Genomic DNA, 288358 nt, shown 5'->3' with positions numbered 1-288358 from the left:
GGTAATAATGAACGAGGATGAAGACGGTTAAAAGAGTGAAGCAAAGGAGGTGATTGCAGAGAGAAAATAGCAGAGGTGGGGGAGAGAAAGAAAGCCCAGAAAGGGCCTGAGAACAAACCAGAGTAGGATAAGATGAGAGGGAGAAGAGTAGAGGTGATGGCAAGAAGAGAGACAAGAGTGAAGCATGGGAAAAGAGACAGACAGAATCAGAGGACAAAGAGGAGAGAGAGAAGAGAGCGAAGAAGGCTGAGTGAAGAAAGAGAAGGTCAGGGATTGAAAACAGTAGAGAAAGAAAAGCAAAGGGGGATATTCGAGAAAGATAAAAACAGGTAAAGATAAACACAGGCTGTTTTAAAAAGTCAGAATTAATTAGAGAAGAACTGTACAGGGGAGAAGTGAAAGAAGGAGGAGCATTGTGCAACAGTGAATAGTTCATAGAAGCTGACATAAGGAAAACGGGCTAGGCAGAGTGACAAGGAAAATAGCAGGAACAAAGAGAGCAGGGTAGCGAAGAAGCAGAGAGAGAAGGTGGAAGGTGAATGAGAAGGAGGGAGGAACAGGAAGAGAGGTGAAGAGGGGGCAATGAGGACAGAGGGAGAGTCTAGGGGAAAAGCAGGAGAGAGAAAGAGCAGAGGGTATGAAAAGAGAGTCCCAAGACCCTTGACCCTGAATAGAATCAGAGAGTAGTAGAACAATGCCCGGTTGTACTTTGAGGCCTAAAGGGAACAACCACTTTCAGCTGACTATCACTTCGAAAGGGTGGGGTGGAGAGAAGCCTCTTAGGCCTGGCGTCCTATGCTTATGAACGTCTAATGTCTTATGCCTGAAAATCTAAAGTCTTAACCAATCCAAACGATCCACCGCACAAAGGTGGGTGGCAGGTGATCAACATGCCCAGGAGTACATGTGTGACATCATGAAGAATACAACACAAGCCAAGACTCGCCCAATGGCCCCCAAACCGTAGAGTTAAATTACACATACCACTAGTGCTTTTTTGATGCCCATCTTTAGTAGTTTTGCCATTCATTTCCCTCGAATAATTAAACTGAAAACATACAAGTAAACCCAAATAATACATGCTATTTGCTCACCTTTTTCTAGCATTGGAAGCTATTATAGAAGAGCCATGTTTTTCTCTAACGTTGCTGATTTTTTGTAGACGCTAGTTTGGTTGGTAGGAATGCATTTATTTTCGGCTAGTTGGCTTTCTACATGAGATAACGATTCTCCAGCAAAACCTTTGCATCTCTATCAAGCAACTGGATTTGCCCATAGTTGGTCAGTGACTTCTCTTCTTTTGTTTAACATTTGTGTGAAAAAAAATCTCTTTCATGTTTCTGGGATTCAGTTAAGTACCATGCACTTTCCTCGTCACTGGCTATTCCCTTATAAGTCGATTTTCCAGGAACATAGATGCAACTTTGCTTTTACTAGCTTTTTAATTGCTGTCATATTTTGGGGCACGTCAATCAATTTTCCGAAGGGGCCCAACTGTTTTTCTATCTAGTATTTCGATCTGGGAATTAACTTTCAAGAAAGGCAGGTAATATTTTACCAGAAATTGTGCCTTAAAATTGGACATTTTAATTCCAAGTGGAAAATCACAATCAGGGATTGAAGAGGCGTGATTTTGGTAGCAGAATCCACTTCATTTCTTTAACTGACTTCTAGAAGCGTCCATGCCCCTAATGACTGCTCTACAGTGGATAGTAGGAATAATCTTTAGTAGGATAGTCCTGGCACGCCGATGACCTGCTCAATATAATAATACCACAAAAGGAGGTTGTAAAGCATCAACTCAAATAATTGTACTCCATGACCTGTTGCAAGGAAGCCAAACATTTAAAAAAATAAAATGCCAGCACATTGTAATGAGGGAAATCCATAATTTTGTCTTCTCAATGTTCATTGTGATAAAGCACACACACTGCAATAGTCCTCAATGGCCCCAAGTTGATGATCAAGGACTATCCTTTTCTCGTCAATTGATACTGTATTTACTGTGGCATTCATCCCCCATTCCACGGGATGAAGGCCATTAGCCCCCCCCCCACCCGGGATATCAAAGCAGTAACTCAGGGTGCTAAAAGGGACGTGTGCGGCATCATGCTGTAGGAAAGAAAATCCTTTTCCAAGATGGCCGCCATACAAAGGGAAGGTGGGGATCCCTAAGGAGCCCCACTTCCCCTTTCCATGGCAGCCTGCAGGAGGCTAAGGCAGGCTAAGGTAAAGAAGCGGATGCAGCAGCAGAAGTTGCACCCTACGAAATAAGGTAAGTAGGGGAGTGGGGATATAAAATATAGAATGGAACGGAGGGTAGGGGGAAGATGGTGGCGGGGGAGCCGGCCGTCAGGTGGCTTGTAATGTGGGCTTGTACCGGCAGTTCAAGCCTATGTTCCTAGGCATCTGATTGGCTAGCTCCCCTGACCCAGGTGCTAATGTGTATTTTAAAGAGGTATTCAATAGCTTTTTCTAGATTCTATGTTATTGCCAGGGACACAACTAGGTGGGAGGTGAGCATTTTGCTGATATATGAAATTCAGAAAGGACGGTTAAGAATAGATATAAACGCAGAGATGCAAACAAGCACCCATTTGCAAAATTATTAGACACCAAATTATCTGGCCAAATTCCACCAATGAAGGAAGTTGAGAACCATCAAGCACTTGTGAAAACGGAGATATCAGTGCTGCAGACCAACAAAGTAGGAAAACTCAAGGAAAAGAGTTAGAGATGCCATCAGATACAACTCCGTGCAAGAACAGAGACAATACTGCCAATCACAGCATCTACAAACAACAACTTATAGTGGAATTGTGAAGAAAACTTTGTTATAACTAGCACTGTTATAATAGCAAAATGTAGGTGCATATTGTAGAATGTAAAAAGTCTATCTGCTTATCAATCCCCAAACAATATGAATGTTTCTGGATTTTTTTAAATCTAGAGACCTTTTGACACATTGCCCCAGTTTTTTTTTCGAGATGCAGACAAGTCCATCGTTGTTTATGATTATTTAGACTTATCTGCCCACTCACTACTTTTAATTGGTGTATTCATTCAGCGTTTTTAATTCTTTATCTATTGTTTTGCCAATTCAAGCTTATTTTGAATCCTAGAATAACCCATTCTAGAACCAGCGGCTTATGTTGGCTTCTTTATAGTCATGTGATCACACAGAGCATGCTGAAAGAGTCTCTTTTAGAGATCATCTTTGGGAAACCTGAAGGTACACTTGTAAGAAACTAGTTCACAAACTGGCATAGTTCATTTGCCATAAATCCTGTGGAAGTCGCTGAAAATAAACTTGCTAGGGCTATTTCTGGCCAAAACAATCATACCATGTGATTTCTGGTACACCAATGCTAGTGGCCCAATACCACTCTTTGGGCTATGCTGTCTTTGCACAGCTCAGGTAAATCACTGATGTTAAAGGTTGTTCAAATATGCTAATTTTAGTCTGTTAACCTATATTTTAGTCACATTGCTCATGAATGTTTGGGTACTTCAATTGCAATAGTGGGATAACAAACAACTCTTCATTAGCTAAAATTCCACACTCATCAAAGAGTTTAGAGTTCCTGTAGTACTAAAATATCCAGAAACGCTATAAACGTGAACGGACTTCGGTCAATATTCCAAAGCAGGAAAAAGTGCATCCAACAATAAGTTGGACTTGTGATTATATATTGATCTACATGACAATAATAACACATTCAATGAAAATTAACACATTGGTAGGAGCAAGGCAATTTGGTTTCCATTTGGTTCCAATAAATATAAGGTGCCAAGGTGTGCCAAGTCCAATGCTGTCGTCTCCCTATCTCAGCTGATCTTAATAGCAATTGCTGGCCTCCACTAGGACAACACTTTGATCCTTGACTTAGAATCAGCACCTCGGACGGGAGGCGCAGCCAATCAGGTTCCGCGGATTGTGGGCTGAAACCTGTAATCTCAGCCAGCGTTCCACAGAACCCGCAGGCTGCCTCCCCTACCGCGGGCTGCCATGTCCCCCCGCACTGTGCCCTCTCAACTGTTTTGGGGGGAAAAGATATCCCAACCCCCCTCGCCATCCCCACTTACCTGATTGCAGCGGCATAGACCCCGGCCACTGACGTCGCAGCAACTTCCCTTTTCCGGCTGCCATAGTCATAGAAGAAGGGTTCCGTACAGAGACCGGCCTTCTATAACCATGGTGGCCATTTTGGTTAAGTATTTTCATTCATGCGTGCACGGCATCCCATTGAATAGATGAAAATATTATTTTTTTACCACCCTGAGTTACCACTTTGGTAACCTGGGGTGCTAAGAGCGTTAACACCCTGTTCCAAGGGCTGGAATGGAGGTAACAGCCTGGTTCCATCATTATAGCCCTTCGCTTCGCTCTGGCCGATAACATGGGCTGGCGGGCCGTTCCTCACGGTTCCAGCTCTTGGAATGGGAAGATAACATTATAGAATATCAATCTGATATAGTGAGGCTCAGCTTTGTGTCACTCAAGACCAGCAGTTTTACAGCAGCTGAGTATCTTGCTATAATTCACTCCAGAACCAACCCATATACGATTGTAAGAGCCCTCCCCGTCTTCAGACATGCAATTTAAAATAAATGAGACACACCCCTTACGGAGAATGAGGCTAAGAGAACAGGTTGTGAGAGTTCAAAAAATCTTTATATGTTTGGCATCCAAAGAACTTTGCTGCCCTAGAGCGCTCTGACAAAAATTACAATTACATCACATTATAAAGGACACAAAACATCATAGATGACACAATTAACATAGGGTACTATCAGCACAGGATTGGACAGTAATTATATCACTATATAGTAGTCGCTTCACTGTTTCATCCAGATTGGTTGCTCCTTCGGCAGGAAGATGAACATCACGTGGCTTGACTGTCTGTGTCCAGGAGGGGTGAAGGTCATGTTGCCGTGATGTAGGGTGGCCACTAACTAAGCTAACATAATACATCTTTGTGAAGCATGCACTAAATAACGATCATTGCAACTCTTTTGAACAAATTATTGCAAACCTATAAAACTTCATACATGTATTTACATCATTAATAACAACGGCTTATGTAGAGCAGTAGGTTAAGGGTTGTGCTCATCATGATAACATTGATTGAAGCAAGGGTCGGGATCTGTAAAGAATCTAAGGCACGTTGGCAGTTGTTAGTAGGGGGAGACAATATACTGCAACAGGGGTCTAATGTTAGTTGGGGGCCTGCTAGGTGGTCATCATGGCGAGGTCACATATCTGGTACATCAAAAGAATACCTTGCAGGGACACCGGGTTATACTGGCAGTAATTTTCCAACAGCAAGGGTGAGGGGGCATGGACAGATTTGTGGAGATGGATGAACTACAAGGCCTGGCTCAGGTCGGTTCACACGCGGGGCAATGATCACAGAGGAAGAGTAAGATGTTACATTTGTTCTTTGTTGCAATTACCTCCGGGCTCAGCGTGAGAATGGAGCCGCAGGGTTTTCCAGACACAGGGCCTCATCACGAGTTTGGCGGTAACCCTTAATTCCAGCGGTAGCACTATTACTGCCGGATTTAAGGGTCTGCCAAATCAGGGCTTTGGCGGATTTCCCCTCAGCTCTGAGCTGGGGGGAAATCCACCGAAAATTCGCGCTCATACCACCGGCGGGAAATCCCGAATGGGCTCAATGAGGAATGGGGATTTCCAAATCTGCCAAACCCGTGAACGGGTGCTAATAGCGCCGGTGGCTTTGGCGGTAGGGCAGATAGCCCCAGCGCTATTAGCGATGGTGTTACCGCCCAACTCGTGATGAGGCCCACAGTGAGAGAAAAGGTGGGGGCCATGTGTGCCGTGTGCGTGGCACGGCAAAGGGGAGAGAAGCATTTCAGCATTATCGCAGCGAGGCACCGTCACCAGGATGGAGTCAAGAGGGAATAAATTGGATGCCGCGTGTCCTGCGCAATAGCCCCATCTACGCAAATGGGAGCCGATGCTGGTATTACATAAGGGCGAAGGGGGCACTCCCCACCATTGGAAGCACGCAGTCCAAGTCTGTGCTATGGAATGTAAGGGTGGGGTGGCCTACTGGCCCCTCACTCCCACACATTCCCCCCTTTCATTACATCTAAAGTAACGAACGATTAGTTCTTTTGTTCTCGCTTCTATAATACTCAGCTTCAGCTATTGCTTCATCCCATGCTGGTGTACCTTTTATGGGCATCCACGCTCTACACATGCTCTTCAAACTGTGCCCGTTCCCTGCATATTCATCAGGGGTGCATGTCATATATATACCCCCATCCCCATCCAGGTCCACCCACACTTCATTATACCATTGCAGCTCTCTTGGTTCTTTTATGGTGGTGTGGTATAGATTGTCAACCCTATCCCCATTCTGATGGTATACTGCTTTAGGCGATATTTTGGCTGGTTGGGCTCCCCAGTTTGGATTCCATGTAATAATGTCGCCACAAAAATCTCGGCATGCAAAAATATAGCCGAAAAATGGCCGTTTTTTTGTGGCAACATTATTGCATGGAACATGCAGGGGACACCCCCGCAACCCCCAAAATTATTTTTTTTTCTCTTTCTTTTTTTTTTTTGCCCCTGTTCCATTATATATGGTCACCCATATAATATCGCCACAACCTTTTCCCGGCGCTATTATTTATGGTGATCATATATATGGGGATAATATTACCTGATACCCCAGTTTGCATTTGCGCATCTATCATAGTTGTTACCGTTGCCTGTCGGCCCATCGTTACCATTATCATTGCTGAATTAGCCATAGATTTGCACAACATCGGATACCTAATTGGCACACACAGAAAAATAGCATTATGAAGACGATGACAGGGACGAAAATGTTCATCATTGTATTAAACCAGGACGATATCCAGCTGAACATGTTGTCAAACCAGGTGGTTGGTTCTACTCCCCCTTCTTTCGACATCCTTTCTCCCAAGTTGTGTACCACTGATATAACGTGGGAAAGTGTCCCATTATCTGCATCTTCAGATGGCACGAATGTGCAACATGCGCTTGCGATTTATCAGCAAACACCGCCATCCATCGCCGTGAGGAAATCTAAGACGTACCAGTTCTGCATTGTCATTAGGTGCAAGGCACGGAGCTCCACTGTTATTACATTGAACCCTTCTTCAGTGTCGTTGGCAAGTTGGATCAGCTCCCAGTGCACTATCTGTAGCCACTTGGCGTTAGTTCGGGCCTTGAGTCCTGGTGTTAGGAGTGAAGCAAAGAATGTCTCTGCAGAGTTGAAGAGTTTGTACTTTGGTGGATTGCGGCAAGAAGAGCAGATGATTCAGAGGAGATGTAATTGGATGATCTCCTTTTGCAAGAGAGTTTGTCTTTCAAGTCATTTTCTGACAACAGTTCATACGCTGGGGGCTCTGTTACTTCTGGTCGGGGCGCTGCTGATGTGTCAGGCCGATTGCCCTGCTGCCGATATGCCAGCCAATTCTCCTGATGCCAATATCAATATGCCAGCCAATTTTCCTTTTCCACCTTGGATGTGACTTTCTGTGATTACCATCAGAGCTGAATGTAGGGTGGCCAGGACGCAAGTGCCCTTTCATGACGCCGGGAGATGCAAGTATGCTTTTTGCCACAGATCCAATACATGTCCATGACACTGTTCCTTTCCTCATATCTGGAATTATGATTGTCTTATTGCATTGCCTGTTGGCGCCCATGGACACTCTTCCTTCTCTGTGAAAGTACAGTTCATGTGGTATTTCTTTCCTTTAGCTGTTTGATCGGCTTTTCTAGTGCCATGACCCACGTAAATTTGGCAATGTGCTGAAACCAGGCAGGGGTACATGTTTCTTTTACCGATTGAAAGTTCTCTTCAGTTAGTCCTCTGAGTGCCTCAGATTTGCACTCGATCGTTTCGTCATTCCATTTATTTTCTGCGAAACTTCCTTTTATGACGAAGAATGGTTCTCTGATGCAAATTACTCCTTGGCGTCTGCTTGTGCATGTCCTCTCGTTCTGTAGCATCTCTATTGTAACTGTGTGTGCCTGAAAGGTGCTCCGAATCCTACACAATACGAGATGAATTAAACATTGGGCGTCTGTCAAGGGCACCTCTTGTGGCACCAGTATTTTGGGCATCCCTGATGCATGCAGTATGAGAGAGCAAGCATAGCAGCTCTCGTTTGTGGCTTGCTTTGCTGTGGTACTCATGTCTGAGTACCATTTATTTGACTGGTTGGGGTGGCAGGGGTCTTCTATTTCATCTAATCCCACGCCATGATAGACGTTATACCTTTTCCCATCCGCCCCCCTTTTTTTTTGTCTGTTCATTAATGTTCTTTTTGGTTAATTCATTAATTCATTTGACTAAAAATAGTCGCCATCATATTTGTTTGTTTCATTGTTATCATACACACTTACAAGGTATTCTTTGAATTCTACTCCCAGCACTGTGGCAGCCCAGTGCGCATCCGATGCTTTTCTTATCGGGGAGAGTGGCGTATGAATACGCCTTCCAGAACCAATTTCATGGGGGCTTAAATGGTGGTCTTTGCTTGGTTGCGTTCTGAGTTGGAACAGTGCTAGGGCAGGCAATACACCCAATTCTTCTTGAGTGTGTTGCACAGTTTTTACAATTTACTTTTGAGCAAGCCGTTGAACACAGTTTGTGCTTGACTCCTAGAAGCGATGTCACTTCCTTGAAGAGGTCATTCACAAAATATGTACCGTTGTCTGATCTTATGACGTCGCAAATTCCCCACCTGGAGAACACCTCCCGCACCAAAAACTTGGAAGCACACTTCACGTCCCGGTGGTCTTGCTTCCACCGATCTCGAGAAGGGGCAAACCACCACAATTAAGTACCTTGCCCCATTATACCTTTCCCCCATGTCCTCATAATCGATGTGGAGCTCTCTGAAGGGCCCCACAGGACGCGGTAAAGTCCCTCGCAATGTTCTCAGAGTCATTCCTGAATTATATGTTTGGTATGTGGTGCAGTCTATGGTGAATTTTGACAGATACTCCTGTAGATTGGGAACAAACCAGTTTTCTTGTATGTCTGCTGCAATATGTTGTTTCGCTACATGGGCCGGGAAGTGCAGCTGCTGGAATGCTACTGCCAACAGTTCTACTGGCATCACTACTTTTCCAGCCACCTCCTGTCTCCAGATTAGATCTGTTGGTGATTGTTTGCACCCTCTTTTGGCCCATAACTCTTGCTCTTCTATTGGTGCTCTCCTCTGCAACTCTATTAGTTGGGCTATTGGCGTATTGCTATACCCTTCTTCTACTGGTTGTGTAGTGGGTGTTTTGACAATGTATTCAATTGTTGAGGGTATATTGAAATACAAGGCGTCTTTCGCTGCTGCGTCTGCTGCAGCGTTTCCCAGTGAGATTGCATCTTTGTTGTTAGTATGGGCTTGGCATTTCACCACCGCCACTACTGATGGTTCTGCTAATGATTCTATTCATTCATTTAGTAACGTTGCATATTGAACCGGCGACCCATCTGCCCGTCGGAACCCTCTTTGTCGCCATCGTGATAATCCTGAATGTACCGTTGTTGTGGCATATGCTTAATCTGAGTATATGGTCACTGCACATCCTTCTGCTGTGTGCAGTGCTTCAATAAATGCCACCAGTTCAGCCACTTGTGTGGAAAAATGAGAAGGGAGGAGTTTTAGGATAATTGTTTCATAATTGTCTTCTTCCATTCTTACCACGGCCACCCCTACATGTTTTTCACCTGTCTCAGTATCTATAGATGCTGAACCATCTATGAAGTATATTTCTCCTTCCTATAGTGCGTTCTCACTTGATTTGGGAATGTCATCCTCTTCTCCCTCATACGTGGCACAGTCATGCTCTTGCATGTCTTCTATGGTGCATGGTTCTGTAATGAACGTGGCTGGATTTACTGTTTTGCATCTAACTACATGCACTTTTGGGCTGGAGATTATAATTTCATAAACTGTTGCCCTCTGTGTAGTTAGTGTTTATTTGGATCGCTCTAAAATGGCAAAGAGTGAATGCTCCATGTACAGTGTCACAGAGCAGCCCATTACAATTGTGGCTCTCTTTTCAATGGCAAAGGCCGCTGCAGCGAGAGCTTGTTCGTATGCGAAGTGACCTTGCATTACCGCGTCCAGCATTCCGCTGTAGTAGGTCAATGGCTTGTGGCCTAGGGACGTTTTCTGTGTTAATACTGTAGTCATCAGTGTGCCATTGGAGTGCGTGAATAGGAAAAATTCCCTGTCATAATCTGGGTTCGCAAGAACTGGTGCATGTTCAATCAGGTCTTGTAGCTTGAAGTTTTGTGTCATCATTTCATTTGTCCAATTTATTGGGACATTATTCTTTTGGGACTCTTTCATTGTCTGTAACAATGGGCGCGTATATGCTGCATAATCAAGTGTCCATGCGCGGCAATAATTGCAGATGCAGAGAATTTTCTGCAAAGCTTTTACAGTTTTTGGTATTATCCTGTGGCGTATGGCCGCTGCCCTGTCGGGAAGTATTCTTTTGCCATCTTTGGATATTAGTTGTCCTAGGTATAGGACCTCAGATAGGTAGTATTGCAATTTCCCTTTATCTACCTTATATCCTTTCATAGCTAGTAGATTCAACAATGTTACACAGTCTTCTCTGCACTTTTCTTCAGTTTTGCTGCAGATGAGTAGATCATCCACGTATTGTATTATCGTGCTCTCTACATCAACATTTCCATGATCTTCGTTTAAGATCCTATTGAAAATATTTGGGCTGTCACAATATCCCTGTGGTAGTCTGCAATGTTCGTACCTGTTCCTCCTAGCGTGAACGCCGTGAGGTAACGGGAGCTTGGATCGAGTGGTATAGAAAAGAAAGCATTCTTCAAATCCACAACAGTGAAACATGTTGCTTCTTTGGGAATGCTGCACAGTATGGATGCCGGGTTAGGGACTAACAGGAACTCTTTCTGAATGATGTCATTGAGTGGGCGGAGATCTTCTATCATTCTCCATGCCCCTCCGTTTGCTTTTTTGATCGGAAAAATTGCTGTATTACATGGGGAGTTGGATGGAACTATTATTCCTTGTTTTAAAAGTGTACTTATTGTTTCTCTTATTCCTTCCTCCGCGTCTTTTGATAGTGGGTACTGCTTGGGGGTATGGCACCTATATTATCTTGACTGGTGTTACATCATGCAATAACCCTACATCATGGGGACCCATGGTCCAGATCTCTGGCAGTAATCTTTCCATGTCTTCCTCAAAGATTGTAGGTGGCACATTAACACTGGCTATGAGTGGGTTGTGTATTTCCCTGTATTGGATCATGATGTTGCATGCTATGCTTATTTCCATTATTATCTCCCCATCACTCTCATTATCAGAAAAAAGCTCTTCATCAGTTAAATCGCACAACATTATGTTTAGGTCTATGCATCCATGTGTGTCCAGTCCTATCACCGCAATACGTTTGCTTGAAACCTGAACCCCCTGTAAATCAATGGACAATATGGTTCCTGGTACAACGTCTGTATTCACAATTGGGCGGAAGATAAAATCTGCGGGGACCCTCCACTCCTTTTTTGTTATCTCTGGCACCACCCAGGCCAACACTCTGATGCCGTAAATGAACATGTCCATATCAATGGGCACCACTCTTACTGCAACTTCATTTGTCATAGTACTGATCATTAGCATTGCTCGTATGGGGCACACTCCTGGAGTTGAACACACTATTCCCCGCTCGGTAAAAGAGATGGGGCCTCATTACGACTCTGGCGGTAATGGGTTAACAGCGCCGTAAAAGGCTTCTGCGCCGTTAACCCATTAGCGCCTTACTACGAGGTCCCTTTGCGGGACCCGACCTGAACGGCTGGTCTAGACCAGCCGTTCAAGTAGGGACCCGCAAAGGGACCTTGTTGCTAAGTACGGTACCGCAATTTGCCTTCCCCAGTCCCATTGAGCCCTATGTGTCAAAAATGGGAATGGGAAGGGCCAATGTTCAATGGGGAATTACCGCCCCGCCAACCTTGGAATGGAGTGGTACATGAACATTGTGGAGTGGAGTGAACATTGGCGGACTCGTTACGATACCGGCACCAACCATGGTGCTAATAGCGCCATGGTTTAGCACCAATATCGTAATGAGGGCCATGGTCATATTTAATTTACTCAACAAATCTCTTCCCAGCAAATTGATTGGCACGTCTTCATGATACAGTAAGGGTGCGCGCACTGTTTTCCTCCCCACTGTTATGTCAAGATCTTTCATGTAAGGAACTTTTAAAATAGCCCCAGAGATCCCCTGTGTTTCCAAATTTCTTCCCGAGAGCGGAAACCACCCTTCCATAAGACATGATTTTTCTGCTACTGAGTCTACCATAAAGATAAACTGCTTGTTTCCTATCTCTGCTCCCACTAGTGGTTCCTCTTCTGTACGTGGATAGGACTGGAAACGCAAGTGCTCTCTGTGGGCTGCCCTAATCTGCCTACGTCTCTGTCCCTGGCACCGAGAAAACATCATCTCCTACTACCGCTGTACCGCGAAAAGGTGCAGGTGCACCATTAGCGGATGTCGTAAAAATGATATTGTTTGCGTTCCCTACTTTATTTTGTCTGGCCATAGACGGTTGTGGTCCCCTCTGTTGTGGCTGTTGTTGCTGAGGTTGCTGTCTTTGCTGTACTTGGGGCTCATTATAATATTGGTCTCCTTGCCCGCCCCCTCCTATAGGTAGCCTGTAGGGGCTGCCTGGATGTGGATGTCCGTATTGCTGTTCATTTCCCATTGGGGGCTGCCCTTGGAAATACCCTATGGTTCGCATTCTACAATCTCTTGAATAGTGCCCCCATCTTCCACAATTCCAACATGACCCTTGTGGTCCTCCTCTCATCCCAGGCCCTCCGAAACGTCTGTTTCCCATTCCTCTGAATCCCCCTTGTGGCCCCCTGTACCCACCTTGTCTTCTTGCTGGTCTTTCTTGCCACTGGGGCCCTCCGTACTGCTCTTCTCTGTCCCATTGTTCTTGCCCTCCTGTAGCCCATGCTGCAGCCATCCTAACTGGTGCATTTCCCGCTCCGTCATCTCCTTCGCTACTCCTATCAGTTGATGTGGTTGCATTCAGCGCTACGACCTTCACTAGATTATTCTGTACTAACTTTGCTTCATCTGCCAACCTTTTCTGCGCTATCTCTTTTTCTCTTTCTTTGATCCTCCGGCAGTAGTGTACAATTATGCTTTGGATCTCAGGCCAGCCCTTGGCTTCTATCCCAGCTATTTTATCCAAGGCCTTCTGTACCTCCTTTGGAAGCCCCTTTTTAATTATAAAATAAAACAGGGTGGTGGATTGATCCCACGTCGTACCCGTTTCACTTCTCCACAGGTCTTGCACCTGGAGCATGAATTGCGTGGACTCCTCCTCCTCTCCCATCGTGCATTGCATCACTAAGTGTAAATCTGGAATGTCTGTAAATGTGCGCCGCAATGCATCCCATACTAACGTTGTTGAATGGCGATCCATCATGGCGGTCACAACTCATTGTTACTCCCGGGAACCCCGCCTTCACCCACACTGCGTCTGCTTGATCACCAATGGCAGACACCAACAAACTTTTCACGTCTCCTATTGCTAAGGGGACTCCTGCCGTGTTCTTTTCGAATGCATGTATCCATTTCCCCGCCCAGCCCGAGAATGGGGGGAGAAGCTTCAGCAAATTGTTCTTATCCATTTGGCCCCACGGAATGTAGTGCGGCCTTCCTGCCCCTTTGTGTATCAGTGGCATTTGTAATTTGTGCTTTCTTCCTTTCTTACTTACCATCCCCTTCTTTGTCTTACTCACCAGCATGTTCCCTACTCGCTGTCTTAACCTGCCCTGCCATCTTGGTGGTGACCTTTCATCTTCATCATCGAAGTGGAATGGCAGTGGGGATCTCAGCGCCGCTACTCCTTCTTCATATTCATCAGATCGCTCCACACCTCTTCTCGCTCCCTGTCTCCTTCTTGTCTTTCCCCACACTGGCTATCTGGGGTTGTTGGGCATGTTATTCTCACCGGTTTAGAATTTAAATGGAACAGGAACTCTTCCGATTGCCACTCCTGCTCTTGCCCTCTTGGTGTGGGTGCCGATTGTGATGGCGCTGATTGTGATGGTACTGGCGTTGCTGGCGCCGATTCTCCTGCGACACTTGGTGGGGGCGTGAGATCTGCCACTGCCAATGGGGGCACTTCCCCTCCCCCTGGTAACATCTGGCCCCTATCGCATAGCACTCTTAAACGTGTTATTTCTATCTGTGTGTGCGCGAGCTGTCTGTCTAACTCTCCAGTAAGCCGTGCTAGGTTTACTGGTTGGGCACTAGTTGGGCCGTACAGCCCCCCTCTGTTATACGGGGTGGTGCGGTGGCTGCTGCCTCCGCTGAGGTGGTCGGGGTAGGGCATGTGGGCACTTATCGGGGCTCACTGTATCCTACTGCGGGCCTTGTCAACAACAGGTTTATTTTAGTGGTATCACTCTCAGTTGTCGTTTTCGTAAACACTCCTCTCACTGACCCACCTACTTCTCCTTGCGCTTTCTCTTTCTCTGCCTCTTTGTCTGTACCTACCTCACCTGCGGCCATTATTTCCTCGAACATCCGCCATAATTCTAACACTTCTCTTCTGTTCTGCAACTGTTTTCCCTTATATCTTGCCAACAAATGCATTGATACTAGATCCAATACCCTCTTATCAAAAGATCCTCCCTCTGGCCATATGGGGGTTACACTGTCTCCTTTTATCTCTGTGACCCATTGGTCATGGTACTTCTGTATCTTTTCACTATGCAACGGGAGATGTTGGCAGATGTGCGCTAATAGTGTTACTCCCCCATAGTTATACACTTTCCTGCGTGTAGACACACAGACACTTGGTTAACACCCCCCCTTTTTTTTCGATTTCTTACGCAGCCTTCTTCTCACATTGTTTTACTAACACCTTTTTTAACAACCTTTACCCTTCCCTGCTTACTGATACCATAAATTATTTTACTATCAATATCCGTTATTCACCATTACTTAAAAACATTTTCACATGTACTGCATTTTCAATTCTCTTGGTCAACCTTAATTATCGTTTTCACCTTATATGCACATAGACAGTTACTAACAGATCAATATGTAACACCTTGACATATGCGAGAACATATAACATGAAGACATATAACATGTAACATGTACTACCTGTGCGCTTTTACTCCCCTTTTTTAATTACTTTAGTTTGTCACCCCCTTGTTTTAGCTTTCTCATGCACTCCCCACCTCTTACTCCCTCTTACTATCTTACCAGGAATCCTACTCACACAGAAAAAGAATATTCTAAATTACTACTCCGAGTCTACTAAATATATGAGATTCCTACTATTTTCTCTTTATCTTCATTTATTTATCTGCACTGGACTAGACAATGCTATGCGGCTCCACCTTCTACCCCGTTCGGGCTAGGCTTCCTCACTCTTCTCTTACTTCTTTATCTCAACAAACCCTAATGGCCATATAAAGGATAGATCAGAAAAGCCTCAATATCATTCACACAGACCCTAACTTTCTTTTTGGCCACTGTCACCTACTCCCCTTCTTCCTTAACCCTTCCCTTACCTCTTGGGAACTTTCACAACCGGTACTCACGTATTCAGTCGGGTGGTCCAAGAGTCACCGTTCACGGTCTATCCACAATCTGGTCCGCACCCCAACCAAGCCGTGGCCCGCCTCGGTTAGCAGCTTTTACAGTTGGGTATTCGTTAACCGGGAACCCTTGGCCCCTTCTCTTTGTGCGCACAGGCTGGTCAGCCGTGGAGGCAGTGGTTTTGCTGGGGAGGGTCCCGGATTTCACCGCACTGCACGGGCCTCGAGGCACCTGTCCCAAATCACGTTGCGGGGGGTCACCAAATGTAAGAGCCCTCCCCGTCTTCAGACATGCAATTTAGAATGAATGAGACACACCCCTGACGGGGAATGAGGCTAAGAGAACAGGTTGCAAGAGTTCAAAAAATCTTTATATGATTGGCATCCAAAGAACTCTGCTGCCCGATAGTGCTCTGACAAAAATTGCAATTACATCACATTATAAAGGAAAAAAACATCACAGATGATGCAATTAACATAGGGTACTAAGTCAGCACAGGATTGGATAGTCATTATATCACTATATAGTAGTCGCTTCACTGTTTCATCCGGATTGGTTGCCCCTTTGGCGGGAGGATGAACATCACGTGGCTTGACTGTCAGTGTCCAGGACAGGTGAAGGTCATGCTGCCGTGATGCAGGGTGGCCACTAACTAAGCTAACATAATACATCTTTGTGAAGCATGCACTAAATAACGATCATTGCAACTCTTTTGAACAAATTATTGCAAACCCATAAAACGTAATACATGTATTTACATTGTTAATAACAACAGCTTATGTAGAGCAGTAGGTTAAGGGTTGTGGCCATCATGATAACATTGATTGAAGCAAGGGTAGGGATCTGTAAAGAATCTAAGGCACATTGGCATTTGTTATTAGGGAGAGACAATATACTGCAACAGAGGTCTAATGTTAGTTGGGGGCCTGATAGGTGGGCATCATGGCGAGGTCACATATCTGGTACATCAAGAGAATATCTTGCAGGGACACCGGGTTATACTGGCAGTAAGTTTCCAACAGCAAGGGTGAGGGGGCATGGACAGATTTGTGGAGATGGATGAACTACACGGCCTGGCTCAGGTTCACAGGCTGGGTAATGATCTCAGAGGAAGAGGAAGATGTTACATTTGTTCTTTGTTGCAATTACCTCCGGCCTAAGCTTGAGAATGGAGCTGCAGAGTTTTCCAGACACAATGAGAGAAAAGGTGGGGGCCATGTGTGCTGTGTGTGCGGCGCGGCAAAGGGGAGAGAAGCCTTTCAGCATTATCGCAGCGAGGCCCAGTCACCAAGATGGAGTCAAGGGGGCACAAAATGGATGCTGCATATCCTGCACAATAGCCCCATCTAAACAAATGCCAGCCGATGCTGGTATTACATAAGGGCGACGGGGACACTCCCCACCATTGGAGGCATACGGTCCAAGTCTGTGCTACGGAACGTGAGGGTGGGGGGGCATACTGGCCCCTCACTCTCACACGCGATGTACATTAAAACATATTTTCTCACATCCCAACCGGTGTAAGCAATCTCTCCCTCTATATCAATATTAAGAAATGAGTTAATAATGTTAACATTAAATAATAAATGCAAATAAATAACAATAGTTTGCTTCAAGGAATCCGTATGGCAACTAGAAGGGGGGAGACTAGTGATAAACCTCAACAATTGTCTCCTGATTGAGCATGTGTGGGATTAAAAAGTATGAGACTGCTACAGCTACCTCTCACAAGGCAAGCTTTAATATTTTCTCTAATGCAACTTTCAACCCCATGCATCACAAAGTCTTGGTAAATGGCACATACTGTATCTGTCTAGCCACCATGTAATAAATACACACCATCACAAACTGTTTCACTATCTCCCCAAATAATCAGGGAAAATAGCAACAGCTATATGCACTTCCCAATTGCATAGTGTCCCCTTAATATGGCAGGAAATTAAAGATAATGCGGGTAGGGAAAGACTATTAGGCAGAGGCCTTGCTGGCTGGGAGGCTTAGGGGGCTATAGCCCCGGGTCTTTTGGTTGTAGCCCCGGATAGAATCTAAGGGTCTACAACCAAAAGACCAGCTAGCCCTGAGTCCCGACTGCTCGACATTAGTGTAGCCCCAGATCTTTTCCAGGCCTAGCAACACCCCTGCTATTAGGTGCCTTAACGTGCACTAAATGAAACTAAATACCTCAAGTCTCCTTTCCCCCCCGAAAACATGGCTTAGGAAATGCTAGTATATATTCTTTTAGGCTGGAATGCCTCACTAATACATGGCAACAATTGCTGGTCATTGATGTTGGGTCTGCAACTTTCGGCTCTCGTGGTGTTTTGAACTACAACTCCCACAACTCCTTCCAGGATAGCCCATGGTGAGAGGTGATGGGAATCATACCCCAAATCATCTGGAGAGCCACAGGTTGCAGACCCTTAGGTTCACCTAATGTACGCCAAATGCAAAATCCCAAACATGCATATGCAAACTGGATCCATAAGAACCCGAGCCTGCAGCCCAACGATCATACCCACAGATAGTTTTGGTGAGCCCTGCTGCTGAATTAGTCCACTCATCGGTGCCAGGCCCGAGGGTTACTAATATTACCAGACTACACAGGTAGCATTCACAGCCCTAGTGAAACCATCCCATAGCAGGTTCCACAGGGAAACCTACAGAGCTGCTTAAACACGAATTCTTCTCTTTCCTGAGTGCAGGCACTGCCTGCCCACTCCAGAAGAAGCGCTAAGGCTTAGTGCTCCCACTGCTTTGCCTTTATATCTAGTCATGTTTGGTCCTACCGCCTTGAAGTCCAACAGACGTAATGCTGCTAAAGTTTGTGCACGCTCTGCGTTATCCGGTAGGTCCAAGTCAGCAAGTCGTGCCATAGATAAGGAACACTGGCCTAAACATGTGATGAAGCAGAAACGTCCCTTTTCTCTGAATCCCCTTTCAAATATGGCTGCCTCCTAAAATCACATAATTACCACCTTAAACATAAAGCGGCAAACCGCTAAGACCCCAGCCACAGAATGCTGGTGACATGCTTACATATCGTCATTTTGACTATTTTCTAGAGTGCCAGTAGATAACTAGTCATGTATCGGCACTTACTGTGCTTACTTTAGGTCCGAAGAGTTACTTAAAGATGCATGTTTGTTACACTAACGCATTCATGGGTATATTTATTTATGTATATATTTATTGCATTTGTTACACGCCCAGACCCTTGGGTATCACGGCGAGGTTACAGACAGCTTATTAAAACATTGATAGGACATTCCAGTACTCTTACAGTGGTGTTTACAGCAATGCAGTGGTGCAAGTCCAAGATATTGAAAATAAGCCAGAAATCAGCAGAGAACACAATTATTTACAATAGAATATCTTACTCATGAGGATACATGTTGCCAAAAAACAGTTATTTACAATAAGCAGTGGTACAGCTCAAGTACAGAATTATTTATAGGTACCATGGTGGCGGTTTTAATGGTATTGATTAAATAACCAATTTGTTTGCAATTTTTTAAAACCCGTGAAAGTTTCATCTTTTTTGATGATGAGCAGTAGTGAGTTCCAGTGTTTGTACATGAATGTGATCAATGATGCAGAAAACGTGGTAAAGACCGGTTGCAGGCATCTGCACTCAGAACATGGGCAAGAATGTGATGGACCCAAGGTGAAGTGCCTTTTTCCAGTCCACCCTCCCTTTCACGAGACGCAGAATTCTGTGGCTGTGTGGTGACGCATGCCGCCCTCAAGCTGCGATGCTCTCCGTAGACGCTGACAGTCGCCTTGCGTCAGCATCAGCCCTGACGTTACCCCTTTCTTCATACAGGTAATCTACATTACATTTCTCACCCTGGTACTCTGCGCAATACAGCGGCTTCTCGGGTCACGTGACAGTGTTTGTAATCGCATGTTTGGGGAGCTCGGATACATTATTTATTCGCTTTTGTACCAGTTAAGCTTTAGTCCGGGTCACAGGTGCGTTGTTAACTTTCTGTCGTGTCTTTGTTGTGAGGATTGCCAACCACATCTCAGCGTTCTAAGCTGCTGCGTAACTATGCGATTCGGACAGGATGTATTTCTGGTAAGTAATGGGACGCACTGTTACTTGGCCCTTCAAATACCCCCGAGGAACCTGCAGAGGGAAACGAGGCCTCGCTAATGACTCCAGCATATGGCCATCCCTGCGCAAGCCTTCGGGGATCATATCGTCCATAGACAGATTGCACGTCGCAACTGCTCCTTTCCACGGTGCACTAAATCATATGCCTTTGCCCTGGGCCTCCAAGGCACTGCCCCCGATAGAGCGCATTTACATCATGCAGATAACGTGCCTGCACGTCCGCGTTCCGTAATGGGCCGTCCCAACGGGTACAGGAATGACCTGGCCCGTGGCCGTGCAGCCACGTCGGCGTGTCATTTGCAAATGCCGGCGCGCGCTGTACGGTGCGTTCTCCTTTATGGAGGCAGGTATTATTCAACACAAAGTAACAACGTTGGAAATATGTGGTGGGCTGATGAGAGAGACGTGCGCAATGAGTGAGACTGTTTACACGGAATCACGAGAAACTGAGTGCGGAAATAATTATGCAGCCTTTTAATTACGTGGAAGTATGGTACTCCTGCTGGCATCTATTTAACTGCAGGGGGCGCTAACACGATGATCAGTATGAATCTATTAAAAAAAATCTGAAACCTTATTGCCCGCAAAATGGAGTTTGGACACATTACTGTGCAGTGCCTTACATTTTGCTTAAGCAATTACAAAAGCGTGTTCCAACGTAGTAATGTCATCAAATTGCAAAAAATAAAGTTACAATGCTTATCTTTTTGTAAACTGTCACTAGGTCCAGGCCTTGTTACAAGTTGGCGGTACACGGTAAAAGTGCAGGTAATAAGGTATACCAGCACTTTTTACAGGACCGGCCAACTACAACTTTGTCAGTAGAGGTTAAGGATTTACCTCCAGCTAAGTGCTGGAGGTAAATCTGACCTCTACTGGCAAACATCTGCCTGTATTACAGGCACAGCCGGTAATAGTGGCACATTTGTAATGAGGCTGTCCCAGAATTTGGATACAAACCACAGAGAGATGAACTAATAAGAGAGATAGAGTTTGTGTGTGTGTGTGAGAGAGAGGGAGAGAGAGAGGATGGTCTCCCATCATCAACATGGGCAATTGCCTAAGTCTTTCCAGCAGACACACAGCACAGCTCTCTGTTTTTTTCTGCATTCAATGTTGACATCATGCTCACATACAGATAACAAGTGAGTTGTTACTGCAAGGAAAATGGACTACCTCAAGTGATGTGTATTCACTCACTCACTCCCTCCGGAACTGAAATTCATGGAACACAGCATCTACTTAGTGCTTAAATTGCTGCCAAGGCTTATTTTTCAGCCCTGCCACTTATTCTCTCAGGCTCACTTTAATAATGAAGTGGTGATAGTCAGTGCGTCCATCAACCACAATGAGCAGGTGCAAGCTGTAGTGTTACCCCAAATATGTTGACACTGTGGGGAGCAGCTATGGGTGATGGCAGCAGTGGTGGGGAACTGCCCACCCGCAGTGTCACAGGAGTGCTAGAACATATATGAGCCATGGCACTTATTTCTTTATAAATTAAGCACTACATCTGCTTAAAGGAACAAAAAAAATAAGAGAAATGGGCTCTACTTAGGCCTGAACACTAATTCTGAGGTTACTTTTATTCTGGAAGTATGTTCTGACCTTTATGTAATGGCAGTTGAGCAGTTAGCATAACGTTTTAAACGTAGACCCTTGCAGAGCCCTGCCAGTCCCCAGGAATCTTCGCTTCCATTCACATGTGATAAGGCCCTTTGTATCCATTTGCTTCCCTTCCCTTCCTACAATTCCCCCATTCACCCTTCCTTCCACCCGGATGTGAAAAACTCGGACTGAATCCTTTTTTTGAAAAATTGGGTTTTATTATCTGGTAAAAGAACAACAGGTCATGAGTTCTTTCTGGGAGACGAGGGTGGCCTGTAATTTGCAAATTCCTTTTGATGGTGTGTTTCAGAGTTGGGTGATCATGAGGGTGAACGATGAGCTTCCGTGGCACTTCCTGATGCAGAGGGGCACCATTGGGAGTGCAGGATGGCTGGATCTTAATGGCCTCAGTGAGTGATAAGGTGATTTTTCTTTGGATACATTCTAGCCGCACTCATGGAATGATATGATATGGCACGTCATTTATAATGCACCTGCACGCAAGTGTTTCTAGGCGCGATGTTGGGGTGAGCTGTGCATAGTGCCTGAAATTGTATTATGAGCCCGACAGTTAGCCAGTGTAACCTTTGACATCCAATGCAATTTTTAGAGTACTCAATTAATGGATAGGGAGGTTTCATTGCAGGAGATTTGATCAAAGCCAAATGCATAGAATTATTTTTAGGCCGAGTTTGGCCGCAAATATATGTAGGGTGTGGGTAAGGTTAATAATTAAGTTGGAGGCAAGGGGGGCAGATGGGGTGTTTCCCCCTGCATATATTTTGTGCGGCAAAATTGCTTAAAACAAAACAAATTCGATCAATTCTCCTACATAAAATCACATAGAACTCTCAAGTAATATGTTCTCTTTTTTCCCGTTGCAGTGCAGTCTAGCTTTTAGGCACGTTTTCCTGGCCCTGTGTTTGTGGGATGTGAAAAAGATCTCACAACTAGGAAACAGATTTTCCCACAAGTCCAGCTAACAATCCAACTGGTGGACATAACCGAGCCGGCAAGGTCAAATGCAGAGGAGGTTGGTCAACGGTAAAGTATACCAATTATTGCATTCAATAAGAGAATGTCCATACACTGTAAAGATGTAACAATATCTTAATCTGCTGTGCAGGTAATTAAAGTGTTTTCTTTTAGAGGAGAGTAATTTTGGCATTGCTGGTGTATGACCCTACCACATGGGGTCACTCTGGTAGCCATCCAAAGCAAATGGGCCTCCATGGGGCATAGTATACATCTAGGGATGTTGTTGAACCAAGTTTATTCTATCTAGAAGTTTATTATATGTAGAAAATACATGTTTTACAGGACTCTTTGTTAATGGTCGAAAGAAAATAGGTTTGATTTTGCTGTTGCATATATGATACATCAGCTGTGAAAAATCACAACTATAGAATAGTTCCGAAGTTCAAAGTGCATCAATAGGAGAGTCTACCATTGTTAAAAATAAGATGTCCACTCATGTATGTCGACGTTTGAGCCAATGGAGATGATCCTGGTCTAGAGATGAGGAGCCCTGAAGGAGTGGTTATAGCTGTCCATTAGAACATGCCACACATCTAACTAAAGGAAGGGCAGGAAGAGATTCAGTGGCAGAGCTGAGGTCAGCCCGAGGGTTCTCGCAATCTCATGGGTTGCCTTTGAAGCTTGCTTGCACTTCAGGTCATGTTTAAATGAGTGATTTCAAATCTTACAATACCTGTGAAAAAGTTCTAAATGTACCCTGTTTGCTCATCTGCCACTTTCGGTACACCACCTACAAATCCCTGCACTGGTTTTGTCTCAATTATTTTTTTCAATATTGATCATGCACAGAATTTCGTATTGCTGTTTACCATTTCACCACTAGGTGGCTCCTTGCATTCAATAGAGGGGTTGGAACATCAACTCCTTCACCTGCAGGGCTTCAATTAAGAGGGTAGTAGCATCAAAGCAGGGACTAACAACTACCTGTAGTAGCGTGATAAACTGTAGTCCATGGACTGAACTTGGAGTTAACCTCTGCATTTTAGTGAATGCCTTAACAATTGGGTGACCACTCAATCCCAAAATATGATCTACCCACCATTGTTACTTTTACTGCACTCATTAATTTGTACATTTTACACCTGCCACATTTATTGAATATTTATTTTGTTTACCCTTCTGGTTTTGATTTGTTCCTGCTTTTATTGTTTGTTTTTATTATAGAGGTAATTATTTTCTTATGTTTTTGTAACTGCTGTAGGACATCAAAACAAAAGCACCAAAATACATGTTTATAAAGGGCCCATTCCAGAAGGCAGTGACAGAGTTGGAAATCAAACCCAGCTCCTTGCTATCAAAGGCAGACACTCGCAACACTTTGCAACAAACGACTGGAAACGCATAAATGAGCTTCAACCCATCCCATATGTAACAATGTACTCATCTACAAACTGACAATGCAGCCAGCTACAAAATGTCAATGACTTTTCCGCCTTCCATTTTATGGTGTAATATGGTGTAAACACCCCGCCTACCCACGTCTCAACAGCAACACATTCAGTACAATTCCTTGATGTCATGCTTAATTACAGCTTGGCTGTGGAGACATCACACATTTTGTCTGTGTCTTGGTATCCCGTCCCCCAAACCCCAACTACTGAATTATCTTGCCTCCCTGCCTTGGGCTGCTCTTACAGCAGAGCAGCACATTCACACTTCACTATAAGCCAATCGCCTGCCAACAACATTGGTAATGGCCCCTTAATGGGACCCAAGTTAGTGGGCAATTGTCTGCCAGGTGACAGAACATTGCCCTTCCCCTAGACCCACACACTAATTGCCCCTCTTCTCAGTCTCTTGGAGCTATGGCAAAATGCATTAGTGGTATGCGCATTAAATGCGGGGCATATTACAGGTTATATACATATTGGTCTCTGCCCAATTGTGCTACATGACAAAAGGGATCACCATCTTAATGTCGTTTATACTCCTTGCACAGGAATCTGGAGTGAGGACATACCACCAAACCTTTGGGATTCACATTACATGGTGGGCTTGTGGACAGTTTGAACATAGTGAGAACCTTTTTTTTCCCCGAAGTAGCTGCACAGGAGTGGTTGTGGCAATTATTCTTAACAATGCCTAATTTGCGGTGTACTCCGGGTACTTCTCCCTCGTATATGACAGCGTCCCCATCATCATCATGATCTCTTTAAAAAAAGGTTTAGTCCAAAATGCCACCAAAACAAATCAAGGGTCTGGCGAGGTCTCCAGAGATATTTACTTTGATTGGATTCTTCAGGGGTGGATTGCTTGGAATGTGCCCTTTCCTCCTGAATGCCATCGTGTTGAATCTTCAGAGGGCAACTGTCATCTCATCAGTGAATAGGACATCCTTGAGGACTTCAATTATATGCATTCAGACCTCCAAGGGTCCAACTGCTTTTACTTGTTGATGTCATGGGTCATAGGGCAGAACATGTGCGGCACACACACAGCATAGACATAATAAACACAATGAACAATGACGTGAAGTGAGGTAGTTGGTGTGGGTAAGAGTGCGATGAGACAGAGCAGGATGAGAGTGATATAGGTAAGTGGGGTGAGGTATGATTGGGTGAGGAAGAATGTGGTGAAGCAGAGTGGAGTAAGGAAAAGTGGGTCAGTGGTGTGAGGTAGAGTGTGTGGATAGAGTTATTTAAAGTAAGGTGCATTCAAATGGACTGAGGAAGAGTGAGAGGAGAAAGGGTGGGTGAGTGGGGCGAAGTAGAGTGGCATTAGGTAGCGTGGGATGAGGAAGAGTGGAGTGAGGAGCAGTAGATGAGTGGGGTGAGGAAGAGTGGAATGAGGTAGAGTGGGGTGATGTAGAATGGGGTGAGGAAGAATGGGATGGTCAAGAGAGGTTGAGTGTGGTGAAGAAGGGTGGTATGAGGTAGAGTGGGGTGAGGTAAAGTGGGTGATGGGGTGAAGCAACTAACCTTTCAATCTTCTCTTTCCAGCCTAGAGCCTGACAGACACGACAGATGACACCGATGCTAACATTGATACCATGATTGTGCATTGGGATTACCTTTAGCTGCCAAACGAACCTCTTGTCCTTTTGCTCAAGCAACTCCTTTCTGATCTTGCCCAGGTGCATAAAGTGATGGAAAGCAAAAGGGAATATGAACGTGCAGTTCAGTAGACTAGGATTTCAAAGCACTTTATTCCAGCAAACGTGGGACGTCATACATCAGAGTTTCACATCTGTGTGCAGCACCATAGAGATCTGTTGGGGTAGTCACTACTTCATGTATTTTAAAGGTGCTTCCAGACCTATATATTCGTTTTCGTTACAAAGTATTGAAGAGAGCAGAAAAGAATTAACGGCCTGTAGCCAGGTCGTTACAAGGCCAAACAAACCATATAAATGAGACAGAGGGAGTTGTAGGATCTGTACAACACTTATTTGTCTATAAGATTGGTGATCCTATTCCGTGGGTGCGGTAGGCCATTGTTGTTGCAATAAATGCCAGACTGCATGAAAGAAATCCAGAAAGTGATGAGCCATTGGTGGATTCCCATAATGGGGTAGCCAGTGTCAAGAGGTCCTTGAGTTTGTTTCTCATCTTTGGGTTGCTCATACCAATGGAATCAGACCTTCAGGCATTGCAGAGAAAGCCAGCCTACATTTACTGTAAAAGGTACACGTGGTGCAAAAGCTCACAGGTTGCCAAGTTCAGTGAATATCCATAAGGTACTCTCTGGAATGGTGGATGTTAAAGGGGGAAGCATGGTGGAAGGCAGGATACTGTGTTAAGAATAGCCATCATGTCATAAAGCATTAATCATAATTTAACTTTTTATCAGCACAGGCAGACATAAATCACCCATGTCAAAAATCCCAAACACCTTGCAGCTGACCAAAGCCTGTGCCAGGCACTTTGCAGGAGGACATCTCCTTATCAGGCGGTCATACATAGGCACTGCAATTGGAAAGACAAGACACACTGGCAGAAGTTTGGCGTGTAGTTTATTAAGCAGCCTCCCTGCTTTAAGCAGCAGTGACACACATGGGCTACCAGCTTTGGCTTTCCCCTATCCGAACTAACACACACACACACACACACACGACCAACACATCCTAACTGCACCCTGGCAGCTGCAAGTCCATACCAGCAACAGAATAAAACAAAACTGTGTACTGTGACTGTGATGTGTGGTGATGTCTTGACACTCTTTTACGTTTATCCTGGCTTTATCAGACCACCAGGGTTCTGTACTGCCTAAAATATGATTATAATACAAGCTGTTGAGCACATATCTTTTCCCGTTTCTACTATTTGGAGATTAAGATCTGAATTTATGACAGGAAAGAACATTTAAAAAAGAGACAAAGAAAAATGCTGTTGGATTTTAATGGGATTGAAAGGTGGCAAACATCATTGAAAGGGAACTTTTAGCTCTTGCTTGACTTTTCGCCTTGACCCTTCAATACTTGAGATTAGTCAGGTATTGTCTGTGTATGGTAATGCATTAGTTCTCTACCGATACAAGGTCAATTCCAAAAAAGACATTGGTGAAAGTGTTATTAGGACGCTGCGCTCACAAGTGCTCAATGGGGGACTCAGGTTGATTACATTTTGCCAATCCAACCCCATGCAAGTGAGGCCAGCAGATGCATAGATAGAGCAGAGCAGGTTGAGACACATGTATGGGACTAGACTGATGCTATTCTCCTGCCTTTAGCCATAATACCACGAAGTGTAGCACGTTTGTTCCCATTTTTTCTGTTTTTGTATTAAGCGCAGGCTTTAAAAAAGCAAATATAATTCTAAAAAAAAAAAAACATCGGATTTTGATGGCGTTGGATCAAAATTGTCAAATAACATAGAATGTCACTTTACACTGCAAAAATAAAATGTGCACCTCTCAGTGAATCAGGGTGTTTGCTGGCAGTGCAAAGTGAATTTGCACCAGTGCGAAGTCACTTAGCATCACACTAAAGGTTCCATGAAGTAGGTTTGTGGTGTCCTTCCTTTGCAATCACCCCCACAAATGTGTATCTATCCTCCAAGCTTTGCTCACATTTCCCAAGCCAATATTCATTGCATCCTCACTTTCTGCTAATGGCTTTACTCACTACTTTTCACCTTAAATTCTCACATTCAGGACTCTCTCATAGCCCAACTCTATCTCCCTCCCCAACCCGCCTTCTTTCCACAACCTCTCCCACCACTTCTTCTGCACTCAACTACTTCTCCCATACCTCTCCTATTGAATTAGCATGCATCTTTCACAGTGCCAACCATCCTTTGCTCCTATCAAACCTTTTACTCTGTAATTGGTCAAAGACACAGTATCAATAACTTGCCCTTATATGTCTGGGATCTTTAATCGCTCTCTCTGCTCGAGTCTTTCCTGCCCCCTTCAAATCTACAACTGCCTTACCTCTATTGAAGAAATCCTCTGCTGACCCAAATGCCTCAGAAAACAATTGCCCTGTTTCTCTCCTTCCCCATTATTCAAAAGATCTTTAACAGGTGGTCTTTCTCCTGATCACAAAGTGTCATGAGGATTATGGCCTTGGAGATCCACTTCAATGAGGTTTCTATAGTAAACACTCAACCGAGGCTGCACTCTTGCATGTCTTCAACTTTCTCTTTAATGCTCACCACTTCAAACTCTCTCCTACACTCATCCATGTCTGCTCTTTTCAACACGGTTAACCACTCCTCTACCTTCCTCGCTCTCCAGGAAATTGGGCTTCACAAATTTGCTCTTTCCTGCATCACCTGCTACCTGGAACATTGATTCTTTAAAATGTCTTGGATCTCTGAAACCTCTGACCCTACCTCTCCCCCTGTCAGTGTCCCTTAAGGATCAAGAGCTCTGCTTTTCTCACTCAACACCTCAGCTCTAGGAAGACTTCTCATCCTTTGGTTTTCAATATCATCTTTTTGCTGATGACACTCAAATATTGTTCTAATTTTCCCCCTTCACCCCACCTATCTCAGAATGGATTAAGAACTACTCATGGCAATTCCTCTGGCAATGGCTCTATGCAGCCTCATGCTGAACTCTTTAAAAACCAAAGCCATCTTTCTCCAACTTCCAATGTCATCTCTACTCTTCCCGCTACTATCCCCTTCCTGCCTTACCTTCTCGCTCCCTCACCCAAGGCTCGTAATCATGAGGTCCTCTTCGATAGTGACCTAGGACATTAACAATTCATCCCTTCCACTGCCTTTACTGCTGGTATTAACCTCCTCAACATTTGCAAAATTCATCCTTTTCTTATTAAACAGTCTACAAAATCTCTAATCTCCACGCTCGTGCTCAGCAAACTTGACTAGTACTTAAGCCTCTTCATTGGCCATCATACTTACGCCTTACTCCCTCAACCTTGCTATCCACACTATGCAATTTACCCAGATCCTCCCCCACTTCTGCCTACTGACAAGATGCTGGTTGGCTCTACATGCACAACTGCTCTATTTTCAAGTTCATTTTCCTAGTACACAAAGCTATTAATGGTCTTGCTCCTCAGTACCTGTCTGATTGTAGATCAGTGTATTCACCATCTCGTTCGCTCCGATCCTCTTCTGCACTCAACCTTACCTCTTGCATGCCCTCCCTGTGTCTCCTCCTGCTTATGTGCTTCCTCTAAACTCACCCCATTCCACTGGAACCCACTGCTCATAACAATAAAAGCCAGCCCAACTCTGGATCTCTTTAAAGGTTGGCTCAAACTTCACTTACTTGCTAAACAGGAAGCTCTCCCTGTTCTCTCCCCATCATCCCTACCCAACTCCACCACTACCTCCAGTGACACTGGATGTATTTTTGTGTCTTTACTAATACTCTCTATAATTTTAAGCACTTACCCCCTTAGAATATTGTTGCCTTTGTAAATCACCTGTTTTCTTATATATATTCTTGCGGTTTGTTTTGCCCCTGGTATATCCTGCTGTTTTACAACCCCATAAACTGGCTGAGCATTTACTCTCATGTTTCTGCTATTGTTCAGGCACCCTTCATGAGAATGCCACTGCATGTATTGTAAGTCATCTATGTCCGAAATCGACATCCCTGTTCTTCAAATAAATATAAATGCAAATACAAAAAATGTATATTTCTACAGAAATTCAAAATGCACATGCCACCTTAGTCTGGATCGTAATATTCTAGTGCAGATGGCATCAGTATATTGTCTCAGCTTGACCCCTAGAAGGGTGGTTCTTAACCATTATGGCTGAGAGGCTTGTGAGGGAATGCCCTCTGGCAAAGGTGTCGATGCCCTGCTTTTGTATTTTTATTAACAATACATTGATGAAGACAAGTCCATCTCAGAAAGGGTGGTCAAACACCTCTTTCATTAAGTTCCATGCCAAACACATAGTGCCACATGCAACCTTCTGCATCAGTCTCCTGTTCTCCAGTGGCACAGACTAGGTACAAAGTTCACAGATGCACCCTTAAAAATATGCAGTGACAGCCAGGCCAATGCAGCACAGGAATTGCATTTGAATCTGCACATCTGTTCCTAATCTACACAATTATGATACACTGTCATCCTGGTGACAGTTTGATCTCTAAACTTAATCCATATGTGAGTTTTGTTACAGTGGCTGCTAATTCACATAATTATTGATGGCACATCTAATCTTTATTACACATGTGTGAATACTGTGAGTCCAGGCAAGTCATGGACAGGCTTTGTGCGCACTCACTAGACTGGTTATCTCCACAGCAACAAACAGTGGAAGATTCTTCTCTTTTCATCATTTGTGAGGTCTGGTAACCCCTCCCTCCAGCAGGATAGCCCTCATCAGGATCTGTCCTGGAAAACAGTAATCAAAGGGCACACCCTAAACAAAAGGACTACCCTCACAACAGGGTCTATAATACCAAATGACATTTGAATGAGCTTGAGAAGAGAGTGGAGTTTGTGAGCCAGAGGGAGCTCAACAAGCATGGGCACAAATTCTACAATCTTGCTTTTCTCTCTACCTCTCCTTGTCCACTCAACTACACTTCCTTTAGCACAAAGTACTTTGGGCATGATGCAACCAGTCAAATACTACTTGTCACAAAGACAGGGTGTGGACACTTTAAAGCAGGTTTCCTTTTCTCCAATCCAGGAGATCGTTTTTCCTCCCATACTTCATTTGATTCACTTTTGGATCCTTCAGGGTTTAACGCATAACTAATGTAAACCTCTTTTGTGGGAGTTGATCTTTCCAAAGCCCTCAGCCATTAAGGTGAAGGAGATCAACAAGACAGAGGCAAGGTCTGCTCCCTTCCCACTCTTACTGCACATTGGGGGTGAATCATGCTACAGACCATGACCCACCACTCTGCTTTCAGACCTCGCTAGGCTTGGAGAGCAGAGCCTGAAAGGACTCAACCATCCCTACTGCCCCTGCAGTGTGTCTCACAGTATATGGAGAGCCAGAACAGCCAGGACACAAACCACTTTGAGCCATCTTTCGATCGCATTTGACATCCTTCGAACCAACGGTACCCGCAAGCTGCTTTTGACCCTCTCTCGACTTCAAACCACTGCTGCTGCACCTTGGAACTGGCTCATCTGTCCATTGTACCACTTAGAGCAGGTCACCTGTTCAACTTGAGTGACCAGGTCACCATTGCAGATGACTTTGAACCACCACCTCTCAAACATCACATCGGAACATCAAATATACAGCTTGGAACTGCTAGCCCATGATTTGAACTGCAGGAGCATCAAATCACAAAAAAACCTGAACAAGTGGTTAGCAATGTCTCGAACTGACTTGGCCTTCAAACCGATTCTGGTGAGCCATCCAAACTGCATCACTTGGCCACCTCCTTTGAACTGAACCGAGCACCCACTGGTGGGGAGAGTTTTCGTTTATGTGCCAATTCCCTTAACCTTAGTGACACCCAGCTCTTTTGCTGGACTCAGGGCTTTTTAATTTTAGCTCCTGAATGGGTGGGACTTTTTTCTCACTCTCTCATGTGTTTATTCTGACTAGGATTTGTGTACTCCTTACTGTTTAATGGAATCTGGTAAACTCCATAGGCATCTGCTTTTTGCATTATGACACACAGCACCTTTTGTGCAATGCCACTGAGAAGTCCCTTGGGCTTCTCTTAATGTTTAACTACATTTTGTGGGTCAACTACTGTTCCCAAGAATAGTAAGATGACTCCTATCTTACCCTTTCTTTCGTGGGTCCACAATACACCCACCTAGGTGGATTGCTGGGGGGTTACATTGTAACTCCTTTATCCCACTTCTCATGTAAAATTCTGTTACACTAACTAACTTGAATGGCTGGTGGCAGTGGTTTCTTTTTTACTACCTTGACCCATGTATCCACAGGCTGATTCCTCAGCTGCAGTATAGCACCCAAGGGTGACCATTTTCCCAAAATGGTCCCTTTCTTCTTTTTTCACCATTTCTTGTCAGCTAGTTAATTCTGGGCTTTTACTCTGTTTTTTGAATTGGGGTTGAGTCCTTTGGGCCTTTTGCCATTGGCAGGCTTAAGCCCTGAAGTCCGCCCATGCCCCAGTGTGTCTGGAAAGGCAGGAAGTGAGAGAGGGACCAAAACGTCCCTAGGTGTGCCTGAGTGAAACCAGTTCTGATTGGCTGGCTGTCCAGGAGGACATCCACACTGCTGGGTGATTGACAGCCTAGGGCTATGCATATATGGGAACTTGCTTAGCTTAAAAGGTGAGGATTTTGGGACTAGAGGCAAAGTCAATCACTGGAGGACAACATTCAACAAGGAAGACATGAAGAGATGCAATCAGCTCGCTCCTGGACCGCAAAGTGCCCGGTGAAGCACTAAATCTGTGCTGACACCCCATTTAAACTGAGAAGACCTGTATGGGATGACTTCCAAAACTTCATTTTGGCGCAATCCCCGACTTTCTGTGTCTTTCCAAGGCTGCAAATTCCCAATGCCCGGGGACCCCTGACCACCATCGAGTGAATTGTCTTCAGAAGTGCAAATCCAGCCAAAACCTTGTGGACCTCCAGAGGACGCTGAAGAAGCAGGAAATCTTCATCCAGAATCCACTCACCGGAGTCCTGGACTGAGGGATCAAGCAGTTTCTAACCATAGCTGTTTGTTCTGCTTTGGCGGTGGGAGAATGCTGTCAAAACCACAAAAGACTGCTGAAACAAGGAGAATCAATTGCTGTAGAGTCCCTCTCTCGAGTGCTGCTGCAGAAACCTGCCAGACATCCTCGCTTTCATCACCATGACCAAGGACTAGGAATAAGGGTATGCTATGCTGCTACAGGAAGGCATCGAGCTGGAACACATTCTTCAGTTCACAGGTACTGCGGGGCTTGGGTTACATCTAACTATTGCCAATTGTGGTGCTTCCTGGCTTGGGGGGTATTATTTTAAACCTTTTTGAGTTGACCTCAACCCACTTGCACTGGTCTTCCAGCTAGTGCTTCTTCTAGATGGCTCTTCTTGAGCTTCTGTGATTTTATATTGAACTACTGACTATGTCAAAAACATGTTCTAGAAGAGAGCATCAGAGCTTTGAACTAGCCCATTGATGTTGGCTGTCCTGGCTCCCTAAAGGCCACCTTCTGAACCTATTGGTTTTGACAGTGCTTGTTCCCTTCCTCCAGGTTTTAATTGTTGAATACTATTATTGCTTGGATAAAGGACTGCCTACATCCCTCTGGGAGAATCTCAATGTTTTTCAAAGTACACATTATGTTCTGATCTGATTATAAAGTTTCTTTACTTATAACTCAATATTGCAATTGTGATCACACAAAAGTGTTATTACTGGCCTCAAATGATGTCACTCAATGTGCTATAATATGTAGAACATATGCTTTATTGCTCTTGGTGAAATTGAATACTAACCTTGGGATTAATGTTACTATTAGTTGCTGCTTTTCAAAGATTGTCTAAGTATCCTTGTGTATATATAAATAAATATTTATTATATAACTTTAAGCATGTAAGTATTTGCTTGGATACCTGGATTAACTGATTTAATTGTACAGCTCTACAGCTCACAACTCCTCTCTTAAAATAAGCCTGGCTGCTCAGTCACACTACCAACTTGTGTAGAATAGGCCTATATTAAAAGGTGGGTTACCTAATACCAAGAGATATGTCTTATAAAGTCCCACACCAGTTGGTCTCTAAAAATTCGTAACGAACACCTGCTTAGAACTGATTTGATGCCAGCTTACTGCTCGGACCAATACAACTCACACACTTTACCTTGGCTCGACTCACACCCGAGTTTTTATGTCTAATGTGACCTGTTTCAACCCACACCACAGCAGCTCGGAGTCTGGCGCTAGACCATCAAACCACCTAAAACTTGGAATCATGTACTTTGAAGTGGCCCTGTCTCCCAGGTCTACCCTTTGGGACCCTAAAGACTGGTTCCGTCCCTTTGGCAGCCTTTCCCTGCAAGACATATCCATTTTGAACTCACTGTTCCATTTCCAACCTCTTTTTTCCCCCTGCTAAGTATCCAGGTGCTGCCTCATTACATTATGCATTTCTCTGTCTTCTCTTACATGGGTGGGATTTGTAATGTGTTTTTGATAATTAAGTGTGAAATTGATTTATGCAATTAAAGTATACATTTGATAGAACATTAAATGGACATTGTTCTATGTTGAAACTGTTTACTATTGCTGTTTTCATTGAATCTGGCTCACATTCTCAACCATGTTGAGAGTATAGCCTTCCCTTGGCCAATGTCACCACAAAAGGTGAAAGAGATAAATCTCTTTTATATGCCTGTTTTACCTATATTTTTGGGATCAGTGCTGGCTTGTAGAAGTGTGGGGGCTGAGTAGAAAATGTAACCAATACCCATCTTGGTACTCATGCCGAGCAGAAGTAATTTATTCACATCCATCACAAGTATTCATGGTTCTAATACCATGGGAGCAGATGTATATAATAAACTAATTGAAGAAACAAAACAATAGAATAGAGATCATGTTCCAAACTCATGACCATTAAAGTAACACATAAAAGTGAGGTGTAATCTGTTGATGCCTTGTTTTAGGCTCCAGGGAATTTTAATTCTATTTGGAGGTAGAGTGGATGGCGGAACTATTTCTATTTCCACTGTGCATTCCCACTCTGCCTTGAAATAGCTGCATGGTATTCCGTCAGCATATATTTCACGCTGGTGGAAAACCAATGATTTCTCATAGAATCCATCTTAGTTCACCACCTGGTAAAAGTAGACGCTAGATGCCAATGGAATCTATAGTCAATGCCTTCTGCGAAGTGCAATTTGTAATCAGCATTTACACTTTTGGTAAACCAGAGGGAAAGTGTAGTGGAAAGGTGATTTTGCCTTTATTTTACTGTTTTCATTTCCACTCGAAATTACCAAAATTGCACCAAAGGGACCTTTTGCACTTTACTGCAAATGTAAATGTTGCCCTCCTGTGCAATGTTTGATTTATATAAAATCACCTCCTATGTCTAATTCCTACATTAGGAGGATGAGAAATATTCAATACTTTAAAATATAAAGAGAACCAACCTTTAGTACTTAAAGCTGTAGACAAAATACAACTTCATGGTCAAAGTTGTACAATTAAGTAACAGACTGACATTTCTTTGACAATAATTAGAACCTACAGTTTCTACAACTCCTGGATTATAGAGTGCACTGCATTTATGCATCAATTCTAGTTGCATGTTGCACAATCATGTAAATGTGTGATTGGGCCAGTGTATTTTGCCGATTTTCAAAGGAACCCAATTAGCTGGCTGCAAACACCTTATGTGCTTCCATGTGATGTGATTGCTGGGATGGCTTTGACAAGCCCCTTAGTATATGTATGATTAGTGGGAGACTGTGCATTTCTCTGCTTTTTTCACCTCTGGGCCCTAAGATGATTTCAACCTGAACGGTAAGCCACCCTAATCCTCTGCCTCATTTCGCACATATTCTTATCAGTTTTCCTGTGGTTTGCTTCTGCCACATGGGACGTTTCCTTCCAGCCCATTTCCCAGTCCCTCCTTTCTCCTTTCTCACAACCCACCCAACGCAGTCCCTGATTCGGTCCTGGCTACAGCATGTGACCAGAAATCTGCCACTTCACTAGCTCCACAGGTCAGCCTTACCTGGGCAGCTGGCTGGCTAAGGGCCGGAGGCAAAGGGCAGCTCCCTACAGAGCAGCTCCACTCTGTGTTTGCACCCAGTGAGACAGCCTAAATCAAAAGACAGGTAAGGTGTCTGGGTGGGGAGTACAGCCATTACTGTACTCCAGTAAAACCCCTCCACTTCCGTACCGTTTAATACTTGATTAGGAGTAGGGCATCACTTTTTAGTTGTATTCTAGGGGAAATGTGTTTCACTTAAATGTATGTTAGGGGCAGACATTGTGCTGGTTTTAGAGTTATTTTGGGGGAAGAAAAGGTTTTGCACCTAGATGTATTTTGAGGGCAGGACATGTGTCTGGTATGTGTTGTTGCACAGAGAGGGGCTAGTTGGAGTAGACAATGCTTTGCACTTATAGGAATTTGTGGGAGTGCCTAGTGTGCTGAGCTTGGAGGGGTGGTGACGCGGGCATTGTATAGCTCTAGGAAAAATGGAAGTTACCAATGAGCTGCAGCTAGATGAGCTCTGTGGACACACTTGGATGAACTTTGAGAGAACCCAATGTGCTAACCACCCTGTACCTCGCCAACATACATCCCAAGTGATATACATGCCCTTTGGTCTAGTCAAACTACACACAAACACACACCAACATAACTAACATATAACAAACAATCCCAGGCACTAGATTTTACCTCTATGGATACACCATGCCAGTGCACACAACCATAACTACCAGCCAAACTACACATTTAACACACAAAACACTTACCCAACATAACAAACGCTTGCATACAACAAACAGCCCATGCATTGAACCTGACCCTTATGTATACACCAAGCCAGTGCATACAATCAATCCCATCTGCAAGCCAACGCACAAATATGTCAGGGACATCATTTCATCAAGATTCCAGGGGTAGCAGAAGTGACAACACACAACCCTTGACCTGTGATGACATCACAGGAACTGATGCCATTTGACACCACCCCGAAGTGATATCACGAGAAGTGATGGAACACGACCTTTCACCCATTGCCAAAAGAGGAAGTGGCATCACATAGCAGTGTTTCTAAATACACTATGAAAAATATGGTTACAATATCACTGTAAAGTGATATACATTTCATACAAGAGTGGATCACCATATGTATCATTAATATCAGCGCAAATAGGCCCATATTACCAAATTACTATGAATGCAAGCAGACATCCAAGGCCAGACAATAATCCTGTGCTATTTTATAGCACTTATGCATACGTGCTTCATATAGAACAAATATACATACAATATCACCCAACCTGTGTTGATATTTATTAATCAACCTCAACAGGATGAAAGGCTGAGTTGACCTTGCTGGGAGTCGAACCTGCAACCTGCAGATCACAAACACATTAAAGCAGCGATCACTTAACCCACATAGCTATCTTACCCGCAATAGCTATCAGAAAACCAGCCACTCCAGAAACAAAAATCTACATGCTGCTTGCCTCAGCACAGGAGCCTCAATTAAAAAAAAAGTGTTTTAAGGGAGACCTCAGGGGTCGCATCAAGGCAGACCACAGAGGTAGCAAGGGAGACATCAGGGGTCACAGGTGCAACCCTTGACAACTTCTAAATGACGTCCCTGACAGACACCAGTTTCTCCTGGTTCTGCACCTATCTTATCATTCTACCATCACTAACCTACCCCGCCCTCTTTCTTGCAGAGCCAGACGAGTGCCTGAAGCCTGCCCAAGTGGTGGTAGCGGTGCACGGTATAAGACAACATAACATAATATAACAAATGTAGAACAATGATTTGTGAATGCTGCCACAGGTTATATAATACCTTTCCAAAACCATGTTGGCAACTTGTAATAGAGTCCATAAAAATACGTTTTACTACACTGAATTCTATGCAAATAGCCAAAGAGTAAAAGAAAAATGTTAATTTGGAAACAAATGTATGTCACTGGAAAACATGTCATTTTGACACCAGTGAATGCTCTGCATATAGAAAATACACACGGTCTAACTTCAATCACACGAATAATAGATGTCATGTGTAAAGTATTCAGTGATGGAATAAGCTGAGTTGCACTTTCAAGAGCACACACACATCACACACACATCACACACACATCTGATGGATTGTATGCGCTCAATTTTGATCCAAATAACATACAATCACTGCACATGTACTCTGTATCAAAGAATACATTCCTCTGTTCTTTTCGCACATCTAACTTGCCACAAATTGTCATATCAGTGAAAACAAGGTATGTCATGTAGATAAACAATGCCTTTGATAAAGAAAACTTCAAAATATCATCTAGATAACAAACAGAAACTAAATAAATGTTACCTTAAATGTAACTTCAAACAGAATAGGTTTAGAAAACAGTCCACCAGCTTTCTCAAATACATAAGACATAATATGCTATGGTACTTGTACATTACATGTACTCATATACAAAGCATATCTAATAAAGCAAATTGAAATGCTTCCAATACATGAACCTAAATTATTCATAAATAACTTATTGAGTGATAGTCCTGCTGAGCTCTGCAAAACCAATTCAAGCACCCCTGTACTGAATTCGATAATCAATTTCTTCTGATATTGTTCACATTTTCCAAGCATTGACACTTTTCACTGCTAGTATAAACTACACAATTGAAGTCAGTCATACATACCTGAAGCAATTTGCTTTGTTTAAAAGTATACAACAGACACGCATTCATAATGAAAATAGTGTACTAATTTATAAAATGCTTTAAAAAAACGATCCACTATTGCTTTCTGTGATGAGATGTGCATAAAATTGCAATGACTAGTAACACCAACAATTCCAATCATGTATACTAATTAGTACATAAAATGTATTTTATTGCACGATCGTGCCAATGGAGTTAACATGCAGAAATTCATTATTGATTACACTCATAGTTTGAATTTATGGAAGCAACTAAACTACACAAGCAATTATTTACCATCATGCAACTCAATCAACGTGGTCACTATTTTGTCTGCATATTAAAGAGATCTCCATATAACATGATTTCAATAATGATACTACAAGTATGAAAAAAAAGATTCACATGGATCGTAAACAATGACTAATTGTGTAAACCAGCCATTCACTATTAGGTATGCTAAACAACAGATTCCTAGATAGAATAATGTAATAGGTTTTCTAAACTGACACAGTATTAAAACGTGACAGAACAATGTCAAAACCGAGTGTGTAGCACAATGTAGACTTCATATATGTTGCAGTCTGCTATCTAAATGGGGTGTATTGCTAAATAACTAATGATAGGACACGGTTAGAATCATCCTCACCTGCATTAATTATAATCAGAAATTAGTGTAGAATTGTGTGCTCCAAAAGGTACATATAATTGTTTTTTTAGGAACTAACTGAACATTTAAAACACTCACAACCTATAGATATTATTGTTCTAAATGGTATTACTTACTTAAACAATAAAATACAATTAAACGCATGCTCATCTATCACAACTCACAACATGGTTGTGGATCATAAGTGTTACTTGGTCCAGCTCAGAAATTGTGCATTGTAATGTGAACATGGTACTACATAATGGCAATGCAATATAAGTGACGTGAGCCTCCTCTATAAAGGTACAAAGGAAACGTGAGAAGTTGGCTGCCTGCACTGTACAGCTCATAAATTGTGCAGAACAATGCGTACGTTTGCGGCTCCCCCTACAATGCAATTAAAGTAAACAAATGCTTATGCATAACAAGAGAAATCGAGTTCCACAGGTAGTTAGTCCGTTACAAAAACATGATCCTATAATTGAATTTCCTCTCCAACAACAAACAGTACTTGCATACTGATGCTCACAATTTAAAAAAAAAAAAATCCTCCCTAGTGAATAAGGATATGAAGACAACTGAAAGAAGTGTAATGCAGCACTCATGACGCAAGGTATTTGGAGCATAGCTTTATTGTTGAATCCCACACGTTTGCACCATATACTTTGGAAGGGTATGCACATTATCACCATGTTAACATTTCGTTCTATAAAAATGTAAAGTCTGTGAATTTTGGGCATGCCAACAATAAAGTTTAAACAAGTACAAAATATAACACATAATAGATGTAGCATCAAATAAATCCAACATTAAAACATTAACAGAAGAAACGGAGAGAAGAAAGGATGACATTGGACAGCAAACAGCACAAGCGTCCCTCGGCCTTATGGAGTTGAGCTGGTAATCTTGTGATTGTAAGAGAATGCCCTTGTAAGTATGGTGGCAATGACTGAAAGGTCACCTGTAAATACAAACACACATTTTACAATATCTTCCTGACACAGTATCATATTAAGAACATGATCAATGCAAAATAAACGATAACACCAAATTCCTGAAAATATGCTAAGTAAGCATGGCCATTATTAGGAGAAGAATAATCCAGACATTCACTGGCCACCTTTCATTTTTACCCGTCTTACTTCACTGCCCACATCTGCTGCTAAATCTGCATCATCCGCGGGCCACGCTGTTGCTCTCACTATTTCAGTCACAGCTCAGCCTTCGAGTTTACTGCTCATCTTGCCCCATTCATTTCTCAAATCAGCTATTTCCTCCTCAACCCATCCCTTCTATTGCTTATACCCTTTACTACTCAGCCTTTCCCTTTCCCCTTTGCTTCCATGTTCACTGCTGAGCCTGCTTTCCGCAATTATGACTGTCTCATTCATTGATCATTCTATCGTATTCATTGGTGCCCCGTGCACAGCCGCAGTCACTGAACACTATCACTAATTCACTGCCTTCTACTTGGTACTCTGCCTCACTCACTGGTTGCCTCACTGATCACCAACACACCCTCACTGGTCATAATACAGACCAGATTACCCAGAGTTACAGGTTGAGAGCATATGCCCTGGCATGCTGACACATTTTAGTAAACAAACATCATCCCTGGTTTCCAAAGGAGAGTCAGTTGAGCATTGTTATATCAAATGCTCATGCAAATACTGGCTTCTGTCTTCGTGAGTTCCCTCTGCAGTGGGTGCAATGGTGAAGAGTTCTTTAACCAAGCATCTGCTGTTGGTCTCACTGGTTGGACATTTTATGTGTGTTTTGATGCACAAGCACATGTCTGGTCACAGAGTACAGACTCACAGCACGCATGGATGGTCACAAATATGGCTCCTAGTAAAGGTGCACTGACTCTACAGTAAGGGAATGTCAGGTGGAGAGCCCCTATCAGGTGCGAGCAAGGTTCAAGAAACATGTCCTGATTTAAGCTGATCATTCTGATACTTCTTGTGTTCTGTTATCTATTATGAAAGCAGAACTACAATGACAAATTAAGATGAGGGAGTGATCAAACCTTCTCGCAGATAGCCAGGGACAATTTAAGAGATCTGGGTCACAGACAGAAAGGCACAGTGACAAGGTCACCCACTTGATTGTTCATTAATAAGTGTCATCAGAGGCACTTGAACATGAATATTCTCTGCGGGACTTCCGTCTGAACTACTGTGCATTGATTTGTTATACAGGGTACATGTAAGTATGTAGAAAGTTTCTTTGGGGAATACAAAATGTTCCCATAAAAACAATTCACAATATGATTCCACATCACACAATAAAAGAATAAACAACATTTCACCCTCATAAAAACAATACAACATCTTAAAATGCAGGAAACTTCAGTTCAGCCAACTTTCATTCCACATTTCCTGAGATTTAGGGCATTCTTTAAAATGATCATAAACCCCAACCCACGCAGAATGAATCCACCCGTAACAGGTAGCACAGCGCAGGTTCATACTGAAGGAATCCCTGGACCTGCAAGAGCGGTTTACGCATGCGATCTCCGATTAAAGAGAAAGCTGGACAAACAAATGGGCCAAGTCTTCCTTAGGCACATTATAAAAAATACACAATTGATTTTCATTGCCATTGGATCAGGCCAACACCACTGCTCTTATATGGATACATTTGAAGTATGCCCTGGTAATGACAATGTGCTGAGAAGGGTTCTGTGCCCATTGCATGTATTTCGGCATACCTGGGCTCCCTATAATCTCATGTTTCCTATTAGCGGGCATCTGAATCTCGGATGACTCCCTATGATCCAGAATGAGTTGGAACACCCTTACTTTTATAGCTCTCAGAAAAGTGCGTGGCATGATATCTCTAAAATAAATGTTAAGCCATGTCTCCTTTTGACAACATTGCCTTTACATACCTAAGCCAGGGAATACGCAAGTAAGGGTCCCTGGGAACCAAGTGTTTAATTAGCTCCTGGGTTAAACCGGCTTTGCTGTTCCCCCAGACTCTAAGCCAATGATTTAAAGGCTGAGCTGTGATGGAGCCACTAATAAACCTGCAGCCCAATTCTTGGTGGACTGCAAAATCAGAAGCCGAGCATGGAAGCCCAACTCATTTCAGAAAAGTGTTTTCCACCACCTCGATGGGCTCAACATTGCTGTATCCCCAAAGCACCATGCCATGAACCTTGAACATGCCCATAGCATGTACCACTGTCCTATGGCCTCTTTGAACCTTGCAGTCTGCTTGATAACAGCACTGAAAATTGAAGGAAATCTAACCCCTAAATAGTAAAAACTGAAGATTTTGGGAATCAAGTCTCCCTTACTAAACATTGCCTGACGTTTTGGAGGACACTTCCCCCTACTTCAAACCATGACTGGTGATTTTTGGGCATTAACTTTGGATCCATTGAATCCATAAATAAAGAGTAATCATCGATCAAGTGCTGCAAGGCTCTGGGAGTGTGGGCGAGCAAGACCATGTCATCTGCATACACCAGAATGACATGCACCTGCTATCCAGCCTGGGGACATACGGAGTGGAATTAAGTAGATAGGCATAAAGGACATTAATGTACCGACAGTAAAGCAGGGAGGCAGGACACAGTCTCTCCAAAAGATACTTGGACAGTTCACGGATCTAAGCACACACCACAGTTTATTATGATTAACCTTATCAAAGGCAGTGTTCAAATCCATGAAAGCAAGTAAAATAGGTTCGTCCTTGATATACAAAGAGTGAGCCACCACCAAATAACGTTTCAGGGACATCTCAGTCATTCCAAGATATGATCTAAACCCCAAATGAATGGGGGAAAGAATATTGTAAATTTCCACCCAAGACTCCAATCTCCCCAGGAGAACCCTCCCCATGATCTTGAACACAGAGTCTAAAAGCTAAATAGGTCTTTATGATGCTGGAAGCATCCTCGGCCTCTTCTTATATATTGGCTGAATTACTGCCCACGACAAGGAAACAGGGTGCCCACCCCCTGAACAAATAGCTTGAAAACCCAGAGTCTGATTTTGATCAGCGCCCAGAGATCCGGTTCTGAAAGGAAGAGATCTGCTGGCACATTATAAGGATTTAGAGCCCTATTTCTGTTTTGACATTTTATGGTTGATACAATTTCCCCAACGTTTAAAACAATTTTTCCTTCCACTGGGTGTGCAACTGCTGGGGATCTACGGCCAACGATCATACAATGGCCACAACTGCATGACGTGCACTATATAGGGCAGAAAAATTAGCCACCCATGCCTGATCACAAACCATGAAATTAGCACCTCTTGACATGAATTTGTAAAAAAGACCCACTGTTCACTATATCCCAGAAAATCTTAGTATCATTAGTGGCAGAAGAATTGACCCAGACCTCCCAAGACTCAGCTTCAATTACAGACTTCCTGACGCTGATGGCGCTTTTAAAAACGGCCCGAGCACCAACTATATCCCTTTTTTGAGGTAAGGGGATTCTTCAAGATTTCAAGTAAAATACTTTTAGATTTTGTGCAATAGAAGTTAAACCAACTCAACTGCTTCTTTACCAATTGTTTGCTAACCTTCTGGGTGAATGAAGCAGATAAATTAGATAGCAGTGATGCAACATTTGTTAGTATGACACTCCGATTAGTACCAGCTGAGAAGAAGTTGTCCAACTCCTGCCAGTTGTTTATAACAATCTTCCTCTGAAACCTGTCTCAGTCTGCTAGCTGCCATTTTAGTCTACACTTTTGTCCAAGGGACACCTCCGGCTGGTAACACAATCCCAGCAGTGCATGTTTATCCTGTATTTTGAGCACAAGCCAGATAGGAAAATGATTGCTACAAATATCACCCAGCACACTGAACTCAATAACATGGTCCGAGAATTTTACTGGGGCACATAAGTAATTGTTCGCTGAATGACCCGAGGCTGACAAGAAAGTAAATTGCCTGGGATATCACCAGAGAAATGGCTGTTAGCCGGACACAACCCCCATTCATAGAGGAACTTCACCCCCAGCCTAAGCCACTCTGTACAGATTTTTTACCTCCCTCATAGTAGGAATCGAAATCCCAGCCAGATCGTCTTCCGAGGAATCAATTAGGGCATTTCCTGGACTGCCGTCCATCTTGGCGTTAAACCTCCCCCACCACCCAGAGTAAGGAATAGCACATTTGCAGCAGCCAGATTGATCAGGGCCTCTATAATGGAGGATAACACCAAGAGACAGCCCCTGGCGAATTGTGCATGGAGACTGTTTTAAAAGTTTACCTCCAACGCATCATTCCCACCCATCATGCAGATTTTGACTGCCTGCAAAAATGGATGAGCAGACTCCAAAGGAAACAGTTCACTAAATAAGTGGGTTTTGACCAAAATACACAAACCTCCATTACAGCATCCCCTAGGATTCTTCCATGCCACTATCCAATATGACACAAGCCCATCCACAGGGGCATGCTCTACTGCCCAGGTCTCCTGTAATAAGACAATGTCTGCCTTCTTAAGAAATGACCTGGTCTGAGGGCTGCACAATCTAGAAATAATGCCAGCCACATTCCATGAAACAATCACCAGGGATTTAGCTGACTCAGTGGCATTAGACTGATCAGAAACAGCTTTCAGCAAGCCACCACTCACTTGCCCCCCAAATAGGTCGAGGCAGTTCTCGGTCTCTGCTGTCAGACCACATTCTCTAAAGCTGTTTTGAATGTGCAACCAATGCAGGAAATGCACACGCCTTCTCCCTTGCCGGCTTAGAGACCTGGAACCTCTTTGGGATGGCCTGCCTTAACCTCTGATCCAACTCTGTTCTTGTCTGATCAATGATAAGATGATTGGGATTGATGGTAAAATCAATACTGCTACATAGTTTTGAGTTGAGGTGTTCGTTCGAATCGAACATTGAGACCACATGGGCTCACACTGAAAAAATACATTCATTGAAAGAAGTGACAGATAACCTTATCTTATCTGGAGACTGTGTGAACCCGATGGGAAGCAGCTGGAGTTCATGAGAGATTTATATCCATCTACCCGCACTATGGAATCTAAATATACCAATTGCAAGTTTTCCATATGTGGAAATGCGAGGAACCTAAGAGTTCATATGCTACTCAAAAGCACCATATAGAGTGAACAGTCTCGATGATTGGGAATTTGGCAAAAGATTTCAATTTGTTGAATGCCGTGGAAGAAGTGCCAATTAGAGATTTTAACTGCCATTTCATTGGTGATGCTAATTACCCTAAACACAAAGTGTTGAAGAAATCTAATTCTTAAAGAACATTCCCTGATGAATGTTCTACCAATTCAGTGATAGGAACAGAAACATGTTGGACGTTTTAGTGTAGAGACACTTTATAAGTGCCTAGTTTACAGTATTGTCATTTGTGTCTGATAATTATTGTATGTTGTGATCTTTTATCTTGTTAATGTGATATTTGAATGGAGTTATTATCCACTTTGTGATTCAATGGGTATTTTAATACATTTTTCATGCCAATAAATTGAACCAATTTGTAAATGTATATACTTTAGGGGTATTATCTCAATTGTTTCAGGACAATTGGTATTAAGAGGAACAATGACACATCACTTTCTATATGAAAGTATTGTTAAAACAGAGTATCTATCTCTTTTCTTATATGTACATTTTGGTCTATCCCTGGATGTAGAGATAGGGGGACCCTTGATAGGAGGCAATCTTTGGGGGTATATACTTTCCACCTGGTTTAGATATATACGATCAATACTACTACCTCAACAGAATTTCCTGGAAATTACATGTGTGGGTTTCATAGAGCTATCATCCCCTTTCCCCTCCTCTTACCAATAATACCATAAATCATGAAGATAGCGTATGTCAGCCATGGTGTCCTCGAATACCTTGATCCCCCTCCTACTTAGTGCTTCCCGATATTTTAAGATACACAAGCCAAAATTTGCATTGACAAAAGAAAAGCAAACATTGCACCCGTTACAAAACATGAAGTCAGACAGAATGTGTACAGTGGTGAAACAGTTGCAACGAGATATCATTCACCCCAGCACCTCCAATAAGCCCTTCGCTAAGGCTCTTTTATAGGCATTTTTATTAAGATTTGTGTTAGTCCCTTAAAACAACAAATTAAGTTCACATTTTACCAACCACTCAGATGATCAACCTTGGGAGTCCCCTTCTTCATGCCATCACATGGAATTCCCAGTGTGACATCAATGCTATAAGTGTTATTACCACGGTCTCCCAGATCAGGTCCCTGCACACTGCCCCACTTTCCGTTGCCAGCCTTAAAAATGAGTTAAGGGCTGGGCACTGGTGTTGGACTCAGCCTCACTTTCAGGCAGTGTCCATGTAATAATTTGTCTGGTCCAAGGGTTATTTCCACAGTCGCCCAGATTAAATCTGCGCGCACTGCTGCACTTTCTATTGTCAGCCTTAATAGTAAGTTGGGGGATGAGCATCCTACTGTTGGACTCAGCCTCACTTATGGGTTGTGTAGAGGTGATCATTTGTCTTTTCATCTTCTTTTCACTCAAAGGTTTAGCAGCCCCCATCACCCCCACCCTGGGGCTTGACACCAGCCCTGCCGGGGGAGGCTGTGAGTTATCCTTGTCAGCTTTCAGCAGCGGTTTACAAATGACATCAGGTCCCGACTAAACATACATATCTTTACTAAATCATTTGCCACCAGACTGGCCACAGACTTTTCCAACAGGCTGATTACCCCATAGAGGCATCCATTTTCCCTGCGTCCTTGTTGCATCTGTCTTTCAACAGTCTGAGGGCATCTTTCAACTCCATAAATGCTGTCGAGAGCCTGTTCAGGTGTGTGGCAACATACGAAATATGGTCTGTATTTGTACTAGCACTGGACCCAACAACTGGTTCACCTTCAGATAGCAGACTTAAGCCCAAACGATTGATGGTTACGGATGCAGATGCAGAAATCCAAGGTTCACTGTGTAGGCATACTGGCTGGTTACTACTGAGTTCTTTGATTATGGATGGAATAAATGAGAGTTATCTAATGCAATTGCTCCCACAGCTGAAATCCTGACCAGAGCGGACCACCCAACTGCCCTCATTGGTGGACAGCCCTATATCCTGAGTAGAGTCCATCTCCAATTTACCACCTTGTACACCCATATGGATGGATTCTGCCTCTTCCAGGACTTCTTCCACAGGTACACCCTCCACCCTGTCAAGCAGTGGCCTATTTCCCAGTAAACAGTTATTGGGCATAATATCGATCAATTGAATGTTCGAATGCCTCCAAAATGAATCTAGATGGCTCCTCCAAGTTTGTAAGCCACATCAGAGGTTTTATCATTTGACACAATGGGTGCAGGTGACATAGTCGATATAACTTAACACCTTTCACAAACAGATCCGGTACCTAGAATGTGCCCATGGATATCCATTGGGTTAGATGTCCAAATAGATCTACCATGAATATGAGCGTCCAAGGGTACTGACACTTGATTCAAGGCCATTGCCATAATGCCTCCTACCTGCAACCTGCCTCTCAGCTCTGCTGAAGAGTCATCAGCATCAGCATTACAACCAGTGGCAACTGTGGAAAGAGTGCTAGCCACCAAGCTGCTCGAGGTACTAACCACGTTCGTTGCAGTGGCCACCTCAGCATTGTTATTCACCACCACCTCTGTCTCAGCCACCCTCGTGACTGGCACATCTCTGGTTTCCACTTTATTCAGGCCCTCGATCACAGAGGATGCCCTCATCTGGCTTCTGGCAACCCAATTAATCGTGATCTGCCCTGGGTCGTTGCAAGCCCTAGCAACATTTGTACCTGACTGATTTGCTGTGACACCTCCCTTTTTTACTGCTTTCCAGGCCTGGAGTTTCGCCACCATGACATTGACTTTAGTCCACAGCAGTCCACGGCAGTTCAAAGGACCAGACAACCAAAGAACAATCTGAACTGCAGACCACCCACAGCTAGGCAACCACCTCAATACCCGTACAAAAGTGGCACAAAAAGTGGAGGTTGGTTGCTGCTGATTGCTGATTGCTAATGGCAGAAAACAAGTAAAAGGCTATTGATACTGTCACCACATCTCCCCTAGCTCTGTTAGCACAAACTGGATAATATTCCTGTTGGTATTTCTTCGAGTCAGGCTTTAGTCACCTTCTCACAGCCACCCTCACAAAAGTCTCACCTCACCTACTCACACTTGCACGCAGTAGTACAAAAACAGTAAAATGCAAGTATAGTGTAAATGCAGATAAGTGCCAGTGCCAGTGTATGCAGATATAAAAAGATATATGGTGCGGATATGTGTAGTATAGAGGGGAATATCGAGCAGACATGCGCAGGTATGGGCATCAGCTGCCTGTGCCGTGGCCGTAGCTGTAGGCAAGAGGTGGACAAAAGAAATGCTCCCTATTAACAAACACTGGTGTCCCGCGGGGTGCTCATTACACTCACCGCACTGACACAGCTGATGCAGAGATTGGGAGACACTTATTCCCAGGGAACCAGTTCACCAACCTCCAGCAATAAAAGCACTACTTAAAGTCTGGGGTCCGGAGTCTGCAGGGTCTGTTCACCCCCTCCACACAGACAAATCGGGCAAATCCTGCTCAAGCTTCTGGCAACAACTGGTCTCTCAAGAGGTTCTACGACGGGTGGACAGGTGGGATTCCACAGCGGGCAGTCGGGTTAGTGCATGAGGGTTGCAAGGTTCAATGAGCGCCAATGGCTTTCCTCCCTCAGCTTAGAGGAAGGCACCCACAATCACAATTGCATCAAGCCATAATGCGTGCTACACAGCCGATTCCGACACGATTCCTGATGGGCAAAAATCTTTGCCATAGGGTACATTTCTTTTAATACACAGCAAGGGTTACTGCATGGTGTGAGCAATGAACTATCAATACAATATAATGTCATACTGGTAAACCTCTCCCGTGTTTGCAATTGAGAGCAGCCACATACTGCAAGGGTTGCTTTCTGCTCCCTTTACTGTTGCACAGTGACAGTACATTTTTTGCCCTATCCCTACTCCTACTACAACCTATGCTGGGGGGTCTTGGACTCTCCGCTGCGGCTGGAGGAAAGGCTCTGGAGATAGGGGTGATAAAAAATCACATCATACCGACCACAGAGCGGAATGATGGCAGTCATGAGGGCCCCAGTTCCTACTCCCCCTCCCCAAGTTACAGGATAGACATGAGAAGTGTCCATTTATCCCACACCAGGCCTCCTTTGCAAATTGCTTGCAAGATGTTTTATATTTAATTTAATTTATATTATGGAACACTTTTTACCAAAAGCACTGAACAATTATTTCAAAATGAAGCAGTACAATCACATGATAATGTAAGCATTAATAAATGTATAGAAGCGGAAGAGTGAACAGGCTGCAGAATTAGGAGGAAAGGGAAGATAAAAAATGAGCTTTCAGATTTGATTGAAAGATACGAAGAGATGCAGCAGAGCAAAGAGAAAGTGGAATAGAATTCCAATGTTTAGGCACCAGAGAACAAAGGAATGAAAACGATAGGGGGGTTTAGGGACAGTAGGAAGAAAAGCATTCTGTAATTTAAGAGAGCGAAACGGAACATAGAAGGAGACTAGCAAAGAAAGATAAAAGGGAGCTAAACCATAGGTACATTTAAAGACAATTGAAAGAAAATGATAAAGTACACATTATTCAAAGGGAAGCAACGGAATAGAGATGTGACAGAAGAACAGGAAGATAAGGAAACTAGAAGAGGAATCAAGGAGTTTTAGATAGAACAAACAGGAAGAAGATGGGAGGCTGGAAGTCCAAGTAGAAGAGATGAAAAGTAGTCAATATGGGAATAAATAAGAGAGAAGAGATGACATTTTTTAACATGAAAAGAGAGATATGGGCGAGCACGACGGATGTTGAAAAGTGCATAGCATCAAGAATGAACAACAGAGGAGATATAAAGTGAGAAAGAAAGAGAAGGGTCCAAAATGATGCCCACGTTGTGGGAAGATGAAGAAAAGGATAGAAAAGATGGAGGGAAAAAGAGACAAAGGAGTACGAGTAGAAGAAATAGTTGAAGCATGAAATAAGAGAGCTCAGTTTTAGAAGGGTTGAGGTGAAGAGAGTTGGATGACATCCATTTTTGAACAGCTGAAAGACCATTTGATACAGTGGAGTGTAGAACAGAATCAAAGGAAGAAAAAGAGAAAAGAATCTGGGAGTCATCCTTATATAGATGAAAGGAAGGATTAAGTGAAGAAATAAGGGCAAATAGGCGGACATTATAAAGAGAAAAAAGTGCAGACCATGTACAGAGCCTTGGGTAACACCATATAGAAAAGGAAATGAAGAAGAAGAGTGTCCGGCCCTGGTTATAGAGTAGGACTGTTGGGAAAGATAGGAGTGAAACCATTCAAGAACAGACCCAGAAATGCTCAAGGTGGAAAGGGAAGATATAAGAAGAGAGTGATTAACCATATTGAATGCGGAAGACAATGCACGAAGAATGAGAATAGAAGAAAGCTTAGAGTGACAAGCAGATAGATGAGAGTTAGAGACATGTAGAAGTGCAGTCTCTGTAGAATGAGATGGACGAAAGCCAGTTTGGAGAGGAAGAAGAAGAAAGTGAAGATTTAAGTAGCGATATTCATTCGAGATGCAACATCTGGAACTGACCGAGTGAGAACAGCCCTCCAGTGCCACACACTGTCCTTTCTACAATGCAAAAGATGTATAACCGGCAGTGAGAGTGACCTGCCCACCAGTGCCACACACTAGTCCTGTTACAACACTGAAGACCAGCGACCGGCAGAGCGAGAGTAAGCCTCCTAACTGTCTTTCAATACCAGAGACCTGGAGCTGGTGGAAAGAGAGAGGGGTGGTGGGTAAAGAGCCTCAAAGTCGACATGACTGTGAAACAGGCTGCAGGCCACTCCCAAGCATTAGTGAAAATCAGACCTTAAGTAGCTACAAGCTCCCAAGACCAGCAGCGACTAAACCAGGGTCACATACCCACATCCAGACTGTACTCGCCTTATGTGAGTCCAGACCAAGGCCCCAAGACATGAACTTGGACATTTTACTTCCCAGACGTTATCTCCATTCCACAGTGTCTCCTTGCAGGGAAAGTGGGACGTGCTTACCTGAGTATTTAAAGCTTATTCTGTATTGAACACCTCTCGGGCGAGTAAAACAGGACCAGATGGTCAGGGCCAAACATACAACTAGAGCATAAGGAGGGGGGTTAAAAGAAACCCCAGGATGTAGGAAGTTGTACTTTTTCAGGAGATGTCAGCAGGAGGACCAAAGGAGAAGCATAGTGAGGCGGAGATTTCTGTTGCAAGTTTGGTGTTCGTAAGTACATATTGTACTGCATTGTGAGTGTGCATGAGAGGTTAAAAGTGCATTGGTTGATTGTACGATTCTGTTTTTAAAATGATGTTAATTGGCTTTTTTCAAATGATGATTGTTTTGAATATTTACTGTGGTTGGTGTGTTTAATTTTATTGGAACTACTCTGGGGCACTAAGATGTGAGTCTACTGTGCTTCGTCACAAAATTATAACTATGAATGCAATAATACAAATCTGCTCCCAGTGATCATGAAAACCGGCTCCCTGTGCCCAACTGGATCCAAAGAGACACCAAATCAAAAGTATACACAATCACAATGCGCTGACGATTTGAGTTCAATTTAATCAATTACAACAGCCGACACATGTTTTCAACCTTCACGGTCTTCTTCCAGGCTGCACACATAAATAATAAATAGCAGACCAATAACAATGCAATATCCAATCCAAAGCCCCCGTTTTTCTAACAATAGTCATTTTGGAAGAAAAGTAATGTTTTAACATCATAAAGGTATACTACCATGATTTACAAAGTCACATGTTAATCGGACAGTGCGTACAATTCAGGTGTAAGTCGAGGTCAATCAAAACAATGAATATTATAAAATATACAACCACTGGCGGGGGCATACGACTGGTTTTCAGATACTTCTCTAATACGATCTCACAATGTAGTCCATGAGGACGTGGTAATACTAGACTGACTATTAGGAATTGTGGCTGATTATGATTCAATAACCCTTTCAGAATCAATATTCCAAGAAGTTGAACTCCTCCTTATATTATTCATCGTGAATGGAGGTATGCACTTGTCTGCACAAGTTGATCATTATGGAATTCCAAGGTTTTGTAATGAGTCATGTTTAGTTTTGTATTGACAAGGTCCATTAATTGGCAGCAATCGGTAAATACCCAGCTATAGTGTTATAAAGGTAGGCATGGTTTGATGTGCACCCAGTGGGGAATTTGTTCATATCTTATTTCTTTCTCTGCCTATGAAGGCACTATGGTTATAGGTCATTTTATGTATAACTTAAGGATTGAGTAGATTGATGGGCACGTTGCACCCAGGCACACAAGGTGGTGGTGTAGTTGTATACTGCGAAGCATGTTTTTGCATGGACACTTTGGGCTTGTGAATGGCTCAGATGTGCTGCTATTTCTGGTTAACAGACATTGTTTTGATTGATTGGTTGATTTGTTATTTATTATGTGCCTATACGTAAGTGTTTAAAAGCGCAACAAGGCAAGGGAGGAGGAACAAAGGGAGGACAAGAAAATGATATTACTAGGGCTTGTGTCCTTAAGCTTGTGCAATTGTGCAACAAGAAGTGCAGGGGGGAGGGTACAGGGAGTAGTGCACCCAGAGCAGCAGGGCCCTGAGTTAAGTGCAAGGAAGGCTGGGGCTACAGGGGGCAACCCAGCCCGGTAGTGCAAGGTTAGCCAGGTGGCAGTGCAAGTTCAGCCAGGTGGCAAGTGCTGGGGAACTCTTCAGGGGGTGTGGGGGGGCTGGTGTCCTGTAAGACTCAGAGGACACAGAGCAGCCAGTCAGCCAGTCAGCAGATGGAGCAGAAACAAGGTAAGGTTAGCAGGGGAGGGGGGGGTGAGACAGAAGAGGAGAAAAGGTAGGTCGTGAGGAGCTTTCAGAACTTACTGAGATCTGGCTCAAGGTGGAGAGAGGCAGGGAGGCCATTCCAGAGGAGGCACCTGCAGAAGCGAGCAATCTACCCCCCATTCCCTGGCTGGACAAGCGACTCACCCACATAGAGTTAGAGGTAGACGAGCAAAGGGCTCTAGGAGGAAGGGACTTAGGAAGAGAAAGTTGAAGGTAGTGAGGGCCACGTCCCCAGAAAACCTTGTGGGTGATGCAGAGGGTCTTAAACCTGATCCTTGCAGTCACCAGGAGCCAGTGGAGGGATTCCAGTGACGGACAGATGCAGTCCCTGGGCTTGAGGCCAAAGATCATTCTTGCAGTCCTGTTCTGGATGAGTTGAAGGTGGTGAAGAGTAGAGATAGGCAGATTGAGAAAGAGGCTGTTGCAGCATGTACAGCCTAGAGAGAACCAGGGCCCTCAAGACAGTGAGCTTCTGGGGGAAGGTGAAAAATGAAGAATACCTCTGAGGAAGTACAGCTGGAAGTGGGTCTTCTTGGCAAGGTATGTGATGTGAGGAGAGAAGAAGAGAGTGGAGTCGAAGATGACCGCAAGGTGTTTTGCAAGGTGTTTTGCCTCACAGGAGGGTGACCAGAGTGAGAGAGGAAAAGAGAGAGAAGGTGTTCCAATGAGAAAGATCTCAGTCTTTCTGGTGTGAAGGGAGAGATCATTAGAGGCACACCATGCCTGAATAGCGGATAGACCGTCAGGGATGAGCGAGGAGGAGACTGAGTGTAGCCTGAAAGGGAGCTGCGTGTCATCTGGTTAACACTGAAAGTTAGAGGAAAAGGTAGAGATCAAGAAGGTCAAAGGGGCCCAATAGACATTGAAGAGCCATAGGGAGAGGATAGAGCCATGGGGAAAACCACATGTGGAGAGAGAGATGGTGGACAGAAAGGACCGAAGCTCAAACTGGGAAGGTCAGTCCAGGAAGAAGGAGGACAGCCATGCCAGAGCCTGATCCGTGATGCCAAAGGTCTCGCAATGATGAGTAATCAGGATGTTGTGCTTGACCATGCCAAATGCAGAGGAAATGTCGAGGAGAATGAGGACAGAGGGGGAACTAGAGTCAAAATTAGAGAGCAGATCTTCAAGGGTGTTCAGCGGTGTAGTTTCCGTGCCTCTGGCTGATCTGAAGCCAGACTGATGGACATGGAGACAACCAACAGATTCAGTGTGGTGGGTTAGTTCAGAGATAGCCAACTTCTCCAGGAGTTTGCCCAGGAAAGGAGTGATAGGGATTGGGCAATAGTTTTCAGGAATGGAGAGGTCGGCAGAAGGCTTTTTTAGTAGTGGGTGCACAAGGGAGTGCTTGAGAAGAGAGGGGAAAGTTCCAGTGGTGAAGGAGTGATTACAGAAATCGGCCAAGGCTGGAGCGAGAGAACCAATGTTGTCCTTAATGGTTCTGTAGGAGCAGGGCGTCACTTGTTTGAATGAGACTTCCATAGACCTGACTTGTCTGGAAACATCTTCAGGTGTTAGAGCAGAGATAGAGGAGAGAAGGAGTGGATGGGGGCGGCCAAGGAGGGCCTGCACGAGGTGTAGGGAAACGTATTGTATTGTGTTGTATTCGCTCTCCACTCTTGCTTCTCCACTCTTTTTGACTGCTTACTCTCTGTTCTCTCCTCCATTCCCTTCTCCCTTTTCCTATCTCCTCCCTTTACTTTCTTCTAAGCACTTACTCTATCAGAATTGTCCCTGGACCTAATATGATAGCAACCTCGTCTGTTTCCTCCACCCTCCCATTACTGTTTTTTTTCCTCCCCACCCCCCATCCAGCACTAGGCCTAGTAGGATAGTCAATTGTTGTGTTCCTCCCCTCCCTTTCTGCACCCCTCTCCCTCAACTTTTGTTTTTCTCCAGCTCTACCAGAAATGTTGTCAGGCCTAGTACGTAGTCGCCTGTCTGTTTCCATTTCCTTCCCACACTCCCCCTCCCTTCCTTATCTATGTCTTAGCTCTTGCACTATCTGAAATGTCATTAGGCCGAGAACGATAGTGAATTTCACATCCTTACTGTTCATGACCTGTAAGAATGTCATTGTATTTTCCCTTGTTCCCTCCCTTATCTTGAAGTGCTTTAAAACACATTGTGTATAGGCGCAATATAAATAAACTATCATATCATATCATAGGAAGAGAGAAGAAAAGAGGAGGAGAGTTTTATGTCATTTCATCAACACCCGTTTTTATGATGGGTGTTTTCCAGCAGAATATCTGCAGAAAAAACATTTCAATTATTTTTTTCATTATTTTTGGGGCTGTTCCCTCAAAACCCCATCATTTGCCTATTAATTTTATTCACAACCCCCACCCCCCCAAACTTTTATATGCCCTTGCCAACCAACCACAAAAAATTGTGAAAGGTTTTTTTACTTAAAAATGCAGTGGCAAAACACCCATCGTAAAAACGGGTGTCGATGTAAGGAAGATATACCTTCTCTAATAACCCTGTTCACAGGTTGCCCAATCCCCATTGTGCTCGTAATTGATTATTATTATGCTTCATCTTTTGCAGGTCACATTTTGGATGTTACTATCTATCACTATGCCTAATAATGCTAGTAATTTACACATACTATATTTTTTGATCACACATATATCAGTCAATACAAGATGGCAATGCCATATTTCTGTACATATGTGAAACCAGAGATGATTTAAAGCCAGTTGTATTTAAAAAATCAAAATCCAAGAATACTGTGGAACTATTGGGCCCTCCTATGTGTGCTACTGTAATAAGTTACTCTAATAAGTGGCAAACATACTTATGACCACCAGATATTGTTTCTTGGCACCGGACATGATGTTCAAATGTTTTTCTCTTCCAATTTAAACATTGCAAAATCAAGTTCTCATACTTCTAAACTGTTTGCCTCTTTCTTGATTTAAGGTTGTTTTGAGGGAGTTGCTTCACTTTCGTGTACATCTTATTGTTTTTTCTGCTGGGTCATTTCATAGTCAAATGGCTGCTGTAAATGTTGGATGTAGTTGGAGTAGTTTCCTACCCGAGCATTTCCTGGCGTGGGTGTGTCTTTTGGTTTTTCGGTGGGGGGATGCAACGGAAAGAAAATTCCCCTTGTAAGTATAGTGACTTTCAACCAGATGTCCTTTCCTGTGAGGTGAGGGGAGGGGAGTGGCCCCATACCACCTGCGTACTTGGCCCCCCTGATTCCGAAAGAACTTCCTTTGGATCACCCTTATGGTTTACTTAGTGCCCATCATTCTCTCCTGTATGTCAAAAAGTAAACTACTTTAGATTGATACTTGGATGGAACATTGGAAAACATGTTTCCCTCACTTTTCCTTGCAAATTGAGAATGTCAATTCTTGCTGGTTCTATGTATTGTTCAATGCTATTTGAATTAGGTTGGCCAACCACTACTGAACTCATGAGACTGTTCTCATTTTGAAGACGGTGTCTCTTGCACAACCTCGGATAGACAGAACGTGTCTCGATATGCAGACTCCTGCTTTGGCTTATGAGAAATGCAGTCTTCCTTGCAAAATGAGAATTCGATGGCAGCCAGCAGCGGAGAGCACAGGCTGTGTTGGCTCGTTGTCCTTTTCAGCAGTGCTCAGGTTTCACGTCCAAGCTTAATCACTGCCATATTTCTCACTCTGCCTGCCAACGCCGAGGGATCCTTGGTCCCTGCCCAAGTTTGACGTGCTCGTCTCTTTACTATGACTGCAACAGCCTGCTGTTGCTGTGTTTCTATCTACAGATCTTTCTACCAACAGTGAATAGACCTTGCTCCGACCAACAACCGTTGCCACATTCTCAGGCAACTGATAACAAAAAATGATGTTTGCAGCCCTAAATTGTGTTGTTGAGAACTGTCACCCCTGCTCCACGCCAGTATTTGTGTCAAAATTATAATTTGAGTGATTATTTAGCTAGTTTTGGCAACCAGGGACTATCATGTACACAACATGGCATTTCAAACGATGAAGGAATAAATGAAATAAATACGTTCATGAATCATATAAAAAAATCTAATGGCAAAGGTCGATACAAGTGCTATTAACACACAAGGGTCGTTTCGTAACCAGTAGGAATGCGCTGATGCGGTCGATAGCATCAGCCTTAATAGCAGCCACTCAATTGGCCACCTTCAAGTCTGCCCAGCAGCCCCTGCCAACATGCAACACATGATTCTGCCCAGCAGCCTCCCCAACATACAGCACGTCAGCTGCCCAGCTGTCTCCCGCTTACCTTAGAGCAGTGTCACCAAGCAGGAGGAGGTAAGTGGCAACCGTGTACTGAACAAGGGTGTACAGGCCCCGGTTCCACCTAGATATTGGTGACCAGCACCCAATCTTCACTGAACTCAAGATAGACCTCGCACCCAACGGCGATATCAGAACAGCAGCGCCTACCATTTGTACATTTCTCACTTCATCATTGTGCAAGTGGCTCATACCTGCACTTTGGGACGTAAATATTATTACACAGCCCTGTGTCTCCCAATTCTTAAAACATAGGTTCAATTTCATGATGCATCACTTAAACCAGCACATTATATTATCCATAGGCGTAGCTGTTCTCAAAGACATTAACCAACATTCTGTGATCTTGCTTGTGCCCTGGGCTACATACATGTGGCCCCTATTCCACTCAGGGCATAAAGGCAAGTGTTCTGTAGCAGACACCTGCAACACAGCAACAACGTTCACAGAGTCTCTGTTGCGGACCTGCTGTTTATAAATGGACGTGCACATTCCACAGGGTTATCACTGGGCTTCATGATCCTGCACAACAACTACCCGCCACACTTCATGCAGGGGCTACTGCGATGCCGAGCCTGGCTGCTCGGTATTTGTCAAGTACATCACTTGTACAGAAATGCATGTCATCACAAAGTTAACATCATTGATTTCCTGGACCCAGATCTCTCTGCTGCATGTAGAACCGGGCTGTCCTCTGTGCAAGAGATTCACTGTCAGAGGAAATGTGCTGCTTGGGACCTGCAACAAAACCCCGTCATTACAAATGCTGTCTCTATGCATGTGCATGCTTCCACAAATCAGTGTTGCTCGCAGCTGTGAGTCCCCTTTCTTCTCTTACATTCTTTGCCACTATTGCCTCCAGAAATCACCGTTTTACATTGCTGCTTCTTGCCCATCGTTATCCTTGTCTATCTATCACCCCCTTCCCGCCTATATTTCTCCATCATGCACTCCCTAAAACGTACCCATCAGCTGACGCTCACCCCCAACTGCCCTGGCCCATGTCTTCTGCCACATCACCAGGATTTCCTCCAAATCAGTCCCTCTTCTGGTGCAGCACATAACATGCAAGCATTCATTGATCAGCCATTTTGAAATTGCCATTTTTCCTACAACATGCATACCTAATATGGACATCTTCCCTGAAACCACGTCTTGTACATTTCTTGGTAATTTGAACATACACGATAAGCTACCAGCTGCACAACAAAGTCCTCCAATGCAATTACATATGACTCATCAGCGTTATTCAATCACTTATTAATGACAATGCATTTTCATTTAGGTACACCATTAGGGCATGAATGACATTGAATTCCAAGGCGGCATCTTAACATTACTCACATGAAGGGCACAGTAATCCACACTTTTATGGCAACACTGCCATACGAAGAACAACTTGGTTAAAGGTGTTGGCAATGTACGCTTTAAGCACATCTAGGCCAGGAGGATAACTCAGCTGCAATGTGCTTGCCTTGGGAACAAGACGACGCCTTGCAACATGGGTCCAATCCCCGGTCCGGTGCTTAGAAGATGGAGTCCAACATGAAGCGTGATATACATTTCCAAAATCTTCTTTATTCAGATTAAAAAGTAGAGAATCCCTACCCTCACAAAATCCACAGCTCACCAATGCCTGTGAAAAGGAACAATAATCACTTATAACAGGCAACAAATCCCTTCTTAGTGTGACTTTGGGAACTCCCCAAAAATTAAAACTCATGTCACTGCTACACCTGCCTATGGTGCCAATGCTGATTCGCTACAATTTGAACAACGTCAGCTCTTAGAACACCATTGAACAGGATTTTATGGTGCTCAAGAAGGTTTGTTTAATCATTTCAATATGCGTCATGCTTTATAAAATTGCCACAAGGTGAAAAATGCTCATACTTGAGAAGGATGCAAATGAGGACGAGCTTGATGATTGCCAATGGAACCGAGGCAGATGAACATGGGGCTCAAGGAGGCAATAGTGATACTGTAGATAGGGCAAAGAGATGCGATTATCATGGAATTGCTTCATTGAATCTACATGTTAGATGAAAATATATAAAACCAACATAAATTATACACAGCAATACATATGGCAAAGTATAAAAAATTCATATGCCTCAAGTTAATTACCAAAAATATGAAACTTAAGAAGAGGTACATGAATCTCAAATATCCATCTGCATAAAAAAGTGCATTATACATTTGATGAAACATTGCCTGAGCACATTTTTAAATATCACATTCTACCAGTCCTGTCTCTCTTAAGGTAATTAGATGCAGCGTTTGGGAAAATAAAATAATAATCCTGGCCAGGAAAAATAAGTGGCCCTGCCAAAAGAAAGTGGCAACTTTAAAAAAAATAAGCACTCTTAATTAAGAATCTGAGTGATTTGCAACATTTTGCAACACGGTATTGTGAAAATGTTATTGTTATATAAGGACAACACTATAGTCTATTTAACGCCGATTGGGGCTTTTTTGTAATGGCCTGTGAATCCCCTTTCGGATCTGGCAAGGGAAGGTAAGACACGCCCTCATTACGAGGTCAGCGGTAATACCCGCTGGTAAGCGGTGCGCTACCACCTACCCTGTACACTGTTTCCGCCGCCTGACATACGGTTGCTACTGGGATATCATGAGGGGTGGCGGAACAGTAAATCCCCATTCCTGTAGAGTCCCATAGGACCGTGTAAGCGGTGCTGGTGCTTCAGGGAAAACACCTCTGGAAAGGCCCTGAATTCCCAGCAGGTCAGGCCTGCCGAGAGTTCCATGCCCGTACCGGCAAACTCGCAGTTTGGTGGCCCGAAAAGGGTGCTGGTACGTTTGCTACCAGCACCTGTATTTCCGGACTGCCAATCTTATAATGTGACCCTATGAGATTAAATAACTTTTCACAATGTTTTTGCGTGGGAAAATGGAATAGAAAAGTAGTCCACAATTGCAAATGCCAAAGTATAACTTTTTGTGGCAAACTGAGTACCAGTGCGACCTAAGGAGGTGAAAGAGGTGCACAGCTAAACCCTGCTCTTAAAAGCACTGGCACATTGGACGAGGAGGAAAGTAAAGCAGATTTGCTTTAAAAATATAAAATGAAGTATAGTTCTCAGAAAATAGACTTCCCTTCCTAAAAGTAAACAGACTCTCTAAACAGAAAAAACGCAAATAATGTTTTAAATCCTAGCCCTCCCTAAATACCCCAAATGCATTATTAATCATATTAATGTTGCAGGTAAGTTTAGTATTACACAGTGTTGGTATTGAACCTAAGTCACAATGGCGCTAGGCTGGTTGGTAGTTTCCCTTTGATTAAAGGGTTCAATGATGTAGAAAAGGGTTCAAATGCTCGACGTTTGCGATGTTGTGGGAAACCGTGATAAGTAAAAGGGCTCAATATTTTAGTATATATTGGTGATTTTTAATTGCAGTTTAGCCGACACGTGTTTGGACCCAACAAGGGTCTTTTTCAAGGCGTAGGTGACGGAGCAGCTAAGGTAGGCTACAAAGAATAATGCTCTAAATTCGAGCCTCTGCATTGGATAGTCTTTAAGGCCCGGGCAGCCTCTGCAAAGAGCTGGGCTGTCTCGGCAAAGTGATTGTGGGACTCTTGTTGGGTCCAAACACATGTTGGCTAAACTGTGCAATTAAAAAACACCAACATATACTGCAACATTGATCAATTTTACTTATCACGGTTTCCTACAAACTCACAAACGTCGAGCATTTGACCCTGTTTCTACATCATAGAACCCTTTAATCAAAGGGAAACTACCAACCAACCTAGCACCATTATGGCACAGATTCAATACCCACACTGTCTAAACCAAGAAACAAGATGGAATGGCACCATCTCACAAGGACCCAGTCATATGAAACTGAGTCACTCTTACAAATCTAGCGCGGTGATCCTCACGTTTCTAGTGCTTTATCCTCCTCAAGTTTAGTATTAAGCCACTATTACACTGGTTTGGACTCTGGACTACTACACCTTTACAGGCATATAAAGATAAACCGAGGGTGTTACTTAATATAGAGACATTACGAAAGATTAAGTGAGCCATGTATGTTAAGGGGACTGCACTCAAATCAGGTCTGTATGAATTCTCATAAACTGAGCAAAGTTACAAACTTACGTGGCTTTAAAAGAAATTATTTGATCTGAATGCCTTGAAATAGTGACAAATAAATAGTTCAGTTGCCCAACAATATTCGATGACAAAATAGGGGAATTTAAAAACTATTTAGATAACATCAATCAACCCTAAACGAGGGCAGTCTATCTCAAATTTAAACTAGGCCTTTCACTTCTAGCATCAGTTGAAAATAGCTAGAATTTTAGGCTTCCATCCAACTGTCCCTTTTCCCAAAGTACACATAGGGCCTCATTACACGGATGGCGTTAGGGATTTACCGGTACCGGTAAAATACCGGTACCGGTAAATCCCTACCGCCTTACTACGAGGTCCCTTTGCGGGTTGGGGGATTTAACGCCTGCTTTTTGCAGGCGTTAAAATCCAACCCGCTAAGGGACCTCGGAGCTAATTACGGCACCGCAAAATTGCAGTGCCGTAATTAGCGCCTTCCCCATTCCCATAGAGCCCTATGGGGCAGAAATGGGAATGGGGAAGGGCAATGGCGGAAGGGGGATTTACCGCCCCTCCAACCTTGGAATGGGGCGGTAAATCCCCTTTCCGCCAAGGCGGTGCCGGTATTTTACCGGCATGAGCCATGGCGCTAATAGCGCCATGGCTCACCGCCTTCCGTGTAATGAGGCCCATAGTCTTTCTATGCATCATGTGTGTTTCCTCAGCCCTATTTACAGAAGATCATATAGGGTGTGAGGGGAGTGCGTTTCTGGGGTCACAATATCAAAATGATCTTTGGGGGCTCCCTAATGTTCAGCTGGGCAAATTTGCTTGAGGCATCTATGTGTTGAATAGATTATAATAGACATGCTTCCGAAAGAAAACGCCAATGGGTGAATTTCTGGGATTTATCATTGAGCTGGGGCATCATCAGCCCTACCTGGAACTGTATTCATCTTTAATACTATTCACTGCCCAATACCAAAGAGATGAAAGCAGGGAAATCATGTCTATAATAAGTTAAAGACTTTTAAAGTGGTATTTCTTTGACCAAAAAGAGCATATTTAAAGTGGAACAGCCTTTAGTTGAGTATGTGAAGAATGATGCATTAGGGAATATATGCATTTTATCATCTCCAACATATGGCTTAATTCTGTGGCAAAATCATAGGTGAAGCAATAGAGTGAGGGTTGAATAGCTACAGATAATCATGGGAGGGGTTGATTGGCCTCTGCACTACAAAACAAAGGAAGGTAGTATGCTTACTTTGTCAGCAAGATGCTAATGCTGTCGAATATGTGGTGATAAGAACTACTGGATACTTCAAGACCGAATGTTACTTAAATATGCCGGACATTCGATATTTCTTCTCTGTGAAAGATAGTGAGCTAAAGACTCTGGGTAAGTCTCTCATAATCGGGACTAATGTCTGGTAGAGGGACTCCCAGGACACCCTTGTTTTTTGCATTTCTAAGTAACTTTGGGTCTCACCCTAAGTTACTAGGGGAATCCAGACGTGGACCCCTTGCTCACTATTCTTAGAGAGGCACAGCTACACCCTACTCATCATGATGTCCAACCAGACCGAACTACTTGTCTGGGGTTGCTATTGTTACTCTTGTTCAGAGGACAATTGCTTAGCATTTCGGTGCTGGACTGCCCCAGGGCAAGACAAAGACTGATATGGTTTAGATATTTCTCCTCTGTGAAAGATAGTGAGCTAAAGACTCTGGTTAAGTCTCTCGTAACCGGAACTAATGTCCAGCAGAGGTACTCCCAGGGCCTACACCCCCTTGCTTTCTGTCTAGTCTATATATACCAGTGGCTTAGCAGTGAATCCCTGGAGACTTGACTGATATTTGGGAGCCACAAACCTCAAAAAAGTATCTCCTCATATGAGAACATTTAGATCACAAAAGGGTGCTTATTTGTGATCACATAGGGTGCATATTTATGTTCTCAAGTAGATTATGTTTCAATGTATTCTAAATTGTACATGAAATAATGTGCCTCTGGCTTTGCGGTCTTCAGAGCTTGGGATGCCATAAAGTGAGTCTTTCTTTGAAATGCTCTCTGATCTCCAGACTCTTCATTCACTTTGCCTCTTTTGCTCAACCCATTTAAGTTTACCTCTCATTGGGATTGCATTCCCTTTCTTCGTACCCTATAGACCGTTCTGTGTCTGCAATTCTTTGGGTGCTCAGTGTTAGCAGAATGGGATTGTGGGCACTCGTTATCATCGAAGGGTTGTTAATATATATTAAGAATCTACAGGAATCAGCATATAATCAATCAGGTGGTTTGCCTTTACACACCTGATTAAGAGTGCCAATAGCTTCTCAGTGCCATAGGCCTGGATCTAAGAGAAAAAGGTTACATTCAAGACACGACACTGACATCCTTATTGCATAACATGTTGTCATTAGGGCAACCCAAGAACAGGGCAAATAAGACCTCTGCATGCACATGGCATGGTAGACCAAGACAATACGCAGCACAGTAAACGCCATATGTAATTCACATGTAGGAGCCAAAAGACAGAACAACACATGGAATGGTGAGCAAGCAAGGAAAAGAGAGAAGGAAGCAATGAACAACCTATCCAAAGATTTGCCACATGACTTCTTAAGAGAGAGAGGACCCAAAGCATTGTGAGAGCCTGCAGTCCCATAGAGACATCTTCTTTAACCCCTAACAAATCAGATATCTATGAGCACCATGCCGGTTTGTGCTAAACATCAAGGATCCCAACAGCTGATATCTTTGGTATGGGTAGGACAAAACGTTCTGATGGTGGCCCCCATCTCGATCACTTCACTGCCTTAAATGTACCTGCTTGCGTTGGTGTAACATTTGTAATGGCAGACTTGCTTTTGACTGTCTTCTGGACATTACAACCTCTGTAAAACAAGCACTTGCTCTGGGCATTACATCTTGCAGTCCTGGATGTGGTGATGCCATCCATTTGATGACCCTCGATGGTCCTGGGAGATGGTCCTGGGAGAAAGCAATAAACAATGCAAGGCAGATTATAATTGGAACAAGTAGGCTACATGCAGATGCACCAAACCTGTTATCACACGGATGCTGTGGTGCAACAAAGGAAAGGGACAGCCATGGAATGCCTGGCATATGCAAGCAGCTCATTATTGACCTACAATAAGGATAGATTTCAATTTTGTTCTTGCATGACATATTCTAATGTTCAGCTTGCCTTTTATGCTTTCAAAATATGGTAGAAAAATAGGTATCCTGATGCTCGAGGTGCCTACACAAACATTTTATTTGCACAGTTTAATTGCCTATCATGGTGTTAAAATCACTTCAATTCCTGGCAGAGATGTATTAATGTAAGGATCGTGGTTGAGGAAAAGTTCTCCTGTTTGTTAATGTCTCACTCAAGCGTTTTCCATTTTCAGGCCTGCATGCATACATCTAGAATTCCTATTGGCTACCTCTAACCAATACATGTTTACCTTTTTTATTAATATTTGTTGATAAGGATTAGATTGGTGTTCCAGGAATACTTCACTTTGCATCCAATTTGAAACATCTATGATATTCTCCTCCATGTATTACATGAAGATGCTAGTACTGTGGCAATAAGCCCCAAGACGGTGGCCCAATACCGCCCCATGTACTGCCCCCGGGGCCCATAGTTACAGGCCAGAGTGCAGCAAGGGTCTTAATGAGGCCCCGGGGGCATTACTGCTGGCAGTATTGGCCCGGCTTCGAGGGGCTTATTGGCATTAGTATCCCAGCCCGTTAGACCACGGTACTATTAGCATTTTTTTTGTGTTCTGTGTTTCGGAACAGAAAAAAAAGTCAAATAAAATGGCCGTCGGGAAAGGGAAAAAGAAGAAAAAAGAAGATAAGTGGGGTTGGGAGGCTGGGGAGTGGATAGTTTGTAGGGAAGGGGGGTGGAGGAAAAAAACAAAAACCTATCTGAGTCTGCGGCGGGAGATGAAGGTATCCCCCAGCCTTGGGGAGGCTCAGAGCAGGTATTGCTCCGTTTCGAGCCTCCTTGTTGGCTACGTGGCTGCCACGCCCCGTGCCGGGCACCACCGCAGGCATGTACGTTCGTGCGAGGGATTCCCTGCCGGGTAATGCCCCGCGAGGGCCAATCAGAATGCTTGTTACATTCTGATTGACCCTCGCCGGGGACTAATGGAGAATGGTAACTTTTATGCACCATAGAACTAAGGCTCTTGGTTACAGAAGGAGGATCAACTCTGAGCACTGTATGAAATCTCATAGACCTGGCCCGCTGCACTTGGTTTCCATATCTGCTCTGCTACATAAACATATTTTTTAAATCACTGGTTGAAAATCTTACCATACCGTTACTGGAGAAAGGTGATCTTCTAAAGCGCATGTTTGTTCTCCTTCCATTTAGAAGCTCACGTTCATCAAATATTTAGATGACAACCCTACTCCATTTTTCGTGATACGATACTTGATCTTGGATTAATATTTCCAGATTACCTATTTTATAATGCTTGAATTGAACTGCATTTTGATTCTTGGTGGTGTAGGTAGCTGCATTCAGGTTTTATTTGCATCTTGCTTTACTCAACCAGGGATTCCCCATTTGTGGAAACAATTGTTTCCTCGTCATGCGGTGAAAATATTCAGAAATTAAAATTGACCTAGCCTGAGAGCAATACTGGGAGATATGAGCTCTAAAAACCGAGTTAAAGGCCTGTGATTTGCGAGAGCGTTTAACAAGATTTGCAGGCCTATAACGTCATGTTTTGCCCAATGGCACGATCTATAAAGCTCTTATGAGCTGCTGTGTCGCCAGTGGTGGCCCTGCAAAGTAATGGAGGCAGCCAGTTGGTGCTAGGAATTTAAATCAGGTGACCTTTGCCAGGTGTGGCCTGCAAAGATTGACTCACAGAGCTATCTGCCCCTAGCCCATTAATTTAATGTAGGATGTTTCAACTTGCATCCTCGACATTCGAGACGACACACTGCTGCTTCATAAGGGCATGGCTGCCTCCAAAATCGGGTCCGGGTCTGGGGTTCCCTGAATGGGGAATTACCGGGCCATTCAGAGTTTGGTGGGCCCGGTAATTCCTCCTTCAGGGAACCCGGGCCCAGACCTTCCCCATTCCCATTTGAGCCCCTATCGGGAACCTCGTAATATTGCGAAATGGGTTTAACGGAGCCGCCAACATTAGCAGCGCCCATTAACCCATTCCACAATAGTTATAATGAGGCCTAATGTTTCAAAAGTGACATCACAGTAGACATACCACTGCACAGTCACTGGGCATATTATTGAAGAGGGAATTCAGAAGGGAGTAACTTCTACACCCAGTTTCCCTCCCATTTAATGTGGTGTTATCTCAGGGATTTCTTGCTTTAAATATGACTATGTTTGACTGTGTTCACCTGGGAAGCCTGCCAGTCAACCAGCAGTGAGTGATAAGGTAAGTGTGGACAGGGAGTGCAGCCATTATTGCACTCTAGTGAAACCCCATACTCTTATTACCAAATATTGTATACCTACCTGCACCTAGTCGACTTATAAAGAGTAGCTGTATCTTGCATGTTGCCACATTGTGTAAATTACCCAAATGTGCAATTAACCTGTATACCTAGAATAGCCATGCTCTGCATCTGCTCTAAATGAATGTGCTAGCCTTATGGTCCATGTGGTGACATGAGATGGCTATGGTGTAGAGTTTGTATCCTGCTACGTCAAGCCCCCATCTAGGGGGTGGAGAAGTACTGCACTTAGATGGATTGTTGGAGGTAGGAAATGTACCACACTTGGATGGATTGTTGGGTTATGAAATGTACTACTCTTATATGGATTGATGGGGGTAGGAAATGTACTGCACTTGGATGGATTGTTGGGGGGGAAATGTACCACACTTCGATGAATTGTTGGGGGTGGAAAATTGACTGATCTTAGACTTTTGGGGTTATGAAATGTACCACTCTTAAATGGATTGGTGGGGGTAGGAAATGCACCATACTTAGATTGTTGGCAGGAGGAAATGTACTGCACTTAGATGGAGTGTTGGGGTCAGAAATGAACCACAATTAGTTGAATTGTTTGGGGATATAAAATGTACCGCTCTAAGATGGATTTTCGGGGGCATGAAATGTACCACTCTTCTATGGATCATTGAGGTAGGAAATGTACCACACTTAGGTGGATTGTTGGGGCTTGAAAATGTACCATACTTAGATGGATTGTTGGGGTTAGGAAATGTGCCACATTTGGATGGATTGTTGGGGATAGGAAATGCACTGCACTTGGATGGCTTGTTGGGGGTAGGAAATGTACTGCGCTAAGATGGTTTATTGGGAACATTAATGTGTCTCACTTACACGGATTGTTGGAGGTGGGAAATGTATTTGTACTAACTAATCACACTAAAAACTCACCATTCTGCATACTCACCGTAAAACTCTGAAGTAAACAAAACCACACCTCCACCGTGTTAGGCAGAATTATATGCAGTACCCTTTGGGAACGCCACACACAATTAAGACTACACGTGACAGTACAAATTCACCTTTGGTACAAGCCTGTACTACACAATAAAAGTGGTAGCGATGGCTGAGCAGCCAGACTTATCTCAAGAGCAAGTGAGCAGTATCAATAGTTACACAAAGGACAGCAGTTACTATGATTCAAACAAACACTAACTCAAGGTTTCTGAGTAAAAGAATATACATCAGTTGTATAACATTTCACTAAAGTAAAGCAGTTTAAAAATCACACTCTTAATACACCACACCACTCCCAATAGATTCCAGACAAATTAAGTTCACAAATAAAGTACGAGAAAATTGTCACTCCAGAAATTTAAAAGGGAGGCAAAGACAAAGTTAAGCAGAAATTGAGCAGCACCAACAGGTAAGTAAGCAGGGCAATCAAGAAAGAGGAACTACAGTGATGGAATCAAATCAAAAAGGCTTACGGCCAAAGTCAATAGGACAAAAGTCTTTTGCTCAAGATCACACAGTTCAGGGTAGTTCGCGGTTAATTCTTTGCCAAGAGTTCCGGACAAAGTTGGTCGGCAGAAAAGTTAGTTCAAAGAGTGGAGAAGGACAAGCCCTTGGATTGGAGAAAGATTTCACACACTTTCACTGCGGCTGAACGAAACAAACAACCGGATTTGAACAGTACCTTAAAATGGAGAAGAAGCAGTAGCTGAGGTGGACATTCCTGGCAGTTCCTGCAGGCTCATGGTTCCTGAAGCGACTGTCAGAATGACATGAAGTAGGAAGACTGGAGGGTCATGTACTGCCCAGGGAAGAAACCAGCAGCAGAGCAAAGCAACGCATAAAAGGTGCGCTCCTAAAAACCCAAGCAGGGTCCCACCTTCCTGGCTATCCGGCCCACTGTAGCTCTGTACAGCGAATTTGACTGGAGGAGGGAGTTCTGGCTTGCAGTTTGGGTGAACTGGTTGGTCCCACCAGCTCAAGGGAAGAAGATTCCTGGAGGATCTCCTCTGTCGTTGGAGTTTGAAGATTCGGACCGGCAGCAGGGCTTCACTGGGCGGTTCAGTCGTGGTAGGGGTCCTCTTCCATCAGCTCCTTGTCGCTTCTTCGCTCCAGTGGCGACTATTCCTTTCCAGCCCCGGAGACCTGCTTTTTATGCAGTTTTCCCCCATTCACACAGCCTGGCTGTCAATCACACAGCAGGATGGCTGTCCCGCTGGGACAGTCACCACAGCCAATCATTTCAGAGTGTGACATGGGTCTCCAAGGAGACGCTGTGCAGGGATTCCTAAACCCCTCCCTCACATCCTGTCCCCCCTAGACATACAGGCGCCTAAGGAGGCCTTCTGCGTAGAAGCCCGTGAAAAGATGGTGAACAAAGGATTCAAACCTGGTTTGGGGCGCAGAGTAAAACACGAGAAAAACCTTTACAAAAATAAGTGGCGAATAAACCCAGAAAGAACCGTAATGAAAAATATATGGTCTAGCAGGTTTAAGTTCGAGGCTACCAAGATAGCCTAAAACAATACCAAGGTTATTTAAGATAACCGCGGTAGGGAAAATAGGGCAGTTACCACTGCCACCGGTCAAATCTTGATGAAAAGGGAGTGAAACAATGCTCAAGAGAAACAGACAAAAAGGGATGAATATTAACCCTTTTCAGTACTCTATGTAAGCTAGGGTGTACTGGGTCTGTGGTTTTACAGAGGCTAATAAAGTTAAATGGCAACTTTATATGTGTCTGGGAGACAGTAGTCAGTCCCAGAAAATTGAGTCTGAGTTGGGAAGTCTAAAAGACAACCCTGTGTCACTGCACTGAAGGTGCCATTCTGGAGAATTCTCCCTAACACACTGCACCTGAAACCGCACCCACTTCAAAGACCCAACATGAAACCAAGCCATACACAATCTCACCTCAACACCACATGACTGCTACAGACAGAAAATGCACCAATGGTCACTGACCGGTTCCTCAGAACTGAAGCTACCAACAGCACATCAAAGCTCTCTTGCTCTTTTCCTGCTCAGCAATAATCACAAACCCTTTGACCCCCCCCCTTGCATTGTAGATACACCAGAGTGCCAAGCGACCTCAGAGGTGGTAACAGTGTGCGGTACAAGAACCTTTAGCATAACATAACACCTTCTCAAACATTACATTCTATGAGACCACTTCAAGAATCAGCTCACCAGATTCTTCTCTCTGGTACTAATCAACTGATGCAATCCTTATCATTATATCATGAATAATTTCTGAATTATAGATGTGTTCTCTTTAACTCACTTCTATATTTATATTAAAATAATTTTTCCATCTCAACATAACAGGCTCATCACTATGAACACGAGGACATATGACACACTAGCGTGTACCATTTCTTTGAATCAAAATACAAAATTGCCTAATTTGCATATTAAAATGACATTCATTTTTGGTCCATCAACTAGAGGATGTTAAGTTAAACATTTTGACACCCAAAGGAGTTCTCTACGAGGTTCATTTGTAGAGATACTGGTTATATAATCAATTTAGTGTACATTAAAAGGGCATTTTCTTTGATATACAAATATTGCACCGTTCTTCTGCCTAGATACAACACTCGGAGTATGGTAATTTTCCATTGAGTTAAGGCTGGAAATCAGCTCTTCTTGACTCAGTCCTGCACCATATGGTCTCTATGGCTCAGTGGCTGGCTGATGAAGGAGCCGTTGTAATTTTAGTATCTGTGGATTTTGGTGTTAGTTTGGTCTCCTCTTGAGAGGTTTCCAGACTTGTAGTCCTGTCAAGTGTTACATTATTCCCTTCAGGAAGACCTGTGAGATCGTGTTGATAGATTAAAATGAAGAGGACCACAGATTCATCTGATTTTGTTTTTGTTTTGTTTTGTATTGTTCAGCATTAACACACACACATTAAACACTTAAACATTCACCTGTTTGAAGAAGGGTCCTTAGCAGCATTGGGAAATTTCAAAGTGTTTATTGGCATGGCATGGGAGCTTACCTGTCCTCCCTTCCTTTAAGCTGGGGTTAGGAGATGTTTTTGTGAGTTGAACGGATTTCCATATGTCCGAATTCAGTGCTGGCTTCACTTAAAGATTGTTTCAATCTCAATTACAATTTTTAATGTGCATATTTTCATTTAAAACTGCAGTTCTTATTAAAATGGCGTACCAAACCCCTATCAACAGTCCATATTGTCAACATCTGAAACTTTTCTAATCCTGAATTTTATTTCTGTAGAAGAAAATGAACACAGCAGAACACATCCACATATGTTTTTCTTTCTTGAACTTCTGTTCTGTTTCTCATTAGCTAAAGCAGTTCCCCATTCAGACAAAAATGTTAGGTTATTTACAGGTACTTGAAATATTCATCTCATGCCTCGCCAGTGAGTTTTGGGTGTCTGCAAAACATTGCACATTTTTTGTGTGGGTGTGTTTCCCAAATGCTGTGTGCAGACTGCAGCTTACATGTGTTTTTTACAATGAGGTTTTGCTCTGCATCTTTTCTCAAGAGTTAAAGAATATCCCTGTACACTCCCCTTGCTTTTTTCCTTGCAGCAGCAAACGGGGTTCTCCACTGTTATAGTATAGAAAGGGCGTCTACACTGGTATAGGCTCCACTCAGGGTGCAGCCTATACCTTCGACATTGTGGAGCCTCCCTGCGGTGCCACGCTGCCACGGTCTGCCACACTACTTGATCCCTCACTCCCAGGTGGCTGCTCGAGTACCAATGCAGGCTGAAGAACGATCGGCTGCCGCAGTTGTACTGAGGTAGGAACCTTTTTCCATCATAATACAGAACCTACCCTGCAGCGCCCTGCTGCTCATCCTTCCCGCCCCAGAACTTGCTGCACTCACTTAACTGTCTATGGACGCTCTGCTGCTAAGACTACTCACTCCTCCTACTCAGGGACTCATCCATCCCATCCTAATAGCCTCATACTCTCCTCACCCTCCCAGTGCCATCTGTATTTGGACTGTCCGTGGACAATCTGCTGCTGAGGCTACTTGCCCCTCCTGTGCTGCCTGAAGTAATCCAGGCCCTCCTCAGGCCGACCTCACTCCTCCTCTTCATGGCCTCACCCTTCCCACCCCGAAACCTGCTGCACTCACTTAACTGTTTGTGGACGCTCTGCTGCTGAGGCTACTTACTCCTCGAATTCATGAACTCACCCATCCCATCCTAACAGCCTCATACTCTCCTCACCCCTCCCAGCAAAACCTGGGCTCATTGGAGTGTCTACTGAGGCTACCTACCCCTACTCTTCAGGGCCTCATCCATCCCTGCCCTGTTAGCATCTCCCTTCCCATTCCAGAACCTGCTTTGCACTCTACATTGTCTGTGGATGCTCTCCTGCTGAGGCCACCTGCCCCGTACTCAATTCCCCTTCTTGTCATGTGCTCTGTCTGTCTCTCCCCTCCTCGATCACCCTCCTCTCCCCCTCCACCTCCCCTTCTTCCTTTTCCTTCCTCTCATCCTCATGTCCACCCCCATGACTTATCCCATCTTCTGTCCATCCCTTCCCCCTCACACTCTCCCTCTTCGTCCTAACCTCATCTACCCCCCTACTGTCAAACCCTCAAGTATCAATAACATTGCCCTCTGGAATGCCAGATCCATCTGCAATAAGACCGCTGCAGCACTTGACTTGTTCTTCCGTCTCAACCTTCACTTCCTTTGCATCACAGAAACTTGGATCCCCCTCATAAATTCCACTGTTCCTGCTTCTGTCACCACTCCCTCTTCCTCCTCCTCTCATGTCGCATGCCCCTCTGGTCGCGGTGGCGGCATTGGTCTCATCTACCACCCTAAATGTCTTTCCTCTACCCCTACCCTATCTCTCCCTACCTTCTCTTCCTTTGAATATCTATTCAAATCCTTCACTTACCCTCTCCTTCTTAATTATTTACAGACCTCCTGGCCCCCTCTCTTCCTTTGATGAGGACCTGGATCACCTCCTCTCACCCATCTCCCCCTCCCCTACCCTTCTCTCAGTTCTCAGTGATTTCAACCTTCCCCTCTCCAACTTCTCCCAATCTTCCCCTCTCCTCTCCATACTAGATTCCTATCTCCTCTCTCTGCTGCCTACTCCTCCTACCCACTCCTCTGGCCCCATTCTCGATCTCATCTTTATCTCAACCTACTCCTACTCACCTGTTTCTTCTCTTCCCAACTATCTCTCTGACCATGCCTTACTCTCCTTCTCCCTTACTCCCCCTCCTCTTTGTCCTCTCCCTCTCCTTCCCCTCCCTCCTTCTCTTGACGCGATCTCCACAACTTTAACCCTTCCCTCTTCTTCAACTCCTGCTCTTCTTCCCTTCCCCCTCTCTCTGACTTCTCTTGTCTCTCGGCCAAAGTCACCCTCTCTTCTCTGTCTTCCTCTATATCCACCAGTCTCAACCAACTCTATCCTCTTACTTCCTTCCACCCTTCTCTCAAACCTTCCCAACCCTGGTCTTCCCCTCACCTTCTGTCCATGCGTCATCTCCTCCGTTGCCTCGAACGATGTTGGCTCAAATCCACTTCTCTGACTAATCACTCCTCCTATTTCTCATATCACTCTCTCTACGACTCTTGTCTCAAATCAGCCAAATGCTCCTACTACTCTAACCTTCTCCACTCACAAGCCTCACACCCCGCCGAATTTTCCAAACCCTCTCTCGCCTTCTTACCCCTCCTACTCCTGATCCCTCTGCCAACTCATCTCTCTCTCCCTCCGACTTTGCCAACTTCTTCTCATCCAAAATTCTCTCTCTATGCCAAAACATCCTCATCTCCCCTTCCTACTCCCCTCCTCCCTCCTCCTTCTCCCCACCTCTGCTAGCATGTCTAACTTCTCTCCTATCACTCTGCCTGCGTCTCCCTTCTTCTTTCCAAAACTCACCCTACTGCTGCCCCCTCTGATCCCATTCCCACATATCTTATTACTAAAATGTACCCCCTCCTCATTCACTACCTAACTACTTTCTTCAACATTGTCTCTCCTCTGCCACTTTTCCTTCAGCTTTCAAACACGCTACCATCATTCCCATCCTGAAGAAACCTTCTGCTAACCCTCTTTTTGCTTCCAACTTTCGTCCAATCTTGCTTCCCCCCTTCCACTCTAAGCTTCTTGAGCGCCTTGCCTTCTCGCAACTCTCAGCTTTTGTATCCACTCACTCTCTCCTTCCACCCTCTCAATCTGGTTCCGCCCTAAACACTCCGCTGAGAGTGCTCTCACTCACGTGCTCAATTCCATCCTCACTGCTCGCTACGCTAAGCAATCCTCAATTCTCATCCTCCTTGACCTGTCAGCTGCCTTTGATACCGTAGATCACCCCTTACTCCTTAGTACTCTTTCCTCCTTTGGCTTCAAAGGCTCTGTTCTCACCTGGCTCTCCTCTTATCTCTCCAATCGTTCTTTTGCTGTCTCCTGGGGCGGCCGCACCTCCTCCAACTTCCCCTTGGAATACGGTGTTCCCCAGGGCACTGTAAACCGCCCTTTTCTTTTCTCTCTTTATACCGCCCTTCTCGCCACCGTCATCTCTTCTTTCGGCATTTCTCACCATTTCTACACTGATGACACTCAACTCTATCTCTCCTTCTCTTCTTTCACTCCCGACCTCCATCACACTTTATCTTCCTGCCTTACGGCTATCAAAAACTGGATGTCATCCCACTTTCTTTCCCTCAACACTGACAAGATGGAAGCCCTTTTCTTTCCTTCTAACACACTTTCCCTTACCCCTCCTCCTTTCATCCACTTCCCCCTTCCAATCTCCCCATCTCTACCCATGCTCGCAATCTTGGCCTCTACCTTGACTCTTCCCTCTCCTTCTCCCACCATATCTCTCTCACCTCTCGTGCCTGTCGTCACCATCTCGTCAATATTCGCAAGATACGCTCCTCCTTCACCTTCCATGCTTCTAAACTCTTAATATCCTCCCTCATCTTCTCCCGTCTCTTGTACTGCTCTTCTCTCCTCTTGGACTCCATGCCTCTTATCTGACCCCTCCTTAAATCCATTTACCACTCCTCTATCCATACTCTCGGTCTCCTCGGTCCTCTCAACTCTATTTCCTCCTCACTCTCTGACCTTGGCTGGCTTCCCTCCTTCTCCCAACTTAAATTCCAATTCCTCTGTCTGGTTTTCAAATCTTTCCATGACCTCGTTTCCCCCTATCTCTCTTCTCTCCTCTCATTTTACACTCCCTCCCGTTCTCTCAGCTCAGCTGACCTCTTCTTACTCACTGTACCCCCGTCCGAATGTGCCTCTTCACGCTTCCATTCCTTTCAGCTCTTGGCCCCCCTACATTGGAACTCCTTAACTCTCTCTCTATCCACTCCATCCCCACCTGCACCTCCTTCCGCTACTTCTTGAAAGCCCTTATTCTCCACTCCCCCCTGACTTTCCTTCCCTAACATCTCTCCTCTCCAGCTTCCCTGTCCCCCTCCTATCTGCTTTCTACTCTCCCTTCCCCTTCCTTCTCAAACCCACTTGAATTTGTATCAGATATTTGAAATATTGTTCCTCCCTCCCTTGACTACCTCTTCTCCCTTCCTCCTCACCCTTCCCTCTCCTCCTCCATCTAAGTAAATTGTTCTAAATATTGTCTCTCTGGTTTGTTTCATGATTGTAAATATGCTTCTTTCATTATTGTACCTTGATTTTATATTGTAAAGTGCTTTGGTTTAAAGCGCTATATAAACCTAATAAACATAAACATAAACATAACTCAGTCACTTACTAGCGCTCACATTTGTTTACATCTGTTAATTTTCATGTTTATTCCTTTCCTTTTCTTGTTCTTCAGGTTTCATTGTTCCTCATTTTCTTCAGTTCTGACTTCAGAGGGTTCATCAATCATTCTCAAAGCTGATCGAGGGTGATTGTTGTTCAATTGATTGATATGGACCCATTTATCCTCAACCATATCTCTTTCTGGGATTTGGACCTTATCAGTGATGGAAGAGATCTTTTCTATGATTTCAAAATCACCTTGGCAAGACTGTAAAAGCTTCTTCTCCATGGCTTGGTTTCTTTTAGAATTGTATAGATAAACCCTGTCACCTACCGTGTATACCTGATTTGTTCATTCCTTCAGAAGACTTCTCCTGATTGCACTGGGCATATGCAAAAGCATGCTGTAGATGCTTTCTCAATGTCTCAATGTACTAACACGTAGTTGAATCATTTATCAACGTCTATTGCTGTGTTCGGTAAAGCAGATGTTGAGGCAATACCATTTTCCATCCAGACATCAATTCAAACAGAGACATCTTTCTGGCAGAAGAAGGTGTAGATCAATGGCCATCAAGACAAGTGGCAATCAGATGTCCATACCTGGTCCAGAATCAACCACAAACTCCTTCAAGATAATCACAATTGTCGTGTTATGTCTCTCCACACCCCCGCTCGAAGCTCAGCAGTAGGTGATGTGGAGTTTTCTTTTTACTCCTAAATTTCTCACATCTTAGTCATCATTTCACTGGCAATTTGACTACCTCTGTCAGACTCAATCCTTTGAGGAAGACAGAATTACAATTTGGGACAGGAAGGCCTCAATCCACTTTGTGCAAACATGTCACTGCCAACATGTTTTTGTTTCCTCTGGAAGAATGAGTTAGTGTTCCCATGATGTCTATTTGCAAATCAGACCAAGGTAACATCATTCCTCTTTTCTGTAAAGGAGCTCTGTGTGTGGGAGAACTCAGTTGGAACTGAGCACACATGAGACATGACTTTAAAATTGAAATCCTGGCCCATATGTGGCCAGTAAGTGACTTCCGCAGTATCTCAAGTATCCTTTGAAATCTGCTATGACTGGCAGTGGCTATGTCATGGGCCTCGTTTAGCATCAAAGTTCGGAATGAGGTAGGTACCACCTACTGGTCATAACCGGATTGGGGTTTCCTCACCAACAGCCCTTCTTGAATCTTAAACATATTCTGAAATGTAATCATAATATGCAGATCTTCCTTTTCTTTATAGTGTGATTCTTCAAGGGAAATTTGACTGGATCTTCTAAGCATTTCTAGAATGTCCGAATAATAGCATCTTCTTTCTGAGCAGTGATCAAGTCTGCATCATGAGCATCTCTACTCCACTGGGCAGCTGTAAATTCACTGTTCGTGCAAGTTTGTGATCTGGTCACTGCATTACCGTGATTTCTCCCAGAAGGTATTGCATATCTATGACATCCTCATTTAGAACTCCTATTTTGCCAATTGGTCAGCCAATGGAGACCACCATCTTGGAATGACCTTTCATATTTTTCCAACAGATAGTAATTTCATTAGACATTACCAGATAGTCAAATGTCTTGAACAAAAGGTGTTTGACCATCGCTAGTGTGGCCGCTTGAGGTATCTTGGTATAGAGTGATTATATGTCCATGGTTACCAGCCATTCACTCTCTTTGTCAAACGTGAAGATATCTACTAGTACCAGCATGGCGGTAGAGTCTTTTATGTATGATTCCATCTTAGCTACCTCGTTATAACAAAGGTTCCAGCAGTGATTGAATGTCTGACACAATAGGCCGACCTGGCGGATGCTGGGCTCCTTTGTGGATTTTCGGAGTCACATAAAATACTGGGATCCTGGGATGTTTGGGTGCTAGAAAAGCTGCTTCTTTTGCACTTAAATAGCCTTCTGCTTCAGCTTTGTCGACTAGTGTGTTGATCATGGTCTTAAGGATCGAAGAAGGGTCGCCAGGAAGGATGCGATAACTGGTTCTATCCTGGAGAAGGGTGTTCACCATATTGTTGTAGTCCACTGTGTTCATAACAACTGTGGCCCCACCTTTGTCTGCTGGTTTAATGGTCAGAGTTTCATTGTTGGCCAGAGGGGTGAGGGCATGTAGCTCTGCTTTAGTGCAGTTGGCATGGATGTATGGGATATTGTTCTCCATGATGGCTAATCTTTTCAACAATGTCTGTTTAAACGTTGCTGATTCTATGGAATTGGTATGTAGTGGAGGAAAACATTCTGACTGAGGTCAAAAGTCTGTGGTCTCAGTACAATGGGCCTCATTACGACCCAGGCGGTAAGGGGTTTACGGCAGCGTAAACAGCGCCGACCCTTACCGCCTGAGTACGAGGTCCCTTAGCGCCATGGTGGATTTAACACCTGCTTTTAGCAGGTGTTAAAATCCATGGCGCTAAGGGACCATGGAGTTAATTACGCCACCGTAATTTACGGTGGCGTAATTAACGCCTTCCCCACTCCCATTATGCCCTATGGGGCAAAAATGGGAATGGGGAAGGGTAAATGTGGATTGGGGACTTACCGCCCCGCCAAGGTCGGAATGGGGCGGTAAGTCCGCCAACCACCATGGCGTAAACGTAGTTTACGCCATGGTGGTAAAGTCACGGCCCAGGCGGTAACTTACCGCCTGGGTCGTAATGAGGCCCAATGTCTTAAGTCATTGAAACTACCTCCAACAACTGGTGATTAAAACTTACACTGAACATCCAGTAGAGAGGCTAGGTCACTATTCCTTTGATTGAGACACTAACATATGGCTTTTTTGTCTCCCTAAAATAGCAATGTTATCAACCTTAATCTGATATTTTAACAGCTCATATATATGAATGAAGGCTGACCAGGGATACTCCTCTATCTTTTCTTGTTAAATAGGCGTTACATCATCCGATGCCTAGGGAAAGACTCCCTTGGACAGGGACAAGGTGTTCTTCCAAGTAGGGATAGCCTGTATGTGTGCAGTGTACCGTTATTAGATATTTTGATTTGTCTAGTATGGAATTCTGTTTCTGCAGTACCATTCTACAGTGTTACAGTAAGCAACTATAACGGTTGGAAAGTACTTGGGACCACACGCCTTCTGTTATTTAGCCCTAGGTGTGCTTTTTTTGTTTTGTTTTTTGATATAACACCGCCAGCAAACATGTATCTGAGAAAACAGTCTCCAAGAAAAACTCCTTGTTCTTGATGGGGTAAGCCAAACAAGGAGCTTGTAAGAGGGTTCTTTTCAGTTGCTTCACTGCTTCGGATTGTGCGTCAGCCCACTGCCACTCTACCCCAGCCATCAAAAAGTGCACCAAATTTTGAGTGATCTCTGCATAATCCTCAATGAATTTTCAACTATAATTAGTCAGTCCAAGTAGGCTCTGCAACTTATGCAGAGTTGTGAGGTTCTTCAATTTGAGTAAGGCCTCAACATTCTTGTTCGGGGGATTTAGACAATCGCCTGTGATCTCATGTCCCATAAGGTTCACTCTGGTTTTGCACCATTTTACTTTCTGGAAGAAAAAGGTTGCACCAGCTTTAGAAACTGGGAAAGAGCATATATGATTTCTGTACAGTGTTCTTCCAGAGTTTAATTTGTTAGCAACATATCATCCACATAGGCCAAGTTTCCGCTCTCACTGATATCAGGCATAATTTCCTGAATTGATCTACCCAAAGGGCATAGGGTCAAAGCATATTGTTGCTCCCCTAATGGTAAATGCAAGCTTATACTGATCTTCCTTATTCACAGGTACTGTCCAGTAACTGTTTGCCAAGTCATAGGCTAAGTACACTTTTGATCCTTGGATCTGTGCCAGTCCTTGGTTGTCATATGGAAGAGGCCAACCTGACATGTGGACCCTTATATTTAACTGCTTCAGGTCAGCACATAATCTTCACTGTCCACTGGGTATTAGGATCCCCAGTACTGGGGTGCTAAATGTACTGTGGATGGGGCGAATTATGCCATGGAAGTCTGGATTTCTGATGATCTCAGTCAGTGACTAAATGGAAACGAGAGGCAACCAATATTGTTTTACGAACACATGAGCAGTTTCAGCGTCAGTTGGAACAGTGGTATAAGGGGTAGTTTTATGCCCACAATCATTGGAGTCAACTGATAATATACTCTATAAATCCAGGAATAACTGTCTCAGTTGTTGTCTCTGTTCATTGATCGAACAGGCATCGGCCAGACTGATCTGGTCCTCGACCATCTGTCAGAATCCCGGAAATATCTCTAGTCTCAATATTTCCGAAGTATCCTCCAATTACTTGAAGAGATCTCTTTTGATGGTCAATGGGTGTGAGATAATTGTTATGAACTCTAAATACTACCTCATCTTCCAAGATGTCACAGGTAACATTTGTTGTTCTCTCTGCAGCAAACTCATATTTTTCTGTTACTTACATTAGCCTCACCATTTCCTTAGTTATAATCGAGAATGATTTGAGGCTTGATGGCTGGTATGCTCGGTCACATCACTTGCTACACTGACACTGGACAGCAGCAGCACAGGCTTGCAATGGTGTTTTATTTCCTCTAAAGGCACATGCCAACAGCCTGCCTTTTCTCCTATATTTTGATCCCCCCCGCTGCAGGGACATCATTTCATCCAAATGCCAGGGGTAGCGGAAGTGACATCATACAACCCTTGACCCCCTGATGACATCACAGGAAGTGATGCAATTTGACCCCACCCTGAAGTGAGATCGCGGGAAGCGATGGAACATGACCTTTCACTCATTGACAAAACAGGAAGTGGCATCACATAGCATTGTACACTACAACAAATATGGTTACAATGTCACTATAATGTGCTTTAGATTTCATACAAGAATGGATCGCCATATGTATTGTTAAGATCAGTGTGTATAGGCCCATATTACCAAATTACTGTGAATGCAAGCAGACGTCCATGACCAAATGATAATGATGTGTTATTATATAGCACTTACACTTAAGTTCTTTATATAGAAAAAATATACACCCAATATCACCCAACCTGTGTTGGTACTCATTTATTGACCTCAGAAGGATGAAAGGCTGAGTTGAGGCATTTAAGAACAGACTAAATCAGTGACTCACCCCCTGAAGTGTGCCTGAAATAAACCTTTAATGAGTGTAGAAATTATTGTATAGAATTCCAGAAAGACACATTATTTAGTATTCCTATTCTTTCTTATTTAGGGTCAGTGCTGAAAGTGTTAGACTTGTGGCACTACTGTTCTAATTTTTCTTCTTTTCAAGAAAGCCAGCCACTCCAGAAATAAAGAGCCACGTGGTGCTGGCCACAGCCCAGGAGCTTGCATTATAAAAAATAAAAATAATTTCTTAGAGGTCGCAAGGGAGACCACAGAGGTCGCAAGGGAGACCTCAGTGGTCGCAGTTGTGACCTCTGGTGACCCCTAAATGACGTCCCTACCCGGATGTAACTTGGCCATGGCTCTCTCTCTCCAAGCCATTCCCTTACAGTGGCTACTATCTATCGGCCACCTGGTCAAATTTCCTCCTTCCTCTCTGAGTGGGCTGACCTCTCCTCCTCACTCCTGGCCTCAACCACTCAACTCCTCTTCCTTGGTGACTTCAACATCCACCTGGATGCCTCCTGTCCCCCCTCTGGACTCTTTCGTGACCTCTGCGACTCTCTCTCACTCTCTATTCTCCCGTCTGGGCCTACCCATTCTGCAGGACACACTCTTGATGCTCTGATCTCTTCTGACCGTCCCCTCTCCGTCCCTCTCTCCACTCCTCTCTCCTGAAGTGATCACTTTCTCCTATCCTCCCACCTCACCCTCCCTACCCCACAGGCAAAGCCACCCTCTTCACTGCCACCCACCTTCTCGGTCATCCGACCCATGAAGCGCGTGTCAGTTGAGGCTTTCGCTGCCACCTTCTCGCCCCCCATCCCCCTTCGGCTGACTCCCACCCTGACACAACCCTCTCCACGCTCCACTCTGCTATATCTGATACTCTTGATATCCTTGCCCCTGTCATGAGAATCCGCCTGAAGCCCAAAGCCAAATGTAACTCCTGGTATGACTCGGATCTTGTCACCCTAAAACGCAAGTGCAGGGTGGCAGAGAGGAAATGGCGTGCTTCAAGTACATCCTCTGACAAACTGGCCTGCCGCCTGCTCCAAAGGCAATACCGTCTCTCTGTTCTCACCAAGAAGAGAGCCCTTATCCAAGCCCGCATCTCTGCTGCATCTAACAACTGAGCCGAACTCTTTAAAATCTGCAAGGAGCTTGCCAACCCAGCTGCAGTCTCTACCTCTCCTGTCCCCTCCCAGGCCCTCTGCACTGCACTGGCCTCTCACTTCATTTCTAAAACTCAGGACATCCTGTCCACACTCTCCTCCTATCACCTCCCTCCATCTCTTCCTGGCTCCTCCTCTGGCCCTTCTGCAGCCACCCCTCCTCCCTCCTTCTCTGCCTTTCCCTTTTTTTCTGCTGACAAGGTTTCCAGACAAGTCTGATCTATGTAAGTCTCGTCTAAACAGGTTCACCCCTGCTCCTCCAAAACTATCAAGGACCACATCGACTCCCTGGCTCCTGCCCTGGCTGACTTTTGCAACCACTCCTTCGCCTCTGGAGTCTTCCCATCCCCCCTTAAGCACTCCCTTATGCACCCTCTTCTTAAGAAACCTTCGTCCGACCCCTCCTGCCCGGCTAGCTAATCGCCCAATCTCCATCACTCCCGTCCTGGGCAAGCAAGAAACTGGCCATCTCCCAGCTTAACCTCCATGCTGAATCTGTTGGTAGTCTTCATGACCATCAATCTGGCTTCAGAGCTGCCAGAAGCACGGAAACTGCTCTCCTGAACATCTGTGAGGACCTGCTCTCGAACCTCGACTCCAACACTCCTTGTGTTCTCATTCTGCTTGATCTCTCTTCTGCCTTTGACACTGTCAACCATGCCATCCTGCTCAACCGTCTCCGTGATAACCTGGGTATCACTGGTCAGGCTCTGGCGTGGCTGACCTCTTTCCTTTCCAATCGACCCTCCCAGGTCCAACTGGGGTCTTTCCTCTCTGACATCTTTTTCTCTACCCGTGGTGTCCCCCAGGGATCTAATCTCTCTCCCTGGCTGTTCAACCAGTATCTGGCACTCCTTGCCCACCGCATCGCCACTCTCTGCCCCAACTTTCAGTGCTATGCGGACGATACCCAGCTCATTTTCAGGCTATCCTCGGCCTCCTCCTCTCCTTCCCTCATCTCCGACTGTCTGTCTGCTATCCAGGAATTGTGTGCCGTCAATGACCTCTGCCTTAATGCCAGTAAGACTGAGATTCTACTCATCGGCACACCCACTCCCTCCTTCCCTGCAGCGCTCTGGCCAGCCTCTCTTGGCCCGCCTCCTGCTCCTACTTGCAAGGCAAAAAACCTCGGGGCCATCTTCAACTCAACACTCTCCTTCTCTCCTCATATATCTGATGTCTCCAAGAAGTCACACTACCAGCTGCACCTCCTCAGAGGTATTCTTCCCTTCCTCTCCTTCCCCCAGAAGCTCACAGTCTCCAGAGCCCTGGTTCTCTCGAAGCTGGACTACTGTAACAGCCTCTTTCTTAATCTGCCTGCCTCCACTCTCCGCCCTCTGCAACTCATCCAGAACAGGACTGCGAGACTTGTCCTTGGCCTCAAGCCCAGGGACCATATCTCTCCAGGACTGAAATCTCTACACTGGCTCCCAGTGGCTGTGAGGATTAAGTTCAAAACCCTCTGCATTGTCCACAGGCCTTCTGGGGCCTGGGGTCTAAATACCTTCAACTCTCTCTTCCTAAATATCTTCCTTCCAGAGCCCTTCGCTCATCTGTCTCCAACTCCCTCAGGGTCAGCCATTTCTCGAAGCAACGAGCTGGGGGTAGATCTCTCTCTGCGGCAGGGGCCTCCCTCTGGAACATCCTTCCTGCCTCCCTGAAACTTGAGGAGAACCATCTTCGGTTCCGGAAGCACCTCAAAACCTTCCTATTTGCTTCTGCTTTCTCTCTCCCTCTCCCCTGCTAAATTCTTCACTGAAACTGCACTGAACCTGCACCTGGGCCACTCTCACCGACCTCGGTCCTTGGCCCAGCCACTCTCCACTTGCACTGCCTCCCTGGCAACCCCTGCACTGCGGGACTGTCTCTGCATCCCTACAGCTCCCCCCTCCCAGCATTTGTCTGCACTTACCTTGCACTTGCCACCAGCTGGCCCTATTTATTTATTTATTTATTTTTATACTACTTACCCTGTTCAGCACTTCCCCCCCTCTCCTTCCCCTTGCACTTTTTCCCTTCCCCCCTACCCCTGCACTTGCGCGATCTGAATGACACCTGGCCTAGTAGGATCGTTGTCTGTCTTCCCCTTGTTTCCCCCTCCCTGCCTCGTCGCGCCTTGAAACACTTGTGTATAGGCGCGTTACAAATGCCATATCATATCATATCATATCATGGTTATCTCCATGGCAGCTTCTTCGGGTTTACCCTAACTGTGCCTGTTCATAGTGTTGCGGTCAATAAGAGATCCACAGCAAGGCTGACGCTGGTGTAATAATTGTAAGTCACAAGATGTCATTACCTTGTTATAGACACATTTCTTTTCAAACTCTGGTGTTGCATCCCTACCTGAATACAGGTTAATATGCAAAATATAGTGGTCACAGACCTCAAAGGTTGTAATCACGAATCTGGCATATATTGTGTTGTGCATGTACTGTATATAGGCAACCCTATTCTTCATGCCAATCAATGGAGTGCACCGGCAGTGACATATAGTATTTTTTCAATGCACAATTCTGATAATCCAATACTGGACGCACCTCATGCCATGGTTCAAACCATTCCTCTCCCTGTGGCTTTACATTGGTGTTGTCATTTAGGTGGATCATCCGTGTGACAATGAGATATTGCCACACCAGCATGACTTGGCCAAAGACAGGTATGGCATGAGCCTGAGAGGGGTCTGCAAGATCCCAGTAAATGTTTAACTATTTTGACGAATAGTCTACATATTTATTGAAAGGCCAATTCATTTCTTTTTTTTTTAAAGAGCCTCAGTCAGCCCTCCATCCATCCACCTGTTTTGCTGTCAATGAGGATTCATTTTGATCCACTATACTATGCCTTTGCTGCTAATAGGTCCCTTGCATATTTGTTTGTCTCCCCCAATATGTGGATTAGTAGGTCCATTGTGAGCAACAAGTTCAAGTATTCAATAGGTGGGACCTTTCTGGGAGGAAGACAACAATCCCCCCCCTGGTTACTGGTTACTGACACTGACTCCTACCCCATTGCTGTATGGATCTATACCAGGCAACACCTCATTGCAATGGGCTTCACAAACATCTTCCTGTGACAGTCACTCCTCCCCAGAGTCCACATTGCATTAATCCTCAGAGAAACAATCTTCTCCAATGTTTGTCCTTGTAAACCCCTCAGGTTCAACCTCAATACCACTCTCCCCTTCTGAGCTAATTTCTGGTGCCTCTGCTCAAATAAAGTATCTTGAGTGTCAATTCTAAATTGTTTAGCAACCATTTCTTGATGCTAAAAAGTACCAGTCAAAATGTTTTCTGAAATAAATGATCCTTTGCACAATATTTTATCCTCTCAGATAAAGAAAAGTCTAATGCAGGATGGTCTGAAGAATCCTATGGATCCCTGACTAAAACCCTGCCTAAAGTCAGATGCTTCCTGATCCTGACCTTGAGGGTGGTGTACAGCGGAAGGATCACCTGAGTGGAGACAAGGCCCAGGGTTGTGAGGACATCCTGTGGGATGAAGCATGGTATTGGTCCTTTGACAAGGAAACATTTACAGGTTACAAAAACAGGTAATGGCGTATTGTCATTATAATGTCTCTGACCCCCATCGAAAATCTGGGGTTCAGGACACAAGTATCAGAAACTCTGAGAACACCCTACCAATTGAAAGATCCTTTAAAGTAATTCAGAATAAACATCCTCCTTACTCCCAAAGGTATAATGTAAAGGAATCTATAAATGTTACCTTGAATAAAATGTCTTCCCCTGTAACATCGAATATTAAAGGTTTACATTTTAATATCCTTAAGGGAGGTAAACCTACCGTTAAAGTTAAGCAAACACCTAAAAGAATTAACTTTGTTGTTGGGGATTACATGTCCAATATTCCCATGAGTACTGGGGCAAATAAGAGGGCTGAAGAGGCTTGTTTCAGCAGTAGTCAGGCAATTAGGCCTAACAGGTGACACATGAAGGAACCTGTGAGGCACCCTCAGTTACAGGCAATCAGGGAGCTGGAACTGTGACTGGAGTGAGCGCTGTAGTAGCAGAGGCAGAAGGAAGAAGGCACAGTGCTGTCAAATCAAGCAGAAGTAGGAGAACCACAGGGATGCTGGAACATGGTTACAGCAGATTTAACCTGCTTGTTCTGAGAGGTCATGGTGTGCAATAGCACCTGGAGCATTCCAAGTGCCGAGTAGGATTACCAAAATAAATTATCTCAGGCCAAAATGAGCTGGCACAAAGTATGTGGCAAAATATTACTTTATTATCAGTTCAATAAAGTAGGGAAACCTGGCTAATAAACAGATTGTAGCTCACACACTCTCAGAGCATTTCAGTTGCACAAAAGGTTTTATACCTCATTATATGCCAGCTATGACATCAGCTTATGTGGCAAATGCAAAAAACCTACCAGGTGGAGGGATTGGTTAAGGAAAGATATATACCTATATTTTATATAAGTTTTAGTATCATCATTGAATGGCCATTTGTCTGGTAGGCAGGCCTTGAAGAACCGCTAACTACGTAAAGTACAGATAATAATGCAATACCAGCAGCGGATAGGCTTCTGCAACAATATATGTTCCACCATTACTTAGTCCCTCATGATTGGTTGGAACTCTCTCACCAACCTTAGACATTTGGCTCGTTACCAGCACGTAAGCAACAACACCAAGGTTCAAGGAAACAATGTCAGACAACTGCCTTTCTTAGCTAATTAGCTTACCACCTCTCACAGTTAGGCCCTAAGCCAAGGGTTCCTCTTTGTAGTTGACCTTGCTGTATGTTCTCTTCCTCTGGACTTTATAGGGAAAGAAGGTACATTGCTATCTTGGTCTGGAGCTGTATCAATAGGCCTTGTCTTCTGGTCTTACACAACATGTGAAGATACCATGATTTTGTCCATTTGGTCCTTCAATTTAATGCTATTTGATTTAATTATCTTGGATACCATTACTCCTCTTAGCCTCTGGAGACTTGGTTGCTCCATCATGCACAGACTTTCTGCATCTTTGATAGTTAAATACTTGACACTCGTAATTATTCACTCCTTTACGTAATCTGAAAGAAACATGTCTTACGTACATGGCTTATCCTCTTCCACTCCTTTCGTTCATTGCAGTTGCTTCTTGCTGTGGCATCCTTGATCCTGAGCCAAACAAATACCCTTTGTTCTTCGACAAATATGTATTCCATTGCCTATGAGATCTGCAGCCTTGGTCTCTGTCCTCAAGATTTCTTGCTTACTATTTTAGAATGCTGACATCCATTTAATCAACATGAATGCTTTACTAGCATATTATTACTACATTACCAAGCTTCTACATCAACTTATCTACCTTGTTTTTCTGTGTATATACATCTACTACATCTCTTGTCACTTATCTTCTATGTTTATATGGTTTCTTTATATTTGTATATATGTTTACTACGTTACTTAAGTTACATCTTCTTTCTTTTGACGTCTATGCATCAGATTTAGTGTGCCCATGTGTCTTCTCTCTTTTGCGGTGTCACTTCTTTTCAGTCAGACTTTACTTATAGTTCTTCTATATCCAATGGTGTCTCCAAGCTCATGTCTACTGCATCAGTTTGAGTATACATTTGGTATGGTCGCCTGAGTACATAAAGTGTTTCATACCTTTAGTGTGGCATTGGCATGATACCAGGTGTCATACATAGTGTTTTCTTGCTGCTCTTCCAAAATGACGGATGTGAGGCGGTGGGCTCTATAGATGTTGTGTATATCTGCCTCTCTACACTGGTTTCTCAAACCCTGAAGTGCAAAGGCTGTGTAGCGGAAGACATGCAGGGAGGCTGTATTTTCCAATGTGAGTCTGATTACTGTGATTGCAGGGCCGGAGCCGTGTTGGAGACCGAAACGAGTAGCTGTGAGAGGGGCTCCAAAAACCGAGCAGCTGGACCGAAGATACCTTCAGTGAGGATGTGTGCAGGTCTTTGAGAAACCAGAAACAGTAGAAGTTGTGCCTGAATTCATAGATGTTGGGCAATTCGCATAACAAGGATCACAGAGGCAGGTGAGTCAACCCTGGCTTTCTGATTCCTTGCACAAATACTGCTGGCAACAGTATCCAGTTCAAATATTATCCTGTGTATAAGTTAAAGCAAGCTGAACTATTCTTTGAAGTTTTTAAATGAAGGGACAAAGGGGAAAGTAACATTTGTGTGTGATCGAGTAATTTTCATTTCACTCTCGAAAAGAGCCAACATTACCAAGACCATTGTTAAACCCTTAAAACTCAAAAACATTATTATGGAGTGTTTGTGTTTCGTCCATTGTGCTGAACAAACGTTATGAAAGACATTGTTGAACCTTTAACCTTTGAAGAACCCATTAAGAAGTGGTTGTGTGTTCCTAATTTTGATTTCTAAAGGAATACTGAACTCATATGGGCCTTATCACGAGTTTGGCGGTAACCCCGCGGTATTGGACCCAAAGGGGAATTTTCGGCGCAATTAATAGCACAGTGCTAATTGCACCCAGAAATGGGAATTTTTCGTGCGCATTTACCCCCAGCTTGGAGCCGGGGGTAAATGCTGCCGGACTCGTGATTGGGCAGACCCTTAAATGTGGCGGTTGTAGCGCTACTGCCGCATTTAAGGGTTACCGCCCAACTCAGGATGACTCCGTGGCTCTTTATTCCCATGAACAATTACAACTCATGTAAGATGTCAAGTGCCTAAAGATTGTATTCTTGCATAAGCAGTTCAAGAGAAAGAACAAGCAATGTCCAAGCCAAGAGCGTTTGCCTAATAATACTGAAAGTTGCCTTTCTTAGAGCCAGAACATGCTTTTGTCAATACTGTCAGGCCAATAGAGGTTTAATCTTGCTTAAGACATCAATGTGCAAGCATTCCCTGAAGCTAAGAGAGTGGCAACAATGCTTTTGGGTGACTGTTTGGCTAACAGTTGGCAGAGAAAGTGAAGGCAAATTTGGGGAACGGGAACTTGCTGCTCATAATGATTGTTGAAGTTGACACAGCCTATATTGCAAAAGACTGTGAGAGAGAAGGGGGTTCTAAAGGCAAACTTGGGTTCTTACTGTGGCAGACAGATACAAGAGGCAAAGAGTCTGCGCCTTTTGAAGAGAGTCATACAGAGGAAGAGTGCCTTGCCTGTATGAAGGTGTTGTCTGGTACTGTCATCTGATAAGTGCTTCTTTCTTCTCACTTGCGGGATCTGGGATGTGGGTTGTTCCAGTTGTGTTGTGCTAGTGGTTGGTGCTAACATGAGGTACACCTCAGGGACCACAAAGATGGATGAATGCAGTGTAGCCAACAAGCATGTGCCCCTCCATGATGGTGGGAGGTGCAGACATGCCTGCTGACCGTACACCCAATACATATCCATGAGTGATATAGTGCCCTTTCTCAAATCTGGAATGCACAGTCTTATTGCATGTATTGTTATTTCCTACAGGAACAGTTCTGATTCCTTAAACACACACCTGGTATTCTTCCTGCATTTGAACTTTCAATGGAGTTTCTTTTGCTTCGATCCATGTTAGCTGGAAACGTGTGACATCCAGATGTCATGACACAAGTTGTTAACTACCCATATCACTTCTTCGTCAAACCCCACCAGCCCCCCTTTGTACAGCTGACTACTGCCACGTCCCACCGGTTAGGTACGAACAATACACCATGCTTTTTCTAAGAGTGGTTGCAGTGTGTATTGCAGCTCTTTGGTGTTCTTGGCACACCTTTCATCATCTCTGTCAATCAACACAAGCCGCACTCCAGGCACGTGGAACAAGCTTCACACTTGGCACAGTGCTAGATGGACTAAACACTGAGCATCTAAAGACAATGGGCCTCATTACAATTGTGCTGAACCATAAAGAACAGTGCCAGTTATCCTACCGGCACTGTTGTTTCTGGACCGGCACACTGCAACTCTGCGGGTGGGTGCCATCCCGCCCACCAGGGTCAGACCTGCCAGGCAGAACAGCACCTGTTCGCAAAGTTCTCACAGGAGCACCGGCACCGTTGTAAACACTGCTGGTGCTCCCGTGTCCCCATTCCCATGTGGGGACTAACAAAATTACCAGCGCCTGACTTCCCGGCCACCGGACTCACAATAGCCCGGTGGCACCGGGAAGTCAGGCTGTGGTAATTTTATACGAGTCTGGCGGCAACCTGCCGCTAGCACCGACAGGGTTACCACCGGACCCATAATGAGGCCCAATGTCTCTTGGTGTGCTAGCATTCTGGGTGGCCCTGATGCATGGGGGATCAAGGAATAGATGTAGCAGCTTCCATTTGCCCTCTCTTTCCCCAATGAGCATGTCATTGTACCACATGTTACTAAATTCAGATGCACATCCTGCATTGTATCTAGACCAATACCTCTGTATACATCATATTTTCTTCTGGTAACCTCTTCTCTTCTCATTCTGCATAACCCTTTAACAGTGATAATTCAGAATATCTTTCTGTCATTACCCTCCCTACCACATCTACACAACCCACTCTATCACACACCTATTTATATGCCTCTTTTCGGCCTCTTTCTGAAATGTATCATCTTGATGTTCTGACAGCCAAACAAAACTTTTTCACTGGTAAGCTTGAGCAAGCCCTAATTAATCTAAAGAACACTGCTCTATGGTAAACTTGTTCTCTTTGGCTACCTGTTTGTACCCCAGGGTGCCGGCCTCCCAATCACTCAGTTACTCTCTTTCGTATTTCTTCTACACTAAGGTAGTGGATATTCAGAAAAATATATCAACTAGTAAGCACGACATGGCTATGTGTGGGGCCTGAGAAATGGCTGTTACTGACATCACGGGGTGGAGTAGGTTCCCTGAATTCTCAGCCAATGAGGTCCTGCAGGTAGTGGGGTGCCTTAAGTCTGCAGCCCCTTCTCATCCTATTCCACTGGCCTCTCTTAAAACAATCATGCCCGCCATGATCCCCTGAGTCATGGAGAGAGTGAGTTCTACTTATCAAGTGGGCATGATCCCCACCGAACTGAAGCAGGCAACTGTGATCCTGCTTTTAAAGAAACCTGACCTGGGTGCTTCAGTGTTGGCTAACTTTTGGCCTATTTCTCGTCTCTCTCTTTCTTTATGAAATGCAAAGAGTCTCTGATAGCACCTCTTCTTTCCTCTTTTCTAGAATCCTCAGCATTCTTTGACTCCAGTGTGGGTTTCGGCCTGGACGTGGCACCGAAAGTGTCTTGGTGTCGGTGCTCGATGACCTTACCATGCTGGTTGACCAGGGCAGAGTGGGTGCTCTGATTTTTTTAGATCTGTCTGCTGCATTCGACACGGTCAACCACTCCGTCCTGCTATCTCGCCTGCAGGCAGCAGGCCTCTCGGGCCAGTCCTGGCCTGGGTTGTGTTTTCCTAACTGACAGAAGTCAGTCACTCTCTTTACCCCTTTCCTATCCTTTCCTCGCACACTATCTTGTGGTGTCCCAGAGGGTTCTGCCTTGTCCCTCATGCTTTTTAATATCTACATTCAGCCGCTGGTTTGCCTCATCCATTCTTATGGCTTCCATTTTATCTCCTACACCGACGACACTCGTATCTTGGTCCGATTAGACCGGGACCAAGCGACAGCAGCCCATGAACTGCGGGAGTGCCTGTCGGCAGTAGGTAGCTAGATGAGTGCAAACTGGTTGAAGCTGAATGGGGACAAGACAAAAGTTCTGGGGGTTGGGTCCTCCTTTGCTACGGCTTTCTGGACATCTTATTTCTGGCCCTCCACCCTGGGTGATCTTCTATCCCCGTGAAAGTGGTCAGGAATTGTGGGATCCTTTTGTCATCTACCATATCGATGACACCTCAAGTCAGTGCATTGTGCAAGACTGGGCACTTCCTCCTTAGAGTGCTGCGGAAAGTACTTCCCTTCCTGTCTGAACATCTGCAACCTTTCGAGGTAGCATAATTGATTACCAGTCGTATTGACTATTTCAATACATTCTATATGGCACAACCCTTGGGTTCTATACATCGCCTACAGTTGCTGCACAATTTAGCAGCCAGAGTGGCAACCAATTACCCATATGGAGCCCACATAAGTCTGATGCTTCGGGCCCTTCATTGGCTCCCGGTTGCCCAGAGGATCAAATTTAAATCCCTTTGCTTGGTCCACTGGGCCTTTTATTGGCAGTGGTCATAATATCTCTGGGACAAGTTTCGCCCCTATATCCCTGGGCGGCCACTGCGCTCAGTCAATGCCAATTTTGTGTCAATTCCAAGGATTTGCCTGGCCCATGTGGGTGGACAATCATTTTCATATGCAGTCAGCAAACTGTGGAATGGGTTACCATTTGGCCACAGAGGCACTGTGTACCACTTTCAGTTTAGGCGCATGCAGAAGACCTTTCTGTTTTAGCGCCATAGTGGCGGGTAGTATCATTGCTTTTCCTTGTGCCAAGAGGCCTTCAGGCGAAAATGCGTGCTATAAATGTGTATAACGTAACATAACATGCCTCCACAATTTAAAACCATTAGTTATATATATTGTCAATCCAAGAAGAATACCCACAAAGATACTATTATAGAGATAATGCAATTATAATGAAAAAAATATTGTACCATGTTTCTTTTAAAAGTGCTGTACATTCTTGACAGTGCAGAAAAAATATCATTTTTGCCATTATTATCCATGATAAAACGAATTAGTAATGAAATTTGGTGATACTTGAGTGAGTTTAAATTCCTTTGCACTGATGAGGTTTGTTTGTTTGTTTGTTTGTTTGTTTGTTTGTTTTGTCATTTATATAGCGCTACGAACCCTCAGGTATCTGAGCGCTGCTTATTTCCCACAGTGTGTGGTGCTCATTTCCCACAGTGTGAGGTATATTTGTTGTACTGCAAAAAGGAAATATTAACTCTTTTCAAAGACCGTTTGTTCTTTTAAAATAAAGGGACAATTCACACATTTTAAAAAAGGAGACAATTTATTGTGCAGTAGATGCTAGCAGTACATCAGACGTAGGGAAGGCAGTATGGGGGTCTATCAGACATCCAAAAGGCGCACCGAATAGCACAGCTCCTTTACCTTTATTGCAAATGGATTTGCGTACACAACCATGAATGGTCCATTGTATTTGGGCTCACTCCACATGCTGATAAAGTTCTCAACATATATTTTCTCTCCAGTTGACAGCTGAATAGGTGGCAAGCATGCAGACTCCAGTGCAACGCTAGTGTTGTCTTCCGCCTGCCGTGGAGCTATCTTGATTGAGAGATAAGTTTGATTGAGCACATCAACTCAGACATGTATTATTTAAATTCATCCCCCAAGATGGATGCAGCCCTGTGAGCATCGGAAGCACGTCTAATTGGTGATACTGGCATGTGAATATGCTGACCCATTACTATTTCATGGGGCGATAACTGATTATCCTTACAGGGCTGCGTCCTCATGGTGAACAGGGCCAAGGGCAAACAGTAGACCCACTTCTTCTTGAGGCTTACTCATGACTTTGACAATTTGGCATTTAAAAGGCCATTGATCCGAGGTGGTACATTGAACACATCTTATAATTTATGTCCTAAACAGCCATTGTTTCTCTGAACAGTTGTTAAAGATGTATGTTGGTATGCGTTGCAGCATTCCCCCATGTCAGTATAGTTGATGTAGATCTCACGGAACGGCCCAGTAAGGTGGGGCAAGGTGTTTCTCTTTTTGTCAGGAGTGTTTGCCCAGTACTATAACTTTGGCACACTATACAGATACAAATAAACACATTTAGCAGTTACTGCAGATTGGGGACAAACCAGTCCTCTTGTATGTCTGCAGCAATGTGTTGCTTGGACGCATGAGAAGGATAGTGAAACTGCTCAAATACAATGACCATCAACTCATAGGGCATCACCACCTTACCTGTAGTACTCTGTCTCCAAAATAAATCTGTTGGGGATTGGGCACACCCTCTTTGCCACAATGAATTCTCTCTTGTGGGGCTTGTTGCTGTAGCTCAATTATATCACTAGTTGGTAAAGTTGTATATGATGGTGGCAACTGTACATGCATGTTTGCAATCTCAGTATATTCCGCTATCTCAGGGTGCCGGCCCACACAGAAGGACCATGCATAAGGACCATTCCTGCCCAGGCCTTATTCGAAGAGGAAGAAGCAGGATCACCACTGCATCGGGATAAAGTTCCTGTTGCACCATGCTCTGAGGCCGACCACCTGGCCAAGATTACCCTGAATAAGCGGATAATCGGCTCAGAAATGGCTGCTGCAGAAACAACCCCTGCTGGGACTGCATGCTGCGATATTCTGGCAACAAATGCAGCTTCTATGGCTGCTTCAACCAATGGGAATGTTTCCCAAGCAACAACAAGCACAAATGTGAGCTGGCTGCCAATGCCGGCCCACAACGAAGGACCGCACATAAGCACCCTTCCTGTCCAGCTCGTTCAGGGCAGGGAGGATGCTAGGACCTACACCACACCAAACACTTCTGCATATGCCCGGTAAGCCCTTGTGCCTGGTTTCTATTGTAAAATTGTACTGCTATAGAGATATTGCCATGGCTCCTCCCACTTGCATTCCCCCTCCATAGAGAATACCCACAAGCCCACACCCCCTCCCCACTCAGACTCCCTTGTATGCTCATGCACCACTATGTGGGATGTACCACCATCCAACTTGTGATGACTGCCCCAAGTCACAATCAAGACTGGAGTGACCTACCATTGCATGCCCCCGCCATAGCGTACTGGCACCTCGCTTCATCCACTCCAAAGTGCCCATACTCAGTCATGCCCAACTATCACTAATATGGCCCTCAGATATGTGTGGTATCTTGATTCCACAACCTTCCAAGCAACCCGAACTGTTCGCAATGGCCCAAACATTGCATGACATGCTAACACACAGGTTCTCCCTTCCGCCGCCTTCAGCAACCAACAAGACCCCCGCCACACTCCCTCCATGAACCTGGCATCCCAAACCACCCACATTGATCCCAATGCAGATCTTGGCACCTAGACACGTGCCCTGCTATCCTTTGCCTGTGGTATGTGGCATGCCTGTCGCTATGTTAGAGTCCTCATCCGGGTTGCCCAAGCAACTCATAATGGCCTCAGTGGTAACCACCATACAAACATCCCTGCACTGCCTATGTCCAGCTCATGCCACTGCCCATGCCACTCTCATCCTGCCCTATGTACCTATGCCATCTAAGCTCTATGGACCTGATACACCCATGACCACACCTTGCACTGGCTCACTCCGATGCAAACATCTGCAAGAACATGCCCTCCTGCCACCTCCTCTTCATGCCTCTCTAACCTCACCCCTAGCACACCCTCGCCCAGTCCTTTCCGTAGCCTGTCTGAGGCAATAAACACCCTGGAACCATACACAGTCACCTGCTTGCCCCCTCAGTTCTTGGAACACCTACCCATTGCCCCCAGCACCAATCCCAAGGTGCCACCACTACAAGACCCATGTTGCGCAGATGGAGCGACCCCTCAATGCAACAAAGTGACTACCGCCACCCTGACACTGAGCCCACCCTTGCTCCGCTAAGCATTCCTAACAGTGCCAGGCATACCAGGATACTTAGCCTAACCCCAAACTGCAGGCATCACCTGACCTAGCAGCCTCCAGCTGTACCAACAGTTGCCCAAACAACTGCCAGTAGAAACTGCTGCCTAGGGGATTGGATAACAACCTCCCCTAGACCCTGAAACAAGCATACTGCTACCCGCAGAAACTAGAAACCAACTAAGCCCTCCTCCTTATCTCCACTAAAACCTCTCTGGACCAGCAATGTCCCCTCGTGCCCACCCCCACCCTACTAAAATGCACACTAATCAATGCTAGGTCCATTTCTGCACATGCTCTGGACATCAACAGACTTATACCACCTTAAACCTAGACATCCTAGCCACCACAGAAACATGGCTGCATGCCACACCAGGCTCTGACCTGTCCATTGCCCTGCCCCTGGGTACACCATCCTCCACTGTGACAGAGGCAGGGGTATAGTACTCATAGCTAAAGATACACTGCCCATTAGAGAAGTAAACTGTCTGCCAAAATTACCCTCTCTGACACCATCGTTCCTCACACCATCTACCGTCCTCCAGGCCCAGCCCTGTCCTTCAAAAGAGAACCTCCCCCACACCATCGGAAGCTACATTAAGCCCACCTCTAAATCAATCCTCCTGAGAGACCTTAACCTAGGTTATTATGATGCTGCAGACCCAGCAGTCGCATCACTCTCTAACTCACTAAGTGCTCTTGGCTACAACCAATGTATCAGCAACCACACATAACAAAGGTTGTATCCTAGACTGGATTGCAGACCTCAACTGCCAGTTATCCATCCATTCCAACTGCCCCTTCCCGTAATCTGCCCACAACATAGTTAAGTTTTACATTCCACCCAAAGGATAGGCAACACCCATCACTGTGCCACTACCCCCCACTCTTGCCCGCAGCACCAGAAACCTCACCAAGCAAAATCTTGTTTCTTTGATCTGTTCACTTCTACCTAAACCCGCCTTCACCAAATACCCTGACACACTTGTGGACCTGTATACCTCAAATCTAATGGCTGCTGTTGACACAATAACTCCACTCACACCACGTAAACATCAAACCATCTGCGAATAGAAACTCCTGGTTCACCCCAAACACGCATCTCCAACAAGCAGCTAGCAGAAACTAGCTGGAAGAAACCACCATCTGCTTCCAAAAAGCTACGGTTCTCCGCAGTGGCTAAACATTACAAAAAATTCATCCTTGCTGCTAAATCCGCATCATATAAGGACCACAATGTCAAAGCCAATTCTAACACTCATGAGATCTTCACCATTCTCAGGGAACTGGAAACACCTACCACCCCTCCGGTCACCATAATCAAAAATGACTTCAGGTGCTCTAATATCCAAAACCCCATGATCACCAAAATCGACAACCTGTACACAAATAGTGACACCAAACTATCCCTGGTCGAACCCTTGCAAGCGTCAAACACCACCCCATCCCCTCCCACCAGCAGCCCCCAATAACTCCCTATGTTCTACTTCACCAACGCCTCTGAAGACAAAGTCATAACTATCCTAAAAGGCCTTAAACCATCCCGATGTAAAGCTAATACCTATCCTGCAAGCCTTATAAAAGACTGCTCTGACATACTACCACCCCCCATTGCCTCATTCATCAATGCCTCCTTCTCCATGGGTACAGTCCCTATCAGCCTCAAGGATGCCTGGGTACTCCGACTCATCAAAAGACCTTCGCTAGACCCTGCTATCCCCACCAACAACTGCCCCATTACAACTGTCCAGTTCTTGTAAAAATTCTGGATAGAGCATCTTAGCGGCATATCCAAAGATATCTAGCAGCCAACCATAGCCTGGGTATGCACCATTCAGGATTCTTCCCAGGCCATGGGATGGAGTCTGCACTAATCAACTTTAACATCCAGATTGATGAAATCAGGGATGAAGGCAAGCTTGCCTTGCTTCTTCCCCCATCAACCTATAAGCTGTGTTTGACCTAGTGGACCACACATTCCTAGGTTGGCACCTATACTCAACCAAAATCACTCCCGAGGCCACAGCCTGGATCACTTCAATCTTAGGAGACTGATCCATTAGAGTATTTTCTGAGCATGTCAGTGCCCCCCAGCACCTACGTTTTTTTGTTCTCTCCTTGGAACTAACTGACTTTAAGCTCAAGAACAAATGGTAGGCACATATAAGCGGTTAAAATGAGGAATGTTACCTTGTGTCTTGTATTTGGAAAACATGTGAATTATTTGATGGAAAACAGCAAACTATGCAATGATGTTTAAATATGAATTAGTTATGTAGTTAGGTCACAAACCCCATGTTATATATTATTTGAAGAGGGGCTGGACGATGTGTCCAAGGCTGTGAAGAATTTGTATAAATATGTGTACTTGTGGAATGTTCAGTAGTCTCTCATCTCACAGTGTCTACTTGCACACATTGTGGGGTGTTGAGTGCCAAGTGGCCACTTGCTAATAAATACAATTGTAACTTTGACCTTGTGACTTGTGTATTTCTATTATGTGGTAGTAAGCCTTGATATTTTTAATCTTTCAATGCAGATTATACACAAATCTTGTGCCTCCTCTCTAGCAACTACCTTAAAGATTCTGCTTCCCTTATCGACCATCGAGGCCTGGATGGCCATCCGCCGACTATGCTTGAACGATGATAAGATGGAGATCCTTCTTGTGGGCCACCCCACAGTGATCAAGAGGCCCCAATACTCTGCCTTCAACATTGATGGAATACCGATCTCTGTCTCCCCTTTTGTGAAAAACTTTGGACTATATCTTGACTCCACCCTCTGAAGGCATGTCAGTGCCATTGCTTCCTCTGCTGCCTACACGACCAAACTAATCAATGTATCCAGATCCTTTCTATCCCCGGACAGTTGCCTTACCATAGCCCGAGCCAATGTAGACTCTCTACTCGACTACTGCAATGCCCTCTTTGTAGGCTCCACAAACAACAACATTCAGAAAATGTAGGTTATTCAGAACAACGCACTTAGAGCAGCACTGAATATCCCCAAAATGGAACAAATCACTGAAGCAAGAAAAAAGGTCAATTCACACTGTATGTTTACAATGCTTGTATTATTTTGAAAGTAACTAGATGTGTCACAGTGCCTGGATACCCTTGGGGTTTGTGCGCTCTGTAAATGTACAAATAAATAAATAGCTAAATTCTTAGCCATTTTGTTTGCGGCTGCGTTTCTGAGAGAAATTTAGTCTGAATTATTAGAGTGTGTGGAGCACTTCACCACTGCCAGTAACTTGGGCTGAGATAGGGCATATATCAGTCTGTTTAGCAAGGTAGCATGCTGCATGATGCACCCATCTGCTCTTTTAATTCCCATTCTTTTCCATTCAGCCAAACCAGAAGTTACTGCTGTAGTGATGTACGCCGAATCAGATCAAATCATCTCTGGGCATCCCTGAGATGCTTCTAGGGCCTCTATTAATGCACCCAATTCATCTGCCTGGGCTAAGTAATGCATGAGCAACTTTTTGTACTTCTGTATCATACTTTCCATCCATTAAGTGAACCACAGATGCCCCTGTATGCCTCTCTTGTCAATTGTCACCAACACACCAACAAAGAACACCACTCCTTCATCCAGGGCAGATTTGCAGGCTTTTGTGGTGTCATCGTCTGGTCCCTCATAAGTGGCACAGTCATGTACTTTGTCATTGTCATTAACAGGTTCAGTCAAAAAGGTTACAGGGTTCTCTGTTTTGCATCATACTATGTGAATGTTGGGGGCATACAGAATTGTATCATAAGCTTATTATCACTGCATAGTCAAAGTGTTTTTTCATCTTTCTAGTACAGCAAAAACTGCATGCTCTCCAATCACTGATCACCCCATGGTGATTGTCACAGAATTCTCTATTACAAATGCAATGGCAGAGGGTGCTTGTTCACATGGAAGCTGACCATGCATAAACGAATATATCATCATTTGCCCATCAGAGTGTGAAAAGAGGCAGCGGTAATGGGTGTAGTCAGGTGTTGCTAGCACTGGGTCTGTAGCAATAACTTCCTTTAACTCATTAATTTAGTGAGCATGACCTCTGTCCATGTAATGGTGCCTTTTGGGCCCCTTTGAGTCCCTGCAACAACAATCGTGTGCAAGTAGTGTAGTCAAAGATCCAGGCTGTGCAGTAGTTACATACTACCAGAATCTTCTGCATGTCTTTAACTGTCATTTGCTGTGGTGTACTGCTCACGGCAGCTGCACAATCAGGTATTATCCTCTAGCATGAACAGAAATGAGCTGACCTAAGTACAACACTTTCTGCTGGCAATACTGTAATTTTGCTCTGTCTACCTTCCGCCAGTTGTCAGCCAATAATTGTAAAAGGTTAATAGAATCAGCTCTGCACTGGCACTCTTTTGTACTACATACTAACAAATCATTCACGTAATGATTGATGGTGCTGGGCACGTGTATATTCCGCAGATCTCTGTCTAGCACTGTGTTAAAAATACTGGGTGAGTCACAAGACCCATGAGGGAACCTTTTATGTTGAAATCTCCTCCTGCCATGCATAAACGCTGTGAGATACTATGAATCTGGATTCAGTGGCACCAAAAAGAACGCATTTTTAAGATCAATCACAGTAAAGTGGGTTGATAGCGTGGTTTTGTTTTATAATATTGTTGCGGGGTTCGATACAAATGGAAATTCTGCCTCAGTTGTTGATAACATTCATTTGGATAACTCATACACCCGACTTGATGACTCAGGTTTCCAGCTTATGAGTTCATTTGACGCAAACAATGGGTCAAGAGATGTGATAGATCCAATGTACAAGCCTTGATAACGACCAATGTGTCAAAACACGTGTTGGCAACAGTGGAACAGTCAAGCAATGAAAACATTGCCGATACAGATTATTTTGTGTTCTAGAATCTTTTGTAGGGACAAGGGCACTATTGTGGAAGTGTACATGCACCTATTCATCAATAATAGAGACTTATATGGTTAATTTCTATCTTCACACGTGTGCAGCTGTCCACTTTAGTAAGTGATATAAATTAGAGACTTACTACCCAAAGGCTTCCACTATCCACATATAACCCAGATCAATGAAAACAATCTTCTGTGCTATGATATCGTGCTCTAGACAAAATGGCCATGTGGATAACTGGGCAACAAGATTCTAACAAGTTTGAATTGTGAGGAGTGCACAGGTGAATTAGCAATGTGTAGTTTGAACTAGTAAAAAGTTAATTGCTACTAAATGATTAACTGCAAAGTTTACATGTATCATTGAAACCGGGAATTCTGTTCAAGGTAATACTGCCATTGGAGTCGAGAAGTGAAGGTATTTTAAGAAAAAAGTATTCTAGGACAGCACGTATGCATTACGATATACATAATCATCATTATGGTTGCCCTAAAAAGCTTTTGTTTGTAAAACACGTGTTGGGACAATTAAAATGCATTTCCACATGGGCATTATGACATTTGACTAGAATCACTATGAAGTGTTTTTCTTGCACAAGGTTAATGACACGTTAATTCAATCAAGATTGTCGATAGAGGTTAGAGTGCATTAACAGCACTCGGGCTTGGTTAATTTTTTAATTTTTCTTGTGATGGGAAGTGTCACCCAGAGGATCCCCTGTGCACTGCCTTTGTAGCCAGAACCAAAGTGTGAGGGACGGTCATCAGAATACAGTGTCACCCTATTCCCGTTCCCTAGCATCATGCGTGTGACATTTCAGAGGATAGCTCTAATTAGACCCTTGTGATATGTTAGTAGGTAACTAGGGGGTTTAGGTGTTGCCAAGGGCTCCATGATGCAGGGCACGGGCATGGTGTGGAGAGGATCCCATGAAGATCTTCAAAAACCTAGTCATAATAGTGGCCTGATAAAATGTGAACCTTTAAGGGATATACAGAACATTCATGGCCGAACTTGCTAATTTAGAAATGTCAGGGGACCCTTAGTACTGTTTGAAATGTTTACTTGGAAAAACTGCTTGACATTCTGAAAAATACCACCACTAATGGTCATCAGTTTAGCTTGAATAATCCATGAAGGAGATGCCATAAAATCAATGCCTCATAATCTTGGCAGATTTGTAGCCCCCCTTGCGCTCAAGACCTGCACTTCATCCAAGATGATGGACTGACCTTGAATAGGCTCAGTAGACATGGGAGACCCGTTTGAGTTCATGTTGATCAAAAACGTTATTTGACAGTGGCGACCTGGTACATTTGCACTCAGGCTTAGCTAGGACTCCGCCACTAAATTGTCATCATTTGCATCAGGCTTGTACACCGCTTTTTACCCTTCACATTTGTACTCCACCATGCAAATGAGTAAATGTTGACTGGCAGGTGTGCATGCCATACAGCATTTACATTCCATTTTGAACTATGCTTACAATACGTGCGTGGTAAGGAGCATTCACAATTACAATTAAACGATGCCCAACATGCTTGCATGTCGAACAGTGTTCAATTTTACTGGTGAAGGCTACCTGCCATGCAAGCATGGCAGGCAGCATGCACAATGAATCCATATGGGGTCCGCCTGTTTTGTGCTGGTGCATAAAGCTGGCAGACCTCATTGGGATCTCCAGCATGTGCACCAACATGAAAATCCATGCAGGTGCAAATAATGGAGCATTTGTGTGGTAGAGAGGAAGGAAGGCGGTAGAAACGCAAGTGGTGATAGGAGAAATACTTATGGAGGAGACAGAAGAATAAGGAAAAGCCATAAATCTGGTACAAAAAGAGTGATGTAAGGAAGAGGTGCTGAAGATATATAAAGGGAAGGAGAAGTGGAAGTGCTGTTAAATCAAGGAGCAGAGTAGGCTAAGGCATGACTTAGACCAATGGAGGATTGGGTGATCGAAAGAAAGAGATGTCAGCGGAAAAACAAAAGAGAGAATAGGAATATAGAGAGAGATGCACATATCCCATGCTTATGATGTGTGTGCATGAGGTGAGGGAAAAGAACAAACATGTGGCAAAGAGCTAGAAAAGAGTAAGGATGAACGATTTCAGATTTGAAGAACTGATTGTCAGAGGAAGAGGCTGTGAATGCAAGTTAGGCAAGATCCAGAGTGACTTCTAAATAAATACATGAGCTATTGATAAACAGCCGATAACTGCTCATCCTGGGCTCTCCTGATCTGGTCTAAAAGACCAGGGTACCTGAGGAGTCCAGCTTGAAGATGGGGACAAACCCTGCCTGACCACGGGGTCAAGAGATCCCACCTTAATTAAGTTTCCTTTGAGTTTCATTATTTTAGCTGATCTGGTAAACCCCTTGCTTGGGAAATCCAGAATAAACAAGATTTCTGAAACAAAGAACAGATTCAGTTTGGGATTATTGTCTTGTGACTACATACCAGGTGGTATGAATCACTGCTATGGCAAATATGTAAATCTAGAACTTTACTTGACATAATGTGTCATCTTGAAAATGACAAAGTAGGCCAATACCTAGATTGAGATTTGATGTAATCATCACACAGTGAGTGATGGAAGTCATATTTGTGATGTGTACAACAATGATAAGATTAACACAATGTTGGACAGGCACAGTGGCAATCTGTGGTCATTCATATCAGCAACACCGGCACATCAAATTTTCCCTAAAGGTCAAAATTGCCATGATCACCAGATAGGAGAAAGTCTAAATGATGAGCCATAAGGAATTGGAATGATCAGATGTGATATAGTACTTGTCTCCTTCACAAATTAAATCCTCAGTCAGCACCATGCTCACGTAACTTAGATTTCAGGGTGAGTGGACCAAGCAGACATTAAAAAGCCAAACATTCCATCATCACTATTTGGTATAAGGAGTGTAAGGTGTGTTTAAAATAAAAATACCCAGTAAAATGTCATGTCTTAGTTTCACCCTTGAGTATCGTCGCACTGATTGTGAAACTGCTCATGGTGTAGACACAGAACCTGCCTACAGAATAGGTGAAGAATCAAATGTTGAATTTTACTTTTTTGTTTTTTTGTATCTGTTGTTTTGTCAATAGGGCATTTACCAATTGCTTGTGCCAAATACTATTTTTGCCGCTCTTTACACTAAAATATTAAAGAATATTGAATGTTTGTATACTGCTATGTAACCAAGGCATGAAAGGCCTCAATATAAAACTGTATTTGCTGAGGGCACATCTAAATTACTTGGTGGTAATGTTTAGATTTTTCATGTTTTACACAATATATTCCCAGATAGTGTGTGCCCAGATGCGGGTCCCGAGTGTGCCATATCTAGAGACACAACCTACACCTATCTGATGAGCCCAAATGAGGTCAAACATAAAACATGTCTTTTCGTTGCTTGTGGTCTCGTACGGGTGGGATATGACCTAGCACATTCAGCTGGACTGCTCCTTTTGGGGTGGTACCAAGACGAATTTGCATACGTTCTGTCCACTTCTGCAGTAGTAAAATAATCTGAAAAACGATGGTATAGACTCTCTACCATCGTTTCGGTTGCCCAGTGTATTGCCAGTGTTTTTTTTCATTCACAACCCTGCAACCATCACTCGTTTGTGTTGCATTTGCCAGAGAGCGAACACCATGCCCGAAACCCAGTGATGCTTCCTTTCTTACAGTTGAAATATATTTCCCATATATCTGTGCACCCCATTTCTTTAACACTGCAGCATGTTGTATTGTTCTGCTGATGCTGCACTCGTATCGTTGGGCGCCTGTTTAACAATATATTTGGAAACATTGCTTGCCGAACAAGGAGGCAATCTCGCTGAATGGGAGAATTTTTCAGCATTTCACTGCTCACTGATTGTAAAATATTGATGGATTCTCTAATGCAAATTACAAGAGCTCTGCTTCTCAAAGCTCAGGTTACATTAAAATGAGAATTCTTCATCTTCATCTTCATTTCTCAGGTGTTAATTGTCTCAAGTCGTTTTCTCATCTCAGGTGCTGTTTGCATCGTAAGTGCTTTTAGGTGTTACATTACTCATGAGGTTTTCTTTTTTTTAAACCCAAGGTGTTGCACGTCTCAACAGAAGTGTTTTTCAAATCTCAGGTCAGGTGATCAGGTGAAGCAGTTTCTTAAATAGAAGACATGCTGGCTCTTAAAACAGTTGTATAGATCTTTGGTTTACTGCCGTAGTTAATATTTTACACAACATTTTGAAATCTCTAAAATGTCTCTGCATGGATTCTCAGCAGGATTTTATGCCTGTATGTTTGCTCAGGATTTACAAAGTACATGCCAGCTGTTTTTTTGTTAATGAATATATATATATATATATATATATATATAAGCAAGTAAATAATGGATGTTTCCACTACGTGTTATAGCCGAGCTGGGCTAAAGAAGGAAGGACTATTCCAGTGTGTCAAAGTTAGAAAACAAGTGAATTACAGAAGTGAATCTCAGAAAGGCGAGGCTGGTTGAGCAAAGAAGCCAAGGTAGTATCAGGCTGTGGTGAGCAGACATTGGATCAAAAACCATGTGAAAGAATGAAGGTCCTGTTCAGGAGGCATGAACAAAACAAGGAAGACGTCAGAGCTCCATTAGAAAATTGTATTTATAATACATGAGAGGCTCGATTTTGTGGTCTTCAGTCACATGGAGCAATGAAGTTGGACGGACATGATGGTCACACCTAGGCAATAGGGCAGAGCGTGCCATCACTCCCCTGAATTCTCCAGAGCAAAGAACACTCCCAAGGACAAGATCAAATCCCTAATTGACAGCAGACCACTGAGGTGATGATGGATGATTATGCTAATTGGTTTGAAAGCTATGGTTGAAGACTAGCTCACCAGCACCTGGACGCCCAGTCTGCATACTGCTAACATAGGTGGAAAAGTACTGACAAAGGTTAGAGTGCAAACCAATGGTAGGGGACCGCATGATTAAGGGTCCTATAGTTTGTGGAGCCATTGGGTCGTCTTGTATTTAGTGACGTTCATAGTGACCTGTTTTAGGGGAGGGCTTAGTTGCCCCACGTGATGTTAAGGAACAAATAACTTTCTTTCACTACCTTAGACGAGTATGGATCGTATACTTAGATATTCCCTTATACCCTATCACACTTTCACTATGTTTTTGTAGTTTGCCACGTAGGATGACGTTAGTAATACGTAAGTTGACATCACCTATTATGATTTTTTGTTATAAAAGAATGCTTTTTTTCAAGATGCATTGAGAGATCTCACGCTGAGACGTCCGTTCATGTCCGTTGTACTCCCTGTTTGAGATAATTGATATTAAAAGAGTTATCCTTTTGCCAACTACCTGAGTTGTTGCGATTATTGATATTTGAGTAAATTCTGCATCCCCATCTATCTCAAGGGTATTGCCACCTCGTCTTAAAGGGCTGTAAGACTCCAGTTCACGTGGTAGCAGAGATAGAATGGTTAGATAACCATCGAGGTAAGTAAGCTTTGGGGTCCCGGAAATATCACACGACCTCTGCTATTTGGCTGAAAGGACGTGAAGCTCCCTGTAGATAGTGGTTTTTAGTTAACACAAGTGTTGCAAGCCAGGTTAGATGTGTCCCTTGTTTTCAGGCAGAAACCCCTCCTGGAGTCTACAGGAAGCTGAACAGACGGAAAGTTGAAGAGGTTACTGAGGAGGCGTACAATCCCGAGAGCTGGAAATTGAAAAACCCCAATGGTGAGTAAAACTGAGTGAGGTGGCAAAAGTGTGAATAGGCAGTGTGTGAAGAAAGTGACAAGGGGAAAATGAGTAACAGAGGGAGGCTGGGATAAAGTAACTTGAGAATGACAAGTGTTGAATATTGAGTAAATTGACTTGAGGAGAGGCCAAGCAATTAAGCGGTATTGTGAGGAGAGGCCACAATAATGAGTACGCCCAGGTTACCAGCGATTTAAATAACGGAACATAAGGAATCACACCTAGAGCCCTATTTACGGGTGACGTAGACTATGAACTTGTTTGAAGACAGTTTAAAGAGGTCGATTCACATCCCACCAGAATATTTTTAGAGGTTAGGACAATCTTAGAGAGAAGACAGATATATGTGGCTGATCGAGTATGTTGGTCTGTCTGTTCTACGTGACTATATATAGTGAAAAGACAATAGAGGAATTGATAAATGTGAAAAAGAAAACACGAGGATTGTGAATCAATTATTTATTTGTTGGTATTGAACTAATGGTGTTTAGTGACACCGTAAAGTAATAAAAAAACATAACATAGAGGGTTTGGAGCCTGCGACGATTTGTGCACGCTCATATTGTTTTGTTTTTCTGAAACGTATTTTTGAATTTGCAAAGAGTAAAGGTGAGTAGTGACAGTCAAGAGTGACATGTCAAAATGGAGGATATTACTCTGCTTATACAACTCTGAAAGCAGCTATCAAAGCATGCACCCAATCTTAGACAGTACAGTGCAGAGTGGGTTAAGGGCACAGCAGACAAATGTTCATGCCAGGGCCACAAGGGGGATCACTATTGAAGGCAGTTCTGCAGCATATGATGACATATTTGTATGCTGCATATATGGGAAAAAAGTTAGAAAAGCGACTTGCTAGCTTAGAGCTCTGGAAGATGTATCAGGAAGAGAGAGAGGAGTTGCCCCCTGTAGATTGGATACTTAATGTATACAAAGAGGGGGTTAGGTGGCTTCTGCTCCACCCGCCACACCTGAAGCAGACGGCAATAGCCAGAAAGATGACGGGTTGTACCCGTTACGGGAGCTCAAGGCAGCAACAGGGTATAGTAACCCGGGATATGAGTCACCTGCGCAAAGCAGCGACGAGGGCGTAGAGAAAAATACTGAGAGATATGTAACCTCTAAGGTCCTAAGGGACAAGGAGAGACATGATAACGAGAGAAGTGATCGACCAAATACAACCTTAGATATAGGACGAGAAATAAAGAGATGGAAAGGAGAAAAAGAGAAGACTGATGAGTTAGCGCTTATACAGAACAAATGGATGGGTGGTCAGATTTTGCTCAAACTTTATGGTAAAAGCATCGAGAACGTAAGGCAAAGGGAAGATCGAGATGAGCAAGCCAAAAAGGATAAATAAAGAGATGAAAGATTGAAAGACAATGGGACAAAAAAGAAAGAATAGACAAAGATGGGAACAATTGTATCAAGAGGAACAATTGAGAAAGCAGGAAAGTGCAGAAGAGCAGAGAAAGTATGATAACAGAAAGATGGCAATCGAAGAATGAAAAAGAGTATAAAGGAAAAGAATGGAGGAAGAGGGACATACATTAAGGGATAAAAGAAGACATGAAAAGAAAAGAGGAAGAAAAGGTAAGAGAGGAAGCAAGAAAGCAAAGAGAATTTGACGATGAGTTAGAACAAAAGAGAAGGCAGCGAGCATGCAACGTTGATCATATGGAAAAGGAAGAAATGGATCCTAATCCAGTAGTGTCATGGGAATACATGGAAGAGTTCTTCCCAGCACATGAGCCAATAGCAAGACCGTCTAGAGCAAATCTAGAGGATGTGTTTGACTTGAGAAGCATTGGGGATGCTATCAATAAAGTCTATCATGATATGAGGACTGAGAAGGTGCTGCAAGGGAAGGGTAAAATGATCGACTCGCGAGTACGCAGCTGTACGACAAGGAAGGAGCCTCATGTAGTTTTGAGCCAAAGGAGCTGTCTTTAGATAGACTGACTCTGAATAGAGACGAAGAGGAGAGCAGTCACAAGAGCACGGTCAGGATATGTCAGACGAGGATAAAGCATTGATCCGTGGGGAAGAGGAAGGTGATGCATGTGGCCTGAAGGGTGTTATTCAATGGATAAGGAAGTAAGATGGTTGGATTTAAACCTACCCAAATCTCGGGTGTCAGAATCATTGACGCGGCTAGATCGACGTAAAGAGCGATCCCATGGTCAGACGGCGGACTCGCAACCGTATATAAGCAGGCTAAGGTCAGTGACAGGTATAAGGCAGAGCGGAACCATTGTCCCTGCTATGGATAGACAGATGATGGGTGATGAATGCGAGATTGGGATTTCACTGTTTCCTTTGTTAGAGAAGGGAGGAGCGAGGCCACAGTATGTACCTTGGCCACAGATGGATAAGGACAATTTAAGGTGCAAACTCCCGAGTTTAACTTCTGGCACTGGAAAATGGATACACGAGTTAGAGAAAATGACAGGAGGAAACATGCTAGCTATAGGGGACATTAAAGGTCCCCTGATTGCTATCCTTGGGGAAAGGGTTGATGACGTTTGGTCAAAAGCAGTGTATTCTAGTTTTACCACGGTGAACACTGCTCATGATGGAGCACCGTACAATAACTGTAGGGCGGCGGTACGGGAAGCACTTAGAGTACTTTATCCGGACACAACAGATATGGGAGCTATAATGGCGAAAAAGATACAGGAAGGGGACGATCCGCTTGTTTACATTCACATTTTACAAGTGCAGTGGGCCTTGAAGACACGGGAGGCTTGGAGAAAATCTATACCTGTATTTTATCATATATTGTGGCAAGGGCTGCCACACGTAGTGCAGAAGCAGATCAAGAAATTGGTTGGCATGGAAGCGAAGCCATGGTCACAAATACAGCTGACCATCGCACATTATTTCAGGCTTTTGCAAGAGAAAAATCGAAAGAAAGATGATGTTAGGAAAAGTGAATAGACAAAGTTAGTGCAGAAAAAACTATCCAAGTACGCAATTGAAGGGGCAATGTTGACTAGTGAAGAGAGGTCGGATTCACAGCAATCAGCAAACATGCCGCACGTGAATAACCAAAGGCAGTTTGATCAAATTCATAGTGTATTTGCACCATGGGGAGGGGAGGCTTTCGAGGTAGGGGCTTCCAGAATAGTCAGGGAAACTTCCAGAATAATCAAAGTGTGTTTCAAAACAGGCAGAACGATAATCAAGGCATGCAGGAGGGGCAAATTAGAAGACCTCCGCTTATATGTTGGATATGTGGTATGACAGGGCACTTTTCTCGCACATGTAGAAGTCAAGGTGTCATGCAGAATGGGCAATTCGCAAGAGGAGGGATTATAAACCCGCCTGCATATTCGCAGCACAATGGAGATGGGTTTGCTCAGAATCAAACAGTGCAGCAAGACTTTCAAACGCAGCAGGCAACGATGAATCTGCCACTAGGGTAGTCACAGCAGTCACCCATGCAAATAAAGCAGAGCACAAACACGGGACAATTAATGACTCCTAGAATAGGGGGTGTCGCTGTTGATGGAGGAAATCCTTTCACAGGAACAGGGTTGAGAATGTATCCACATTAGGACAGCTCACTGGGAGACTTGATGTGTTTGATACTATCTATAACTCCTAATCTTCAAGAGGAACCGAGGGTTGACGTTAACGTAGGAGGCAAATCCTTTTAGTTTTTAGTAGACACGGGTGCAACACACTCATGAATACGAGAAGGGTCATTTTCAATGTGGAAATGCCATGAATACTCAAGAATTCACAGGAGCTACAAGCAGAGTTCCTTTTACTGACGCATTACCAATCTCTAAAGGAGAGTGTGACATGTCTGTGCCATTATTGCATTCGAGGCACCTGTCAATATATTAGGTTGAGATTTAATGAGTAAGTTGAACATGACGATTTTGTTCACTGATGAAGGCATAGTGTGCTCAACACCAGGAATGCATTATTAAAATGTCATTGAATTTTTTATGGCATTTGCTGGACAAGTGGTCATACGAGGACCATTAGAAACAGAAGTTTTTCACTATGGGGTATGCATTCTGTTAACATGGCTGCCAGGTTTAGTGGGTAAAACTGTGAGAATACCTGATGAATTTTTGTTTAGGCCAAACATACCTGTGGATGAAGAGGAAGGATGAGTCTTTCCTTTGGAATTACAAGCAGCTATAGTACGAGGGGAATTAGCTATGCTTGATGGAGTTGATTATGATGGCAGACAATGGTGCACAGTGATTGTCATTGGGGAAGGTTACAGATTGACTGATGTCACTGATGAGGATATGTTTAGGGATCATCTATCACATGATGAATTAATATTTGAGATGAGTATTACATATTGGGTGGGAGCAATTAAACGTGAAGTTCCTCAGAAAATGATGTTAGCACGAAAGCGCCCCGAGTATTTTGATGATGACATGGCAAAAGTTCCATTCTCATTCTGGACAACAGGCCCCTATGATTTAGGCCTATTGAAGGGAGCTGGAGAAGTGAAGATTAAATTGAAATCAGGAGCAATTTTATCTCGAGCACAACAGTATCCCATGTCTCGAGAGGCTGATGAGGGTATTTTTAAGACAATATCTGCTATGATGGAACAGGGCATATTAGTGATGTCAGATCACTGTGAAACACTGCAATTTATCCGATTAAAAAGTGAAAAGGGGATTGTGGCATTTACTTCAAGATATGAGACCGATTAACCAGATTGTAGAGGCTGAGTTCCCTCTGGTCCCCAATCGGGAGACAATCTTATGTAATATACCTGTTCAGGCACGATATTTCACTGTGATTGATTTGAAAAATGTGTTTTTCTCAATCCCATTGCAAAAGGACTCGCAAGATGTGATGTCATTTATGTTCAGACAAACTCTCCTGAAAAGCACTTGTTTACCCTAGGGGTACTATGAGTCCCCATCAATTTCCAATAGGGTCCTAGAGATGGACTTAAGCAATATTGATTTAGAAAGTGCTGTGTTGCAGTACGTGGATGACATAATAGTCTGTAGAACCTGATGTCTATATGCACACACCTGTGTGTAGTTAGCAATAACTTACTGATTGAATTATCAAAGGTAAGTAAGCACTTCGGTGCAGTGGAGGAACACAGACCCTGACACGAGGCCTGAACCTCACAAAGCACCAAGATAGTGTCTAACACTTAAGACACTCCCATCCCCTGCACTCCATAACAACTGACAAAACAGTAAAAATTTTAATCAAAGATGTTAAGTTTTTACTTGCATATTCTTATAGTTCACAAACAAAAATACAGCATTTTCACATATATAGATAGAGATATAATCAAAAATTGACAGTTTTGCAAAACAGTTATCTCCTACAACAAACAGAGAAAATCTTGATTGTGATGGTTTTTTTTTCAAAGCCCAATTTGTTTCGGGGTTAAACCCCTTCTTCAGGAGCAAATGATCTGAAAAAATGCATATAAAAAAAACATTCAGGGATCCATTACCACAACAATGATCCCATTTACATCAGTCCCAGTGTCTGTGGTATAGTCGTCCCATTGGTTTCATGAGAGTCCTTCCCTCTAAGCATAAATACAGATTACTCCACAAATCATGGACCATATTCTTATATTCATGTGTAAATAAGCACACAACATGATGTTAAGATGTTGACTAATGTGAATATTAGTACAGACCAATGTTAAAGTCAGTGTTAACTATATGTTCATAAGAAGCTCACGTCATTACAGATGTGCACTATGCTGATCTGCTGTATGGTTATTTGTAAACACTTAACTATCCCACCAGTGATCAATTCGCCATGACGTATGTCATACCTGTATTCTGATCAAGCAGAAGAGAATATCATTTCAGCCGTTCATGGTTTGATAATGTGTCAGTGTTCAGAGTAAATTAAGATGAGAAAAACTCATCAAATGACTTCACACTGTCCTTCATCCAGCATTTTTCCAATGCCGTTCCTTGATTCCAATAACTCAAGGTCTCCTACATATAAATACCAAAGTTCTGTATCCTCAAACAAAATTGTCAGGCAAGAGGCATGTTTTGTAGTGTATATCTATCACACTCACCTATTCACAGTAGTGAATAGTTGAAATTGGATGGAAAGTTTCCAAATGAATGTCACATTCGAGAGAGAAATTCCAGATTATTCCTTCTGTAATTTAATACAGTGACATGTTCAGTAGTCTCTCTGTGTCCACGACTGAACATTTCATATTATTGCTCTACTGAGTTTCAACTACCAGGACTTTCATCTAGGTACATAAAATATATAGTTTCTAATCTAAGTGGATCTAATCGTACCTGGTCCTGTGGAAAGGTCGCTGGTCACTGCGACTCACTGTTTTCTTACTGCAACAACTGAAAGTTGGTAGCGTATCACGTGACTCATCATGCGAGCATCTAATATAGAACGTAGCTTTACCGTGCACGGTTGGCTACTGGTGTGTTACTCTCGCCCACAGGGAGCCATATGCAATGAACATGTTGCCATGGAAATGTTTTCGTGTAGGTCTCAAGACTCGGGTCACCACGACATGTGTCACATATCTAACTACTTCAGTCTGTATCAAGTGGAATGTAAACAGTATGTATAAACATACTGCCAGTGGTATAGTGACATACATAGGGTGTCAAATGTACATTTGTTAGCACTACGCAACAAGTGTTGTGCTGTAATTACACTTTCTTCAATAGCACACAAATAAATTGTATGATTCAGTAGTTAATTGTAATCAAACATAATATTGTGTGAATCCATATTCCCTCAGTCATTGTATAATTCACTCAAAAGTATACTTATGTTTTCAATGGACATATGGTCCATTGTATGTCATCAGATTTTTAACAACAAGGGCACGTAATGCTAATTCAGAGAATTTTGCGGAGTTTCACAACCCATAAAGAGATTCAATACCTCACTATAGTTCGATCCCTATAGAGGGATTATAGGGTAGATGAATGGCTTATCTAGCCTAAAATATGAATCGATACCTAAAGGTGGTTCTGTGTATTGCTTTATCTCAATTGGTCGTCATGGCGCTGGATGGCCAAATACCGCCTAACTGTTATTCCATATTAGATAAAACAGTTTAACGAAAAGTCCTCATTCATCCCTTTTGGGTGCACTGTGTCCAATAGGTCAATCCAGTATACCTCCCTCTGAGTGAGACGTGTGTAGTATAAAAACAGGTTCATCATAGGTACCTTAATTTGTAGGTCTGAGGCCAGGCATGCAGTAACCACATAATTCACTTTGAAGAACACGCCAGCAATGTACCACTTGCTTGCAGCGCTACACTAAACAGAGACGTGTGTTTCGCAGTTTGGACCAAGGAAATATTCTAGACACACTGGCCTATCACAGGATAGCAGCAATTGCAACTTATGTAAAAAAAAATGTGCATCATGAGAAAGGTTGTGGTACGTAAATGACAATATATAGAAGAAGTTCCTTTCTATTGTTGCAGCTACACTTGCCGAGATACATGGGACACATAATTGTTGAAAATGGCAGTGTGAATTAGAGCGCTGTTTCAGTGAGATGACCGCGCACAAGCCACTTTGAAATATAAAAGGAGTATGTGTTTTGAAACAAAGTAAAGTGCTAATACAGGTATGAGTTTGTAATAACTGTGGCACAGTGTAATATTTACCAAATTTGTATTGAGGGTTAATATAACCAACTGTCTGTTTATACATTTTAGAACCCGCTGTGAGGATGGACAGTATGTCTGAAATGCATTGGCTGGTCGCTCTGCTATAATGAGAAACATTTCAAAATGAAACAATTATTTGAAAAAGATATATGAACAGTTATGTTATGTTATGTTATTTTGCATTTATATAGCGCTTTATATACCATTGGTATGGTCTGAAGGCGCTGGTAGGTTGAACGCCTTTGGGAACCGAAGTTCATATCAGTAGAGGGAGTAGAGAGGGTCAAAAGGTGCGTGTGAGCACCGTGTATGTGTGCAGCTTGTGCGGTATCCGTGTAATAGCTGCTTTCTAGCGGTAGGTGTGATGGTTGAGAGGTCAGGAGTATGTGTTCGTTCTGGCAGGATTTATCCAGATCGGATGTGGCTGCGTTAGGCCTGAGGAGAACGCCTGGCTGGGGGGTGTGTAACCAGCAGTGTTTACTTAGAATGATGTGGAGTGAGCGGCGGATGTTGATATGAGAACAGTTATACCGAATGGTGTCATGGTATCCCTGTGTTCTAGTTGAGTGGTGATGTAAAGGAGAGAGTAAGCAAAGAATATTCTTTGGATACAACCTCATAGGTTGAATTGAAATTAAACTAATGAAGCAATTGGTTTGCGTTTCACGCAGCAGTTCTATTTTAGAACACCACTCAGTTTTGTCTAGTACATACATTTTCATTACACATAAGGCGTCTCCAAAAAGCCCAGTGAGAGATTCACTGAGCATTTTTTCCTGACGTGTGTTGTAATCCCCTCCTCTTAGCGGACGTCTCACCACTTTCAGAATGTTAAATTGTGTTTGAGCAATTGAATGTCTCAATGCTCCAAAATGTCTTTGAACCAGTGATTTAACATTCTTACACTGAATATTTGATTTATGTTCGGTCAAGCATGCATGGGGGGACCGTGATGTTTGTCCCACATATGAAAGCCAGCAAGGGCATTTTATACTGTCTATTACTCCTGCAGTTCTGCAAGTAGAAACATCTTTGAGTTGAATTTTCTTTCCTGTTTGGGATGCATTTTGTAATCACCCTTTGCCACATTGTTTTAGTGGCTGCATGGTAAACAAGGAAATGTACCATTTCTTTTCGATGTCAATGATGTTGGATTTTGTCTCAGTGCCCTTTCATCTTTCACCAATCTGTCCCGAAGATTTATACCTCGTTTGTACACCATCATTGGTGTTTCAGGAAATAACTTCAAGAGGATGGGATGGTGATGAAGAATTGATCAGTTCTTATGAATTATTTTCTTGATGTGATAACTTTGTCTAGAGAACTTATACATATGTTGGAGAGATTTCATCTCCTTCTCTGGTTTAGTAGTTAACAGTTGCTCTTTTGAGACCAGAGAGGCTCTCTCATGTGCCTCGTGTAGGACTCCCTCTGGATACCCAGTATTGGTGAATCTCTCTGTTAGTGAAGTACACTCTGTAGAGTAATCATCAGGATCAGAAATAATTCTCTTTACATGTAGAATTTGACTGTAAGGTAAGCTATTCATCATTGCTTTTGGGTGGAAACTTGCAAAGTGGAGAAGGTTGTTCACATCTGTTGGTTTGTGATATATTGTTGTGGTAATTCTAGCATTCACAATAGTCAACTGCACGTCTAGGAAGTGCAAGGTAGGCTCATCAATCTCCAATGTGAATTTAATGCATGGGTGTACTCCATTCAGATAGCTGAAGAAATCTTTTAATTCATCTTTCGACCCACACCATACATGAAAGATATCATCTATATATCTCTTCCAAATCACTATTTTAGAACACCACTCAGTTTTGTCTAGTACATACATTCTCTCGAATGCATACACAAAGATGTTTGCATATGCAGTGGCCATCGCAGACCCCCTAGAGGTTCCTGAAATCTGGGCATAGAATCTGCGTTGGTACCTGAAAAAGTTATTATACAAGATAATAGTGATACATTCAATGTGAAATTGGCGTCCACATTTAACATTCCAGGATTGAAGTAGAATCCATTATACGGCGTCAACTCCCTCGTTGTGTGGCTTAGAGGTGTATAGGTTACAGCCGTCCAGAGAGAACAATATGCAGTCAAATGATAAGCATGTTATCTCATTCACACAAGATAAAAAGTCATTAGAGTCTCCTCAGATAAGGTGGAATGCCTTGTACCAACGGTTGCAAAATCTTATCAACATATGTTGCCAATAGGTCAAGGATGTTTTCTGTGCCGCCAACAATTGGCATAAGTGGAGGTTGTAGTTTGTCCTTATGGATCTTAGGTAATCCATATAATACAGGGATAATGGGGAATGTATTTAACAAGACTTGTTTAGTCTCTTCTGTAATCCAATAATTGGCATGAGCCTTAACTACAAGGGTTGCAATTAGAGTTCTAATGTTCAATCTAGGATCCTGATCCAGAGGTACATATCTTGATGTGTCAATTAACATTTCCAGGCATTTCTTGTGGTAACATTTTTTATCCATAATCACTATTGCTACGCCTTTATCAGCGGGTTTCACTGTCAATCCCTCATTCTGAGCTAAGATTTCAATCTCCGTAAGTTGAAAATCTTTAATATTGAGTGGATTTCTTTTGGAATAGTAGATCTTATTTAATTATTTTTATTTTATTTATCCTATACTGCCCAAGAAGGCTTGCTTGATTTCCAGCCAGGACAACTGGATGTTCTAACAAATACCATGAGATTGAAGAAGTTGGCCATGGAAACAACTTGGCCGGAGGACACTTGTTTTACCTTGCACAGATGAGGGTTACATGAAGATATTAAAGATCAACTGATGCAAGTGAGTGCTACAATTTAGTTATTTATTTAATTTAATGTATTTGGGTGCTTATACAACAAGTAAATTGTGTTTCAAAGAGCCCACAGGGCAACAGAGAGGGATATGGGATTGAAACAAGTTAATACTCTGGAGGATATAAACTGACCTATTAGGTCTTGTGAGCATTCAGAACATGCAAGTGCAAAGAAGGATAGGGTATAGAGGGAATGGGGGTAAGTTCTGGAGTGCCCATGTTTGTGAATGAGCAGCAGGTGTAAGTGACCAATGTAGGACGTGCTAGAGAGGTTAGGCTGCAATAAATCGGTAAATGCATGCCTATAGTGGCGTAGGCCAATTGGTGCCAAGGCAAGTGCTGTGGGTAGGTGGAGGCTGAAGGCGATTGGGTGTGGGAGGCCAGGGCCTTGAGGACACAAAAAGGCCCTGGTCCCCAAGAGGACCATTAACAGAAGAAGAGGGACATAGACGATGTATCAAAGGACTGTATATGTATTGCGGGTCAGCTACTCACTTGATACAAGCATGTCCAGTGGCACATACCAGAAAGTAGGGAAAAGCCAGCTGCTGGTCATAAAAAAGACACCTCTCTGGGAGAAACAATGCAGTCCCATACATTGCTTTTCTGCCTCTGTTCAATCAATGTACTTACCAGCCACGGCCCCTTTGATGCTCACAGTACACCTATCCATAGGAGAGGAAGAATAGGAAGCCATTCTCTTAGTAGTCTCTGGTGCAGCAAGCTTGTTCTTGGATTTGGAATGGGCAGCTCACATGAAGATACCACGAGAGGACAAATCTCAGGTTCATTCTGTGGAAGGGGTGGATGGTGCAACATTGGCCAGCAGCCCCATAATTGAAAATACCACAGAAATGCTTTTAAGGATTAATAATCATTCTGAAAGGATGATGTTTGATCTCATCAGAGCAGCACATTTTTCAGTGATATTAGGTAGCCTGTGGCTGCATCAACACAATCCCTACATTAACTGGACATCAGACAATTTGTTTTGGGATCTAAATACTGTGTCTCCCATTGCCTTTGGGACCATGTTCTAAAGACAATAATAACACAGCATACAATGCCTGGTCTACACAGAAGAAAATCCTATCGTGTACTATTGCTCTACAATACAGAGCTTTTCAGGATGTCGTTCAAGAGAAAAAATCTAAATCATTGCCACAAAATCGCCCTGAAGATTGTACTATAGAAATGTTCCTGGATGCTGCAGTTCCATTCAGTAGGATGTTTTGCCTGTCTTCATCAGAAATAAAGGCTTTAACAGACTATTTAGACACAAATTTGGAAAATTTACTCATCTGGGAATTTGCATCCCCAGGAGGAGCGTCTCTATTTTTCATTCCTAAAAAAAAAAAGAAACAACAGAGCTCCAGCGTTACATTGACTACAGTGACTACAGTGGATGGAATACAATTACCAAGAAGGACAGCATTCCAAACACTTTTTGAGCATTTCTAATATTGTGTGATGCCCTTTGGTCTAGCAAATGCCCCTGCCATTTTTCAGAGATATATGGACCATTTGTTTGCAGTTTTATTGATGCATTCAATAGTCTTCTATTTACATGACATTCTTATCTTCTCATAGAAACCACAAGATCACACCAAACACCTTTCAGAGGTGCTTTATCGACTCCAAAAGAATCAATTAAGAGCAAAACCAGAGAAGTGTGCCTTTCGCGCTTCCTCATTACCTTTTTTAGGGTACATTTGTTCATCTAATGGCATTTCCATGGACCATAGGAGTATCAAAACTATCCTTGCCTGGAAGGTGCCTACCACTGTCATAGAACTTCAATGTGTATTGGAATTGCCAATTTCTACAGGAAATTCATACCAGGATTCTCCTTCGTGGCTTTGCCACTCACAAGGTTGTTGAAACTCAAAGTGAAGTTCCAGTGGGTTACCAAGGACAACCTGGCCTTTGAAAGAATAAAAGAGGCATTCCTAACAGCTCATATCTTAGCTCAGCCTGAAACTCAGAAACCTTTTATCCTCGAAGCAGATACCTCAGACAAGCCTATTGGTGCCGTCCTGAAACAACTAATTGAAGACCAGGAAGAACATCTGGTTGCTTATGTTTCAAATACATCATCAGATGCAGAGAGGAACTATCTGGTTCTTAAAAAAGAGATTCAAGCAATCAAATAAGCTTGTCAAGAGTGGCCAAATTTGCTTTTAGGAGCAGGATTCAGCACTGAAATTCATACTGATCATCGAAACCTAATGTTTCAAATTATGAGTGTAACAACAGTCGGCAGTCACGGTGGGCCTATTTCTCTTCTCAATATGAGTTCCACTTCACTTACATTTCTGGGAACAAAAATGTGGTAGCCGACACACTATCCCGAATGTGTTGGATATAAAGATGATTGCCAATCTGCAACAGAAAAAGATGTTTCCTGAAATCACCTTGTGTTTACGGTGGACACATTTCTACACAAGGTTCAAACGTATACAGCAGAAGAAACCACAGTATTAATCCCCAAACACCTAGAAGATGTTGTGACTAAAGACAAGCTCTTAATTATATTTACCACCAATACCGTTGAGACAGGAGGTATTGGATCTATATTTTTATACCTATGTTGCAAGGCATCGAGAAATTGCTTCAACTCCAATTATGGTGGCCTAGCACATAAAAGGATGTTCAAACCTATGTTCAATCTTGTATTGTATCTGCACAAGTTAAAAACCGTAGAAGGGCCCCTTCAGGGAAATTGTGTCAGCCAAAGACACCCACGGTACCCTGGCAACAAATTACCACAGATTTCATTGGGGATCTACCTCTTTCAGAAGGCCACAACACTGTCATGGTCACTGTGGACACCTTCAGTAAAATGGCTCACTTTACTCCTTTATCCCAAATTGCTCACAGCCTCAGAAATTAACATCTTCTTTTTAAAAGATGTTTTTCATCTACATGAACTCCCGGAGGTCTTCATGTCAGATCGTGGCAATCAGTACACCTCACGTCTTTGGACAGCATTGTGTAAGGTTTAGAGATCAAGAAATCCTGGTCCTCAGGAAATCTTCCAGAGACCAAAATGAGGTTGATCAATTACTACAACAGTATCAGAAGACAGGGCATCTGCAATAAGAGCTGGGACTCAAGGGAGAATGATGGAGGTGCTGATGTAGATGTTCCAGGGAGAAACCCAGTGGAGCTGGAGGTAGTCACCATTCAGAAGGATCTTGTTGGTTTATTTCACAAAGTATCTAGTCCAATTCCACCTTGTAACTCCGTCCATATACCTTCGGCCTTGATGAAGGTAGTGCATTCTCTGTCTAAAAGCATGGACGCTGTGATTAGTGAGTCTATGGTGCAGTTATGCCCAGAAAATAAGGAGCTTAATGGAAGTGTGAACTGGCATTATAATAAAGATACAATCATTCACAATCTGAACCATTGTAATTCTTATTAGGATTTTGGTAATGGTGTGGAATCCTTTGATGAGATTATCTCACATGCCCCCTTGAATAAGAGTGATAAAGCATGTCGATGTGATTTGAGAGAGCCAGAGGTCAATAGGTAAAACCTTTGTGTCTATGATTACTAATGAGGAAATACCAATAAAGGAGATCAAAGTGTCTCAGTTTAATACCAAATCCCATGATGTGGGCCCCACAGTGGTGGAATGGGTAAGAGTATTATTTTTTACCCCCAAATAGGACTAGACAGCAGGCCAGTCCTTCACCAAGAATGAGCATGGCTTCTCATGGGAGAGATATTTGAGTCAGGAAAACGGAAATGCTTGTAATATCATCTGTCTCATAGAGATTTGGCTATAGACCATACACAAATTATCAACACCAATGTTGAAAAGCCAGAGAGAGTGGAATCTAGAGAGGCACTCAGGACCAAGGTTTTGTTTTGGCTTAATTCTAAAGTGGGCCCTGGTTGATTAAGAGGTCGAGAAGTCAGACTTCTGTGAAGGACAGATATTAAAGAATGGTGCACCATGACCAACACCGACTGTATTGTTATTGGCGTGGCCAGAGCAGCCTTCCTTAATTTTTGAGTCTATGTAATAATTTGACCAATGTTCCAATTCCTTTGAATGTAAGAACTGTGCTTAATTAATTTTAGTCAAGTTACTTGGTGTTTCTTAAATGCTGATCATAGTTTTTGTTTCTTACTGAATTGTTTTCCTCATATAACTTACTCCTGATGGTGAGCCCTTTTTGTTTTCTGTTGTATGTGTGTGTCTGCACTTGTATGCCTAAAGGCTCTGTTACAGCATGTTATAAATAAATAAATGAAATAAAACAATAAAATCTGTGCTGTTTTGTCACAGCTACATGGGATAACTGGGTTTCTCGTCTACCCACACAGAATTCTTCTATGACAACTCAATGCAATCCTCCATTGGTATAAGCACTTTCTTCACCACCTATCCCAGTTGGATTCATGCCTTCTCATCAGTATCCCCGGTACCTGCAGTGGAATCAACCATACAAATGCTACATGAAGTCCAAAAACTTGCTCTACAGAATCTACAGAATGCACCAAAAAAGGTCAAACTATATGCAGACAAAAAACATCAGATGCTCCAGTATACAAATCAGGAGACCTTGTATGTTTGTCATCACAACACCTACCCAAACACCTAGTACAAGGAAAGTTTGCTCCCCGATACTTTGGACCTTTCAAGATTAAACAATGCATTAACCCTGTGGCCTTCCCGATTCGTGGAACAGGATCCATGTAGTATTCCATGTCTCTTTTCTGAAACCATTTATACCTCAGAATGCAAAACAAACCATTATTCCAACTTTCTCCCTTCAGCAAAAGGTTCAACCAGCTGAATACAAAGGTTGGGAGGATAGCTCGGGGGCAATGTGCTTGTTATGCTCTGTCTCATTGTTCCACAGCTCCTCTCTCTCTTATTGCTCCTGCTTACCCTCTCCTTGCCTCCTCTCAAGGATCCTGCTGTTATATTGACTCACAGTTTAAATCTACCCAGCACTGTGTCTCCTCCTCTCTCTTGGTTGCCATATGGGTTTTTGCTTCACCTAAACTGTGCATCAGCAAAGAAACTGCTGAAGATCTACCATGGAGTCACCTATCCATATCAAAAACCCCATTCAAGAGGCTTCCTCCCTTTTTGGGAGTTTTTTCCAATGGGCTTGAACCCTCCTTGGAGCCACCGATTGGCATTCATTTGTATTTATACACTGTCAGTTGTGGTTGCACAGGGGGATCAGCCCTATCTCTTCTCTCAAAAGAGCTGTTCCGATGAGAATGTACGGTGTGTTGCTGAGACTAGCTCTCACTTCTCTCCTCCTCTGTCCCTTTGGTCTTCTTACTCTCCTCCTCTTTCTCCCTCCACACTCCCCTCTATTCCGACTACTCTCACCAATCTCCAACCTCCCAAAGTATACCTATTTTCCCACATTTCACTCACACTTCTCTCTCAATTTCACTCCCCCTCTCTCTTGCTTGCCTATCTGTCTCTCTCTCTCTCCCTTTCTCTTTCTATCACACTCACCTTTCAAGAGTCTTACTCTTTCCTATTGCCCACTCCCCTCTACACTTCTTCACCCTAACATACACTCTCATAGCTGCTCTTTGCCACCTTTCACACTATTACCTCTCTCTCTCAACCACTACCACACTTACACTCCTATCCAACATGTCCACAGACTTTGTAATGCTCTACTCCATCATCCGCCTTCCTACTCATCTCTCGGTCCACTACCACCACTCCTTACCTGACCTGAACACTTGTAGGAATCTATGGCAGTAGTTTTAAAAGCAGCCAGCAAAGTGGGTGCAGATGACAGCTTTTGCAATAAAAGCAGCCAGTAAAATGGGTGCAAATGGGAGCAGCAGATTTGGGATACTGGTCAGCATTTTAGTGGGGTTGATATTAATGAATACAAATGGAGACAGGAGATTAAGTAGTGCTGGTGAAGGCAGAACAATTAAAATGATGACAGTGTATTAGGCCTTCAATGGCAATGCAGACAGTGGATTCAAAGTGCATTATACACATATGAAATTATGAGAATTCCCATCTGTGTAAAGTTGCATTGAGAAAATAACCTATATTAACTAAATAAATGGTAGAAGAGCAGATCCTGTCAGCAGATGCATGTGATAGTGAAGAGGACATGAATGAATTGAGAAAAATATTTATGGAATTTAAGGAGGTTTTTGCCAAGGACACCTTTAACTGCGGCCTAACTGACTTGCATGTTGCCACATTACCAGAAGAATATGGGAGAAATCTTGTATTTGTGCATCAATATCGATTGCTACTGCCATACTTGGAGTCACTAGCAGAGATAATTAAAAATGTAGAATCCAGATGAATTATCAGACCCATTCAGACTACCTCAAACACTCCCGTTTTGGATGTATTAAAACCAAAAGGTCAATGGCGTCTGTGTGCAGACTTGAGGGAATTAAACAAACAGGCTCCAGTGTCTAGATGGCTGCTCCCATTTATTGATCAAGGTCTTGTCCAGGTTCATGGATCAAAAGTGTTTATCACACTAGACCTTACATCTGTGTACTGGTGTCTGCCATTGGCTGAAGACATTCAAAACTGATTTGCATTTACATTTGATAAAACACAATACGCTTGGTCCAGAACACCATTTGGGTATGTTAATAGTGGGAGCGAATTTGACATATTTTTGAGAAAAGCACTTCCAGATGTGGCAGAAAGGGGAACAATAGTCTATGTGGATGATGTTCTGATTAAAATGAAAGCCTAAAAAGTCATTTTGAAGAGATTAGACATGTGCTTGGTCAATAACAGAAAGCAGGATTGAAAGTATCCTTGCAGAAGGCCCAATGATGAAAAAAGAAAAAAACGTCTTAGGCCATGAAGTGACTGAGCACGGATTGAATCCACAGAAGAAAAAGGTAGAAGCAATACAGAAATTGAAAAATCCTACTAATAAGAAAGGTCTAAAAAGTCTACTAGGGATGACAGGATATAACAGGAAGTTTATTGAGAATTACGCCGAAATCACTCAACCCTTGACTAAATTCTTGAAGCAGAATATACCTTGGAAATGGGAAAAAGAGCAGTGTGAGGCAGTGGAAAATTGAAAGAATGTCTCATGAAAGCGCCATGATTAGCCTATCCCATAAAGAATCAAGATTACTTTGTAGAAATAGGATTCAAGGAACAGTGTATGTCAGCTGTGTTATCCCAAAAGCATGATTTACATTACAAAACTATCGCCTATGCAAGCAAGGCGTTATCTCAAGTTGAAACTAAATTCAGTTTATGTGAAAAAGGCTCTTCTGACCAATGTATGGGCATAGCAGCATTTCCGTCCCATTTTTCAAGGAGAAAAAGTGATCATTGAAACAAATAATCAACCTTTGCAATGTTTACAAAGTAAAAGGATTAGATTAGGTAATCTGACTCAGTCCAGAATCACTTCCTGGACATTGGCATTGCAGGGATTCCCTGTGGAAGTAAGATATGGACAGAATAAAAAGAGCCAAATTGCTCTGGGGCTAGCAGATGTGCATGATTGTGCAGCTGTGTATACCTGTGATGAAATAGAGGTAGAGCCTAGTTTGAATGAATTTGAACAGTCACCACATAAGGATTTTAATGAAAATGTGTGAAAAAATCTACCAACAGTGTATGTAGATGGATGTGCATATCATATTGAAAATGATATTGAAAAACAATTGGTGGCAGGAGTAGGAAATGTCTGGTTAAGGTGTGAGGACATTCCTAGTATAGGAATGAGAATTGGGGTCAGGAGTAGCGAGATAGTAGAATTAGCTGCCGTTTATAAGGCAGTTGCTACCGCAGTTGAAGACAAATTCAAAGAAATTGTCCTAGTAACTGATTCTGATTATGGGAAAATAATCTGAACTATAGATAAATTAGTGTCAGAGAATGGTTTAATAATACACTGGAGGAAAGTTTGTGGACATTTAAAGACACCAGGAGAGGATAAGGAGGGAAATGACAAAGCAGATCAATTAGCCAAAATTGTGGCTGTAATGGGAGAATTGTTCCCCATTGAACACCTGATTGGAAAGATACAGGTAAGTGCAGTTACACACTCAAAATCTCCAAAAGTGGTTGAACAGCCTGTGGTACAATGGAGCTATGATACACCAGATCAAGACCTGATTGAAGCACAAAAAGAAGACCTAGTGTTAGGTATACTTTACAAGCATTTGGTAGATCCAGAACAAAATCCTCTGAAGATGATTGCAAAAGAAAGAAAGAGCTGAGGGTTTTGTTGAAGAACAAAAAGAGAATTAAACTACAAGATGGTCTGATGATTAGGGAATCTGTGACAGGTCAGTAACACCAAATATTATAAATGACTTATTAGAATTGCAATAGGCACAAGTTTTGAGCCAGCTTTGGCGAATATTTTTATGCACCATTTCCAGCAGGAATATGTACTTGTAAATACTCAGTACAAACAATGTATTCACCTATGGAAGAGATTCATAGATGATGTGATTTGAATCTGGTCAGGCACTGAGATTGACCTAATTCAATTTGTGAATTACCTCAACTCCAATAGTGGGGTATACAATTCACCACACGTATAGTCACAGCAGCATAAACTATCTTGACCTGACCATTTCTATAACAGATCAGGGTTTTGAAACTAAAACCTTTTGTAAAAGCACATCTGTGAATGCCCTACTCCACGCGGCTAGTCGCCATAAGAAACAAGTGATTACCAATTTATAAGGGCGAGGAGAAATTGCTCCAAAAACGAAGGCTTTCAAGTTGAAAGTGAAAGTTTCAAAAACAGATTCATACAAAGAGGCTATGATGGCACTGATCTACTGAAAAAAGCACATAAACTTAGTCAAATGAAGAGAGTTGATTTACTGACCCCTAAAATAGGTGATCAAAGAATTGCTGCCAAGAAAATTAGGCTTATCACCCATTACAATTCTGATAGTTATAATTTACATTCAATTGTAAAAAGGCACTGGCACTTGCTTCATTTAGACCGGGATGTGTGTAATTGGATAGACCCCCATCTGAGTTACACCTTCAGCAAAGGGATCACCTTTAAAAATATTTTGTGTCCATCTTTTATGAACAACACCAACCAGAGCAGGTCATGGCTACACAATGTCCAGAACAAGGGATTTCACAAACGTAGAAATTGCTCAATGCGCACATATGCATTTGAAACATCTGTAATTGAATTTGATAAATTTGGGGAGAACTGTATTGACTCTTTTAACAATTATAACACGCCATTTGTCATAAATTGCATCATATGTGTATGTGGCTTAAAATATACAGGCAGTAACATTAGACCTTTAAAGATTTGCATTAGTGAACACCTCTCCACGATTGCCAGCCAAGATGCTCCTTTAGTCAGCCATTGGCAAAACTGCCACCAAATGGACATTAAATCAGATATTAAATTTGCTGGACTGGCTAAGGTTATGCTGTCACCGCGTGGTGGCAACCTATCCTTGAAATTGCACAGGTTAGAAGCCAGGCCCATCTGTAAATACAGAACTGTCCATTCTGGTCTAAATTCAGACCATGAGTTTGCAGTCTTTCTATGAATATGGCCTAATTTGAGTATGTGAAATTTTTAAATGCTATTCGGGCAATATTGGCAGTGCCTTGTTTAGCATAACATGCATGTATTAAAGCAGGCAATTAATAACTCATAGATGTCAATGTGGGAATCAAATGTGTATTGACTAATGAATGTGCAACAGGGTGAACAGAACAAACAAGCACCAATTTCGACGCACTTGTTTAACCCATTGCTTTGGTTAACATATAGTATTCCACAATTTGAAAGATCTGCAGAAGTAGCAGTCAAAATTCTAGCAGTTCGAATACACCCAAGATGGCGGCAGGAAGTTGCAGCTACACACTCACTAACTGTGCTGGCAAGTGAGCGAATCCATATGCATGCTAACACACATCCGCAGCGTTTAGCGTTCTGAATCCAGGACAGCCACAAGGATCTACCAGGTGACACTCTTGAGACAAAGTCCCTTGGATCTCTGCGAAATCGCGGCATTAAGCATATAGCTAGACTAAGTTTTGAATTGACAATTGAAGTCAGTGTAATTGATGGTTATACCCTTGTGCTTTCTCCTTTCTCTTTTTTATCTTCGACAATGGATAACGAATCATTATAATTATTGCCATATCAATACAATTTGGAACTTGACTTATTTGGACTGCCATCGTTACTATTGGAATTTAAACAGATACTTACCACAACTGCGAAGGACTAGAGGTATGTCCATTAGTTACCACTTTATAATTAGAGCAACTGATTTGAATAGACTGTGGAACGAGTAATAATTGAGATGTAACACATCTGTTCCTTACTCTAGTAATTCGCATACCCAACAGGGTGCCAGCAGGTAGTCTAACCTGACTGGATCTAATGGTGAAATTGGAAGTTTCCACAGCAAGACATAAGATACTTTTACATATATTAGTATCTAGACTTGGATGCTCTGCCGCTCAGTGCACATTGATTACCCGACTCTACCTAAATGTAAGCTTTACTAATCTATTGTTTGTATTCTCTCTTGACCATATTACTCTTGTTTTTCTTCCTTTATCTTGTCCTTTTATTCATCATTCAATAATAATTGTGTATCAATGGTGTTGATCATTTAACATTATGTGCTTTAATTATTCTTGGGTATATACGATTGACCCATGTTTGTTTTTAATTATGAAACTGCTACCACAATTACACTTTTGTGTTTGCTCGCCCCTGAATATATGTTGAACTTCAGACTTGTTACGCTTTGTTTGGCGCCGGGTTGGACCAATGTGCATATGTAAATTGCATTTTCAAATTGATACAATGCTCTATCAGCCTCCAAAGAAGAGCACGTCTATGCTCAAAACACGTGTCAGGCTGAATCACCAGTTCAATAAATAACATATGCCACTGAAGGATATTACAATTTAACATAATTGGCGCTGTGTGACTGGATCTGTTCTAATTGACCTAATAACATGAGAGCATGTATAAGGTAGTATACACTTCACTCCTTGAGTGATCAAATGTATGGTCTGGTGAGCAAGTAGAAGAGAACAGAAGTATCACAGATAATCTTTAAAAATGGTGCATTTGTTTCTAGAGGAGGCACTGAATTAGACTGAGCTATCATAATGTGCTGTGGTAAGGTTTTTCTGCATGGGTATTACATAAACAAAGGAACATGATGAGGGGGAATGGAGATGTACATATTATGGAGGGGTGTGTATTTGGTTAGGAATAATTGTGGTGCAAAGTGATGCAAAGTGTAAAATATTGTTTTGTTTCTCTATAATATGCGTTTAATTGCAGGTATCTAAGGTGGCAGATCCAGGGAGCTGTGGTGTTTTAGCCACATTTCTTTTCAGGCCTTGTAGTACAAAAAGGATAGAAAAGTGTTTTATGCTATGTATTTAATCTGTTTCTTTTTGTATTCGCTTTAGATTCCAATAACCTATTATCCTGTTGGAGGCCACGGGATCGGAGTCCACGGGAGGAGGCCCCAGAATGCCTGGACAGAAGAGTGGGGGTGAAGATGAAAAACGCAAAATGCCAAAAAGATGACATCCAGGAAGGAGACTCCATGGAGTGCCACATGGGAGAAATGTGTCTGAGGATGCTGTTATGCGAGAATTGGTGCAGAGACCGATGGACAGGACACCCAGAGGCGTGGTTATGAGGATTCTGGGTATCAAAGAGGTGAACATGATTGGTCCTAGTATTGCCTTGTTCATCATCAGTCGGTTTATTTTGATTTGTTGCTGATGGAGCATGTTAAGGTGCTGTGTTCTACCAGTTTGGACTTTAACTGGGCACAATGGAGGTTGTTTATTTTTATATTTTTATTTTTATTTTGTGCAGGCAGCCAGATATTACATTATATTTTGTAAAAAATAAAAATGCTTACTCCATAAAATACGTTCATAGATAGAGAGTGTAATTCAAAAACTATAGTATTGTGGAGTTTGGACTTTCAATGGACGTGTAATCCGGAACACTACAGTCGGGATAGTACAAAGACTTTATCCTGTTACAGATGCACATGCGTGTGAATTGATATACACATTTGATTTGTTTATTGCATTTTACTTTACGTTGAGATGACATTTATTCTTTAAGAGACATATTTTATCTTCATTACTATGATATTGTTTTCAACCATTATTCGTCTGGTGATTGATGAAAATGAAGAAGTATCCTGTGACACATGCATTTTAGTTGATGGTGTGTTGTTCCTCCAGCTATGACGTTGCGGGCGGTCGTAGCTGTCAGAAAAGGAGGGCATATGTAGGGATCTATGGCAGTAATTTTAAAAGCAGCCAGCAAAGTGGGTGCAGATGACAGTGTTTGCAATAAAAGCAGCCAGTAAAATGGGTGCAAATGGGAGCAGCAGATTAGGGATACCGGTCAGCATTTTAGTGGGGTTTATATGAATGAATACAAAGGGAGACAGAAGGTTAAGTAGTGCAGGTGAAGGCTGAAAATTAAAATGATGACAGTGTATTAGGCCTTCAATGGCACAGCAGATAGATACTCCCTCCATGGAAAGGAGAAATATGCACTGTAAAAAATGAATGGCTGTCTTTCTGTGTTCTGAGATTTCTTTGTGCAGGAAATAAGTTGATACATGTATAGGCTCTTTGAGTGATTGGACAGTGGAATCAGGAGCCTACGAGTTGACAGGCAGATAATGAAAAAGGGGGTGGGCTGAAGGGCTGGGTTCTCTTTTTTTTCTGCGCTTCTGCTGGGTGCTTCTGCTTTGCTGCCGGCTGCCGAGAGGATTCAAAGGCTGCAGTCCTAGTCTGCTTGGGAGTCCAAGGCCACTTCTTAGGAGTGCCAGTGATTGTGTGGGGCTTGGGTGGGCTTCCCCACAGACAGGCAGGAGTAAAAAGGGGTTGCACAGATAAGACACAGCCACTTCAACTCATTTTGTAAGTATTTGTGGAATTAAGGAGAGCGTTGGATGACTGCCAATTATCTCTGTGACTGTTTTAGACAAGAATAGGTAATTAGTTTCAACTGGGTCATTGTGTTTTATTTTACACACTGGGAAGTAAAAAAAAAGTTTTGCAGTGCATGTTTATATTTTGTCTCTTAGATAACCGCAGCAGTGTCGATCTGTTGTTAAGAACTCATAACTTTGTTATCATGAAATGTAATATTTTGTTTCTTGTTTTATAAATAGCTGGATCACAAAAATAATAACTGCAATAACAGAAGCAAAGTTGGTGTCTATTTCTTTCTCATATGTCTGATGATCACTATTTCAGTCGGGGAAAGTAACTAGGAGACACCAGGGAGATTACATCACAGAGATAAAAGTGTTTACCGCCGGAGGTAAAACAAGAAACAAAAGGAAAATATTTATACAAGCTAGAAAGCTGGTGTGTTGTATGAATGCATTCAGCCATGCATCCCGGGGTTGAATGGGGCTCTTCAAGGGCATAGACTAATGACGTACATAAGTCATTAGCCCAATTTATATACAATCTATGACATCATTTATGACCTCACCGGGTTCCCTCTAAATGTGCTAAGTCTGGGTGGATGCCTACAGTCAACCCTAGTATAGGGCATAGTTATAAAATGGGGAAGGTTTGTCTTATCATATAGGGCAGTGTTCAACACTAATTTACCACCAAAATAAGATAGTGCCAATTTACAGCCATTATACCACAATACTAACTTACCACCAAATTAGGTAATAGCCCAAAGACAAAACCTACTACACACCCTTCGCTCTGTTGTATGCAGACAGACATTTTATACCTGTGGTCTCCCTTGTTTATGGCTCCACCCACTTCCCATTTGTTACCTGTTTCACCTGATCTATGGGGCCAATCTAATTCTAAGCTTCTCAGTGGGGGCAGGTCATCATGGTACAAAGGGTCAAAAACCCAGTTACTACCCACCCCATTTTAATTCACCAGCATCATTGCAGTAGCAGCAGTTCAATCTGGTTGACATTTCCTTATTTCCTCATCTTGTCTCTGCATTACTGTACTGGGTTTCGTGACATTAAGTTAGAAGTTTATAAAGACAGAAGGGTCTCCTATGTTGAAGGTTACTGCTGTTCCCTGCACACTATCTCAGGCTTAGCAAAGCCAAACCATGCTGAAAAAGTATGGTATTGTTTAAGATAGTTATGTCTCAATATAGAAGCAGAACAAATGATGTGAGTATTGTTTCATATATAAAAAACAGGCATTCATTTATACAGAATTTTAAACAATTGAAATTCATACATTAAAGGCATATTCATTCTGACGATTTGTGAGATCAATTTAATCATAATTGTTAAAATCTAGAAACAATCAGTTCAACGTGTATAGGGATTATCAAATCCCTTCATCAGGAGCATGGCTTTACAGTCTATGTATTAAATAAAAAAAGAAAGAAAAAATATGTAGATAACTCTCAATAACTGGATTACAGTTGGCTAAATTGTATGACATATGAGTAGGCTCATGTAGACAAATAATTCAATTTAACTTGAATTAGAAGGTGCAGATTCTCTTTGTGTGAAAAGAATAGTGGTTATGTTTTCCAATCATATACAGCCTTTTTCTGTTAAAATAATCATGCGTATCAGCATTAAGTGTGTCATCTTTAAATGCAATGATAGCCAAGTATTGAAGGTTAATATTGGTTTACCTCTATTATACTGAAGGTGCAATATAGAGAATAATGATAGTGGAGTCCCAACGCTATCTCACCATGTTTAGTCTGTAAAAAAACAATAAATGAATTCTAGGTGCTAAGAAGATGGCTAGGGAAATATGAGGTATATTAAGAAAAATGTGCTGTATTACCTCTTATCATACCGAGTCTCTCCACTTTGAGGACTATCCCTGAATGCCATTACGCATGTGGTGGCCAAGATAGCTGCTAAATATGTAACAATGTCGAAAGTGATGATGTCATAGAAAATGGACAGCATTGACGTATACATAAAACAATCATGGTTGCTTAAATTTGCCTATTTTGGTTGCCAAAAAATATTTTCATGATATAATGTACTGTGGCATATGAAAATGGTACTTTATGTAAGTATGCTAAAGGTAAATTGGATTTTCTGAACATTCAGTAACAACCTAAAATAAATAAGGCCATACATTTGTGCTATCCATAAGATAAGGATAATGGTTAAATATGTTGTATACAGTAAGTCCATGGTTTGTCATAAAAGGTATGTTGCTTTTGATAACATTCAAGAATATACAAATAGATGCCTCTAAGAAGAGGATAGTTTGCGGTCACTTCTGCATATAAATCTTTAGCAATGACAAGTGTTGATTTGTAAAGTGGTCAAAAAGTTGGAAACATCTTAAATATAAAGTTGGCTCAGAAATTCCACAATCTCCTCATTGACATCAGCACTTGTTGTTACATTCAACAATATTGTGCACACAAGTGTACCCTCTATTTATAACATGCTCTACAAAGTCAGTGTAATCATTGTCTCACATAGAAAATAAATATGTGATCAGAAATTCCATGATTTCCTGATTGACTTCTGCAATTATTATTACATTCAACAATAGTGTTCTCCTTAGTATACACCCTATTTACCAAGGGCGATTTGTGGCATACTGTACAGAATCAGTGTGTTCATCACTGTCTCATATAGAAGATAAATATGTAAATACATCAAGTTCCAGAAAAAAAAAGCATCTCTAAGAGGGGATAAATAAAAGATGTGAACATAGAGCTCCTTAATGTTAAAAATATGTAAAGGGGCAGATGTTTAACCAAGTAATTACAATGAAGGTTAATCTATCTTCATATGAAAGTGCCAAAATGGAATTTTTTGTTCATTCCAAGTGGATATAGTGTATGCAGTTTGTCAATCCCGTATGTTTTTCCCTTCATCATTCTCCTAGACATGTCTCCACCTCTTGGCAAAGGTTGTATTACCTCTAGTACAATTCATCTCAATTGAGATATGACATGTTAATGTTCTTTAAAGTGTCTGTATACTGGAGATTTCAGATTTCCTGTATGTACTGAGTTCAGTTGACTTGTGTTCAGTTCAACAATCTTTTACCTTTTGTGATGTCTGGCCCACATATAAGTGGCCACAGAGGCAGCATAATCCATAAATTACACTTTTTGTTACTCTGGTAGAATAGTGACATATATTGAGTGTCTGTCCTGTTTGAGATTGACTAATGGAGCTACCCTTTAATATATTATGACATTTTTGACAATGTAAGGAATAGTATGTGCCTAATTTGATTTTACGAAAAGGTTTCTGTTTGTCAGGTTTTTCTTCTCTGCTTTCACAAGATGGTCTCTTAAGTTCCTAACAGGGGTGGTTTGGGGAACAGATGGCTAGCTGTGGATATAGTTGGACATGTTTTCAATTCTTCTTCATAGACCTTGCTATGTGGTGGCTCTGACCCTTCATAGTGTGTATGAAGGGCACATTTTGAGTCTTAGGTTTAGGAATTAGAAATGGTTCCCTCGTTGTCATCATCATTTTTGGTTGTGCTTCTGTTACTATATTTGCAGGATAAACCCTAGATTCAAAATGTTCTTTAAGGTCGTCACATTCTTCTTTCAGAGTTTCACTGTCAAAGATGATTCTTTTCAACCTCAAGAATTGTCCATCTGTTAGATTGTTCTTGAGTTGTAAGGGTTGAAAACTATGGTAGTGTAATATGTTATTCACATCAGTAGGTTCCCTAATCATTGAGGTAGTTAATGTGTTGTTGGATATAGTAATTTCCAATCCCAAAAAGTTTTACTTGGGCTGAACTATCTCTAAGGTAAATGTAATACAAGGATGAGATGAATTAAGGTACTCTATGATTTGGTACAATTCAGATAAGGTCCTAATCCAGATTGCAAAAATGTCATCAGTGTAACTTTCGAGTAGAAATGTTTGTTGGATAACATTTCATGCTTGAGTATTATAGTATTCTCAAAGTGGTACATGAACATATTAGCATAGATTGGAGCCATTGCCAAACCCATGGAATTTCCAGAAAGTTGCAAACAGAATGTGTTATTAAATTGAAAGAAGTTATTATAGAGCTCTTTGTCAACTCTACAGAAAGTATTGTATTAGCTTGAAAGGAATCTTGTTGAAGAAGTATCCATTCTAAAGCTTCTATACCTTCTTCATGGGGAATCGATGTATACTTTGTACAGAGTGCATGTTGAAATAATGTGAAGTATCTCTTAAGTACTTTGTGGATTTTTGCAGCAGTTGTTGTAAGGCTTGGTCTAAGTATTTAACCAAAGGAACAAAGATTCTGTCTGTCGGTACGCCACAATACGTCTAAATGGTGGCTTGGTGGGATATTTGTGAATCATTGGTAATGCATAAAAAACAGGTGTTATGGGAAATTTCGGAGTGAGAAAATCTTTGGTATTGGATCTTATCCATTCATTATCATGTGCTTGGTCTAACTTTGTCTGTATAGGGTATTTTATAGATATTGTTATATGAGGATCTAACTCGATATAAGTGGACTCATCCTTAAGTAGTTCTAGACCTTTGTTGTTATAAAAGTTCATGTCCATTATCACTATTACACCTCACATATCAGCTGGTTTTAATGTGATGGAATAGTCATCGGCTAGGTCTTTAATGAACCTATATTGATGTTTTCTGAGATTGAACTGCCTGGTGTGATGATAATGAACAGCTCATTGATTATTTTAGCCTCAAACATGTCTATAGCCGGATTGTGAATTTGTGGATTAAAAGTGCTCTTCGGTTTCATTTCGAGGTAGTCAAATAACACAGACCATTCTTCTTCTGGTCTTTGCAGGTAAAAAACATTTAGTCTCACCTTCGGAACGAGTCTAGAAAGATTTATGTGGTCCTCAAAGACTGTTATATTATGGGTTGTTGTCAATGACACACCTATATTCAGAAGATTTAGTTGGTAGTTGCTCAAGTGCCTACTCTATATATTTGGGTTTTTGTTTTTTGGCCAAAGAGTTCTTTTTGCCTCTTTGTGCTTTCTTCCATCTAAAAGAGTTGTTGGTAATGTGAGACAGACGGTAACGCCTGATTGTCTGATGAGTGATTGGCCATTGATATATGCAACTCTGGTGTCATCATAGGTTCTATTTGGGGTCATGGAGGTCTAGGCTCTGCCCCACTTCTTGAACCTTCACTACTTGGATCACTGCTGAGACTAGTTGAAAATTGTTTCTTAGGAGGAACAGGTCTATTATGTCAATAAGGTTACTGCCATGTGTAGACTATACCCTGTGAATAATCTAAGTGCCTCTGCTAAATGTTAGGTTTGTGCTTTGTTCGGTGTCCCTATGATAACCGCCTAAAGTGATGTCAGCATCATCCAATAGTGTTTGTAATTCTTCCTTTTATTTGAAAGAATCTAGTTGGTGTTTTAGCGCTGCAATTTCATTATCCATTTATGATAGGGATTTTAATAATTCCTCTATAATAAAGAATCAAATCAAACAAAGATGTGTTCAGGATCTGTTCCCATCTTCTAAGCAATTCAGCATTTTATTTGCATGAAGTGGGACCTAGATCAGTTCTAAAACCCTTGGGATAAATTGTGATTTATAATACTGCACTGAAGTCGATACATGTCGTTTTTGTGATATTACTCTTCTAATAAGTCTCTCAAGTTTGGAAATATATCTATCTGGCTTGCACAAGAAATTATTTGGCTTAATCTAGTACCGAGGTAATTATAATGCAATACCTCTTGCAATATGCACCCAATTAAGGTTATGCTAAGCTTGTTATTTGTGTTACCAAAAACAGTAATATATTTGCATCTTTTACTAAACTTCCAGTTTCTAAAATGATGGGAAATGCACAATTGATGCAGAGCTCTGTGGCCAAGACATTCCATTCAAGAGCATTAAATATTTTCTTTAAGGTTAATTTTGCGTAATGGATTAGCCCATTCATCACACAGCGTGTCTGGTCTTTGAATTTGGTTGTCCCTCTTGCTGGATTCTGGGGGAAGACTTCAAGCGGCAAATAGCAACCAATTGAGATATGATACCTCCAAACAATTCCTCAGTTTCTTTAAATTCTCTTCCAACATTAATACATGTTTTTTTTTACCTTTAAAGTGTTATAATTGCACATCTCTTCAACTTAATGGACAAACATATGCCAGATGACACCAAAAGATGATGTAAAATTGATTAGTACCCCGGAGTGTCGCGCGCACCAAGCAGCAGCTTACCTGATTGGTGGAAACGCGGTCTGTACCTCAGCAGGATTCCCTTCCTTCTTCGGTCCTCTCGCCGCAACTCGAAACAACATTTCTTTCTTCACTGGAGAATTCCATTTCATCCTTTGTCAATACGCTGCGTGATTTTCTCCATGTAAACTCTAAAGGTGACACTTCACATCATTTAAAAAAGCTGCGCAGGGCACAGGAACGGACATGATGAAAAGCAAGGCATATTTAAATCATGAACACAGTGAGCAATATACAATTTAATCTCCTTGGCTCCCACACATTAGAGGAGTTGGTAGAAAACAGTGACACTGATATAAAGACAGACACCAGAGTCACACTGGTACTAGTCCTTCAGCTACCTCTGCCAGTGAAACAACACTTAAAAGCAGACATGCTTCTGTGGACAATGTGGATTTGGATGCCATTGAACTTGGTAAAGCTGAAGCAAACACCCAACAGGCAACAAAATGGGCCATTGAAACATTTAAAAGTTGGCTTTTCCAAAAAGGACACAGCACATCTTTTGAGTCAGAGCCCATACAGTCTTTGGCAACACTTCTTCGGCATTTTTATGCCGAGGTCCGCACTGCGGGTGATACAGAATACCAGCCGCAAAGTCTAATCTCATTGCACTCTGGCATCAATCGGCATCTTAATAATCCACCCTTGAGCTGGAACATCAGCATAATGCACAATCAGGCCTTTTTAAGGACAAATAATGTATTTGTCAGTATAATCAAACATCTACACAGAGCAGGCAAAGACACTGCAGCGCACAAAAATGCTATCTCTCCCATAGACCTACAAAAATTACATTCTTCCGGTGTATTCAACATTCATTCTCCTGATACCCTACAATACAAAGAGTGGTTTGACATTCAGATCTATTTTGCTCTTCGTGGGCGTGAAGGTCTTAGATTGTTACCCGCTAATGCTTTCACCGTTGTTACCGATGAAAATGGTAATCAGTACGCTAGACTCACATTCAATGAGCTCACTAAAAATCACCATTCTCATTTAAAGAGAGACCGCAGCAACCTTCGTGGCCGCATGTACACCATTCCTGATGCCCTTGACTGTCTAGTGAAGTCGCTAATCCATTACATATCCCAGATTCCTCCTGATGCGCCTTGTTTTTTTGTAGCTCCTCGTCACCTCACTGAACAAGAGCTTCTAACAGAAAAAAACATGGTACGCCAATAAACCATTAGGCAAAAACACTCTTGGCAATTTCATGGTGAAAATCAGTCATCGCGCTCATCTTGAAGCCAACTACACCAATCAATCCATTTATGCGACAGCAGTACAACTACTTTCTAATGCAAGACTGGAATCACGCTAAATTATGTCTGTCACCGGACATCGTAATGCCTCTTCCATAGAGAGTTACTGGCAGCCTCAAGCAGCAGAAAGAAAGAAGTGGTCATCTATTCTTCATCCTGGATCCAGCAACCTTTCTCCTTCCGAATCTTCATCCACGGCAACTAACAAAAACAGTGTACCTTTATTTCCCAAATGTGTTCCATACTGCTCTGCAACCTCATCGGTCACCTTTCAAAATCCTGTTTCCTCATCAAACTCTTTTCCACAATTTGCTAACTGTTCATTTACTTTCCTCGGAACCTTCAATTCAATTCACACTGAAAAATTACACACACTTAAGTTTGCAATTACCTACATTTCACTTCTCCTTACAGTTCAAGCACATTAATTATTGCCCATGAACTGTGCTTTTGTATTAACATGCTCATCAGTCTAATTGGAAACTTGTATAGGTTTATCTGTTTGATGTTACTGCTTTATAAAGTTAGGGTTTTATTTACTTTCATGTATACTGTAACCTTTCAAGAAAACCATTCTTATGTATAATTGCAGTTTTGTGCTGCAAAGTTAATTTTTTTGTCATGTTCCATGCAATTTGATGTTACAGCTAGGTAAAGCAATACATGTTTTCTAATTAAATTTCATTTTTTCTGCAAGTTGAAAGTTTGCATGTATCTACATTTCACTTCTTACAGTTCAAGTAGTTTAATTACTGCCCATGAACTGTTCTTTTGTATTAACATGCTCATCAGTCTAATTTGAAACTTCTATATGTTTATCTGTTTGATGTTACTGCTTGATAAAGTTAGGGTTGTATTTACTTTCATGTATACTGTAACCTATCAAGAAAACCATTCTTATGTATAATTGCAGTTTTGTGCTGCAAAGTTAATTTTTTTGTCATGTTCCATGCAATTTGATGTTACAGCTAGGTAAAGCAATACATTTTTTCTAATTAAATTTCATTTTTTCTGCAAGTTGAAAGTTTGCATTTATCTACATTTCACTTCTCCTTACAGTTCAAGTAGATTAATTACTGCCCATGAACTGTTCTTTTGTATTAACATGCTCATCAGTCTAATTTGAAACTTCTATATGTTTATCTGTTTGATGTTACTGCTTGATAAAGTTAGGGTTGTATTTACTTTCATGTATACTGTAACCTATCAAGAAAACCATTATTATGTATAATTGCAGTTTTGTGCTGCACATTTATATTTTTGTCATGTTCCATGCAATTTGATGTTACAGCTAGAAAAAGCAATATATTTTTTCTAATTAAATTTCATCTTTTCTACAAGTTAAAATAGATTACATTTTTTCCATAACTTAAAATACCTGTTTGTTTGATAAAATGGTCATTTATGTTTGTTTAATAAAGTGCATGTTTCTGTTTCACACTTGCTTTCAATTCTGAATACCATGAACACAGTTATTTTTTAAATGTGATTATAAATTGCACACTGTGTCTCCAATAGTAGCATGCATTGTTCATAAGTTACCATTCCAATGTGATTATGGATGGCACACTGTGTCTCAAAGAGTAGCATACATTGATCATCAGTGATCATTCCTAATGCAAACTGCAAGATACTAATTGAAATTCAGGTGTTTTCAAAAGAAAAAAACAACTTTCAAAGATTTTCAAATTACACCTAGTTTACAGATGACACCTGTGTCCCAATTAGTATCATGCATTTTTCATTTGTGCCCATTCGCAAACCAACATGTAAACCAGAAAAACAAAAAGTAACAGCATTTGAAACACAGTTTGAAATGCTGTCACATTACAATGCATCTCAATTATCATTTTACATTTGTGCCCCTTTATGATGCAAAATGAAATTTAAAAAAAACGTGACAGCATTTCAAACTTAGTTTGAAATGCTGTCATGTTACAATGCACCTCAATCTCTTCTCTCAATATGGCCGCCAGGCTTCCTGCACTACAAGAACATACAGTGCATTCCATTCATTGGAAGCACTCTGAATGCCTCACAAACGTCAGCATCATGTTAACTGCGAACCGCGGAACAACAGGAAAAGGTAAGATGCATAAAATTAGTATTGTATTGCAATTAATATTCCAGGACTGCCGCTCGGAATCCTAATAGCAATATGCCCCTCGCGGCAGGGGCATTACCTGAGTCGGTAATGCTACCGCCGCTCAGGGCATATTGCTTAAGTATCTCAGTGTTCACATTGAGACCTTTGTGAAATGATCCACAACTCGCATTATTGTACATGGGACAGTAGCAGTTTCATACATTACATTACTTGAACTATGGCATTATCAAAAGAGTATTAAGCGGATTTAAAAAGACTATGAGAAATACTTAATTCCATATTTCTGCAAATCGTCGTATTCCAATGCAGGTAGGAAAGTCCTTATCACCCGCAGATTTTCCCATGTGGTAACAGAAACTACTGCATCTGAAACCAGATTAAGAAACATCAAACTCATAATTCTAACCTTTCTCTTTAAAATAATTACAGATGTACACAAAGCTACTGTCTGGGTTTGCTGGGCAGTGAATTACTTCGATCAATTCTCATTCAAGATCTTTATGGCTCCCATAAAATCTCCAGTGGTAGTGTGGACACCCCTAAGTCCTTTACCTCCCTTTCCAACTCCCCTCTCTTCCTTGAGCCTCTGCATTCTGCTTCTGCCCTCCCCTTGTCTCTCTCACCCTGCTACAATTCCTTATTTTTGAAACCCTACGCAATCCATTGTCTTTCCCTAACTGGGTTGAATCTTGTCTTGCTCACCATTTCAGTTTAGGACAGTGCTCATCCAGCTTTATATATAATACATGATATAGGTTATTGTTCCTGGTGCTTGCATAAGCATGTTCATTTGGAGCCATACTTGTTCTTGTTAATGTTACAGATCCCTAACGTCAAGACTCTTGCTCCCCCTGCAATAAAATATGTGTTGCCCTTTATTAATACTAACAACGACCTGTACTACGAATGTCTTGGGTTGAAACATGCCAACTGTATCTTTGATTGGCAGGTGTTCTATTTCAAATAATTGTCTAAATGGCTCATGAGTGTGTAGACTATTCATTGAAGGGCACACAGATCTCCTGTTTAACACATAATGTGCACAATGTGTCACTCATTTCATAACATTATTTTTTCTAATGATCATCCATTTCATTTGTGCCAGATCCAATTTTTCCTTTCGTAAATTGTGCTTAATCATTACTCTAATTTAGCAAAAAAAGCTTCAGAAATGAGCCATCATATTGTGCAACACAATGAATCAATTAAACTCTAGCAGTTGTGACTGTGCATGAATAATATAGCTCATAACCTCTTGAGAACTCTGGACATGGATATCTTCTTTCCAGATCTCTGCCATCACAAAATACTGGCCAGACCATGCCACACCCCTGCTGAGACGTTGGCTTGCCCTATTTCATTCCAATGGAAGTTTTTCTGGCAATCATTAAGTCTTCATATTGTAACGTTTCCAACTACCTTGACATGCATAGAAACAACTTATAATGGACGAATCACTGAATGATGCACACTTAGGGCTTCATCACGGGTTGGGCGGTATCCACTCTGTAATACCGCCCAACTGTAAAAGCGTTGGCGCCCACTGGCAGTAGTACTGCTGGATCACGGGTTGGGCATTAACAGTAAATCCTCATTGGGTCCATTGGATCCAATGGGGCATTTTCGATGCTAATACCGCACGCTAATACACCGGGTGGTAATACAGGGTGCTAAATGGGATTTTCACCTCCAGAAATAACTGGAGGAAAAACAGCCCATTTAGCGCCCTACTCATGATAGGGCCAACCCGTAAATGCGGCAGTAATACCACTAACGCCGCATTTAAGGGCTACAGCCCAACTCATGATGAGGCCCTTAATGTTTGACTGGCTTAACCCCATTCCTAAAGGACCTTGATGGGTACATGTCTGACATGATCTCACTAACTTATAGTATTTTATGCACACAAGGGTCATTGTTTTTTGGCCTTGAAGGGGTGGACAGCACACCCAGGCATGCCTGGTATGTGATTGTCTCTGCTCGTCTCCCATGAAATCTCACAATTAACCACGTCACCTGCGACTGTTATCAACTTCATATGGTGAAAGTATGAATCATTCTTATCAAGATGGATGGAGTGAACTGCGGTGTACCACCGACCTATGCAGCAGATGCATTATTCTATTGTGATATCTTACTGCAGAGAACAATATGCTGTCTTATCAGGATAACATTTAGAGATGTACAGTCTTTTTTTAAACTGTTTTACCTCACTATCCAGGTACACAGAAAGGCAGGAGTCCCCGTCTTCCAGATTCTGGGCACTAAGTGAAAAGGAGCTGTAAATTTAAACTGGAACAATGGATAATCAAAACATTTTGGAAATGTAATCCAAAATGGCAAATTTTATTTACTATTCATGTAAAAACAAACAAAACAGTAGTACATACAATAGCAAAAGATATCAATACAGACTTAACAACATATTATTCAGCATCACATACATCACATCCAGACAAACCAGATACAAAAATACCACTGAACACCATACTGTGCAAATGGACGAACTTAAACAAACAAGGCAAGATTTGAGAAATCACAACCACAAATCTCTATCTAAAATGAATAACATAAAATTATAAGTACATGTAGCCGGGCGAAGAACAATTTAAATAAATTGTTGTGAATGTCTTCCGGCTAATAGTTCCAAAGTACTGACCAGTTTTGTTTTCAAATGTTAAATTCCTCAGGGGAGAGAAAACAATCCTTAAAAAAACATTTTGGAAATGTATAAATCAAAAGGTTCAAACAATTAACCATTTGTTGTCCTACAAACTAATTCAAACTATGCATACAAATGAATTCAGGTCATACAGTTCAAAAACGGCAAACACATGATCAGCAAAGTAACAATACATTTGTTTCATTTGCTGCATTCATATTGTGTTAAACAGTTGTTTCTCTCACATCGTTACGCTATTATGTATGCGGTGGTCCCATTATATTTTTAAATCATTTTTGTTTGAGAGTTCTATTTGGCGATGGCTTTGTTTATACAGCTGCACATGAGCTGCTCCTCTTTTCATTTTCCAGTGGTACAACTGGATGTACCTTTCAGGACACCCCAGCCTTCTGGCCGCTTTACAGCAGGTTTTGCCCATTCTATTTGGGTTCTATGTAACTGAGCTCATGCACATACACTTTCTACGCAGCAGTTCTGTGCAGATGCTTACTTGGTGCCCTTGTGTGTTTTCCCATAGACTGCTCAGTCTTGGCCACAGAGACTCGTGGCATCTCTGCAGTTGCGAAATCATTGTGACATTTTGGATGATCCTGTGAGGACTACTTTTCCACAAAGTCACACGCACATGTTGTTGGGCTGTGCTCCTGCCAAGGGAGCAACATCCTCCCTTGATTCTCTGGCTCACTTGTGGTAAGCTCCAATCGTAAATTATTGGACTAGGCCTTCCTTTGTCCATGCATATTTGTATCACTTTCTGCTGTGTCGTGCAGGATGAATTATTTTTAGTGGGTGTATTTTATCTTGCTTGTCTGTTCTCTCTGTAATGTTTGTCCTCCACTTCTGATGCGTAGGCCCGGTGAAAGGCCTTTTTCCACTCCCCAAATCGTGATAATACTGTGGGTTGGTGGAGCTCCAGACACAAGTCGTTTGGCTGTGACCTGGTCACATGCCTTGGTTCTGGGCTCTCCCCCGTGCAACGCTCGTGATCACCACAGGTATGTATGCATATGTACTCCTTCTAGCACACGTTGCTATATATTCAAAGTTATTTTTCTAACTGTGTTATTGTCCTCCGTATCCTTCATTTGTTGAGACCGCTCACTGGGTGTGGAGCGTAGTAATGTGGAATTGTGGTGGTTTTCTTTTGTTTAATGTGCTTCGTGAATTGTTCCTATCTGAACTGGGTGGTTCTAGTTTCTATTGCCACTCGATGTGGCTGTGAAGATTTTGGTTGGCTCTCTGCCCTCTTTCATTCATTGAGGCAGCAGGAGTTCCAGTGTTGAGTGTGCTTTTGGTTTGTAACCCCCCCCCCCCTGCATAGATCAGGTCCCCTCATTTATTGTTACTTTCCTGATCATGCATATGCCGTTTTTGAACTGTATGACCCGAATTAATTTGTAAGTATAGTTTGAATTCGTGTTTAGTACTGCAATGGTTAATTGTTTGAACCTTTTGAGTTATACATTCCCAACCTGTTTTTTCAGGATTGTTTTTTTCTTCCCTGAGGATGACGTTGTAATTTAACTTTAGACGTTGAACTCGGTCAGTGCTTTGGAAGAAGTAGCCGAAAGACATTCACAACAATGTATCTCATGTGTCCTCTCCCAGCCCCATGTACTCATAATTTTGTGTTATTCATTTTAGTGTGTGGTTGTGCTTTCACACACCTTGTTTGTTTAATTTAGCCGATTTGAAGAGTATGGTGTTGAATTGTATATGTGTATGTGGTTTGTCTGGATGTGATGTATGTGATGGTGAATGATATGTGGTTAAGTTTGTATTGATATCCTTTGCTATTGTATGTACTACTGAGTGGCTTGTTTTTACATGAATTGTAAATAAAATGTTTTTTTATTACATTTCTAAACATTTTTGCTAATCCATTGTTCCAGTTTCAATTTTTCAGTTTTTGTACCTCACTATTCAGACTCACACTCTTACCTCCCTTTCCCACTCAAATTGACCCATTCTGCAGCCTTTGAACCAACCTTTCCTACATGAGACATATTTACTGAGAATTAACTTGAACCTCCCCATATCTGAGAGGACTGTCAGAACACACTTACAGCTCTTAAACGAGATTCTGGCAAAAATGCAAGAAAAGTCTGTGAAGACCCACAACCCAACACCCTAGATACTTTCATGAGCTGGCAAACTTCTTTTAAAATGCAAGTACAATCCTCATACTTATCCACAGACACTTATGATTTGCCAGCAATTGGTTTACTTTCCAACACACCTAGCATGACATACACCTAGAGCTATATGTGTTGCCCTGGCAAGGGTTGGAAATGCGTGTTTAATTATTGGTGAAGTCCCATGTCAGTTACAACTTGGTGGGTGTGTAACAGCAATTGCAATTGATCACTGGTACGGTGCAGGGATAGCATGGGTGGCTGGATTGGGTAGGCGGGTGTGGAGAGGGAGATCCAGAGTTGGAGAATAGGGTTAAGCAGAGTAATCAGTGGTTGTTGGTATGATCTTTGAGCACTATGTCCTGCAGTTCCTTCCTCAAGTGTAGGTTCTGGGGGGGCATCTGATCTACTGTGGTTACATTTACTGTAGATAGTGTGCAAAGCAGGAAAAGGCCGGTGTCCAATTGTTTTCTGTGATGCATTGCTTTGTTTCCAGTCTGGCGAGGACATGGCTTCTGGCTTCTGGCACAGAATTTTCTCCAATGTTGGTGATTTTCGTGTGCAGGAAGAGTGGTGTTTTGCTGGTAACTGTTTTGAAGGTGATGCATACCTTTGTGGATGGGCACTCATACAGTTGACTGAAAGAATACCATGTTTTGTCAGTTAATGCCTATGAGATGTTATAAATAGAGAAGGAACCCGAATTTCATAACATTTCTGCTGAATGTGAAACCAGAGACGACAAACGTATTTTAAATACCGAAATGCCATCGCAGAATAAATGAAAGGAGGTGGCAAACATAACAAATACGTAACACAGTTCACAATCTGCCACTGCTTGCAGTGCATTTGTCTCAAATTTCAAACATTTTCCTTTAAAATATTTCCTCACACTTGTGAGGCTGCGTGGACATTGCTTGGATGCTTATGTTTTGTTTTTGTGTCTTTGAAATGCATTTTGCTTTTTCATGTGGGACTCTTTTATCTCCCTTTTCTAGTCTTATGTCAAGTTCATCATGGGCTTAGAGGCATACCCCAGGGACAGCCACTGATGTTTGCTCAGAACAGCAAACCCTCATCTTTGGAGTAGTGATTGCCTTCTGAGCTATTAAAGATGAACATTGCAAGGTCATCCAGTCTTTACACATTCTATTTCTGCAGTGGTGTTGATGTTTTAAAAGTCTTTATTATGTTGGCCACTGCTTTTGAAAGATGCATACTAATAGTAGAACACGTGCAACCACTAAAATAATATTTTTCTTTGCTAGCATAATTCATAGTAATGCATACCACCATTCTGGCTTTTCTATGGGGGGCCATTTTGGACATCATTAAAGATTCATACATGTATATACTAAACACCGAAATGTACACATTACATACTGATTTGTATATATCATGCATTGAGGGGCATACATTAGATACTGAAATATACACACTGTACAGCACAATACATGCATTCTATCCTGAGAGGTATGTACTGTATACTGAGATAGATGCATTATATATTAAAATAGATACACTGTATGCTGAGATGAAGTAATTGGGCCTCATTACGAGGCTGGCGGTAGCCTTGTCTGTAACACAGGCACGGCTGCTGGTATTTTTTTTTTTCCGGCGCCCAGGAATGGGCAATTACCAGGTCATTACGGCCTTGCCGGACCCAGTATTTGTCGATTCCTGGGTGCTGGAAAATATTCTTCCCCATTTCCATTTGAGCCCCATAAGGCTCAATGGGAATGGGGAAGCTTGATGCACAGGCACTGTTATGAACGGTGCCTGTGCATCCAACATGCTGTGCTTGCGGGTGCTGGTACGGCCGCCAGGCCAGTCCTGGCATCCGCAATGGAACCCGCGAGCCGAACTCGTAGTTTGCCGGTGCGAAAACTACAGTACCAGCATGCTCACCGGTACCGTAGTTCCCGGACCGGCAAACTTATAATGAGGCCCATTGTATACTGAGAAGTATATACTTTGTAGTGACAATTATATATTGCATACTGAAGTATGTATACATATGCACTGCACACTGAGGTACATACATTGTATACTGAGATGTACATACATCATATTGAGATATATTGAAATATATGCACTGTATACTGAGATGCATACATTATATACTAAGATATATATATACACACTGTATACTGAGATAAATACATTGCATATTAAAACACATACACTGTATACTGAGGTATATTATTTTTACATTGAGATGCATATACTCTATATTGAGCTACATATATTACATACTAAAATGGCTACACTCGATGCCAAAATATATACTGATATGAACACACCGTATATTGAGATGCATCCATTTTATATTGAAATGCATATAGTACAGATTGAAATACATAAATTGCATATCAAACTATGTATGTTATATAGTGAGATGTGCATGTTACGTTCCAATATACACAATATACTGAAATACATGCTCATGTAACATTGTAAATAAAAAAAAACATCATATTGAAAATCTTTTGTATATTAAACCATGTTGCTATACATTGGAGTATTTATCAAAATACTGGCAATCACCCATAGGTGCCTCTCTAACTCACTGCTGTATCTCTCACAGAAGATCTCTGAAGCCCAGACCAAAAGACCAGCCAGAACCGCTTATGATCATTGTCTCCTCATGCCCAAATTCAAGCTGGTCAGGGCTGGCGGTGCCAGTTTCCCAGTTATGCCAGCAGAACTCTGGAACACTTTCTCCCATGCCTTCAGAGCCGAACAATCTTACTGGGCCATCCATAAAGTTTTGAAAACTTGTCTCTTCACAGAAACTAGCTAGCACATGAGCTGCCATCCCCCAACAATGTTTATGTCATTACTACAACCATGTCTGTATAACTGTAACAGCACCTTCATGCCCTTGGGCTTACCGTGCTTTATAAATGTAGAAATAAATAAATAAACATGTGAGTCATTTGCATAATAGACTTCTTCCAATGTCTGACTCAAAATTCATGAAACACTCTAGATCAAATTCATAAATCTGCATACATGATCCAAAAACAGACATTTATTAAATGTGTTGGAGAACATAAATATGCAACCATCAAAAGGTTTACCTAAGCTCCTGAGAACCCGAGAATGGATTCTAATCTCTGAAGCCCAATTCCATGTTTGGAGCCAGGCTGTCTGGAGGCACTGGTTTGTTGAAATTAATAGGCATGAAAGTGTCTATTTCAGTGATTGCAAAACAATCAGGTAAGAACACAAGTCAACCCCTTAAATTATACAAGCAAATGAAGCTTACAGTAAAATACAGTGGGTATAGAACCCTGCATGCTATTCTTAGAGCACCCATTTAATTTAGTTCAGAGGGGTGAACTGCTTAGTTGTCTCTTACTGGATTTGAACAATGTTAGCTATCAGACATGAACACAAAATGGTGTGCTTTGATCAGAAATGCTATTCATAGGGACAGAAATATGGCATCTTGAGGAAGTTCATTTTGGAAAGGCTAAAGAAGTCCCTTTGTGGGCCTTGAATCTGTGTGACCTGACAATACTTGCATCTGAAAAATACATCTTTGTTTTCCAATGCGTATGCAAGAAAAGAGACTGAGCTTAAGGCATATTGCATGGATGTACCTGTTAGGCTCACCTGGTATCCACGGGGGCGCCACACGATACTGGATGGAGGTCTAAGCGCTATCCCGGACCCCTCTCTGCTTGGTTATGTGCCAGACATTGGGTAGCACCGATAACAGGAGAATGAAGGGTTAAGATACTGGTTCTGTAATGGGTGGACTCCCACCTTCCTTTGGTCCAAATCCTCTCCCTTGGGGTTATTGCTCACCTTAGGTTTTTGTGCGTTGAACTCTCCGTCCTGCGTCTCTGTGCAGGGGTGTGTGGTGGTGTGGACGTTCTGTGGACCTAGTTGCTTCACTGGTCTGTGTGCCCTTATGTCGGGTCCAGACCGGCTGTGACTCCGACTCTGCTTGCTGTCTTTCAGGTGAGTTATAATGTCTTTTCCTTATTTATTCATTCTCTTTCTTTCCCTCCGTTTTCTCTGTCTTCTCGGCATCTTGCTCCACTACAGTGTTCCCTAACAATGTCTCTTTTTGTTTTCAAAGGATGGTTGCGATCTCGGAGTTGCTGCGCCGATGGCGACGACCACGGTGAGTTATTGATGCGCAGAGTGCTGCACTGTTTATTGGTGTTAATTGCTAACCTGTGTTCTCTTCTCTTCTTTGTACAGGTTGCAGTGATGTTCCGGAGTGATGAGTGATCGAAGCACTGCTTTCCCAGGTAAGTGCTTTGTTAATGCTAACCTTGTTCCTTCTCCCTTGCAGATTGCGGTGAAACCCAGAGATGGGCGAGGTAAGAGAAGCACAGGGTGCTCATAGGACTCGCTGCTTGCCCAGGTAAGAATTGTTATTAATGCTGTCCATGTTTCTTTACCTTTGCAGGTTGCTGCGAACTCCGTAGATGGGCGAGGTAAGTGAAGCGCAGGATGGATTCAAGACCGGTTACTTCACAGGTAAGTGTTCTTGCTCGTTAATGCTTTTCTTGTTCTTCCAGGTTATTAATGGATCTAGGGCTTCAGGATCGGGCCACCGGAGAAGCAGATGGGCAGGAGCTGGACACAGTGAGCGTTACGCTGATGGAGTGCAGAATAACATGAAGCGTGTTCTGCTGTTTGGGTGTGGTTTAAATAGCCTAGATAAAGTAGTTCCAGGCCAAGTAGTTCCAGGCCCAGCCACACCCAAAACACTAGACCGCATGGCTTGTTTCTAAAGAACTGAGCTGTGTAATAGGCCACCATGTTGGATTAAGGTCCAAAACTGGTATTGATTTATTCCTGATAATGAGCCCGGCACCAAAGGAGCCAAGACTGACTCCATGTATGTTTCTGATGGAGTTTTAAGGCACTTGGGGCCGGTGTGAAGGGCTTTAGCCCCACTGCAGCCAGGGTGCTGTTATACCTGAGGGGGTCAGGGGCATGGATCGTGACAGTACTATTTTCACATAAATCAGCTTTTTTCTTTGTCGATTTTGACACTTGCATTTAGAAAAGCGGGATGCATGGCTATAATCCCAATATAAACAACATAGGATACTTTCACTAATGGTGTGAAGAGTAGGTGGATATATGTTAATTACAATACTCCCAAAGATTCCCTAACTAGTGTTTAGCAGTCTTCTTAGCTTCACATTCATCTCAGAGATCTAGCACCCAGTTAATGCATTGATTTTTCCCAAAAAACGTACTCTGTGCCTTTGGGTATGTATCAGGTTGAGATATTTTTACCCTCTTTTCCTAGGTTGCCATCCTGCATTGATGACAATATTGTTCATCAACACAGACACTTATAAGGAAGAATGTTGCTTGTTTTTTCTCATACTGTGCTGTTCCAACCAAACAACCAGTGGTGTAAATTTGGAGGCAAAAACAAAGAGGTGATGGCTGGAAGGTTTAGAATAAATCTTAACCACTGGCAATGCTCTGGGAAAACCTCCAGACCACCGTTCTTCGCCTGCCAAGCCATTACAGAAGGGGAAAGACCATATGCAAATCAGGCTTGGCTCCACTCCAAAAGGGGCAGTCCAGCCCGAACTGCTAGGCCACATCCCTTCTGCACGAGACCACAAGCATCCCCAAACATGTTTCGCCCTTGTTGGGGCTCATCAGTGAGGAGTATCTTGGGTCTCTAGGCCCAGCAGGCACGGGACCCACGTCTGGGCATACCCGTCCCACTCGGGGTGACAAAGCAAAAACAAAGAGGTGATGGCTGGAAGGTTTAGAATGAATCTTAAGCACTTCATTGCTCTGGGCAACCCTCCAGACCACCGTTCTTTGCCTGCCAAGCCATTACAGAAGGGGAAAGACCATATGCAAATCAGGCTTGGCCCGACCCCAAAAGGGGCAGTCCAGCCCGAACTGCTAGGCCACATCCCTTCTGCACGAGACCACAAGCATCCCCAAACATGTTTCGCCCTTGTTGGGGCTCATCAGTGAGGAGTAGCTTGGGTCTCTAGGCCCAGCAAGCACGGGACCCACGTCTGGGGATACCCGTCCCACTCGGGTTTACAAAGCAAAAACAAAGAGGTGTTCATAGGCGTTGCTAGGGGGGGCTAAGGTGGCTATAGCCCCTGGTCTTTTGGTTGTACCCCCGGATAGAACTCAGGGGCCACAAGCAAAAGGCTATAGCTAGCCCCGAATCCCACCAGCCCAGACATTAGCTTAGCCCCTGATCTTGTCTAGACCTCGCAACACCCCTGGAGGTGATGCCAGTGGTTCAGATTCATTCAAAACCTTCCACCCATCACTTTTGTGGTCACAGTTTGTCTCACTATGTGAGAGAGGGTATGCCCAGACGTGGGCCCCTTGCACGCTGCGCCATAGGGAACCGAGCTGCACCTCACTGATGAGGCCCAACAAGGCCGAAACATGTCTGGGATTGCTTGTGTTTCCATGCAGAGGGGACCTGGCCTAGCAGTTTGGGCTGTGCTGCTACCATTGGTGGCAGTACCTGACTGATTTCCATATGGCTGGACCCCTTTTTCAATGGCACAGACAGACTAAAAGCAGTAGTGTGGAAGGTTGCCCAGAGCAATGCCAGTGGTTCAGATTCATTCAAAACCTTCCACCCATCATTTTTGTGGTCACAGTTTGTCTCACTATGTGAGAGAGGGTATGCCCAGACGTGGGTCCCTTGCTCGCTGCGCCATAGGGAACTGAGCTGCACCTCACTGAGGAGGCCCAACAAGGACGAAACATGTCTTGGGTTGCTTGTGTTTCCGTGCAGAGGGAACCTGGCCTAGCAGTTTGGGCTGGGCTGCTACCATTGCTGGCAGTACCTGACTGATTTGCATATGGCTGCACACCTTTTGCAGTGACGCAGACGGGCTAAAAACGGTGGTGTAGAAGGTTTCCCAGAGCAATGCCAGTGGTTCAGTTTCATTCAAAACCTTCCACCCATCATTTTTGTGGTCACAGTTTGTCTCACTATGTGAGAGAGGGTATGCCCAGACGTGGGTCCCTTGCACTCTGCGCCATAGGGAACAGAGCTGCACCTCACTGAGGAGGCCCAACAAGGACGAAACATGTCTGGGGTTGCAAGTGTTTCCATGCAGAGTGGACCTGGCTTAGCAGTTCGGACTGGGCTGCTACCACTGGTGGCAGTACCTGCCTGATTTGCATATGGCTGGGCCCCTTATGCAATGGCGCAGACGGGCTAAAAACGGTGGTGTGGAAGGTTGCCCAGAGCAATGCCAGTGGTTCAGATTCATTCAAAACCTTCCACCCATCACTTTTGTGGTCACAGTAAATTTGGAGGCCCCTTCTACAAGCCATGATGAGGGAGACCCCAATGGTCTTCAACAAAGCAGGAACTACACCAGACCTTGGATCAGCCTGGACCACCACACATGTGCAATGCCCATGATGATCATGCTCCTGCAGGGGGTTGCAATGTACTGCACTAGGAGAAAGATGTAAGTATGTTTTTAATCAAAGCTTAAATCTTTCACCCAATGTAGAAACCTCTCCCCTGGCACTCACATGTACCAGCCACCAGTTGCACATGGTGAATTGTTTGATTGAATGGATCTAAATATTTTCCATAATATGCCGGGGCGGCTGAGCACAGATAATTAATGTGCTTTTGTGTGCATGCAAGTTGCTAGATAGCCCAGGGGGACAGACATGGCATATTCTACTGGGCATCTATCATAGCCCAGTAAAAAATGCCATTCCTGCCTGCCCATGTTCCTCCCAGAACCTTACACGCACACATAATCACATTTCAATATACTGTGCATACATCTGAGGAAATATTATATATTTCTCAACATACAGTGTGTACATTTCAATATGTAAAATATGTATCTGAAAATACAGTATATGCATCTCAATGTACAATGAATATATCTCACTGTACAGTGCACATGATTCAATATATATGTATGCATCTCAGCATACTATATATATATACTATATATATATATGTATATATATATATATATATATATATATATATATATATATATATATATATATATATATATATATTCAATTAAAAAACTTTGTTAAATGGACGTTATGGTTAAGTTGCATTAATAAAAACCTATGAATGCAATGAAAAAACTTTGTTAAAGGGACGTTATGGTTAAGTTGCACTAATAAAAACCTTTGAAATTCACTGAAAAAACTTTTTTAAAGGGACGTTATGGTTATGGTGGACTAATAAAAACCTATGAAATTCAAAGAAAAAACTTTGTTAAAGGGATGTTATGGTTTCAAGTAAAATCGAAAAACGCCAGAAATTCGCCAGTTATGGTAAGCTAAACAACCATAACTCGCACCACCACCGTTCACTGCTAAGACTAACACCCAGAACATCAAACACAGCACTTCTTTTTATTAAAATCAGCAGCACAAAAATAACCTAGATGTACACCTTTTCTTACACCCAGTTTTTCCATGTTCCTTCTAATGTGCCAAACAGCACTACTCATACTCCAATTGTTTTAACAACATAGTTAACACACTTCCGTACACCACCCATAGAACACCTTTATTACATCTTTTTCTTAACAACTCCCCCTACCTTCATAAATAACAACCTTGCTTATTTAAAGTACCTCACCATTACCACATAGACCCACTAACCTTCTTTTACAATTACAGGAAAGAAGAACATTGCCAAAGGCAGCTACCAAAAAAATAACACTCTTCACATCCCACAAAGTAAGTCCATTAAGATATCATGTATATCTTTCTAATTGTAACAATGTACTTTCACAATGTATTAGCCAAGAGTATTATTTTCGAATCAACATTTATTTCACTCTTACTCATTATATTGCAACATTCACACTCTTCCTATTCCCAATCGAAACATCACCATTTTAACTCCTACTGTTTTCCTCAAAACATCATGATGTCCCTACTTATTCAATCACACGCCACTCCCTTACTCACTAACCCATGCCCTTCACGCCTGAACAGACTCTTACTCTTACAATCTTCCCTTAAACACCTATCATCCCACTACACAATCACACATCACTCTATTCATCTCTACAATCACACCCACACATCCATCCACAATATATGCATATACATTCCACAACTTTCAAACCCAAACTTCCCTTTTTCTCCAAAGACAAAACAGAATGCCTTCTAAAAAGCAACTCTGTAGAAGATAAAGAAGAAATAGAGCAGATAAGAATAAAAAAGCCACATAGTCATCAACCTCTAAAACAATGTATTGAAAACATTAAAACAAAACAGCTAGTAACCTCACTGAACAAAACGAATCCAGCGACCAGCTCTGTTACTTTGTCGCCATGTTGTAACTTTTTTTTATTAACTGTTCTGAGACAAATTTTTAGATGTATTGCTGTATTTTATATCTGCTCTGTACTCCTCATAGATCTTTTATGCACTGTATGTAGTTGTGTTTATTAGTTTTATCCTTGCATTTGCACTTTCGAAGCCGTGTTGATCGTTTTTACTAGAACTACGCATACCATTAGTTTTGTAATTCTTTTTGCCCCATTAAATCTGCAACCAGGCGCGTGAGCGCCATCGCGTGAGTTAGGATGGTCTGTTCCGGTATTTAAAGCCTGCCACTTACTGTCATGATGCCTACCTCCAAGGAGCCAGGTCCGACCCAGCAACCCCAGAGGCAGGCATCATTCCCCCCAGGGAAGTGCCAGCGGGCCCAAGCTGGGGCCCTTTGGACACAGTCCTGGCGCCTTAGGCGCCAGGCTCATGTTGGACCCCTGTCCTGGCGCCTTAGGCGCCAGGCTCATAAAGCTAGACATGTGTTCAAGTGTTTTAATGTGCATTTACCTGATGCAGACCATGCTGCTACATCCAGGCCCTCTTGAGGCCTGAATGGAACTACTTTACCTGTGGGACTACTTTCCACCTGGGTGTGGTCGGGGTAGGATACATACCTGATCGGTGGAAGGATACATACCTGGAACTTCTTCCAAAGCTATTTAAACCACGCCCGATCAGCAACTCACGCTTCGCGTTGTTCTGCTCCTCACTGCTGGACGCTCACCGTGTCAGCTCCTGCATCTGGACTTCAGCCACGCCTGTCAGCATCCTGGGTCGCCTGCAAAGGGAGATAAGAGAGAATTGGGGAGAAAGAAGACCTTACCTGCTAAAGCTGCATCACGGAGATATCACACCGGCGATCCTGAAAGGGAAGACATCATTTTAAAAGCATTTCGCTTCGATTGCTGCAGCGCTGCATTTCACTCACCTTTCCTGGGCGCCTCCATCTTCAGCAGCGATCATTCGGATCCGCACCCACTTCCCAGAGCCTAGAGAGAAAAGACAAGAAAACAAGGTGAGAGAAGGAAGGGAAATAGGAAAAGCTCAGTTTCCTTCTAAGACTTACCTGTTGGGTCATTCCCATTTCATTTTGGGTCCTGCCGCTTCCTGGCATTCCGGACCCCGGCCCCTATGGGGAAAAAAGACAAAGACATTGAATGAGCGAATGCAAAGACATTACCTGAACGCTCATCCAGAACTTACCTGTCATTTACTGGAACTGCACGTTTCACTTCGGGTCGGCGCCATATCTCCGGCATTCCGAACCCCGGCCCCTAAAGGGAAAAAGACATAAGCATTAGCGCTTGCTGCAATAAGACAATGAACATTATTATTAAGCTTGAACTTTTGAACTTGCAACAGAACTCTTACAGCGCCTCACCTGAATAGTCAAGCTTATTTTGAACTCCCATCAAACCTCAATCCAGTGAAGTAACTGGGTTTCAACGCGCCCCTGCATCAGAAGCAGGATGGAGAACTCATCCTTCCAGACCCTAAGGTGAGACTTCACGGGGAATCGTGGAAGGGTATCGTGGAGGGTTGGAAGGGAGTGGGAGGCTTGAGCATTATTCCGTCAGTAGGTAATACTCCCTTTTCACGCACAGGGAAATATTCCTGCGAGCCAGAGTAGAGGGGCCCTTCCTGTCCATCATCATTCACCATTGAAGAAGCATCAGCACTCAAAGCCAGACCTGCGCCTCCGTGGGAATCAGGTGAGCGTGACACTTACCCCCTTACTGTTAGCTCTGTTACTTTGTTGCCACATTTTAACACATGTTTAATTAACTGCTGTGAGATTTATTTTTAGATTCATTGCCATATTTTATATCTTCTCTGTGCTTTTCCTATATCTTTTATCCACTGTATTTAGTTGTGTTCATCAGTTTTATCCGTGCATTTGCACTTTCAAAACTGTGTGGATTGTTTCTACTAGAACTACACATCCCATTAGTTTTGTAGTGCTTTTTGCCCCATTAAATCCACAAGCAGGCGCCTGAGCATTGGTGCGTGAGTTAGGCCGGTCTGTTCCTGTCTGGCCAAGCAGCTAAATAGCTCTGCTCCAGACACACAAGGTAAGGTGTGGCTTGCGCAAGTAATCAGCGGCATGGATATTTTCAATCTCCTACCACCCCAAACTTTCCCTGACTTTCACAAACTTGCCTTAAAAGCCAGCAGGAAATGAGCAGAGATAGTCGCTCGCTACCTACAGCAGCCCAATCCCTTAGGCAGCACCCTTAAACTTAAATCAGGAATGATACAGAGTCCTCCATCAGGCAGTCCTTCCTTTGTGTCAGTGAGCATCATGAATGAGGAAAACTGTGAGAGGACATAACTAGAACAACCAAGCCGGGAAAGGAACAGTATGTCCCAAATGGGAATAAATACATCTGTGAAGATAGATCTGGATGAAGTTAACATGTCCAATAAGCCAGATCCTTCTCAATCTACACAGAGCAATGGCCTAGCAAGCAATTCTGTGCTCAAAATCATGCTGCTTAACACTAGATATTTATTAAAGTATGCCACTGACATTGCCGCTTATATAACTGAACATGATTTAGACATTTGTGCTATCACGGAGACCTGGCTATTTAAGGCAGCTGGACCCACCCTATCCCCGACAATCCCAAATGGAGACAGCATTTTGTGGCAGGATAGAGAAGAAGGTAAAGGCAATGGCGTAGCTGCCATATTTAAGTCTATGTTAGATATTTGGGACGCAGATATGGACTGTATTAGTGGTTGTGAAACACTCCATTTCAAAATTAGCACAAGTCCGGAAACTACCCTTAATTATGTAGACCGCCTAATCCTATGAAGGATTTCTCATTACATTTGAGCAACCGGCTGCTCTCATTCCTCAAACCTAACACCAAAGCTGTCATTATGGGAGACATGAATCTGTGGTTGGGCTGCAAAAAAAAACCTACCGGCCAAAAGCCTGGAAAAATCTCAAAGTAATCTTGGTTTCCTACAGCATGTTAGAGAGCCAACACATGTTAAGGGAAATGTTCTGGACTGGATTGCCACACATAACATATCCTCAAATGATCCAGTTGTAACCCAGTGTCCATTGTAGGATCATCTTTCTTCATCTGAATAAGTGTCGCTCAGATAAAACATATTAAAATAACTAAACTGCACAAACTGACATGTAATATTAAGAAACTCACACCAGACGTTATGAAGAAATGGCTGCTGTCACTAAAAACAAGGATTGAAATGTCACACAATGCAAACACAATGAGTGAAGAAATCCAGGGTACTTTACAAAAAGCAGTGGATGCCCTTTGGCCTAGAAGAACAAAATTATTACCTATTCGGAAATCTAATAGCTGATTCACATCAGTACTACAGTGCCTCAAATTAAAGAAAAATAAATACTTTTATAATGGGAAACAATCTAGACTGGAGACTGACAGACACACATTTAAAGAAGCTTCTAAAGCTTTTAAAAAGCCCATGATAGAAGCAAAATGATACATGTTGGACCATAGAATTCCTGAAGCACAACATGAATCTAAAGAATTGTTTAAAATCCTAAAAGAACTAGAAACACTATGTCCACCCACAGAGAACCTGCCAATTAAAAATGCAGAATGGTGCAAATACATTCAAAAATCCATGATAAACAAACTGGATAAGATCAAATTAAATATCGAGGTTAAGAGAACAGAAGCAGTACCTACCAAAGCACACATTAGGAAACTTCCTGATAAAATGGCAGGACCTACTGTCAATTTCCACTCAGTAACGCAGACAGAACTGGCCAAAATTATCGCTAAGGTGAGACCATCTAACTTGTCCAGCTGAGACTTTCAAAGCTTGTTCCACTATCATGATCCAAGTTCTTACTAAATTCATCAACACCTCGTTTCTGGAAAGGCACATCCCGGATCACCTAAACAAACACATGGATTTCTCTATTGTTAAAAAGACTGGTGTGTGTCCCTTTGATGCGCTTAATATAGGCCCATCACTAATACTCCTTTTTTGCTCAATATTTTAGACCGTGTTGCGTACATCCAGATTTCAGAATTTCTTAATAACCACAAGGTTCTACACGACAGACAATCCGGTTTTAGACAAGGTCATGGCACGGAGACAGCCCTGCTGGACCTTAAATCTAATTTATTGCGTATCATGGATAAGGGTGGGACATCAGTCCTGATGTTGTTGGACCTGTCGGCCACCTTCGACCTGGTGGAGCACCATCTATTAGTTGCCAGGTTGAAGCAGGTAGCCAATTTTTCTGATACTGCTTCAGCATGGATACAATCCTTTCTGAGTAACAGAACAAATAGGGTGTGCAGTGACCTAGCGGAAGCTCCACCTAGTATCTTGCATATTGGAGTCCCCCCGGTGCCTGCCTATCACCCTCCCTTTACAATATTTTTACTATTCCTCTGTCCGAGTTGTTGGACAGAAATTGTATTGAATTCACCAACTATGCGGTTGGCATGCAACGTGTTGTCCCGTTGTCAGGAGATTATGAGCAAGATACTGCTAGATTGAATGATGTAATTGAAGCACGGATGTAGACAATGCACATGCATTAAACGAGGAAAAACAGAATTTATGGTTGTTGCAACACCTATCAAAATAAAAAAGCTAAGGGACAATTACAAAAACACTACCCTTGTAGGTATTGTCTTGGAGCAACATCTCAGTATGAAGGCCGAAGTGAGTCATCTGGTGTCCTCGTCAGCATACTACATAAAACTACTCAAACAAATATACCCGTTCATTTCAAAAGCTAATTGTGAAATAATAGCAAGAACAATCATCTGGTTCAAGATAGACTGTTGTAGTAGTCTTCTCATAGGAAACACTACGAGCGTGTTACAAATAAATTATCATATCATATTAATAAATCAGACTATGCCAGACTTCAGTTTAAACAGAACAGTGCAGTCAGAGCAATTGCATGGATGAGGACGTTTAATCATCTAACCATGGCAAGAAGAGATGTGCACTGCCAGCCTATAGAAGAGAGGATTAAATTCCTCTTACTGGTCATGGCGCGTAAAAGCATTATGCACACAGGACCTGTATACTTGTCAGAGGCCTTGATGGTTAAATCCAACATAAGAATGCATAGATCAAATGACATACTACAGCTAATAGTGCCCAGAGGCTCATTCACACAAGTGAAACAGGGTGCCTTCTATGCAGCAGCCCCTATAGTTTGGAACTCTCTCCCTCAAGAACTGAGAAAAATGTACTTGAAAACTGAAAACACATCTATTCCAATAACGAGTAGTTATTTTGCCTGAGAACTCTACTTCCCCCTCCTCCTTTTCTCTGAGCTTTATGTTACATGTCTTCATCATTTGTGTTAGTTGCGCCTCTAAGCCCCCGGGTCCTGAGGTGTGCAGTAAACATTATTAAAGTAATGTAAACTAAAGTAAACAAAAAAAAGTAAGACCCGTCTTGCAAAAACTAAAAGTAAAACAATATGTACAAACTCAAGCAGACCTACTGATGAACCTAACACTATATCTACCAATAGTAACATAGCCATCGTAAAGCACTCCAAAACATTCATTTTACAAAAAATCTTCCACCGTAGAGTTCTTCACAATCTTTTAAAGACAGATGAAAAGTCATGATCTACCCTTAGAACTACTGCAGGAGACTAATCCTCGAGGCTCTAGTTGACAGCACATTTCTACTACAGGAAAATGTATTTATATTGATTTTAAACAGAACAAAACCACTAACTAAATTAATCAATGCATTACAAAAAGTACTTCTAAACATGTGCAATGTTAATATAGATAACTTTTCAAACTTCTTTCAAGGTGAATGAATTCAGACAAGCAGCACAGAACAATATTTCGATGAAGAGGCTTATAAACAAGAACAAAACATCCCAATTTACATAGAAAGTAATAGGCGAGTAATTAAATGGTATGAAATGGTAGGAGACATCATTATGGTAAAAATAAAAACGTCCCCAACAAACTTTCAACCAAATGTTCTTTTCGCCCAAACAAACCGTTCAGTGTACAAATGGACATGCAGCTCAATGTGCAATGTACACCAACAATACTTCAATCAATACTTCAAATCTTTACGACAATTCCTTAATCACTATGTGAAACTAAAATACAAAAGTAGAATGATAACTTTACAAACCATAGACTCCTGTCCAGTGTGCAGCCACACTGGACTGCAAGGACATTCACTAGCCTGCATTTCAGGAACTGCTTTCAAAAGTACCCTCCATAACTTCAAAATGTTATCAATACACTATTCCGTTATACAGAATCTTGTGCATAGACTGTGATATGTAAAAAGTCAAGCTCTTCAACTCCTGAAAATCTAATTAACAATCTCCTACATGTAACAGCCAAAGGACTCCTTTGAGAAATACAGCACATTCAAAGTAAATATTTTGGAAATTAAGCTGACTTACAAAATTCAGTAACTTCAGAAAACATTAGAAAAAGCCTCACAAATTCTAACCTCCTAACAACCACATAAAAAAAGAAATAGCTCAGTTTCAAAACACTTCTGCTGAAATAACAGAACAAGAATGTGTCTGTTGTCGCAGAACTCATTATAAAAAGAGCAAAAAAATAGTAGATACAGCCTACAAAATAGAGGACAATGATGAATCCCAATGGTTCCACATAGCTTTATATCTAACAACAGAAAATAAATACAAAATAAAAGACCCTTCAATAGTTTTCATGTACTGCAAAACAAAGCTTGCCAATAACCAAATGCCATCATGTGCTATCACTAATAAATTAGAAATATTCCCACTTCCAAAGGCTCTCCAACAACTTAACATGTATGAGAGCATTATAATCCAAACGGTACACCCAATTTAAGGTATAATATGCCTTCAACCGAAAACAGCCACATTGCCTCCTTTTGATTTACTAAAAGTAGTATATGTGCTATTATATCTTCAAGAAAATGTAGAAAGTCTAGGAGTACAACGGCCAATAGATCAATCTTTGATTGTACTAGTTAATGGTGTAAAAACAAAAGACACACAAAATTGGCAAGAGCTAGTGAAATTAAACAAGGTTAGACAAGCTCTACAATATCTTAAAGAAAATAATGAATACTAGAAAGTTGTAAACATGATGGATAACTTAAGAGACACTGCCCAAATAATTCAAGGTACACCACCAACTGGCCAATGTCAACATGTAGAACCTATTACTGCAGCCAACATTTTGGACCAGTATAGAATCCACCGACTACACTCCAAAGACACCATAGAAGATGCATTAGAAACATATCATATGAGTCAAGCCAAAGGATCTCCAATGAGCATATCGGAGAAAAGTGTAGAAGCAAGATCCTTTCCTCTACTCTGTCATAGAGGAAAAGGAGGAAGATATGATGAAAGATTCACACAAATAACAGCATCAGAATATCACTCTTTACAGATTTATTCTGAAGACCCCAGATCCATACAAAATGTAGAATACATTTTCCACCTCCTTTTAAAAAAAAGTGAACATTACGTAGTTACACACATTAAAAACAGGGTCTATTTTCTTTTAACATGTCTGCTACCTAACTGTTTCAAAAGACAAAGGTGAAGTTTTGCAGTCAAGTATCACAAATCTACTGGCAAACATGCTTAGTCCAAAAGAATACTGGTTCCAACGTCACGCTGATGTACGTTGTATGCTAAGGAACCTAGGCCCACCTACATGGTTTGTTACTTTAAGTTGTGCAGAATACACATGGGATGACTTGCACAACAACTTACACATAGCAAACCAAAATAAAGCAGGAATAGACATAAAAACACCAGGGGAACTCTGCTCTCTTGAATCTGTCAATGTTTCACAGCATTTTCACCATCGCTTTATTGCCATGCAGCACTTCATCTGAAATAAAAGTATCCCTACGCTCGGAGAAGTGGAGAAAAGAATATCAATCCAGAGGAGCACCACACATCCACATTCTTTTGCGGATAAAAGATGCTCCCAAATTTCACCATGACAGTGATTCTACTGTTTTACAGTTTATTCAAAGATATATAACCTGAAAGCACACAGTGACCTACGTACACAAACCTTACACTTCCAAAAACATAAGTGTGGCAAAGTTTGCCGACATAGAAAGAAAAACAAAGGTCAATACTATACCAAATGATGCTTTGGCTTCCCTAGACCAGTTTTGACAAAAGGACAAGTACACAGCTTGATGTCTACTGTTAGACACAGTGTAGAAGGCAAATCCTCTAAAACACATACAAGTTTAAAAGGGAAGAAGCATCCAAGTGCATCCATGATTACAATGCAATTATTGCTCTCTTGTGGAATGAAAATATAAACATAAAATATATTGATGAAAATTCCACTGCTGTTGCAAGATATGTCATGTCACAGCCTATCTCATCAAAGCTGAGGAAAGAGAGCTAAAACAGCTCTTGGATGACATATCATCTGAAAAAATACTGTCACAAAAATTGTCCAGCTTTGGTATAAAAATGCTCTGCCATTAAGAATGCGGGTGCTACGAAGTTGCAGACCATTTAACAGGTATCGCCTTATATGACAAATTTGAACACATTGTTTGGCTAAACCTTGGTCCACATAGAAACAATAGCCACAAATGATCCCAACAGCCAGGACATTTTTTAAAACAATGTAATACACACACACTACCCAAACAGAAGTACTGCTTTGAAAAACACGTGCCTGTACCACATAGCCCAAAACTAATTCTACAAAAAGAATGTCACACCAGATGGGATAGCTGGCAAATATTTAGTCTCAACTTTTGAAGGAAGCCCAGTCAAACTTACCAAACCTAGCCTAATTAAGCACATGAAATTATCATTTAAATCTCCACAATGTAGTGAAATTTGTTACATGGCCCTACTGCAACTTTTTAAACCATGGAGAAAAGAAGAATAACTATTAGGTAACCATGACTCATTTGAAGCTGCACAGAATGGAAATCAAAGCAGCATAACAAATGTCAATTTCAAGCAATACATATAAATGTTGGACAATGAACGCCAACAAGAAGAAAAAGTTGAAGCTCATCCACAAAAAGACATTCTTGAGGGCAGTTAACCTTCCCTTACAGGAAGTCATGAACCTCCTGGAGAACTGCTCATTCAAAATGAACCTGAAGTAGCCATAATTGAATTAGAAGATACCAAGGGTCTGATTCATGGAGCATTTTCCTATGGGACTGCACCATTATAAAACACTTCCATGAATCAGGCTCCATGTATCAATATAAACATTGGGAAGAAGACTTGTAAGTACTAAATTCACAGCTAAATGATGAACAACTCACCATTTATCTTGAAGTCACCTAAGAAATTGAAAATGGTTTTAAATATGAAACTAAATCTTGTACCTGTAAAAATTATAAAACTCAGCTACTGTATGTAAGTGGTGAAGCTCGTTCTGGAAAAAACATTCTGAATTAAAATAATCAGCACATTACTACTTCAAATTAACAAACAACAACATTTTGGCTGTTGTAGCAGTCTCCACAGGTTTAGCTGACTACAACATAGGAGGTGCTGCTCCTTCCAGTAGAACACCAAAACAAATTAGAATACTACAAATTATCTGCAGAAGCTGCTACTGAAGTATGCAGAATTCTGAAACCAATGAAAGTGCTCAAAATAGATGAAGTAAGCATGGTTTCCAACCTCATGTTGGCTTTAATTCACCTCAGAAAGCAAGAAGTCCTAAAAACCAACTACGATAAAATGTTTCGAGGAAAACATGTTATTGTTTTCGGAGACCTCCTGCAGTAAACACCAGGAAAAGCTGAACCTATTTTCAAAACATTAGGACACAAAAAATGCAGTAAAGCACTGAGAAGCATAGGAAATGTACATTTCTGGCAACATTTTCAGTACAAAAAACAAACTCAAAACATGTATTAGTCTGCAGACCTTAACTATGCTAACATTTTAAAAAAGCACTAGAACTGGTGTGCTTAATAAAGATGCAAAATCCATCTTAAATAGTAAACTAATCCATGAGCTATATGGGAGAAACACATCTGCTCCTGATCTAATGGAACAATTAACTCTACAAAATCTAAAGTGCATGCCCTTAATGCCAACCTTCGCAAGCTGTAGTCAATTCAACGAGGCAATGCTAAAAACAGAAATGCAGCCGATACTGCATGTTGGCTCCACAGACAAACTAGAAGTGCACAACATGACACTCCCTATGTGTCAACAAGCAAAAGCACAAATATATAGATTAGAAAAATATATCTCCAGCACAGCTGGATTGAAGAAAATGTTAATGATTTGTCTAAATTGCAGAGTAATTCTAAAATGAAACCTTGACGTACAACAATGTTTAGTGAATGGAGCAATTGGTACAGTTGTTAGCTTCCATCTACTTTGGGAAACTTGCAGAAGTTAAAAATAAGCTTCACAATAGCACAATTCCTTCTTTTCAAAGACATGTATGTACGCAGACAACAATTCTCTCTGTCTCCTGCATATGCTGGCACTATTGACAAATCGCAAGGTCTAAAGCTAGATCACACATTGATTGACATTGGCAGTACAGTGTTTAAAGAAGGTATGAGTTACATAGCAATTTCAGGTCTACATACACTTGAATGTCTATTTCTAGTCAACTGTGATGCAAACAAAGTCAATGCTGACATTCCTTGCATCCTATAATACAACAGGGTACATGCACTGTACACCCACATCTAGATATGTACTCTGTACCTCAAAAAGCTAAACCTTTAAAAAGAAAAGTAATACAAACAGAACCTATAAGAGGTTGCCCAACAATACCACCAAAGAAACAAAAAAACAACTGCTACTCCATCAAGCAATACAACCACAAAACTGTCTAGTGCAAACACAACTGCACATCCATCAGAAGACAGAAAGACACATGTTACTTCTAAAAAAACAAGTTCAGGCCCATCAAATGACACAGAGATACAACTCTCTGGTCCATTTAAATTTAGCAACACAACTGGAGTAAATTGCTATGCAAATGTAACAATCAATCTTCTCGTCCAATTGCCACCATTTGTTCAAAACATATACTTGAACAGCTCAGACAAGTTGTCTTTACAAATGCTCGTCCTTGATAGAAATGCCACAACTAGTCCTGACAACACTTACATGCAAGCATCGGACTATTATATATGAATGGTAAAATTCTCCTTTAACACACAGGAAGATCCACAAGAATTTCTAATGTTTTTAGTACAAGTACTAGAAACCAAAAACATATCTGTAAATGAAATCATCCAGATTTCATACACTTGGAAACATACATGCAGTCTCTGCGACCATGTTTCTCAAGAGAACATCCCTAATGAATGGTGTGTGTATGTACCCATACCAAATTGTCAATCTGTTCCATTTCACCAGCTTCTGCACAATGTAAATCATGGCATATTTTGCACTTTTTTGCAATTCAGACAATCGTTCCACCATACAAATAAACTCACATAGCCAATATCGTATACTAATGTTTTTAAGGTACAAATCCAGGTGGTACCAAAAACAACTTAAACTTCCTAGCTTCACACATGGTCAAGCTTGACAAGAAAACCTTCACAACAGTAGGCCGAATAAACCACACTGGTGCCACAACCACTGCAGGCCACTATACTGCATATGTCAAAAAAATAATGGGTTGGTTTTGAATGCAATGACACATCTGTTGCTCTAAAACATAGGTTACCAGCACATCTAACAAATGCTTGATATTCCTGAAACCCAAATTTAGTCAGTGAACTGTAGCACAATCAACAGTTAGAATATGCCAACTGGTATCTAACTGCATCCATAATAATACTTTAAAAGGCAAAATAGTTAGAATATGCCAACAGCTAGCTAACTACTTTAAAAATACCCTTCATTGCGCTACACTTCAAATATGCCATCACAATTCTTCTTACTACAGCACATCTTCTAACGTCCAATAAAGTTAGAATCCGCCAAACAGATATCTAACTACTTTAAACATTCCCTTAATAACAAAACACACTTCAAACAAAACTGTCACACTTACAATCAGATAAATGTAATTGTTTTTTTAATCCTCTATGGATTTTTTTACGCAATGAATATTTACTGCCAGTACAACTCATGTGTACCACACACTAATGTTGTACCAAACATAGTACATAGAATGTACTAAATATGAGGGTCGAAAAAAGTACATGAATATGTGAAATTGTATGCAACTAAGCATTTTAAATTGTCCTGCTTAACATATTATACTTTATCTCTTTCACTGAGAAAGAACCAGAGATTCCCCATTCATTACCGTGTGCAACTAAGTAACCCTACCAAATGTAATCCTATTTCTTATCTTTACAAAGAAACAAATACAAATTCAATACACAATGCTCTCAAGTGTACTGCAAACATAAATTCTATTTACACTTCGATTCCATTATTCCACCTTATTATAAATACTGTATCCCCCCCCACAGTACCTATAATTACTGCACACATTACTATAATGGTTATGGCAAGTGGCCCGATTGCCGTAATCACCACATTACAAATACTGTATACTCCCCTACAGTACCTGTAATTACTATTTACATATTACTATAATGGTTATGGCCAGTGGTCAGATTCTTGGGTGCATGGCAAGTCTCTGCATGGCCTATGGAAGTTGGAAGAACCTTGTGTTAAATTCAACACATAATATTCCTATAAATTACATTCATATATTGTAATAGCTCATTTCAATTTTACAAACATTTAATCTTCTTGATGACTGTTGTGTAACTCAATAGAGTTTCTTTATAATGCTTGTCGGGCTAGAGTGAGGCGTGAGGCGTGTCACATTGTTTTGATGCGCCCACCATCTTGGACACGCCAACAGCGCGGCAGCGAACAGAGGCAGAATGCAATTTTGGGGAGTGTGTTGGTGTGCAGGAGTGCTTGCGGAGGGTTGGGGAGTAAGAGATAGGTCAAATAATGTATTTGTTTAGGTGGCAGGTGCCCTTGATGTGTTTGCCATGCCCGCGGTCATCGCGGCTGTCCACGGACATAATGAATGCACTTCTAGCTACTTTTACATTAGTATGATGTTAGTTTTGGGTTATTAGTACAAAGGCCGAAGGCTGTAGGCCATGCACCCAAGACTCTAGGACCTTGCCACAACCACTGCAGCATAACACACCCATAGAATCAAATACCCATCAAATATCCACAACCCAAAAGTTTGTGTACTGTTTCATTTGTAGAGTTTGTATACAATGTTTTGGCTAGGTTATGCAGTTAAGATTGTAGTGTTTGTAACAAGGAATGCAGTGTTTCTGAGTTCATTTATTTGCTACATACTGGTTGAGTTTTTTGTGGTTGTATGCAGTTTTTTCATGACATGGGTAACTGGACCAGACATACTTTTTCGATCTCTGTGTTAAAAGAAAAGATCATATGTTAGAGCAGGTAGTTCATAATGAGTGATTGCATTGCATAATAGACATTTCTGTATTTTTTGACCCTCGTATTTAGTACTTTACAAGTACTATAGTTCAAACCAGTGTACTGCACAATTTGCTCTGTTTCTGTGTTTGTTTTCTAAATCATTGAGTCTGTGGAAAAGAAATCCATGTTGGATTAAAAAAAAACCTTCTATGGTGTAGTACAATATATTTCTTTCATTGTTTTACTGTTTATTTCTTGTTTCTTGCTAATTTTCTATCTTTGGCTTATTGCAGATTTGTGGGGCAATTAGATACCTGTTGGCGTATTCTAATTGTTTATTTTTACTTTTATGCTATTCATCTATCTGTAGGGTTGTTGCAGATTTTTGGGGCAGTTAGGTACCTGTTGATGTATTCTAACTGTATATTTCTTGTTTGATTTTAGTAGAATTTGTTTATCTGTTTGCTTGTTGCAGATCTTTTGGGGCAGTTAGATACCTGTTGGCATATTCTAACTGTGTATTTCTTGTTATATTGTAGTGGTATTTATTTATCTTTTTGTTTGTTGCAGAATCTTGGGGCAGTTCAATACATGTTGGCGTACTTTAACTGTGCACAGTTTGGAGTTGAAGTTTTGCTTATGTTCATACACATATTACGTATTAAATTTTGGTTTTAAGAACATTAAGTAAGCATTTCCAAGATTTACTGGCAATCTCTGCTTTAGAGTAATGGTACTATCATTACATTCGAACCATCCACAATTCTTTTTTATATATGCAGTGTAGTGACCTGCATTGGTTGTGGCTCCTGCGTGGTAGATTATACCTAATGTTGTGAAGGTTTTCTTACCAAGTGATACTTGACCATGTGTGAATCCAGTCAGCTTACCGTTTTTTTTGGTACCATCTGCATTGTAACATAAAAGCATTACTATTACGTATTTACTATGTGTCTGTATTTGTAAAGTGGAGTGATTATCTGAATTGCAGGTAGTACATCATCTGCCAGGGTTTGTATTTTGTACAAGTTGCTGAAATGGAATGGATTCACAGTTAGGTATGGATCCATACACAAAATATTCATTAGGGACTTCTTGCTGTGCCACATGGTTCCAGAGAGTGCATGTATGTTTCCACATGTATGAAAGCTGAAAGATTTCATTTATAGGTATGGTTTTGTTTTCCAGTACTTGTAGTAAGTACATTAGACATTCTTGTGGATCTTCTTGTGAGTTTATAGTGAATTTAACAATTCCAGCACAGTAGTCCAATTCTTGTCTTATTCCATGAACACTGTAAGTGTTGTCAGGATTGTTGGTTGCATTTCTATAAAGGAATAACTTTTGCAAACACAATTGGTCTGTACTGTGTAAGTAAATGTTCTCAATAATTGGTGGCAATTGGAATAGAATATTTATTGCTACATTTGTGTAACAATGTACAGCAGATATATTTCAAAATTTGAATGGATCTGATAGTTCTGTGTGGAAGTGATTTGTTTGGAGTGTGTGTTGTTTCTTTGAAGAAGTAGTTGAGTTACTTTGACCACTAGATTCTTGCTTGATTGTGGCACTTGATAAAGTATTAGTTTCTTATTTTTTACTTTAGAGGAATTGTAGTGATATCCTGTATCGTTTCAGTTTGAAGTAGTTTTCTTTTACAGCATTTTGCTTGTTGTGGAACAGGATAGGTTTTTAGAGGGGTGGTGTGGAGTGAACACAGCCTATTGTATTCTAGCATGCAAAGAATATCAGCATTTACTTTACTTGCATCAATGTTGATTAGAAATAGCCCATCAAGTGTACATAAGCTTGATAGTGCTACGTAGCTCATGCCTTCTTTAAAGACTGTGCTACCAATATCTATTAATGCTTTATCTAGGGTAAGAACTTGTGATTTGTGATTGGTCACTGCGTATGCTAGAGTTAGTGGAAATTGTTCTCTGCGCACATACATGTCTTTGAAAATAAGGAAGCGGGCTGTTGAGCGTCCTATCCTTTTAACTTCTGATGTTCTGTCAAAGAGAATATTGATAAATTGTATGTTGTTGTCACGTGGGTATGTTTGAAAGCCAACAACTGTACCAAGTGCTCCATTAACTAGTCCTTGCTCCATGTCAAGTTTATGTTTAAGCATTACTCTACAGTTTGAAGGTAATTTTTATATTTTCACCAAACCAGTTGTGTTGGCGATAGAGTTTTCTAGGGTATTTAGTCTTGTTGTGGCTTGTTGACCCATGGGTAGTATCATACCATGTTCGTCCAGTTCATCTGTGGAACAAATTTCAATTATTGGTTGCATTTCTTTTTTCAAAATCTTTTCATTGAATTTGGAACAACTTGTAAGAGTTGGCATCAAGGACATGCAATTGACATTTTTGTGTGGTAATTGCTGCATGACATCAGCAGCACAGGAGTTATGGCCATAGAGTGCATAGATGTGCCTGGTTTTTAATATTGATTGTGCTTCTTGAGATAGTACACCACTCTAATACTTTTTAAAATATTGGCGTATGTGAGGTCTGCAGATTGGCACATGTTTTCTGTTAATTCTCTGTATTGGAAATGTTTCCAAAGGTTGACATTTCCTATGCTGCCAAGAGTGTTATGGCACAGTTTGTGCCCTAAGGTTTTAAAAATAGATTCAGCTTTCACTGGTGTCAATTCAAGAAGATATCCGAAAACAATAATGTGTTTTCCTCCAAAGAGCTGTTTATAGTCTGTTTTGAAGACCTCTTGTAATCTGAGGTGAATCAAAGCCAACATTAGGTTGGAGACCATGCTCACCTCATCTATTAGCAGCATTTTCATTTGTTTGAAAACTCTGCGTAGTTCTAATGCAGCTTCTGTGGAAACTTGGTAATAGTCTCATTTGTTTTTGTGTTCTACTGGAAGGAGTAGTAATCGGTGTAAAGTGACATTGCCTATGTTGTAGGCAGCTTAACCTGTGGGTGCAGTTACAATAGCTGACAGTTTGTTGTTTGTCAATTGTTGAAGGAACTTGCTGATGATTTTGATTAAGAATGTTTTGTCTGAACCAGCTTCACCACTCATGTATAGCAAGGTAGGTACAGTTTTTATTTTTCATTTTCCACACCAGGTTCAATTTGTTTTGTTATTTCTAGGAAAATGCTACACTGCTCATTGTTCAGTTGTGATTTCAGTACAGCAAAGTCTTCTGTAACTTGTTCATACTGACACATGGTGTTTTCTACTTCTGTCATGGCTAATTCTGCCTCATTTGCTATTAGTGGCTGTCCAAGTGATTCTTGGCTTCCTGTTACAGAAGGTTGACTACTGTTGTGAGTGTCCACTTGTAGTTCGGTCTGGAGTTCATCTTCGTGTTGCTGTTCATTGTGCAAAATTATTTGGTACTGTGTAAAGTTTACATCTGTTATAGTGCTTTCGTTTGCTTTGAAAGCGTCTTCATAGGAGTCATATGTATCCCGTAACTCTTCTTCTTTTCTCCATGGTTTAAAAAGTTGTAGCAGGGACGTGTAATACAGTTCTTTATGTTGAGAAGTTTTTAATGACAATTTGATATGATTAATTAAGCTGTGATTGGTAAGTTTCACTAAGATCCCTTCACAATTTACCACTCTGTATCCACCTTTCTTTTCATCTGGTTTAACAATATTTTTGTATGTGAAGTTTTGGGCTATGTGGTAGAGAGACATGCTTTCCAAAGTGGTACTCCTGTTTGGGTAGTATGTGGCTAGTAGATTGTTTTTCAAAATGTCTTGGCTGTTGGGATCATTTTTGGCTATTGTTCCTATGTCCTCATATGATTTGAGAACTATTTTTCTAGATTTAGCAGGACCAAGAATTAGCCATACTATATTGTCAGATTTTCCAAACAAGGCAGTACCGGTTAAACTGTCTGCAGCTTCATAGCAGCCACATTCTCTATGAGAGAGCATTTTTATGCCTAAACTATACAATTTCTGTGATAGTGTTTTGTCAGATGATATGTCATCACAGAGCACAGAGGTCCTGAAGCTCTGTTTTCTCTGCTTTGGTTAAGTAGGCTGTGACATATTGTGCAACTGCAGTGGAATTGTCTGCAATGTACTGCACATATATGTTTGCATTCCTAGGAAGGCGATGATTGCATTGTAATCATTGATATATTTTGATTCTACTGTTCTTCTTATGTAATATGTGTTCATAGGTGATTTACCTTTGACACTATGTCTGACTGAAGACATGAAGTTGTTAACTTGACCTGTTGTTGAAACTGGTCTAGGGAAACCAAAGCGGCATTTGTATTTCCCTTTTTTATATTTCCAACAACAATATTTCCCACATTTGTGTCTTTGAAATTGTAAAATGTGTGCATGAAGGTCACTATGTGTTGTTTGTGAAGGGATTTCACAAGTGACATATTTTTGGCATCACTGTCCTGACCAAATTTAGGAGCATCTTTAATCCATAATAGCATGTTGGTGTGTGGTGCTCATCTGGCTTGGTATTCTTTTCTCCAAAAGAAGTGTTGAACTTCTCTGAGGGGAGGAACAGTCTTATTACAAATAAAGTGTAGCATAGAAATGAAGCGATGATGGAAATATCTTGATCCATTTACAGGATCTAGAGAGCAGAGTTCTCCTGGTGTTTTTATATCTATGTTTGTTGTATTTTTGTTTGCTATGCGTAGGAAATTGTGTAAATCTTCTCATGCATATTCTGCACAAATTTATGTTACAAACAAAGTGGGTATGCCAAGGTTTCTTATCATACAGCGTACATCTCTGTGACGTCAGAACCAGTATTCTTTTGTACCACGCATGTTTGCTAAAAGATTTGTAATACTTGACTGTTAAAACTCATCTTTTTCTTGCACTTTTTGTAATAATTACGTAGCTGACATATTTTGAAAATGGGTACCTCATTTTAATGTGTGTGCAACTGCGTAGCATAGAGTTGCTAGTTCACTTTCAAAGAGAAGGTGGAATATGTATTGCACATTTTGTCTGAATCTGGGGTCGTCAAAATACATTCGTCGAGAGCGATATTCTGATGCGGTTATCTGTGTGGATCTATAATCCTACCTTCCTCCTTTTCCAGTAGGAAAGAGTAGCGGAAAGGCCTGTGCTTCTATACTTTTTTCCCATATGCTGATTAGAGATCCTTTGGCTTGTCGCATTTGGTACGTTTCCAGTGCATCATCTATAGTGTCTTTAGAGTGTAAAGGATGAATTGTATAATGGTCTAAAATATTGGATTCTGTAGTAGGATTTAGAAGTTCAAATTGACCAGTTTCTGGTGAAAGTATAAAAGAAAGAAGTTAGTGAATATGTGTGTTTATAGCACTTTTGTTAATGTAGACATTGTTTTCCACTTTTCTTTGCCTATGTGCATCCTGTATATTTTATTTAGAATCTGCCAGGTGAATATGTTTTTCATATGAGTATAATAGTAAATGTATAGAGCACACTTGTTTTTTTTAATATTATGTTAATGGATGTTAAGAGATAGAAGAAATACTCATATGCATTTTGTGCTATTTTTACAGGGTAAATGGCGGAGATTGTGCATAAAAGCATTCAATGTATGCCTTTGTGAAGGCGTGGGTAATAAAGCAGAAGGATTTGATATAGAGGCAGTGGTGTTGTTTGATCTGGGGGCCTTTCTAATTATATTGTCTGTGTGTGCTTGAATGAAGATGTATGTACTCTTCCTGGATGCGTGTACATTTATAATACACTGGACTTTTTTTTCATAGCTATACTGTTATTTTTCACATCTTATAATATGAAACAATATTTTTTTAGATAGGTGTGTGTGTAAACAAAAAATGTGGAGAGCTGAAAGCTTTGCAATTGAAACTGCATCATAGCAGATGGGAGAAATTACAGTAAGTTCATTTTACAGTTTATACAGGGCCAGTGGCATTTACTTTTTTCATATTTTTATTTATTTTGGTTTACATTTTTAAAGCGCTTACACAGCCTGCAGGCATCAAGGCGCTGATACAGGAATTGTTTGTTTTTTAGTTGCATAATTATTTTGTCTTAGTTGCGTATTTATAACGTGCTTAAACACCCCAAGGTTTCTAAGCGCGGACCCGGGGATCGAATCTGTGTTGCTTTGTGTTGTCTTGCTTTCAAGGCACGCACGTTACCACTGAGCTATGATCCCGGGATGTATTGTATTTCTAGAAGACGTGTACATGTACTGTGTAGAAAATATTCATACCTGTAGTCTCTGTTCATGCATGTGGATGTGCATGAATCTGCAAGTGGAAATCTTGGGAAGTTTTATACTAGTTGTTGCTGTAGGTCCTTTGCAGTCACAGCCGAATTGTACTGAGAGTGATCAATAGTACATCTAAAGTGCTGATCTGTGATCACAGAGTTAGATGTAGAGTTCTTGGATGTGATTGGTGGATGATTGTGTAACTGCTTAACAATAGCCAATGAGGAAATGGTGCAGAGAGTACAGTGGAAAGGGAAGAAGGGCTGCCCTCAGTGTTACTTATGCGCTCTGCGGACAGCGCGGCTGCTTGTAGACAGGACATGATACATCCGGGGTTTCCGAGCATGAAGTGGGAGTGTATTTTGAGGTTCTGCTTCGTATTGAGAGAGGCTGTGTGTAGTGAAGATGGCGGAGGTGCAGAAACTCAGGGTGTTGGTGGTTGGAGATATGTTTGTGAATGGTTTGGAGCAGTATGCATGTCTAGGAATGTGGCTAACCATTTTGACACAAAAGGAGTGGATGTGGCGTGGAACACTGTGCCTGATTTGAATTTGCAGGCAATTCTAGTAGTTTGTCAGGATGTGGCTAGGTTTCATAGTCTACATGTAGTTTTCCTACACTGTGGTGCTGTGCATTTGGGCTATGTTAGTGGCCCTACTTTGTCGCAAGATCTGCAAAATTTGGTTCAGTCAATCATGAAAGTCCTTCCAAATGCCAAGGTTATTTTTTCTGGGTTGACACCTAGGGCAATATGGGACAATAGTTCTGTTTTTTGTCCTCAGCAAAATGTTGCTAGGTGCTTAGTCAACTGAGGCAGGGTTGGTTTTATGACTAGATCTGACATTTTGTTTCGCAACAATGACAACATTGACTCTGGTAATGTTGATTACTTTAAGGAAGATGGCATTGCTTTATCTTTTATGACAAATGCCATACTGTTTTGAAACATAAGGTAATTTGAAGATTTTTGGAGGAAAATAATAAGAAAAAAAACAAAATACAAAATAAAAGGTGTTTCTGAAGCATCTGCAAAAAAAGAAAAAAAAGGCTCTTTTCAGAACCAACCTCAAAGGGGAAATGGGGCACACTTTTTAAATTTTCATCCCCCATGCTAAGATTTTTCGATTTGTCCGCGGACCACGTTTTTGTCCGTGGGCAGCGCGTATTACATACAGGCATTTTGGGGTTGAGTGGCATGCAAATGAGACTGAGGAGATCAAAGGATTGGTCAATAAGGTTTACTAGGTGTGTTGTGTAAGGAGAGAGTTTGTCAGTAGGTATTTTTCCTGATAGAAGAGCAGATAGCTATGGCTGTGTGTTTTAGAAAGCAGATTGTTTGGATTTTGGGAGATTCGTGGATACATTGTATGGAGGTGCATGCAGATCGCTGTGGAGTGGCTGCACATCTTGGATTCTCTCATGTGGAAGTGCACTGGCATGGAGTGTGTGTAATGAAGTGGGTGAATTTGGTACATATCTGTGCTTCTTTGGTGACACAGCATCATCCAGACATTATTATTATTCATTGTGGAGGGAACAGTTTAGGACATGTGTCTGGAATCTCTTTGCAATTTGCAATGAAAGAAGGACTTGGGAAGGTCATGGACATGTGTCCAAACTCCAGAGTAATTTTTTCCCATATTGCACAGCGACAAATGTGCCTGTGTTCTTTTTCATTTTGTCCACAAATGGAGAAAGCAAGGCGCAATGTTAATAAGGCTGTTTGTGCCTTTTTGAGAGATGTTGGTATATCCTCTTTTCAGAATGAAAACATTATGTTTTGTAGCACACACATTTTGTGCAGAGATGGAGTACATCTTACTTATGCCGGCAATCAGATTTTTAAACGAAATACACATTTTGGAATTAGAGAATCCATGTTGCAGTAGGTGTTGACCATTTGAAGTTTCGAAACACAAAAAAAAAACACAAAAAGGCTTTTCAGAGCCACCACTTCCTCCCAGAGAAAAGTGCAATGGTTGTGACAGGGCAGCACTGCACAGATTTTAGATGTCTGTGGACTTTTTGCGGACATCTAAAAATGCACAGGGCCCTGCACTATTTATTTGTCAATTCTATTTTTAAACTGTGAAAGGCGGCTCTGAAAAGAGCCTTTTTTTGTTTTATATTTTGAGGGTTTTTTTAAACACAACACAGAAGGAAAGGAGGGGAAAGGAGGGTAAGGAAGGGGCACCAACCATGGGGATAAGAAAGGGCAGGTGGAGAGAGGAAGATGTAGGGTGGTCCTTTCTCAGGTAGGTAGCAGTTCTTCTGATGCTCCTTGACAGCAGTCTCAAAAGCACCCCCGAAGATTCTCCCTCTGCAGAGTACTGTGTTGCAGTACATGCACAATTTTGTGACCCTTTAAAGGTAAGGGTCAACAGCATCATGATTGGCCTGTGAGGCAGCTGGAGGAATACACTGTCCCACAGGAGTGTCTCTTGTGGTGGCAGGAGCGGAAACGGAGGATGCTGTAGAGGAACTCAACCTACTACATTTATCGCAAGGTACAACCTTACGAGTAGCCCCATCGTGGAACGACTTTAGGTGTCGCTTCATTGATGTTGTACCATAGTTATATGAAACAGACTTTCCACGACTCAGCACCATCTTGCACTGAGTGCAGATCACCTTCTTCGCATGAGCTTTTGGCACTCCATCAAAAGTGTTAAATAATCGCCACACCCAAGACTCACGATGAGTGCTAGTAGTAGAGACTTCCACTACCTCATCCTCTGCATCCATTTCCTCTGCATCCTCACGCCTGATCCCCTCTGCAGGTCCTTGGGGACGTGGTGGTGTTGGATTGGGTGGGGGTGCTGATGCGGAGGCAGTAGCAGCAGAAGCAATTTGGGATGCCATCTGGAAGGTTAATAACCAGGAACTAGGAACCAGGAACCAAGATCAGCAACTTGTACAATTGTCCTGTTGTAAATCTTGGAAATCTAAAAGCAGAATGAGGATCAGCTCTGGGGTGTGGCCTTTGATAGGTGTGCTTGGGCGCACTTTGCCGACACCCGCGCCATCCCCGAACACTTCAAACACCAAGAAGGGGCTCAAAAAGTTCCAAAAAGTATGTAGATCGGTTGGGACATTGTCTGGGACATGTGCAATGGTGAACTTTTACTGTAAAATACCTTGGATTGCTCAAAAAGCACTTTTTTAAATGTCCGGTGATGCGGACAGTGTCCGCAAATAAGGACAGACACTCAGTGTGGGTGCGGTCATATGATGATGTCACGGACACATTCGCTAATCGCAGGCCAATGGAAGACCCCAGGAGGGTAAGGCAGAGCAGCTGGAGGAAAAGAGGGCAGGAGAGGTGGACAGTGCCTTCAGCTGAGGACTCCACTGAGGAGGAGAAGGAGCTGGGGAGGCTGCGGGAGGCCCGAGACCCAAGCACTGGGGAGGAATGCAGTTTAGCCCAGTCAGGGGGAGCCCAGGCAACACCACAGCACAAAGAGAGGACAAGCAAAGAAGTGATGACGGTGCCCCCCAGGACTGCTAGAGGGGTGGTGGAATGTGGAGTGGTGCAGGCGAGTGGCACTGTCCAGACACCGGTGTGGTTGAGAGGTGGAGTAGAGGAGGGAGAGCCCCACAGGTGGGCTGTGGAGGAGGCAAAGTTAGCCTCGACAGAAGGCCCAACACATGGAGGTACAAACGGCAGAGGGAGAACAAGCAACACAGCGTAAGGCTTGAGCCTGGTAGATGAGCTATAGAAAGACACTCCCAAAGTAACAGTATCTGAGTAGGGGTGACTGTGGCAAGATGGACAGCAAGACAGTCAATGGTGGGTCCTGCCCCACTGAGATAGGGGCCACAAAAAATGACATCCAGATGATCCTGCAGGAAATAAGTGGAATGAGAACAGACATTGGAGCTAAGGGCCTGACAGCGAAGGTGATGACACAGGAAGAAATACTGGATGGAGTTGAAGCGACCCAAACCTCCTCATGGGTGTTAGAGTCCCAGGTGGAGTCTCGTCTTTAGGATATTGAAAGGAAAGAAGCAGAATTGGGACTGAAGGTGGACGATATTGAAAATGGAGAGATGCGCAATATTCTCTGGCGCTCAAAAGGAAATTCCAGGAAAACATAGGAATGGTTCTGGGACAAAGGAGGGGGGCGAGTAGCACTGGATTGTGCACACTGTGCAGGGGGAGGGAACAGAGGTCCCCACTCAGTGTTGGCAAGGCTGAATTATTACAGAGACAAGGCTGACATTCTGGAAAAAGCAAGGCGGATGGGGTTGAGGACTCCAAAGTGGCAATATTCCAAGACCTCTCAGCCTAGACATTGATGAGATGAAAGAAATGTGGCCCCCTGACTAGGTGGCTTCAGGAGAAAGGGGTGAGATACCAGTGGGGTTACTCATTCTCATTGACATTTGAATGGGAAGGAGAGAGACTCCACCTAGTAGCAGAGTAGGGTATTATACGTGCCACAGAATGTCGTGGAAGGGGAGGGGTGGGGGGTCGAAAGAGGTTGAGGTTTGGGGGGGAGGCCAGTGCTTTAAGTGGGACTGGGCCTGCCGGGGCCGGGCCCCAGCAGTCTCCAGAAAGTGGGACTGAGCTGGGGCCCTGCCGGGGGCCCCCAGGCCCACAAAACATTGGCAGGAAGCATTATCCCACGCGGCCGCAGCCGCGGCGGGAGATGCACCAGCCATTATGTCAGGCAAGCTGACAGAAGTGCTAGCCAGCCACAGCGATGCTGAGGCTGGCGGTACTTCTGTCAGTCAGTGTAACTTCCTATGATGACCCCACATCAAGGTCATCAGAGGAAGTTACTGTCCCTTTGTTTGCCCTCCCCAGGTCATTGACCCTCGCAAACCCACAGGCTCTGTGATCTAATATGCAGATTAGATCACAGAGCATGTGGGTTCGCAGAGGGTGAAAAATGCCTCAGGCTCTGTGATCTCTCCTCTGAGCAGAGATCACTGAGCCCGAGGCGCCTTTCTCCGTTGGCAAAGCTTTATAAAAGATGCCTTGAATTGTGTAAGTTTCAAGCCATCTTTTATAAACATAGTCATATTTCTATGTTTATAAAAGCGGCTTGAAACGTACACAATTCAAGGTATCTTTTATAAAGCTTTGTCAACGGACAAAGCCACCTTGGGCTTTGTCCGTCATCAACGCTTTATAAAAGATGCCATGAATTGTTTACGTGTCAAGCCATCTTTTAGAAACATAGAAACATGTTACAAATGTCTATGTTTATAAAAGGTGGCTTGAAAAGTACACAAACCATAGTAAGGTAAGCATACAAGTGAGTGTAACTTACTATGGTTTGTGCACTTTTCAAGCCACCTTTTATAAACATAGAAATTGGTAACATTGCTACGTTTATAAAAGATGGCTTGAAAAGTACACAAACCATAGTAGTACGCATACAAACATTTAAATGCTCACATACATTTATATATTTGTTTGCACACCTTACTATGATTTGTGCACTTTTAGGCTACGCCCACAATGAAAGCCATGCCCCCAAACAAGGCCCCCCCTTAAATTTCTCACCCCACTTAAAGCACTGGGGGAGGTAGAGAAAAAAATACACGATGGGAAGGGGGATGCTGACACTGAGGGGTGAGACAGGAGGGGAAGAGGAGGACGCAGGGGGGTGAGGGGTGACTGCATGCTTTGTATCGTTACAATTGAATATTGGAATAGCCCAGACCAAGGACAGGGGAGACGGGTGGGTGAGGCAACAGGGGTATGGCTAATTGGAAGGTAGCAACACTCAACATAAAAGGGCTGAACTCACCAAACAAAAGGTCCCTTACTGTGAGCATGTTTCATAAGAGGCAATTAGCGGCACTCTGCTTACAGGAAACACACTTTAGAAAAGAGGTGGAGAAGGCTTTGAAAGGGCCTGGTGTCAGGCAAACACACTGGGCCTCTCATAGTACCAGTAAAAAGGATGGAGTGGGGATTGTTTGTCAAGTGCGATGCAGCTAAGGGAGGAAAAGGTGCAGCAGGGGTTTCAGCGGCATGTTTGCAGCGGTAGAGGGTTGCCTCGAGAGTAGACTGCTAACCATCACGTTTATATATGCACCGAACGTGAATCAGTTGGTGTTCATTTGGAAAGTGTTTTTGGTGCTTGAGTAGTGTGGAGAGGGCATGATAATGATAGCAGGATACTTTAACCTGATTGCGGATCCAGCAGTGGACTGGTGGTCAGCAAAGGGTGATAAGGTCAAGACAAAGGGGAGGGTACATGAATCATTCGGCCAATTGTTGGAGGACCACTTCTGCAGGGATGTATGGAGGGTCAAGTTCCTGAAGGCGGGTGGATACACCTTTTTTTCAGCCCCAGATCAGACGTACAACAGAATAGACCTCTTGCTGGTCCGAAGGAACAAGGGGTCATGATAGCAGGGCCGCAGGTGGAAACAGTGATGTGGTCAGATCACAAAATGGTCACAGCGGAATGGTGGATAGAAGGGCTAGGATGGGTGCCCCACGTTGGAGGTATAACAATGGTCTACTGTGCGACCCGGTATTCTGGAACTTCCTAAGAACCGAGATCAGACATTACTTCAAACTTAATGACACATGCGAGATACACAGGAAGATGGTATAGGAGGCGGCCAAGGCAATAGTACGAGGTCTACTGATCGTGGACGGGGCAGGCACGCAAAAAGAGGGAGAGAAGACTGATAGAAGGAAAGATGAGGAAAGAATTAAGGGGGATGAGAGCAAAATTAACCAGGCCCGGACAGGACAAAGGGGAGTTGCTTGGGGCGATGCTAGACAAATGGCATTCATTGTACTCACTTCTGATAGGTGAAGTGGTAAAGAAGATGCTGTTTTCCATGCAGCGATTCTACGAGAGGGGGGACAAAGTGGGGACACTGCTGGCCAATAGGATCAGGGAGTGCCGGAGGGAGAGGAGGGTCTGCCGTCTGAAGGACGAGTAGGGGGAGGTGATTGGACCCACAGGAAGCATCCCAGATCACTTTGCTGACTATTACAAGCAACTGTACTCCCAGCCGGAGGGGCCTGCTGAGGATGAGGTGGAAAACTACCTTAGGAAGGTGGCCATCCCTAGGGTGGTAGAGGGGGAGAGGATGATGCTGGAGTCCGACATAATGGGAGAGGAGGACTGGCGGGCAATAAACTGTCTGAAGCTGGGTAAGGCACCAGGGGAAGATGGGTTCATGGCAAGGTTCTGTAAACAATTTCAGAAGCTTGTTGTGGGCCCTCTAGCAGAAGTCTTTAACTCTATTGGAAGAGCAAAAGATATCCCCCATGTTTCTGGAAGTGCTTATATCAGTAATAATCAAACTGAGTAAGGACCGGGACAGCTGTGCCTCATACAGGCCCATGTCATTGTTAAATGTGGATGTGAAAATATTCACGAAGATCTTAGCGTCCTGTTTGGCGGTACACATTCCCAGGCTTGTGCTCCCTGAACAAACCAGATTTGTCCCGGACAGGCAGGGGGCCGACAACTTGAGTAAAACCCTACATATTCTAAACAACCCAAGGGGCATGGAAGGGGGAGGGCTGTTCCTCTCCCTCAATGCCGAGAATGTCTTTGACAGGGTCAACTGGGTCTTCATGAAGGGGGGCTAGAAAAGGTAGGAATGAGGGGGCAGTGGATGGGTTGGATCTTGGCCCTGTACTCAACCCCGAAGGCATGGGTGGTGGTGAATGGTGAGACATCCTTGAGAATAGTACTGAGCAGAGGGAGCAGGTAGGGGTGCCGCTATCACTGTTATTATATGCCCTGGTGATGGAGCCATGGGCAATAGAGCTGAGGTGCTGTAATGAGGTAAATGATAGGTGGTCAGGAATATAAGGTAAGCTTATTCATTGATGATGCACTACTGTATTTTACAGAGCCGAAGAACATCAGTACCAGCTTTGCTACAAGTGTTGAGGGAGTATGGGGACCTATCAGTATTCAAGTTGAATTTAGATAAATCGGTGGTATATTGAACAGGGTATTGGAGGACAAGGGATGGATGGGTAAATGGAGGATGGTGACAGATCAGTAGGTGTTCCGATAACTGGGGGTGAAGGATAACAAAGAGGGCAGAAGACCTGTTTGAGAAGAGCTATCTCCCGCTGTGGGGAAAATACGGACAGACATGGGGTGGTGGGAAAGACTTGGGCTCCCGTGGATGGTAGGATTAAACTGTATAAAAGTGACAATCCACCCTAACTTGCTGTTCTCATTTCAGATGAACCCCATGGTGGTCCCAGCCCAGTTTCTGGTGAACGCTCAGAGAGCAAATTTGCGTTTCTTTGAATGGGAGTAAGGCCCAGGGTAACTTACAGCACACTGGTAATCAAAGGAGGAGGGGGGTATGGGTTTCTCAGCTCTGAGGGCCTATTATAAGGTGGCTGAGCTGAGAATAATGGTGGATCACTTAGACAAGGACACAACAAAATCAATGGGTGCACCTGGATAACGCAGTACTTTGCCCAGTGCCGCTGGGTGAATGGATGTGTGTCCCATGGAGGGAGATACCGAGGCGAGTACTGAAACACTCGGTACTAGCGGTGTTATGGTCGACCTGGTGGGAGGGGGGCCTACCCGCTAGTTGTCATCATGCCCTTTGCCCTTAGCTGCATCTGGGCACCACTGCAATGGAATGCCATCGCAGAGCCTCAGTGGTTCCAGTCATGATATGAATCAGGACTGTCCAGGGCAGGGCAGTTATAGGAGGAAGGCAAGTTCATGTCCTTGATGCACTTGTAGGAATGCCTGGGGATGAAGGACCTATCGCAATTCAGGTATTTGCAATTGAAGGGGGTGTTGCTAAAGCCGTGCTGGGGAGTGAAATTACGAAGGGAGCTCACTCCATTTTGCAATGGACACAAAGGGACAGATATCCAGGTTGTATGGGGAAATGATAAGGGGAGACCCGTCGGGCGTACTAACAGCATTTCTAAAATGGTCAAAGGACCTGGGTGTCTACATAACGGACCAACTATGAGGTGTAATATGTTGTGAGGTAAAGGCATCCACACAATCCCTACAAAATCGACTGCAGGCATTCAAATTAATACACAGGTGGCATGATGCACCATCAATGCTGGCGAAAATGTACGCAGAGGTGGACTCACACTGTTGGCGCTGTAAATGGGCAAACAGTGACTATTACCACATGTGGTGGGGCTGCCCCGAATTCAGGGGTATTGGGAAGATGTGTTGAGATGGCTGAAGGACCTTCATGAGGTAAATAGGCCTATGGAAACATATCTGTTGTTGTTTGGGGTGAAGGAAGGGGAGGAAGATAGGGGGAATAGGGAAATATGATCCAAACACTGTTGGTTGTGGCTAGGAGTTGTGCAGCACAACACTGGAAAAGTAGGATGGCGCCCAAAGAGAGGGAGTGGGTGCACAAAGCAAAAGCCATTCATGATAAGGAGTTTTTGACACACCTCCTGGAAGAAAAATAAAGACAGCAAATATGGTCGATAACCTAACCTGGGAATATAAGGGGGGATTAGAAGCTGCTAAATGTTGTGACCAAGGAGTAATGGGAAATGTCGACAATGAATAAACGTTGTTTATAAGAAAGGAATGATTAATGTTTGAAAAAGGCCAATAAAATGTCAATTGAAAAAAAAATAGGGGTGACCCTGTGGTATTTTTATATTCAAAGACAGAACTTGTCCCTCATTACATGTTTGCCATTCTGGAAATCAGGGTGCCGGTAAGCTCTCTGGCACCCTTGTTTCTGGACCGGCAAACTGCATGTCTGCCTGCCAGAGACGCTGTGCCCGACAGGTCTGACCCTGCGGGGCGCAGCAGGCACAGTAGGCAGACTGGTCATGGAAGCACCAGCACTGTTAGCAACGGTGCTGGCGCTTCTGAATCCCCACTCCCATAGAGTCCTATGCGACTCTATGGGAATGGGACCTTACATTTTACCAGCACTTCCCGGGCTGCCAGACTTGAAATCTCCCGGTGTCACCGGAAAGTCAGGTGCAGGTAAAATGTTCCAAGTCCCGCGGCACCCCGCCGGTAGCACCTTCCATGTATTTTTGTAATTGAAAAGGTTGATGCTGGAGCCCTACTGGAGATTGGTCTATTAACACCTGACCATCTGCATACAGAAGCCGGCTCACAGCAAGATTCCATAACTATGGTGGGAAACATCTTACCTTATTCAGTGCATCTTCTATGTCAGAAATGAATACACTGAATACAAAAGGGCTTAACATGCATCCTTGTTTAAGACCCGACCTGTAGGTATCTGCTGTGATAAATGAACTTCTTGATTTAATCTTAAACAAATATCTCTATCTGTGAAGATAAGTAGGTAAAGACCATTTCTGCAATTTTGTAAATAGCTTCAATCTATCCACACTGTCAAATGCTACAGCATAATCGACAAAAGCTAAATATAAATATACATTCTTTAAACTCGATCTATGTTTGATAATATTTATTATAAAACTTTTTAGTGAAGTGTCAGAAGCCCTTGCAAACCGCACTTGAAAGAGGTAAATTCTATTTCTCGAGATTACCCATTGATTTCAATTTCGAGCACACAAAGGAAGCAACAATCTCCCCTGGGAAATCCAACAATGCAATTGGTCAATAATTCTTCAGTTCTAATCAATTTCTCTTTGTAAAAATGGATACAGTTATTGAAGATTTCTCTCTATTATAATTTGCTTCAAGACAGACCTGATCTAAAATGTCCAGCTTAATTCAGGAGAGTTTCTAAAAGTTATGTTGGAGCATGCATATCTTTAGTCTTTAAAAAAAGAATGGGAAAGTCCTCCTTGTCAAAACTTAACAGCCAAGGGTCCACTGTGTCAGTGCAACTGATAACAAATCTTGTTAGAGTCTGAGAAATACATTTTTGAAAAGTGTGCGTCGCACTCAGATTCTTGCATATGATTCAGTTGTATAGCTAATTGGGAGTTTGCAGAACTGTTCATAAGCTTCCAAACCCCTGCTGAATTCTTGAAGGTCAAAGATATTATCTTAGCTTCAGCATCTTCCTGCAAAGCTAACACCTTATATCCTGTTCACCAATTTCGGTATTTTGCTTTATTAATTTTTGCAATCTTTTCTGCTGAAACTTCTGACCTTATTGCTCTTATAGTATCTTATTTCAACTGCCTTTTTTGTCTTTGCATTTCTGCATCAAAAATATGTTAATGCTTAAAATATTCCTTCCCAGAGAAATTGATTCAGAAATACTTGTTAACACCATAGAATACTTCGTCGGAGAACATAGATTATTCATTGCAGCCTTATAGGTCAGCACAATACTTAAAACACTGTTAAATGTATCTACATCATAACCATTCAATTTTACCTCATTTCCTCTTGGAATGACCTCTAATTTTACTAACCTGGTTGCTATAAGTGTTAATCACTAATGTAGACCCTTGACCTGAAAAACTCTTTGGTTCCCAAGATAGTTTAATAGCTTGGATGAAAGGATTAGGTTGTTTCCAGCTGGTTGCATGAATTCCTAAGTTATTGCAAACTCCACATAATAAACATGATCTAGGATATCCTTTAGGGCCTTTGACAACCAAATGCATAAACAAGTGATTACCATCTTGTGATAATCTCGTCTCCCGGAACATAAATACATCATTCTCTCAGAACAAAACACTTGGATTTTCTCACTGAAACAAGTAAGTAAAACTGTGAGTGTTCCAAGATGCAACCACAAGCTGTTTATAACCATTCTGTATCTCCTTGTATTGTTTATTCATCTGCAGAGTCCCTGTAAGTCAAGACCAATTCTCCCTGGTCTCAAGATGCATGTTCCTTGACTTATTTATTGTTACTTTTCTAGAGTTTCTGTCAACAGCAGAACAAATAAGACTGACGGTAGGTGGATTTGTTACATTCACTTCATCCAACATACTACTTTAAGAATCAAATTTAAATGGCAAAAACTGAGGGGCAGCTTTCAGTAAGACTTGCTTTACCAGCCTAGAATGTATATAACATTAGTATTGCTCGTGAGAGAATTAGGAATTAATTGCCTAGTGATACACAGCATAGACAAATGGAAACTTCTGTACACTCACATTTTTCTTTTGAAGCCATCACTGTGGATGATATGGAAAATATACTTGGACAGATGCATCTTCCAACTTGCCTGGGTGATGTTTTTCCATCAAATATTTTTGGGGGAACATAAACATCTTTTCCCCTTTTCTCAAATGTTTCACAAATGCCACATTCATACACAACACACCCCATAACCTTTCCTCTGCCTTTGACACTGTCACCCAAGCCATCCTGATCAATCTACTACATGACACCCTGGGCATCACAGATCAGGCCTTCGAGTGGTTGACCTCCTTCCTTTCAGACCGGCCCTCCAAGGTTTTTGTGTGGGTCCTTTCTCTCCACCACCTCCCTCTCCATGTGTGCTGTCCCGCAGGGCTCTAACCTCTCTCCCTGCCTCTTTAATGTCTACTTGGCTGCTTTCGCCCACCTGATCTCTACTTTCTCCTCTAACTGAGTTTTACGCGGATGATACACAGCTCCCGTTCATGCTCTTCTCAGCCTCCTCTTCTCTCTTGCGCATTCCTGACAGTCTATCTGCGATTCAGGTTTGGTGTGCCTCCAATGATCTCTACCTTAATGACAATAAGACAGAGATCCTTCTCATTGGGAACCCTGCTTCCGCGTTGCCTCTCACACTCTGGCCAACCTCCTTGAGCCTCTTCCTTCATCATGGCAAAAAACCTTGGTGTCATTCTCACTGACTCCAGAGCCCTAGTTACCTCTAGGTGGGACTACTGCAACAGTGTCTTTCTCAATCTGTCTTCCTCTACTCTCCGCCCTCTGCAACTAATCCAGAAGAGGACTGCAATACTCATCTTTGGCCTCAAGCCCAGGGATTGTATTTCTAAAGCACTGAAACCTCTCCTCCTCTGGCTCCTCGTGGCTGTTAGGACCAAGTTCAAGACCCTCTGTATTATCCACAAGGCTTTCTGGGGCCTAGGCCGTACTGCATCCAACTCTCTCTTCCAAAATACCTTCCTTCTCGAGCCCTTCACCCAACTACCTCCAACTCTCTGAGTGTCAGGCGCTTCGCTAGTCGGAAAGTGGGGGCAGATCTCTCTCTTCTGCGGGTGCCTCCCTCTGGAACATCTCAAACTTGAGCCAGACCACCTGAAGTTCCGGAAGCAGCTCAAGGCCTTCCTATTCTTCTCTGCTTTCTCTCTCTCCCTCCCCTGCTGACCTACCTGTCTGCTGCACTGACTGGTCACCTGGCTACCCTCTGAGCATAACAGGTACCAGATTCCCCCATGATCAGTCTCCCCTGCACTGCTTCCGGGTCACTGCGCACTTATAGGATGTAACTTTAACCTCTACAGTCCCCTGCCTCCCTGCACTTACCTAGAGCCGCAGTGCCCTGGTTGAACTTGCTCAGAGCATTGCTGCCCTGATCGCACTTATCCTGCCTCTCCCTGGCACTTCCGCCTCTCACTCCGACATGCACCTTAGCACTGTCACACTTGCATGATCTGAATGTCACAGGGCCTAGTAGGATTGTTTGTACTGTCCTCCCTCTTTCGTCCCCCTTTGACTTGTCATGCCTAGAAACACTTGTCTACAGGTGTGTTATAAATGACAAAATATAAATAGGAGACAGAGCTAAAGATACAGGTGCTGATCACAATAAATCTGAACAGAAGAGGGGACCGAACACATCTAAAAAATGACAACACAATTTTTAATAATAAATCAGAAAGGTTAATAAACATGATTAAATTCAGTGGTCCACAATACAAGAAATTACAAAACTTCACAGAAAAACATAGGAATACATAATAGGCAGTCAATGCTAGCTAAAACTAATTCGAGAAAAACAGTGTACACCTCGGACAACCTGCTGTGTACCAAACTCCATTTGGATTAGTATGCCATTTTATAACGTCTCTGTTTTCAATCCAGAGAGCTGTCTCGACATGTTTCTGTTCACAAGCACAAATAACAAACATTCATCAGGAGAAAACAGTTTCAACAAAAAACCTAGTTCCTATATATTTTCTGACTTCATCTGGGTCAGTTTCATAGCACCTGTAGGGTTAAAAGGATACAAAAACAAAGGGTCAGCTAATAAATAGCTACATTACTTTGTAGAGTTCTAACTAGATGAACTGGAGGACCAAAAGGGGTGATTTACCTTATCTGGTGCTCGTGGGGGCTCGCAACTTCAATGGTTCAGTTGGAGTAAGAAGGTGAATCTGTCCTACAATGTACAAAATACAAAAAAAGCATCTATATGAGCTTTTACCAAATAGCAATATCAGTGCTCACAACACTGGAACTGGATAGATGGACCACAACAAGGTAGGGTGGTCACAACCATGAGTGCCAAGAAAACGCTCACCTGCCTGATTAAATAGAGGGCAGGTCGCAGAAAGTATCGGGTCCTTGAACCTCTCCGAAACCCGTAAATAGTGTGGCGCTACACAAGTACAGATAACACCCGTCAAAGATAAGGTGCCCTGCAAAAAAGGCCAGAGGCTCGTCACAAGGGGATCAACCCCAAATACGAACAAACAAATTTTACTGGTACTGATCAAAATTGACCACTAGTTCCCAAAGGAAAAGCATGTGGACAAGGCAAAAATGACGACAAAATCAAACATAAGCCTACAAGTAAAGTGCCTTTTTAGGGGAACACCTCGAGCAAAAGAGCGATCCCGTGGATTAATCCGAGGAGTTCAAACCGTAGGACAATAGGTGCAATAACTACAGTACGTGGTGTTAAGTGAACTATATCAAAGGTAGAGCGGCTCCCTAGTTCTGAGGCTATCCATATTCAGTGTACCCCAAAAAGAAATCTATGGAGTGATCAGTAGAGCTGGGGAGGAGGGTCACGTACCTGTCGCCTGTACATAGTGGCACAAAGGAACTCGTTAAGCCAGGAAAACAACTTCTTAATTTCCAAAATAATACAGCATTAGAAGCCTTGCTCCCGTGATAAAAGGATGCGGAGGAGTAAGAATCATCAACACTGTGGGGAACGAAAAGCATAGTAAGACTAAATTGCTCGTCAGTGAGAGAGTCCGCACACAGGACGCCTGGGGGTAGCTGCATACCTAAATGCCGTGCACCTGAGTTGGAATGTGCCTCGTCACGTGAAAAGCAAAGCTCGGAAAAGGTTGGCCGCGCTCGGCTGGTGAATGTATATGCATCGTCAAGGTGACTTGCTGACATGGGAGTGCAGTTCATGAACTATGCTGATGACACCCAGCTGTTTCTGGAGGTGAACGGTAATTATGCTGCAGATTCAGATAGACTAACCTCCATATATAAATCCATAAAATATTGGATGACAATGCATTGCATATGCTTAAATAGTTGGAAAACAGAGCTTATGATATTTGAATCAGCCCCGACTAAAGCCCAACTTGACCCAAGGTACTCCAATCTTGTCATTGCGAATTGTTACATCTCTGAAGTGAAGACACTTGGAATTCCCTTAGAATCCTCCATTGATGCAGATGCACTAATTAATAAAATTGGTAACATGCTCAATACCATGGGAGACTTCTCAGTCAGATCAAGCCTTTTGTCTCCAATAAAAAAAACTGTGAAACCTTGGCTCATATCACTATTCTGACTAGGATTTACTATTGTAATGCCTTATTGGCCAGTGCTGGCAAAGGTGGTATTCACAAACTTCAAGTAGTTCAAAATAAGGCAGTTCGCTTTGGGATAAAAATCCCTTGTAGAAGTCACATTTCTGAATTTAGAACAGAACTACACTGGCTGTAGGTGGTCTCTAGAATACAGTTTAAGATTCATTCTACGGTACATAAATGCCTTTATGGTTTAGTTAAAACTGGGCATAGGAGAGTATTGTGATCTAGAAACTCTAGTCTTCTCTCCTGTCCCAGAGTGCGCCTGTGAAGGGAAATAGCCAGTCATTTCCAGAGCACCAAGATAAAACCTGGAATTCCTTGCCTACGTGTTTACGTCAGGAAATAAACCAGGTTCCTTTCCGACCATTCTTGACAACCCATATCATTATTATAGCAATTGGTTAATTATAGCGCACTTAAATAGGTATTTTAAGCGCTGACCCGGTATTCGTACCTGCGTGGCTCTGCATCATTTTACTACCAAGACCAGCACGTTGCCACTGAGCTATACCACCCTGAATTCAAAATACTTCTGTCATTGTTGGTCTTTTTTTCTTACTGTGTCTCGTCTTTTTGTTGTTGCTAGTGTGTTCATTTACACTCTGATGCGTACGGCCTTTGGTGCGTATTAAACAAATAAATACGAACAACAATGCATGTGTTTACAGGTATGAGCAAGGTCAAATGCTGCACATTTTATTTTGCACAACAAAGGTCATTCTAAAGAACAGCAACACGGGACGTAAAACTGTTATGATAGTAAACATATGTTTACATGCTCTTGAAATAAGGACAATGTTGTAAGTGGCACCTTGTGGTCGGTGAACTTGATAAGCTTTTGTAATTCCACTCCGAGTGCACATTACATCTTCTGTACATTATAAATCACACTCTTTCAAAGATGACCCAGTGAACGCCAAAGCTTTGTTAACAGATATATAAAGCATGTGTTTTGATGTTTTGTTAAGCTTTGCCCTCAAGAAGAAGTATTTTTGAAGAAAATATGTAGTCCTAATGGAGGGAACAGAGCGTCCTATTCAGCGCAATTCCCTTGCGCACAAGGACGTGTTTTTATCTGTTGTTGTCCACTCTTAGCACAATATGTGTTTGCTGTACACTAAAACAGACAAACTTCATTAATCAGCTTTCAAGCCCTTCTCAGGTACAATGGCTGATTCATGGAATTATTTGCGCCGAAAATCGGGGATTTGTGCGCCATTCTGCCCACAAATCCCTGTTTAACAAATGGGGATTTGCGGGCAGAATGGGGCACAAATCCCTGTTTTGCGGCGCAAATAATTCCATGAATCAATCCCTTCTCAAGTTTTTCGCATGTCAGTGTTGTGGGAAGCAACAAAGGGAGCCGAGAACAAATTAATGAACCAAGGGCAAAGGCATTATGCCGAACAACCGTATAGGAATTTTACACACAGAAACAAATACTGTGATTGTTAGAAATATATTGGACTATGTATGTGGGTTACAAAATACAAATAGCATTTTTGCTCGCATGTGTAGCCATTGCAGCAGTTCAAGGCTTGAAATGCATAAAGAAAAAACACCTTGAAATATGCAGTCAAAAGCAAGCACATTACCAATTTATCAATCGATGCAACATTTCAGACTATTAGCTAAACGCTCTTCCAGACACAATACACCCTTTTATAACTAAAATGTGCTCCTATTTGGAAATGCCTCAAAAATGACAATCTTACATTAACTGACTAAACACTCTTGCAGGGTAATTCATAGAAATTCGCACAAAAGTGGCGCACGCGGCTGGCGCACAGTGTTCCCATGCGAATGTCTGCGCCAGCCGCATGCGCTAAAATCGATTTCCGCGCACAGCGTATTCATGGATTTTAGCCTCCAAAAGCAGCCGTGATGCAGAGTGGCGCAGAGACAATGCAGCAGCGCCAGTTACGCCCCCAAGAACGCCCCCGTGCAAGGAAAAGCCATCAAAATCCCCAATCCAGCGCAAGGGCTGCACCAACCCTGGACCAGTTTACCGGACTGCAAACAGCAAACGCCAAGCGGGGAATGTGTATTACGGGTTTCGCGGTAACTCCCACACGCGAAAGGGCCTGTGCGAGTGGGGTACGTGTATAACTGTTGTTCGCGTGAATTTTTACACGCGATTGGCGTGGGTACGTGTATTCCAGGAGTGCGCGGGAAGTTTCACACGCGATCGGACCTGGGGGAGCGGGATATGTGTATTTCAGGGGAGCGCGGCAAGTTTCACACGCGATTGGCCTGGGTACGTGTATTCCAGGGGTGCGCGGGAAGTTTCACACGCGATTGACCTGGGTACGTGTATTTCAGGGGCTCGTGGGTAGTTTCCCACGCGATTGGGCCTGGCCGAGCGGGGTACATGTATTTCAGGGGTGCGCAGGAAGTTTCACATGCGATTGGCCTGGGTACGTGTATTTCAGGGGTGCGCAGGAAGTTTCACACACGATCGGGCCTGGGGGAGCGAGGTACGTGTATTTCAGGGGTGCGCGGGAAGTTTCACACGCGATTGGTCTGGGTACGTGTATTTCAGGGGTGCGCGGGAAGTTTTACACGCGATTGGCCTGGGTACGTGTATTTCAGGGGAGCGCGGGAAGTTTTACATGCGATTGGCCTGGGTACGTGTATTTCAGGGATGGGCGGGAAGTTTCACACTCGATCGGGCCTGGGGGAGTGGGGTACGTGTATTTCAGGGGTGCGCGGGTAGTTTCACACGGGATTGGCCTGGGTACGTGTATTTTAGCGGTGCGCGGGAAGTTTTACACGTGAATTGGCAGTGTGGGTCCTCCCAGGTGTCCCCTCTACCCCCTCCATGGCCCCTGCAGGCAGCCCACACCACAGGGGACTACCCTGCAACCCAGGTCATGTCCCACAGGCAGCCCATCCACCATGGGCATGCCCCTCAGCCAAGCGACATGTCACGTTGCAATATGATCACCAACTCATGTCTCCCAGCACCCCCAACCCCCAGCAGTCAGGGGCACCTGCCAGCAGGCCCCCACTCATGTCCCCCAGCACCCCCACTCCCCAGCAGTCAGGGGCACCTGCCAGCAGGCCCCCACTCATGTTCCACTCATGTCCCCCAGCACCCCCACCCCCAGCAGGCAGGGGCACCTGCCAGCAGGCCCCCACTCATGTCCCCCAGGACCCCCACTCCCCAGCAGTCAGGGGCACCTGCCAACAGGCCCTCACTCATGTCCCCCAGCACCCCCACCCCCCAGCAGGTAGGGGCACCTGCCAGCAGGCCCCCACTCATGTCCCCCAGCACCCCCACCCCCCAGCAGTCAGGGGCACCTGCCAGCAGGCCCCCACTTATGTCCCCCAGCACCCCCACCCCCAGCAGTCAGGGGCACCTGCCAGCAGGCCCCACTCATGTCCCCCAGCACCCCCACCCCCCAGCAGTCAGGGGCACCTGCCAGCAGGCCCCCACTCATGTCCCACTCATGTCCCCCCAACATCTCAACATGACCCACAATCATGGCCCTCATGTCCACCAAAATCCCACGGCACGCCACCCCTGCCCAAATAACCAACCAAGCATAACATACACCCCATATAGAAATGGCCATTACATGAAACAACCCAAATGGCATGTATGCATATCAGCACATGTCCGTCACACACACACAATGGGTGCCAGTGAATGTGAACACCCACATCGTGACATGCATGAAACCAATGAGAGAATACCACACATTGAAGTACGGGAACAAATGTATTGAACAAAAAATGTGGTAAAAGAAAATCAAATACCAAACAATGGACATAAGGAAAACAATGCAGAATGTCACATAATGATAAAAAAAGGAAATCAGAATCCAAAATATATGAAATCAAAAATGTCTCCAAAGTCTCCTTCCAACAAAGCAAATCCAAACCAAAATGAAAAAGTAAAATCCATTGCTCCATGGAAAAATCAAAGAAGAAAAAGCCGACAAATGCACACTCCAACTATGAAATCCTGGGTCCATGAGCCCAACTGTCCAAAGGAAACCTACAAAAAAGCCTGCAGAATAAACAACTATATACAAAAATGTGGGGCATAGTCCATGCGCCCCAAAGGGAAGAAAAAAAGAAAGGAAACTTAACACTAATAAACTATATATAGTGGCGGCGGGCAAGTCCAACGGCTCACTGGTTGATGTCATGGGCTAGGGCATCATCAAACTCCTGTTCAATGGCTTGGAAGCGGGCATGATCACTGGCCCCGAGGTCTCGCAGGGATAATGCAGTGTCCAGCTCCAACTTCCTCCGAATACCCTCGAGGCACTCAGCCCGCCTCAGCGCCCTGCGCATGGATTTCTCCGCCCTGACCATTGTGAGCCGTTCCTCCTCCGCCCGCCGCCGCTCCGCACCTATCTGCTGGCCCAACCGCTGCCACACGGAAGACACTCCCATTCCAGGGTGCTCCTGCCCTCCGGCCGATGCCTGCCCCTCTGATGTAGATGGCCCCGAGCCATGATGCCTTCCATGTCGAGCCTGCGACTGCCTCCGACGCAACTGCCTCTGCCAGCACGACGGCATCCAGGCTGATGGAATCCACCGACCCCATCGAGCACATGCCCTGCCCGATGATGCCGGCACATCCTCCATCTGCTGGGGTCCAGTTGCTGGTGTGTCCACCCCTGCTGGACCTCCGACTCCCGACTGTGGCAGGGATGGGAGCCCCACCGAGCTGGCTGCGTTGGTCGGGGCAGGTCCACAGGGGGCCCTGGTGGCATCTGGGCCAGAAGACGGCATGGAGAATGACTGGCACATAGCCTCCACAGAGGAGGAGAGGGTCGTCAAAGTGGCCGACACATGTACGAAACCCCCGACCATGGTCGCTCCCAACTGGGCCACTTTGGCACGCTGCTCTTCGTGATGACGTGCGTGCTCCCCCCGGAAAGCACGCACATCATCACGAATGTCACCCGTGCGCAACGCAACACCAATCAGGACCTTCTCCATACGGCCAGGGGTCCCCTCGTCCGCAGGTAGAGGAGTGTCAGATGACATGGACATCCCCCCTACCTGCGGACGGGCCTGGGATGGGGCATACCTGCTGGTGCATGGTGGTGCAGTCACAATGTAAGGGATAGTGACATGCACAGGCCCCTCCACGGTGACCTGTGCTGCCTCCTGCCCCTGGACTGCACCACTTGCACCAGTGGTACCACCCCCACCAGGCCCCATGTGCAGCTCAGTAGAGGCCTCCTCCTCCTCTGTGGAAACCATCAACCTGGATGGCTCCACACCGTCTTCCGCCGTTGCAAGCCCCTGTGGGGGCTCACCCACCCCTTCCGCTGCAGCCGTGGGGGCATCCCTGCCGCTTTGCTCCACAGCGCAGTCTCCACCATCTTCTTCACTTGCCGCTGTGTAGAGGGAGACATAGAACACAAGCATCAGGGTACTGTACAATGGTCCCCTAGACAGGAAGCAATGGCAGATGAGTGGCACTGTCAAACATCACTTCCATCATGTCCCTCCACAACACATGGGTCAGTGCAGGCAAAACACATTCAGTAACAGGCATGGCGCATGCTATGGACATTAGCATACATGTCCAAGGGACTCTTGAAACATACAATGTTGGTTTGAAACTCACATGCATCATGGGTCATGCCTATCACATGCACACACTTCCCCGTAGTTTCATCCATCTGGCCTCGTACACCACAGACACAATGGATACAAGGATGACTAGGCTGCATCAGTGAATCTGAACATTGTCACAGACATGTGTCATGCATCCATGGCATTCACAAGTCACAGACACGCAGGTCAGACACACAGACATGGACACCATACATGTACATGGCATCAGCACCCATCCCTTACCCCCACCCATGTCCAGGAACAGAGACTGGCATGCTCTCATGTGTCCATTCCGCATAGAGCTCCCCGTGTTGCATTTAAACACATGCACCAACCATGTGGTTCACACATTACTGGTCTCACATGCATGACCATGATGTCCCTGCACACACACATACGTACATGGCCTATGTCACACATACAGGCATGTATCAGACAACCAGCACATTGCAACATGCCTGTCTCACACAGCAATGCTTGGCCACTTACCGCTCAACTCCAGACATGTCTGCCTCTCAAGGATCTGGGCGTGGAGCGCTGGGCGTACGCGTTCCAGGACCCTCAGCTGGATGGTACTCATGCGTCCCCGGCCCCCCTCCATGAGGCGCCAGGCCTTTATGAGGGTCCTGGACCTCAAGTCCTCCCAGCGCTTCTTGACTTGCTTGATGTTGCGGGTTGCCACCCCCTCCACGTTGATGGCAACCACAAAGTCGTCCCAGATCCTGTCCCGTCCTTCCGTGTTGGCGCGTGATGATCCGAAGTGGGCATCATAATGCCCCAGGACAAGCTCCACCAGGACACCAACTTCCTTCTGACTGAAGCTGGTGGCCCTCTGCCCCTCTGGCTGGGGGTCGCCAGTGGTCTCAGATGGTGTTTGCCCCGACATGGCGACCCCCGAGGCAGGCGTGGGTGGGCAACTGGGTCCTGGGGCTGGGCTGTGGAGCGATGGTATACCAGTCTGGAGTCTTCTGTTCCAGCAGGGGTGGACACACCAACTGGACCCCTGCAGATGGCAGATGTGCAGGCACAAAGTGACACGGCACGATGGCAGCAGGCAGGCAGGCAGCAGCAGATGGCTCGTGGGAGGCTGGTCAGGGCTCTGGGGGGCAGTAATTCAGCCTTTTGGGCAGGAGCGTGGTCTTCTGTGTGTTTTCGCGTGGCCAGCTTGATACAGAGTGATTTGGCACGTGAAATTCTTGCACGTCAGCGTGTAATTCGAGGAAAGTCCCTTAGCGCGTAGGCGCGTCAGCACGCATACGCGATTTCATTGGACCAAAGGCCCTCAGTGCATAAGCGCGTCTGTGACGTATCGTGCACGGGCCTGTACGTGCTTTTTGTGGGGTGCGGTGCGTGTGTTTTCCAGGCGTTGGGGTTCACACGCTATTACTTCGCAGGTGGTGGGTGTTGGTTATGTGTTCTTCTAGACGCAAGGCAGACGGTGGGTGGTACCCAGCTCGCCCAGGCACAATCGCGAGTGAAACTTCACGCGCACCCCTGAAATACACATACCCAGGCCAATCGCATGTGAAACTTCAGGCGCACCCCTGAAATACATGTACCCAGGCCAATCGCGTGTGAAACTTCACACGCACCCCTCAAATACACGTACCAAGGCAAAATCGCGTGTGAAATTTCACGCGCACCCCTGAAATACACATACCCAGGCCAATCGCGTGTGAAACTTCACGCGAACCCCTGAAATACATGTACCCAGGCCAATCGCTTGTGAAACTTCATGCGCAACCCTGAAATACACATACCCAGGCCAATCGCGTGTGAAACTTCACGCGCACCCCTGAAATACACGTACCCAGGCCAATCGCGTGTGAAACTTCATGCGCACCCCTGAAATACATGTACCCAGGCCAATCGCGTGTGAAACTTCACGCGCACCCCTGAAATACACGTACCCAGGCCTATCGCGTGTGAAACTTCATGCGAACCCCTGTAATACATGTACCCCACTCCACCAGGGCAAATAGCGTGTAGTACTTCCCATGCACCCCCGAAATACACGCACATGCTATTTTTCACATAGCAGGTGTCCGTGTTTGTAGCGTACCCCTTTGCACGTCATTTGTCCTACAGGCCCACAGTATGGGACATTCTACATAGCTGTATATACCTGCTTTTTGTGGGCGCACATTTTGGTGCACATTTTTTTCATGCGCAGGGACGCAACCGCCTGCCTTCGTGTGGCGGACGTGTTTAGGCCTGTGCGCGTCTTTGCCCGTGCGCTGTTTTGCCCTATTCGATTCCATGAATACGTGTTGTAGGTGAGCATGTGGGCATTCCGCGCACTTGCCTCCTGTACTTCCCCCGTGACGCCCACATTTTCACGAGATGTTCCCCATTCCGCGTGTCACGCCCCGTGTTCCGCCTACTTTTGTTATGTGCGCCGTGCTATGTGCGCTTTCGCTGTGGCCTTAGCGCATGCCGTTAGATGACCTGTGCGCCGGCGTGCGCCGCGCCCTTTTTCAGCGCAGATCCCAGATTTTACTCGCGCACGGACTTCCATGAATAGATGTGCGCTGGTTTCCCTGCGATATTCGCACTTGCACTGCGATTTTCGCTCTTTCACTGCGAATCGCATGTTTTCGCACGCTTGCGCCGATATTTTCAGCGCACATTAATTCCATGAATCGGCCTGTAATTCCATGAATCGGCCTGTTGGTGTATACGTTAAATCATGGCAGGGCATGTATGCAAGCTCCAATAAAGTACTAACCCACCAAATCAGTCTAATTCAAACTGCACTACCCATATGATGCTGGCCCTAAATCACCACGCCATGTTATGCCTGGATTTAGGGTCTTATGATGGATACATTTTGGACTCTGTGCCCAATTCAAAGACCTGTGTCGGGGTGATTATCCCGGGGTCGGCTGAGTCGTCTGCGGACCTCCGGGCTGGGAGGCCCCAACTCCTCCCGTGTTCCCCAAAAAATGAGTATGAGACACACACAAGAAGCAAGGCATTTCTGCTGTTTATTAAAACAACGGCAGGGATGGGTCTAGGATCGTACGCGTCCGTCCAGACTCTCAAAATTTGTGGGGCTCGCAGGCCCTTTTTGCCTCAGTATGATGCGCTACTGGCGTCACCTGGGAAAGTTACCGAAAAACCCATTGCCACTCCGGATTGGTTCCTCGAGTGGTAGGGTTAGTATAGCATACATATAGAGAGCAATATTAGTGGTTGAGGATGAGTCAGGTGGTATACTTGGGTTGTCCCTTCTATTAGATAGTTGAACATTGTTACACGAAGACCCCTGATGATTGGCTAATGTTAGTGGCGTCAGTGATTACTGCCCCCATGTTCTGATTGGTCCACCCGAGAGCCCCCCAGTCTGGGACCATCGCTGTTCCCAGCTCGCGTTGTACCTGTCACTAGCAACAATGTGTAACTATGTGTTCGTGCAGACAATGTGCGGATTTGCTCATAGGCTTGAGAGCAGACCATTCCCATCGCTGTAGGTGTCCATTGGGTCATTTCATTGTTGCAACCTGTGAACCAGACGTGGGACCTGGGCGACTTCTCCCTCGTGGGTCTGGCACCTTGTCAGGTTGGCTTGGTCACGTGTGGAGAGACTGTGGCTGGGGCAGAATTCTGCACATTTAAAGTTGTATTTTGCTTCTGTGTGCTTGGCTTTGCTGACAGGTGTGACCTTAGCGCCGGCTGGTAGCATACGAGTTGCAACATCGCCCCCTTGTCTGTGAGCTCTCGCTGGGCTCGTTCTGCATGCTCAGCACTTGTACTCTCGCTCATTCAGTGTTCATGGAGGTTCTTGCTTGCGGCCTACCATGGCCTGGTTCATGGGTGGGGATGTGTAATGCACGGCACCTGTGTTGCGGTTTGACATGGCTCCATAGGCAGTATTGTGTCTTCGTTATATTCTCATCACGATGCGAGGGGTGGGAGAAGCGTCAGCAAGCATATACGCGAGTGCTTTATGCGTCTTGCGTTACTGCACTACGGAAAAACCTATGTGAAAAATAATAAAGATGCGCGTCGGTGGGTGTATCCGTCACCTACGTCATAGCACTGAATATATTCTTCGTGTGGGTTGGTGCGTGAGTGACCAGTGTGCATGGTGGCACGTGTGTTCTTGGCAGTTGGCTAGGTCGTCATGGCATCTCTAACGATGTGGGTGCTTGTTGTTGAGGTCTTAGTCGAGTTCATCCATGCCGCAGGTGTCGGCTTGAGTAGGGCAGGCTGGTGGGCATATCCTTATGTTCTTGAACCAGGGTATTTGGTCGTCTGGTAGATAGACGAATTCATCTCGTGGTGGGTGTCTGGGCCGCGATCCTCTAGGCCATGGTCTGTAGTGCGTGCCTTCCTGGCCTTCCAAAACCTTATTACAATCAATACAGCTGCAGCCAGTATTATGCATCCAACTATTATCTTCAGCCCGTCCGACAGCCATGATGGCATCCATGACCATAATAATGAAAACCAGCTATCATCCTTTTTTACTCCTTTACTTTCTTCCATCATCTTGGAGTGCATCTGGGCCAGTTGTGATACTGCTTCGGTAAGTGTACCATTATCTGCATCGTTAGCAGGAATAAATGTGCAGCATGATTGTCCTATTTTTGCACAAACTCCTCCTTCCATCGCTGTAAGAAGATCCAGTACATATCTGTTCTGTAGTGCTACCATTCTTACCGCTCGCAGTTCCTCTTTTATGGCATTGAATCCGTTTACTGTTGAATTAATCGTCATTAGTTCCCATCGGGTGATCTGGAGCCATTTAGCGTCTGCATAAGCCTGCAGTCCAGGGTGTATTATTGACGAGAAGAACATTGCAGCCCTGCTGAATAATCTATGTTCTGGTGGAATAGAAGTGAGTGCTGTTTCCGACCTTCCCCACAGGTAGTTTCCTGTCAGGGGTTCTCCTTGTCTCTTTATCCTTGTTAGGACATTATTGTTGTTGTTGTTCTCTCCCTCCTGTGATTGTACAGATCTCTTCTTCCTCTTGTTCCCTTCATCCATTTTGGGGAAATTGGTCATGTTGACATGTTTTTGGGGCACCACTAGTGATGGTACGTTGATGTGTACCATTGTGCATATACCATTCCACAACGGGGGCAGGGTGTGATATGTCTTATCTCCGCAGGCCCAGTAGTGATCCATTATCACTGCCGTTCCAGCACCCCCCTCTGGTAATTCTAACACACTTCCACAGTTGGTGTTGTATCCCACCTCCACATCTCCTCTGTGTTGGTAGCATAACTTGGGCGCGGTCAGCGGTAGTGTGCCATTTGGGTCTTCATCCTTTTCCATCCATGTCAGCATGGGTACGTATTTGCCCCATGTCGTCCAACATCTGTCGTTGTGTTCCTGTATGGTGGTAATATTTTCTCTTGTTATCATGTTGCTACCGACCACTCCTATTTCCCATTCATTGTTCATGTATACCTTCCCTGTTATTGTTATCAGTGGCCTTTCCCAACATCCTTGTATACCAGGAACTTCAGTGGCGTACCAATCACATGGTAGGTATTGTAGCGTTATTTTCTTCGTTTCTCCTTTTTCAGGGCCACTCGTCATGTATCTGAACGCTTCATCGTGTAAACTGCTCTTATGGTAACTCAAGTATGACTTGAGGATATTGTTTTCGTATGGGTATGTGTCTCTTGTTTCCCACTGAATTCTCACCACCGTTCCTTGAAATCGTCCTCTCGTTTGAAATAGTGCCAGATATACTATACATCGCGCCATCTTTTCTTGTATTTCTGTGGCGACGAATGTTCGTGAAGCGCTCATGGCGTGTGGGATCATTGAGCACACATAACAGCTATCTTCTGTTGTCTGCTTACCAATTTGGGTCATGTGCTGGTACCACATGTTGTTTGAGACGTGTGCTGAATCTAGTATGTAATTATCAATACCCTTGTTATCTGTGTATGTGCTGCGTTTAACTCTACTTCCCTTATGCGTCGGGTTGCTAGTACCACCTGACGTCATACCTGTTGCAGCCGTGGGAGGGGGCATGTTAGTTTTGGGTGCAGCCATAATATTGATAGCATAACCTTTCTGCCATACAGAGGCAGCCAACAGACCAGTGATGACCAATACACCTATCATTTTTATTACAAGAGCTAGTCTCACCGGCATTTTGCTCTTACCTTGCTGCAGTCCGGCAGCTTATTCTTGCGACGTTAAAGGTGCCCGCCTGAAAATCCTCAATACGCTTGTTATTATTGTTAGTGGTTGTTATTAAGCTCTCCCTATCAAGTAATCGTTCAGTGCCCAGGCGAAGAGCTGTTCCCACGCTAATCTTAGTGATCTATCTCTTAGAGCCGGTAAGTGCTCGTGAAGATGGGGAAATAATTGTTCTATGGCCAAAACAAATGCGGTGTAATATACGTGTACCCTCCTTCTTTTTAGGTACTTTGGCCTTCTTATATGATATACAAATTGGTGTGATAGGGCTTCAGGGGTGTTATCATCCGTGGGCAGCATCTACTCCTGGGCAGAGTACACTGTTAGTTACTTATTTTCTTAACAATACAATAATACACAGTACCTGCATGTGCGAGAGAAGAAAAGAGAAAACATACAAGTGTTTTATATGTGTGTGTGTGCAATACCCAAGTTTGTTATACAATGTCCTTCAATCAGGGGTGACCTTAGAGGGGAGGGGGCTGGGGCTCAATTGGCAGAAGTTTGTTTACTTTGTGATCTCGTGACCATGGTATGGGCTGTGGGCAAGCATCCAATGTCTACCTCAGTAGTTGCCTCTGGGGAGTCTGGTGGGTGATCAGGTGTAGTGACACTACTGTCATCAGCTGTGGTCGACATCTCCTTCTCTGTAGCCGATGCTGTTGCTGTCATTGCTCTTCCAATGGCCCTGTCGTTAACGCTAGGGCGGGTCTGGAGTTTGTAGATCTTCACGTCGTGTAGGTGATTCCAGGCACGCTTATCCTGCCATTTCACCACTCTGGTAGCTACCTCCTCTACCAAATGAGGACCAGTAAAGCGTGGGCCATTCCACTTTCTATTAAAGTTGCGGAGTAGCACATGGTCACCTTTAGCAATATTGCATAGTCCTTCCTTTCCCAGTTCCTTGTTGGTGTCTTCTTGTTGAGAACTCTTCAACCCGCCCCGCGTGCGCTCGAGCTGTTGAGATACAAACGCTACACTAGTAATCAAAGAAGACATATATTGATACATTTCATCACCAAGAACAGTTGAAGTGTTTTCATGGTCAGTAAATGCTCTTTATGTTGGTATTAAATGGAGGCGCATTTGACGTCCTGTCACCACCTCATGGGGAGTGAGGTGGTGATCAGACCCTGGCCTATTCCTTAGCTCAAATAGAGCTAGCGGAAGACAGTACAACCAGCTCTTCTTGGTTGTTTGCTGAATTTTTGCTATTTCTTCTTTCAATCGGCCATTCAGGCGTTCACACAAATACTGTTGGCCTGCGGGTGATATGCACATGCAAATTTATGCTTAATACCCAGCAAGGACGTGATGTGCTGAAACATTTCATTAGCAAAGTGTGGGCCGTTATCTGACCTCAGCACTTCTCACACACCCCACCTGGGGAAAACCTCTCTCACTAAAAATTTAGCTGCTCTGAACGCATCCGCGTGTGAGCAGGGTCCAGCCTTGATCCACCTGGACAATGGGCATACCACTACAATCATATACCTATGTCCTTGACATACATTGATCATATCAACGTAGTCAATATGAATGTGTAGGAAGGGTCCCTCTGGCCGGGGTTTAGTACCTTTTATCACTTGCAGCGTGTGACCGGCCGTAAACTGTTGGCATGTGGGGCAATTGCTGATGAAGTTTGTTACATTAGAATTTAACTCGGGGCAGAACCAATCTTCCCTAATTCGTGCTGCAATTACTTCCTTTCCTGTATGTGCTGGGTGATGGAGCTGGGCCAGGGCGGTGTTCAACAGTGCCAACGGCATGACCACCTTTCCAGTGTTATTTTGACGCCACAGTGCGTCAGTTTGGGACATCGTACATCCTCTTTTTACCCATAGGTCCTTTTCTGCCATTGGTGCGGATGCCTGTAATTCCATTATCTGTGTTGCGGGGAGATGGGTGTACCCTTATTTCATCATCATCTGTTTTGCCATCACCCTCCCTCTCCCTCTCTCTGACTCTGGGGGGTTCCATATTTCACCAAAGTATTCCGCATGCTTGGCATGTGCGTCTGCTGTTTCATTCTCTTTCGAGATATGGTCGTCTCCATTAGTGTGTGCCGGGCATTTTACCAAAGCTATCTCTTGGGGATCATTAATTACTTCAATTAATTCTGCTAACAAGAGAGCATGTTCCACTGGGGTGCCATCAGCTCTCCTAAACCCTCTTCTCTGCCATTTTATCAGCCCCGAGTGGACGGTTGACGTGACATATGCGCTATCAGAATATATAGTAACTCTTTTGTCAACGCTTTCCTTTAACGCCAAGATCAGTGCAACCAATTCTGCTGCTTGAGCCGAATAATGTTGTGGTAACTGCACGCATTTCACTGGGACATACATCAAATCTTTTGTCATTTTTACAACTGCTGCCCCAGTTCTCCTTATCCCATCACTTTGGTCTATTGTTGATGACCCATCAATGTACAAAATCTCCCCACCCTTAAGTGCATCCTCTTCAACTTTTCTAGTGCATGGGTACGTTTCGATAGTCTGTGTACAATCGTGAGCATAATCACCTTCCTCAATATTTTCTGCTATAAATCTGGCTGGGTTAACTGTCCTGCATCTGACAATTGACAGTTCGGGTCTAGACAAGATGATCTCATAACCTGACGCCCTCTGTGTGGTTAGTGTGGATTTAGGCTTATTCAATATTGCAAATAGCGCATGCTCCACAAATAGTGTGGTTGGGCACCCCATTGTAATCAATGATGATTTTTCTACCGCAAATGCAGCTGCGGTGGGTCTCTGTTCGCAAGGGAAATGTCCTAGCATGACAGGGTCCAAGTGACTGCTGTAGAACGCTATTGGCTTGTGTCCAATGCTGGTTTTCTGAGTCAATACTGCTTTCATTACTGCTGAGTCGCAATGCGAAAAGATAAAGAACTGTCGTTCATAATCTGGGGTGGCTAGTACCGGAGCAGTGGATATGGCGTGCGTCAACTTGTCAAACGCCTCCTTCATTTCCCTTGTCCATCCCAATGTTTTGTCCCCTTTGTGTGCTTCTCTCAATGCCTCAAGTAGGGGTCCTATGTATGAGCTGTAGTCAAAAACCCATGCTCTACAGTAGTTGCATAATCCCAAGAACTGCTGCAGCTCCCTCACCGTTTGTGGTAGTGGCGTGTTGGATATAGCTTGTGCTCTTTGTGGTGCAATCTTTCTTCCGTGTTGGGATATTAGTTGACCAATGTATAGTACCTGTTCCTGACAGTACTGTAACTTTTCTTTGTCTACCTTGTAACCCTTTTCAGCCAACACTGTCAGCATTTTCAATGAGTCCTCCCTGCACCTTTTCTCGCTTGTGCTGCAAATTATTATATCGTCAACATATTGCAGCACCGTACTTTCCAATTCAATGTTTCCCAGGTCCATCTGTATTACTCTGTTGAAAATTGAGGGTGACCCGCAGTACCCTTGTGGTAACCTGGTGTGTTTCCATTTTGTGTTCCTGTATGTGAAGCTTGTCAAGTGTTGTGAATCTGGGTGCAGGGGTATTGAGAAAAAGGCATTTTTGAGGTCAATCACGGTAAACTGTGAGGCCTCTGCCGGGATTCCACATAATATTGTGGCTGGGTTTGCTGCTATGGGGTATTCTGCTTCTACAATGTTATTCAAGGGTCTGAGGTCCTGGATAAAACGCCAAGACCCTCTTTTAGCTTTGCGCACTGGGTACACGGCCGTGTTACATGGTGATTCTGATGGTACCAATATGCCATTATTTATTAGGGCCGTTATGGTTTTGTATATGCCCTCATCTGCCTCTTTTGATAGTGGGTATTGTTTCACTCTAGGTAGTATTGAACCCTTCTTCAGCTTTTTTCTTACTCCCCCAATACTCTTTATGCAGCCCACGTCATAGGGACTGGTGGTCCACAGTGAGGCTGGAACTTTTGCCATATCTTCCTCGTAGAATGGAACTGGGGTAGATGCGGGTGCCTCAAGTGCCATGGCCATTCTCTGTGCCACTTGCTTATAGGTCACTCTTAGCCATATATCTACACTCATCATAAATACCATCTCACCTTCTTCCCTATCTTCTGAAAAGAGCTCTTCATCAGACACCTGGGTGAGCCTGCATCCCTCAGCCAGGGCTATCACCGTCCTCCATGCTCTCCCTTCCCAGTCTTGGGCATGTACTGCGATATAATCAGCAGTTGCTATAATATTCTCGATGCTTACCGAAATCACCTTCCCTTCTGGTTCATTGGCTGGTGTCTCAGGCCTGAACAAATATGCTGCTGGCCTCCTCCAGATCTTTCCTTCTATTCCTGGCATCCAGGCGAATGCCATGTCTGTTCCGTACTGGAACAGTTCGCCATCCACTGGCTCAGCCCGAGCTACTGTCTGGCCACAGTACGCTTGCAGTATTTGTCGTGCAGTAAGCATTTTTATTCCTGGTGTGCAGCAAATTATGCCATCCTCCGTGAAGGAGATTGTCATATTTATCCTGCTCATTATGTCCCTCCCAAGTATGTTCACTGGCGACTCCCTTGACTACAGGAGCGGGACAGACATGTCATAATCTCCAATAGATAAGGAGATGTTATCAGTAAAGGGAACCAACCCCCTAGCCCCAGAGAATCCTTGGGTGTTCATGGCCTCACCTGATATTTTAAATCTACCCTCCCTCATGCAAGACCGGGTTGCCCCAGTGTCAACAAGGAATGATAATTTTTTGTCACCTATCATTACCTCAATGCGTGGTTCCTCCGCACTATTAGGTGTTATCGACAGGATGGGACACACCAAGGATGTCTGTGGGCTGTCCTATTGTGGGTATAATGACTGACCACTTTGTGTGTAAGGGTTGTGTCCCAGGATAGTCACCCTTCCCAAGTGTGTTTGTTGTAGCTGTGTATCGGTTGAGGTTACCTTATGGTCCTGTATTTGAGTGGGCTGCTGCACTGGCTGAACTTGGTGTTGTTGTTTTATTGCTACCTGTTGTTGTGGTAGTGAATATGTCTGCAGCTGTTGTTGCATTGCTAAATAACCCTGCTGCTCCCTCATAGGCCCTTGTTGTCCTTGTTCCCCCATGCTGGTGGGGAGGGTCTCATTCTACACGTACATGACATGTGTCCTAACATCCCACAAACCCAACATACAGGTGGTTCCCTGGTCTGCCATGTTACACTTCCTGCATTATCTTGGTACACTGGTTGCCCAGTGGGGTAGAAGCTCCGAAATCCTCCCCCTTGCTGTTGTGCAGGTTGGCCATATCCCCTCCCCCTCATCATTTCTCCCCTTCCCCTGATGTTATTATAATATCCATTTCCTGGTACCATGTACCCTCCTCCCATGTTAGCCGTGTATGGTGGGGGTGGTGGCAGCTGTTGTGTTATAAGTCGTGGTGATTGTGGTTGTGGTGGTATTTGTAGTTGTGAGGGATCCTGTGCAGCCACTACTTGCGTGGGGTTTGGTGTCATTGTTGTTGGTGTAGTTATTAGTGCTCCTTCCATGGTGTATTTAGTCAGTTTTTTCTGCACTAATTTAGCCTCTTCTGCTTTTCTATCTTCTTCCTTTTGTTTCATCTTTTCTTGCCACGTCCTACAATGGTGTACTATTGTCAATTGTATTTCCGGCCAAGCCTTGGCTTCCATCCCCACTACTTTCTTCAATTGTTTTTGTACTGCCTCCGGGAGCCCTTGTATTAGTATGTGGTAAAATATTGCCGGTGTCTTGTCCCATTGCTCTCTAATTTCCATACGCCACTTCTCTTGAATCTCCTAGATATAATCAACAGGATCTTCATTCTCACGCATCTTGCGTGACATAATTGCTCCTATATCTGAGGTGTCTGGGTATTGTACCCTCAGAGCTTGCCATAACGCATGCCTGCAATTCACAAATGGTGCCCCGTCATGTGATGTGTTTGTTATTGTGACCCCTGGGAAACCCGCTCTCTTCCAGATGTCATCTGCTGCATCCCCTAATATTGATATTAATATGCCCTTCACGTCTCCTACTGCTAGTTTCTGTCCTGCAGTGTGCTTTTCCATCTCGTATATCCATTTTCCCGCTCCTCCACTTAGTGATGGGAGACTACACTTTATATTTTCCTTATCGGCATGCTTCCAAGGGACGTATTGTGGCCTAACCACCGCCCCTCTCCAATAGCGGCATTAGATTGTGTCCCATCTGTCCCCCCAGTTGTCGCGGTCTGGAGTCCGCATACCCCTCCTCTTCTTCTGTGTCGTCTAGATCATCTGTCATGTCCATATTACCGCCGCTCGTTGTAGCTTCCCCTTCATCTCTTCCCCTTCTCTTATTACTTTCTTTATTTAATGTGAGTGTGTGTGTCCGTTCTTCCTGCCTACGTCCGGGGAGATCTCTAAGCCTACTGGCGTAGGGGGTGTGTTCAGGAGCAGGTGTGGGCGGACATGTTGGATGGGATGATGCGGTTGTAGCTGCACGTGTTTGCCTTCCCGCCACTTCTCGTTCTTTCTCCTCACTTCCCCCCAGTTCTTCCTTCCTTCTGCATGCCCATGGTGATTCCCGGTTGGTGCAGGTGATGTACAATTTGTCTAAGCTTTCCCTATCGCCGCTTCTTCCTTCTCCCCCCATTCCTTCTTCTTCTTCGCGGCAAAATTCATCCAGGAGCGACAACCCCCAATCTGTCTTTTTCCCCCTAATCGTCACTGTTTTTAAGTCTATTAAATCCGTTCCTTCCGCTTCTTCTTTACCAATTGCTCCCCTTTGTGCTTATGTTGTGGCTACTTCTGCATCCCGGCGTACATATGTCCTTACCCCACTCTCCCCTTTCCTATCTCTTCTTTCCCCTTCCCTCTTCTCCACTATTTCACCACCTATTTCCTCTCTTTTCTTTTTCAATTCCTCCATCACCTCACTACTTCTCTAATATCCTTTCTTCCTCTCTCCTCCTTTCCCATCTCTCTCTCTCCCTTTCTAATATGCTTTCTATTACTTTACCTTCCTCTTATTTCTTGGTGGTTTCTGATAGTATTTTCTTCTTCCATATTTCCATTTCCTTTTTTTTCTCTTCTTCCTCTCTTTTCCTGTCACGCTGTGCTGCTCGAGATACCCTTTCTGCTATCGCCTTCATCCTTTCAGCTTCCCTTGTTCAGTTCGTTCCCTCATTTCTTCTAACTCATCCTTACTTTCCTTTCTTTCCCTCCTTCTCTTTCGTTCCTCTTTCTCAAGCTGTTTGATCAGGGCATTTTGCTCATTCCTTAACTCTCACAATCGTTCCTCCAACATCTCCTCCTCTGCTCGTAACAGCTCCCCTTCTTTCCTTTTATTTTCCTCCCCTCTTATTTCACTGCTACCCTCATTGTCCTGGTTCAGTTTCCGTACTACCTCCTTTTCTTCTCCCGTTAGTGTCCCTCGCAATTTTAACAGCAACTGCATGGCTACCCACTCGTCGTGTCCTATGGTTGGGATTGGTTCTTCACTATTCTTCCCTTCCTTTGCATGCATCTTCGTATAAGTTGGGCCTACCGTACTTGTCACCCCCCCGTGTAGCTACCTGTAGCTGTGATTGGTGGTGGGCTGTACGCGGGGTTCGAATACCCCTCAGCCGCCGTTAGTTGTTGCCTTACCGCTTCTCGTAGTTCCGTCACAGGATATAACCCCGCTTCTTCCTTCTTCACTACTTTCGCTAAGGGCATGTCATCGGTCCTTTCCTTTTTTATTTCTATTTCATTTGTGATGCTAAGCTTTTCCTCCCCCTCTCGGTCTCTTCCCGCGCACTGTGCGCTGTCAACCTCCTTTTCCCCATTTCCCTCTTCCTCCTTAATCTTCTTCCCCTCCTTCGTTTTCTCCACATTGAACATCCCGGTTGGTCCTAGTCGGGACCCCTGGAACATCCTCCATAAGTTAAACACCTCCACGTGATGCACCAACTTCTTCCCCTTGTATGTGTTATGTATATGTGTCAGTAGTGAGTGTTGGCCGTACGGGTCGAAACTGCCGTTAGGCGGCCAGGGTGTCGTCATTTTGTTGTCTGTCCCTTGTGTCCATTCTATGCTGTATTTGATCAGTTTTTCCCTATGGGGTGATAGTGTTTTACACATATGCGGCAGTGGGGTAGTGAGGGTATTCCCCCACCCTCCTGATCCTAACCCGTATGACATGGTTACACTGTGTTGTTAGCTCCCTTCACTATAGTTGTCGTTACCTGGCCCCGTAGTTTGGGGACTTGCGACCGTCCGCTAAAAGAAAACCAGTCAAATATGACAATTGCAGATATGTTACCTGGCCCCGTAGTTTGGTGACTTGCGACCGTCCGCTAAAAGGAAAACAGTCAAATATAACAATTGCAAATGTGCTGTCTTTTCCTGTATTTGTTTTTCTTCCTTAATACCGTTACGGCCCCCTGCGGCCAAGGCGCACGAAGCCCCCTGCGGCTGGGTGCCCTGTGTGACGTGCTTATACAGCCGTCCCACTTTTTCTCCTCCCCTCCTCCTCCTACCTCACTCGGCGTGGCCCGCATTCTTCGTGCATGGTCACTTCTCCCTCTCCACCTGTCCCGTATTTGGGGTGGCCGACAACCTCTGTGCGCACCCCCTGCCCTCTATTCACTTCCCCACCACCCTTCAACAATGCTGTGTGGTCAAGGTATCCTATGAAAGCCCTACGGGTGACGTCACCGACCTCTTCCAAAACTACTGGTAAGATCTTTTACACTTCAGAAAGCTCGCAAAAGGTTTTTGCTGTTTGTCCCCGTTAACCCCACAGCTGTCCTCTTGTTACGCCTGGAACAAGGTAACCAACAATATAATCGGACTGCGCACGCTGCGTCGCCTCGTGTGTTATACGCCCCTCAACGGGAGGGCTTAACCAGCCAATTATCTTCCGTACTAGGCAACAAGTTAGCTACCACCTACAGGAAAACGTCATCTATCTATCGAGTTTCACTGCTCGATCAATAGGGATCCTCATGTACTCATTGATCAATAACCGCCAATTCGTAGGAAACCACACACACCCCCCTTACAGGTGGCCACGACCTAGGCCAATCAGTGTCTACGAGCAACCGCACGTGATGTTTTCTTGCTCCACCCACCCTTTTCCGTGACGTGGTAGCGGACGGCTCTCGCGCCTGTCCTGCTACCATTCACTTCACCGTCAACACTAATTGATCAAATCTTCGCCGTACACCTTAGTAACACCTCCCACCGCCCTTATTTCACTCCTCCCCCCCTCCCTCACAATCTCACATTGCTTGTTGGGTGTGACATACTCACCAAGTTCTCTTGATGTGGGGCCGCTCGACTGCGTGCACCCCTCCAAGCGGCTCGCCACTTCCCCTCGTCTGGACCACGTCTGGACACTCGCCAACCGTGGGCGGGATACTTCTCAACCGGCTCCCGAGGGCCAATATCCGGATTGCACTGTCCGGTCTTCTTGCAGTTCCACGATGGTCCTGTAGTCCTCAAAAAGGGGGCAGCGGCAGAGGGGGCCCGCGCCACCGGGCCTCCTCGCAACGAGAGGCCTTGGAAAAATGAAAAGGTAGATCGTAAACAGATCTCAGCAGTGCCTCCAACTTGTCGGGGTGATTATCCCGGGGTCAGCTGAGCCGTCCGCGGACCTCCGGGCTGGGAGGCCCCAACTCCTCCCGTGTTCCCCAAAAATGAGTATGAGACACACACAAGAAGCAAGGCGGTTCTGCTGTTTATTAAAACAACGGCAGGGATGGGTCTAGGATCGTACGCGTCCGTCCAGACTCTCAAAATTCGTGGGCTCGCAAGCCCTTTTTGCCTCAGTATGACGCGCTACTTGCGTCACCTGGGAAAGTTAGCGAAAAACCTATTGCCACTCTGGATTGGTTCCTCGAGTGGTAGGGTTAGTATATCATACATATAGAGAGCAATATTAGTGGTTGAGGATGAGTCAGGTGGTATACTTGGGTTGTCCCTTCTATTAGATAGTTGAAAATTGTTACACAAAGACCCCTGATGATTGGCTAATGTTAGTGGCGTCAGTGATTACTGCCCCCATGTTCTGATTGGTCCACCCGCGAGCCCCCCAGTCTGGGACCATCGCTGTTCCCAGCCCGTGGTGTACCTGTCACTAGCAACAATGTGTAACTATGTGTTCGTGCAGACAATGTGCGGATTTGCTCATAGGCTTGAGAGCAGACCATTCCCATCGCTGTAGCTGTCCATCGGGTCATTTCATTGTTGCAACCTGTGTCCCAGACGTGGGACCCGGGCGACTTCTCCCTCGTGGGTCTGGCACCTTGTCAGGTTGGCTTGGTCACATGTGGAGAGACCGTGGCTGGGGCGGAATTCTGCACATTTAAAGTTGTATTTTGCTTCTGTGTGCTTGGCTTTGCTTACAGGTGTGACCTTGGTGCCGGCTGGTAGCATACGAGTTGCAACATCGCCCCCTTGTCTGTGAGCTCTCACTGGGCTCGTTCTGCATGCTCAGCACGTGTACTCTCGCTCATTCAGTGTTCATGGCGGTTCTTGCTTGCGGCCTACTTGGGCCTGGTTCATGGGTGGGGATGTGTAATGCACGGCACCTGTGTTGCGGTTTGACATGGCTCCATAGGCAGTATTGCGTCTTCGTTATATTCTCATCACGATGCGAGGGGTGGGAGAAGCGTCAGCAAGCGTATACGCGAGTGCTTTATGCGTCTTGCGTTTCTGCATTACGGAAAAACCTATGTGAAAAATAATAAAGATGCGCGTCAGTGGGTGTATCCATCACCTACGTCATAGCGCTGAATATATTCTTCGTGTGGGTTGGTGCGTGAGTGACCAGTGTGCATGGTGGCACGTGTGTTCTTGGCAGTTGGCTAGGTCGTCATGGCATCTCTAACGATGTGGGTGCTTGTTGTTGAGGTCTTAGTCGAGTTCATCCATGCCGCAGGTGTCGGCTTGAGTAGGGCAGGCTGGTGGGCATATCCTTATGTTCTTGAACCACGGTATTTGGTCGTCTGGTAGATAGACAAATTCATCTCGTGGTGGGTGTCTGGGCCGCGATCCTCTAGGCCATGGTCGCGAGGAGATTGGGGGAGCTTTTTCTCCCATTCTCCCACTTCACCTGTGTTTAACAGACCAGTCCTCTGCAACATCGGACCTGAATATAAAATGGACCTACTCGCATGCTAGTTACTTAGTAGATCCTTAAGGTAACAAGATGACAACCTCCTCACACTTCCCAAGCTCAAAAGCCTCATTTCCTGTCAAATATGCTGCCAGTTGGAGACGATATAATTTTGGCATAGAGTGCTGTCACTGTTCATGATTGTGTGTACTTATTTCTTAAATATGGAGACTCAAAAGAGTGTGATCTTTCCCCTTTTTGCATGCTGTTCAAGTTCAAACAGGGAAACACAGGGGAACCACCTTTGGTGCCTAAGCAGCTACTAACTGGAATGAGCTACCCACATCTCTGAGACTTGAAACAGTCAATATCACTTTCAGACAAAGCTAAAAAAATAAACTCATGATAGAGAAAACATTTCAAGATGCCAACTTCCCACCTGTTGGAATTTCCACTTCCTTGCAAGACACCAACTTCAACACACTCTAGTGATTACGTCCCTCTAGTCAACCATCACATGTAAATCTACTCAGTCATAATGACATAGTCCCAGGTCCCCTAGAATTGCATAGCATTTTGAAAGGAGCAGTCCACATTTTGCTGACATCTTTCTATGTCTAGAGCCCCATTGCACTTAGGATCTTACAAAGGTTCCATGTGATTTCATCACCTGCAGTTTCATCGCAGGGTTTTTTATCGCAGATTTTTTTTCTAAAAAATCACCAAATTTTTCATTTTTAATTGGGGGGGTACCCTTACAATAAGCATGTTGAAAGTTCAGGTTCTGTTGTTCAGTTACAGCCTACTATTATCAGCCCTCTCGCTTCATTATTGTTTTCACGTTTTTATAACATTGTTTAATATCAGGAATATCTTTTGTACTGGTATCTACAATCAATTGTATATGCACTGCCAGTATTCCCCCTTTTGATTTACTCCTCCAACCTATGCCACATGTTTTTTGCCAGTGTGTACTCTAAAATGGCTTGTTTGTGATTTTGAGCTGTATAAGACAACACTAACATTTAAAAAGTCTGCCTTCGTTTTCTCCCCAAATGCCTCCATTGAAGTATCAGCCACTTGGAACTAAGCTTAATGTAAATATGTCAGAAAAAACAGAAGTGGACCTAGAGAAAATGTTTCACAAGCACATTGAGGTGAGCTTGTGAAATCGAATGCTTCAATGAAAAGGCCACATTTCCATACAGCTCTGACCTTTTATTTAACTGAGGCAGAATAATAACCTATTAGCTATTGTGTATCTGCTTTGAGGCCTAGCATCTTGGAGGCCTTAATTCTGTATATGTTGATTAATGATCAACTCTCTAAATATGCATTGCATAGCTTTAGGAAAAATAAAGTAAAAATGAAATAATTTGTCACCAAATGGGAATCATATTATCGGCCATAACTTCTGAATGCTTTGCTGGATGTAAGAAATAAAAACAGATTTGAATTTAGCAAATCACTCCCCATCACACACTTATAAAAACAATATAGTCATTTGTGCAAATTATTATTACATTTACATATTTCAATAATAAATGACCAGTTATTGTAACATGAAGGATGTCCACGGAATCAGAATGTTCATGTCAATTTGAATATAAAGGCCTCAATAATGGTTTTTAATCCATAACAGAACATATGAGGGATAATGAGATTTCAATCCAATATGATAGTTCCATATGGGAGGCGATATAAACCACCCCTCAACGCATGACAAAACACATTGGATCAATCAAAGCAAAGCAGAAAATAATCGGCAAGTCAGCAGATGAAGAGAACCTATCATAGGCACCATAAAATGAGAAAAATGTGTCAAAAAATGCTTCCTGGGCAGTCTTTATGAGAACAAGCAATCAGGAAACAGGGAGGGTTCACCAGACGAAGGGAGGTTGTCTGACTTTAAAAGTGCTGAATCAGTCCCATCTGGATGTGGTTGATGGACATTTTCTTTGAGAATGGCTTTCCTAGTGGGATCCTTATCGAAATAGATGCCCAAGACAGAATCGTATTGCCATAAGCAAGAACCTCCTTAGGGGTATGGGAATGTGGTACCTCACTGGGAGTGGCAACACCCTAGGGCAAAAGGACTCACATTCTTGTAAGGAACTCCATATCAAGACAACATTGTCTGCATACAAGGGAATCAAAAAGACTCATGTTACTTCTGTTTTGGGTGCACCAAATAGCGAAATTTCTTCAAACTATTTGGCTTCAGGTAATGCTGGAATCTGCCTAAACTCCACAGTCGAAAGAGAAATGACACACATTTTTTGTTTATGACAACATGCATAAAAAGACGAGAAACTTGAATGGAATAGAAATAATGCTATTTAGAGGCGGTCCTCTGTCTGACGAGAAGGCGCCATGGAGGAGCAGAGCCATGCTAGACCAAGGAGGCAGCACTAGCGTGGAGAGCGAACTGATCACTAGACAGATACTGGAAGGCTGGCGTCCCAAGAATGGATGGTAAAGATATTGTCACACCTGGTGGTGCGACTATTTCAAAGCCGTGGAGGCATTGGGGTCTATTTACCATCCTGAGACCAGATCACAGCAGAGAGATTGGAATCCCCAATCTCCACATGAGAAGTGCAACAACTGCTGAGTGGGCAGGAAAAGGGAAGCAAACTCTCCTGAGAAGGCAAAGATGGTGAGAGGGGTGAACAGTTGTGTCCCTGAATACTGAGTAAGACAAAAGGGTTACAGAAGCCTGAGAAAACCGACCATTAGACATGGGCAAATACCAACAAGAAATCCTGCTGAACTAAGCATATCAGAGGACCAGAGGCATTCCAGGAGCCCTAGAAAAACAAGTGAGATTTAGATAAAAACTTGGGGAAGCCAAAAGGGTTACAGAAGCCCAATAAACCTGAACATTTGACACAGAGAGATGCTGCTAGAGAGAATAGGTTAAGTTAAAGGCACCTGAGGGTCCAGCATTTTCGGGGCGCCCTAGAATTACAAATAACAGTAGTGAAGAATGCAAAAATAGAGAACATGAAGGTTCCATGGCTGGAAGCTTAACCCAGAGCCATACCAAAGGCAAGGCCTCAAGTGGTGGAGTCACACTAAGGAATATCTTTTTTTTCCCCTTTAAATAAGCAAACTATTTGATATATGTGAAAACCTGAGACTTGTGATTCAGAATTTGATGGAGAGCTTCATTGTGAAAAACTGTTGACAAACTATCATCACGGGATGAGCATTAATTTGTAAGAACCCACGCACTTTGGCCAGGGAAAGCCAAAGGCTACTGCCCTGGTCTATTTTTTGTTCAATTTTCCAAAAGTGGTAGGGCCAGATAGCAAGTAGGTTTTGGACAGAGGACTCTTCTGTTTTTAGACATTTAACAAGCACCCTTAGTTTACTTTAATAGATAGGGAGTTGCCCATATAGTAAAATAGTTAGATAGGCATTTTCCTTATTATTTGACTAAATACTGTTGAGAATGTTAAGTTGTTAAGTTTTAGTCTGAAGCCTTCTTCTGGTTCCCCACATGTGGCATACAAGGAGTGTCACAGGCTTGCAGCAATTGATAGACTATGTGAATTGCGGAAACCATAGTTTAAATGTAAATAAACCCCTTAAAGTGAAATGGGGAGGAGGTTATTTATCCACGTTATTCCAAAGAAAATAATGTCATTAAAAAGAGTCATTTTCCTAAATAGCATTGCTCAGAAAACAAACGATTATGCCTTAGAGTGAAATCCTAATGACAATTAACATGAAGTTTTGATTCTCTTTCCATCTCAAATATATACCCTCAGGGTTGAGCAACCCTTGAAATTAATATGTTTTTTTTGTTCTACAAAATAAAATATTCTATCCTCAACCCAATCCTGTAGACCTACTAGCCAAACGTAACTCATTCTGTATTTTGATATGCATGTCCAAACTAGAAACCACCAATTCCTTACATTTAGAATAGAATCAGCTGTAGAGTAAGATAGCTATATTTGAATCAAGTATTTATCTCTGATGCCAATAATTGTTGATGGTGTTAGAGAAATGTTTGTGAAATATATATCATATATTTGTGATGAGCATATTTGATGTTTTTCTTGTAAATATGATTCTGAAAAGCAGTAATAATTTGAATGTTCCCATTGAAGAAGAGTACATATGTTTGTCCTGAACAGTTATTCAGACCTCTTTTTATACAAATTGATGGTTCAAATCGTTAACAATAAAAGAATAATAAAAATGGATGGTAACATCACTTTTGAAAGCCACCCCCAATGTTCCAGACCACATTCATGGCCCAGAACACAACAAAGATATTTTCAAGTATGCTATGAAAACACACCACACAACATAAAAGTGCCTTCTGAATTCCGACTATCAGGCGGCTGAGGGATTCAGGGAAGCCTAGATAAAGAAGTGATACTGATAAAAGAGATAGTGGAAACCAAAATGGTTACAGAAGCCCAATACACCTGAACATTTGACACAGACAAACACCCCTAGAAAGAACCGGTTAAGTTAAACCCATATGAGGGTCAGAGGTTTTAGGGGAGCCCTACAATTACAAATAATAGTAGTCAAGAATGCAAACTTAGAGAACATGAAGGGTTCCATTGCTGGAAGCTAAACCCAGAGCAATACCAAAGGCAAGGAGTCAAGTGGTTGAGTCACACTAAGGAATATCAATTTTTTCCCTTTAAATAAAGCAAGCTATTTGATATATGTCAAGACCTGAGACTTGTGATTCAGAATTTGATGGAGAACATAATTGTGAAAAAATGTTGACAAACTATCATCATGGGATGAACATTAATCAGTAAGAACCCACGCACTTTGGCCAGGCAGAGCCAGACTGTAAAGGCTACTGCCCTGGTCTATTTTCTATTAAATTCTCCTAACGTGGTAGGGCCAGACAGCAAGTTCATTTTGGACAGAAGACGCCTTCATTTTTGGACATTTAACGAGCATCATTTGTTTAGTTTAATAGGTAGGGAATTACCCTCATAGCAAAAGAGTTAGATAGGCATTCTTCTCATTATTTAAATAAATAAATACTGTTGAGAATGTTAAGTCCTAGTCTGACTCCTTCTTCTGGTTACAAACACGTGGCATACAATGAGTTTCACAGGTTTACAGCAATTGATAGACTACTTGAACTATGGAAACCATAGTTTAAATGTAAAGAAACATCTTGAATATAGTTTTAGACCCCTGAAAGTGAAATAGCGAGGAGGTTATTTATCCATGTTATTCCAAAGAAAATAATGTCATTAAAAAAAAGTCATATTTCTAAATATCATTGCTCAGAAAACAAACAATTCTTTCTGCCTTACAGTGGACTCCTAATGCCAATTAACATGAAGTGTTGATTTCCTTTCCATCTTTAATATATACACTCAGGTTGGAGCAATCCCTGAAATGAATCAAGATATATTGTTCTACAAAATAAAAGATTCTATCCTCAACCCAGGCCTGTATACCAACTAGCCAAAGATAACTCATTCTGTATTTTAATATACATGTCCAAACTAGAAACCACCAATTCCTTACATTTAGAATATAATCAGCTGTAGAGTAAGATAGTTATATTTGAATCCAATATTTATCCCTGATGCCAATAATTGTTGATGGTGTTAGATAAAATGTTGTGAAATGTATATTGTATATTTCTGATGAGAATATTAGAGGTTTTTCTTTTGAATTTGATTCTGAAAAGCTGTAATAATTTGAATGTTCCCTTTGAAGAAGAGTACATATTTTTGTCTTGAACAGTTACTCAGACCTCTTTTCAAACACACCACAGACCATAAAAGTGCCATCAAAATACCAGGAGCTATGACTGTACAAACTCATGTAAATAAAGCCTAAGGGCCCCGCAAATCATTTTTGAATAGTTCATCAAATTGTGAGTAGTTAGTGAAGCAGTTTAAATAGTTAGTTGTTGTTTTTTTTAAAGTTATAAACACAGGTGTGCCCACGAGTGTTCTTTTTTAAATCCATTGTGTGTCCATTTGTATGTTTCCTGATAACACAATCATCAATCCAAAAAGGTTCCTGTCCCCAATCATATCACCAAAAATGCACAACCCTGCCCTTACTTACACTTTCACAGTTTACCTCTATGTGTTTGTTGTTATTTCATCTCCCCATTTGCTTTTTATCATTCATATTAGTGTATTGTTGGGTTTGGAGTCTTGGTACTTTCCTTGTCCCTTTGGTTTGTTGTTGTTTTTGGGAAGTTGTTGGTTCTTATGGTTCTCAATCTTAAGGAGGGAATGATGCACTTGTAACACTGGGAAGGAAGAAGTTGAAAGGAGAAGACAAGAAGGGACAGCTGTGTTTCATCTCACAGCAGTAATATGATTCCTGTATGATTGATGAGCAGGGGGCCCTCTGCCCATCATTGCTGGTTTACATGCATGGGACATGCACCTTCACTGGTTTTCTGAGTTGGTTTGTGATGCTTTGGCATTGGCATGGTGTTAGGGGAAATTGTTTAAAAGGAGGCTCCACCATTAGAGGAGGCTCCAAACAGGGAGCCACAGGCAGCATTTTCTCTGGTGAAGAGGCAGGGTAGGTAAAACCTCAGAAGGAGTCCATCTCAGAGGCACAGCCTATGGTAGAGCTGGAGGACACAGGCAGTTCCTGATTGCCTGTCATTGCAAAAGGAACAGGTACAGACCAGAATCCCAGTCCCAATGAGCAACCCCACACCATTCAGCACTCATTGCCTTGGGTTTGACATTTTGACCAGCAGTAGAGTATGACTCCAGAAGGTGAATATGGATACTGCCGCAACAAGTGGTTAAGGTGAGTATGCAACTAGAGTTGTTCTCATTTGCAGTCATTCAAGTGGGTGATGAGCTATGCAGGCACCCATCTTGCTTAGCTTGCTACCTCTTCATTATCTGCTGCATGAAAGCCGAAATGCAAATTACATGGCCTTAGTCATTTGGCCTCCTCCTTCTCGACCTTCTCTCATATTCCATCACCCCTGTGGCTTTCTTCCTGAAATCCTTGAAGGCACAACATTGCCTGCTGCCTTGTATTACTTCTTGTCTGGTGAAGGGATGTCAAAGGTGACACCTATTTTTGACCCATGAATGTCGGTACCTATAATCTTCTGGTTGAATTCCAGTACTTCCTTCTGAGAGAAAAACATGGTTGCTGGGAACTACCAACTGGTGATCAACTTTTCCCATAAACTGCCAGATTCCAGGGTATTCGACAAAAGCGTAGAGCAAGAGCCCAATTGCAAACATTAAAGCCAGGGTTGCACTGATCAGGTGCTTTCTGTGGCATGTTATATTTTTGACCACACTCCATCACTTCCACTTTACTTGCACAATAAAATGGATGATCACTGCTGTATACTTGATAGGCTTGGGGTCCCAATAAATAAAGCCACTGCAATATTTTCTGGGTTAATTGTGTAGCTGGTGGTTGGATGCTGCTTCCTTAAAGGTGTGTGGAAGGATACAATTCAGAAACATAAACTTCTTCACATGTGTGTGCATGGGGCTGCATCATGTGGATTAATGTGGTACCAAATTTAGTCCCCACTGTCCCTTGTTTTCCAGCAGAGTGAGCCAGCACCCATATTTAGTTTCTGTCTAGTCTGTGTGACCTACTGCAACAGTATTGACTTTTTTGTGGGCTAACAGCAAACATTTTTTGGATAATCTACCTGTGATTTTAATGTTAGTAGTTTTCTTGAAGTCGTTCAATGATATGATGTACTTTCTGAACTGTGACAGGAAGTATGTTTCTTAAAGAGGCTGTATACAAGTCAGGAAGAAGTAAGCTTCTAATGCTACTACAACTACTGTATCTCTGGTGGCAATCACATTCTCTTCAGTGTGACTGCTTTCCAGCAGCACACATGTCCCTGCTTGGACTATGGACCCTGGATTATAATCATTGTCTTGATCATCATCCATGTTGTCATGATTATCATTATTTTCTGACTTAGTGGATGGGTATGTACCAATTGAGATGTGTAATTTTCAATGCTCTCTTGCTAGTCAACCACACAGTATGTTGTTGTTAGCTGATTTTCAGTGCATAGGATATGTGTGAAGCCTCCTTTTATCCTTGTACCCCAGTGAAACTGGATGAACCGAAAATGCAACCCCCTTTGTTGGTCTTTGTAAGTGTGCATAGTTATGATGCAATACAAGTGCCTATACATGTACTGGTGCATGCACTCCAGAGAGAATTGTGAATTGGGTGAGGAACATGAGTTGGTTAACACATTCAATTTATCACATGAAAATATGGCATTTCCAGTACACACATCCAGGTCTTCTTCAGATGTGAGAAGATTACAGGCAACATCTCACCTCCTGTCTGTCTCTCGTTTGGGTGCTGACATGCTGTCCCAATCTGTTGTTCACTCAATTGGGGTCTCATTCTGAGTTTGGAGGTAGCCATGCCGCTTTTAGTGGCATGGCTACCCCCAAACCGGGTACCGGGTCCGGGACTGGAAAATAGGGAATTACTGGGCCATCCCGACTTTGGCGGGCCTGGTAATTGCCATTCTCGGGACCAGGACCCGGTACATCCCCATTCCTGTTTGAGCCCCCAAAGGGCTCAGTGGGAATGGGGAGGATGCTAACAACAGGCCCGTTAATTATGGGCCCGTTGTTAGCATCATGGTTTGCTAGCAGGTCCCGCTAAGGACGTCTGGTCTGGCCAGGCGTCCAGAGCGAGACCCACTGCAGACCTCATAATAGGGCGGCCTGGAATGAACGGTGCTGGTCCCTTACCGGCACCATTCAATGCGTGGCTGCCTGCCTCATAATGAGGCCCAATGTCTTGTATCTCCTGCCTCAATCCCTGAATATCAGCTTTTTCCTCCCCAAGAAATTACAGGATTGTGAGTTTTGAAAAAGCTAACCTCTCAGAGTATCTGCTGCTCCTTCTTCTCTTCCTAAGTATTGCCTGCTGGCATATGCCACATCCTCATACTTCACAAGATGTACACTGACTGCTGACTGTATTTTCAGTCACCCTGAAACTATGTTACTTCCTACCACAACAATCACATAAGCATGAACATTGCACATGCTGCCCTTAATGCATTTATTTATTTATTTATTTATTTATTTATTTGGTGGTTACTTATTAGGCACTTGTACAATTATAAAAAAACAGTTTCAAAGCGCCCACAGGCAAACAGGGTGGGGACAGGGGAGGAATAAATGAATTACAGCAAGGATAAATTATTGCATTAATAGTACAAACACATTATTGAGAAATGAGGGAACAGGAGACAAACCTGCTATGCCTTGTGAGTGTTCAGAACGTGCAGAGGGGAAAAGGGGTGAGGGATAGGTGCTTTGATTCTCATGGAGAAGTGCTCATGGTAAGTGCTGATAGGAGAAGAACGTAACTGCAACAATCAATGAGTGGGTGAGCCAAGTAAGGGCAGTAGAAGGAAAGAAAGCTGCTGAAAGGAGAGATGTGGCGGGTCAAGGACCCAGGGACACTTAGACGCCCTGCACATCAGTCCCACTGCTGCGGGATTAGCAGAGAAGAAAGGAGGAGAAGGATGAGCTAATGAGAAAGGTCTTAAGGCTTTTACGGAACTTAAGGTGTTGCTCGAGACGCAGAGGGAGAGCAAGGCTCTTCCAGAGGAGGGAGCCAGTAGAGCAAACTGATCGCCCACCAGCTCCCTGTTTGGCAAAGCACTTAACAAACAGCGAGTTGGTGCCAGAGGAACGGAGGATCCTAGAATGAGAGTATTTGGTCAGGAGGCGTTGAAGATAGAGTGGTCTCCGGCGCCAGATACCCTTGTGAATTATACAGAGGGATTTAAATTGAACCCGTGCTGAGACCAGGAGCTAGTGAAGGCTTTGTAGGGCAGGAGAGATGCAGTCCCTGGGCTTGAGGGCAAGGATAAGTCTTGCTGCTCTATTCTGGGCAAGATCGAGGGGTTGCAGGGTGGAGGAAGGAAGATTAAGGAGGAGGCTATTGCAGCAGACTACCCAGAGCTACCGTCGGAACCCAGAAGTGGACTCCCTGCTCACTGTGCTCAGAGAGGCACAGCTCCACCTAAATGATGAGGCCCAACAAGGCTAAAACACGTGTCTGGGGTTGCTGTTGGTACTCTTGATCAGAAGGGAATTGCCATAGCATTTCGGTTCTGGACTGCCCATGTGGATGGGATAAATACTGGCATGCAAATGGATATTTCCCATCTGTGAAAGATACAGTGAGCAAAAAGTGATGGCTGCAGACTCTCGTAATGGGAAAAACACACAGAACAGGTTATCATGCCATGTTCATTCTGGAGAGGGTCAACTGCTACCTTTTTTGAAAAATTATTGCAGTAGACTAACCTGGAGAGAACCAGAGAACGGGTCATATTGAGTCTCTGGGGGAATTGATTCTTTTCTCATCTGTCACCTCAACCCAATGCCACATGTGTCTTCCACTTACGTCTCAAGTTGGACGCTGACTGGTGACTGGTAAATACCATCTGCCTCAATCTCTGACACTCCATTTCACACAAATCGCACCATCTGTGGTCTCACACCAGCTGCCTTTATGATCCTCCTGCTTCTCCACAAAGTGTCACCCCATGGCACATGGCTCATCTTCTCACTTCACAATACTGCCACTGACTTGTAACTTCATTTCATTCCCCACTCCCTGAATCTCTGCTGCTTCCTCCCACAAATATTGCACATGGATGAGTCTCACACATGCTTCTCTGAGGGATTATCTGCTCCTCCAAAGCATAATGCAAAAAGCTGGACACAGTATTTTTTTTTCGGGAAACGTTTCTTATATACATTCACTAAGATGTAAAATGCATTATTTATCCTACTGCCTCCAACAAACTTGATTTTTCTCTGGACATTTATAGGTGTCATAAAAAATCAAACATCACATCTATGTCTTTCAAGGTCACCCATGCTGCTTCCATCTCCTTGAACTCACTGGAAGGCTCTTCTGTTGTTCACCCACTTCAAAATCACTTAATATGACATACGGAGCTGTGTAAACAAAATCTACACATCATTTAACTCTAATTGATTCCCTATACTTCTTCCCGCTTAATAACTCTAATTCACTCCAGTTTATTAACCCTTGCCTACATTTCTTAAGCCTGTCTTCAGCCACAAATGCATGCCGCTCTGAAAGCGCCCTAATTTTAAAAACAGATTCCATCCCAGGATGTCCCTTTATAGACAATGCAGTAAACCTTTGTCAATCCTCTTAAAACATGTGTCTGAAGTTCGACACGGTAGAATCTCCCAAAGTTCATGTGATTTAAAGTTCTAAAATTAAAATTTCACATAGGCCTACTATTCGCATATTCCCCACCCTAAGTAAACCCCAAATGTATCTTTGAATACACCAAGCTGATGCTGAATCCCCAACACTAATACTGATACATTTCTGATCATGTGTACTTATATAATGAATTGTTTATTTTTACTTTTAAGTTGCTGTTGACATTTTTAATAATATTATGCATGCACTATTTGATGAGGTTCTATGGTGGTAAATGCTATGTTATAACTTGTACCACAAAAAGACACTTGGAGTTTGATACATGTATTTAATACTTTTGGCTCCAATAGTCTTTTGTCATACAGAAAACACCACAAACACCAGATAGAATACACTATAAAATCAAGGTAAAACACTTACAATACCATCATGATCCAATTACAGGTTAAAGTACTCAAATGTAACCTACCGTTTCATCATGGTCTTATTAAAACTTTAAAATGCACAAAAATACTCAAACTATACAGGGGTACTAAAAGTAAAAAAGCAATACCATCAAATGTTTTTGGAAACCAGTTTGTTCTGAAGTTTGCCCATAGAGTAAAAAGAGTGAACCAGACCATTCAACAACAGGATACAAGTACAAAACAAGATATACATTAATACTCGTTGATTGGGCTCATAATGCTTTCTAAACACACATAGAAGCTTATCTATTCTAACATGTTTGATTCTAGTGTTCTGGGCTATGATAACAAAATGTAAAAAAAAAGAAAATAAAAAACTAGCCACATGTCTTAGCATGTTCATTTCCCCTTTAACAAGGAGATACAAGAGGACATTCAAGACTTTTGAGTAGGACAGTACACCCGCTTTGTCCAGGAAACAATCTAAACACAGTGCCCTCTGCTGCCATTATCCTGAACATATTGATAAAAAAAATTGGATTTGTTCCATGACTCCATGAAAATTGGGAAATCTTGCATTCAGCAGAACTTTTCAATCTGTTTAGGTTGAAATCCAGATTCAATTTGTCACACCTGAAAAGGATAAAAAATTCACCTTTGTTTGACTCCTTGTCGGGGTTTGCATTGTAGGGTCATGCCTGCTCTGTAAATATCCCATGCAATCTTGGTAGCTCTCTTATTATTGTGCCTTTTTCTTCTTTAGTTTAACACGTTTACTGATTAAGATGCTTGTCTTGGATTAAGATGCTTGTCTTGAGTAGCTAAATTCTAATGCCTCTTTCAGAGCAAGACTTTGTAGTTTGAGTTTCAGACCAGTGCGGGGGTAGGAGGAAGGAGACTGACACAAGTTATCGATTTGTTGCCAAATGCTTTTATTTAAATAATAAAAAGGGTTGGAAAAATGCCACACTAGCCTTAACTCTACGAGGGATTTCCGTGCCTCAACAAAACGAAATATTGAGACTGTCCTTGTGAGGATGTCCAAATAATGTCTACTGTCTTGTGTAATACACCTAATCTGGCCCTCACACTCTAAATACCACAAACGATACTACCAGGGAAAATCAAAAGTGTCTTTAAGCTGCTGAGCATCACCCTTCCTCAATTTGACTGTACAACGTCTCAATTTACAAGTCCACCAACTCTAAGTAATGTGCACTGTGTCCAGAAATGACAAGGGGTCAATCCTCTTCCCCTGGTCTTTGCAATACTTCAGTTGGGGTGCTTAATATGTCTAAACGTTGTTAGTTTGTTTTCAGCAGTTCTGGTTTACTTTGCTGCCAGGAAGCAATAACTTTTTTTCGCAGAACCACTGAGACGAGGAAGTGTACGTGTGGATGATCAGTATTTGGATCTGTATAGGGTCCGGATGGTTCCAGGAGATTTTAATGTAATACCAGCTTCCTGCACTTTGTGGTTATAGCTCTGTGATTTCTTCACTCTGACCTGCTGCTCCCTATCACGGTCCGCGGCCCCGGAGCCTCTACTTTCACAGAAAGTGTTAACGCTGTGGCATTTACAAGGCTCCACTTGATGCAGTGCATCGTTGGTTCTCTCCAGTCTGCTGCAACGCCCGTGCTCTGCGCCAATCATAGTCAATGAATCGGGAGTCCACCAGGCTCCCGCTGACTTACAGTCTGTGGCTCCGCCACTCCTCTCCTTCAGGGCTGTGGCAGCACAGTGCACTCCTTGCCTTCAATCATGCACCAGGTATCAAAAGGTAGTGCAGCAAACCCACTCGATTCTACTGGGGAGTTTCAGGCTATAACTCAGAGTGGCAAAGTATCCTTTGCAGCTTTACTGTGCTTGGATGTAATTGTTTCTTAGGAAGATGAAGGTGGCACCACTGCGCAAAGCCCTGGTTTCTGCTGCTCCTGGGCTCCCGCACCGGTTTTGCGCTGGTCTCCCACGTTGTGAAGCAGTTTGTTCTAATTCTTCCTCTTTCTTTCTAGTGCACGGCCCTCCACCTTTACCACGGCTCTGTCTTTTCCCACTGCTCTTGCTGCTACTACTCCTTCCTTTCTGCTGGCTGCTTCCACGACTCTTTCAACCGCTGCAATCACTGCTGCTGCCTTTGTCACCATGACTCCTGCTGCTGCCACTGATACAACAACAGAATTCTAGTAGTCCATCTTCTATTTTTACTGGAAGAATATTTCTGGTATTTTAGAAACAACTAGCATGCTGCTGGAACATCTCTCTTGCATCCATGCAGGGCTTCCTCATCACAGTTGAAGCACAGTTTGTGATGGGGAAAATGGTAAGCAACGCTTGACCACAGCAGGATGTAATCTTTGAAGCAGTGTTTTCTTGCTGATGAATAGTGACGTAACTCCTCGGTTTGTCACACCGGCAATGTACTTGGAGGGGATAGAGATGGAGAAGTGTTCCTTCCCTGCTAGATCAATCAGGTTATTGCTTTAGGAAGCTGAACTTGTCCTGGCATTTTCAGCCAGGCTATACTAAATCAGTGACTTTTTCCAGAAGCTCCTTTCACTTATAGCAATCTTGTTGCTTACTGTGTCCAAACCTTATATTTCTGACCCATAGGCCACAGTGCCCCTAAACGTTGCTAAAACAAGTCTAACATGGGGTGAAATTATACTATCATGCAGACAGACGAAACCAATGCTAGCTCTAGCTGCTGGCTCTGCTTTGGATAAGGCCACGCTGATATGTGGCTTCCATGAGATGTTATTAGCCGGCCTAACACTTTAGTTTGGAAATATTGCCGCCTGCTCAAATTAAGCAACAACATGTTTTGATTTTTGCAATATTGATCAGCAGGATTTTGTCTTTGTAATATGTTTCATAAAAAGGCACTTGGGAATGGGTATAATTAGTAGGTCAAGTATTTCGTGCTTCGCCAGGTGTTCTTTATCTTCGTGAAATGAGCACAAGATAATCCACAGGATGTGCAAATTGTATTGTTGTTTAATTTGTTGATGGCATTGTGCACAAGTGTCTTCTGTTTTATTGTTAATAAACTGTTCTTATAAATGTCATCTTTGAAACATCTGGAATGTGAAGAAGCAGTACATTTTCATTGTTTATATGGTGGAGCCCTGAACAATTACATACAGTATATTTCATATGTAAAACCTATGTCAAATATTGTAGAACGATGTTGTCCAGCCACAATGACCAAGTGACAAATGGGCAATAATTATTCATAAAGTAATTGTTGTTCATTGTAACATAGATTGATTTAATTATGTATCTATTGCTCCAAGTGCACAGGTGCAGTTATGTGTTTGTGGTGTGTATTGTATCATTTTTTAATACAATTTTTCATTGTTTAAACAAAGGCATTGTGACTTTCATTTTGAATTTGTGAAATCAAACATGCAATTTGTTACAATATATGTGAAGTGATAAGTAATACACATGCAATAGTATTTAATATGTATAATCTGTAAAACAGGTTGTTCTTGAAAGATGCATGCGATCGGTGCAAAGAGGGCCACATTCAGGTCTCCCTCTTCAGGGGGAACGATCAAAAACAAGGCATATTAAAAGTCCTAATGTCCCACCGCTTTGTCTTGTTGTCTTTTTTATTTGGGACACAGGAACAGCCATAGTTTCCATTCACTGACCCCGGGCAGTTCTAGAGATATGTATCCTGAAACCTCTCTGGAAGCAGCTGAAGTTTTGGAATCTACTTTGTTGGTTTGCCGTTCTCCTGACCCTGAAGACAATGGATCTCTGCCTTTTGCACTGTGGAATTTCCTTTAACCTCTTCAGTTCCTTAAATCCAGAATTTCTTGCATGAACATCCATGCCTGAAGACTTCTACTGCTTCTTAGAAGCTTCCTTGGCCCAGGATACACATCAGACCTGAAGCGGGAGTCATTACTGCCTGGCTGGAATGTAAATGGGTTGCTGCTGTTCTGCTAAACTTACCAGCCCCCTGCATAGGCCATCCTCTCTCCGAACTCTGAAGCCTCTCCTGCTCTAGCACTCAATCTCTTGACTACCCTGAAGCCCTTTGACCGATTAACGGATGACTTATGTGCCTCCTAATGGCATGCCCTCAACTAACTGGGTTTTCAGAAGGGGGTATCCAGCAATACTAACCCTGTTGTCTTGCTCCAGCCACATCTAAGGGCTATGCTTGAAGTGTCTGTGCCCAGAATCGCCACATGAGCCAGACCCAATCCAAATGGCAAAATTCACCCCTGTCCCGGAAACTCCTGGGTTTCTTCAGACCTTCAGCAGGTCACTGTGTTCAATCAACAAATCTTTAAGAAACAATCTTAATTCCTTGCAAGTAACAAAATGCATTACTGCCCTGGTGCCTTTTACCTTGTTTTGTTTAGGAATGCGAAAAGAGGCACTCCTCAACCTGAATGTGTAACAAGCGTCAGGGTGATGCTGAAACCACAGAAGGCCTAAATGATTTCTGAAGAACCGAAGTTAGAAGCGGTCTTGCCTTCAGAGCAAAAGACGCAGAAAGGGAGGGGTGTGCTCTGTGCTACAATCCTGATCCTCTGGCATCCGGGAAATTCACACAGGAAAGCCACCATGCACAACTGAGAGGGTTACACGGCCTGAGCTGTGGCCACATGGCACTGTAGTCAAGAATGTCACTCAGGGTATGAGGACGAACTGTGAGACATTGTCCCTATAAATAGGGAGGCCTGTGGGAAGAATATTGAAACAACAGCCAGATGGGATTAAAGCACTGACCAGTAGGGATTAAGACACAGCAAGTGCCAGAGGGAGAATGGCCCTATCAATGGCACCAATACAGGAACAAATGGAGTTTGGTTTGGAGCAGATCTAACCATTCAGAAGACAGATAAGAAAGGAGAACAGGATACAATCCTGAAGAATTCAGAAGCCAGGGTGTTCCTTTCATCTTCCTGGTTGACCAGAAGACTTCACATAGATAGACATATTCAACCTAAACTAGCAAGAAAGATGCAGGGAACAGCAGCCCAGAGCTTGTCCACCCTTACCTGAGTGTAGTGATTGAAGTGAGTGGGAACAGTCAGGAACGGTGTTCCACTACTTTTATTTGTATCTATTTACCATTCCTCTACCTTTACGACCATATCCATCATTCTACATAAAGGAATTGACCATTCAGGTCCCTGTGCAAGTGTAAAGTTGTGATAGGAGCCTTAGTTACTAGTCACTCAGACACCCTCTGGGCGATACCATATAACCTTACCAATAAAAGGAATTAAACATCCATATGTGGCCTGAGTCTACTGTAAACTCACAGTAGGAGTTTTCCATTTTTGTGATTTCTAATTTTTAAATGCCCTGTTGACCTTGATGAACGACTTTTCTGCTTTTCAAGTTTCTTAAATATCCCATACATGTTTCCGTGCTATAAAAGACCATTTGAGAACATTTACATTTTATTTTCAAACTGGTTCTCAATTTGAAATATTTACCTTTATGTGGATATTACCTAATAGAACATTCTATAATTAAGTGGGCCTTTTTCAGTAAATATACTGTGTGGCCTCCCCTTTGATATGTGCTTGTTAGTACCAGTATTCTCCACTTCTAATAGGAAAGCAAGACTGCTATATCACAATAACCATTGTGATAGTTTGGACCTCCTTCGTGGAAAACCTTTGCACCTGCTAGAAGGTGCTCTTCCTGAACCTCCACACAAGGGGACTTCAGAAAACCTCCTAACAAATGCTAAGTCATATGCTTCAGGTGAAGTCTGATTATGATCAAGAATCTCGACAAAAGGCCTAAATTCGCGTGGAAACAATGGGGGTTTATTTTAATTCATAAAGCCTATGCTAACATTCATGTGTATTATCAACGTTCCCTCATACCCTCATATCTGGTAATAGCACCCCATTAATTGGCTGCTAGGTAAACTAACGATAAAGCAGCATGCTGCTCCTGTTGATCACCACTTTCAGACATCTGCAAAAAAAAGAACTTGTTTCACCTTCGATTTTGCACCCCATAAACGACCTTTGAGTCATGCCAACTCGAAGCCCTGGCCACAGTATCTTAATGCCACTGAGGCCTTTAACTACCCATATGTTGACACAAGCTGTTGATGTCTGGAGATTGAATACCTTTGAATTTGCTTTGTTCCATCAAACCATAGCTTGTACCCATAAGGAGTGCCTAGAAGCGCAGGTGCTCTCTGTTTCACCTTGCACCTTGTCATGAGCTGGTTGAGGGGCATCCTAGGCACCCTATACGTGGCTCTGCCCGTGGCCCTACAGATGGACTACTAGGTCCCTTTTCCCCATCGTATACTGTATTTAGCCATTATTGTGCTTTTCCATTTGATATTTTTTTCCTGTCTTCCCTCCCTCACTAATTCCCAGTTTCAGTCTGCTTAATCGAATCAGCATCTTTTTTCTTCCACTTTGAAGATCATGAGTATATAACAGCGGTAGAACATCTAAACATATGGTTTCATAAAGTTGGTTATACATGCTTTTCCCATGCCTCATATTCCAGAAAAAGAATATAAAAGAAATAGCTTGATGGATGTTTCCCTCTAAGATGTTGTACTTTTTCAATTCGACAGCACGAGGAGTGGCAGAAAGTGACATTAGTATTCATCCCTTCACATTCATTCCTACAGTGGCAGCTGAAAGTCCTGCTCAAAAGACTGAACAAGCACTGCAGATCATCTTCTGACAACACATATCAGGCGGCACAGAGCAGCGAGCCTTCTTAGACATCAGATATCATGTTGCTTTGAAACATCACGAGCACCTCTGCGTGACACGAGGCATCAAAATACAGATGCAAAAATTCAGTAGACTTGTTCATTCTGTTTGCAGAAAACTCATGCTTCTGGAGACAATTGAAAAGATCGGGTGATCCCTTTGTTTCTATAAAAAATAAAAATGACTACGTTTCAACAATGCATTTCAGTACATTTCTATTTCCTTCAAGACTGTTCGTTTTATCATCTGCATATAATCGCAGCAGGAACATTCTTCTTAAAATACAGTGGCAAACTCCGTTTCCACCAATATCAATGAGAAGAACTCTGTTGATTGTAAAGTCCATATCGCCAAAGTTTGCACCCATTATCTAAACCAATAGGACCAGAAAAAGGCCTTTATGTAAGCAATGGTAAATGACAAAATACTTCTATTAAGGATTAGATTACACACTAAGGTCCTCATAACCTCATTACAGGCTTACCTCCACTATGGTTGTGAAGGATGCAGATTGTTTTTATAATAAGGATGGACGGCATTTATCGAACACATCAGCATACTTTAGTTATTTATTTATTTTTTGCATTGAAATCCACACCGTGAGAATGGGCATGCAATACATCGAGTAGCAGATCACTGGACGTAGGTGTAAAACCTGGACACATTCCTCTATCTGCCACAAGGGAAACATTGGGCCATATTGCAGAGGGCATAATCAGGATGATCCAACATGGAGATCCATTCTTCTTTCAGAGGAGCTCACATAGGCCTTGCACATTTTGATTTAAAGGCAGTTTTCAAAGTGCTAATGACAATGTACAGGAGTTTCAGACACACATTGAAACATACTTTTCCATTACGTTTTTGCCATCAATGCAGTCAGACTTCCTTGATATTCATGACCCACCCATTGGCACGCCAAAGAGGGATGTATAGGAGGCACAATCAGCGCACAAGATAACCACATCTTCAGATCAACCCTTTCAATGAACCTCCACGTCAGCGTGAACTAGCCTGGGAGTCACACTTTCATGACACCATGGATTCTCAGTACATATTCTGAATGGCCATACTGCGCATGTCTGGATACACCAACGTCTCCTACATTGCAGAGAAACTTCGGAAACATGGGAATTCTGAGGCTGGATAATATGGGCACATTCCAAGAGTACATTTTTTCTGGTTGATGGAATTTCGAAATTCTTTTTCTTGGTTCAGTGAAGCACTAGGAGACAACTTGTGGTATGCTTTATATGTATGATACTTATTATTATTATTATTATTATTATTATTATTATTATTATTATTATTATTATTATTATTATTATTATTATTCACCCCAGTAGTGTCAATATTACAACAAGATGTGGCATGCACCATGCCACACATACATGGCAAAGTGATCCAAAGGTTATGTGCACTGGAGACCTGGAGGAAATCTCAACTATACTGTCGACAAACCAAAAGTGAAATCCTATCCACAATTCCCTTTTCACATAACAAGAAAATGTGAGAAAGTGCCACAATGCACAACACACTCAAGGCAAGTTATCGGCTCTGTGAGGTTACATGGGGCCAACAGAAAAACATTCCACAAGAAATGATATAACATGCAAGTTGCAGATACGGAAGAGACTCAAGCAATAGCAGCTCATCCATAATGGGTGATGAGTTGGCAGTCTGGATCCTTTATGGATGAGCCAAGGTCAGCCCAGTGAACACCTGAGCCTCCATCAGCTGCACCAGGCAGATGTCGGAGATCTCATGCGACGGCTGCTTTGTGCCTTGTGAAGGGTGCCCCAGCTTTGCATGCCCAATAAGTCATTGAAGGCATAGGTATATTGCTTCCCCAAAGTTGCTTGGTCCCTTGGCGGTGCCCTGATTAGGCACTGCTTTCAAACAATATAGGGTACATCCTAATCCTAAACCCAGTGAGCCATGAGTTATGCAAAACAAAGACAGACTCACAGTAGGCCTGTTCAAGACAGTTTGTTCATCAACACCTGGTAGTGATTAATGCAAATTCATATATTATCCAAACAACATCAGGGTTAGTTATCTTCTACTACATGCTCTGCATCATATACATGTCACGAATACATTAGATTACGTGACATATACATTCTACATCAATATGAAGCAAGGCAATTCGACATATGTGATTTACATCCAATGTAAATCGTGTCCAATAAAGCAGTTCAACAAGACATTCGCGAAAAAAGTAACATGGTTTTTGCATCTATTTCAATGCCCAAGTGTCCGAGTGCCAACACGTGTTTCAACGTACAGGGAGATGTGCAGATCGGATGGTTGCATATCCACAGTCACACAATTCATTTCCACCACATGTAACTTTGCAGGTCTCCACCCTCCCACATTTTCATCCAGGCTTGAGTTGCAGTTTTCTTTATGTTTGGCTTAAGCTGAAAAGCAATTCTGAATGAGAAATGATGGCCTAGAAATAAATAAAATATATATGTTTCACATGACTGTTGAACACTGAATTTGCACCTGCTATGTCACTGTGCGTGATTCTCATTTCCCTGTATCTTGCAATACACCCCCAAGGTTGGACAAAACATAATTTGGTCCACGTGAACACTCAGGACCGGATTCTGAGGTGCGTGCAAATGAAAGAAAGTGTTCCTCCATGAAGGAGGAACACTTAACTTACAGACAGCATATTCTGATGAAGAAGACATGTGGTGCAGGGACATGAAAGCTTCGCTTTTGCATGAGCCTGATGTATGACTTGACAACAGCCCTAGCAACCACCAGGAATGCAGGGCAGCCACATGGAGGGGATTCTCCTACCAGCAGCACTGGTTTAGCAGGACAATAAACGAATAAAATACAGTACCTTTGAGGTGCCATTAAAATACAATGCACACCTTTTTCCAATTTCTTACACTGCAGCACCGCCTTTCTAGTTTTATGAAAGTTTAAGAAAACTTTCTTAAACTAGAAAAGTTGCAGTTTTTCAAGAAATGCTCACAATGTCACTGGAGCACGTTTCCCCTACAACGTGTGATTTTAGCAGCTTTTGTAGCAGGAAAGCATGACATCTCCCTTGCAATATTTCCACCCATCACAGAATGATGGTGCAGGAAACTGGAGGGGAGAATGTCGTATTTCCCCATACTTTGTATCACAAGCTCAGAAACAAGCCTTAAGTGTGGTCATCCTTTATACCGTTTAATAATTGGGTCACCCAACAATTGCGAACATCCCCAACACAACAAAAACTCAACGCCGAGGGCACTGATTAGGCACTGCAGCTGAACATGCTTATGTGATGCTTATGTGATGCTTATGTGATGCTTATGTGATGCTGCTGTGCCGCACAGGGTCTTAGGATGTCCTGGGGTAGTGAGTTCCTGCACTCAGCCTTACCTGCCAGGAATTAGGCATTCAGGGAGATATATTTGAATGACAGCTCCCCATGCTTTCTGAGTCCAGCATGACGCGTGCACATGGTATGCCTTCCACAGAAGCAGTAGAATGATCAGGATCACAGAGGTTAGGCGACTGAAAAGTAAGCAAATATTAATACAAAATGGTGTACACATGTACTTATCTATGTTATTAATGACACTTGGAATGATATTTAGTACGTTGGATTGCTGATGTTTCTGTGGCTTCTGCTGGCGTAAAGCGCTCTTATAATTTGACCAACAGTATCTGTTTTGCTTCTCAAAGCATCAGATCAAATTGATGCTTGACTACTTACGAAAAATTTGGAAGGAGAGAAGAAAGTCAGTTCGATTCGGGAAACTACCAAAACCTATGAGTGGGTCACAGCATACCAACCAAAACAAAGAACTACACAGAAAAAAAATGACGAAATTAGAACTTGTCCAAACCGAGCAAAATATCAGTCACAAGAGGATCAACATAACAAAACTATAGGCTGCAAACGCTGTCCTCTCAAAGTAAAAAATAAAATAAGACACAACCAAGCAAGATTCCACTTGCATGAAAAACGAGTGTCAAGCCTGAAGAAAATAGCTTAAATCAACATATCAACCCCAAAACAACCCACAATTTTGAAGTCACATTTTCTTTACAGATGGGGACTCCCCAAAAAGAGTAAAGTATAGCCACTGTGGGCATGAAGGCATCATGTTTCCCTTCCACAAAGACGACTGGTATGAAATGTGTACAATCTACCACAAGCATAATGCTCCACCTACAGACACTATCAGGGTGGGTTTAACAAGCAAGGCATTCACCTTTCTCCACCATATGCAACAATCATCACTCCAACCTAAGAAATCACTCACCACCATCACTCCTGACCTCAACTACCAACTCCAGCGGCCTTACCCTCCTGTTGCAGCCTAATGCAAAGATACGTCCTTAAACAAAGGACTACCTTAAGGGACCAACATGATCAGTGGTTCAAGGGAGAGGAAGGAAAGAGGAGGGGGGAGGGAAAGGGTGCCAGTCCAGGGAAGGGGAGAATAAAGAGACGTTCCATAATAAAGTGGCTCCGTCTGTCCTTTAGATGCATATACGGCTGAGTGTGTATGGGTGAAGGAGATGGTAACTACTGGTGACGAGAAGGAGGATTAGAACCTGTGCCTCTCCATACCAGCATATCTGTTCCTGTTGCCTGACAGGCCCATGCCTATCCCAGCTCCAGAGTACTACTAGCCAGTCACCCACATCTCCTGCTATGCTCCTGCCGGCCCTACGTTCACCACAACCGAGACCGTAGCAGTCTGCAACCAGAGGATTCCTGCGGTGTCAGCCCAGGAGTGCAGTGAACAACAGGTAAGCAGACGCGCCCCACTGCCGAACCTCATCCATTAGGACCTCCCACCCTCCAATCTGGTGCGAGCCACATGCAGAAGGACTTACAGATGCAGGCAGGGAGAGTGACAGATAGAGGGGCAGCTCAACGCCTACCTGCCAATAGTTGTCAGATGGCACCACCATACCCTAACTCCATATGGTGTCCTGCCAGGAAACAATGAACTCACTCCAGCCACAGATTGTCAACAGCCATCTGCCACTGTACAGTCTTTCAACTGCGCAACCCAGCGACTCCAACTCCACAGCATGGCCCACCGGCTCCAACGCAAGCAAGGCCCAGTGACAGCAGAGCAAGCCAAGGAGGCCCTGCACATCACCCACTCACTGCTTCTGCCCCCACCCCAGCAGCAGCTCCGGCAGTCTGCTGGCCTCCACAAGCCAGAAGCAGTTTCAGCAATCCACTGCTCTGCCAATTCCCAAGTAGCTCCAGTACTGTGGCATCCCGAAAGTCAGCAAGACACTCAGTGGCTACATCACCAGGTCACCAGGCCCCTCCATTGCCCAGCGCATTCTTAAACAGGGGGGAGTGACCGAGAGCGGGCAGAGGAAACTTGGGCAGAGAGTCCAAGAAAAGCACACCACATCCGATATCCTCCAGAGAAAGAAGGCACGTCCGCCATCATTCAGTGGGAAAGGTACACGCATCATCCTTCAGAGAAAGAAGGCTCGACCTCCATTATCCAATGGGAAGAAAATGGCACATTCGCCATCCTCCAAAGACAGAAAGCATGTCTGGCATCAACCAGTGGAAAAGGTACACCCATCATCCTCCAGAGATAGAAGGCACATCCTCCATTATCCAGTGGGAAGGAAAGCGTGGCACATTCCCCATCCTCCAAAGACAGAAAGCATGTCCACCATCATCCAGCTGAAAGACACATCTGCCATTCTCCAAGTAGCAAAGCACACCCGCCATCATCCAGGTACATATGGCACATGCCATCCTCCAGGGAAAGAGGGCACATCCGCCGTTATCCAGTGAAGCAGGCACACCCGTCACCATCCAGCAAGAAAGGCTCATCCGCCATCCCTAGAGGAGAGGCAGGCCTGTCAGCCTCCAGAGAACAGGCACGCATCTGAAACATAGAGTTTACCTCAGTACAGAAACGTACATTCCCCACAGAAGAGCAGGAGGGGGCACCAGTCAGGAAACAGATTAGTAGTGACATCTGAAGTGTAAGGGGAACGAACAAAATAGCCATGATGGATGAACAGGCAATCCAAGAAATGGTCCAAGCCACCTGTGCATCCAGAGCCCTGGTTCTCAGAAGACCCCACACGTTCCTACAATAGCACTACAGCTGCAACAGGATAGGAGCCCCAGATAAGAAGAGTGGCTGGAAGAGTTCTCTGACGTCGTATGGTCAATAGGGGATGACAAGCCACCAGCGCTGACCTGGACATATTTGCTAACATTGTATGGAAAGAGGTGAAAGGAATCCTCAAAATCATTCCACCAGAAGAGAGAACGACATACGACTTGGCCGTCACTGTCCTGAACAGAAGACTAACTACACAACCAAATAAAGACTTCAAAAGACCCGCTTTCAATCAATGCCATCAACTGCCTCACAAAACGGTAGACAAGTGCGTCATGAGACTCCAAAAGAAAATCACACACAGCGACTTTGCCAAGTTCTCTGATGATTAAGCAGTACATCTGAGAATAATAGAGGGCTGCACTTCATCCATATTTGGAAAGCACCTTTTAAAAAAAAAAATCCCCGGTCGATCAGAGATTGGAGTTAGCACCCATTTAAGAGAGGGTGGATGTCCAAGCAGCCACAATTGAAAGCCAGAAAGAAAGTGTGAAGGATGCAGACAAATATGCAGAACCCACTGTGGTGTCACAAGGGAAATGTAGCGAAGATAGCATGCCTTGCCAGCATGCACCTCAACCGAGCATGGGAGAAGGCATGTGGGAGAACACAGGGGCGGGCTGCCATTCCCACACAGAGGCCTTTGTCCAGCAATAGGACAGCAGTGTGCCAAATGCGGGAGAGAAAACCACCTCCAGTTCTATCCCATGCAGCACCGTCTCGTTCACCCATACCCACTCAGCCGTATATGCATCTAAAGGAAAGACGTAGACAGTGTATCTTGAAACTTTTCTTTATTCTCTCCTTTGACGGACTGGTGCCCTTTCCCTCGCTCCTCATCTTTCCTTCCTCTTTCTTGAACCACGGATAATTTTGGTCCCTTAAGGAAGTCCTTTGTTTAAGGACGTACCATTGCATTAGGCTTCAACATCCTCCCCCACATCCTGCTTATCATCATCTGCTCTTGCATGTCTTTGGTCAGTCTCTGGATTGTGTGTTCTATTCCACCGTGGTATTGTGGTATCATCTGTTGCTACGGACACTCCAAACTCTTTACTTCATTTGATGTCTAGTGCCACGTCTTGTCTTCTCCCATTCTTTCACTGTGCAGTTGCTTATACTGTCTGGAGTATTCCTCCAGTGTTTTGTCCTGTTGTTTCGCACTCCTGTATATGCATACCCGCTAGTGCCCTGATCATCGTTCTTTGGCGAGGTGACTAATAGGGTGACTAGAAGCCCATGTTAGAACTTGACCCTGGTCAGAACTGTATTCCCTACCACCATTGCTTCCAGGGGCATTCAGGGCCTGTATACCAGTAACGTAGCTTTCAATATAAGTGATTTTAGTGTTAGGAACTGACAACAGTGCAATTTGATCAGTTGTCTTGTCATTTAAGGAATCATTAAGTTTAATTAGCACAGTTTTTGCTAAATTGTTTGTAGGGGAAAGTGGCGCTATGCCCTGTTTAGATCGCGTGTCCTGAGACACACATCTTTGTTGTCCTGAGACACACATCGTTGTATTGGTGGCGGAGCTGCTCGCTGAGGTGCTCGCAGTCTACGGCTTTACGGCAGTCTCCAGTTTCTTCCAGTCGGCCTTCCATTGCTTTGGTTGGAGGTGTGACCAACACAGCCTTCTTAAACTCATTCGAGCCACAGAGCGGTCGCAGAGCTGCTCGCTGAGGTGCTCGCAGTCTATGGCTCTACGGCAGTCTCCAGTTTCTTCCAGTCTGCCTTCCATCGCTGTGGTTGGAGGTGTGACCACCACAGCCTTCTTAAACTCATTCGAGCCGCGGATCGGCCACAGAGCTGCTCGCTGAGGTGCTCTCAGTCTACGGCAGTCCGCGGCTGCTCCACGGTCCGCTCGGTCCTGAGATGTTGGCCTGTGAAATAGGCAGTGAGGGGCACTGGCTTCGGAGTCAGCGGACCCAGAGCGAGGACAGCGGCCTGGAGCGTCGGAGCCCCTTTAAGCCGGTGAGCCACGTAAGAAAAGCGTCCTCTAAGAAGACCAATAAAGCTCAATTAAACTTCAAATTACTTGAAGCCACGGTGCCGTTAGACTCCAGTACACACCAATCAGACCATACTGAAGTCTTTATCGGCTCGGAAGAAGTTCCCCCAGCTCTAACATCATCCTAACTGTACAGCCATGGTGAGGGGAGTGATCAACCTGCTATGGTAGCGGTGGCAGTTGAAGTTATTAAACATGTCTATATGGTGGAAAAGATGAACTTATTTCATCTCCCCTTCCCCCAGAAAATAGCACATCGGGCCCCACCAGCCCTCAAGTTTTCCCGCGGAGGACCCAGCAATTCACCCTGCGAATCACACCGCCGCCGAGGAGGAAGCTTCTGAGGGCGAGAACGAGGATGAGGCGCCCTGTTCTTTCCCTCTGGACCCGTGAGGCTCGCCTGCTCGAACATCGAGTGCTCCTCCTCTTGATCTGAGCTCCGCCGCCGGCCGGGAGCCCGTCGCGGAGGTGACGAGTCTAGCGGCCGACGAGGCCCAAGCAGTGGAGAGTGAGTTGGAAAACACGGTGCAGAGCCGCAGTCCAGTCATGGGGTCTCTGCTGACTATGCTGCCCTCGCTGAACACGGAGGAAATCTCAAACTCTGAGGCTCAGCCCAATTCAACGTTTGGCTTGGACGATCGTCGTAATTCTACTTCGCCAGAATGTCAAAAATTGTGGCCCGCTTCCCTGGAATTCCAGGAGCTCCAGCGAATGAAGGACCCATCCACATTGGGGGCTCACCTTGTACTCGCTACTCCCCTAAAAGTGCCTACTTTGCTCACGCCCTTGGTTACTACCATCTCGTTGGCTAAATTAGCCGGCCTCCGGAACAAAGAAGAAACCAAAGTGGATGCATTGGGGAACGCTTCCAAACCTCAGACCATCCCACAAAGACTCAACTTCTCTGAGTCACACTCTATGCCGACAGAAACAGTATCTACAAGCCGACTCAATTCTACGGTGCCCAGAAACATTAAGCATCAGTCACAATATAACATGATGTCTTTTTCAAAGCTTACTAAGCAGCAATCTTGTAAAAAACCATCAATGAAAGATAAAACACCATCGCGTATCTTCAAGGCCCAAAAAACATCAGCGACGGGATCCATAGTCGATTTCTTTGCGATGAAAAAAAAAAAACAATCGCAGGGGGATGAGAAAGCGGAGATATCGGACGCAGAACTCCTGGAAGGAACCCATCAAGACCTAACTCAGGAAAGTGAAATAGACTCTTTGCACAAACTTGCGTTTCTGAAAAGATGGCACCTAAAAGTGGAGAGGCCAACAGGTTTTGGAACCACCTTGAACGCACCGGAACCTAAAACGATACCAAATGTAACTAAAAGCTTCACTGATCAAGTTCAAACCAACTGCGTCCCTGTGAGAAACAAGATAGTCGAAGACCCTGTGCCAAGAGGTTTTGTAACTCCAAAGAAGAGCCAAATTCTGACTGAACCCTTGTGCCAAGAACCAGTAAACTTGACCGGCCAGGAAGTGATGAAAAGAGACGCATTTCCTTGCGGTCCCACCCACGGGAACTCTGCAAGCGTGAGGCTCAATAATTCACATCGATCCTCGATGGGAAGATGCGTTTCTGACTCTACACCCGACCCCAGAGCCGCTCCAGGCTCACCTACCACACCATCAAAAAAAAAAAGAATAGACCCTTTTGTCAGCATGTCATCCTTGACCATCGCACTAGCTCCCTTCACTAAGCTGTACGAAGCACTTAATGACACAGCTAAAGACCAAGTAACTTTAATGGCCCATATGCAAACACGACTTTCCTTCATTGAAGGTTACATCACAGCAAAAGAAATAAATAAGCCTCCTATGGGAGAAGCTGTTTCGCAATCTGGAAATTGTGCTGCCTCTACAAAGTGTTTGAAGTCCACTCAAATGGAAGAGTTGCCCATCAAAACATTCCAATTTACAGGAAATTCTGTAAAAGAAGTCACGACAGCCCTTACCAACCAAGCAAAAAGTGAGCCACCTGGCCGGAATTCAGCGAAAATAGGTGACGCTCCTCCTCCAAGCTCAATTTCACTGACATCAAAAGAAAAGCCGACATCCTTGAATAGTAAGATTTTGCCGCCGCCCTCAATCAACCCGAAGAAAATCAACCTGAAAACCGTGACTAAATCTCAATTGAAAAATGGATGTGCAACTTGGTCTTTAGATCAATCCATCCAAAAAGACAGTGTCAAACTGAGCTGGCCACCCAAGACGACGTTGAGTAGGCCTTTAGCCAGAACTAAAATCAATGAAGACAGTCTGGCATCCTCACTAAAATGATCCTGTCTACCTTTTGAGCCCAAACCCAACAACCCTACCCTCCCTCCACAACCAAAGACCTCACAAATTCTCAATAAAGGAAAGCAAGATACGGAGGACACTACCTTATCAATTACGGAAAGTGAGTTGATGGAGGCGGCCTTGAATGAGACAGATGCCTGGGAGGATTGGGGCGAGATCGACCGGAAGCCACCACAAAAAAGGAAAAGAAAGGCAAACAGTCAATCTCCCTCCCTAAGTGCCGTGGACCTGGACCACAAACAAAAACAAGAAAAAAAAGCGCTCTCTCCGGAGCAAACAAGTCCAATCTTTCTAACATTGTAGGAGAAGAAACAAAACCTCCTGGCAAAAAACAAAGGCACAAGAATGTTCCAATATCCACAGGCCAAGAAAACGGATAAGGTTTTGCTGCGGTCTACGTCCAAGCCCCGCTCATCTAATAGGAATCCATCAACGAGAGGAGATCCCCAAACACTAAAGCACGAACAACTGACTGAAAACTCAACTCATTTGCACTCCAGAGTTCATAGAAGTCGTCACAGGGAAGAGTGTTCTTTCACAAGAGATCGGACCACGAAAAGGCAAACAAAATCAGACCTTACAGCTAGTCCCTCGGTTATACCAAGAAAACAACGGAATTCCAACTCCAGAGGGCCCAGAAACCCAAAGCATGTGACCTCACCCAGAGAAAAAAGCAAAGAACGCCGAGCCAAAAGAGAACTCCTAAGACGTTCCGTTAGGTCTACCAAGACCCGCACTTTTACTCTGAAAAGTATCTGGAAAGAAGACTCCTCTTTCATTCTCAATAGAAAAACCATTCTAAAAATTCTGTACTTGATTCCAGCATTAAAATCTCTACCATCAGAAGAGCTTACGATAGTGGAGTTTCAAGATAAAAAGCGAGTGGACAGTGTCTATCTACACATACAGTCAGAAACAACAAAGTCACTTTTAACTAAGGCAAAAAATAAATTAAGATTGTTAGGATACAATCTTACAGACTATGAGCCTAACGAAGGTCACAAACACAAAGAGCGTTCAATAGATCACCTGCAAAGAAGATCACGAGCCAGAAAGATGAACAACAACATACCGAGGGGATCCCACACTCGCATGAGCAAGTCCCATCATTTTATAACAGGTGTAATCCAAGGCTTAATCCGCCTAAACAAAATAAGGTCCATCGATTAAGCTCCTTGGAATTGGAAAGAGTTCCACCTGGCCCTCAGAAAAACTGGACCATTACTATTGAACAAGATATTACAACTAAAGGAAAAGAGAAGTCAACCTGTCATCAGAACCGAACCAGTATCAAAGAAGACCTAAACCGTTGGGTTTTGGCTGCCCAAAGCCCTGTCCACAAAACAGAGATATTAGCAATCAAACACAAGACAGATAAACAAGGACTCCTTCAGCCGGTCACTAAATTTGGAAATCATCACCGACCTAATCTTGGGTTCCTGGAACACCCGAGGTTTCACTCACCTGATAAACTCCTCAGATGTAAATCTTGGATCATCTGATATTTGGTGTCTCCAAGAAACATGGATTAATAAAAAAACAAAGATAGAGGGCTACGTAACCATCTTTTCTCCAGCCCTGAGAGGAGCCACGGTTCGAGCAAGGGCCGGACTACTGACTGCTTTGCGCATCAGATCCAATCTCCAGTTTCTTAAAGTCATAAAGGACGAGCCGTATATTTTGGCAGCACTGATCCAACGAGGCGTTAGCCTACAAGGCCCAAGTCAACAAAAGAAAACAATTTACCTATTGATAAACTTGTACTGGAATCCCAAAGAATGCGCAACCGATCACTTCCTACAAAAAATTGAAAATATCCTGAAAGACGCTCTATCAAATGACTCAATTGACAGTATAATCATTTGTGGAGATTTAAACGTCAAGATTATGCAAACAAGAATCAAAAACGTACAAACAAAAGCTAATACCACAACAATGCCAGAAAACTCCCTACAAAGAGGAAGGAAATGGGCGAACTTGATGGCCTCTTTTGACCTTCATAACGCCCACTTCTTGGGAAAAGCATCCCACCCGGTCCTCCCAACCTGGGAGTTAGCCGGAAGACACGCCACTTTAGACCATGTCTATCTCTCCAGAGACCTCATGATGCAGGTTACAGGTTTTGAGGTTATTAGAACATTCAATAGTGACCACAATCTATTGAAAATGACGTGGACAGCTTCCCGGTTACCTGCCCATGAGAGTTTGTCTACTCTCAGAATGACCAACATCGAGACTTATGCTAATTCCACACGTTTGAGATTGAAAGGTCCAGCCATCACGACACTAACTACAAACTACTGCCAAGCCAAAGCACTGGAAAACTCGAAAGAGTTATCCAGCCTCACGGATTATTGCCCACTACTACAGCCATACCAGGTTAAAAAAATTGGCAGCCGAACCAAAGCCAAGACCCACCATCACAACAACCTGATACTAAGAGAAAAAAGGCTCACGATGAGACGAGCTAAAAGAAAGGCCAGATGTTTGCCTTCCACTATTAACAGAGAAGCAGCTCGGATTTCAATCATTTGTTACAAGAACTGGTTAAAAGGCTTCAACCTCCAGCTCGACTCCAAGCAAATGCTGAGAGTACTTAGTGGTAAGCAAACAAAGGCCTGCTGGTCATTGATTGCTTCAAAAAGCTCACCAGGTAAAGACGCTTTAACATCTAGCGTCCCAGAAGAAGCTTGGATTACCCACTTTTCAGCTCTCTTCGACCTACCCTCGAAAGGGACAGAACCTCTGAAACATCGAAGTACCCACTGGGACATTGAACTCGACCCAGCTTGTATCCAATCTAAAATCAAAAAACTTAAATCATCACAAGCACCCGATCCTGACGGTTTGTCAACCATGGATTTAAAATCCAACCCCGCCAGCTGGTCTATCTTGATAGCGGAAATCTTTGAATCCTGCATGGCATCCAGATCCATTCCAACATCCTGGAAGACAGCAAACATAGTGCCAATTTATAAATCAGGAGACAGAGGCGATCCAAACAACTATCGCCCCATTGCACTCCTTGATTGCATCGGAAAAATCTTTGGATCCTTCCTTCTCGACAGCTTCAAGACCTGGGTGTCTTCTCCAGAAGGGTGGGACAACTTCCAAACTGGCTTCAGGAAAAATCTAAGCACCATGGCAAACATATTTACTCTCAACATCCTCAATGCCAGAGTACAGGAAGGGGCTCCCCCTCTGTGCCTGGCTTTTATCGATTTGTCCAAAGCATTCAATAAAGTAAATAGAGAGAAGTTATGGAGAAAACTTGCGTACTGGAAATGTACCCCCGCTTTGCTGGATCCAATACAAGAACTTTACTCCGAAACATCTATGAGAGTTCGACTCAATGGCACATGTCTACTCTCCTCACTAATCTGCACAAGCTGTGGAGTAAAGCAAGGAAGTCCCTTGGCACTGGCACTTTACAACGCCTATACAGGCGATTACCAACATTCCGAAAGAAATGTAAAAGATTTCCCTCCTTCTGTGGGCTCTGAAAAGATCAGTAGACTGCTTTATGCAGACAATATCATTCTAATTGACCAAACGAAGATAGGGCCCCAGAGAAAATTGGACAATTTGAATGAATACCTGATAACTAACGATCTAGAAAGCAATGCCCTGAAAACCAAAGTGATGCACCAAATAAAAGCGGCCAAACGGAAAACACCAGAGAAATGGTTCCTTAACAGTGCCCGCCTCGAAGAACTGGAACCTTTCAGATACCTGGGCACCATGTTTAGCAACAAGACACAAGAGCAACCAATGCAAGAATTTTTGGTCCACAAAAACAAAACCTTAACTTATCAACTGATTATCATGTACAAAAAAATGTGGTCTCTTCTCAGTTAAGGCTGCAATTAACTTTTACAGGACGAAAGCGGTCCCAGCGCTTACCTACGAAGTGGCAGCTATGCCAAACATTCCAGACTCAATTTGGCCTAAATTGGAAGGTTTTATCTGGAAAAAACTACTCCGACTGCCTACCTCTATGCCAATAATCCTCATAAGAAGAGAAGTCGGCCTTATCTCATTTGAAGGCATGGTATCCCTTAACATTCTGATGTTCTACAGGGAAGTGAGATCATCTAGCGAGAAAATCTATACACTAATACAAGAAGAAATCGAGAAAGGTTCAAACAAAATGCTTAAAGCTTGGATACACAAAAATCAAACTCTCCTAAAAGCAATAGGAAGTATCCAATCCAACAAAGACGGCAAAAAAACTGAAGGAAACTGACTGGAGCGACACTCAGCTGAAAGCACTGAACTACAAGTCCGTGGCCCACCTCCCACTCTTTGCCCAAAAAATAAACAAGCCCATCAGCTACCTATTGAAGTTTCCAAATAAGACCTTCCATTCGACGTTCCTGAGAGCAAGACTGAACATTCTAAAAACAAACAAGGTTTTGAGAATCCGCGGCAAATCTGAGACCGATTCTTGTTGATTCTCCATTGTCCTGGCACCATTGGTAACAGGGAAACTCACCTAGGTCATCTCTATTCTAAATTTTCAAGACTGGACGAAGACTTCTGGTGGACTTTCTTGATGAATGGGCTAAGTCGAAGACCAGTCATTGCGCTGGTAAACTTTTTGCCTAGTCTGAACCTGGAGGCCATCGCTCAATAAATGAAAGACTAAAGGATTTAGCCCTAGACAATTAATTTGACGAACAAAAATGGAAAAACATACACAAAGTACCTGAAGAAACAAGACTTTCCTTTTTGTAAAAACTGTTAATTCAGTTAAGACAATAAAAATAAAAAAAAATTTAAAAAATGGTGGCCTAGACTCAGTTGAAGGCGACGTGTCTACACTATCATTTGCAATTGACTCTAGGTATAAGACCGGCCAGGCAGTCAGCGAAACCGTCGCATAACAAGCCCTTTCACCTGACACATTCATCAGTCAATGGTCTTCTTTCTGATGTATTCATATGTCCTGCTTCTCTTCCCACCGAGCTACATACGGCCCATCTATCTGATCCTCAGTTGTCGCCTCCACCATTTCCCGTTCCCTAACCGCGGGAGCAGACGGGTCTTCAGGCACATTAAGTTCACTGGTAGAAGAGGGTCCTACATCTTTCTGATAAAATGATGGGATAGCATTTGACATACGTTTTTTTTCAGAAACTAAGCCATTGGGCCTCATTCCGAGTAGGGCGGTAAGGGATACCGGGCACCGGTAAGGAGACCAGTGCCGGTAATCCCTTACCGCCCTACTACGAGGTCCCTTAGCGGATCCCTACTTTAACGCCTGGTCTGACCAGGCGTAATGGACAGGCCCGTTAAGGGACTTCAGAGCTAATAACGGTACCGCAATTTGTGGTACCGTTATTAGCAGCTTCCCCATTCCCATTAAGCCCTATTGGGGCTCAAATGGGAATGGGGAATGGCTTTTTCAATGGGGATTTACCGGTCCCGCAAAGGTCAGACTACACCGGTAAGTCCCTATTGAAGCACACTGGTGCCAGTACCGTTATTGGAGGCAGTCATGGCGCAAATAGCGCCATGACTACCTCCAATCTCGGAATGAGGCCCATTGTCCTCATTTGGTTGGGGTGCAATTGCAATTTTAGTAAAATATGCTGTCGTTTTTGCAATGGTCGAAGTATACGATAAGAAGTAGTGGAACTATGTTCCCCTCAGGCCTGCACCCACTCCCCACAAACTCCATTGTCATGCCCCATCCCACACACAATACAAACCCCCAAACACATGCACCTGCTATTTAAGGGAACGTTCAGTGTAGTGCACTGAAAGTGCAAGTTTAAAATTCTTCCTACACTTTTATGTTTAAACAAAACCATTCCGGAACGGGTTCTTTTTAAAATAAAAGTATAGGAACAGTAAATCTTAATTAAAAAAAGTAGAGGAGCACCGCTCCCAACCGCTCAGGCTCACTTCGACCACTGCATTTTTGAGGCTGTGTTTTTCAAAGCTGGTACTTTATCCAGGGGAATCATTGTTAAAGACACCTGCATTCCTGTAACAAGTGACGTTATGGTGCCTTCTTGTATACACAGCATTATAAAATCATTACCCAGCGTAGCTACCCCCAGTAAGTTAACCATAGAGCATCAGTCCTGTTGAAAGTTGTACATTTTCTCGCTGATTCTTGTCAAAGGGAGACACTTTACTCCTCAAAGTCGGGGTCATAGATCTATGTTCTTTAAGAGCCTAAGTCAATATTTAGTACTGTGTCAATATAAAGGCTCGGGTCAGGCTTGTGATTTCATCTGGATCGAACGCGGGCAACCGATCAATGGATCAACGGCTAGTACAAATCCACACAGTTGCAAATGCAGGGACAGGTGTGGGCCTGCAACTGTACTTGCAGCGGTACTTTGGTACCAGCGCTCTGGTCCAGTAAATGCTTATGTAGAGAAGCTCCACCTCTTGAAGCTCCATGATGCTTTTTCCTCCGGAGCAATATTCAAAAACCTTTAACCGCTGCCAAACTGAAAAAAACTGCTCTGCGACTGTACTTGCAGCCTTACTTCCATGTCCTATTGTTCTAGCTGGGGAACAATGTCAAGCAGGTGTCAAACATGAATTCGCTGCATTTAAAAGGCAATGCTTGAAGTGCAGACTGAGAGGGACAGCAGGGTCGTTTCAACAGTCAGTTCAACGACAAAGATGCTGGTGACTGACTGCACAGTTTGAGTCGAGAAGCTCTGGTCTGGCATTAGAAGATTGCAGTTTGACAGATCCCCCAGGGTCCGGTCGACTGTCGATGAAGATCAGCAACAAGGATGCTGGCTGTTTGAAGAGGCAATTCAAATGTGGTGGGTGCACTGAAGAGCATCAAGTTTGAGCCACTCGGTGTGGTGGTGAAGAGGTTCGAACATGCATTACGTGGCAAATATTCTGAATTGGGAGGGATTATAAAAACCATTTGGCGATATGGTAGGAAACTCTGGAGCCAAGGAAGGAAGCTACAGATATCTCTAAGTAGGCATGCACAGGCATCAACCTTTCATAGAAACATTCATATCAGTTCAGCTCATTATCTTTTATATCCCACATTTCCAGTACTGCTTTGCTGCCTAGCATCACTACGTCAGCAGTCATATACATCCTTGTACCTCCTTGACTGAGCAGCTATAGTGGCATAACAAATACTTCATCCTAATTGCATTTATCCTGCTTTGCCCATAGTGAATCATCCACTTCCCCACATGGAGATGAAGTAAAGGGTAGACATTGTAGATGGCAGGCTGTTTGGCATAAGGACACATAGGATACACTCTGGTTTTGAAGTTTTTGGGTTCAGAACAGTTGTACCATTGCCTTTTACTTTGTGTCAGTGAAAACGAATGTGTTTTATCTGCTCTCTAGTCATGACTAAACATGGGCTGTCACACATGCAGGTGGCACATTTGGAAAAAGGGTATCATCTTCATAAGGTCACTGAATTGGAAAGGTCTTAAAGTGTACTCTTGACCATAACATCCAATTAACAAAGTTTGTTCATTCTATTTTAAAGGTTTGTATAGGTGAATGTGTTTCGCAATGTTACTAAAGTGAACATCACATATTAAATAGCCCTATTATTGTTAGCCATGATGTACACTTAAGAAAGATTTTTCCCTGAATTGCCAATGTTTTTATAAATGAGGGTATTTTATAATGTTACTGCATCAAAAGTTACTTATCATGCCCTATTTTCCCATATGTACTATAACCATAATGCCCATAAATAGATTTGTTTTTCTCTGAATATAAAAACCAGTACATTTAAGGTAGGTTTATATAGGCTTGGAAACAACCTTCCCCTGAAATGTGAATTAGACTATACTGCACCAGTTATACAGGAGCTTGTGAAAATATTTTGGTGGAACACTGCTCACAAAATCCACCTAATCCTCCCATTGGGATTTTCCTTCAGAGGGAAGTAAATACATCTAATAATGATGGTACCAGAATTCCCAGTAAGGCATTGGATGTAAAGATGAATGGGTGGCAAACTTACGGCAAGCCTGACTCTGAATCATCTCATACTTCTCTTGTCTTGAGATCAAAACCTGACACAATACCTGACCATTATAAGGGGCTCTCAGTTGGGGAGCATATGGAGCTTTTGGCAGGAGGGCAGAAACATCCAACACCAAGGTTAATTACCCAATGTGAAGAGTATGATGTATTGGGGGTCATGAAAGACAGGCCCAAATACAGTTGTCTCATTGCCCCTCTTATAAAGAAAAGGGAACCATGGATTTACCCATGAGAGAACTGATATTTCTAGATTGTCCTAGCTTTGTCTTGAATTATATGTTTGATCTAGGGGGGCTAACCTCATTAAATAGATGAAGGATATTGGACCTCTTTAGTGAAATTCTAGCTTTGCGGCTAATCACATCGAAGGACATCAAATTGGTTGACTTTATTAATCCTAGAAGATATGACCATGTGAGATTGATCATACCATCCCATTTGGTCTATGAGATTTTAGTAAGCGAAGTTCCTAGCCTACACAGTCTGGGATATGACTTGGTAGCTTATTCTTTAGACTAATGCAGTGGGGGATTTTTAAGAAGGGGTGCAGGGTCAGACAATATGGGTAGTAACTTAGAACTTCAAAATGATCGGGGCCTTACACCGTTGTCAGAAGTGAGGGGAGAGACAAACTGGTGTTGGCTGGCACTGTCTCTCAGAAATGCTATCAGTCAACCACACAATATGAAAGGCTACTTTATGCATGGAGGAAATGTGAGATGTTTTTCCTCCCTTTACTCTGACCCCTTTCTTTGCAGACATCTTCGAACATATTCTGTCTTTTTTTTACAGACAACTTGGTTGTTGGGTACACCGGCTCTAGATGGTTATTTTATTGTGACTGAACCAGCAATTCAGGGGCCTAGTGGTAGACCATCTGGGGGATTATTTATAGCAATAAAGGCAGGGGTGGGGGTTCTAAGTACTGTGAACACTAGCAAGGGAATACTGCCCGTGGTAATTGAAGGGGAAGACATTTTGAAGGGTATAAAGTTCCACCTGTTGAACATTGATTGGAATCTGAAAGAAAATTTGGAACACACTCCCAGGATTCTGAATGAAGCAATGGAAGTCTGGTTATCGAGTTTCCCTGGGGGAGAAATAATTATCACGGGGGACTTTAACTCTGACTGTAACTCGGACAATGCCTTTGATATTGAATATCATCTGATGGAAAATAGGAGAGGGTATAGGAAACAGGACCTGATATCATTCATATTGATCCCTAAATTAACTTTAATAACTTAAATAGGAAAAGGCTACAGGGACAGAAGTGGCCTCAGAACTTGGGGGGATGGGGCTTATTTATCTTCACAGAAGCACGAGAAGAGGGTGGCCTTAATATGCCAACGTGTATTAGCTGGAACTCTGCCGATAGATGAATGTGTTTGTGTCAAAAAACTAGTATGACTTAGCTTAAAATCTTGTCATCTTATCTAACTCATTTAGCAACCATGGAATGTTGAGTTTAAAACTGTAGGTTCTGAAAAGTTTAAGGTAGAGGCAATATTTCTCTAATTTTCCCACAGTAAATGTGAGAAGAAGAAGCTGGTATGAGAATAATAGAGAGAAATTAAATGTATTAAAACTGAAGAATTAGGAGGGTTACACTTCTGAAACGAAATTGGCTTGATACTCTTTATCAATATTGGTACCCTATCTTCCATCAGTGTTGGATCTCATGCCTCGTACTTCTGATAAACATAACAGTGTTAGAGTTTATCGTCATAAATTTGACATACAGGTTAGAAACATGAAAAGACAATCTTGCAAGGATATCCGTAAGCTTAAACTAACTAACACTAGGAGAGTAGATATAATAACGGGGGTCAAATGACTATATCAGAAATAAAAAAACAGTTTGAAAGTTCATCGTCATCTGCTCTACCAAAGAGGCGGGGTGGCTATAATGGAAGTACTAAAGAAGCAGAATGCCTCCAACTTTTGGTCCTTGGTCAATGTTGTTGGAGGTGACACAATTAGTCTCACAAACAAACCCTATACCAGAGCAAATCTGGGATACCCACTTTCGGAAGTTGTACAAGCAGGTAATCCGGCCATTTAGCAAGCCAGAACCAGATACCACGCAAAGTAATTGGGATCTGAAGATATCAGAGGATGATGTTGAGCAAATGATTATTAGGGCAAAGCCCTCCTTGGCATGTGGTCCTAACATAATTACTAATGTGATCTTGAAACAGAATCCCTCTCTCTGGTCTAAAAAATTACAGTGTTTTTTACGGATATTGTTGTGAATAGGGCGACGCCTCGTCATGGAGGACTTCATATGTAATCCCCATTTATAAGAAGTGGGATAAATCTTTGCCAATTAATTATCACCCTATCACATTGATGGACGTAAATTCCAAGATATTCAATGCTATGGTGTTAGAACATCTAGATGAGTTGTGTAATAATAACAACATTGTGAGTATTAATCAGTTTGGCTTTTGTAAGCATAGGGAAACTGATTGGGGTGGTACCTTACTTAGTAGTATTCAACACTCAGTTTGGTTTGAGAAATCTTCCCCATCTATATTGCATCCATGGATCTCTCTATGGCTTTTGATAAAGTCGATCACCCAACACTCTGGACAAAACTCCTAAAACTAGGGCTGCCATGTGGACTATTGAGCATTCTAATTCACCTTTATGAGGGGTCTTGCATACAAGTTATACTTAGTAGTGAAGGTTTACTCACAAGGTCCATTGCTACTAAAAAATGGATTAAGGCATGCGTGCATAGTATTTGTAATATTTATGTATCAGATGTGGGAAGCCCTCTGTCTTGAGCCTCAATTGTCGTCCCTAAGGTAGGGGGGATAAAAATAAGCATGTACAGCCTATGCCAATAACTTTCTTTTAATTGATTAAACTCCTATAGTGTTTCAGTGCCTACTAAAGGCCTTTAACAAATATATGACACTGAAAAACCTAAAAAGTCGGTAATAATAAAACTTAGTAATCGTAGTGATTCTTTCTGCGGGACATTAAATACGCATAAACTGCAAGTGGAAAAGTATCTGGTGTATTTAGGCTATCCAGTAATTTCCAAACCATTGAAATGTTTTTGAAGGGACTTTCTGAGAAAGAAAGTACAGATTTTAGCTAGGCACATTTAAAAAATGGTTCTGAAGTATGGCAAATTTACTGCACTTCCCTTGCTCAAATTCTACTTTGCAGAAATTGTTCCAAAGTTATGTTATGGCCTAGAATTCTTTAAAGGTTGGAAATTAACTGAACTCAGCGCTTTGGAATCTATAATATGGTGCTGTGTACTTTATCATCTACCAACATGTGTGCCTCTGAGTGCAACGAGATATGAACTGGGCTTGCAATCGCGTGAGAGCTTGATGTGTGTCTCTGAGTGCAACGAGATATGAACTGGGCTTGCAATCGCGTGAGAGCTTGATGTGTGTCTCTGAGTGCAACGAGATATGAACTGGGCTTGCAATCGCGTGAGAGCTTGATGTGTGTCTCTGAGTGCAACGAGATATGAACTGGGCTTGCAATCGCGTGAGAGCTTGATGTGTGTCTCTGAGTGCAACGAGATATGAACTGGGCTTGCAATCGCGTGAGAGCTTGATGTGTGCCTCTGAGTGCAACGAGATATGAACTGGGCTTGCAATCGCGTGAGAGCTTGATTTTATAGAAAATGCTGGCTATCTTTCGGAAATGTTATACCATTCCCGATGGAAATATTTATACTGTGCTAAGTAGGAAAGTGCATGAGTGAAGTGCAGACTCAGGATGTCTATGTGAACTTAATCAGGATTGTTTATGGAAATTGGTCATCTTACATCTCTCGCTTGAGACGTTATAAATGAATCCAAAGAAAGCTTTGAAGTCATTGAAGTCATTGAATGTTTTGACGGAGTATATACCATAGATAACTTGTTGAAATCTCAAATGTATAGACACATGCTTTCTCTGCAGAAGGAATTGCTAACTTTTTCTGCTTTCTTAGTCCTCCATCCTGGCTGATGAATTCGGGTCGTACTCGATCAAAAACGGGAAAAACCTAGTAGTTTGGTTTTTCTTTTTTTTGGTCAAGTAAAAGACAGTCATGGAAATAAAATTAACTTACCTCATGAATGACTGTCCAACAATGGCTTCCCTGCAGTGCTTCTCCTTCCTGGTCCAGCGCTAGATGGGATCCTGCGAGGCTGCTTGTCTTGTCTGGCACTGGCCCTGAGAGAGACCCACCCACATGCTGGAACTGAAACCTAGCACAGCCCAGGCTCTGTTTGGTTTCGGTTCCCAAAAGGGGCTGGTTTCATTTACCAAAGGGGGTCCAACAGCTGCCCCTTTTGAGAACCGAAACCAAACAGAGCCTGGGCTGTGTTTCATTTTGTTTCTTCTCTGTACATTTCCAGTATGTGGCTGGGGCTCCACAGTGACATCACTGTGTCATAGCCCTGAGCCTCCCAGCCTCTGAGCATTGACTCTCTTTATTGGAGGAGGTTCAATGCTACGAGGCTGGTAGATCCCTGCACCCTGTACTACCTCTTGCACAGACTTTCGTGGGGTCTCCAAGTCTAACCCCACCCTGGTGTGTTTGAGTGACAGGGGAGGCTTGCTGTAGAAAAGGATGCCTTGGGGGTGTTTCTTTCTTAATACCCCCAGGCATTCTTTTCAGCTGAGTTTATCAGCTTTCCTCTGCTGACCGGGGAGGGCCTGCAATGCGCATGTGCGGCAGGGATGGCTGATTGGGGGGTGTCATTGTTGGTGGGGCTCCACCCCTCCCGCCCCCATGGGCCAGCCACCACTGGTTTAGTAGTTCTGTAGGTTCACATATACCTGCTTCTGGTATGGATCAAACTCAAGACGCTATTTAAAATATTTAGTAACCCTCAGCAGCTGCATATCGAAAACCTTAAAAAAATTAAAACAAACCTTAAAAAATATATACAGGGCTTAAAAAAATTAAAAAGTACATAATAATATATACAAAGGACATGCAGTGCCACGGCTTTCTCAAGGCTCTTTCTGCTGCTTGAAGGTGTTGATCTGTTGATGGCGGATTCTCCAGCAGTTAAGCATTTCATTATTATACACAGGCAACAGCAGTGTGGGAGGTGGCCCAAAGTCTTTACTTTGGCTGTGCTGCTGTGTCAGAGGTAGATCAGCAATTGCCACACCATGAAGTTGTCCCTTTTTTAAATCTGATGGGCTGCGTCAGATGCAGCCCAGTGTTGACTGCAGCACATGGGGTAGACGGGCCAACAACTATCCTCAACCCGGACTGCATGTGTTAGGTGCGGCCTGGGGAGTACTGATGGGTAACTTGGCCGGGGGCGGCACCTTTAAATAAACGCCCAGCCTGGGAGGTTTTATAGTGATAATGTCGAAAAACATTTTGTCGAATGTCAAAATGTGGAGAAAAATAAATTAGAATGTCTTTTTTTCTTTGTTTTTTGTTCGAAATGGGGGGGTTTCCATCCATCCCCCTTTCTAATTTTTTTTTTCTGTTTTAACCTTTTTTTTTTTACTTGCAGAACCCAAAAAACATGTAAATAAAAAATAAAGCATTCTCATTTTTTTTTCGACATTATGTTTTTGACATTTTTGTAATTTGACCAAATGTTTTCGACATTATCACTGCACACCGCCTGGGAGTGTGTACACTTTGGCCACTCCCCGCTGTGAGGAGTGCAGGAAATTGAAGTGAGCCCGGCGCCACCATATAGACCCAGGCTGTGGTGGTGATGGCACGGAGCAGAGCACATCTCAACTACTCTTGTAGAGGGTTTAAAACATTTCTTACTCAATGGCATTCTGCTCCCGCCGGTAACTGCTTTTTAAAATTTTAGAGTAAAGGATCCCTCCCAATGATCATTTACTCTAATGGTTTTAAACAATCCTCTTTGGACTAGGTTTAGGTTTCCTTGTAGTGGGAGCTCGATCCATGGATGTAGGGAACCCCATTAGTGTCTGATCTAACCGATGGTCTGGGTAGATGCTAAAAATATCGCCTTCAGAGTCATCACTGGCTTCCAGTTGGCCTTCTGCTGCTATCATGGTCTCAGTAGCTTGAGAAGCTACTTGGAGCTTTTGAAGGATCTCTCTCATTGGCCCTTTCAGCTTGGAGTCACTGCCGTCTTCTTATCGGACCCTTGGCCGATTCCACTTTGATCACTTCTGATGTCAGCTCAATGTCATCCTTGACTGAGAGTAGGGGGTTCCGGTGCAAGGTCTTGATGTTCCTTGGCTGTCCCTCCTCTTGCAGTCAGTAGACAGGGAGCTCTCCTGGCTGATTCTTAATAATGAAGAGCTGAGATTCCCCCTGTTACCTAGCTTGTTGCCTCCTCTCTTTCCCAGTCTGCAGATCAACACACAATTGCCATGCTGAAGTGCATGAAACTTGACCATGGCGTCTTGGCAGCATTTATTTTCTTTCCACTGTCTTCTCTGCAGCTGCCTGGGTGAGCTGATGTGCTTGCAAGAGTTGGCAATTGAGCTGGTTTGCATAGCTGGTGGAATTATCGCTACCTGTTCCATCTGCGGACACTCCAAAACGCAGGTGTAGTGGCAGTTGTGGGCATCCCTACCAAACATCAATTACAGTGTCAACCCAGTGGCATTGTTCTTGATAATGTTATAAGTATGGTTCAGGGTAGTCACATGCTGACTCCATCTGCTCTTCTTTTCCAGCCTCATGGTGCCTAGTATCACCAAAGGGTGTGATTGAACCCCTCCACTTGGGCATCCGCCTGAGGGAGGTATGGAATAGTACAGGTCTTCTTTATACCATCCATCTTAACTCCAGTATCTTCTTGATGAGTGTCAATTTGAAATCTGGTCCCAAGTTGGAATGAATCCTGACTGACCAGCTGTAGTCCATGTATTATTTCTCTGACAACACACGGACAACGGTGGCTGCATGCTGATCTTCAGTGGCAAATGCCTGCACATACCGAGTGAAGTGGCCTGTCACCACCAGAATGTTCTGCACACCTTGTCGATCCTTATCCAACTTTAGGAAGTAAATGCAGCAGAGTTACATGGGCCCATAATTCTGCAGATAGGCTGCAGGATGATACACAGGCTTTCTGGTGACACACCAGGTGCAGTGATGGCACTAATACTTGACATTTGCCACTAGTTTAGGCCAGAAATATCTTGAGTGCAGCAACCCAAAGGTTATATGGCTGACAAGATGTCTGTACTGGTCATGGAGTGTATAAAATACAGCTTAGTGGAATCTCTATCGCATTTGATGTAGTAGGTGGTCTCCAAATGTGCTTTCCTTGAGAGACATCTCTGGACACATCGACTGCCATGGTCTTGGCTTTCAGGAATGGAGAGATGACAGTAGTGACATACAGATTTCATCTTGGGTCAGATGCAGTAGCTCAGAGACCTCCAGACTGGTGATTTTGCAGTAGATGGCAGGAACCTCCTCAGCTGAGGATCCCAAGTAATCCATGCCACCGACTCCACCTGGCTCCTGCTGACTTGTAACCTGGCAGTTAGCTCTGACACCTGCTGAAGACAACTTTCTCCACGAGGTGGATCCAGCTGTATCATCCTGGGCATGATGCCTCTGACAGTGCATTAATGTTAGTGTCTCTATTGTAGGTTGACATTTTTTTATTTTATTTTTATTTATTGTATTTGGTTTAAAAACCTTTTACAAAAAATAAACCACTGATTCAACAATGAACAGAGAATCTAATAAACAATTAATCCATATTTTACATCATTCTCGAGCAATTAAATTAAATAAAAGAAGATATAATCATATATTTCATCCTTAAAACCAATCCTAAAGCAACAAACACAAACAACATTATAATACAAAATTAAAAAAAAGATGCAAAACAATTCCAAAGTCCACAATAAAAAGTAATTGCATATAATAGGATCCATTTTCTGGATCTTCACCCCCAATATTTACACAATTCGTAGTCATGTCCCTACTAATCATGAAGAAAGACAAAAATCGGAAGGAGACCATCCCCACACAATCAGAAAAAATATTTAGAACACACGAGTGCATTTCTCTAATACCTTGACCACAGCTATTTTCAAACCCTGAGATTCCCTGGAAATCAACCACTCCCAAAATGTCTCTGATCTATAATATTTGGACTCAAAGCCAAATCTTTCAAAAAACCTAGATCTCTCCTGCCAGGTTCCCTTACAATTCATAAGTAGAGGTTCGAAAGATTGTTCCTCTGGGTTTTTACAATTTTCACACAATTGGATAGCAGTGTCTCCCTTCGCCCTTTAAGCCAACACTTCTCCCATATGGATTACGTTTAACCGTAATCTCAAGAACGTTTTCCTTATAACCCAATTTGGGCATTTCACCAAATATTGATACAAATAGCCCACATTTTTATCGGTCTTCATCAGTGGGTTCGGGTTTTTCCCTGCCCTTACTACCTCGGTTGTGAGGAGCCATTCCATCTCATCCCACTGTTTTTTTCCCTTTGTTAGGTTCTCTAGCAATGTTTGGATTTTTATATCAGCTTTCTCTAGCCATCCTGTCACCATAAGCTGTTGATGTCCTAACATCTTGGATTTGTTATTCACCATATGCATCTTTATGTCTTCGTATAGTGATCCTTCCTGAGCCAACATTATTAGCCGGAAGAGTGAGATTAGTTTCCATCACATTTGAGAGTGTAGGGATTTTAAACCTAGTTCAAATTTGATATTCACTGTCGGGAGACTCATCGGTAACACCAATACTTTTTTCCAATGCTGACCCACCCACTTTTGCCAATTCCACTCCCAAAGGAAGGGTTTAGCTTCCACGCCATATATGGAAATTGGTATAATCTTTGCCTGATAATATTCGATTAGTGGTATAATGGAAAATCTGCAATATCTCTTCAGAATTGTCTTCATTTGGGCTGTCAGTTGTGTTAGTTTCATGTTAAGATCTTGCTCTATTTTGCAGAATGCCAGAGAGGCATACATTTTATACCCCAGGTAGAGCAGCTCTTCTACCCTTTCAATGTTTTGTCCACCAAGCCTCCATTTGGGGAAAATTACTTTTGTTTCCCTATGTCTAAAGACCAGAATCTTAGATTTGGTGGGATTTATTGGTAGGCCATTGTCTTCAGTATAACAGTACAGACTATTGAGGAGGCACTGCAGACAGATTGCCATCTTATGAAGCAAGACGGCATCGTCCGCATATGCGAGCCAGTGGATTTTAACCACATTTATTACTGGGCTTGCCAAAGCTGCTGCGGCCAGAACATCTCCCATATCGGCCAGATAGTAGTTGAAAAAAGAGGGTCCGCCAAGCAATCCTGGCAAACTCCCCTTTCCACCACCAATGACTCTGACAGATGATCCTCCTCATCTAAACAAACTCTCACTGATGTATTGCTATGTAACTCTATTAGCATCCCCAAAATTTCTTCCGGGATACCCCGTGCTCTCAAATTCTGCCATAGCCGGTTCTTGTCTACCTGATCAAAGACCCTGGAGAAGTCCACCCACACCCCATAGAGCTGCTGCTCTCCCGTACTGGCTATGTTTCCATTCAGGAGATTCAGCCTTGCACCATTTAGTGCAGTGGAAAGGCCCCTCCTGAAACCCATTTGATGCCACCGACCGGTCCGCCTTGAACAGGGGTATTATAATCGCAGATTTCCATGATGGGGGGAACTCCTGTTTTAATAGGATTTCCTTGAAAAGCCTATTTAGCAGTTTAGCCCACAAATTTGTTTCACTTTTCAAAACTTTATATGTTAGGCCGTTAGGCCCTGCCACCTTTGATACCGAACTGTTCCCAATCAATTCAGCGATGGTTTGTTCGTCAAATTTAAGATTCCAACCCTCTTCCTTATTACTATTGATAGTAGTTTTTTATTGCCTCTAACAACTTCCGTATGATATCCAATCTGTTTCCTGGACCATATTGCACAAGGTTGTCTGTGTCTTACCTTCCAGCTGATGCATCACTGCCCAAAACTCTCTTGAGTCTTTTGTCCCCAACAGTCTCAACATGGTTTCCCCATCTTGTTGGAGTCTCCACATTTTTTTAGCTACCAACCAGTTTTTATAGGATTGGGTCAAGGTTCTAGCTTACCTTTCAGGTATCTTTTCACGCAGATATGCCCTTTTCAACTTTTTCAGCCTCTGATTTAGCGTTTTTTTCTCAACATAGTTTCTTTGTCAAAAGTGTGCTGGAAAATCTGTTTTTTCCCACCTCCACTCACAGAGGGAGGACAGACTGACCACACAAATCATTCAAAGTTTTCTGGCTGACAATTCTCCATTTGAGAATTCTCTGTTATTTCATAAAGGCGGTTGTTAAGCTCCTCGCCACCCCCATTTATATTTTAGGGGACGTACTTTCCCTTTCCTGCTATAAATGGACAGTTTGTAATTTTCTTGTTGGTTATATGTAAAATCTTGAAACATCAATTCCAATGAAGATGATCACTATTTACCCCCTAAGATGCATTCGTAGTTACATTATATGTGAAGAGGTCCATTGAGAAGAAGAAATAATCGAAGATGGAAGACCCCCCGCCCCTCCTGTGATCTGGTTGACCTTGCAGAGGTATCCCCTGGAATTTTTCCATTAGCCATTACCAGCCCCCAACCTTTAAAGAACTCCACCCAGAGATGTCCTTTCTCCGTAGTTCTCCATGTGGAATTATTCTTTGTATCCTTATTGAGTGGAATGCATTGCAAGTTCAGATCTCCTCAGATAATTATTGGAACACTTCTGTTCATCTCCTTCAATTTCCCCAATAATGTGGCTAACTCCGAAAGGAAGACTGTTCAGATGAACACGCAGGATTCCAGTAGATGTTCACAAATACCACCTCTGTGAGGGGCTCCTGTTGTCTAAGAGAGGCTTTACATACTTGAGTTCCATGATGTTATCTACTATCATGGTAGCAACTTTAAAGGATGTATTTTGTAAGGCAATCAGCAGACCCCACTAGGTCTGTGCTTAGCTTTTTGTAGCACTGATTGTTAATGTTAATGTTAAAGGATATTTGTACCATGCACTATCACCACCGGAGTGGTCCCCTTGTGCTCTGGTGGCTCTGAAAAAGGGAGAGGGGGGGTGAGTTAGTGGGAATGAGCTGAAAAAGTGCAAGATAGCAGTGATGTGTGTTGGCAGCCTCAGCCCAGTGGGTCCGTTGGCTGGGTTTGGGGTGTTTTATGGTCGGTAGTCATTGTGTGCTGTTGTGCAAGTCTATGTGTGGTTTGTTTTGTTGTTGCAATGTAGTGAAGTTTGTGCGGTTTGCTGTTTGAAGGCTTGTGGATGTGTTTGGTTCGAGTTTGAGAGGTGTATGCAGAGGAGTGAAATTGTTAGTGGGTTGGTTATTGATTCATGCTGGCAAGCTTGGTCCAGGCTTGGCAGGAGAGTCGTATATCAATCATTGAATTACTTTTCAATCTAAATGTGACGCAGGCTAGGTTGAGGATTCCATCTAAGTGCAACATATGCTAATATTTACAATTCCATCTAGATGTGGCGCCTGCTAGGTTTAAGAATTATCTTTATGTGTGCACATGCTTATATTTACAATTCTGTCTAAATGCGACACAGGCTAGGTTGAGGAATCCAACTAAGTGTGGTACATGCTAACATTCACTGTTCTATCTAGATGTGACGCAGGCTAGGTTGAGGATTTCATCTAGGTGTGGCAAATGCTAACATTTACAATTCTGTCTAGATGCGACGCAGGCTAGGTTGAGGATTTCATCTAATTGTGGCACATGCTAACATTCACAATTCCATCCAGATGTGGCGCATGCTAAGCTGAGGAACTCCCTCTATGTGCGCACATGCCAGTATTCACAGTTCTATCCAGATGTGGTGCCTGCCAGGTTTAAGAATTCCCTCCATGTGTGCACATGTCTACATTTACAACTCTGTCTAGATGTGACGCAGGCTAGGTTGAGGAATCAATCTAAGTGTGGCACATGCCAACATCCACAATTGTATCTAGATGTGACGCAGGCTACGTTGAGGATTCCAACCAAGTGTGGCACATGCTAACATTCAGAGTTCTATCTAGGTGCGTCTGTTATGGTCACCTTATATCCACGGGGGCGCCACACGATACTAGATGGAGGTCTAAGCGCTATCCCGGACCCCTCTCTGCTTGGTTATGTGCCAGACGTTGGGTAGCCTATAACAGGAGAATGGAGGGTTAAGATACTGGTTCTGTGATGGGTGGACTCCCACCTCCCTCTGGTCCAAATCCCAACCCCTTGGCATTATTGTTCACCTTAGGTTTTTGTGCGTTGAACTCTGCATCCTGCATTTCTGTGCAGGGGCGCATGATTGGTGCGGGTTTTCCATGGACCTAGTTGCTTCACTGGTCTGTGTGCCCTTATGTCGGGTCCAGACCGGCTGTGACTCTGACTCTGCTTGCTGTCTTCAAGGTGAGTTATAATGTCTTTTCCGTCTTTATTCTGTCTCTTTCTTTCCCTCCATTTCTCTGTCTTCTCGGCGTCTTGCTCCACTACACTGTTCCCTAACAATGTCTCTTTTTGTTTTCACAGGGATGGTTGCGATCTCGGAGTTGCTGCGCCGATGGCGAAGACCACAGTGAGTTATTGATGTGCGGAGCGCTGCACTGTTTATTGGTGTTTCTCTAAATCCTTAGGGGCCCCCAATATGGCCTGAAGACACTCCCTTGATGATAATCCCACTTCTGCCACCCAAGGGTCAGATGCATCTGGAAAGCAAACATATTCAATATCATTAGACTTAATCAGATACAAGCTGGGCATTTTTTTTCAGAATTGACAGGATCACACCCCTACACAGCGATTTTGGATTGTTTTTTTTAGATCTCAACATCAGCTAAACTATTGGCATTGCAAATGCTGAGGACCCTTTGTCCTTCCTTCCAATTTCCAGATCTTCTATCCCGTGAGGACTTTGTGGAGTTACTAAATCTTTCTGTGACTCCTCCATTCTTACTGATTTTCCTTCACCATTCAACAATGTTTCCAACAGTCTCGATTTCCCTTCTCCCCATCTTACTTCATCACGGGCAACTGATTTTGCTGAATTCTTTTGGAGCCCCTTCAAGAAGATGGGTGCTATTTTCCGATTGGCAGTGAGTGAGATGTTTCCCCCCGGCAGACTTAATTGATCTCACAATCCTGTTGTCTTTTTCTTTAACAAGAAAATTGCCACTATTGGGAGAGGACCTCTCTGCATATGACAGATTGGATTTAAATGAGGTATTGTATCTATTCCACAATGAATGTCCTTAGACACCTTCTGTGGATTCGCTTTCTCACCACTACTCCCAATCACCGGAGTGTCTATTTGAGGTCACCCACTCATGTTTGGAGTTTCTGTTTTTTTTCTATCAGTAAAGGGTAATGTGGGAGTATTATCTTGCTGACCCCCCCCCCCCCCTACTGTTTATTGTTTCTCCATGGATTTCCTGCCCCGATCACTCAATCTGGGGGCAGTAGGATACAACTCTTCTCCTCCCTCTAATGTACTTTCTGATGGAGCCATAGAAAGTGATTTCAGGAATGCATTTGTCTTTGATCTACTTGCTTTAGGTGTTTTTTTTTGTTTGTTTTTTATTTGGTTCTTCTTAAGTAATGCAATTTCTTTAAGTCTTCTGTTTCTCTGTGCTTCTCTCTTCCTCTCCTTTTTTTGCCGCAGAACTGGTGAGAGTTAGTTTCCTCCACTTCTATAATGGATATATCATCATCCTTTTGTATTGTAGGTTGAAATTGTATGTGGACAGTGCAGTGAGCAATCAGTGTCTGCTACCATCCAGCTTCGCAAAACTTGAACATATATGTAAGTGTGTTATTGTCTGTCCTCACCATGAAAGTGGCAACGTAGCGGTAGTCCTTGAAATTCTCTGTAACGGGCCATTTGAATGCCCGAATTTCAACTTATGCATTGGGTAGTTCTTTTCTGCCTTGTGCAGGCCTCGGCTTGTGAAAATGACCAGTCTCATCTCACTGTTGGTATCCTTGCAGAGTACAAATCCCAAACGCTCCAGACTCACGTCCATGTGAAAGATGTAAGGTGACTGAGGATGCTCATAGGTCAGGATTGGTGCACTGGTTGGAGTCCCCTTGAGCTCCTCGAAGGCCTGCTGCCATCAGTCGGTCCACCACTCACTAAATGACTACTGTTCACGGAATAAATGGTCTGCAGAGTTGAGGTTAATCCTCCGGAACCTCTGAATAGGTGGATATCCTTTGCTGATGTCCACAAGTGGTCAGGCGATGTTGGCATTTCCCACAACAAACTTCCAATAGTGGTTATAGAATCCCAAGAAACAATGTAACTCCTTGCTTGTTTGCGATCTTGGCCATATGAAGAGGGCATCCATTTTTGCCAGATCAATAGTGATGTCATACGCGGAGGCAATGTGTCTGATATACTCGGTGCTTGTCTGGCAAAACTGGTACTTGTACTCAGGTACACAAAAACCTCCAGGAGGTTCATGTGGCTGATGGTCTTCTCCATGAGGTGCTGTAAAGTTGCTGCACCACGAAGATCCCCTGAAGCATCCTGAAGAATTTGTAGAATCCCAGCAGGCAGATGAACTCTGTTTTCTCACCACCTGCCGGATGCCTCGTAATCTGATAATACCCACCCGCAAGTCCAGGATTGAAAATGGCATACTCCTCTACACCCGGCATTGTGTACTGGTTCAGAATAGTAAGGTTGTTAAGTCGACGGTAGTCAATGCACATTCCGACATCTCTGTTCTTCTTCTGGTTGACAACGAGGGGAGAAGCGTAGGCGCTCCTGGTCTCCTGAATGATCCCTGATTCAGAAGATCATCCAGGTGACAGTGTCCATCCTCTATGCTGCCTGGGGTCAGGTGTTGGAACTGCTCCCTGAAGGGCATCTCGTTGCTCATGCCGATCCAATGTTCCACCCTGTGGGCCTTGCTGATGTTCCAGGGGCTAGTGGAGAAAGCCTCAGTGTGCAGGATGAGCTGTGCCCTCAGGTGATCTTGTCCCTTTCCGAAATTGGGGAGTCTCCAAAGGCCACAATATTTCAATCCAGTTTCTCGGATGACCCAGTAGCAGCACTCGCTCGGCCAACAGAAGGTGTCGGGTTGAACTGTGCGATGATGGTGCACCCTAGTAAGTGGATGGTCCTACTGGTCACATTAATGACTAGTACCTTCTTCGACATCAGGTCCATTCCATCTATTGTCACGAGGGTCCACTGTACCAGTAAACCCACTGGGAGCTTCCCACATTCTGGTGCCTCCACCAGATGTCTTGGTATTTGATGACCGCTGAGCTGCACTATGCCAGGAACCATCCCTCTGGCGTGTTCTGGGATCGTGATCTGCCCAAACTGGTGGTTCAAACATCTAAAATGGATCCATCTGGTGGAGCTCCGCACTGTATATCTCTCTGCCAGTACACCTGTTGGAAAATGGGGTGCATGGACAATGTGCTGGCTTGTTATGTTCCAGCTATGTCCCAGCATAATGCTGGCAGTGCATCGAATATCAAGGAATTGTTCCAATCACCAGCAGAGTTGCAGGATCTTAACTCTGACTGCTGCTTACCAGATAGAGGGTGTAACTAGGAGTGCAGACTCCAGCTAAATCATGTGGACACTGAAGTATGACCCGGATGTACCATAGATATTTACAAGGGTTGTCCCCCACAACGAGAAAGTTCAGTCAAGCCAAGGTCTCCAAGAGGATATGGGCCAGTTGTTTTCTGTAATACGACACAGACACAATGTTCACTTATGAGCCACTATCCAGAAGCGCTTGTGCCTGTTGTCCAGTGATGGCAATTGTCACAGTTGCTGGTGGTCCTATGAGCCGATCAGATACTACCCAAGATATTTGGGTGCTGCACTTGCTGGTAATGGGACTACATGTGATCTTCCCTGAGGTTGGAGCATTATAGTAGTGAGGATTCAGGTGCTCCACATCCTGGTCTTTGTTAGTGTTTTCCACCATCGCCTGTGTTGGAGTGTTCAAGCCTGGAACCTCTCTGGGACTCTGATGTAATCTGGTGGATTTGTGACCTTCTATCCACCCATGCAGCAGAACTGCCAAGGCTGTGAGGGGCGGTATGCCATTGGTAAGGTTGCAGCGGCTGCGGCTCTTGCGCGTGCCGAAAAACCAGGTGTCTCTCTCTACCTCTTGGGATGGTGGTTTAGAGCCACTTCTGCGATCTGGTGGCCAAGATGTCACTTTGGTTGGTGGTTTGGCTGGTGCCCTCTACAGCTGCAATGCCTGGATGGTTTGGTGCAACTCCTAAACTTTATGTTGCAGGTCATACTCCAGGGCTGTGTATAGCTACACCAGTTGAATTGGTATACTGTGTGCTCGATCGCTTCTTCTAGAGTATACACCACCCGCTGTAGTTCATAAATGCATGGTGATCTCAGAGTCATAACTTCAGCACCATCAGCGTCAGTGGTCCTGCTTCGTGCACGACTTGTTGCAGCCTTACCATGTTCGAGCTGTTAGGCTGAATCCAGTTCCATTGTAAAGCCAGCTGTAGAATCGTCTCGATCCTGGACAGATATTCTGAGTGTTTCTCACCTAGTTGGAGACAGGTGATGTAGTATTTGATCATCAGTTTGTTCCGGACTGAGTGGCTCCAAACACCCCATCCAGCATATACATGAAGTTCTTCGCTGTGGGGCCTGAACGCGTGGCACTGAGCACATTGAGGACTGTCATCACAGGACTATGCAGGATCTCAATGACTCAACATCTCTTCTCCCGGTCTTTTAGCTCTCCAGTGGTGTATCATCTGGTTAGTATGGTGTGCCCAAATTCCTGAAGTCCCAGACCCACACTCCTCTTCACCTATCGTGCTCTGCCCAGCACTAACAGTGGTGAGTGGAGGTGATTTCTGGAACTACATAGGGTCTGTCCATTTTTATTAGATAATACCTTTTACCCGCTCTAAGCACTCTGTTGCTATTTTAACACAGTTCTCTATTATTTCTTCATTTTTTGTTCTCCCAACACAGATTTCCCTGACTTTCTTGGCCCTAGAAGAAGGCTTCCATCTTTTTTCAGCTGAAACGTCAGCAGCACACAGACCCAGATTTCCCATGGGCTTTACCTAATGCTGCATTTATACTTCTAACATCTTACCCAGACGTAGACCAAATACGAGGTCAGACTTTAGCCGGGCATAGGAGACCTACAATCAACGTCTCCTCCTATTGTACTCACATTCTGTGTTCCCTGTTCCTAACTACATGGTATCTTTCACTCACTAACAAGTTGTTTGTTAAATGTACGAGTGTTCTGTTTATGCCTTAGATACATGTAACGACCCTCGCCCAAAACCCCCTCTGGCAAACCCATTGGCCAGGTGGAGTCAGGACTCGGGCCTCTAAAGGCTGGCATCCTCTTCAAAAGCCCTCATGGCGCCAGGCTGATACACTATGAAAAACAATCTGCTTGGGAACTACTTTATTGTATTGTCAGCCAACATGGAGGCATCCACATAGCTAGGTTCCTAAGAACCAAGCTATGCGGTCTAGGGTTTTGGGTGTGGTAGCCTAGGGACTACTTTACCTGGACTATTTTGTTGGGGCTATTTAAACCACACCCGAACAAGACAACATGCTTTGCGTTACTTTGCAGCTTGCAACGTGACGCTCACCGTGTCCAGCTATTCCCTCGAACCTCGGAGAAGCAGAACCTGCAAGGAGACAAAAGGAACATCATTGGCAGCAGCATCTTACCTGCAGTCTTCATCTTTAAACACTCGCAGCTACTGAGAACAGCTTCCTCGAATCTGCACGCCTCCCGGACAGAACGACCTGACAGAGGAAGATAGAGGCAACATTAAAGAAAGTAGTAGAGTCATTTACAACTTACGAACTGCTCGAAAGGCTTACCTGGCTGGTCGCCTCTCGGCTGGCACCAATCCGGACATGCCACTCCCGCTGAAGAACACCGCGACCTAGAAGGAAGGAAAACACAGGTTAGCAAAGGCAAGACTTTGCAGCGCTGTGCATAGCGCTTACTAACCGCATCATAGCGTTCTTAATGCGCCATCATTTACCAGCGGGGCTCAACCAAGCCAGTTCGCCGCGCTGGAGCTCTGCATACCTAAGGGAGAAAAAAGAGACATTTTAAACAAAGAAAGGCATGCAGGATAGCAACAAAACTAAAGAACAGCAATAAGACCTACCTGAACAATATCAAACCGGCCGGCGTCAGTGAAGTAACTGGACCGCACTCGCCCATGAAAGACAACGCGCCCCTGCAAAGAAGGCAGGACAGAGAGCACGCCTAATTCTACCACAAGGTGAGGAGAGGGCGGCAGAGGGACTGAAATCATACGAGGGTGGAGGGAGGATACTTACCCCAGTCGGTCAGTCTTGAACACAGCCCTCCTGTATTTTCAGGCAGAACCTTCCCCGCAGACCACATCAGGGCAAAGCTGAGAAGCATACCAGTGAGTAACCTGGCTGGGTGGCGTCCCTGTGGATACCAGGTGAGCGTGACAGAACGCGAAGCCTACCATAACAAATCCACCTGGGTACCATGGAGACATCAGAAATGGACTAATTGGCCCAATTACTAGGAGAGCTTTGTTCTGGGGTTCATTCTGCCCGACAAGAGACTAATGCCCTCCGGAGAGACCTAATAGTGATCAAAGAACACACTGAAGAGATTAGCAGGCAATACTTGCAATCACAGGCAGGACAGACGCCTCTACCTGGAAGCAATCCAACGATGCAAAACCCTGCCATACCACCCGCTCCGGTACAGATCACATTACCTGGAACAGTGCCCCTGGCACCACCAGAAAGGTTCTCAGGTGACCCACAGATGTATGCGGCATTCATCAATCAGTGCGGCCTTCATTTTCTTTGTAGGCCTGGAACATTTCCAAACGACCAAGCTTGGATAGCTTTTGTCTTATCATACCTGAGTGGTAGTGTAGCAGATTGGTCAGTGCCATTGGTAACCCATGACGATCCTCTATTACATGACTTTGGGGGGTTCCAGAGAGAAATGGAAAAACTTTTTGCTGGCCATACCCAGGAACAAGCAGTAGACAATGAACTCTTGTCCCTCCGACAGGGGAATCATGTCATGATGCTTGCCCCCGGAAGACCAGACCAGGCCCAGCAGCCCCGGAAGCAGGCATAATGCCACTTGGAGCATGGCCAAAAGCCCCAGTTAGGGGCTGTTTGGGTACAGTCCTGGCGCCTATGGCGCCAGGCTCATAAAGATAAAGTCAGTCCTGGCGCCATGGGCGCCAGGCTCATTATTGATAACTTACCTGAAGCAGACCATGCTGCATACTCAACTGAGGCAGACCATGCTGCTTGAAGACTCAAGCCAAATGAGGCTTAGGAGGGACTATTTTACTGAAGGAACTATTTTGTTACTTGGGTGGGGCTGTGGAAGAATACTTACCTGGATCTTCTTCCAAGGCTATTTAAACCACGCCCGGACAGCCACACGTGCTTCGCGTTATTCTGCTTGCTGCAGCGTAACGCTCACCGTGTTTTCAGCAGCTCCAGTCTTCAGCCACGCCAGCTTCAGTCCTGGCACTCCTGAAACAAGAAAACAAAAAGGATAAAGGTTAGAACAGGAGTTTTAACTTTAATCCTTACCTGGATCCTGATCCATTTCGCCACGGAACTGAAAGACAGAAGTCTTTGAAGCATCGCTTCGCATTCCTACGGCGCTGCGCTGAACTCACCTGCTTGGCGGTACTTCAGCATTCCATCACGCTCTCTCCATCTCGCGGCCGCCCTCCGACACCTAAGGAGACAAAGACAGCAAGGTGAGCAAGGGGACTCTCTAAGGCCATACAAGCTACCCCCAAGGACTTACCTGATTTACCACGGGAGGTACTCACCTCATTTCGGGTCGGCGCAGTCAACTCTGCTTCATCGCCGTACCCCGGCCCCTAAGGGGAGAAAGCAAGGACAATACCAGTTACCCACCACAAAACTTACCTGCTTTACCACGGGGGTCTCACCTCATCTCGGGTCGGCACAGTCAACTCTGCTTCATCGCCGTACCCCGGCCCCTAAGGGGAAAAACACAATAGACTTACCTGAATCTTACCGAGTGCCATTTGGAAATCTTCGAGTGGATTAATCGGCAACTTGCAAGGAATCGGACAGAGTGAAGAGCAGACATTTGAACTCTTATGAACAATTGGACTTTAGAGTCAATACTGGAACTCACCAATTCCTCTACGCCAGTGAAGTAACTGGTCATCAACGCGCCCCTGCGGTCGACGCAGGATGGAGAGCTCATCCTTCCAAACCATCAGGTGAGACTAAGGAGGGGACATCAAGAGTGATCAGTGGGAAGACAACGGGAGTGGGGAAGGTGGGTTGACACTCAATTCCACGGGTGGTTAATTCCTCTTCTCCTTTGCAGAAGAATATTCTTGCGAGCCAGACAAACTAGGCTGAGCGGGCCAGTCCAGTCAGTCATCTCGGCGCTACACGTCACGCTGGTGGAAGTAACAGCGGCCCAGTTCCGGTCGACGCCCCCGTGGGAACCAGGTGAGCGTAACAGAACACGAAGACTACCCACAAATACCCACCTGGGCATCATGGAGACCTCGGAAACTGATCAGTTGGCCCAATTATTAGGGGAATTAAGGGCCGAAGTGCATTCCGCCCGCCAAGAAACCAGTGCTTCAAGAGGGAACTGATAGTGTCAAAAGAACGAACTGATGAGTTGGCCAGACAACTATTACAGAGCCAGGCTGGACAAACACCTCTACCAGGACTTGGGGCAAGTCCAGCTCCTGTACCATCGAGTAACCCGGTGCAGATAAATTTACCTGGCGCCGTTCCTTTGGCTCCGCCTGAACGCTTTGCCGGAGACCCAAAAGGGCTTGCAACATTCATGAATCAATGCCTCTTGCACTTTTTATGTAGACCTGGAGCTTTCCCAAACCATCAGGCCAAGGTAGCCTTTGTACTGTCATATCTCAGTGGCAGTGCGGCGGATTGGTCCATTCCACTAGTTAACCAGGATGACCCGATTCTTCGAGATTTCCAGGGTTTTCGAACAAGCTTGGAAAGACTATTCGCCCGACACTCCCGAGGACAGGCTTTGGACAACGAACTTTTATCCCTACGTCAAGGTAACCAGGATCTTTTATCTTACTTTGCAACTTTCAATAGATTAGGACTTCGAGGGGAACTCAAAGATGTTTTGGCCCAAATCGTGAACCCGCCTCAAGACTGTGCTGAATTATAGATCTAGTGGTCCAGCTCGATCACAGACTTCAAACCAGGAAGGCTGACCGAACCAAGTTTGAGAACAGGGTGTTGGTGAAAACCCACGTAAGCTCCAAGGGAGTAGATGTCTCAGAACCAATGCAAATCAGGGGGGTTAGAGGACCCCTAACCCAAAAGGAGAGAGATAGAAGACGGCAACTGCAATTATGTTTATATTGCGGAACTGCTGGTCATTTTCTTCGGAACTGCCCTGTAAAACCACCCAAGAAAGTTATAGGAGCAGCAGACGAAAACCATGTGAAATCTGACTCGGGAAACGACTACGCCCGCCAAGCGTAGAGGTCTGCTTGCCGAGCTTAAAGAAGGACACTCTGACCTCGCATTTCACCATACCCATGGTCCTTGTAGATCCAGAGCAGCCATCACGCATGCAGGCGGTAAAGGCGTACGTAGACAGTGGAGCCATAGGAAATTACTTGGACTGGGAATTGGCTACCAGGATGAATCTATCTCTCACCCGCAAGACCACGGCCGATGTTGTCACCAGTGTAGATGGAACGGAAATCGCCTCTGGCCCCGTAACTCATTCCACTGAAGAGATGACATTGCTGAGTCAAGATGGGCATTGAGAGGCTATGATGTTTGACTTAATCAAGGCCCCACAGTTTCAGCTGATACTGGGGATACCTTGGTTGGAAAAACATAATCCCTGTATTGATTGGCGAGAGAAGAGACTAACCTTCCCAGAATGTGCTCACACCTGCTACCCAAGGAAAACTCAAAATTCAGTCCTGGCCCCAGTAATTCCAGTAGCCATGCAATTACCTGTTGAATACCAACACTTTCAGGATGTCTTCCAAAAGGAACAGGCAAACACCTTACCACCTCACAGATCGTATGATTGTCAAATAGATCTTGTACCTGGAGCACAACCACCTTGCAGCAGAATCTATGCCCTTACGGAACCCGAAAATCTTCATTTGCGGCAGTACCTAGACCAGTACCTTGCTAATGGCTTCATTCGCCTGTCCAAATCCCCTGCATCTTCAGCTTTGTTCTTCGTACCGAAAAAGTAAGGCGACCTTAGAACATGTATAGACTACCGTGCACTGAATCAGATAACCATCAAGAATCGATACCCACTGCCTTTGATCCCAGAACTACTAGACCAGGTGAAGGACGCCTGTATATACACGAAACTAGACCTTCGGGGGGCATATCATCTGGTACGTGTCAAAGAGGGTGACGAATGGAAGACTGCTTTTCGCACCAAGTACGGACTATTTGAGTACCAGGTGATGCCCTTCGGACTATGCAATGCACCAGCAGCCTTCCAGTTCTTCATGAACGATGTCCTCCGAGAGCTTATCGACGTTTGTGTGGTCGTTTACATCGACGACATCTTAGTAGACTCTTTATCAGAATCTGAGCATGTAAAACACGTACGAGCAGTCCTAGAGAAGTTACGCTACCATAAAGTATATGCTAAACTGGAAAAATGCATCTTCCACACTACGGAAGTGGAATTCCTTGGATTTATTCTGACCCCGAGAGGAATCTGGATGGATGCACGAAAAGTGGATGCCATTCTTAATTGGCCTTCGCCAAGTTCAATCAAAGGAGTTCAAAGCATGCTTGGCTTTGCCAATTTCTACCGCAGGTTTATCCCGGACTTCTCGCACATTGTACATCCCATCACAACACTATTGCGAAAAAACAAACGCTTTGTGTGGACAGAGGAAGCCGAGAACGCCTTCCAAGAGTTAAAAGCTAAATTCACATCTGCTCCCATATTAAGACACCCGCGCCCCGAGCTTCCCTACATAGTGGAAACAGATGCATCCAGTTCAGCCATGGGAGCAGTCCTTTCCCAAAAGGATCCCGAAACTAACCAGCTTCACCCAGTGGCGTTTTGGTCAAGAAAATGTTCAGCCCCCGAATTAAACTATGCCATAACCGACAAGGAGCTGCTGGCCATCAAGTCCGCCTTCAAGGCTTGGCGGCACTATCTACTGGGTGCCAGACATACCATCACAGTCATCACCGATCACTGCAACTTACAATACCTAAAGACATCCAAAGCCCAATCTTCGCGCCAACTCCGTTGGGCATTGTTCTTCGCCGAGTTTGATTTTGTAATAACCTATCGACCAGGTTGTAAGAATGGTAAAGCAGACGCCTTGTCCCGGATTGGAATGGGAGAAGCAGAAATAACTTTAGAACCCGTACCCATAATTCCGGAACAGAGAATCCTTTGCCTGACTTCCATACAGACACTGGAGAACATTCAAAACAAGATCCACCAACTCTTTGATTCCTTTGCCCTACAGGACTAGGCAAAGAAAGGTCCAGAGTACTCTGTCATCGATGATTTACCTTATTACCAAGGCCGGCTATTTTTACCGCAAAAGGAACTACAGGAACTTGTCATTTCCCATTACCATGACACCTTAATAGAAGGGCATCCGGGTATTGCAAAAACCGAAGCTAAAATTAGGAAGCAATTTTGGTGGCCTACCTGGCGAAAGGATGTCAAGTCATTTGTCATGTCTTGTGGCATTTGCGCACAAAATAAAGGGCAAAAGAAAAAACCTACTGGATTATTGCAACCATTAGACATACCACCTACCCCTTGGCATACCTTGTCATTAGACTTCATCACGGATTTACCCCCGTACCAAGGTTACAATACCATTCTAGTTATTGTAGATCTTTTTTCTAAAATGGCCCACTTCATTCCTTTAAAAGGTATACCTTCAGCTTCAATCCTGGCCAAGGAATTCCTTGAAAATGTTGTCCGCCTGCATGGCTTTCCTTCAGTGTTAATTTCACATCGGGGCAGTCAATTCATTTCACATTTTTGGAGGAAATGCTGCCAACTGGCACAAATTGATGTTAGGCTTTCGACCAGTCACCACCCTCAGACCGACGTTCAAACGGAGAGGACCAACCAGACTCTTGAACAGGACCTCATTTGTATGCTACATCAGTCTGAGGGGAATTGGAAAGACATTCTGTGGATCGCAGAGTATGCGTACAATAATTCCGTACACTCAGGAACTGGACAAAGTCCTTTTTTCACCAATTATGGGCACCATCCTTGAACCTTGGATTTGGACTCACCCCAGCATTTAGAGATGCCTGCAGTGGACCATCTCCACGCTGTTATTACACAAGCCTTTAAAGAAGCAACCATCCATTTGCAAAAGGCTAAGGAAAAATACAAAAAGGATGCGGATCAGCACAGAAGTGAAGCTCCTCAATACCAAATAGGGGACCAAGTATGGTTAGCCACTAAGCACTTACCACTCAAGGGGACTCGGACCTTTAACCCCAGGTATTTGGGACCTTTTTCTGTTAAGGCAATTATTAACCTGAACCTATCCTCATAGACGGGGAGCCCGAGTTCGAAGTCAAGAATATTTTAGACTCAAAAAGAGTGAGATCAAAACTATTTTACCTAATTGACTGGAAAGGTTATGGTCCACAGGAAAGGTCTTGGGAACCTAGTGACCACGTGCATGCACCTCGTTTAGTGAAGAGGTTCCATCGGGAATTTCCAGACAAACCACAGCCAAGGGGGAGAACGACTTTAGGAGGGGCCTTGAGGGGGAGTGCTGTCATGATGCCTGCCTCCGGAAGACCAGACCAGGCCCAGCAGCCCCGGAAGCAGGCATCATGCCACTTGTAGCATGGCCAAAAGCCCCAGTTAGGGGCTGTTTGGGTACATTCCTGGCGCCTGTGGCGCCAGGCTCATAAAGATAAAGTCAGTTCTGGCGCCATGGGCGCCAGGCTCATTATTGATAACTTACCTGAAGCAGACCATGCTGCATACTCACCTGAGGCAGACCATGCTGCTTGAAGACTCAAGCCAAATGAGGCTTAGGAGGGACTATTTTACTGAAGGGACTATTTTGTTACTTGGGTGGGGTTGTGGAAGAATACTTACCTGGATCTTCTTCCAAGGCTATTTAAACCACGCCTGGACAGCCACACGTGCTTCGTGTTATTCTGCTTGCTGCAGCGTAACGCTCACCGTGTTTTCAGCAGCTCCAGTCTTCAGCCACGCCCGCTTCAGTCCTGGCACTCCTGAAACAAGAAGACAAAAAGGATAAAGGTTAGAACAGGAGTTTTAACTTTAATCCTTACCTGGATCCTGATCCATTTCGCCATGGAACTGAAAGACAGAAGTCTTTGAAGCATTGCTTCGCATTCCTACGGCGCCGCGCTGAACTGACCTGCTTGGCGGTACTTCAGCATTCCATCATGCTCTCTCCATCTCGCGGTCGCCCTCCGACACCTAAGGAGACAAAGACAGCAAGGTGAGCAAGGGGACTCTCTAAGGCCATACAAGCTACCCCCAAGGACTTACCTGATTTACCACGGGAGGTACTCACCTCATTTCGGGTCGGCGCAGTCAACTCTGATTCATCGCCGTACCCCAGCCCCTAAGGGGAGAAAGCAAGGACAATACCAGTTACCCCCCACAAAACTTACCTGCTTTACCACGGGGGTCTCACCTCATCTCGGGTCGGCACAGTCAACTCTGCTTCATTGCCGTACCCCGGCCCCTAAGGGGAAAAACACAATAGACTTACCTGAATCTTACCGAGTGCCATTTGGAAATCTTCGAGTGGATTAATCGGCAACTTGTAAGGAATCGGACAAAGTGAAGAGCAGACATTTGAACTCTTATGAACAATTGGACTTTAGAGTCAATACTGGAACTCACCAATTCCTCTATGCCAGTGAAGTAACTGGTCATCAACGCGCCCCTGCGGTCGACGCAGGATGGAGAGCTCATCCTTCCAAACCATCAGGTGAGACTAAGGAGGGGACATCAAGAGTGATCAGTGGGAAGACAACGGGAGTGGGGAAGGTGGGTTGACACTCAATTCCACGGGTGGTTAATTCCTCTTCTCCTTTGTAGAAGAATATTCTTGCGAGCCAGACAAACTAGGCTGAGCGGGCCAGTCCAGTCAGTCATCTCGGCGCTACACGTCACGCTGGTGGAAGTAACAGCAGCCCAGTTCCGGTCAACGCCCCCGTGGGAACCAGGTGAGCATAACAAATCAGGACTTGTTAACGTACATTGCTACCTTCAACAGACTGGTTGCCGAAGCTAGGCGGCCAGAAAACAAAAGAACCACGTTATTCCATCGAGGCTTATGAGGCGAATTAAAGGACGTCTTAGCCCAGGTGGTTGATCCACCCAGAGACTGTGCACAATTCATAAATCTGGTCGTGCAGCTAGACCACCGGTTGCCGGACCGAAAGGCAGACCAGTCTAAGACAGACCCTCGGACCGTGTATGTTCGACCAAGGGAAAACACAACCCGTGTACCTGAAAATGCTGTAGAACCCATGCAGATTGGACGGACACGGCCTCCATTAACAAAATAAGAGCGGGACAAAAGAAGACAACAACAGCTTTGTTTGTATTGTGGGAAACCAGGACATTTCCTGAAGGACTGTCCAGTAAAACCCCCAAGAAGAACAGTCGGGGCCACAGAGAAGGATGAAGCTAAGGAATTGGAATACTACCAAGCTCGACAAACGTAGAGGTCAGTTTTTCGAGTGAGAAGAAAGAGTTGCTGACCTCGCACTTTGCAATACCAGTGATCTTAATTAACCACCAACAGTCGTCAAGAATGCATGCCGTTGTGCATACATCGATAGCGGAGCAGTTGGAAATTATAGGACGGACATCGTGAGTCTATTTCATTCGATCTCATCGAGGCACCTCAGTTCAGGCTAATAATAGGGATGCCATGGTTGGTTGCTCACAACCCTTTGATAGACTGGCGGGCACGAAAATTAACCTTCCCCGGTGACTGCTCCCCTGCCTGCTATTACCAAGAGGAGAAACCCAACGTCTGTATCCCCATGACTCCCGGAGCAACAGTATCAACCCTGGGATCAACTAATACCTTGCCAAGTGAATACCATGATTTCCAGGGTGTTTTCCAAAAGGACCAAGCCAATACATTGCCGCTGCACAGGCCCTATGACTGCCAGATCGACCCTGTTTCTGGTGCACAAATCCCTTGCGGCAGGATCTACACTCTCACAGAACCAGAAAATCTTCATTTGAAATCCTATTTAGACCAGTACCTTGCATACGGATTTATCCGTCCTTCGAAGTCCCCCACAGCCAGTCCTTTGTTCTTCGTACCGAAAAAGGAGACTTGAGAAGCAGTATTGACTACCGCGCATTGAACCAGATCACCGTGAAGAACCGCTACCCCTTGCCACTTATCCCTGAGATGCTAGACCAAGTTAAAGATGCCCTGATTTATACCAAATTGGACCTTCGAGGAGCGTACCACCTGGTCCGAGTCAGAAAAGGAGGTGAATGGAAAACCACCTTCGGTACTAAGTATGGCTTGTTTGAATATCAAGTCATGCCCTTCGGGTTATGCAACACTCCTGCGGCATTCCTTTATTTCATGAATGACGTCTTAAGGGAGTTAATTGATGTGTGCGTCTTAGTGTGCATAGACGACATCTTAGTATACTCAGCCTCGGAACAAGATCATGTCAGGCACGTTCGTTCAGCCCGCACCAAGCTCCGTCAACATCGCTTGTTTGCAAAGCTTGAAAAATGCTTTTTTCACTTCACTGAAGTAGAATTTCTTGGTTTTATCCTTACTCCAGGAGGCATCAGAATTGACGTGCACAAGGTAGATGCCATTCTGAAATGGCCTTCACTGACGTCTCTGAAAGGGGTACAAAGCATACTGGGCTTTGCGAACTTCTACTGCCGGTTCATCCCAGACTTCTCTCAGGTTGTGCACCCAATCACAGTACTATTATGAAAAAACAATAAAAAGTTTGCTTGGACTGAAGAAGCAGAAGAAGCCTTTCAGGAACTTAAACAAAGGTTTACCTCCACTCCAATCCTGCGACATCCTCGTCCAGACCTCCCTTATGTCGTTGAAACTGATGCGTCCAGTCTCGCAATGGGGGCTATCCTTTCACAGAGAGACTCGGAAACTGGCCAGCTACATCCTGTGGCCTTCTGGTCGAAAAAGTTCTCACCTCCAGAGATTAATTATGCCATCACGGACAAGGAACTCCTGGCTACCAAATCCACCTTTAAAGCCTGGAGGCACTACCTTCTGGGGGCCAGACACACCATTACAGTCATCACAGACCACCGAAACCTGCAATATCTCAAAACAGCCAAGACCCAGTCCTCGTGCCAATTACGGTGGGCCCTTTTCTTCGCCGAATATGATTATGTAATCACATTTCGACCAGGAGTCAGAAACGGAAAGCGGATGCCTTATCTCGCATGGGCATAGATGAAATAGTATATACAACTCCAGACCCAGTACCTATTATACCTGAAGACACACTCTTGGGTATCACAACAGCCTTAACACAAGCTGAACTACGGAAAGAAATCCAACGGACAATGAATCCTGATGCCTACCTCGCATGCCAAACTCAAGGAGAACAATATACCATCAAGGACCATCTACCCTTTTTTAGGGATCGCCTATATGTACCCAAGAAGGAATTACAACAGCATATCATTTCAAACTCTCATGATTCACTGATCGAAGGGCATCCTGGGATCGCCAAAACCCTAGCTAAGGTGAAAGAGAACTTTTGGTGGCCTACCTGGCGTAAGGACATCATTCAGTATATTCAGTCCAGCGGTGTCTGCGCACAAAGTAAATCACAGAAACAAAAACCATCTGGTCTCCTACAACCATTGGACATTCCTCCAGTTACATGGCACACTCTTTCCCTTGACTTCATCACTGATCTACCTCCAAGCCAAGGGTTCAACATCATCCTTGTATTTGTGGACTTATTCTCGAAGATGGCCCATTGTATTCCTCTCAAAGGCCTCACAGACGCAGCCACTTTAGCAAAAGTGTTCTTGGAGGGCGTGGTTAAGCTACATGGCTTCCCTTCGGTTCTGGTCTCTGATCAAGGCAGCCAGTTTGTTTCAAACTTCTGGAAAAAATCTTGTGCAATGGTGCAGATCGACGTTCGGCTATCTACCAGTCACCATCCCCAAACGGACGGCCAAACCGAGAGAACCAATCAGACACTTGAGCAATATTTACGGTGCATGCTGCACCACGAACAAAGGAATTGGAAAGACCTACTATGGATAGCCGAATATGCTTATAACAATTCTTTGCATTCAAGCACGGGACAAACGCCCTTCTATACCTTTTATGGCAGACATCCACGTACCTCTGAACTAGACCTTCCAGCCAGCTTGGAAATGCCAGCGGTAAAGACTCTACACACAACCATTACTCAGGCTTTCAAAAGGGCAAAGGAACACCTTATTCATGCCAAAGAAAAACAAAAGAGATTTGCCGACCAACACCGGAAAAAGGCCCCTGATTATCAAGTAGGAGACAAAATTTGGTTAGCCGCTAAATTCATACCCATCAAGGTAACCCGGACCTTTCATCCCAGATTCTTAGGACCCTATACCATTAAGGCAATTATCAACCCAGCAGCCGTGAAACTGGATTTACCACCTAATCCACACATCCACCCGGTATTCCATGTGTCCCTCATGAAACCAATGCAACCCGGCGCACGGATTGGGAAACCACCCAAGCCCATACTTGGTGACAGAGAACCAGAATTCAAAGTCAAAGATATCTTGGACTCTAAATACTCTAGGACCAAGCTATATTATCTCGTCGATTGGAAAGGATTTGGACCACAAGATAGATCCTGGGAGCCCAGTGAGAAAATCCACGCACCACGTCGAATCAGGAAATTCCATCGGAACTTCCCAACCAAACCTGGGCCAGACAGAAGGAACACCATGGTAGGGGTCTTAGGGGGGCATGCTCTCACAACCCTCACCCAAAACCCCCTCCGGCAAACCTATTGGCCAGGTGGAGAAGGATTCGGGCATCTAGAGCCTGGCATCCTCTTCAAAAGCCCTCATGGGGCCAGTCCTGGCACCTATGGCGCCAGGCTCATACACCATGAAAAACAATGTGCTTGGGAACTGCTTTATTGTATTGTCAGCCAACATGGAGGCATCCACATAGCTTGGTTCCTAAGAACCAAGCTATGAGGTCTAGTGTTTTAGGTGTGGTAGCCTAGGGACTACTTTACCTGGACTATTTTGTTGGGGCTATTTAAACCACAGCCGAGCAAGACAACACGCTTTGTGTTACTTTGCAGCTTGCAACGTGACGCTCACCATGTCCAGCTATTCCCTCGAACCTCGGAGAAGCAGAACCTGCAAGGAGACAAAAGGAACATCATTAGCAGCAGCATCTTACCTGCAGTCTTCATCTTTAAACACTCGCAGCTACTGAGAACAGCTTCCTCGAATCTGCACGCCTCCCGGACAGAACGACCTGAAAGAGGAAGATAGAGGCAACATTAAAGAAAGCAGTAGAGACATTTACAAATTACGAACTGCTCGAAAGGCTTACCTGGCTGGTCGCCTCTCGGCTGGCACCACTCCAGACATTCCACTCACGCTGAAGAACACTGCGACCTAGAAGGAAGGAAAAAACAGGTTAGCAAAGGCAAGACTTCGCAGCGCTGTGCATAGCGCTTACTTACCGCATCATAGCGCTCTTAATGCGCCATCATTTACCAGCGGGGCTCAACCAAGCCAGTTCACCGCGCTGAAGCTCCGCATACCTAAGGGAGAAAAAAGAGACATTTTAAACAAATAAAGGCATGCAGGATAGCAACAAAACTAAAGAACAGCAATAAGACCTACCTGAACAATATCTAACGGCCCGGCGTCAGTGAGGTAACTGGACCGCACTCGCCCATGAAAGACAACACGCCCCTGCAAAGAAGGCAGGACAGAGAGCACGCCTAATTCTACCACAAGGTGAGGAGAGGGCGCCAGAGGGACTGAAATCATACGGGGGTGGAGGGAGGATACTTACCCCAGTCGGTCAGTCTTGAACACAGTCCTCCTGTATTTTCAGGCAGAACCTTCCCCGCAGACCACATCAGGGCAAAGCTGAGAAGCATACCAGCGAGTAACCCGGCTAGGTGGCGTCCCTGTGGATACCAGGTGAGCGTAACAATACCTGTAAACATTTTATATTGGTTTTCAGACATAACCATGCTTGTGTTTATTACAATGGTTTTCATGAACTGTCATGCATATAAAAATACTTAAAAAATGTGTAAAATAAAGAGTATCAGCTAATTAAAAATCTGACGTTTTCAAAAAGTAAGAGACATGTGTTCTCTTGCAACAGGCTTTTTGTTTCTAACGATGGTTGCCCCACTTGTATGGTCTTACAAAAGGGTTTAAAACCAGCTTGCATTTAAACTGCTTTGCATGCTTTTTTGAATCATAGAGGGTAGGACAACCCCCAGTTATAGATTTTCAGGCCCTCCAGTCTTCCCCGCTCCTGGGCAGCCTCTTATTGTTTAATTGTGTCTTGATATAGCGCAAGCTATAATAGAGGAGGAGAAATGACCTATGTGTCGATAGAGGCATACCTAGATGCGCCTCCCCAATTGATATTGGCCACTGACATTTCCTAATCCTGCAGTCCCAGACCCACACTCCTCTTCACCTATCGTGCTCTTCCCAGCACGAGCAGGCGTGAGTGGAGGTGATTTCTGGAACTACATAGGATCTGTCCATTTTTATTAGATACTACCTTTTACCCACTCTAAGCACTGCGTTGCTATTTTAACACAGTTCTCTATTATTTCTTCATTTTTTGTTCTCCCAACACAGAATTCCCTGACTTTCTTGGCCCTAGAAGAAGGCTTCCATCTTTTTTCAGCAGAAACGTCAGCAGCACACAGACCCAGATTTCCCATGGGCTTTACCTATTGCTGCATTTATACTTCTAACATCTTACCCAGACGTAGACCAAATACGAGGTCAGACTTTAGCCGGGCATAGGAGACCTACAATCAACGTCTCCTCCTATTGTACTCACATTCTGTGTTCCCTCTACCTAACTACATGGTATCTTTCACTCACTAACAAGTTGTTTGTTGAATATACGAGTGTTCTGTTTATGCCTTAGATACCTGTAAACATTTTACATTGGTTTTCAGACATAACCGTGCTTGTGTTCATTACAATGGTTTTCATGAACTGTCATGCATATAAAAGTACTTAAATAATTAGTAAAATAAAGAGTATCAGCTAATTAAAAAGCTGACGTTTTCAAAAAGTAAGAGACATGTGTTCACTTGCAACAGGCTTTTTGTTTCTAACGATGGTTGCAACAGCTGTATGGGCTTCCAAAAGGGTTTAAAACCAGCTTGTATTTAAACTGCTTTGCATGCTTTTTTGAATCGTAGAGGGTAGGACAACCCCCCAGTTACAAATTTGGTATTCAACTTCATTTTGCAGCCGGACATAGGGGCCATGCCTGGATGTTGTTGTGAAAGCTTTGCGTAACACATCCTTGAAAGCATCTGCCATGGAGATGAGCATCTGCCATGGAGAAGAATGGTAAGGGGAAATATCTTGACTTCCTTGGGCCCATAGCATACCAGGATACTGGTTCCTGCTGAGCCTGAGACGTTTCCCAGGAAGTTAACCTGGCTTGTGAAGGACTCTAGGGACTCTGTCAATTTGAGCACCTGATTAAGAGGTGTGCTCCAAGGGATGTCACCTATACTAAAGCAATGGCCAGGTTAAAACCATCCTCAAAGCAGCTGGCTACCTGAAATGGGAAGTTGGAATATTTTTAAGTGGTTATTGATGGCTCGAGAGGGCATATGTTTGTCATTGAGCCTATTATTGCAATATGTGCAAAATAATAAGGGATCCATTATTTTCCATCTGCATTGAGGTACAAGGCCAATTTAAACCATTCTGTTTGCTTATTGAACTATATTTTCTATCACTTGTCCTGTTTGTGTACCTTGTTTGTCAAACATTTGATAGCAGAAGACACATATTTTGTACTGTTTCTTTTTCATATTTTCTTTCTCTATTTCAGTTCCTATTTATTTATTTTGGATTTCATTTATTTACTTTATTTTTTATTCTGTGCTGGTTAACAAAGTTTGGCTTACTAGAGAAGTACTTTTAGCACCTTACAATTTATGCGTGACACTGCACATTGTATACAGCATTTATTTTGGTGAAAGGTGCTTCTGCAATGCAACCCAAAGAACCCCTTGCCTGGGATGGACGGTTCGGGAGGAAGGAGGTTAACCACGCCAGAGCCTGACCTGTGATTCCCAGGGTCTCACAGAGATGTGCGGTCAGGATGTTGTGGTTAAACATACCGAACGCAGAAGAGAGTTCAAGGATAATGAGGACAGAGGTAGTGTTAGTGTTGGGTTTTGAGAGGAGGTCTTCACAGGTGTTCAGAAGAGCAGTTTCCGTGCCTCTGGATGCTGTAAAGCCTGACTGATGGTTGTGGAGGCAATCAAAAGATTCAGTGTGGAGGGTCAGCTGAGAGATAGCCAGTTTCTCTAGGAGTTTGCCCAGGAAAGGAGTGATGGAGATAGGGCAGTAGTTTGCCAAAATGGAGGGGTTGGCTGAGTGCTTTTTGAGCAGAGGGTGCACAGGGGAGTGCTTAAGGGCAGTTGAGAAAACTAAAGTGGAAAAGGAGAGATTTCAGTGATCAGTCAAGGCTGGGGTGAGGGAGTCAATATTGTCTTTAATGTTTTGAAGGGGCAGGGGTCCACCTGTTTGGATGAAGCATTCATAGATCAGACTTGTCTGGTGACCACATCAGGTGTGATGGGTGAGAGAGGAAAGAGGGTAAGTGGAGGGGGGCCAAGGGATGCTCCAGTGTTGGTGTATGGTGTGGTGTGTAAGAGAGGGTGGAAAAGATGTCTTGGGTTTTTGTGGTGAAATGTGCAGCCAGGGCAGAGCAAAGGTACTGGGTGGGTGTGACAGAAGAGGCTGCTGTAGGGTTGGCCAGTTCCTTGCAGACTTTGTAAAGTCAGCTATGTTGTTTGATACCGCAGAGACGCAGGCTTGAATAAAGACTCTTTTCTTGGAGCGGATGCAGAGTCGATAATGCCTTGGAAGGAGGCTGCAGACAGGTTTGTAAAATGGTTCACCTGACACATTCCATTTCCGCTCAGCTGCCCTAAACTTGTGTTTAAGGGCAGCCAGGTCAGAGTCGTACCAATAATTGTATGGCTCTTGAGTGGCTGAGGCAAGCAGGAGAGGTGCGTGAGCAATGATGTTCAGGAATGAGGAAGGGAGTTGCAGAGGTAATAAGGGCATGGAATAAGGAGGGCAGTTGCATTATAATTGAGTGAGTGGGACAAGAAGGTGTGTTGAGTACATAATGAGGACAGGGGAGGAAGAGAGTTGTGCGGGTATTGAGGGAGTAGGAAGAGAACTGGACTTGCTTCCGTAATGAGCAGCTTGGAAGAAGAGGAGACATACATGGGTAATTAGGGAGAGTGATAAGAAGTGAAATTATGTGCATCATGAGGAGGGAAGGTGCCTGTGTAATAAAATAATGGCATTACAGGAATGGGGTTTAACACTGTTATTTTGAAACTCATAATCATACAGTTCAATGAGATTGTGAGTGATGGAAAAGATACATGAATTTGGTAATACTTTTCGGGACCTACTGCCAAACTTGTAATGGGCCTTCAAGTTGCCTCTCCCCTTACTAAACATGAGTTTTCAGTTGGGCTATGGCTTAGTTGCAGAAACTAGCGATCTGCAGTGCAGGTTCAAGTGTACTATCAAGGACCAGAAGATTGATTGCCCCTCTCTTTGGCCCTACTATTGTTCAGAAGGACAGTGCACTGCTTCCATTTTTATTTGGTTGCGTAATACACATCATCTCCACAAGGACTTTTCCCAAAAAATCTTTTCACTGATAGTCATTGTTCATATTCTCCCCATTGAAGATTGATCCGCTGGAAAGAAAAAATAGGGAAGTACCCATTTTTTCTTCCTCTTATGGGATAACCCTTAGGTTGGTTGGTTAAAGAATCCAGGAGGTAGTTACCTCAAATATATAGGCCAAAAGCAATAGGCCAAACTATGGAGAATGTCAATACAGTATCTTTTTCTGATGAGTATTTTCAGATTTGATTCAGTTTCCCCTCACTCCTAGGTACTAGCAATAGTAATCCAACGACAAATATCCAGACTAATGACCTGGAAATATTAACACAAGAAAAGAAAAAGCTGGTAAGGACCGAGCCACACGGACAATTGATGCTGGCATATTTGAAGGCTGGGGTTATACCCGGAGGCCTTCAAGTTAAAAACATTCCCTGGGTTTTCACTGATAACTCGAAATTTAAGGGAAATTTAGGGGAGTCAGCAATACATTTTCTAGAGATTGGCTAATCCTAGTTATTGAAACTGCCGTAGAAGAAGCCAAACAACAAAAATAAGAGATAGACCTCCTGGAAAATAAAATAAAACAAGACAATGTGATTAAGGATATTAAACATAAACGAGAAGATTGAGGAAGAGATCATGAAATTCAAGAAGTTCACGCTAGACCAAAAGATTTGGAAATTAAAAAAAGACATGGACAATTACAAAGAGATAAGACCGTACCCATACTTAGTTGACTCTTTTTATGATGACGAGAATAAACAGAGTCAAGGTAAAAAACGAAACACAGGTTACGAAAGGAGAAACTATGTTACCATCTCCAATACTTCGAACAGTTCAACTAGTAGCAATACTGACAATGTTAGTCCCTCAAATATAGCAGGAACATCGGCTGCCCAGCAACCCCAGTTTTTTCGGGGGAAGGGCAAAAGAGGCTGCAACAAATATCAGTGACCCCCCAGAATGAGAACATGTAATTGGATCGGAGCACCCCAGAACTGGTAGTTCCGATATATAATTTGACAGACCACATTCTTTCAGAATCAGAAATAAGAATACTTAGCAAAGGGCTGAGTTGTGTTCCCACCACTAGGGCTAACAACTTCGAAACAGAAGTGGAGTTACAAAAACTGTTCAGATTGGTGCATTTACATTTTTCTTCCACATACCTGCTGAAACAAAAAAAGAAAAAAAAACACAACAGGCCTGAAACTGCCATCCACATTTACATCTATAAACACGATGGTGAGACCAGCCATTTTAGCTTTCGAGAATAAAATAATTCACAAAATGCAATTTCTTCTGAAGAATAAAAGCCATCATGAAGACAATCTGTCGAAAGAAGAAAAAGAAGCTTTAACAAGCCTAAAATATAGCAAAACCTTTGTAATAAAACCTGCTGACAAAGGGTGAGGCATTGCTATATGGGGAAAGCATGCCTACGATAGAGAAGTCCAAAAACAACTACAGGATCTTAACTTCTATCGCAAACTTGATAGAGACCCCACAAACCGATTGAGGAAATAAAAAGCCTCATGCAGCACGCCTTCTTTGAGGGCTGGAATGACATTGATGAACAATATTTCTTACGAATGCCAACTCAACGATACCAGTATTCTATATTTTGCCCAAAATGTATAAGGACTGTAAAATACCACCAGGAAGACTGATTGTGTTGGTTATAAATTCCATCTTAGAACCTCTATCTATTTACGAAGACTGGTTTCTTTGACCTTTTGTGGTTCAAATGCGTTCATATATAAAAGATACAACTAGTATGATTAGCATCCTTAAAAACTTTATGATTGGGCAAGATGAGATATTGGTGACACTTGATTTTGTATCGCTATACACCACCATACCGCAACTGGGATGTCTTGAGGTAATAGAAGGATACCTTAATAAACTGACAACTACCCTGGAAAAAGTCCCTACAGCATTTGTTCTTGAATGCATCAGAATAGTTCTAATGGAAAAAAATGTTCTACATGAGGGAACTTTCTTCAATCAGAAAAATGGGACAAGAATGGGGGCAACATTTTCCCCTGATCTTGCTAATCTATATATGGAAATCTCAAAGCAAAGTATTATCAAGACAACCCCTTCCAGAAGAACATCAGTGCCTGGCATCGGTATATCGTCGATGTTTTTAAGATTTGGATGGGTTCATTTTGGAACTCGAGACGTTACTGATATGGCTCAATGGACAGAATCAACATATTAAGTTCACCATTGGTCATAGTGAAAGAAAATGCCTTTTTTGGACATGGAAATCATTAAAACAGGCAAGGTAAACTTGAAACTGTACTGTGTAAAAAACCTACAAGACCATGCTTTTGGAATACAACAGCCTCCACCCACATAGTCTAAAGGAAAGCCTACCTATAGGCAAAATCCTGCAGATTCTCAGAAACTGTACCCAGATGTTAGATTATAAATACCAAGGTAAAGCTTTGAAAACCCACTTGAAAGACAGGGGGTATACGAAAAAGACAGTCCAAATAGCATATAAGAGGGCACAACACGGCAATCGAGAAACATGTCTTCAACCATCCATAAAAACGAGCATGGATAAGATGATATGTGTCAGCACTTTTAGCCCCATCAGCAATGCTCTAAGTCATTCTGAAAAATTGGCACATAGTGAAAAGTCCAGACTTTAACCCAGAGCCACCACACTTCGTGTTTAAGCGGCAAAAACATTTGAGAGATGCCCTAATCCACACAATCCCCTTAGCAACAACATACAGATAAGACAAACAACTTTATGGGACCTCCCACCAGTGGTTCGTCCCTACAGGTGCCGAAAATGTTCCATCTTTGCACTCACGAAAGACAGTAAATCGGGCAAATTTGAAGCATACTGATGTGAAATTCACTAGTTTCACAAATTATATGACACAGTGGGCTGTATATGTCATCAAATGTCCTTGTGATCTTATCTACATTGGTATGACCAAGCGCCAGGTACGCCAAAGAATCTGCGAACACAGATCCTGTATTAAGAACAAGGTGGACAATAAGCCACTCGTGGCACACTATAAACAACAACAGCACAAACACACTGATATTTTTTGTTGTGTGCTCCAAGTAATGAAACAGTCCCCAAGAGGAGGAAATCAAGATCTGGCTTTAAGAAAATGTGAGCAGAAATGGATTTACAACCTGGACACGGTAAAACATGGTTTAAATATTGCAGTGGAGTGGAACCTGTTTATGTGAACTCTGAGAATGGTCAGACAACCATTCAAGTTTATGGAACATAGCATAGAGGAAGTAAGCAGATAGATGAATTATAGATGTTCAAAATATCCATACATGTGAAATAATTTAGATTTCTGTGAAGATATGGCATTTTGTTTTGTTCTCTAGAGCGATATGCCAATTTGCACAAAATAAAGCAGAAGTATACTGCCATTGAAATTAAACATAGTAAATATGGCATGAAGAAGGCCATGATAAATGAGTCGGCCATTTGAAAGTGGATCATCAGTACAGGTGACTTTAATATCTGAGACACTCGGTACAACATCACAGACAACATGGCAGTAATAAGAATGAATATGTAGTAATACTATATGAGGCCATGCGATCTGTTTTAATACAAGGTGGTAAATAGAATAAAATACATCTACAGCAAAAGCAAAAGTAAAACTGTAATTATGCCCGTCTGTGTGGAGAAACATAATGTGTTCTTTTTCGAATAGCACTTTTGCTAAAATCCACTCGTGTAAATAAGTACCAAGTCAATTACTACTCTGGTAGTCAAAATAAAGATTTGGAATGACACGCGAGAGCACGTGATTGCTAAATCATAGGGAAGCTCATGGAACCCTAGAGATAGATTCAGAGTGAATGATTATCTAAGTAATATACTTTCCATTATTAATGGTCAACACAGACACGATATGAATAAAACATCAAGTGGGGATTACGAAAAACTCACAAGCGTGAATGGCCACAGAGGAGTAAGCTGTTTACCCCGTGAAAAACGGTAAGCAGGTAGAGCTAGACACTTTGCTATTATGTAACAGCGAGTGCCAGGGAAGAAGGGTTTTGAATAAAATCAGGATGTACACATTGGCACAGACGGTTTCTCGATGACCTTGTGTTGCGTGTTATAACAGATGATAACTCCCAGCAATGCAGTTGTTTACAATGCCTAAAATGTAGAATTTCGCCTAGTCCAATCCTCATAAACAATGGTAAGAAAGAAAAGTTTGATAAAGGTTATGTTGACAGTGTTCCTCGTAAAATCTAATGTCGCAAAATATAAAAAAGCAGAATATAAACAGTCACACATATAAGTTTGGTATGCGTGGTAGGGCACGAATGGTCCGTTTAACTAAGTATAATTCTGCTCCTATTACCATTGAGCTTAAGAATCCTAAATTAATAAGGTCTAATATAACAGGAAGTTATGAGATCAGGAGACATGCTACATGCAGTAAGACACTCTCTGTTTTGTTGGTTTTTTAGAATGGTCCGGACCGGCATAACAGGGAAATATATATTTTGCACGAATAACGAACAGCTTGGAAACAGAGGTGAGTATGGCAAACTCTCTAGCACCTCTACTACTCAGTAAGAGTTGTACATACCAGTGTGATTAATAGAATTGAGACCTACAATGGGTAATGTGTAAAGGACAGTATTGAACAGAGAAAAAAGCTGTAAGTTAGTTTATGGTTGGAAACATGATAGTAGGTGACCTATTCGTAGTCAGAGATACAAAGATATGATGACATAAAAAACAAAATAACTAAATAAATTAACAATAAATAATTTTCCCAGTGTCTTCTGATATCCCGGGGGCGTCTGGAAGGCTCTGAGATCTGGAACCCTGGATGTGTAGTTGCCCAGTGCTGAATAATGAATCTTAGTTATTTGTGGGGTGAGCTATCCGTCCTGCGTTATTTTTGCAGGGATGCTTGATGTTTGCTGGTGAGCTGCCCGAGTTGCTTCACTGGTGCAGTACGCCTTCCTTGGGCCCAGGCCTGCTGTGACCCCGAATCTGCTGGTAGGCAGGTAGGTTTGTTAATTGTAAGATTTTGTTCTGTTTATGGTGGGAATTCGTTAATGTCTTTATCTCCTTCTTTTCAGGTACGAAGGTCTTGATGCTGCTGTGCCGGATGGAGAGGCACATTTCTAGGTAAGAGAAAGCGAGAAGCACAGCGCCTTTATTGTCTTTTAAAGCTAACCTGTGTTTTCTTCTTCTCCTCACAGGCCGCTGTGGTGCTGCAAGTGGATGAGAGCGCGATGAAAAACAGGCCCCCAGAATCCGTTAAGGTAAGTACAGCGCTGTGCGGTTGTTTAATATTGAAAGCAAACCTGAATATGTCTCTTTTCCTTTGCAGATGTTGCTGTGATGCTCTGGATGGAAGCATTAAGGAGGTAACAGTTTCTCAAAGGTTACTGTCATTTCTTTGTAATTTGCCATTAAACATGCATTTGGAGCTCTGATCTCTCTTTTTCCACAACTTTTTTTCTTTTCCAGAATTGCTCAAAGTCAAATGTGGATATGATCTAGAGATGTTTGTACCCACATTGAAATGGCCAAGTGTAATCTGAATAAAACTGTCAGTGCATTTCTAAATGACCACTGTATGGCATCTTTCGAAAATGCCAACATTTGCCGTTATGCATGAAGATTGATTACACCTCCCTGATCCTTAGAATAAACTCTTTTATATAATGTTCATGATGCAGCACATCTCTGTGAGAAGAGGCACCGCCCTTTTGTGAGCCGCTATGGTTGGTACAAAAAAATCAATGGCTTCATATTATTGGCTATTTATTCCCCATTTGTGATCGTTTATTCTGCAGAC

At 43.4% G+C, this 288358-nt stretch overlaps 1 long non-coding RNA gene across 1 annotated transcript; it reads right to left on the bottom strand.

Moving 5' to 3' along the window:
• Positions 1-63226: 63226 nt before the first annotated feature.
• Positions 63227-251769, bottom strand: LOC138511036 (uncharacterized). The gene is made up of 3 exons (XR_011280552.1): positions 251684-251769; positions 135308-135456; positions 63227-64009 (listed from the first exon to the last, which is right to left on the bottom strand). It is a non-coding gene; the product is annotated as an uncharacterized lncRNA (long non-coding RNA).
• Positions 251770-288358: the final 36589 nt, after the last annotated feature.

The sequence above is a fragment of the Ambystoma mexicanum genome, chromosome 6p (genome assembly GCF_040938575.1).
Source record: "Ambystoma mexicanum isolate Mex_15411 chromosome 6p, UKY_AmexF1_1, whole genome shotgun sequence".
NCBI lineage: Eukaryota > Metazoa > Chordata > Amphibia > Caudata > Ambystomatidae > Ambystoma > Ambystoma mexicanum.
The sequence above is the reverse complement of the archived record's forward strand: the minus strand, read 5'-3'. Positions and strand labels throughout refer to the sequence as shown.